At 41.7% G+C, this 288,358-nt stretch overlaps 2 protein-coding genes across 3 annotated transcripts; both read left to right on the top strand.

The window, feature by feature from the left end:
* Positions 1 to 13,089: 13,089 nt before the first annotated feature.
* Positions 13,090 to 150,535, top strand: LOC136877242 (facilitated trehalose transporter Tret1). Of its 2 annotated transcripts, none has more exons than XM_067151101.2 (6): positions 13,090 to 13,246; positions 98,721 to 98,844; positions 127,855 to 128,231; positions 137,130 to 137,354; positions 144,270 to 144,437; positions 149,243 to 150,535. In XM_067151101.2, exons 1-6 carry the CDS (start codon positions 13,223 to 13,225, stop codon positions 149,780 to 149,782), a joined length of 1,458 nt encoding a protein of 485 aa, XP_067007202.2. In that variant the 5' UTR covers positions 13,090 to 13,222; the 3' UTR covers positions 149,783 to 150,535. The 2 variants fall into 2 exon arrangements, with proteins under 2 accessions (XP_067007202.2, XP_067007203.2); XM_067151102.2 differs by lacking the exon at positions 13,090 to 13,246 and adding an exon at positions 47,995 to 48,131.
* Positions 150,536 to 195,111: 44,576 nt separating this feature from the next.
* On the top strand, positions 195,112 to 232,820 carry LOC137501467 (facilitated trehalose transporter Tret1-like). Its single transcript, XM_068228490.1, has 6 exons — positions 195,112 to 195,209; positions 209,962 to 210,311; positions 217,760 to 218,032; positions 222,767 to 223,075; positions 229,059 to 229,158; positions 231,048 to 232,820. Exons 1-6 carry the CDS (start codon positions 195,113 to 195,115, stop codon positions 231,353 to 231,355), a joined length of 1,437 nt encoding a protein of 478 aa, XP_068084591.1. The 5' UTR covers position 195,112; the 3' UTR covers positions 231,356 to 232,820.
* The last annotated feature ends 55,538 nt before the right edge of the window (positions 232,821 to 288,358 follow it).

A 288,358-nucleotide genomic window follows, 5' to 3' on the forward strand; every position in this document is an offset into this window, starting at 1 on the left:
TTCAAAAGTGGCAGGAGGGGTGGTATGTGATTGAAATGGTACATGCAGCTCCCCTCCAATGGAGGTGTCCCTGAAAAGAGCTGCACCACCTCGGGATGAGGACACATGTTTGCTTTTATCGCCCCTTTGAAGAAGTGTGTTTGGCATAGTCTAAACATTAGGGTTGTTAAGGGAAGTCTTGAGCGCACATCTGGGAAGGTAGCTGCTATCAGAGAAAAGTTTGATCCGGTTCTGCAACGAAACTGAGTGTGAAAATAGATAGTAAAAGTACCACTTCATACGAGGCGATGTTGAGAAATCCCTCGCACAATACAGAAACAATCTTCAGGATAATAGAGAACATGATTTTTACCTGAAAATACTGAAAATTTGTTACTTGTAAATTCCTTCCATAGTCATTGAGCGTACTATTGAATTATTGCACATTGGGAAGAACAGGGCCACGAGTACAAAATAATACTTCTGAGATAATTGCAATATCATCATCATCATCATCTGTTTACCCTCCAGGTTCGGTTTTTCCCTCGGACTTAGCGAGGGATCCCACCTCTACCGCCTCAAAGGCAGTGTCCTGGAGCTGCAGACTCTTGGTCGGGGGATACAACTGGGGAGTATGACCAGTACCTCGCCCAGGCGGCCTCACCTGCTATGCTGAACAGGGGCTTTGTGGAGGGATGGGAAGATTGGAAGGGATAGGCAAGGAAGAGGGAAGGAAGCGGCCGTGGCCTTAAGTTAGGTATCATCCCGGCATTCGCCTGGAGGAGAAGTGGGAAACCACGGAAAACCACTTCCAGGATGGCTGAGGTGGGAATCGAACCCACCTCTACTCAGTTGACCTCCCGAGGCTGAGTGGACCCCGTTCCAGCCCTCGTACCACTTTTCAAATTTCGTGGCAGAGCCGGGAATCGAACCCGGGCCTCCGGGGGTGGCAGCTAATCACGCTAACCACTACACCACAGAGGCGGACTAATTGCAATATAAGATTTAAAAAGATCTAGTAAATTCCGTTTTTAATATATTTATATATTATGTATGTATATACTTTTACATTTATAAATTACAATTTTCTCAGAAGTATCACTTTTGCATTTGTGGTCCTCTTCTTGGCAAGTAATTCTTTCATGCCTATTTGCTTTCCTATTTTACACAGTAGTGCCTATTAACGTGCCTACTTTTGGTACTTTTAGTGCCTGTATGCCTATTTTAACTTTTTAGTGCCTATAAATCGTGATCCAGGTTATCGATCTTGTCTGGAGTGCGTCGTGATAGCCAAAGCTCGTGAGCTCGAACCTGTACGCACATAAGTTATGATCACTAGATTCTTTGGATTCAAATCCAAACCTCTCCGAGTGATCATATGGAGTGAGGGCATATGATGCTGCTGATTGCGATTCGTCCGTCGGATGGAGACGTAAAGCTTTGAGCAGGTCACTTTGTGTTATACGACAGCAGTAACCTACATGCCGACACCGGGTTTCACCCTCTCCCTACCTCATTACCGTCATCATCCCACATTTAGACGCGCAGGTCGCGTATGGGCTTCAAATAGAAGAATTTGGACCAGGCGAGCCGATCATGACCTCAGACACTCCCGACACTAAAACTAAAAGCCGTACGACAAAATAAATAAATAAATAAATAAATAAATAAATAAATAAATAAATAAATAAATAAATAAATAAATAAATAAATAAATAAATAAATAAATAAATAAATAAATACATAAATAAATAAATAAATAAATAAATAAATAAATAAATAAATAAATAAATAAATAAATAAATAAATCACCCCTCTAGCGGTCCCACTCCATGGTTAAATGGTTAGCGTGCTGGCCTTTGGTCACAGGGATGCCAGGTTCGGTTAAAGGCGGGGTCGGGAATTTTAACCATAATTGGCTAATTCCCCTGGCACGGGACTGGGTGTATGTGCCGTCTTCATCATCATTTAATCCTCATCACGATGCGCAGGTCGCCTACGGGAGTCAAATCAAAAGACCTGCACCAAAAATCTCCGGAGACCACACCCCATATTATATACCGCTCTTGCATGCGATCTCTCTTCGAATTTTCACTTGGGACTCGTTCACTCTCAGGTGTACAGTGTTAGGAACGGGGAAATATCTGGATCACTGTCAATCCAGGACGATAGTCTGCGTGCTCGGGTGAGGATTACAGAATGTCGTCGAACACATAATCCTACTCATGTTCTTGGAGGTGTTCAATCTTCTGTCAAGTACCCGATGTAATCTCTTAAGCTTTATCACCTGCAATAAAGATCGTGATTTCAGGTCAGATAACAGCACGTGATACGGTAGCCACACCTTGTGACATCACAAGAGATAACATATGTGTTCGTGTGGCACTGCTGTGCCGAGAACGCCGGGTACGTTGATAACCATTTCAATAGATGACTAAATCCGAATTTTCTAGCTGGAATTTGAAGTGCAGTGATTAGTCTTGCAATAGGTGAATGAAACCGAATTCACGCGGATGAATTTGAGGTGCAGTGATTGTACTGCAATATGTGAATAAAACCGATTTCCCGCGGAGGAATTTGAAGTGCAGTGATTGATACTGCAATAGGTGAATAAAACCCCCGCGGATGAATTTCAAATGCAGTGATTGGTACTGCAATAGGTGAATGAAACCGAATTCGCGCGGAGGAATTTGACGTGCAGTGATTAGTACTGCAATAGGTTAATAAAACCGAATTCACGCGGATGAATTCGGGGTGCAGTGATTGGTACTGCAATAGGTGAATAAAACCTATTTCCTGCGGAGGAATTTGAAGTGTAGTGATGGTACTGCATGAGTTGCCTACCCAGTTCAGTGCGTCATAACTAGGGCCCGGACTGTTATGAAATTACCTGTTCCATTCCCTTGCCTGCAGACAACTAAAAACTGCAAATGTCGACGAATTCTGGTAATGAAATGAAGTGGCATATGGCTTTTAGTGCCGGTAGTGTCCGAGGACGTATTCGGCTAGCCAGGTGTAGGTGTTTTGATTTGACTCCTGTAGGCGACCTGCGCGTCGTGATGAGAATGCAATGATGACGAAGACGACACATACACCCAGCCCCCGTTCCAGCGAAATGAACCAACGATGGTTAAAATTTTCGACCCTGCCGGGTTCGAAGCCGGTACCCCTTTGACCAAAGGCCATCACGCTGACCATTTAGCCATGGACCTGGACGACGAATTGTGGTTCTGATATGGTTCTACTCGTGTTTCATTTGACATACTTTTACGTCTTTCTCTCTTACTCCGTTTACCCTGCAGGGTTGGTTCTTCCTTCGAACAAAGCGGGGGATCCCACCTGTACCGTCTTAAGGGTAGTGTCCTGGAGTGTGAAACTTTGGATCGAGGGGATACAACTGGAGAGGAGGACCAGTACCTCTCACAGGCTGCCTCACCTGCTATGCTGAACAGGGGCTTCGTAGGGGGGGGGGAGATAGGAAGGGGTAGACAAGGAAGAAGGAAGGAAGCGGCCATGGGCTTAAGTTAGCTACTATCCCGGCATTTGCCTGGAGGAGAAGTTGGAGACCACGGGAAATTACTTCGAGGATGGCTGAGGTGGGAATCGAACCCCCTCTATTCAGTTGACCTCTTGAGAATGAGTGGATCCCGTTCCAGCTCTCGTACCACTTTTCAAATTTCGTGGCAGAGCCTGAAATGAAACCCAGGCATCCATTAGACACGTAACACATGCACACATCTGAAGAGTGAAGGGGAGTCGGACGGAGTGAAGGTGGGATATCTAGCATGAACGAAACACGCGGAGGGGAAGATACTTGCTCCCCGCCTGCCCGTACATCCCCCCCTGGCTTGACAGTGATGAGAGAGGGGAATGAGGGGAGTCCTTGAAGGCAACAGACGTACTGTGTATATCAAATTTGTCATTCTTGTGTGCGAAAGCTGGCTGAAATGATAGCGGTCTCGACCATGACTTCATTATCATCGCGCTGAGAAGAATATTTTCGTCTCTATAAAATTACACTACTTTAATACTCATGCAGGCACTGTCAAAAGAAGAATTAATATACTTTGCACTAAAATATACACGTACATCAAATTGGAAGGCCAGAAATTAAGACGAAAGAAAGTAACTGTTTTTCTTAATATAATTACCGTATGGGAAATGGGATAGAAATTAAATGGGATAAAATGACGTATACAAATACAAGGCAGAAACAGTATTTACATTTAAAAGACATGTAAATGAAGAATTTTATTCACAATCCAAAATAAATAATGATGTAGACAATAATAAAATAAGATATTCTCATAATATCACAGTAAAATGTCTTAAAAGAAACAAAGGAGTGCATTTTGTAAGAGAAATGTAAATAAATAAATAAAATGAACGCTTCCTGCACACGAAAATAATTGTATTTGTATAATCTTAAACAGTGCACTAGTTTCCATAAAAATAATAACTTTCTAGCAATTCAAATGATTGGAGGAAACTAATTAGGGAAAAACGAAAATAATGGTTCTTCATTACTTTGTTAATAACAAGGGTGTTTGAAAAACCGTTCCTATGGAGTTACTGCCAGCGCTGATCAAACAATTAAGGGGCACACGTATTGGGGCGGGATTACATCGTGCACATTTTTTCACAAGTAAATTACAGTTAATTAATTGTTTTCCTTGATTAGGAGAAGCCAGTATAGCCAGAATATTTAATCATAGAAGCATCTTAATCAGTTCCCGAGAAAATGATGTTGGGAGTGACCTCTGAGTGCGTAACGGGACAGGCCACACCTCCTGGATGACGAACACATGTGACGTTGCCTTGGTTACTTCTCCTTCATCCTCAGGGTTGGCCAAAATCTTCGCCCAAACGTTACCTGTTTCCTTTTCCACCCGGAATTCTTGTGATCGCTCTTGTACAGTGGCAATCTATCTGGCTGACTGACTAACTCCTCTAAATATAAATAATGTACCGTAAACGTTTCCTACATTTTTCAAACAAATTGATATCGATGGAGTAAATTTGCTATGGGCTTCACGTCGCACCGACACAGATAGGTCTTATGGCGACGATGGGATAGGAAAGGCCTAGGAGTTGGAAGGAAGCGGCCGTGGCCTTTATTAAGGTACAGCCCCAGCATTTGCCTGGTATGAAAATGGGAAACCACGGAAAACCATCTTCAGGGCTGCCGATAGTGGGATTCGAACCTACTATCTCCCGGATGCAAGCTCACAGCCGCGCGCCTCTACGCGCACGGCCAACTCGCCTGGTGATGGAGTAAATAACGTACAGTATCCTTTCATTCATTTTTATTAAGTGCAATAAAGGGCCGTGAGCCCCAGCTTTGCCACAAAAGAGGGCATGTATAAAATAAATAAATAAATAAATAAATAAATAAATAAATAAATAACAGTAAAGGCTGGACTGTGACAAGCAGAGAGGTATGAGTGCAAGATCCTTCGCAAAAATAATGGGTTCTAAGATAACAGAGGAATAGTATAGACTCCGAGCAAGAGAACAGCTATACAGGGATAATTAACGGCTGATGGAGTCAATAACGAAACGACGACTGAAGTTCTACGGACATCTGTTCAAGATACAAATGTAATGTTTTCTCCACAAAGGGTGTATGTGTGTGCGTGTGTGTGGGGGGGGAGGGGGAACTGTCCACCCCCAACTCCCTAATCGCCGCTGCTATGCCTTATACTTACCATTGTGGTCTCTAATGGCCCTAAACGAGAAAAATAAATAAGTAATAAATTATATAAATAAATAAATAAATAAATAAAATAAATAAATAAATAAATAAATAAATAAATAAATAAATAAATAAATAAATAAATAAATAAATAAATAAATAAATAAATAAATAAATAAATAAATAAATAAATAAATAAATAAATAAATAAATAAATAAATAAATAAATAAATCAATAAATAAATACACGGTTTACTTTTAAAATATTAATTGAAATAATGTGGTTATCAATGTAGCCCCGATACCAGTTCAATTTTGATAGGCCAATGCGTTTTTTCTACAGAATATTAAACAATACAACTGTTTCCCTAGAGTCACAATCGAAAGGTCCAGAAAATTCTGTAATTTTTATACGTAGGAATGCTAATAAATAACAAGTTAATCAAACTGGTGTTTTGTTATGCTCAAGTAATAAAGGTGCCTGGCCTGGGAGTAAGTGTTTTTTGATAACAGTTTCACAGAAATGTATTTGAAGTTTTATTTATTTATTTATTTATTTATTTATTTATTTATTTATTTATTTATTTATTTATTTATTTATTTATTTATTTATTTATTTATTTATTTATTTCGACTTTCCCCACCTGGAGATTGCCCCTGAGGACTAAGTATGCAAAAAGACAATGTGGATATTAAAAGTAATTGTGAGCTAGCTGGACATGTGACAGAACCCTTTGAGGTAATTTTACGCTTAAGAAGCCTAAGGGTTTGAATACTTTAAGGTTTTGTGTAATTCTGTAGTATGGTAAAATATGTGTCTTTCTTTCTTTCTTAATCGGCTTACCCTCCAGGGTTGATTTTCCTCCGGACTCAGCGAGGGATCCCACCTCTACCGCCTCAAGGGCACTGTCCTGGAGCGTGAGACATTTTGTCGGGGATACAACTGGGAGAATGACCAGTACCTCACCCAGGCGGCCTCACCTGCTGTGCTGAACAGGGGCCTTCGCGGGGGATGGGATGATTGGAAGGGATAGACAAGGAATAGGGAAGGAAGCGGCCGTGGCCTTAAGTTAGATACCATCCCGGCATTTGTCTGGAGGAGAAGTGGGAAACCACGGAAAATCACTTCCAGGATGGCTGAGGTGGGGATCGAACCCACTTCTACTCAATTGACCTACCGAGACTGAGTGGACCCCGTTCTAGCTCTCGTACCACTTTTCAAATTTCGTGGCAGAGCCTGGAATCGAACCCGGGCCTCCCGGGGTGGCAGCTAATCACACTAACCACTACTCCACAGAGGCGGACATGTGTGTAAGTAAAAAACGAAAACATGAAAAATGATTAGGGCACATTTGGGTTGTATTGGAATTTTCTTAAATGCAGTAGTCTTTACAAACCGGAGTCTTGAAATTTGTTGCTATTGACAAGCAAGCATTGTGCAGAAACGTTTTCTAATTCATAAAACCTATTTTCTGTTTACCAAAACTTCTCACTGGTGCGGCTATGTGTTTGGGATATAGGTTGTAGCTCAGTTTACCCTCCTGCTTATACCACCCGCCGTACTATGCTACAGGCAGTATGCCTATGCAATGTGTAGGAAGCAATTCTATATATTGTTACATCACTGCACAGCAGCTGTACACATCACACCATCAACTACCATGGACACACATAATGGTGAATACATCACTCCACATAGGGCTGGCATCCAGCCAAGAACTTAATCTACACATACTGCCGACTTCAAGTAATTGGGGCAAGGCCAATAATAATAATAACAATAATAAACTTAAGTATTTATTTATTTATTTATTTATTTATTTATTTATTTATTTATTTATTTATTTATTTATTTATTTATTTATTTATTTATTTATTTACATCGATGCGGTCATTTTTCCTGTAAAGTGAGCAATTTGTACTCCAATCTCTCTGGGTTCATTCTCCTCAGGTGATCATAAAAGGTTATCCCGTGGTTTCCCATTTTCACACCAGGCAAATGCTGGGGCTGTACCTTAATTAAGGCCACGGCCGCTTCCTTCCAATTCCTAGGCCTTTCCTATCCCATCGTCGCCATAAGACCTATCCGTGTCGGCGCGACGTAAAGCCCCTACGAAAAAAAAGGTTATCCTTCGTTTCTTCATAACGGCGGTGATCTTTTTGACAGTTCCTTGTTTGACCTCAGGTGGAAGATAAAACCCTTGGACACTTTCTTAGGACCCAGAATCTTTCTGAGGAACTTCCTTCTTTTTTCTCAATCGACATATCTATCATCTTCGCTAGTGCTTCTGCAGCGTGAAGGCATGCCGGTCTCACCACTACGCAATAGTGTCTCAGTTTTGCTTGGTAGGAGATGGATTGGGATCTGTTAAGTATCATGACTGATTTTAAATGCCAATTTCATCTTCCTTGCGCTCCTTTTTCTTTGTCATTCGGGATAATTATCTCGCCAAGCTATTTAAAATTCACGGTCTCCTGGACAATCCCATAAGCCGTATCAATACTGTGAGTGAAATCAGTCTTTTCTGAATTCATATACTCGGTTCATAATTATTACGCGTTATTTTGTATAATGATAATAATAATAATAATAATAATAATAATAATAATAATAATAATAATAATAATAATAATAATAATAATAAAACTAGAGGACCCGTGTTACTCCGCAGCGTTCGTTATAAATAATAAGAAAACTCGTCTTGATATGCCTGTCGAAGTCATATTGTTTTGCCTGCCCTTTTCAACGGTTTTATGAACATTTAATAAAAAGCGCGTTATGATATGCTGCAGTTCGTAGTAAGAATTCATCCATTCTGACGTCATCATGCCGTCTGTTTGTTAAAAATGTATCCATATATTCGTTTTTACCCTGAAATTCTTGATGTAAAGCTTGGTATTGTGTCGTAGAAGGCAATGACAGTACTTCTATATAGAACGGTTGTCTTCTGAGCTCATAGCTTAGTCTCGAATGAGCGTGTTTTGGTCTGCACTCTTTTTAGTGTATCTACGTTATCCTTCGACACGTGTTCTCAGATTATGTGTAAGGCGTATGTCATAATGGAGTCTGTTTGTACGCAGACTTTTTTCTCTTAGCAGATTGTAAGTTATTCGGAACACTCTGCCATCTGTTGAATATATTTGGAAGCAGGGAAAAGTTACAGAATTCGAGTATCTAGTAAGGAAAAATATTCTTGCGTGATCAGAGGAACTATTATCTCTCTGGCTTGACAGGTAGTAATCAAACATGGCTGCATGCAATGACATTACTAAGGATGAAAATCATCTAAATCAGAATATTAATGAAAGTGTTAGTCGCTTAGCAACTTGCTAAGTACAGAATGTATTGCGGGCTAGGGTAAAACTTCGCCTGCAATTATTATTTGTGTGATCATTTAATGATTGGATTTTATGATTACTCAAAGTCAGCTGAACTTAGAGATGATAATAATAATAATAATAATAATAATAATAATAATAATAATAATAATAATAATAATAATAATAATAATAAGAGTTTAATGGTTGTAGCAGAAACGTCGTATTTATTCAAGCTACAGACAAATTAGAATCGGGTAGCGGAAATAAGTTAATAGGTGGAACTGTACAATTTATTAATGACAGAATGTTCATTTATACTTGTCACTTGGTTATTTTTGACACTTTTATAATTTTATAATTTCTAAAGAATTGCATATGGTGTTCCTTGTTTCAATGTGGAGAATTTTAAGATGCTGATCTGGATTGAAGGAATGTTTGTTTATTACGAGGGGTTTGAATTTTTGCTTTTTGCTTTACGTCGCACCGACACAGATAGGTCTTATGGCGACGATGGGACAGGAAAGGCCTGGGAATGGGAAGGAAGAGGCAGTGGCCTTAATTAAGGTACAGCCCCAGCATTTGCTTGGCATGCCGACAGTGGAGTTCGAACCCACTATCTCTCGGATGCGAGCTCACAGCTGCGCGCCCTTAACCGCACGGCCAACTCGCCCGGTGAGGGGTTTGAATAACTGTGACTGTGGACTTATGTAATTTCCATTATCTGACATGTTATTTCATGCCACTCTATCCGATACAAGTTTGCTACTTATTTTGATTTCTTTCTGCACCCCAAAATAAGACAAATTTCGATAAAAAAACTTATTATTGAAGACATTGCTGTGATTAACGTCTAAAAAATGAAACTCATTGAAAAATTAGTAACACGAAAAAAGTAAAATCGGAATATGATTTCAGTATATTCATCACTCCATCAAGAAAAGAAAAAATGGACCACCCATGTCCAGCAGCTTCATTAAATAGTAGGCCACCTCACCACTCTCTTCTAAATCCCCTTGAAGTTTTGCGTTGAGCTCCGTACTTCATCTTGCTCTGGTAAAGCATAATTACTAGGTACTTATAAACGATTGGGACAATAGGAATCCTATGAAAATGTGTGTAGTAAACTCGAAATAATATTGTGTGTAATTCAACAAACTTATTAATGAAATGAACCTCATAATATTACGTAAATAACAATATATTTTATTATTAGTCACAAAATTACTTCACAACAACACGCATTATGTTCAACCATACTACGGTCCAGTTTCTGAAAAACTAGGAACTCTGGTACAAAGGCGGGATTATTCTGTAGCACTAAATGTGGGGCTTTCTTTCTTTCTTTCTTTCTTTCTTTACCGTTCAGCGTTGTTTCTTCCCTCGGACTCAGCTAGGGATCCCACCTCTACCGCCTCAAGGGCAGTGTCCTGGAGCGCAAGACTTTCGGTCAGTGATACAACTGGGAAGGAGGACCAGCACCTCGTCCAATCGGCTTCACCAGCTATGATGAACAGGGGCCTTGAATGTGGTTCTATTTTTTAAATGATCGAAAAGAAAAGATACCATGAGTAAAGAAAATAAAAAGTGGTGTATATAAATTACAATGCGGTGACTGCGACTCCGTTTACGTCGGTCAGACAGGACGAAACTTGAAAATCAGGACGAAAGGACATATTATATCATGGAAATTACATAAGCCCAGAGAGTCATAGTTTTTTAAACACGCCATAAAAAAACAATCATTTCTTTAATCCAGATCAACATCTCAAAATTCTTCATATAGAATCCGAGGGCTCCATACTAAATTCTTCAGAGATTGGAGAAATAAAAAAGTGTGTCAAAAATAACAAACAGACAGGTATAAATGAACAAACATTATTCCCTGAACATTTTGAGATTAATAAATTGTACAGTTCCAGCCCTTAACTTATTTCCACTAACCGATTCTCATTTGTCTGTAGCCTGTGTTGACGTCTAACGTTCACAGTATAGAAGGTTTGTCCAGCGAGTTTTTAAATATGTTTCTTAATTTTTGTTTAATATTTATATACACCTTAAGCCCGCCGGGCGACCACGTTCGTTAAGACGTTAAAGTCTAAACAGTCTGACACCGTGGTTAGCCGGTTCGAGTCCCGTTGCTCGAAAAAAATTCACCATCAGAATGTTGGCCGGTAGGGTAGGGGAGGTGGTGGTATACAACTACTAATCAGTAGATTGCGTGCCAAACCTCTGCGCAATGCTCATGTGGAGTGAGGGCATATAGTGCTGTTGATGGTGATTCGTCTGTCGCATGGAAACTTTTTTCCTGTTTGCTTTACGTCGCACCGACACAGATACGTCTTATGGCGACGAGGGGATAGGCAAGGCCTAGGAATGGGAAGGAAGCGGCCGTGGCCTTAATTAAGGTAAATCCCCAGCATTTCTCTGGTGTTAAAATGGGAAACCACGGGAAACCATCTTCAGAGCTGTCGACAGTGGGGTTCGAAACCACTATCTTCCGGATGCAAGCTCACAGCTCCGCGCCCCTAACCGCACGGCCAACTCGCCCGGTGATGGACATATTAAGCCATGAGCAGATCCCTTAGTCGTATTAGACAGGAGTAGGCTATGTGCCGACACCGGGTTTCACCCTCTCACTTCCTACTATCATATCTGTGGCTTGGTTCTAAAAGGGCCAATGTCAAAAAAAACTGTTTTTGAGCTATGAGCATTTGAAGTTTTGCTTATAGTTTTCCAATTATTTTTTTCAACAACTAACTTTAAATAACTTTATACTTTCTTCGTGGAAGTCACCTTATTAAACACTAATTTTTTCTATCGTATTCTTTAAAAATTGCCAGATCTCTAATCTTTTTGGTAATCTAACATTATTGGCACGGGCTTATTTAATTAAACATTAACTGTTCGTTTAGTACTTAACAGAGACATTGGCCCTTTTAACATTGTGCAAGCCAGGATAAAACGCGTTTGTATCAGTTAATATCTCAATGTCGATAAAAAATTTCATTGGCCCTTTTAGAACCAAGCCACAGATATATCACGTCATTCATTTAATCTCATTAACTCCTCTGATCAGATTGATGTCAGGAAGTGCGTCCGGTCATAAAAACCTAACACAACAGATTCACCTCATCTCATACCCGACCCCGTAGAGAAACGGGATAAAGGTTGGACCAACAAAGAAGAAAAAACAAACAAACAAACAAACAAACAAACAAACAAACAAACAAACAAACAAACAAACAAACAAACAAACAAAACATTTATATGCACCTTAGTTTGTAAAGTCTGTATTTATATAACAAAAATGTCAGCCTGTTATTGCTGTTGATTTATAGACTGAAGTCCGGCTTCATGGCTAAATGATTAGCGTGCTGGCCTTCGGCCACAGGGGTCCCGGGTTCGATTCCCGGTAGGTTGAGGAATTCTAACCACCATGGATTAATTTCTCTGGCACGGGGGCTGGGTTTATATGTCATCTTCATCATAATTTTATCCTCATCATGACGCGCAGGTCGCCAACGGGAGTTAAATCGAAAGACCTGCACCTGGCGAGCAGAACATGTCCTCGGACACTCCCGGCACTAAAAGCCATACGCCATTTACAGACTTAAGGTGACTATGAAGAAAGTTGAAACTCCTGTACCTAGAATGGAATAATTCGTGGTAAGAAAACTAAATCGAAAACCCATAATTAATAATAATGAAAATAATAATATGTAGTTTTGGGAATATTCTGCTGTTAGATTGCTATGGTGCAACATGCTAAGTTTGATGGATGAATTAAGAATACGGTAGTTAATATTTAATTAGCTTTAAAACACTTGTTACACCCCTTGAGTAACGTAATTTACGTGCCTCATAACTTCTCTCTCAGAATCGTAAATAACCAGCCGAAACATAAACATGGGATGCAAGTTACCGGTTCCCATTGTGGTGACTTCACAACCTCATCATCTCAGTCTTCGAGGAGTGACAAGATGCCATGCATTGCTTGTTGTTTTGGTGAAATATATGAAAATGACATTGCGAAATGTGACTTAGGCAGTGGGCCATCATGTTACAGGATTTGTGTGGCATACACCGATCAAGAAGGCGTCTCCAGATGCCTAGCCGACGTCATGACGCCCAGAGGTGCTCTGTGGTGGGGGTATGAGCCACCGATGCTCAGGAATAGGGCTCAGTGCAGCGATGCTTGTTCGTTGAGGAAGCCCTGGGATGTGAGAGATGCCGCTGGTGTCGTTCAGTAAGGTAAGTGTGGCTCAGCTAATTATAGACTGGGTGAGATCGGCGCGCATTCCACCTTGGAGCGTGTGTACACGGGGATTTGTGTGGGAAGTGGTCGAATTGGACTGGTGGTCGTCGTGATTTATTTATTTATTTATTTATTTATTTATTTATTTATTTATTTATTTATTTATTTATTTATTTATTTATTTATTTATTTATTTATTTATTTATTTATTTATTTACTTAATAATAAATGCCTTTGCTGGCGAGATGTAGTGTTTAGTGCACTATGTCTTCTGGTATGGGCTATATCAAATTTGTTACTTTCATTGACCTGTCTCAGTCTCATCCATGGCTTTGACAATATGAAAGTGACTGAGGTATGAGTGATACTAGTGCCGGGCTGAGTGGCTCAGACGGTTGAGGCGCTGGCCTTCTGACCCCAACTTGGCAGGCTCGGTTCTGACTCAGTCCGGTGGTATTTGAAGGTGCTCAAATACGTCAGCCTCGTGTCGGTAGATTTACTGGCACGTAAAAGAACTCCTGCGGGACAAAATTCCGGCACCTCGGCGTCTCCGAAAACCATAAAAGAGTAGTTGGTAGGACGTAAAACAAATAACATTATTGTTATTATTATTAGTGATGCTAGTAATACCATTCCTTATGCAGCCAGTCCCTGTTATGAATGGTGTGAAAATATCGCTTATAGGGTCGGTTGGTACATGCATTTCAGTGGGCCTGGCAGACTGATATGTAATAGCAACGGCTGGCTCAGTGAGGAAAGCAACGGGAAACTACCTCACTCCTCATTTCCCTAGTACGCCTCTTCAGTGACGCCTAGGCTATTTATGACAGCTGTTGGCGGAGCTGCAGAGGATCCAACCAGCCTTCGGGCTGAATACCCAACATACACATTTAATAATAATGTTATTGACTGAACCTCCCACCAACTACTTTTACGGTTTTGGGAGATGCAGAGGTGCCGGAATTTCGTTCCGCAGGAGTTCTTTTATAAGCCAGTAAATCTACCGACATGAGGCTGACGTATTTGAGCACCTTCAAATACCACCGGACTGAGCCAGAACCAGCCAAGTTGGCATTAGAAGGCCTGTGCCTCAACCGTCTGAGCCACGTATTTATTATGGTTTCTTTCAAGAGGGGAAGTTAGGTCACCTCACCCTCTCGTACACGCAACTACATTTTACAATTGTTATCTACGGATACAGAAACTTGTAATGAGTCACCATTCGTCTGCATGTCGCCCACGTGGTAGAGTCTCTATCACTCGTTTACCTAGCATTTTCTTAAATGACTTCAAAGAAGTTGGAAATTCATCAAACTATCCGATTCCGTAATACCTCTTCCTCCAATCAGTTCCCTTAAATTACAACTTTATCTTCATATTATCATCCTTCCTTCTTTCAAAAGCATCACTCAGATTTATTCGTCTACTAATGTCATTGCAAGCCATCTCCCCATTGACAGGAACAAACTGCTTAGTCGATATGTTTGTCTTCTTACTTTCAAGTCTCCTCAGCCCAAAGTTTGTAACATTTCTGCAACACTACCTTTTTTGGTCATATACCACCCAGAACAAATCGTGAGGCTTTCCTTCAAATCTGTTACAATTCTTGTATCAAGTAATCGTGGTGACCCTTCTCCTTTATACCGCAATGAAGATATTTCCTCATATTAACAACTAGGTACTTACAGTGATCCCCATGAGTTACTGTAATTCCATCAACACAGGAATTAAAACTCAGAGGAGTTTTTTCCCCCTTGGTGAAACTCACACGCTGATTTTTGGCCCCGTTTACCATCATACTATTGCCTGCCGTCCGTCTCACAATTTTTTTTTTTTTTTTTTTTTGCTAGGGGCTTTACGTCGCACCGACACAGATAGGTCTTATGGCGACGATGGGATAGGAAAGGCCTGGGAGTTGGAAGGAAGCGGCCGTGGCCTCAATTAAGGTACAGCCCCAGCATTTGCCTGGTGTGAAAATGGGAAACCACGGAAAACCATTTTCAGGGCTGCCGATAGTGGGATTCGAACCTACTATCTCCTGGATGCAAGCTCACAGTCGCGCGCCACTACGCGCACAGCCAACTCGCCCGGTCTCACAATTTTGTCGAGGTCATTTGGCAGTCGATCATAATCCTGTAGCTTATTTATTACTGCACACAGTTTAAAATCATTCGCAAAAAAAGCCTTATCTGTGAAACTCCTTCGTTACTCATATCATTTATATAATTATATATATGTAAGAAAACACTGAGCTCCGATAACACTGCCTTGCGAGACCCCACCCTCTTAACCATTACAGGATCAGATAATACTTCACCTACTCTATTTCTCTGAATTCTATTTTCTAGAAATTAACCAACCTATTCAGTCACATTTTTGTCTACTCCAATAATTTTCGTCAAACACCTTGATCAACAAAAAAATAATTTCGGTGAATATCTTGGTATCCAACACATGTTCTAAGACAATTGATACATGTAGATTCAAAATATGGAACCCATTTGTCTCTATCAGCCAGCATTCTTGGGATATACTACATCAACCATCTACATAAGTTTAACATTGTATCAAAGAAAACTACTCACAGACGGAAGTTTCACTAAAGCATTGATTGCTACATGGAGAACTAATGAACATGGCTTCACCTAAGATTTGTGCAAATGCAAAAAATGGCACATATTGGATTTGTTTGTTACATAGCCGCACGCATAGCAAAACCTAGGTGTTAATATAAGGAAAACCGAGCGAGTTCGCCGTGCGGTTAGGGTCGCGCAGCTGTGAGCTTGCATCCGGGAGATAGTAGGCTTGAACCCCACTGTCGGAAGCCCTGAAGATGGTTTTCCGTGGTTTCCCATTTTGCTAATTGCTTTACGTCGCACCGACACAGATAGGTCTTATGGCGACGATGGGACAGGGAAGGGCTAGGAGTTGGAAGGAAGCGGCCGTGGCCTTAATTAAGGTACAGCCCCAGCATTTGCCTGGTGTGAAAATGGGAAACCACGGAAAACCATTTTCAGGGCTGCCGACAGTGGGGTTCGAACCTACTAGCTCCCGAATACTGGACACTGGTCGCACTTAAGCGACTGCAGCTATCGAGCTCGGTGTTTCCCATTTTCACACCAGGCAAATGCTGGGGCTGTACCTTAATTAAGGCCACGGTCGCTTCCTTCCCACTCCTAGGCCTTTCCCTATCCCATCGTCGCCGTAAGACCTATCAGTGTCGGTGCGATATAAAGCAAATAGCAAAATATATATATAAGGAAAGATCTTCCTTGGGGTAATCACATAAATGGGATTGTAAATAAAGGGAACAGATCTCTGTACATTGTTATGAGGGTGTTTAGGGGTTGTAGTAAGGATGTAAAGGAGAAGGCATATAAGTCTCTGGGAAGACCCCAACTAGAGTATGGTTCCACTCTATGCGACTCTCACCAGGATTACTTGATCCAAGAACTGAAAATAATCCAAAGAAAAGCAGATCGATTTATTCTAGGTGATTTCTGACAGAAGAGTAGCGTTACAAAAGTGTTGCAAAGTTTGGGCTGAGAAGACGGGTTAAAGGAGACGAGCTGCTCGACTAAGTGGTATGTTAGGAGCTGTCAGCGGAGAGATGGCGTGGAATGACATTAGTAGACGAATAAATTTGATAGGTGTCTTTAAAAGTAGGAAAGATCACAATATGAAGATGAAATGAAATGTCGTATGGCTTTTAGTGCCGGGATATCCCAGGACGGGTTCGGCTCGCCAGGTGCAGGTCTTTCTATTTGACACCCGTAGGTGACCTGCGCGTTGTGATGGGGATGAAATGGTGATGAAGACAGCACATACACCCAGCCCCCGTGCCATTGGAATTAACCAATTAAGGTTAAAAACCCCGACCCGGCCGGGAATCGAACCCGGGACCCTGTGAACCGAAGGCCAGTACGCTGACCGTTCAGCCAATGAGTCGGACAATATGAAGATAAAGTTGGAATTCAAGAGGACAAATTGGGGTAAATATTCGTTTATAGGAAGGGGAGTTAGGGATTGGAATAACTTACCAAGGGAGATATTCAACAAATTTCCAATTCCTTTGAAATCATTTAAGAAAATGCTAGGAAAACAACAGATAAGGAATCTGCCACCTGGATGACTGCCCTAAATACAGATCAGTATTGATTGTTTGATTGATTGAAACAGATCTCGTGAAATTATGCAACTTCCGGACCCCATAATATCCACTGTCACTGAAGATTAAAAAAAAAAAAATGTTCGGCTTTGTATGAAAATTAACGTAAAACAATGAAAACAAATTTAGATCAACGCTGTTCCATGAAAAATAAAGTTATGTCAATATATTCAAAATCCGACGTAATAGGGCTAAACGCTGAAAAACACATACACTAATTATGTATGTTACACAACTATTAACTAAGTCTACATTATACTACACGAACACTCACAATTCTTTTGTCATCCACATGCTCAACTATACAGTACATACGTCAGTCGGTAGATTTTAACAAGTAATCTCGGCAAGATCTTTTGAACTGAATGTAGCCAGTGAATCACTATTCCTCACAATGACTGGTAAAGAATTCGGAAGTCTGGAACTGGTCACAGTAAAGGAATTATTATACGTAGATGATTGGTGAAGAAGCAGGGCCAGCGCGAGTGTTACAGTTATCAAAGGAAGAGCGAAAATGATATTTGTTATTGTCATAAGAGGAAGTTCTCTCATAACACCAATCATAGTGTAAAAAGAAATCACTTTACCTTTTGCAAAACTCAAATGATCATAAATATGTTCCTCGGTCATGGCCATCCATCAGTGGCTACTAATTTCAACCAGCCATAAGACGGTTGTAAGTGACATTGCCTGGTCATCCACTCATATCTTACATCAAAGCCTGCACGGTTGCTAGCTAGGTAACATTGTCTGGCCATCTATGCATACCTCATATCACAGCCTGCACGGTTGCTAGGTAACATTGTCTGGCCATCTATCCATACCTCATATCACAGCCTGCACGGTTGCTAGGTAACATTGTCTGGCCATCCATCCGTACCTCATATCACAGCCTGCAAGGTTGCTATGGTTACACTTCCGTCACGTTGACTTCCATACCGCAAATTTTTCGATGACCCTGAGCCATAAGACATATTTATGTCACAAAATGAAGGTGTCGGCAAAAGAAAGGGAAGGACCACGAAGGGCGTGAAAATAAAAGTCAACACAGGCCTCACAAATCTTGGAAGAGAGTAGGAGTTGACTAAAGGAAGTCAGGTAGGAAAGATGATAGTAGGAAGCCTGGCGCAGGTAATTTGAAGCAATGCCAGACTCAACTAGGGTCCTCGGTGACCTCCAACTAAAGCTATTAGGATGACAGACCCCGAGGGCAGTCGGCTCTTAAGACAGGCAGGGACACCTTGAGTGTATTCTACCGTCCTCGGCCACAGGTGTGTGCTCTAAGTGGGAGTGTCGAGGACACGGGTGCCCTGTGCAGGAGGGCGCAAGTCGCTTCCGCACGTTGCTGACTCAGGGCTGTGCACCGTTACCGATGACAGGCTCCAGTCACCTGTTTTGGTCTACAAGTAATGGCTCAAACATTCAGCTGCATAAGCTGTGACATAAAGATTGACACAGTAATTTGTTAGTGTGTTTTGTATTTGTGTACATAGTCTCTCTTGTAAACTCAGACCGATGGCAGAGTGTTTGTACTCTGCGCTACGGCAGCTGCCTCGCGCGCGGCCGCCCTGCTTTAAGCGCGTATACAAACTTGTATGAGCCGGGCTGAGTGGCTCAGACGGTTAAGGCGCTGGCCTTCTAACCCCAACTTGGCAGGTTCGATCCTGGCTCAGTCCGGTGGTATTTGAAGGTGCTCAAATACGACAGCCCCGTGTCGGTAGATTTACTGGCACGTAAAAAGAACTCCTGCGGGACTAAATTCCGGCACCTCGGCGTCTCCGAAGACCTTAAAAAGTAGTTAGTGGGACGTAAAGCAAGTAACATTATTATTAAACTTGTATGAAATCTTCTTACCTTATAAAAGATTCTGGAAGTGTCGTCCTTCATAATGAGGGACTTCATAAACAGCATTAGGATTTTCTGCACACCAATAGCGAGAGCTATGACTGTTTACACGACCATTAAAGTGAAACCAGGCCCTGTACGAAAATAACACAAGTTGTGGGGTCGAATCACACAATATCTCACTCTTGTGGCTGGATCAACAGGTTTTAAACAATGGGTCGGCGTAAACCTGTGATGTGTAACAGCTTTGTTGCTCTGAGTGCAGAAGATACCGAAACCCCTACTTGTTGTGATAATTGTGTGAGTGATTTATTCGGTGACCGCTCAAGATTCGCCCCAATGTCATCTAGCTTTTCCTCTCTTAAAACTGTTCGTACCGTGCGAGTTGGCCGTGCGGTTAGGAGCGCGCAGCTGTGAGCTTGCATCCGGGAGACAGTGGGTTCGAATCCCACTGTCGGCAGCCCTGAAGATGTACCTTAATTAACGGCACGGCCGCTTCCTTCCAACTCCTAGGCCTTTCCTATCCCGTCGTCGCCATAAGACCTTTCTGCGTCCGTGCGACGTAAAGCAAATAGAAAAAAACGTTGTCAGTCAGCTCGTGACCTTGACACACCTTGTTTACTAGGTGACGTGTAGCAGGAAAATATCATTATACTACATTTCTTCCTGGTACTTTCCCAACTACAGTACTTGAGATTAACATTAAATTTGAATAGAGCCCAGTTTCAGGTCTGGATGTTTTTTCTGACGCCAAACCTATGTGGAGGGAAGTATTCACTATTGCGTGCTTCTGTATTGGTTTGCACTGAGATGTGGTGTACGCAAATAAAGAAATGTGTTCAGACGAGCTAAAATAAATAAATAAATAAATAAATAAATAAATAAATAAATAAATAAATAAATAAATAAATAAATAAATAAATAAATAAATAAATAAATAAATAAATAGAAAAACAGCCCCCGAGTTAGAGGAATTAAACACGCGGTTAATATCCCTAGTCCGACAGCAAATCGAACCCGAGGCCCTCTGAAGCGGAGACCAATACGCTGACCATTCACCTAAATAAATAAGTCGAAACCGGTTATAACGACACCGAAGGTACAGCCAATTAACGGTCGTTATATTCAATAGTCGCACAAACCGGTTATAATGACACCGAAGGGACCGCCAATTAACGGTCGTTATATGTGATAGTCACTCAAACCTGTTGAAACGACTCCGAAGGGACCCCAATTAACGGTCGTCATAGGCGATAGTCGCACAGACCGGTTTTAACGACACCGAAAGGACCGCCAATTAACGGTCGTTATAGGCGATAGTCGCACAAACCAGTTTAAACGACACCGAAGGACCGCCAATTAACGGTCATTATAGGCGATAGTCGCACACACCGGTTATAACGACACCGAAGTGACTGCCAATTAACGGTCGTTATATGTGATAGTCACTCAAACCTGTTGAAACGACTCCGAAGGGACAGTCAATTAACGGTCGTTATAGGCGACAGCAGCACAAACCGGTTATAACGCCACCGAAGGGACCGCCAATTAATGGTCGTTATAGTCGATAGTCGCACAAACCGGTTATAACGACACCGAAGGGACCGCCAATTAACGGTCGTTATATTCAATAGTCGCACAAACCGGTTATAACGACACCGAAGGGACCGCCAATTAACGGTCGTTATATTCAATAGTCGCACAAACCGGTTATAACGACACCGAAGGGACCGCCAATTAACGGTCGTTATATTCAATAGTCGCACAAACCGGTTATAACGACACCGAAGGGACCGCCAATTAACGGTCGTTATATGTGATAGTCACTCAAACCTGTTGAAACGACTCTGAAGGGACCCAATTAACGGTCGTCATAGGCGATAGTCGCACAAATCGGTTTTAACGACACCGAAAAGACCGCCAATTAACGGTCGTTATAGGCGACAGTCGCACAAACCAGTTTTAACGACACCGAAGGACCGCCAATTAACGGTCATTATAGGCGATAGTCGCACACACCGGTTATAACGACACCGAAGTGACTGCCAATTAACGGTCGTTATAGGCGATATTCGCATAAACCGGTTATAATGTCACAGAAGAGACCGCGAACTAACGGTTGTTATAGGCGATAGTCACACACCCTGGTTATAATTACATCGAAGCGATTGCTAATTAACGGTCGTTACAGGCAATAGTCGCTCAAAGCCGTTATAACGACACCGAAGCGACCGAAAATTAACGGTCATTATAGGCGATTGTCGCTTTAAAACCGGTTATAACGACACCGAAGTGACCGCCAATTAACGGTCGTTGTAGGCGATAGTTGCTCAAACCGGTCTTTTGTTGTTGTCATATCTGTAAATTTCAGGCTGCATGTTTTACGGCAGGATGCCCTTCCTGATGCCAACCTCATTTGAGGAGCTAATAAAGATGAAATTCATGTTTGTGAATGATACTGCGTAAGGGGTGGAAAAAGTCGGCTGTGGCTACGCGTGGCAACTGTCCGGGCCTTTGCCTGGAAATAAAAATGGGATAGCACAGAAAATCATGCTCAGGACAACTGACGGTGGCTTTCGAATCCGCTTATCTTCCATTATTCTTCTCCTCTTAATCTGGTTACCCTCCAGGGTTGGTTTTTTTCCTCGGACTCAGCGAGGGATCCCACCTCTACCGCCTCAAGGGCAGTGCCCTGGAGCGTGAGACATTGGGTCGTGAACTGGGGAGGATGACCAGTACCTCGCCCAGATGGCTGACCTGCCATGCTGAACAGGGTCCTTGGTGGGGGATGGGAAGATTGGAAGGGGTAGACAAGGAAGAGGGAAGGAAACAGCCGTGGCCTTAAGTTAGGTACCATCCCAGCATTTGCCTGCAAAAGAAGTGGGGGAAACCACAGAAAACCACTTCCAGAATGGCTGAGGTGGGAATCGAATCCACCTCTACTCAGTTGACCTCCCGAGGCTGAGTGGACGCCATTCCAGTCCTCGTACCACTTTTCAAATTTCGTGGCAGAGCCGGGAATCGAGCCGGGTTCTCCAGGGGTAGCAGCTAATCACACTAACCACTACACCGCAGAGGCGGACATCTTCCATTATTGTTAGTTTTTATCCATTTCTAAGCATTGGGTGGATTAGACTGATTTACAGCTTGTACAAAATTGGAACTGCATGATGGCAATTCCAATCTCATTTTCATCCTAGTGATAAATCACTTATTTCCTTAGCAGAGCGTGTTTTTAGATTTTAAACTGAGACAATAGCGCTGACGTGTTCGAAGACTTTCAAATTTTTCACTATTTTTGAAGCTTCTATATTTTTAATATTTATTTGATTGTCACGTATGTGTCGTATTTAGTTGGGCTTTTCACTTCATCTTCTAGTAATGTTACTTCTTTGTACGCCCCACTAACTACTTTAACTATTTTCAGAGACGCCGAGGTACCTGAATTTAGCTCCGCACGAGTTCTTGTATGTTTCAGTAAATGTATCGACACGAGACTGGCGTATTTGACCACTTTCAAGTACCACCGGACTGAGCCACTCAGCCCGGCACTCTTCATCTTCTATCGCACTTCTCACCCTGGAAGGGTCCTGGATGCGAACTGTGTCTTGCATCTGGATTTGGCCCTGGTCTTCTTAATGCTCACCTTATGAGGATCGATGTATTCGCGTGTTTCTCTGATAGTCGGTAGTGTGATGTGGTGTACCACGCCTAAAGAACATATCTGCGTATGCAGGTAGGATTTCAATCGAGGACCGGGCTGAGTGGCTCAGGGTGTTGAGGTGCTGGCCTTCTTACCCCAACTTGGAGGTTCGATCCTGGCGCGGTCCGGTGGTATTTCCTCGTGTCAGTAGATTTACTGGCACGGAAAAGAACTCCTGCTGGACTAAATTCCGACAACTCGGCATCTCCGAAAATCGTTAAAGTAGTTATTGCGACGTTAAGCCAATAGCATTTATTATTATTATTATTATTATTATTATTATTATTATTATTATTATTATTATTATTTCAATCAAGTTTTGAGAAACAGCATATTTTGTTGGTGTTTTTCATCACTTTTTAATACGACTACTTTGATGAGGAAATAGATAGAGTGACCCCTAAACATTATTGTGATAAAAGAAAATAGAAAAATTTAAAACCAATGAGACACGCCCTTTAGGTGTAGGACGGCAGTATATTGGGACGAATACATCCAATTAGTACCCGAGTCACCGGACGAGTTGGCCGTGCGGTTAGGGCCGTGCAGCTGTGAGCTTGCATCCGGAAGATTGTGGGTTCGAACCACACTGTCGGCAGCCCTGAAGATGGTTTTCCGTGGTTTCCCATTTTCATACCAGCCAAATGTTGGGGCTTACCTTAATTAAGGTTACGGCCACTGTCTTCCCACTCCTAACCCTTTCCTATCCCATCGTCACCATAAGACCTATTTGTGTCGGTGTGACGCAAAGCAAATTGTAAAAAAAAGTACCCGAGTGAAAAGAATTAACCAGACGCAGTTAAAATCTCCGACTCGGTCAGGAATCGAACGCAGGACTCTCTGAACCGAAGGACATGATGCCGACTATTCAGCCAACGACATGGCCACTAGATCGCTTCTCTCCATAGGTAATATATAATTAACGGTCAAAAGACTAATAGTTTCGGTAGTGCCTAGATCTCTTAACCGGAACTGTACTCATTGGCACGTTTCTCATGTACAACAGTGTAGCTCGTTTACGGCTGTGTACACTAACGTTCGGGATGAATGAACAAACAGTACCGTACACTCTTATCTTTGTTAGTAAACAACGTCAATCTCTTGAACGTCAGCTCCCTCCAATTACGTCACCGGGCCTTAATCCAGACCCCGAATTAACTGTGACTTTAAGAATAAACACTTGTGAGTTTCAACGAGTGATATCTTAGTTTTAGTTCAGATTATTAATGAAGCGGAGACTACGAAAAAAAAAAAAAAAAACACTGCCAGGAGGTCTCTAAAGAAAGTTCTACAAATACAGTCGAACCTCGATATATCGAACCTCTATTAATCGAATTTTCAGTATCTCGAAGTAACTTATATTCCCCTTCTGTTTGTCCTATTCTTCACGTGTATTTATTTCGGTTTCACGAATTTCTAAATTTCTCGAAGCAAATATTTCCTCCCTTGAGGAAAAAATACCCTGTAACTCGAATTGTGTGCAACATTAAGTGTGCAATACGGCATTTGTGGTTTGTGAGAAACAGTTGACAGGTAAAGAAAGATTCACAGCGATGCTGGGAGCTAATATGGCGGGAACCGAACAACTAAAACTTCTAACGATTAGAAAATCGACGAAGCCGCGCTGTGTGATTTAATTACCGGTCACGTACGAAAGCAACTCCCGAAGTCGCGGATGACAAGCTCCATTTACGAATCTCGGCTGCGTGGTATTGACGAGAAGTTTAACAGAAGAGACTAACGGATTTTTTTCCAAAGGTGTCAACCGAGGTATATTTCTAGTTTCACTTCTGTATGTACTGTACCCTGTCTTCTAAAAAAGTTACTATAATAAGGGTTATAATTAAAGTGATGCCGTAAAATAGTGTTTTTATATATATTAAATACTGTTAAAATAATATTTTCGGTATAAGCCCGTAGATGCATATAATTCAATTATGTGCTATATATGCTCTCGAAATTTCAATAACTCGAAATAAAATTTAGCTCCCGAGGCGATTCGATATATCAAGGTTCCACTGTAACTAGAGTTTGCGCTCCCTTTTTCAGGCCTGAATTATTTTCCGGCGAGTAGAAAACTTAATCTTAATTCACTCTGGACTCAGTCGTTCTTCCAATTCTGATGCCATCTTCTTCTTGTTGCTCTTCTTCTTCTTATTCTTTTAATATTCATATATATTTATGTGCTGGGGTCAATCTACAATTAGCACCATCAATTTCCTAAAACCTTTGTAACCATGGTAATCACTGTTCGTCTATGTACATTAGGACAGTGGCGCCATCTTCTTACTGTGCGCTTTCTTCCTGTAACTAAGAGCTTGAGAAACTCTCGTATCAAATGAATCCCGTTCTACTCCTCAGTCCAGAACGAAAATGATTGAACCGGCTGGGAAACGAACCCAGAGCTTTGGAATAAGGGAAAAGTACACTACCTCCACACCACAAGGTTGGCTAATAATAATAATAATAATAATAATAATAATAATAATAATAATAATACCGCCTTGTGGTGTAGTGGTTAGTGTGATTACTGATTAGCTACCAACCCCCTCCCCAGGCCCGGGTTCGATTCCCGGCTCTGCCCCGAAATTCGAAAAGTGGTACAAGGGCTGGAACTGGGTCCACTCAGCTTTGGGAGGTCAACTGAGTAGAGGGGGTGTTCGATTACCACCTCAGCCATCCTCGAAGTGGCTTTCCGTGGATTCCCAGTTCACCTCCAGGCAAATGCCGGGATGGTATCTAACTTAAGACCACGACCGCTTCCTTCCCTCTTCCTTGCTTATCCCCTCCAATCTTACCATCACCCGCAATGCCCCTGTTAAGCATAGCAGGCAAGGCCGTCTGGGCGAGGTACTGGTCCTCCTCCCCAACTGTATCCCCCCGAGCGAAAGAGTGACGCTCCAGGACGCTGCCCTTGAGTCGGTAGAGGTGGGATGGCTCACGTAATCTGAGGAGAAAGCCAACCCTGCAGTATAAATGGTTCAGAAAGAAAGAAAGAAAGAAAGAAAGAAAGAAAGAAAATAATAATAATAATAATAATAATAATAATAATAATAATAATAATAATAATAATAATAATGATAATGCGTATGGCCTCCGGAGAGACCTTGTGCAGGTCTTTTTTCTAGTAGACGGCCTACGATGATTTCTAATGATGAAGACAGCGTTATCCACTAAATGTCACCGCAGATTTTATACTTTCTTTGAGTAAAAGCAATTATTATCTTCCATATGAGATAAATATTACAGTGACATTTCGTGGATCGAATTCGTTCACGTAACCGAAGACGGCACACATAGGCCTACCCAGCCCCATAGCCAGACGAATTAACCAATTAGGCCTAATGTTAGCATCCCCGGCCCGGCTGGAAATTGAACCAGGGACCCTCTCTACCAAATGCCAGAATGCTAACCATTTAGCCATGGAGCCGTATGTTTTTTAAAAGTAATAACACTTTTTCCATTTTTCTATTTTGTTTTCTATTTGTTGTACGTCACACCGATGAAGACAGGTCTTATGGCAATGGTGGAAAGGAATCCACCGTGGCCGTAATTAAGCTTCCTGGTGTGAAAATTGGAAACCTCGGAAGACCAAATTGAGGGCTGCCTACACTGTGGTGCGAACTCACAGGAACGTCAGCCGAACCGCGTAGCCAATTCTCTGGGCTTCTCACAAAAGTTCGGCGACCAGCACGGAGTAAGTTTTACTCTTTCCGTATCAGAGTTGCCGTGTTGTGGATGTTCCACGCCGGGGATAAATTCCGTCCGAGCCGACGTTTCCTCTAGCTTACCTTCTATGATCAGTTCAATCGTCATCATCAACATAATCGTTTCCTGTTTTCCCTACCCCTGTAGTTGAGGGGGGTAGAATTCATCCAGCAAATCACCTGCCTGTCGTAAGAGGCGACTATAGGGGGGATGGCTAGGAAATTTGGAGCGTTGGTTGGATATCACCTACATCCTGCCCTGCCAATACCCAACGGGAATATGTAGAAATGACTTGGCAGACTGAGTAAACTGAAACTCTCTTGGGCGTCTATGGCTGAGATTTAATGAATTTTGTCAAGTAAACACCAAATGTGTCACCAGAGATTTTTTACATGCCTATATCGTATGCCATGGAGTGCCGAATGGACTTTTTCCACCCTTCAAAAATCCGACTACCTCTGTCGGGTTTGAACCCGCTATCTTGGGATCCGGAGGCCGACACTCTTCCACTGATCCACAGAGGGAACAAAGCCTATGTGGTCAGATGACTTAAATCGAAAGATATAATTTTACACGTAATTTATTGCGCTCAATTTGATTTAAATAAACGAATTTATCGTAGTGGTTCATGATCTTTATGTTTGACGGCGTTGGCCTTAAATATTAGTTTGATAAAAGGCTTCCCTCACAAAATGTGACTACAGATCATGCGCAAGAAGACAAATTAATTCCAACCCCATGAACAAACCTGCGAAAAATATTTGAAATAGAATTATACAAAGCCGCCTCTGTGGTGTAGTGGTTAGCGTGATTAGCTGCCACCCCCGGAGGCCCGGGTTCGATTCCCGGCTCTGCCACGAAATTTGAAAAGTGGTACGAGGGCTGGAACGGGGTCCACTCAGCCTCGGGAGGTCAACTGAGTAGAGGTGGGTTCGATTCCCACCTCAGCCATCCTGGAAGTGGTTTTCCGTGGTTTCCCACTTCTCCTCCAGGCGAATGCCGGGATGGTACCTAACTTAAGGCCACGGCCGCTTCCTTCCCTCTTCCTTGCCTATCCCTTCCAATCTTCCCATCCCTCCACAAGGCCCCTGTTCAGCATAGCAGGTGAGGCCGCCTGGGCGAGGTACTGGTCATACTCCCCAGTTGTACCCCCCGACCAAGAGTCTGAAGCTCCAGGACATTGCCCTTGAGGCGGTAGAGGTGGGATCCCTCACTAAGTCCGAGGGAAAAACCGAACCTGGAGGGTAAACAGATGATGATGATGATGATTATACAAACCAAATAAAGCTAATTATCATCATTTACTTCTACTAAAAGGAGATATTGTAACTAATTTACAAGAGACTTAAGTTTAGACGTCTCGTTCAGTCCTTGTGGTCGCCTCACTGCTGTTCCCGGAGCTTCATTATCAAGGTCAGAGCTTCAAGTCCGCATTTCACCCCACACGTTGTGCATTCAGACGAGGTAACAGTCCGTATTCAATTTTCCACGCTGGACATTCATTTTGAAGGATATGATGACCGTATCAGGACAGGTAAATTTACATTTTCGAATTCAAAATCACGGCCGTACGATTTGGATTCCACTTAAAACTGTACGTGCCGTGGTATATAACAAGTTATGTTAGCCGAGTCTGGCATTACTTCCACTCACTTGTGTCAGGCTCTTTCCTGACTGACCTCCCTTGGTCAACTATTGTCCTTTTCCGACCTTTCATACCACACATGCCATTACCCCATAGAACCGTACAACAGCAACATTTCCCCCAAACTGGGATATCGCCATACGGGACCATATGCCAAGGCGTTCGATGGTATGGGACCTTTACAGTCTAGAGTCAAATGCCACCTCATTTAGAAAGAGAAGGAAAGTAAAATCCAAATAGATGGGTGAACAAAAGTTCTTCCGACCGTGCAAGGATCAACTGCACTCCCTCCGTTCCAAATACACAGTCAGGTCTCCCAGGGCCACAGAGCGCTCGCGGCATAATATCAAAAAGACAACACTAAACTAACTTAAGGCATAAGTGAACGGAGGAAAACTAGGATGCATTTAACTACGGCAAATGTTAAGCAGACAAACTTTTAAACCCTATTTAATATACCTTGATAAACACATCAATTAATTCAATGTAACCCTGAGTAGCTCTACAATCAATAAAACTCTATAATGTCAGATGGACTGAATACATAAATTCGGAGATAAGACTCCGTTCGTTAGAAAAAAATCAAATTGAACGTTCTTCTCCTTTACGACATGACGACGAATACACATAGATCAATAAACACACACTTATTTGAAATATTCTTGAGTACACGACTATCCTTGCTCTCATCAAATCATTTCTTCACTAACAGAAGAAACACACTATCTACGCAAAAATCTCAGGCAACTTTGAGTGGTCGCCTAACTAATTAACTACACTACTAATTAGTAAACTGAAAAAAGCTAACACTAGTAGACAATATCACAACCAACAACAAAATTAAACAGATGTCTGGTCCGGAATTGAACCCACATCGCAATGAACCTGATGACAAAATCACGATGCAGAACCCGTTCTTGAATTCAGACATCAAACATGAAATAAATCTCAAAGAACACATTCACAAATTATGTACACGCACTACAAACAGAAGTGTAAACAATAAAGACGTACGACTGGCTGTATTTCATGGAACAAAAAACTTGTATGTGATGGAAAATCCAGGGTTTGCCTTGGACTTCGAACCGGTGGTCTCCAGGATGCAACCGACAAATGGGTCTCTGAAAATCCCTTTCTAAATTATTCCAAAAATCTACAAACAATACTATTCTGGCGTTCCAGTTACTCAATTTATTTACAGAGATAATCATGAAAGAATTAAAAGGAAATCTTCTAAATGCAATCGTATATTTGCGAACCCCTAAGTTTCTCTGTATTGGTGCACAGGCTTGAACAATACTCTTGGCAAAATTCTTTCTTTCGAGAGCGGCCAGGTTCACCCTCTCAACAATTCATAAACCATAACGTCGCAGAGCTGTGCTTGTAAATGCTGGCTGGAGACCCTTCATTTTGAACATTCTCAAAGCGAGGCAATCAGTCTCCCTGAGAAAACATTGTGGCAAATATATATATAATTTCAACCAATATCATCTCATCATATTCAAAAGCTTCATTCACTTATTCATTCTCTGCCCATTTAACTCATATCAGGCCACTATTCATCTTATCAGTGTCACATCCATGCACATGAAATACCCGGGTTCACAACTAGTCGATCGCACAGAAAAATCAGCCTATGGTTTTCCTACAAATCTGACCGCAAACAAAAATCTCAAACGGATCTGAACGTAGTTATAACTTTATTCTAATTTAAAAGAAATGTATCTACTTCTTGACATAGAAAGAATACCATATCTGAAATTGCGGTGACGTCCGTTCGAGTCCAGGCTTGTCAAATATCACACAAATTGATACAGCCATCTCTATCTTCTACTCATGCAAATTTACTTTAAAATCAGAGTGCATCGCTACCCCCATGATTATCCAATACTGGGATTTTGAAGACAATACGTCATGCATTACCAACATCAATTAAATATTTCATATAAAGAAAGATATTAATTTTTCCGCTTGAAATATTCAATAAAACAAATCTATATTTTAGACTCTCAATCTAAAGCACTCTCATCCTTTCGGATATTTCATCGATAAATCCATGCACATGCTTTACTTTAAATTAACATTTTATAGGCTCGAAAATTTATCCCATATTCCAGAATTTCCATTCCCATCTATATAAACATTATTTAATACAATATGAAGACCATTCACAAACCTCTCCCTAATTCAGAAACACATGCTTTTCACACTTAATATCTTATCTTACGTGATCTACATATTTACATAAAATAACCCCGCATTGACAAGTCTTGTATTTCAAATTTAATATACTCGTCGTCATGTCGAGAAATCCATGGCTCGGACCTTGGGAAGGCCCTTGGCGACGCTTAATCCATCATGGTGCTGGCGTGGTTCACTGGTTCAAATCCTCTTCTGGTCCTCTTGAGCACCTTCATAATCCTGGGGTCGTCTTCACTAGAACAAGTCTGATATTAATGACGTTCAATTAAATTACGTCCTTCACCAGCACAGTTTATGAAACTCTAATACAATTCCCTCGGTCGTCTACAGCGACACAATCGTCCTTTTAGTCAAATTTTTCACATACTTTCATTAATTTAAGTTTATCTGTAACTTGAACATAGTCTTTCATACAGCGTATCGACAAAATGTACAGTAGCACTCCCGAACACAGGCAAGGCCAGGACACCAGCGGACCGTGTGTCTCCCTCCAATATTTCACGTCAAGTCGTCTCTTCCTCATCAGCGCGGGCTCTGAAATGATTTTACCCCAACACGAAAAACAGATGGCGAACCGTACCCACCACATTTTGCATATCAGCCGTTCTACTAGTCCTGTAACACTGGCGACGCGGTCAAACGTGTAACTAAAAATTCTAAGTAATTTGGTTGAGGCGTAAAACAAATCGATCGGGGGTTTATCTGATATTTATCATCAAATACGATGCCTTTTTGGGGATCCCCCGTCCGGAGTCTGCGTTCTCAGCTAGCGTGCGTACACTACTGGTGCTTACATAATCTTCTGGTGAGGTAATTTTCCACACGTTGAAATTTTACAAACAATTACAATTTTGGCAGAGGTCTACTATACAAACACATGATATGCCGAGGTTTCTCTTACTAATTAATGCGCTTATCTCGAAATCTTACAACACAAATCAAGCTTGCTCGTTGGCATTACCGTATTTTGGCCATTTTTAGTGGGCGGAGTTATTGCTGTTAATTTCCCTTCCTTGTCATTTTCATAGCTCGCTCTCTTTCTGGGGATCTCTCCAGCTATGGCGGACTTGTGTTTGCACCACCAAGTCGGAGGTGTTGAGGTGTTGTTCAATCGGATGCAACTTGACTTCGACATGGACAAAGGAGCTTGACTAAAGTTTCCACATTTTCAATTAAGTATATGTCTGACCGACACGGTTACAATAACAAGTTATGTTAGCCGAATCTGGCATTACTTCCACTTACTTGTGTCAGGCTCTTTCCTGACTGATATCCCTTGGTCAACTATTGTCCTTTTCCGACCTTTCTTTCATTTTTTCGAACTGGGCATGAATAGCTCAGTGGCTTGGCTTTTGGCTTCCCACTGAGAAGGCTGAGTTTCGTATCCCAGTCAATGCTAGGTCGAGGTTTTCATCTCAAGACTCACGTAGCGCCAGGAAAGGCATCAGGTCTTAAACTCCTGGTAAAACCAAAATGAGCCTGGGTGGCTCCAGCGACCCCAACAATAACTGGGATAGGCTGAGGAAAGTTGTATTCGTTTTCCGAATTTTCGGACCTCTCCCAATTTTCCCTCCGATTGGTGTAATATAGGATGGTTGCCCAGTTGTTCTTCCTATTAAAACAATAATCACCACCACCACCAACACACCCGCTTGGTGGAGTGAGGTCGGGCGATCTCGGTGGCCGTAATATCTGTGAAATGTAACATATGGACAATGGCTACGTCACTTGGCCACTTCACAGAACTAAACTGCCTTATTTTCAATATTGTTTAAAACTGCCAGAATCCACGCGGTACCGCTACCAAAGAAGATATGCAAGTCTTAAAACCAGCCATTTTACATGATAACTCTATACTAGTATAGATACAGATTGGGGCTATTTAAATACGTTAGCAGCCATGAAAGGATCGTTCGCAATAGTAACAAATCATTTATACCCTTAGCTATATCTTTGTCCTATGAGGAATTTCTCATGGATTTCAAAACTATTGACTGGTACAATTTTTTATTATTTAGGCTTTACTATAGTATACTTATCATTTATAGACACATTTTAAAAGGCCCTTGTAATTATTATTCAAATTTTTATGTAAGCTTTGTCTTTTTGGCAGCCTTCAAATGGGGGAAGCAGATATAAATGCATTTGTTAATAAAAAGCGAGTGAGTCAAATGACAGAGAAGTCTCCGTGGGTTGGGACAGAACTACTCCGGACCTCAGTCGCAATTCTGCTACAGTAAGAGCCTGTGAATGGGGGATGTGGAATATATTTACGGTATCCACTGCCTGTAGTGAGAAGCGACTGAAATGGAATTCCGAAAGACTATAATCGTGGAAGCATGGGCTGGAGACCATGAGTATTACATCGTTCTACTTGTGCGAGGTTTCTCACTCTCAATCTTTCCTTGGTCAACGCCTATTCTCTTCCTTCTCTGATGGTATTACGTTTGCGAGGCCTAGGGAGTCGATCATGGTCACGTCGTTCGTGTCCGTTCACTTTCTGTTGCCCCATTCTTGAAAGGTTTGGATTTCTTCCGTTCTTTCCCATTGCTTTGTGTTAAGGGGGAATGGTTACCCAGTTACACTTCCTCATCCTCATTATATACTGTAGCGAGCACCGTCATTTTGGAGGAACAACTTACCGTGGATCGGGCCGCCAGTCTCACAGTCCCGTATGACGTACACTGTCCTCTCACTTCAAGCAGTCTTCGTTCACGGTTCCTTCCACGCTGCACCAGACACAACGCGCACTTTACAGCAGCTGGACCGAGAGACTCACCACCTCAACGACAGACAGACAGACAGACAGACAGACAGACAGACAGACAGACAGACAGACAGACAGACAGACAGACAGACAGACAGACAGACAGACAGACAGACAGACAGACAGACAGACAGACAGACAGACAGACAGACAGACAGACAGACAGACAGACAGACAGACAGACAGACAGAACCCTCACAGAGAATAAAAGGCCGGGTTAGGGCTCAGCAACCCGCCATACAGCGAACCAATCAGGAGAGAGAGCCGCGCGCGCATTGGCTAGCCTTTCCATGACCACTGTTGCCATTGCCCTGTAACTTCATTGGAGGCGTCCGGAATTGTGAGAAGGATCTCGACGATGCACGCAGATCATTCGCTTTTGAGAGGACTCGGGAGGCGTCTCCTTTCTCAAAGCATCTGAAATGGCCTGTCTCGCTATTTAAGGCAGACCGACCAGTTTTCAGTGTTAAGTCTGCAAGCCTCAGTCAATAAACTAAGTCCCTCTACAATCCTGTGTTTGTAACTACGTCTGTGGACTCGTTTAGTTTCATACCTCTTGGAGTTGAGGGTTCGGTGTGAGGGTAAGTGCTGCTGTGGACAGCGACAGTTCGAGTTGAAATTCAGCCTGAGTTGAGGAGACAGTCTGTGTGTTAGTGTCTGTGAGTGTTCCGTCCGTGGAACTGAGTGTTCGTACTGTCTCTCTGTCTGCCTTCCGTTGAGATGTTGAGTCTCTCAGTCCAGTTGTTGTAAAGTGAACGTTATGTCTAGTGCAGCGTGCGGGAGTTCGATGTGGGGTCACCAAGGGACAGTGAACGAAGATTGCTGAGAGTGAGAGGACAGTGAACGTCATACGGTATTGTGAGACTGTCGTGCGCGGGCTGTGAACTAAGAGCTGTGGTAGTGACAGCGAGATTAACTATGGGACTGTTTGAGACTAACAGTGGAAGTTACAGAAATGTGTGTAGTGTAACTGTTTAGCTTGTAAGTGGCAGAGTGCGCGATATCCTAAGAACGTCTACACCTCAGTACCTAGCATCCAGGTTTACGACGCTCGCAGAGACTTATCAACTCCCACAACAGGAACACCCTGTCCATCCCCGCACACTCCATCAATCGGTACTGCCACTGCTTCATAGTAGGTGGAGAGCAGATCTCTAACTACATACCAGATGAGTTATGGAGCTTGACGTCATTCACAAACCAGTATAAGAAGCTCATCCAAAAAATCGTGACTCTCGTCCTCTGAGGCTCCACCCAGATCCTGAGACGGCTCTAGGACATTTCGTACCACGGACATATCGTACCACTTGAAAGAGTGGGAAGTATTGCGAAGTAAAAACGATATCCTAATTAATGTATTCATTTGTGTATCCATTGTCCAGTAGTGGTGCAGAAGCTTCCTCACGGTGTGACCACTACTGATGTTAACCTTCGTCGGGCGCAACTGATCTGACTGGCACACGTGTTAATTTTTACCTCGTATTCGTCTTTCGCGGAGTTACCTACTTCCACCTTTCAGTAGTTTCCTATTTCCGCGTGACCTTCAAGCCCATATCACCCAGTTCATCAAAATCTTTTAGTTTACTCAGCTTATGATGAAATAATGCACTAGTTTATAAATATTCACAATAATACAAATACAGGGTGATTAATTTGAAAGTGCAGAGCGGAGTGCCGAGGATTGGGCGCGCTAGTAAGCGGAGACAGTGAGCGCAGTGCCCGCCATGACAAGCAAGCATAGTCGGCTCAAAGAAGCGGCATGATTACGCCTATAGAAACTAAACGAGACTGAACTCACCGGCTACATGGATGCACTGGACAAATAAGTAAATGAATAAACACATAAATAAATCAACTAGGAAATTAAACTGAATTCGTCAGTAATAAATAAATAAATAAATAAATAAATAAATAAATAAATAAATAAATCAACTAGGAAATTAAACTGAACTCACCAGTATTTACAGACGATGCTGAAAGTGACCTCCTTCAGCTGCAATGCAAGCTTTACATCTTTTAATGAGATTTCGAAACACACTTTGTAGTCCATGGACACCGATAGAACGCACAATGTTCCTAATTTCGATGTTTATTTCTTCTGCAGTTCGAGGATTATTCCTGTAAACTTTTCCTTTAAGATTTCCCCATAGATAAAAATCACATGTGCTTAAATCAGGTGAACGAGGGGGCCATAAGCCTTTACTGATGATCTGATCATCATCGAACATTTCCCGTAACCGTCGCATAGAGCTACACGCCGTATGGGCCGTTCCACTATCCTGCTGGAAATAGCCGTACCTTTTCTCTTCTTCAGTCAATTCAGCAAAAAATGGTTCAAGAATGTTGTGAATATAACGGTCAGAAGTAATCATGTCCTGAAAAAATATCGGACCGATAATTCGTCGGGCACTGATAGCGCACCACACACCCACCTTCACATTGCGCAGAGGTCTCGGCTGTAAAATGTGCGGGTTGTCTGTATCCCAGGTTCTATTGTTCTGTGAATTGACATATCCACTCAAATGAATCCAGGCTTCATCGCTCATAAAAAGAAAGTTCGGATCCACAACACTTTCGTGGACACTATTTATTAGCCAATTGCAAAATCGTATTCTTGCATTGAAATCTGTAGGCAGTATGTTATGGACTGAATGAGTCTGATAAGATCGTAAACGTAACAATTGTTGCATTACGTGCTGAAGAAGGTGAAATACCACTTTCCTGAACTACTCTCCGAAGCGATTTATGTGGACTGACCTGGAGTCTTGCCTGTATATCTTCTAACCTCTCCCGTGTGAGAGCTGTTCTCCTTCGCTTCTTTTACTTATTGCTTACGGAACCAGTACTACGCCACTTGTAAACGAGCTGATGCACGTAACGTTTTGATGGTACTGTCGCACCGGGAAATTGTCTACGGAAATTTCGAAGGCACCTTTTAACTGGTTTATTCTTCTTGTGCAAATAACACGACCAAAATATTCTTTACTCGATAGTGTATTTAACCATCGTGAAAATAACCTCACAACACACCTTAAAAGTCCAATATTTTCTAACTGAGGGACAGAGTGCTAAACAGATGCGCGCTGCAGTGAACACTTCTTATCTCGCCGTGTTGACAGAAGCCATATGGCGCTCGCTCGAGACTTTCCACGGCATGCGAGAAGTAGTCTGAACACTTAAATTATTCTCCCTGTAGTATCCATCCTTTTGCTCACCAGGCAAATTGCGCCCGAACACGAGGTGTATTTCTATTGTATCGTTTCCTCTCAGGATTTATACTTCAAAAGAGCCTCCGTGGCTCAGGCGGCAGCACGCTGGCCTCTCACCACTGGGTTCCGTGGTTCAAATCTCTGTCACTCCATGTGGGATTTGTGCTGGACAAAGCGGAAGCGGGATAGGTTTTTCTCCGGGTACTCTGGTTTTCTCTGTCATATTTCATTCCAGGAACAATCTCCAATATCATTTCATTTCACCTGTCATTCATTAATCATTTCACCAGAGGAGTGCGACAGGCTTCGGCAGCCGGCACAATTCCTATCATCGCTGCTAGATGGGGCTTCATTCATTCCATTCTTTACCCGGTCGAATGACTGGAAACTGGCCGTGGATTTTCATTTTCATTTATACTTAAAAATTGAATAAAACATAAATGATAAATATAGTTTAAAGGGAAATTTATTAAAATAATGTATTTCTTCAGCAAATATGGTAAATTATTTTTGTTTCTGATTTTTGAAGTGTGTCTGTCAGGTTCATTACTCCCGCTGGTGTAAAAATATAATTTCAATTTGACATCAAGTGGTACGGATTGTCCTGGCGTAGATATTTGGGGATTACGGGAAAACCGTTCGCTGGTAGAAAACGACCTAGGTGGTACGAAATGTCCTCAAAAATCAAGTGGTACGGAATGTCCGGACACCCCTGAGACACTACCTCTACAGCACTGAAATTAATGTTTACCAAATCTTCGTTGTAACTTAGAGTTTTCTTCAATTAATCTATATATATAACATTGGATGTAGGTATGTTTGAAGCTAATAGACTCAAAAACTACTGGATTGATTTCGCTGAAAATTTCACAGTTTGTTCTTATTACATCTGAGAGGGATTATGAAGTGGTTTGAACGAAATCTGATTGGTAGTTCGGCACTAAGGGGTGAAAAATGAAATAGGGGAAGATAAGCAAACTGCAAGACAAATCCGATTAGCGGGCTGCCTACCCAAAAGTATGTGAAGATTATGATGTGTTCCTTAAAACTTATTTCTGCTTTTATAAAGTAGTGTGGGGGCAGGACACCCCTCCCAGCCCAAGGGGAGAGGATGAAATGTAAAAGTAATCGAAAACGACCGATATTAGTGTCGCATATGCTGAGGTAAATAAATGTACACAGGCAGGAGAACGTCTGTCGGGTTTTGCTAGTAGAAATGTATAGATAAAATTTGGTATTCGAAACAGACTTTTAACGTATTAGGTCGTGTTACGTACATGTAGTACGTGTTGAAGAGATGTTAAGTACAGAACAATAATGGCCAGCCGGACACCACATGTACGTAACACGACCTAATACGTTGAAAGTCTGTTTCGATTAGAATGCGGTCGTGAAAATTCAATATTCATTAAAATTTGGTATGTTTTACCTTGTTTTTCACAAGATGCATCGTAATCTGCAGGCTTTAGGGCTTCGCAGCGGTCGCTTGGTAAGCCATGGCCTTTCTGGGCTGCTGGGACGTGGCGTTATTATTATTATTATTATTATTATTATTATTATTATTATTATTATTATTATTATTATTATTATTATTAATACTTTATAGCGTTACGCCAATCTGTGGAGCGCGATAGAAATTATTTAGTTCATGTTGATTTTTTTCTTATCCCAGAATCTCTTCATCTGGGCAATGGAAATTTTCCTCTGTTCTTCAGTCCATGATTTATTGGTCCTGGTATTCATTTTCTCAGCAAAATGATGGTTGTTGACTGCTTTTTTGTTGCTATTTTGCTTTACGTCGCACCGACTCAGATAGGTCTTATGGCGACGATGGGATAGGAAAGGCCTAGGAATTGGAAGGAAGCGGCCGTGGCCTTAATTAAGGCATAGCCCCAGCATTTGCCTGGTGTAAAATGGGAAACCACGGAAAACAATCTTCAGGGCTGCCGACGGTAGGATTCGAACCCACTATCTCCCGGATGCAAGTACACAGCTGCGCGCTCCTAACCGCACGGGCATCTCGCCCGGTTGACTGCTTTTTTAAATGGAGTCGATCTTGAACAATTTCCTGTGGGATGCCAATTTCTTTTTCTATTTCACTAAGCCAGTTGTTCTTGACTTTTGTTGAGAGAGCAAGGTTGAGAATCCTTTTGGTGAGCCTGTCATTGTTCATTCTGAGAATGTGGACATACATATTTAATCGCCTCTTCTTAACGGTGTCGATGATCTGTTCACAATGCTGATAAAGTTCCCAAAGACTTCCGTTCCATCCATATTCCCTCTGAGTAGACTGGACCAAAGATTTTAATCAATATTTTCCTCTTCTGTTTCTCTACTTCTTTAATAAGTGGTCTGCCTCCAATCATCGAGGTTTCCGAGGCGTATAGTGCTTCAGGTTAGATAACTGAGTTGTAATGTCGTGTGCTTTCCTGGATATTTATTTTTGTTGTATCTGTTCCAGGTGAGTGTACAGGCCTTCTGTAATTTCGCGATCCTCTGCTTGTTTGCTTCTTCTAGGTAATTGAACTTATGCACTTGATTAATTTTGCCGAATTTAGTCCATAAAGGTTCTCCATCTAAATAACGAACGGATCGTTCCATGTACTAAGTGTTTTTCATACGATATTTGGAGCCCGGTCTTAGCTGCAATTTCTTAAAATCTTTCAGGGACCTGAACTGTTTCTTGTCTGTTGGTAGAAAGAATAGCTAGATTATCTTCGAAGCCAAAATTTGCAAATTAATTTTAATTCTGAGTAGTCGATTAATAGCTATTCCCTTTATGTCATTTTTCCATGTCCTGAAAACTTTTTCAGCTCAAGATAGAACAAAACGGGGATAAGCCATCTCCTTGTCGAAGCCCTGTGGCCAAGTTCACCTTGAAATTTAACTTTTGAAGTCTTACGAATTAATTCTCTAGGTTTCTTGTCAAATTATTATTATCAAGCTAGTACTACTGTTAAAATTATTTCCTTGTTAATATAATTGTATCAGTTTGATGTAACTTAGTTGTTAAACTTGGTTTAGTGTAAGAGAAGGCTTTATAACGTAAACTACGTCGAGCAAAGGAAGACAAATACATACATACATACATACATACATACATACATACATACATACATACATACATACATACATTATCACTATAGACCGTTATGCCTTTCAGCGTTCAGTCTGCAAGCCTCTGTGAATTTACTAAACATCGCCACAATCCTCTATTTGCAACTAGTGCTGCGGCCTCTTTTAGGTCTCTACCTCTTATCTTTAAATCGTTAGAAACTGAGTCTAACCATCGTCGTCATGGTCTCCCTCTACTTCTCTCACTCTCCATAGCAGAGTCCATTATTCTCCTAGGTATCCTATCATCCTCCAATCTCCCCACATGACCCCACAACCGAAGCCGGTTTATGCGTACAGCTTCATCCATCGAGTTCATTCCTAACTTAGCTTTTTTTTCCTCCTCATTCCGAGTACCCTCCCGCCGTTGTTACTATCTGTAAGTTCAACAATCATTCTCGCTACTTTCATGTCTGATACTTCTAATTTATGAATAAGATATCCTGAGTCCACCCAGATTTCACTCCCGTAAAGCAAAGTTGGTTTTGAAAACAGACCGATGTAAAGATAGTTTAGTCCAGGAACTGACTTTTTTCTTACAGAACACTGTTGATCGCAACAGCGAGCTCACTGCATTAGCTTTACTACACCTTGATTCAATCTCACTTAATATAAATATGTCCGACTCGTTGGCTGAATGGTCAGCGTACTGGCCTTCGGTTCAGAGGGTCCTGGGTTCGATTCCCGGCCGGGTCGGGAATTTTAACCTTCTTTGGTTAATTCTAGTGGCTCGGGGGCTGGTTGTTTGTGCTGTCCACAACATCCCTGCAACTCACACACCACACTTAACACTATTCTCCACCACAATAACACGCGGTTACCTACACGTGGCAGATGCCGCCCGCCCTCATCGGAGGGTCTTCCTTGCAAGGGCTGCACTCGGAAAGAAATAGCCACACGAAATTAAAATATAAATATAAATATAAATATAAATATAAATATAAAGTGTGACTGGGCAGTGTGAAGAGAGAGAGAGAGAGAGAGAGAGAGAGAGAGAGAGAGAACGAGCGCGGACCGTGTCGTTGTGTGTACTGTGCAGTTGTGTAATTAGGAATTAGTTAATACATTTTAGATTAAACGCTACCAGTCGTGTATTTATTTACCTGCCATTTGCCTACACGTTACAATACTATTACTGCTTTCAGCCGGGCTGAGTGGTTCAGAAGGTTGAGGCGCTGGCCTTCTGACCCCAACTTGGCAGGTTCGATCCTGGCTTAGTCCGGTGGTATTTGAAGGTGTTCAAATACGTCAGCTTCGTGTCGGTAGATTTAGTGGCACGTAGAAGAACTCCTGCTGGACTAAATACTGGCACCTCGGCGTCTCTGAAAACCGTAAAAAATATTTAGTGGGATGTAAAGCAAATAACATTATTATTTATTACGCCTTTCAGTGTTCAGTCTTCAGGTCTCAGTCAATAAACCATACGCCTTTACAGTCCTGTGTTTGTAACTAGATCTGATCGAGCGAGTTGGCCGTGCAGTTAGGGGCGCGCAGCTGTGAGTTTGCATTCGGGAAATAGCGGGTTTGAATCCCACTGTTGGCAGCCCTGAAGATGGATTTCCATGGTTTCCCATTATCACACCAGACAAATGCTAGGGCTATACCTTAATTAAGGCCACGCTCACTTCCTTCCCACTCCTAGCCCTTTCCTACCTCATCGTCGCCATAAGACCTATCAGTGTTGGTGAGACGTAAAGCAACTTATAAAGAAAGTAACCAGATCTGTCTACTCGTTCATTTCCATACCTCTTATCCTTAAATCATTAAAGCTGAGTATACATATAGCCGCCTTGATCTACCTCCGTATCCATTACCCTTCACAGCTGAGTCTATTATTCTGTTACGTAACCTATCATCCTCCATTCACCTCACATGCCCCCACCATCGAGGTCAGTTTATGCGTATTGCTACATCCATCAAGCTCATTCCTTACTTAGTCTTTATGTTCCGCTTGCGAGTCAGCTCCTAGCATTGTTCTGATCGTCTCAATCGCACCCTCACGGCGTTGTCAACATCAGGGATCCAAATACAAAGTAGCCTGGGTTCAAGCTCCTTCGCGTCACCCAAACCACACTTAACGGGATACGCTGCGGAGTGGGAAGAAGTGCTTCTGCTCTGCATCACTGGGGCTGGAAAGACTCTCCAGATTTTGCTGAAGTGCAAACCACCGTGCACATTCTGAAGGATTACCTTCTGTGAGCTTTTGCTGGTTCCATGGAAGACATAATTCGTCTGACCCCTGCGACACTTTCTTGGGGACATTCGTCTATAAGAAACTGAAAGCCCTCCATATTAACATTTTAATGTGTACTTTATATATATTTATTTAAGGTGTATATAGAGTCGATTGATATTTTTTGTGTGTGTGTGTGTCAAGAGTCGATTGTCAACTGTAGCATCATACGCTAAATAAGTGATAATAACTGTTCTGATCTGCGTGTACCAGCAATCATACTCGCTACTTTCATGTCTGTTACTTACAACTTATGAATAAGATATCCTAAAACCACTCAGCTTTCACTACCGAACAGCAAAGTCGGTCTTCGAATAGACTTCTTCTCAAAATATTTGTCACTATGTGACTGCTGAATCTAGACGACTGACAAGCATGCTTACCCCACTCAATATGACGATTCTGTCCCTAAATCCTACACATCACACAGCTACTTCACATACACTACTGGATTTAATTATTACAAACAATACTGAAGAATGCAGACTCACAGACAACAGCCAGCTGCCGGACATTCCCAACATGACTTCATTTACGCAACTTACTCACAGAAATACCCCAAATATGAGCCTAAGTTAATTTCTTATCCAGACTTCAAAAGCCTAAACCAGGGCCTCTCAGGGTGCATGCGCGTGGTGCATGCACTGTGCACGGTGCAAGAGACGACTTGGCTTGGTTGACCAGAGTGCAAACCTCCCACTCCTCGATTTGGAGCAATAGCGCTTACTCTCTCTTTCCTCACGCCTGTCTCGCTCGCTCAGCCCGTCTCCCTCTGCCCCACTTGCGCCGTAGTGCTCCAAATCCGGGCTGAGTTGACCCGAGTATAGCCGAGTAGAGCCGAGCTTAGCCGAGTATCCCAGAGACAAAGCGTTGATCCGAGCCATGCCGAGTGACACCGATGCACAGTGCACGGAGCTCTTGCGCCTTGATCTGCACGCGTGCGATTTTGGGCGTTTGAGAGGCCCTGGCCTAAACGAAGAGGCCTTCATTGAGGACGCAGTCAAAACGCCGTGGCACAACGTACGGCTCGTACATGACATTGACGACAAAGTAACCTTGTTTAACGAACTACTTTTAGGACTGTATTACAAACATGCCCCCATACGGATAGCACGAGTGAAACGAAAACCATCACCTTGGCTGACGCAAGACATACGGGCAAAAATGGGGGAAAGAAATGCAGCTTACAAATATTATATTAAAAAATCCAATCGAAGACAATTTCGAAAAGTACAAAAAAATGTATAACACAACAACTAAGACCATCAGGAATGCTAAGATACGCCATACACACCCAAAAGCTGGTTCTATTCCTGTGATTGTATGATCTGCGGCCGTGAAAGCCATTTTTGATATTCTATATCCATGGGGAGTAACTTTTTTTGGTAACGGAGAATTCACTTCTCCTTTAGCAGGTTAGCAATCCCTATTTGCTAACACGGCGGGACCATGCGCTTGGTCTGCCACTGCTAAGCAGAGTCCTGGAGGGGCGTGCCAATCCAGCTGATGAGTCCAAATGGCACGTCTGGGCGAAACTCTGCAAAATGCACACGGCCTAACCACCCAATAGCTAATTCTCCCAATGTTTGGAAAATTCTTCGGATCATTGGTTTGAAATTAAAACCGACGAAAACAACACTGACTTGCCATTAGACGAATTAAATAAATATTTATACTCACAAAATTCACATACAGACGAACGAACTAAAAGGGAAACAATCGACAGACTACATGCGAAAAGAAAACACGATGGAGAAGAATTTTATTTTTCATATGTAACTCTTAATGACGCCAGAGAAGCAATTCATGAAATAAAGCCAGAGGCTACTGGATGTGACGGAATAAATTTGACATTAATTAAAAGACTCTCTGAAATCGTTCTACCAACAATTACGTATATAATAAATACCTCACTCATGACGGGAATCTTTCCCAATATATGGAAAAGTGCCATAATACGACCGATAAGAAAAATCAATAATCCAACAAAACCCGAAGACTTTCGACCAATTTGTATACTTCCTTGTCTTAGTAAAATATTAGAAAAGGTCATTCAATCCAGATAACAAATTACCTTAGCAAACACAATTTACTTGAGAAATATCAGTCAGGATTCAGTAGAACATTCAAGTAGAAATGAACAACGGACAAATGACTATCCTTGTACTTTTAGTCCTAACTAAAGCATTTGGCTGTGTGGACAGGGAAATATTATTAGCTAAGCTACAGGCACAAAAATTTTCTTCAATCGCACTGATTTGGCTGCACTGTTATTTAATTGGGCGGCAGCAGTGCGTGTCAGCAGGCAGGAAGGTATCACACTGGCAACAAACTGAAGTTGGCATAATTTAGGTCAGTGTTCTAGCGCCACTGCTATTTTCACTGAACTCAAATGACCTACCAGAACATATAAAACGTGTAAATACCATTTATACGCAGATGACATTCAGCTATATATAAACAAAATCCGAAAGACATCCAACTAGACATTAACAAACTAAACGTTGACCTGGAAAATATTAAAAAGTGGACTAAAATAATTATCTTAAAGTCAATCCATTCAAATCGCAAGCAATCATAATAGGATCCAAAAATAATCATACCAAACTGAAAAGTGTCAAAATTCCACCTATCATATGACACGCATCATCAATACAAATAAACGAAACTGTAAAGACCTTTGGCCTCGTTTCTGAAAAGTATTTAAACTGGACGGAGCACACAACAAAAATTTTCTAAAGAGTATTCTTTTCTTTGCACTCCTTTAAAAGTTTACGGGATCTCCTTCCACTAAATACGATAAAGTTACTTGTACAAAGCTTAATTCTACCCATCTTCGATTATGGTGACGTAATATACAACAACTTAAACACCACACTCAACGCTAAACTTCAGCGGGCTTATAATATATGTGTCCGTTTTGTATCAAATATGCCCAGGTATTGTCATATATCACCCTGTCTTGAACAGCTGTCGTGGTTATATTTGGCGGAGAGAAGAAACCTTCACTCTGTTTCGTTTGTTCACAACGTCATCCGTATAGACTCGCCAAGTTATCTGAAAATGGATCTTAAATACTTGTCATCCCTAAACAGTGTACCTACAAAGTCAGAAACCTCTTCTCTGCTGAGCGTCCCCACGACCGGTTACGAAAACTCATTCATACCTGTAGCTGCAGTCGCTTCAGTGCGGCCAGTATCCAGTAATCGGGAGATAGTGAGTTCGAGCCCCACTGTCGGCAGCCCTGAAGATGGTTTTCCGTGGTTTCCCATTTTCACACCAGGCAAATGCCGGGGCTGTACCTTAATTAAGGCCACGGCCACTTCCTTACAATTCCTAGGCCTTTCCTCTCCCATCGTCGCCATAAGACCTATCTGTGTCGGTGCGACGTAAAGCAAATAGCATTCAAACCTGTAGCCATACGTTCCTGGAATGCCCTTCCGGCTGTAATTAGAGACACACGTAGTAGACATGTATTTAAAAAATATGTTATAAATGGTACATAGACTTAAGAAATTAGTATTTAATGTTTTCTTTATGGTAATTTACCGTTCTTTTTAACTATTATTTAAGTTTAATTTTAATTAATTATATGTAATGAAGAATCTTAGTACTCTGTAGTTTGTACAATGTAGCACATGTAAGGTGGTTTGGGATAAGAGCAGGCTTCATAGCCTGAGCCACGCCATATAAAATAAGTCAATAAATAAAATAAAATAAATATCTTTTCACCATCAGAATGTTGCTAGAGGGTAGGAGAAGTGGCGGTCGATGTATAATCACTAGATGGCGTGACAAAAGCCTGGATTCAATTCCAAACCCCTCCGTAGTGTTCACATGGAGTGAGGGTATATGACGTTGTTGATGGTGACTCGTCCGTCAAATGGAGGCATTAAACCTTCAACTGACCCCTTGGTGTTATTCGACAAAAGTAGGCTATGTACAGAAACCGGAGTTCACCCTCTCCATACTTCATTATCGTGATCATTTCACATGTACACGCGCAGGGTGTCCATGGGCGTCAGACACAAAGACACAGGCAAGCCAAACATACACTGGCTGACACAAATTGAAGCACCCGGAAGAAATGGTCGGATGTTCACGTACACACCATGGGCGGGTGAAGGATCCGGAAATGCCGTATACTCGTGTGAGGCAGCCTTCTCAGTACCTAGCGGAGTTTAAAAGGGCCTCATTTTGGGTCTTCATTTGTCCGGATGGTCGAATCGTCCAACATCCAAACTTGGGGAGTGACAGTGGCCCGATGTTGAACTGGACTGCATGGGAATGTGAGGGCAGGCATACTCGTCGTCAAGGTTCCGGTCGTTCACGTCTGACCGCCACAAGGGAGGATCACCGTATTGTGCACCAAGCATATCGTAACCCCCTCACATCTGCGTCTGTCGTCCAAGAACAAGTAATGGACTCCCTGCGATAATCTGTGTAATCCCGCACCATTGGTCGTAGGCTACCAGCAGCTGGACTATGGAATCACCGTCCCACGCGTAGACTGCCGTTAACACCACAATACAAACGCTTCGTTTAGACTGGTGCCGTGACCGGGAAGCATGGACTGCTGATTGTGTTCAGCGACGATTCGTGGTTCCGCACTACGAGTATGACGGTAACCTGGGCAGTGATCCCATTCTTCCAATGTTTTAGAGAGTCACAGCGTTGTTACCCTCGGCGTTATGGTGTGTGGATGCCATCGGGCATGACTTCAGGGGTTATGTAGACGAAAGGTATCCACGAAATCTCACTGTAATATTTGTCCCAAATGGAATATAATAATTCATTTTACTCAAATAAAGTGTAAAATCTGCTGTAAATTAAGAAATAGTACCAAATATTTTACTTGCAGGGAATAATATGGATACATACTTTACTACCATACAACTATTTTTACTGCTACGTCGCAGCGCTTCCGTATGTGTTTTGTATGTCTAACACTTTTGTGTGTGATGTCTTTGCTCACTGAAGTTGTTCGAATTAATTAGGTGTCGTTTTCTTCATGTTGCTCATTCGTTTTGTGCCCTAACTCATTCATTAAATGATATATCTATTGGTCCAGGGATCATGCTATTTTCCTTTAAACAAAGAAGTAATAAATACATTTATTCGTCCAGGAATCTTGTTATTTTCCTTTAAACAAAGTAGTAATATATTTATCGGTCCAGGGATTATGCTATTTTCCTTTAAACAGACACGTAATATACAGTATTATTGCTCCAGGGATCATGCTACAGTATTTTGCTGTTTGAACTGCCCGCGCTAGTCATACGGACAAAGATAATGGCAATTCACAGACATAGCACTACCATTCGTCGGTGCAATTCCTGGACCTCAAGAAAGTAACAAAAGACGGCACGAGCAGCGGAATACAACATAAAGGAGTCCTGTCTACGACCCATAAGTACATATACATATTTCTCTAGTAACGACGGTATTTCTTAATTTACCGCGAATTTTTCACTTTATTGTTGTAAAAGCAATTATTGTATTCCATTTGGAACAAATATTACAGTGACATTTCGTGGATACCTTTGGTCTACATAACAGACTTCAGTTCACGGCTGGTTGTGACTGAGGTAATTCTCGCGGCACAACGGCACGTCTCGGACATGCTGCGCCCTCATGTGTTACCTTTCATGCGACAGTATCGTTGTGTCATTTTTCAACAGGACACTGCCCGTCCAGACACGGCACGTTTCTTTATGAACTGTCTGTGTGATGTTGAGGTACTCCCGTGGCCAGCAAGATCCCCAGATATGTCCCCGATAGAATATGTGTGGGACCGGCTCGGACGTCAACTCCTTTCCATTGGCAGTAAGTAGGATATCAAGGGCCAGTTACAACAGTTGTGGGGCAGCGTGCCTCAGGAGAGGATAAAACGGCTTTATGATACAATTTCCAACCAAATCAGTGCGTGCACCCAGGCCGGAGGGGGTGTGCAACGTCATATTGATAAGTTCTTTGTAAATTTGTATCGATTTTGTGATCACTGAAATAACATACATTTGTTTCCTCCTTCCCTTCTGGGTTCTTCAATGTTTTTGTCTGGCAGTGTATCATCGGGCACTCCCAGCACTAAAAAATGCCGTACAAAGGAGTGTGTTAGGGAAGGGGATTTGAATGCTAGGTCTGTTGACAAGATCGTCTCGTGTCTTGCAATACACTGACCTCGCGATCGACAGAAAGTGTTATCAGAACATTTCAAGGCAGAACGGGCCACAGGTCAGTCATATTCTATCGTGAACTGCAGCATGGTGGACGACACACAGAAGACGGTAAGTTCACAACACTTCTTCACTGTTAACTCTCTACAGCTGTCTCTGACCACTTTGCTTTGTGCCAAATTAGGTAAACAGCACCCGATAACTTTTGTTTAATGTGACTCAAATATAATGTGTCTGGCGGAGAATTGCCGTCGCGCTTGCCTCTGTTACATTTACATTTCAACAACAACAACAACAACAACAACAACAACAACAACAACAACAACAATAATAATAATAATAATAATAATAATAATAATAATAATAATAATATTTTTTGTTATCGTTCCGGCCATCTATGGACCACGTTTTACAGTCTTTACGTTATTTTTCACCAGTCCTGACTTCACATTCTGCCAGTACTTCTTCATCCTTGCACTGACTTCTTTCTTCTGTTCTTCTGTGTAGGTTCTCTTCTTCTTCTTCTTCTTCTTCTTCTTCTTCTTCTTCTTCACAAGTTCTTCCCCAGTCTCCTGCAAACCCTTGAACTCCTTCACTTTTTGTCTAAATTTGTTTCTGTCCAGTACGTCCTCTTTTTCTACTCCTATCCTGGCCAGGTCGGTCCTTACTTCCCGAAACCATTTTGGTTCCGTCTTCCTTAGGCTGAAGAAGCTGAAAATCCTTTTTGTCAGTCGGTTGGTGTCCATTCTCTGTAGATGTCCATAAAATTGAAGCCTTCGCTTTTTCATCAATACGACGACTTCCTCTGTCTTCTGGTATAGTTCTTTGTTGGGTCTAAGTCTCCTCTCCCCACCTTTCATTTTCGGGCCAAAGATCTTCCGGAGCATTTTCCTCTCTTTCTTTCTGATGTTCTCTAGATCTCCCTTTCCAATCATGTCCAATGTTTCTGCTGCGTATAAGCATTCAGGTCTGATGACTGTGTCCAGATGTCTTAATTTGGCTCCATATGACAAAGCTAATAATAATAATAATAATAATAATAATAATAATAATAATAATAATAATAATAATAATAATAATAATAATAATAATAAATTCTATGGGCATATTCTCAGAATGAGCGAAGATAGAATGCCTAAAAGAATTATCAACCTTGTTCCTTCATTCTTCTTTCTTTCCTTCTTTCTTTCTTTCTTTCTTTCTTTCTTAATCCGTCCTGGAGCGTGAGACTTTGGGTCGGGAGATACAACGGGGAAGGAGGACCAGTACCTCGCCCAGGCAGCTTCACCTGCTATGCTGAACAGGGGCCTTGTGGGGGACGGGAAGATTGGTTGTCTTTTTTTAAGAATTTGTTTTATGTCGCACCGACACGAATAGGTTTTATTGGGACGATGGAATAAGAAAGAAGTAGGAGTGGGAAGGAAGGGGCCGCGGCCTTAATTAAGGTACAGTCTGGTGCGAGGTGTGTGGAATGGAATTTGTTTCCGCCCTTCAAAAATCGGACTACCTTTGGCGGGTATGAATCCACGATCTTGGGATTCAGACACCTGCACTCTACCACAGCTATTGTTAGGTAATAGAGTGGAACATTCTATCACTCACTGACCTCTGGTGGGTTTGAACCCACGATCTTGGGATTTGGACACCTGCACTCTACCACAGCTATTGTTAATAGAGTGGAACATTCTGTCACTCGCTGACCTTTGGCGGGTTTGAACCTACGATCTACCACAGCTATTGTTAGTTAATAGAGTGGAACATTCTGTCACTCACTGACCTCTGGCACGTTACCACATGAAGAACCCCACTCTTGCTCGCTGGCCTCTCATTATCTGCACCGACTAGCAGCCTTGTCCTTCAGATTGACAGTAACGGATTATCGTGATCTATGTCATTTCATTCATAGGAATTAAGAACATTTTGTAATTACGCAAGAAGTGACGTTCTTTTTAAAACACGAGAAGTTCTGTAGTAGCACTTGTAAAAAAAAAAAAAAAAAACATTTAGAAAACAAAATATTGTAATCAGCGAGCAGCGTCTGGCTATTGCTAACTTGATGCAGCCCTTGTAAGGCAGACCCTCCGACGAGGGTGGGTGACATCTGTCAAGTATAGGAAACTGCATGTTATTGTAGTAAATGTTATGTGTCGTGTATGAGTTCCAGATCTTATTATTATTATTATTATTATTATTATTATTATTATTATTATTATTATTATTATTATTATTATTATTATTATTATTATTATTATTATTATTATTATTATTATTATTATTATTATTATTATTATTATTATTGCGTTCCGGCCGACTAAGAACCACGTTACAATTTCAATTGTTCCTCCTTAGTTGTTCTTTCCTTTTCTTCCAGTATTCTTTCATTATTTCACTGTGTTTCGTTTTCCTGTCTTCAGTCCACTTTGTGCCTGTTTTCTTTTCTTTCCTCCCTTGGAATCCTCCCATTTGTAAGACTTTCTTCCTAAAAATCTTTCTTTACAATAATTCTTCTTCTCGTATGTTGTTCCTTTCCAGGTCTTTCTTGACTTCTTGAATCCAGGTGGTAGTTGATTTCTTTTCCCAAAGGTACTTGAAGATTCGTTTAGTTAGTCTATTGTCATCCATTCTGTAAATGTGTCCAAGAAATAGCAATATCCTTTTTCTTATTGTTTCTGATATGTTTTATACGTTCTGGTAAATTTCATTGTTACTTCTTAATTGCCAAAACTCTGCAATTCTTAGAGGACCTAATATTTTCCTTATAATTCTTCTTTCTAATATTTCTAATTTATCAGGCTTGTAGTTCAGTGCTAGACATTCGCTAGCATAAAGGCATTCTGGTTTCACTACTGTATTGTAGTGCTTTATTTTAAGTTTTCTTGATAAGCACTTTTTGTTGTAAGTATTCTTAGTTATACCGTACGCTCTTTCCATCTTTTGCATCCTCTCCTCTATAGAAGATTTTTCTAAACCATTTTCTTGAATTGTCTCACCCAAATATTTGAATTTCTTTACCTTTTCTATTTGACCAATATCCGTTACTAAAAACTTTGGGGCACTTTTTATATTAGTCAAAAATTTTGTTTTCTCGGCAGAGATTCTCAAGCCTGTCATGTTGGCTGTCTTTTCAAGGAGACTGACTTGCATTGCTGCATCTGTAAGGCTTTCTGAAAGTATGGCAAAGTCATCTGCAAATGCTAGGCAATTTATTGCAACACCTTTGTTCTTCTTCCCCAGCATGAGTGGCAATATTTTAGATTCTTTCTGTTTTTCATTCCAAATTCTTACAATTTTCTCCATGACACAATTGAAAAGGAGTGGAGATAGACCATCGCCCTGTCTGACACCTGTAATTATGATTATGATTATGATTATTATTATTATTATTATTATTATTATTATTATTATTATTATTAACCAATACATCGCAACTGGGAAATATCCCGGTAGCAGTGGTCACTTACTGTACAGTTAAATTAAAAATAATTACACAACAACAAACAACAACGGCAACTACAACAACAAGAGTACTAGAAGCAATGCCATGGAAAGAAAATATTACAAGAAATACTACTAGTTTAACATTCTAAATCCAGCAGAAAATCACAAATTCGGTGTTCGTCGTTTACACCTTTTACTTTTCATTTTACACTAGCACTAATAATGTTCTTAAATGTTTTGATACCTTAAAGGAATCTATCAAAGACTGCTGCAGGTAATTCATTCCAATCCCTAATGGTCCTGTTTACGAAGAAAAACTTGTCCACATCCGTATGCTGGTTTATGGCTCGAAATTTATACTTAGGATCGTTTCTCGATAAGTACGAGGGAGGTTCCAACCTAACAGCACAAATATGCAGTCCCCAAGCCAAGGGGATTTTTTTTGCTAGTGGCTTTACGTCGCACCGACACAGAAAGGTCTTATGGCGACGATGGGATAGGAAAGGCCTAGGAGTTGGAACGAAGCGGCCATGGCCTTAATTAAGGTACAGCCTGGTGTGAAAATGGGAAACCCACCGAGCTCGATAGCTGCAGTCGCTTAAGTGCGGCCAGTGTCCAGTATTCGGGAGATAGTAGGTTCGAACCCCACTGTCGGCAGCCCTGAAAATGGTTTTCCGTGGTTTCCCATTTTCACACCAGGAAAATGCTGGGACTGTACCTTAATTAAGGCCACGGCCGCTTCCTTCCCACTCCTAGCCCTTTCCTGTCCCATCGTCGCCATAAGACCTATCTGTGTCGGTGCGACGTAAAGTAACTAGGAAAAAAAAAAGAAACCATGGAAAACCAACTTCAGGGCTGCCGAGAGTGGGATTCGAACCCACTATCAACCGGATGCAAGCTCACAGCCGCGCGCCTCTAACCGCACGGCCAACTCGCCCGGTGCCAAGGGGATTAACCATTTAAGGTTCAAATCTGCGTCCCGGCCTGGAATCGAATCCGAGACCCTCTGATCTGAAAGCCACTACGCTGACCATTCAGCCAAGGAACCGGACAAGAGTGGGATGCACTGAGAGGTGGACTATAGAATCATGGATATGCTCTTGAGCTTATGAGACGAGAGAGCGAATACAAATTATTTGGTTGCTCCCCTCTTAGTAGCCTTTTACGATATGCAAGGATACAGAAAATGAATGCATCCTTTGACTCTACCTACAGGCAGTGGCGGCTTGTGCAGAAAATCAGTTGTGTGCTGTAACCCATCTCCCCTCCAAAAAAATTAAAACATTTATAAACATATGCGGTTTTCAAGAGGCTCTCCACTGAGTTTTCCATACTGAACAAGTACGCAAACAACCCCAACACATATACACATTCCTCAAACAAAACTAATTAAACACACAATAACACCTGCAATGACAAAATATTCATGAACTCAGAAACACTTGATTTGAGTGCTCAAATATAGTTCTCAATGTTACCAAAATCATTGAAATAAAACCAGCAACGTCGTAATGCAAAATTACATGTGATGTTGTTACAGTGAAATTTATAAAATAGACATTTTGTAATTGAAGTCACAATTTCATGTCCTTATTTTGACAACGAGAAAAGTACAATTAGTATAGTTCACAAATTTACAAATGTGGCTATGGAACAGACAAGTTGGGAGTATTAAAAAACCTGCCGGGAAGAGATGATCGCTTCCTCTATAGTATTTTGTTTTGAGTGATCCAAGTCAGTAGGGTGCCTCCTGCTACGTTCTTATTTGGGTCGAAATGCGAGTGTGAATAGAGCTGCCTCCCTGTAATCGAACGAAGACTCGCTGTGATGTCTTGGCTGTTTGTTTCCACAGCCATCGGAAAAGTTGAGCACGCATGCGAAAAAGGCAGAGTTCCTTCTCGTTGAGTTGTGATCTGGAGAGCACCCGGCGTGGAGCTCATGACTAGTTACCTATTTGTGAGGGGGGTTGAATAATTTCCTCTTCTTTGGCTGATATCTTTTTCAATGCACTGCATTTGGTTATAGATAATATTATTCAAGTAATGTATTTTTCAAATAAACAATGTGCTGCAGCACTTCAGCACATAACGAACGGCCGCCCCTGCTTACAGGGGAGATAAAGAGTTCTGATGAAGAGAAAGAAAATATGAGTGTATCCACAAAAGGCACATGAATTGTGAGAAAATAAAAGACATTCTAGACGTCGTAAATATAATACTCATCATCACCATCTTCTTCTTCTTCTTCTTCTTCTTCTTCTTAGTCACCCCTCAGGTGTACAGGTAGCGTGCTTGTCTCTTATTCCAAGGCCCTGGGTTTGTTTTTCGGTCAATTCAAGGAGTTTCGTTGTGGACTGACGAGTAGAGTGGAGTAGGAGATGTTCTCAAGCGCTAGTTGCAGGAAGAAAGTGCACAGTGTGAAGATGGCGCTGCTGACCTAGTATCAATCAATCATGAATGATCTGCATTAAGGCTTTCGCCCAAGTGGGCAGATTCCCTATCAGTTGTTTAACCTACCCTTTTCTTAAACGTTTTCAAATAACTTCGAAATTTATCGAACATTTCCCTTCATAAACTATTCCAGTTCCTTATTCCTCGTCCTGTAAATGAAAAGGCTTATTTGTGCCAATTTGTCCTCCTGAATTCCAACTTTGTCTTCTCTGCTACTTTGGAAACTCCACTCAAGCTTATTTGTTCTATTAATGTAATTCCATGCCATCTCTCCACTAACAGCTGGGAACGTACCACTTAGTCGAACAGCTCGTCTCCGTACCCCCAAGTCTTCCTAGCACAAAGTTTGCAACATTTTCGGAACACTACTCCTTTTTTCGGAAATCGACAATAACAAATCGTGCTGCTTTCTTTTGGATCTTTTCCAGTTCTCATATCAAGTTGTCTTGGTGTTGGTCCCAGACTCTGGAGCAATACTCTAATTGGGGTCTTACCAGAGACTTATACGCCCTCTCCTTTACATCCTTACTAAATCTCTAATTACCCTCATAACCATGTGAAGAGATGAAAATAAAAATCCACAGCCTATTTTCAGTCATTCCACCGGGTCGGGAATTGAATGAATAAAGCCCTCATCTTGCGGCGAGGATAGGAATTGTGCCGGCTGCCGAAGCCTGGTCGCACTCCTCTGGGGCAATGATTAATGAATGACAGATGAAATGAAATGATACTGAAGCGTGTTGCTGGAATGAAATACGACACGGAAAATCGGAGTACCCGAAGAAAAACCTGTCCCGCCTCCGCTTTGTCCAGCAGAAATCCCACATGGAGTGACCGGGGTTTGAACCACGGAACCCAGCGGTGAGATGAAGGCGAGCTGCCGCCTAAGTCACGGAGGCTATGTGAAAAGATCTGTAACCTTTTTATAATATGACTATTCGAGTGACGATCGCTTCTTATATTTACACCTAAATACTTACAGTGTTCGCCGTGAGGTACTACTATCACCCGCTCGAGGCAGTAATTAAAACTGACAGGACCTTTCTCCTTGGTGAAACAGCCTGACTTTTCATCACGTTTGTCATCACACCATTGTCTAGGTCCCCCTGAACTCGCTCGCAATCCTGCAGCTCAGTTACTACTCCGTACAGTAAAACACTGGCGGCCATGATTACAGTGCTGTCGGAAAAATTATGACCCCCATGTTTTTTTGGTAGTTGCTTTACGTCGCACCTACACAGAGAGTTCTTATGGCGACGATGGGACAGGAAACGGCTAGGACTGGGAAGGAAGCGGCCGTGGCCCTAATTAAGGTACAGCCCCAGCATTTGCCTCGTATGAAAATGGAAAACCACGGAAAACCATTTTCAGGGCTGCCGACAGTGGGGTTCGAACCTACTATCTCCCGAATACTGGATACTGGCCGCACTTAAGCGACTGCAGCTATCCAGCTCGGTGACCCTCATGTTAAAAGTGCCTTTCTGAAATTAAAACATGTTTTGTGCAACCGTAACCTCCCATTCAAAACTCCCTGGTGTATCGTGAAGACCGAGCAAGTTGGCAAGTGCGTTGGAACCCCATTGTCGGCGGCCCTCAAGATATTTTTCTGTGGTTTCCAATTTTTACACCAGGAAAATGCTGGAGTTTTACCTTAATTAAGGCAAATACCACTTCCTTTTCCCACATAGCCGTGTCAGATGCTGGGGTTGTACCTTACTTAAGGCAAATACCACTTCCTTTTCCCACATAGCCCTGTCGTATCTCACCAATCGTCGCCGTAAAAAGGTATGTTCTTCTCTTAATCTCAGGAGCACAGCTATCCGAACTGCAAATTACTGAGCCAAGGTATAGAATTTCTGAGACGTTCTTCAGTTCCTTGAAGATGCCTGTGCTGGCTAATTTCTCGGCTCTATCAACAATCATTGTTATGGTCTTGTTTATGTTAATTTGTAATCCCAGTTGAACACTGATAATTTTTTACGGGAGTAGCAATGCGTGCAGTATTGTCTGCATAACGGAGGTTGGATATTTTATTACCACCACGGCCATGAAATGGAAAAGGTGTATGGCTTTTAGTGCTGGGAGTGTCCGAGGAGAGGTGCAGGTCTTTTTATTTGACTCCCCCTCCCGACCTGCGCGTCGTGATGAGGATGAAATGATGATGAAGACGACACATACACCCAGCCCCCGTCTCAGCGAAATTCCCTGCCGGGAATCGAACCCGGGGCCCCTGTGACCAAAGGCCAGCACGCAAACCATTTAGTCATGGAGCCGGACACCACAGCCACGAAACAGTGATATGGAAGGCAATGCGAAACTACCACACTACCTTCTCAGAAAATCTTAGATGGATATGGCTGATACCGAAAGTAACCCATCGAGCGATCCGTGAAAGTAAATCTACCGATACGAGGCGGATGAATACCACTGGACTGAGCTGGGATATTTGCTCATAAACCCAGCGCTCTAGCCTGAACTTTGACCCACCCAGCTCGACACCAACGAAAACTAAAGTGACGGAGTTCCTAATTACTGGCGTCTGTTGGCGCCTCCTTCGCGCCAAACACACCCACGTCATTTCCGTTAAATACGTCTTTGCTAACTGTGACAGTGGCGCGCATTTGGCCGCGTGACTTCCTTGAAACCTTGCGTACGCCAAGTACGCAGTCATTTGGCGATGGTCCCGCCTCACGCCTTTATTTACCTCACCTCGCATTCATGTCTGTCTTCTAATCAGGCGCAAGCCCAAAACGTAGTGTACCAACGTGCCAAGTCCAGCTCATCAATCTCCTCAAGAGCACACAGTGCTACGAAAGCTGCATTTGTCAACATTTCTAATTAAATTCAATGATCTTTTACACTTGAATTTAACTGTTAGTATCGATTCTATGCTAAAGTGGAGAGAAAACTTCTTTTTTTTTTTTACAAGTCGCTTTACATCGCACCGGCACAGATAGGTCTTATGGCGACGATGGGACAGGAAAGGGCTAGCTAGGAGTGGGAAGGAAGCGTACGTGGCCTTAATTAAGGTACATCCCTAGCATTTGCTTGGTGTGAAAATGGAAAACCACGGAAAACCATCTTCAGGACTGTCGACAGTGGGGTTCGAACCCACTCTCTCCCGAATACTGGATACTGGCCGCACTTAAGCGACTGCAGGTATCGAGCTCGGTGGAGAGGAAAAAACAGGACTACATTACGATAGGTTCCATATTTAAATGTTTATACTTTTCTAAATGTTTGAGTGTGATTTGATAGAATCTGATGATGTTCTTCTAAGAACGAAACATCCCATTCGGTTTTAATTAAGTTTTTCTTTTTTCAGGTATAATAGTGTTACCATATGTTTTCTTGCAGGTAGTTCATGAATTTATTACTCAAATTCAGTTTCGGCACACTGAAGAACCTAACAGTTATAAATAAACTGAGTCCAAACTGAATTTCTTTTTTTTTTTTTTTTTTTTGCTAGGGGCTTTACGTCACACCGACACAGATAGGTCTTATGGCGACAATGGGATAGGAATGGCCTAGGAGTTGGAAGGAAGCAGCCGTGGCCTTAATTAAGGTACAGCCCCAGCATTTGCCTGGTGTGAAAATGGGAAACCACGGAAAACCATCTTCAGGGCTGCCGATAGTGGGCGAACTGAAAAAGAAATTGCTTCAGAGGGAATATGGAGGAAAAAATCATCGCAGGAAATATATTGGCAATCTGAAAAAAAAAATCTCACACTTTTCGGAAAAGACTGAAATATTATAGACAGATTATCAGAATGAAAAGTAACAGACTAACTAAAAGAATTCTCAACCTGGCCCTTTCATCTAAAACCAGGAACAGCTGGCTTCGTGAAATTGAAACAGATCTCCAGGAAATCAACACCTCAGAAGACATTATACAGAAGAGATGTAAATTCAGAACCAAAATCGACAATCACCAGTTTGAAGACAAACCCAACACCAGAGCCACTATTACTTGGACAGAAGAACGAAGGAAGAAGCTCAGCGAGACGATGAAGAGAATTTGGGAGGAGAAGAAGCTAAGATGGTTCAATCGAGCTCCTAAGTAGGGAATAACGATGTAAAAGGAATATATATATATATAAACTAGCAAATGTACCCGTGCTTCGCTACGGTATTCTGCATTGTATACGAATATTGAAGTAAATACTGTACATGCAGTAAATAAGATTGTTTTAAAATAGCATGTCTCTTAGCGTTATCCGAGAAACAATATGCAGAGGTCCCCATACGTTGTTTCCAGTGTAAAGTGCTTGTTACGGATTTGTGATGATAACGACAGGCTCACTTCCCTACTGCGATTCACAATCGAGTTGGGAAGTTTACATTATAATTGCAGGCCCCATTGCCTACTGCGCGGTCACAATCTATTTGGGGAGTTTCCGTTACAATTGCAGGCCCCCTTTCCTACCTCCAGACATATTACAAATTGAAGAGTTTTTATTATAATGGCAGGAAACTTCCCTACAACCAGTCAAAATTGAGTTGTGCAGTTATCATTATAATGATAGGCCCCTTTTCCAACTGCCAGCCAGCTTCCTGCCAGTCACACCAAGTTGATGAGTTTCCATCAAAATAGCAGGCCAGTATGCCTAATGCCAGTCACATCTGTTTATAACTGCGGGAACGCTTGCCTACAGCCAAAGACTGTATGCTGCATGCTCCCTTGCCTTCTGAAAGTCAAATCGAGAAGTGAATTATTCATTACAATGGTAGGCCTGCCTCATTAATGCCAGTTACACAGGAATTGGAGAAGGACTCCATTCCTACTGCCAGTCATAGTCGGTGTGCGGAGTACTGATTACAATAGCAGACACACCCTTTCTCGATCGCTACAAAATCGATATCAGTGAATATATATAGTTCGACATACGAAAGTATGTGCTTGTTTACAATATTGCAGACCTTCATTTACAGATTAACTGCTTCTAAACGGTACATCATATCGAGAAAAGATTGTACCATAAGACGCCGGATTTAGCGGCCTAAATTGCTGGTCATATGATATCTCATCTATTCATGGGTCAGATTGAGTTAGAAACTTGGGTAAAATTTGTGTAAGATTATCTCACATTGCATTGCTTTTCGGATAATTAAGTGACAGCTACATACATAGCATTTGGCTCACATATGGCTACTGCGTGGACCAATTTTCGTGTAGAGTATGATGATTCTATCTTTCCTCTAAGTGATGGAAGGTATGAATTATGTATGTGAAAAGTACTACTTTACTTAAGATCGAGAAATAGAGAAAAGTCAAACGTAAAATGGATATAAATACGACAAAAAGTCGTACGACCAAGGTTGTAGATCACTCCAAATTGAACGGGGATTGTGCCATCCGTTATGTGATGATACTTCCCGAAGGTCTGCACCATCATTAAAATTGCCTCCATATTTCGATATTCTTCGGGATAGAAAGGGAAAAATTTAAAGCTCTTGGAAGTTTTCCGCCCGTTACAGGCTAAGTCGTAAAATTTTGCCAAATTTCAGTTTTCTTTCTCGACTGGCAGATTATGCCGCAATACTGGATTTTCAGTGAGAAGTGTAAAAAGTAGAACTTTCAAGATACTAAACCAAAAAATATGCAGATGATCATTATTACCCCTTAAGCGTGTAGCTGTTCGAAAATTTCGACAAAATAGTCTATGTACAGGCACACAGTAGTTACGATTTTATTTACATAGATAAATAAGGAACCTGCTCCACGTACAACACCTTTTGGGCTATATCCGCTGGACTTAACCGGAAAAACGGACCGTTTATGATATCTCCCTTATTAATCCTCCTGTCGAAAAAATGCACATGAAAAAAAGTTTTAGAGATGGAATTCCATCATGTTTGGTCGATTTCCAGTCAGGTTGGTCTTGTACTGTATATATTCTGGAAGAGTAAAATCACCATTTCGGTTCCCTATAAACCGCCAGTCCATTCCGGGAACATGAAATGTTATTGACGATTAACACCTACCGTTGGACAGGTGGATGTTAATATAAAGTTTGACTCAAATATCTTCAGTAGTTTTCAAGTTGTAAAACATACGCTTTACACGCACCCGCTCTTGAGTTAAGTCCGGTGGGACTTGTACCGGAAAACGGTCCGTTAATGATATCTCCCTTATTAATCCTCGTATTGAAATGATGCACATGAGGAAAAAGGCCTAGAAATGAATTTCCATTACGGCAGCTAAATTTACATTAAGTTTGGTTGCAAAATGACGGTTTCGGTTTCGTATAATCCCCCAGTCAATTCAGGGATTCAGAAACAATACTTGCCCTAAAACCTACCAAAGGACAGATGGATTCTAAATATCAAGTTTGGTGGAAATATATCCAGTAGTTTCCAAGTTTTAGACAAACAGACAAACAAACAAACAGACAGACACCAAAACAGAATATATGCAGATGGTCATTATTACACCTGAAACGGATAACTGTACGGAAATTTCGCCAAAATTGTCAATGTACAGACATACTCTAGAAGTGTAGACCTTTATTTCGATAGTTACTGCTTTGCAACTGTACGACGTATCTACAAACGGACTTCACCATCAGACGCCCCTTTCAGTGCTCTACATGGTTGGTCCTATGACATCTTCTCGTATCTCCTTTATTTATGGGTTAGATTGAGTTAGAGTCATTGAATGGGGTGAAATCTTGTACAGTTTTTGAATGCTACTTTATATTTTTGATTCTCATGTGACAGCTAGAATCATAAAATTTGGCTATAACATTGCCAATGGTCATGTCAATGTGCGTGCCGAATGTCATGATTCTACCTTTCCTATAAGTGTGCCAAATGATAACATATACGTGTAAAAGTACAAAATCAACTTGTGTTTAATGTATTAGGGATAGAAATACGACGAAAAGTCACAGGACAAAAGTTGTAGATCTCTCCAAAATGAAACGCAATTTGCTTTGTGACTTTTGATACGACTTACTGATTAGCCACCAATTACCCCGAAACGAAGGTCTGCACCGCCGTTAAAATTGCATCCATATTTCGGAATTTTCCTGTGCCAGAAGTTATACATTTGCATAGCTTAGAATATTTCCTCAAAGGAAAGAGTGTACAGCATTCGGGATTAGCACTCGCATACATACGTGGTAATTAAGGAAGAAAGTAATACAGTTTAGTAAGTTGAAATTAATAGAAAATAGATTATAACAGAGGACATCCGGATGACGACAAATATATAAATACCAAGTGAATGTATTGGAAAATCAAATGCTCCTCAATAAATTATGCCGGAGTGAGTTATGGATATAAGAAAGCGGTAATCGGAGAGAAATTTAGGCGCAGGGATTCTTAGGTAATCAGATAAGAAGATGAATATTTGTGTTATTACTTATGCTATTCGAGGACGGTTATAACCTCCAATGATATTCCGCCAATATCCCGCAGAATGGCCGATTGACGACTCTCTTGCTTTCTACCCAAGGAACAACCACGAATTTAAAGGAATGATGAGGAAAATGACAATACGTTACTTCCCTGCTGGCAAGCAGTCAGAGACGTTGCCATGGTAACCCATATATTCGTTATCGCTCTGTCGGTCCCTCAATGCCGAGCATGGTATCGGCAGAAAATAGTAAATTTCTCCGTCATTTGAAGAGTAAGGTAAATTATGAACACAACGAAAGTTGTTTGTGATGAAGAGACCTTTCACATACGGTCCACAGAGTTTGCAGAAAATCAATAGTATAAGAGAAAATGGAGGAAGACCGTTGTGGTTTTCCTATAGACCCCCGTCTTTTCAAAGATTTTAAAATGATATGCATATCGAAACCTTCCCCGGGGTGAGTATACTCTAAATATGAAGTTTGGTTGAGATCTATCCAGCCCTTTCGACGTGATGGTGGAACAAACAAACATTTTTATTCTTTTTATTTTGCTAGTTGCTTTACGTCGCACCGACACAGATAGGTCTTATGGCGACGATGGGACAGGGAAGGGATAGGAGATGGAAGGAATCGGCCGTGGCCTTAATTAAGGTACAGCCCCAGCATTTGCCTGGTGTGAAAATGGGAAACCACGGAAAACCATTTTCAGAGCTGCCGACAGTGGGGTTCGAACCTACTATCTCCCGAATACTGGATATTGGCCGCACTTAAGCCAAACAAACAAACAAACAAACAAACAAACAAACAAACAAACAAACAAACAAACAAACAAACAAACAAACAAACAGAAACGAACAACTTTATTTATAAGATTATTTTTATACCACTCCCCTCGCCCCCTGCCAAAAGGGTGCTAGGGGTGTCTTACCCTCACGCGGTTTGTCTACTGATACTAATTGATAAGTGTACCACGTTTGGTGAAATTGCTCCAGTGGTTTAGGAGGAGATGTGTCATATACACACCCACACCCACACACCCACGCACACACATACATCAATTTTTATATATAGTAAGAAGAAGAAGATAATATTTTTATATGTAGTTTTTCGATTAATTTTATATCTCACCCCCTTCGCTCCCCACTTGGATTTGCAAAAAATCCGGAGTAATACTATTCATCTCAGAGACCCTGAAATCTATGGATTCGAAACTGTTTTTAATTATTTCTATATCTCACCCCACCCCCTCTACCCTTTGCTCCCAACCTAAAAGGGGGCTGGATTTTAAAAAAATTCTAGAGTATCACTTTTCAACTCAGCGACCCCGAAAACTATGAATTCGACACTATTCTCGATTATTATTGTAAGTACCACCCCCCTGACCCTCTCCCTTAAGGGTGCTAGGGATGGCTTACCCCCCACAGTGATCGTCTCCCGATAGTAAGTGATTCGTGTACCAAGTTTGGTTGAAATTGCTCCAGTGGTTTAGTTGGAGATGTGTCATTTACACACACACACTTCCATTTCTATATATAGTAAGATTTTTACACTCGTTCTTCACCCCCTTTCCATCCCCGCCCAAAGGAGTCCTATGAGTGCCTTACACAACAGTATATTTTTTTCCCAGATATTAAGTCTTATTTGTACCTATTTTGGTTGACAGCTATGCCCAAACGTACATGCATAATCTCACTGCTCTAGAATCCTGGAGCTGACGTTGCCATGGTTACGGCAGTTCATTTCTTTATCCGATTCCTAGAGCAGGGGTAGTGTGGTGCCAATATCTCCGTAACGGTTGGTTTTAGGGCCTTAAAACATGGTTTTCGGGCCCGTAGGGCTTACCGAGTTTTGTTCTTTGCGTCAAGAGCATTAAATTGAGCTTTGTCTCGTCCTTATACGACAAATTCGATATTTTGCCTATAATAGTATAAGAGAAAATGGAGGAAAACCGTTTTTCCTATAAAAACCCCGTCTTTTCAAAGATTTTAAAATGATATGCATATCGAAACCTTCCCCGGGGTCAGTATACTCTAAATATGAAGTTTGGTTGAGATCTATCCAGCCGTTTCGACGTGATGGTGGAACAGACAAACAGACAGACAAACAGACAAACAGAAACAATTTTATTTATATAGAAGATACATCGCTCCAGCCCGACTTCCTTTTATATATATAGATGACGGATAAGCATGAGCACGTTGAAAAGTGCAGACTTCCACTTCGAGATTCATATCTCCTAAACGGTTTATGATATTAAGAAACGGTTTGCGCCATCAGACGCCCCATTTATCGCTCTACATGTTTGTTTCTAAACCATTTCCCCATATCTCCCATATTAAGGGGGTAAATTGAGTTCAAAGTTTGAATAGGGTGAAATTTGGGTGCATTTTTAACATTTTACATTACATTTTGCAGCCCACGAAACCTATAGGTTATCGTTTTGGATATACTATACGACTGTGTTCTTATGCTGAGCCCAAAATTTGAGCCCCCCCAGCGTGCCCCCTTCAGGGAATTTTGAGAATTTGCGATTTTTCTAGGGATCCTGGGGTCATCAGTTTCCCTCGTACCAAGTTTCAAATTTCTGAGATTTCTGGAAGTGCCTCATTAATTCACGTCTTTTTTCATTTTTAAATATTTATATATACATCGCTCCAGCCCGACTTGCTTTTATATATATAGATAGATGACGGATAAGCATGAGCACGTTGAAAAGTGCAGACTTCCACTTCGAGATTCATATCTCCTAAACGGTTTATGATATTAAGAAACGGTTTGCGCCATCAGACGCCCCATTTATCGCTCTACATGTTTGTTTCGAAACCATTTCCCCATATCTCCCATATTAAGGGGGTAAATTGAGTTCAAAGTTTGAATAGGGTGAAATTTGGGTGCATTTTTAACATTTTACATTACATTTTGCAGCCCACGAAACCTATAGGTTATCGTTTTGGATATACTATACGACTGTGTTCTTATGCTGAGCCCAAAATTTGAGCCCCCCCCCAGCGTGCCCCCTTCAGGGAATTTTGAGAATTTGCGATTTTTCTAGGGATCCTGGGGTCATCAGTTTCCCTCGTACCAAGTTTCAAATTTCTGAGATTTCTGGAAGTGCCTCATTAATTCACGTCTTTTTTCATTTTTAAATATTTATATATACATCGCTCCAGCCCGACTTGCTTTTATATATATAGATGACGGAAAAGCATGAGCACGTTGAAAAGTGCAGACTTCCACTTCGAGATTCATATCTCCTAAACGGTTTATGATATTAAGAAACGGTTTGCGCCATCAGACGCCCCATTTATCGCTCTACATGTTTGTTTCTAAACCATTTCCCCATATCTCCCATATTAAGGGGGTAAATTGAGTTCAAAGTTTGAATAGGGTGAAATTTGGGTGCATTTTTAACATTTTACATTACATTTTGCCTACTTATGTATAAGCTAGAATCATGAAATTTGGTACACATATGTCCCTTAATCGTGCCAATGTTCGCACACAACGTGATGATCCTATCATTCTTATAAGTGTGTCAAACAATGAAATATACTTGTAAAAATCACCAAATTTACGAACAATCCAGAAATACGGCCAAATTTAACGTATAAGGGAGAGAGATACGACAAAATGTCACAGGACCAAAGTTGTAGATCACTCCGAATTGAAGGACATTGTGCCATCCGTTTTGTGATACGACTTACCGTTTAGCCAAAAAATAGCTCAAAAGGAATGTCTGCACAGTCATTAAAATTGCCTCAATATTTCGATATCTTTGGGGGTAAAAAGTGAAAAATTTGAACATCTTGGAATTTTCCCGTCGGTTAGGGACCAAAAGCTATAATTTCACCAAATTTCAATTGTCTAGCTCGTCTCGCAGGTTGTGCCGCCATCTTGATTTGGGGGGATGGGGGATAAAAATGAGGAAATTCCCGAAAATTTTTAAGCCCACGAAACCTATAGGTTATCGTTTTGGATATACTATACGACTGTGTTCTTATGCTGAGCCCAAAATTGGAGCCCCCCCCCAGCGTGCCCCCTTCAGGGAATTTTGAGAATTTGCGATATTTCTAGGGATCCTGGGGTCATCAGTTTCCCTCGTACCAAGTTTCAAATTTCTGAGATTTCTGGAAGTGCCTCATTAATTCACGTCTTTTTTCATTTTTAAATATTTATATATACATCGCTCCAGCCCGACTTGCTTTTATATATATAGATAGATGACGGATAAGCATGAGCACGTTGAAAAGTGCAGACTTCCACTTCGAGATTCATATCTCCTAAACGGTTTATGATATTAAGAAACGGTTTGCGCCATCAGACGCCCCATTTATCGCTCTACATGTTTGTTTCTAAACCATTTCCCCATATCTCCCATATTAAGGGGGTAAATTGAGTTCAAAGTTTGAATAGGGTGAAATTTGGGTGCATTTTTAACATTTTGCAGCCCACGAAACCTATAGGTTATCGTTTTGGATATACTATACGACTGTGTTCTTATGCTGAGCCCAAAATTTGAGCCCCCCCCCAGCGTGCCCCCTTCAGGGAATTTTGAGAATTTGCGATTTTTCTAGGGATCCTGGGGTCATCAGTTTCCCTCGTACCAAGTTTCAAATTTCTGAGATTTCTGGAAGTGCCTCATTAATTCACGTCTTTTTTCATTTTTAAATATTTATATATACATCGCTCCAGCCCGACTTGCTTTTATATATATAGATGACGGATAAGCATGAGCACGTTGAAAAGTGCAGACTTCCACTTCGAGATTCATATCTCCTAAACGGTTTATGATATTAAGAAACGGTTTGCGCCATCAGACGCCCCATTTATCGCTCTACATGTTTGGTTCTAAACCGTTTCCCCATATCTCCCATATTAAGGGGGTAAATTGAGTTCAAAGTTTGAATAGGTTGAAATTTGGGTGCATTTTTAACATTTTACATTACATTTTGCCTACTTATGTATAAGCTAGAATCATGAAATTTGGTGCACATATGTCCCTTAATCGTGCCAATGTGCGCACACAACGTGATGATCCTATCATTCTTATAAGTGTGTCAAACAATGAAATATACTTGTAAAAATCACCAAATTTACGAACAATCCAGAAATACGGCCAAATTTAACGTATAAGGGAGAGAGATACGACAAAATGTCACAGGACCAAAGTTGTAGATCACTCCAAATTGAAGGGACATTGTGCCATCCGTTTTGTGATACGACTTACCGTTTAGCCAAAAAATAGCTCAAAAGGAATGTCTGCACAGTCATTAAAATTGCCTCAATATTTCGATATCTTTGGGGGTAAAAAGTGAAAAATTTGAACATCTTGGAATTTTCCCGTCGGTTAGGGACCAAAAGCTATAATTTCAAGAATTTCAATTGTCTACCTCGTCTCGCAGGTTGTGCCGCCATCTTGATTTGGGGGGATGGGGGATAAAAATGAGCAAATTCCCGAAAATTTTTAAGCCCACGAAACCTATAGGTTATCGTTTTGGATATACTATACGACTGTGTTCTTATGCTGAGCCCAAAATTTGAGCCCCCCCAGCGTGCCCCCTTCAGGGAATTTTGAGAATTTGCGATTTTTCTAGGGATCCTGGGGTCATCAGTTTCCCTCGTACCAAGTTTCAAATTTCTGAGATTTCTGGAAGTGCCTCATTAATTCACGTCTTTTTTCATTTTTAAATATTTATATATACATCGCTCCAGCCCGACTTGCTTTTATATATATAGATGACGGATAAGCATGAGCACGTTGAAAAGTGCAGACTTCCACTTCGAGATTCATATCTCCTAAACGGTTTATGATATTAAGAAACGGTTTGCGCCATCAGACGCCCCATTTATCGCTCTACATGTTTGTTTCTAAACCATTTCCCCATATCTCCCATATTAAGTTGGTAAATTGAGTTCAAAGTTTGAATAGGGTGAAATTTGGGTGCATTTTTAACATTTTACATTACATTTTGCAGCCCACGAAACCTATAGGTTATCGTTTTGGATATACTATACGACTGTGTTCTTATGCTGAGCCCAAAATTTGAGCCCCCCCCAGCGTGCCCCCTTCAGGGAATTTTGAGAATTTGCGATTTTTCTAGGGATCCTGGGGTCATCAGTTTCCCTCGTACCAAGTTTCAAATTTCTGAGATTTCTGGAAGTGCCTCATTAATTCACGTCTTTTTTCATTTTTAAATATTTATATATACATCGCTCCAGCCCGACTTGCTTTTATGTATATAGATAGATGACGGATAAGCATGAGCACGTTGAAAAGTGCAGACTTCCACTTCGAGATTCATATCTCCTAAACGGTTTATGATATTAAGAAACGGTTTGCGCCATCAGACGCCCCATTTATCGCTCTATATGTTTGTTTCTAAACCATTTCCCCATATCTCCCATATTAAGGGGGTAAATTGAGTTCAAAGTTTGAATAGGGTGAAATTTGGGTGCATTTTTAACATTTTACATTACATTTTGCAGCCCACGAAACCTATAGGTTATCGTTTTGGATATACTATACGACTGTGTTCTTATGCTGAGCCCAAAATTTGAGCGCCCCCCCCCCAGCGTGCCCCCTTCAGGGAATTTTGAGAATTTGCGATTTTTCTAGGGATCCTGGGGTCATCAGTTTCCCTCGTACCAAGTTTCAAATTTCTGAGATTTCTGGAAGTGCCTCATTAATTCACGTCTTTTTTCATTTTTAAATATTTATATATACATCGCTCCAGCCCGACTTGCTTTTATATATATAGATGACGGATAAGCATGAGCACGTTGAAAAGTGCAGACTTCCACTTCGAGATTCATATCTCCTAAACGGTTTATGATATTAAGAAACGGTTTGCGCCATCAGACGCCCCATTTATCGCTCTACATGTTTGGTTCTAAACCGTTTCCCCATATCTCCCATATTAAGGGGGTAAATTGAGTTCAAAGTTTGAATAGGTTGAAATTTGGGTGCATTTTTAACATTTTACATTACATTTTGCCTACTTATGTATAAGCTAGAATCATGAAATTTGGTACACATATGTCCCTTAATCGTGCCAATGTGCGCACACAACGTGATGATCCTATCATTCTTATAAGTGTGTCAAACAATGAAATATACTTGTAAAAATCACCAAATTTACGAACAATCCAGAAATACGGCCAAATTTAACGTATAAGGGAGAGAGATACGACAAAATGTCACAGGACCAAAGTTGTAGATCACTCCAAATTGAAGAGACATTGTGCCATCCTTTTTGTGATACGACTTACCGTTTAGCCAAAAAATAGCTCAAAAGGAATGTCTGCACAGTCATTAAAATTGCCTCAATATTTCGATATCTTTGGGGGTAAAAAGTGAAAAATTTGAACATCTTGGAATTTTCCCGTCGGTTAGGGACCAAAAGCTATAATTTCACCAAATTTCAATTGTCTAGCTCGTCTCGCAGGTTGTGCCGCCATCTTGATTTGGGGGGATGGGGGATAAAGATGAGCAAATTCCCGAAAATTTTTAAGCCCACGAAACCTATAGGTTATCGTTTTGGATATACTATACGACTGTGTTCTTATGCTGAGCCCAAAATTTGAGCCCCCCCAGCGTGCCCCCTTCAGGGAATTTTGAGAATTTGCGATTTTTCTAGGGATCCTGGGGTCATCAGTTTCCCTCGTACCAAGTTTCAAATTTCTGAGATTTCTGGAAGTGCCTCATTAATTCACGTCTTTTTTCATTTTTAAATATTTATATATACATCGCTCCAGCCCGACTTGCTTTTATGTATATAGATAGATGACGGATAAGCATGAGCACGTTGAAAAGTGCAGACTTCCACTTCGAGATTCATATCTCCTAAACGGTTTATGATATTAAGAAACGGTTTGCGCCATCAGACGCCCCATTTATCGCTCTACATGTTTGTTTCTAAACCATTTCCCCATATCTCCCATATTAAGGGGGTAAATTGAGTTCAAAGTTTGAATAGAGTGAAATTTGGGTGCATTTTTAACATTTTACATTACATTTTGCAGCCCACGAAACCTATAGGTTATCGTTTTGGATATACTATACGACTGTGTTCTTATGCTGAGCCCAAAATTTGAGCCCCCCCCCCAGCGTGCCCCCTTCAGGGAATTTTGAGAATTTGCGATTTTTCTAGGGATCCTGGGGTCATCAGTTTCCCTCGTACCAAGTTTCAAATTTCTGAGATTTCTGGAAGTGCCTCATTAATTCACGTCTTTTTTCATTTTTAAATATTTATATATACATCGCTCCAGCCCGACTTGCTTTTATATATATAGATGACGGATAAGCATGAGCACGTTGAAAAGTGCAGACTTCCACTTCGAGATTCATATCTCCTAAACGGTTTATGATATTAAGAAACGGTTTGCGCCATCAGACGCCCCATTTATCGCTCTACATGTTTGGTTCTAAACCGTTTCCCCGTATCTCCCATATTAAGGGGGTAAATTGAGTTCAAAGTTTGAATAGGTTGAAATTTGGGTGCATTTTTAACATTTTACATTACATTTTGCCTACTTATGTATAAGCTAGAATCATGAAATTTGGTGCACATATGTCCCTTAATTGTGCCAATGTGCGCACACAACGTGATGATCCTATCATTCTTATAAGTGTGTCAAACAATGAAATATACTTGTAAAAATCACCAAATTTACGAACAATCCAGAAATACGGCCAAATTTAACGTATAAGGGAGAGAGATACGACAAAATGTCACAGGACCAAAGTTGTAGATCACTCCAAATTGAAGAGACATTGTGCCATCCGTTTTGTGATACGACTTACCGTTTAACCAAAAAATAGCTCAAAAGGAATGTCTGCACAGTCATTAAAATTGCCTCAATATTTCGATATCTTTGGGGGTAAAAAGTGAAAAATTTGAACATCTTGGAATTTTCCCGTCGGTTAGGGACCAAAAGCTATAATTTCACCAAATTTCAATTGTCTACCTCGTCTCGCAGGTTGTGCCGCCATCTTGATTTGGGGGGATGGGGGATAAAAATGAGCAAATTCCCGAAAATTTTTAAGCCCACGAAACCTATAGGTTATCGTTTTGGATATACTATACGACTGTGTTCTTATGCTGAGCCCAAAATTTGAGCCCCCCCAGCGTGCCCCCTTCAGGGAATTTTGAGAATTTGCGATTTTTCTAGGGATCCTGGGGTCATCAGTTTCCCTCGTACCAAGTTTCAAATTTCTGAGATTTCTGGAAGTGCCTCATTAATTCACGTCTTTTTTCATTTTTAAATATTTATATATACATCGCTCCAGCCCGACTTGCTTTTATATATATAGATAGATGACGGATAAGCATGAGCACGTTGAAAAGTGCAGACTTCCACTTCGAGATTCATATCTCCTAAACGGTTTATGATATTAAGAAACGGTTTGCGCCATCAGACGCCCCATTTATCGCTCTACATGTTTGTTTCTAAACCATTTCCCCATATCTCCCATATTAAAGGGGTAAATTGAGTTCAAAGTTTGAATAGGGTGAAATTTGGGTGCATTTTTAACATTTTACATTACATTTTGCAGCCCACGAAACCTATAGGTTATCGTTTTGGATATACTATACGACTGTGTTCTTATGCTGAGCCCAAAATTTGAGCCCCCCCCCAGCGTGCCCCCTTCAGGGAATTTTGAGAATTTGCGATTTTTCTAGGGATCCTGGGGTCATCAGTTTCCCTCGTACCAAGTTTCAAATTTCTGAGATTTCTGGAAGTGCCTCATTAATTCACGTCTTTTTTCATTTTTAAATATTTATATATACATCGCTCCAGCCCGACTTGCTTTTATATATATAGAAGATGACGGAAAAGCATGAGCACGTTGAAAAGTGCAGACTTCCACTTCGAGATTCATATCTCCTAAACGGTTTATGATATTAAGAAACGGTTTGCGCCATCAGACGCCCCATTTATCGCTCTACATGTTTGTTTCTAAACCATTTCCCCATATCTCCCATATTAAGGGGGTAAATTGAGTTCAAAGTTTGAATAGGGTGAAATTTGGGTGCATTTTTAACATTTTACATTACATTTTGCCTACTTATGTATAAGCTAGAATCATGAAATTTGGTACACATATGTCCCTTAATCGTGCCAATGTTCGCACACAACGTGATGATCCTATCATTCTTATAAGTGTGTCAAACAATGAAATATACTTGTAAAAATCACCAAATTTACGAACAATCCAGAAATACGGCCAAATTTAACGTATAAGGGAGAGAGATACGACAAAATGTCACAGGACCAAAGTTGTAGATCACTCCGAATTGAAGGACATTGTGCCATCCGTTTTGTGATACGACTTACCGTTTAGCCAAAAAATAGCTCAAAAGGAATGTCTGCACAGTCATTAAAATTGCCTCAATATTTCGATATCTTTGGGGGTAAAAAGTGAAAAATTTGAACATCTTGGAATTTTCCCGTCGGTTAGGGACCAAAAGCTATAATTTCACCAAATTTCAATTGTCTAGCTCGTCTCGCAGGTTGTGCCGCCATCTTGATTTGGGGGGATGGGGGATAAAAATGAGGAAATTCCCGAAAATTTTTAAGCCCACGAAACCTATAGGTTATCGTTTTGGATATACTATACGACTGTGTTCTTATGCTGAGCCCAAAATTGGAGCCCCCCCCCCAGCGTGCCCCCTTCAGGGAATTTTGAGAATTTGCGATTTTTCTAGGGATCCTGGGGTCATCAGTTTCCCTCGTACCAAGTTTCAAATTTCTGAGATTTCTGGAAGTGCCTCATTAATTCACGTCTTTTTTCATTTTTAAATATTTGTATATACATCGCTCCAGCCCGACTTGCTTTTATATATATAGATAGATGACGGATAAGCATGAGCACGTTGAAAAGTGCAGACTTCCACTTCGAGATTCATATCTCCTAAACGGTTTATGATATTAAGAAACGGTTTGCGCCATCAGACGCCCCATTTATCGCTCTACATGTTTGTTTGTTTCTAAACCATTTCCCCATATCTCACATATTAAGGGGGTAAATTGAGTGCAAAGTTTGAATAGGGTGAAATTTGGGTGCATTTTTAACATTTTACATTACATTTTGCAGCCCACGAAACCTATAGGTTATCGTTTTGGATATACTATACGACTGTGTTCTTATGCTGAGCCCAAAATTTGAGCCCCCCCAGCGTGCCCCCTTCAGGGAATTTTGAGAATTTGCGATTTTTCTAGGGATCCTGGGGTCATCAGTTTCCCTCGTACCAAGTTTCAAATTTCTGAGATTTCTGGAAGTGCCTCATTAATTCACGTCTTTTTTCATTTTTAAATATTTATATATACATCGCTCCAGCCCGACTTGCTTTTATGTATATAGATAGATGACGGATAAGCATGAGCACGTTGAAAAGTGCAGACTTCCACTTCGAGATTCATATCTCCTAAACGGTTTATGATATTAAGAAACGGTTTGCGCCATCAGACGCCCCATTTATCGCTCTATATGTTTGTTTCTAAACCATTTCCCCATATCTCCCATATTCAGGGGGTAAATTGAGTTCAAATTTTGAATAGGGTGAAATTTGGGTGCATTTTTAACATTTTACATTACATTTTGCCTACTTATGTATAAGCTAGAATCATGAAATTTGGTACACATATGTCCCTTAATCGTGCCAATGTGCGCACACAACGTGATGATCCTATCATTCTTATAAGTGTGTCAAACAATGAAATATACTTGTAAAAATCACCAAATTTACGAACAATCCAGAAATACGGCCAAATTTAACGTATAAGGGAGAGAGAAACGACAAAATGTCACAGGACCAAAGTTGTAGATCACTCCAAATTGACGGGACATTGTGCCATCCGTTTTGTGATACGACTTACCGTTTAGCCAAAAAATAGCTCAAAAGGAATGTCTGCACAGTCATTAAAATTGCCTCAATATTTCGATATCTTTGGGGGTAAAAAGTGAAAAATTTGAACATCTTGGAATTTTCCCGTCGGTTAGGGACCAAAAGCTATAATTTCACCAAATTTAAATTGTCTACCTCGTCTCGCAGGTTGTGCCGCCATCTTGATTTGGGGGGATGGGGGATAAAAATGAGGAAATTCCCGAAAATTTTTAAGCCCACGAAACCTATAGGTTATCGTTTTGGATATACTATACGACTGTGTTCTTATGCTGAGCCCAAAATTTGAGCCCCCCCAGCGTGCCCCCTTCAGGGAATTTTGAGAATTTGCGATTTTTCTAGGGATCCTGGGGTCATCAGTTTCCCTCGTACCAAGTTTCAAATTTCTGAGATTTCTGGAAGTGCCTCATTAATTCACGTCTTTTTTCATTTTTAAATATTTATATATACATCGCTCCAGCCCGACTTGCTTTTATATATATAGAAGAATTTTGTCTGTACATTGCAAAGAATTTAAAAAGAATTGTATTTCTGTATCGGTCGTATCCACAGTAACAAGGAAATGCACTTTTTCTTTTTTCCGTAATTTCTGTCTGTCTGTCTGTTGAAGAGAGTTTTATGAAAATCGGTATGCAAAGTTGGGGAATAAGTCGTTAGCATCTAGGCCATTAATAATTATATTCACGCTGAATGAAATGGTAGTTTAGGGGAAGGTCTCAAATTTAATTCTCAAATATTTATGTTATTAGAGGTCCTATCGATAAATACTGCATAACTAAAGTTATATAGTAATACATTTCCGATCATTTATGTCTTATACATTTATACCGTACCAGCTATGATAATAGAGATATTCATGAATTTCAATTTTGTTGCTAAGTCCATATCAGCGCCGAGTGGGTAAACAGATTTTAATGAAAATCGGTAAAAAAAAATCGGCGAATAAGGATCTACAGTGTACGTTATAAATAGTTTTAAAGATGCCCTAGTATCACAGAGTCGGAAGAAAAGTAAATATGAAGTCCTACAACATCGAAAGCTCATAAAATTGATCAACAACATCCTTACATTGACCTTGCTTTATGTGATGTGCTTTGTGTCTTCTGCTCCCACTCGTCTCTGATGGATGGGGTTACTGCTGCGTACCGAGTATAACAGATTGACGGGAAATAGCTGAAGAGTTAGATAACGTTCTTCTTTAGCTTGCCATTCCTCTGGTTCGTAAATATTCTGATACTGTATTGGTATGGAAACACTGGTTCATCATAGCATTCCAGCTATTCAGTTCCTACTCTGAGGCACTGATTAGAATGATCAGTGTGCACATTTAACGGAATAATGACAGAGGATTTTTCGCGGCTGTCTGCAGCTCGGTCATTCCACCACTGGAACTTTGGACTGTTAGATCGGCATTGTAGAAGCCTACATTTCGTTAATAGCGAGAAAATGTGCGGTTTTTCATTTGATCGAATATTTTATATGATAACATTGCTTTCAATCGCTACATTCCTACTGACGTCATTGTAGTGTCCTATGTTGACTTTAGGTGGGAAAACAACCAAGACAGTCTTTCTGAGAATTCCGTAGCGAAGCACGGGTACATCAGCTAGTAAATAGAATGAAATACAGTTAACTTGGTTCGCGAGTGGTGACTCCTGACTTCTGGTTTAGGGAATGTAACCGGGGAAAAAAATTGGAAACATCAAGGCAAACGGACCGTCATTCCAAACACATTTTTCGAGAGAAAACAGCAAACAGCGCCAACAGAAAAGTAGACTTAAAATCTCACATCTACCAATCCAATGGTCTGTTTCATAAATATTCCTGTTGAAATGACAAACACACGACTTATGTTGTGTAGTTACATTCATAGTTGGTCGCGCTTGTCCTTCATTTTTAATTCTGCTTTTATTCTTAAAAGAAAGCATACTCGTTCGATTACACAATGGTTAGAATAATGCAATTCGGACTGCGCTCCCACAGCCATGCCTGATGAACTACTCTCTGATCGGTGTGATGTCATTTCAAAATCGCATCATTACCGCGTTATCTTTGTTTGATATTTACACTAAAAGCACACGAAACTGAGTTATTTATAAAACTACAACATATATTTGTCTTATATCATCATTTATAGCACAAGCAAACCGCTCACAAGCAAACTCCAGCATTTCACGAATAAATCCTGGCCACGCGCGATTGCACCTTGCACCGCCTTCTTGACGGATGTGGCTGTTCGTTCCGCATTCCAGCCCCACGGAAGAGATCAACAAGCAACAAGGGTTCAAATCTCGTGCTGCCATCTCTGGAGTAGTTTGGCAACCATCCACACTCGTTACTTCCATCTCTGAGTATCGATAACTGTGCGTTTAAATTTTATATAAATAACTTCCATGAAAATATGAGCATTGAATATTTATTTTTCGTTGAAAATACAAGGGATGTAACATATTAATCGCTTGCATGAGATATTCGCCACTGTGGTTCGCCAACATTTTCTGTGAATGTGAGTTCTATAATTCATGTACGTATTTTGATCGAAGAAGAAGCTCGTTTAAAGTTGTATTCGTGGACAACTGAAGGGTGCTGTCAGAGATAGTTGCAAGCCCACAATCTGAGCGATTTTAGTTCTTTTTTGCCAGCGGTTTAACGTCGCTCTAACGTATTGAAGGTTTTGAGTGACGCAAGGATGTGGATGGGTTAGGATTGGGAAGGAAGAGGGCGTGGTCTTAATTACGATAGAGCCCCAGCATCTTCAGGGCTGCCGATGGTGAGATACGAACCCACCATCTGCCGAATGCAAGCTCACAGCTACGTGACCGTAACCGCACGGCCAGCTTGCTCGGTCAACAATTATAACTTTCCCAACCAAGGAGATAGCAATCGTAATATATCTCACTAGTAAGTGGGCCTGTCTTCGACAATCAACGTTAGTAGCCTATGTAAAATGTAATTAGAAATTCGAAATTAACATCTTAATATACAGTCGGCCGCCTCTGGGGTGTAGTGGTTAGCGTGATTAGCTGCCAGCCCCGGAGGTCCGGGTTCGATTCCCGGCTCTGCCACGAAATTTGAAAAGTGGTACGAGGGCTGGAACGGGGTCCACTCAGCCTAGGGAGGTCAACTGAGTAGAGGTGGGTTCGATTCCCACCTCAGCCATCCTGGAAGTGGTTTTCCGTGGTTTCCCACTTCTCCTCCAGGCGAATGCCGGGATGGTACCTAACTTAAGGCCACGGCCGCTCATCCTTGCCTATCCCTTCCAATCTTCCCATCCCCCTACAAAGGTCCCTGTTCACCATAGCAGGTGAGGCCGCCTAGGCGAGGTACTGGTCATACTCCCCAGTTGTATCCCTGACCCAGAGTCTGAGGCTCCAGGACACTGCCCTCCCTGAGGGAAAAACCGAACCTGGAGGGTAAGCAGATGATGATGATGATGAATATACAGTCGAATATCGAACCTCCATTACTGGAATTTTCATTATCTCGAAGTAATTTCAATATTCCAGCCTTTTGTCCTATTCTCTATTACTCGAAGCAAACATTTTCTCCATTGAAGCAAAAAAATACTCTGTACCTCGAATTTTGTATAACATTGGCTGTGCAGTACAGCATTTGTAGTTTGTGAGTAACAGTCAACAAGTAAAGAGAGGGTTACAGTGATGCTGGGAGCTAACATGACAGGGACCAAAAAACAAACTTCTAATGATCGGAAAATCGGCGAAGCCTCGTTGTGTATGGGGTGTCTCCGGGTACCGGTCTCGTAAGAAAGCAACTCCGGAAGTCGTGGATGACAAGTTCCATTCACGAATCTTGGCTGCGTGTTTCGAACCTACATACAGAGTCAGTTGAATATAAATGTCAGTGTTTCTCACAGCAATAAATGTTGTTGAAAAGTACGTGTAAGAAACGAAGGTTAACAGTAAAAAACAGAAGAGACTAACGATTTTTTTCCAAATCTGTTAACGGAGGTATGCTTCTTGTTTCACTAGTGTATGTACTGTATTCTTTCTTCTAAGGTAAGGTTTATTCTGTCCGAAGGCAGGTCCGAACCTCCGCAGACGTGTTCCTGAGCCGGAGTTTACGTGCGGTAGGGTGACCAGTTCCTTTCCGCTCCTCCATTCCCTTACCCCCCACCAACAGCGCGTGGCAACCCATCCAACTCCTGACCACGCCCAATGTTGCTTAACTTCGGAGATCTCACGGGATCCGGTGTTTCAACACGGCTACGGCAGTTGGCTTTCTCCTAAAAAGTTACTTTAATAGGGGTCATAAATAAAGCGATGCCGTAAAAGAAGAGTTTGTTAGTATATTTTATAATACTGTAAAAAATACTGTATTTAGTATAAGCCCGTAGATATATATGATTCTATTATTCTATATATCTGCTCAAAAACGGTATTCTCTATATATCGAAATTTCGGTAACTCGAAATAAAATTTAGCACCCGAGGTGATTCGAGATATGGAAGTTCCACTCTATCTTAGGAATAAACGTTACACTTCCCATGTTGCATCCTGTACGTGTCAATTGTATAGAACCTTGAGACATGGGCGGAAGAAAACTCCCTGCAAATACATGAGAGCAAGACAATGCAAGTGACCTTCAGAAAAGGCGGAAGAGTGGCAGAAAGTAAAAGAATAAAATTCAAAGGCAGACACGTGGAAGTTGCATACACATATAAGTACCTAGGAATTACACTTCAGACGACAGGGAGATCATTTAGAATCCATATCAAAGAAAAAGCGACAGCAGCTATTAGAGCCACCTGCAGAATAAAGGAACTGCACAAACTCTCTCTAGAATCAGCAATGACAATATTCATTGCAGCAATAAGACCGATCATAACATGTGGGATTGAAATAATCTGGGAAAATCTATCATTAGCAGATCTAAGAACCATGGAGAAAGTCAAAGCAAGATAACTGAAGAGAGCTTCATGTTTCCCAGTGAACACACAGTCAAGACTGGCATACGTACTAGCAAAGGAAACATATAACATCGAGGGCCTGAGATATAAACACTCACTACCATCCACACGCCAATACACGCAGATCCTTGAAGAAAGAAGAAAGAAATGCGAAGAAATATGGCCAGAATTCTACACAACTGACGCCATGATGAAGACGATATGGACCGGCACAAATCAGGAGCTACGACATGTAGTAACAAGGTTGGCTATACATGGGTTCCACCACAAACTCTGTGCGACGGCGCACTACCACGAAGTTAAAGAGGACTGCGAGTGCACGCTATGTGGTAAAAGATGTGAGCGGTATCACATAGAGGTATGCAGGAAAAGAACCAAAACAGTGACAGAGTACAGTAAAGAGACCTAATTATAATATCTTAATATCACCAAGTGCTATATAAAGAATTTCCATGTATTAATGTATTAAATGTAAATGTACCAACTGGCCATTCTGCTGCAATAAAATTTCATTCAATTGTATAGAATCCTAACAGATATTATGAAATTTCCTTATGACCTATATTGAGTGCAGTTGTTGATAGGAGTTGCACTTCCACTTTTATGGATCTGTGAACTCTTGAGAATGCTACAGTACGTATAGTTATCCATGGGTACACAGTACAGTAGAGAAGTGCATCCCAAATCTGTACATAGTTTGTCCCTGCACCTTTGACAGTGAAAGATAAATGTAGACGAAATTGCCACCTTTTAATAACGAATGGTATGTCAGAATTTCAAAATCTATTGGAATAAAACACGTTCTTCCCGAAGCTGATTCCATCATAATTTCTTCATGAAGAGTATTTTTGTCTTGCTTCACCACAGTCAAACTAGTCCCCTTGGACAAACCGGCAATAGCATTCAGATTGTGAAGAATATTAGAACGCATCTAACTTTTATGTCAATCTTGTGAGGTGGCTTGCCTGAAGGAAGAAGAGAGTTAAGAAAACTAAACTTAAAGAAAACCTGCAACCTGTTGTTCAGTCAATGACCTGGTCAGGGATGGAATGAATGAAGCCCCCATCTTGCGGCGAGGATAGGAATCGTGTCGGCTGCCGAAGCCTGTCGCACTGCTCTGGGGCAATGATTAATGACTGACAGATGAAATGTTAAGGTAGAGTGTTGTTCGAATGGAAGATGACAGGAAAACTGGAGTACTCGCAGAAAAACCTGTCCCACCTCCGCTTTGTCCAGCACAAATTGCACATGGAGTGACCGGGATTTGAACCACGGAACCCAGCGGTGAGAGGCCGACGCGCTGCCGTCTGAGCCACGGAGGCTCGTAAGAAAACTATTGTTTCATAAATATCATCACATTCTGCGCAGTCAGTTCTAAAGTACGTTATTTTGTCACCTTTCAAAATGCTCAAATTTCTTCTGTTACTATGGGAAAAAATTGTATTCTCATTAAAAAAATTGGTTTTGTGAAATCTAAATGAGCCGCCTCTATGGTGTAGCGGTTAGCGTGATTAGCTGCCATCCCCGGAGGCCCGGGTTCGATTCCCGGCTCTGCCACAAAATTTGAAAAAGTGGTACGAGGGCTAGAACGGGGTTCACTCAGCCTCGGGAGGTCAACTGAATAGAGGAGGGTTCGATTCCCACCTCAGCCATCCTGGAAGTGGTTTTCTGTGGTTTCCCACTTCTCCACCAGGCAAATGCCGGGATGGTACCTAACTTAAGGCCACGGTCGATTCCTTCCCTCTTCCTTGTCTATCCCTTCCAATCTTCCCACCCCCCCCCCCGCAAGGCCCCTGTTCAGCATAGCAAGTGAGGCCGCCTCGGCGAGGTACTGATCATCCTCCCCAGTTGTATCCCCCGACCCAGAGTCTGATAATTCAGGACACTGCGCTTGAAGCGGTAAAGGTGGGTGGGATCCCTCGCTGAGTCCGAGGGAAAAACCGACCCTGGAGGGTAAACAAATAAAAAGGAGAAATCTCACTGCAATTTTGGTCTAGTTCTCCATTGCTGAGCTTTAGAAGCCATTCGTCATAGATGGGGTCTACAGCATTTACAATCCTTTTTGGTTTACAAATCTTAATGTTGGACCATAGATTAAAGTGATTGTACCTACTGTGTATAGAAGGCAGAGTTCTGGCACACGGTAATAACGTGAGGAAGATGATGACGGACACTGGTTTACTAGTTACCTGGTTTTCTGTCCACAGCGCCGTTTTTAAAACTATTTTAATCGAGACGGGCTGAGTGGCTCAGACGTTTAAGGCGTAGGCCCCAACTTGGCAGATTCGATTCTGACTCAGTCCGGTGGTATTTGAAGGTGTTCAAATACATCAACCTCGTGTCAGTAGACTCAGGCACGTAAAATAACTCCTGCGGGACAAAATTCCGGCACCTTGGCGTCTCCGAAAACCGAAAAAGAAAACAATAAAATTATTATTTTAATCGATTTCTGATGTTATTTATATGTCACAAATTTTACTCTATTACTCATACTTTTCATTATAATAAAAGTAAAATCAAAATACAAATGATGATCCTCCGTGGCTCAGGCGGCAGTGCAACTGGGCTCTCACCGCTGGGTTCTGTGGTTCAAATCTCGGTCACTCCATGTGAGATTTTTGCTGGAGGAGGGACAGGTTTTTATCCAACTACACCGGTTTTCCCTGTCATCTTTCATTCCAGCAACACACTCCAATATCATTTCTTCAGTCAGTCATTAATCATTGCCCCCGAGGAGTACGACAGATATCGGCAACCGGTACAATTTCTATCCTCGCCGCTAGATGGGGGCTTTATTCATTCCATTCCTGACCCAATGGAATGACTGGAAACAGACAGTGGATTTTCGTTTTTCTTACACGATCATCATATTTTGAGTGAACAAATGAAATGTCGTATGACTTTTAGAGCCGGGATATCCCAGAACGGGTTCGGCTCGCCAGGTGCAGGTCTTTCTATTTGATACCCGTAGGCGACCTGCGCGCCATAATGAGGATGAAGACAACACATACACCCAGCCCCCGTGCCATTGGAATTAACCATTTAAGGTTAAAATCCCCGACCCGGCCGGGAATCGAACCCGGGACCCTCTCAACCGAAGGCCAGTACGCTGACCGTTCAGCCAATGAGTCAGACTTTGAGTGAACAATTAGTCAGGTAATATACGAACCTGTTTCCTTTTTACCCAGATATGACTAGCTCTAGTCTTAAGACGCGTCGTTGGATTCTATATCATCACTCCCTGACTGTAAAAACTCGGACACGTGTATCCAAACATTCTTCATGTTGCGCTCTGACTGAAGTGCAACTATTTACAGGATGTGAAGGTCGAGAGGAACAGAAACTAGACAGCATTTGGCTCGCTTGATAGCGAGTCAGCTAAAAATATCGGCATATAACAACGTTCACCAATGCAAACAAAACTGTATGAACACATCACACTTGTCTCATCTAACGCGCATTCAACGCCAGTGTTGAACGTTGTCAGCATGAGTGTTTAATTTCCATTCTAATAGCATTGGTCTAGAAAGGAGAGTGGCATCCTAATGAGTGCTGATACCAATAGCATTCAACATCGTCTGGTTAATGAATGAATGGTGAACCGTTTGTATCTCGGTGTAACCGTGCTGACTTTGGTGGAAATATTTAAATAGCCTTCAGACAGAGGGTATTGATACAGATACCGTCATAAGTATTCGTACACCTGTGTTGACGAGCGATGTATGTCCGGCTCCACGGCTAAATGGTTAGCGTGCTGACCTTTGGTCACAGGGATCCCGGGTTCGATTCCCGGCAGGGTCGGGAATTTTAACCATCATTGGTTAATTTCTCTGCCACGCGGGCTGGGTGTATGCGTCGTCCTCATCATCGTTTCATCCTCATCACGATGCGCAGGTCGCCTACGGGAGTCTAATCGAAAGACCTGCACCTGGAGAGCCAAACATGTCCTCGGACACTCCCCGCACTAAAAGCCATACGCCATTTCATTTTTACGAGCGATGTATAGCACTGAGTCAGCTGTTATACCACACTTGTTGGGGATAAACTAATAGGACTGATAGTGATGCTGTTACAAAACAGCACACTTCTTCTTCTTCTTCTTCTTCTTCTTCTTCTTCTTCTTCGTCTTCTTCTTCTTCTTCTTCTTCTTCTTCTTCTTCTTCTTCTTCTTCTTGTTTCGTATGGGCCAGCTAAGGACATTGAACTATTACATTTTGGAATGGGCTTTGATGTTTGCTGTATCCTCAGGCTGTGTTGCTCCTTCCTCTCCTTTGCCTAAAGGGCGCCAGTCTTCTTCGTTAGTAGTCTGTCCTGGATCTCGTTATGTTTAAGTATCTTCCTGAATGTTGTCCGATCCTTTAAGTTTCTTTCTGTTATTTCAAGTTCCTGTAGATCTTTATCCACTTCCATCAACCATGGTGACTTGGTCTTCCTATTTTTCCAGTAGCTGAGAATCCGGTTGGTCAACCTGGTCGGATGCATCCTATAGATGTGTCCATAGAATGCTAGGCGTCTCTTCCTTGCTACATTCGTTATTCTTTCACAGTACTTGTAGAGCTCTTGGTTAGGCCGTCTTCTATAACTGTCCCCTTCCTTGACTGGCTCCAGTATCTTCCTCATTATCTTTCTTTCCCGAATTTCAAGTTTTTCCATAAGTCCCTTCCTGTTGAGTGTTAAACATTCTGAAGCATATAGGGCTTCAGGGCGGATGACTGTCCGGTAGTGCTTCATCATAGTATTACGAGAGAGACACTTTTTATTATAGGTATTCTTCGTCAGTTGGTAGGCCATGTCAAGCCTGTTAACTCGAGTTGACAAAGCTGTTCCTTCAGTGAGATTAGATTCCAACCATTCTACCAAATACTTAAACCTGTTGGTTTTCCTGATCTCTCCCTGTTCCAGATGCAACGTACAAGGAGATTCACCGATGTTCGTGATGAATTGTGTTTTTTCAAGAGATACATGTAACCCAACCTTTGCTGCTTGTTGTTTGAGAACATTTAGTTGTTTCACTGAAGTTTATATTGAATTAGATATAATGGTCAGGTCATCGGCAAACGCCAGACAGTCAACACTGCGTTATTTTTACACATCTAAGACTCGAACAAAACGTGTATACAATCTGTAGCATTAAAGAAATAATGTCAAGAAACACAAAAAGCCATCTTGTCGAAAGTATTCGTACACGTACTATGTTTGTTGTGAACGAACTGAATGCAGTCTCTCTCCAGGCTTTCAATACCTTGTTTGTTTCGCTTTAATGACAGCTTGAAGACGCCATGACATTGATTCGACGAGTATTGTCGTTACCTCGTTGGAAATAGCGGCCCATTCTCCTTGCATAATCGTTACCATGGTAGCCTTGCTCGTAATTAGTCTTCTTCATACCCTGATCTCCAAAATGCTCAATTGGATTAATATCCAGGGATCTGAGGAGGGGAATGAAGCTGTTTTGGAACATTACTCAACAGCCACAGTCTTGTATTATGGGCTGTATGCTTGGGATCATTGTGTTCTTAGAGCAAAAAGCCATTTTGGAGGTTCATTTGTTCGGCACTGGCAGCCAGATTTGTTTTCAAAATGGCAATATACATTTTGTGATCCATTATACCGCGTATAACTTGAAGCGTCCCTACTCCGTAGCACCCATGCGTCCCAAAACCAGCACATTTCCACCTCCGTGTTTCACTGTGGGACACAGGTTCTTGGGCGCTAGCTCAGTATTCTTTTTCCGCCATACCATTTGTCGTCCATCTGATCCAAATAAATTAAACTTTCTTTCATCGGAGAAAATCACTTTATTCCAGTATCGTTTTGCGAAAACAAGGCGTTTCTTCCGATTCGCTTCAGAAGCATAGAACTTCTTGCGAGCAACTCGACCATTGTACCCTCCGTGTTTAAAAGCACGACGCACTGTGCTTGCAGATACTGAAATACACTGACTGAGCAAATGTCATGGGATAGCGGAGCACTGATGCGCAGGTGTGTTGTCTGCGCACCACACGCCACCTCTGCCAGCGGCAGTTGTATAGGAGACCTTGTGACTGTGCATGTGACAGGTGTAACATGGATCGTCGTCGTGAGCGGACACCGTTCGAACGGGGTATGGTGGTCGGTGCCCGACGGATGGGAAGTGCGATTTCGAAACTGGTGTGGGAATTCGGCTTCACACGATCAACCGTGTCCAGGGTGTATCAATAATGGTTGAATGCGGGTGTCACCGTCCACAACAGACGAACGACCGGCCGTCCAGCCACCCTCGATGACCGTGACCGGCGACATCTGAGACGGATTGTCAATAGTGACAGACGGGCAACTGTGCAACAAATCACGGCTCAATTCAACACAGGCCGTGCTAGACACGTCTCCCAGTGGGCAATCCGTAGGAACATGGGTTCTATGGGGTATAGGAGCCGGCGCCGCACACGGGTGCCACTGTTAACCCAACGTCATCGGGCACAACGCCGCGCATTTGTCGCCAGTCACCAGGGATGGACACTGTAACAACAGCGTAACGTGATATGGTCGGACGAATCACGATTTCAACTGCACCATGCCGATGGGAGGCACCGCGTATGGTGCAGACCACATGAAGCGATGGATCCCCCCTGCTTCGAAGGTGTGGTCCAGGGCGCTGGTGTCTCTGTTATGGTCTGGAGTGCATTTTCCTGGTATGGAATGGGCCGCCTAGTTATTCTGGAAGAGACTTTGAATGGTACGCGGTATGTTGAGCTGCTCGGAGATCATCTCCACCCATTTTTGGCCTTCCAGCGCCCAGACGGTTCTGTGGTGTTTCAAGATGATAACGCGCCGCCACATCGCTCCTACGTCGCCCGGGGATGGTTCCAGGAACATGCAGCGGAGGTCCAACGACTTCCATGGCCACCCAGGAACTTCGATATGAACCCTATAGAGCATATCTGGGATGTCCTGGATGCCATGGATCCTGCACCCACGAACAGATCAGCATTGGCGGCCGCTCTGCAAACGATTTGGCATCAGCTGCGTCCAGAGGACTACCAGGGACTTGTCGACTCACTTCCACGGCGTCTCACTGCAGTTCGCAGGGCCAGGGGAGGCCCCACACGCCATTAGGTGACTATCCCATGACATTTGCTAAGTCAGTGTTCTCTCATTGGATAGCTCTGCCACTATCTTTGGAGCACCACCTTACGCTTGTCTCTGTCAGTCAGTTTGTCTGGACGTCCACTTCTTGGCATGTTTCGCACAGAGTTAGCAACACAATACCGATCTATTACAGACTGCACTGTCGATCCGGATCTCTCGAGAAGTACTAAGATCTCCCGTAAAGATTTACACTGACTGTGAAGTCTGAAAACAAGCTTGTGCTCCTCTTGATTGGTTTATTTTCTCTTACGGTTCATACTGCCACCACTTTTCAATCGCACATACAAACACAGCTGCAGTTGACCTCGGACTGAACAACTGCTTGTCGGACGAGTTTTCGCCATATGGGAACTGCGCTTACAATCCTGTTTACAGAATGCTTTCATGTCCGTACGAATACTTACGACACGATAGCTGTTTGTGTTCCTTGATATTATGTCTTTAATACTAGAGAATGTATGCAGATTTTGTTCAGATCTTAGGTGCATAAAAATAAAGGAATGTATTTTTTGTAATACCATCAATCCTTATAATAAAATTCTTCCGGGCTGTTATGCCGTGGTCCACTCCTCTTGCTTCTCCCAGACGTTTCGACTACTGCTGCGGTAGTCATCTTCTGTGGCATCGTGTAGATACGCTCTCCTGTATCCCGCTGGCGACTGCGAAAGTTGTTTGGGAAGCAGCTGTATTTACAGTACTTTCGCAGTCGCCAGCGGGATACAGGAGAGCGTATCTACACGACGCCACAGAAGATGACTACCGCAGCAGTAGTCGAAACGTCTGGGAGAAGCGAGAGGAGTGGACCACGGCATAACAGCCCTGAAGAATTTTATTATATTGACACCGGCCGTGAAAGCCTTCATACTTTAATGACCATCAATCCTATTACTCTAGCTCCAGCAAGTATCGCATAGCAGCTGACTCAATGCTGCACACTGTTCGTCAGCACAGGTATACGAATACTTACGACATTAACTGTAGTTGAAATATCTTGGGACTGTAGTAGCTGAGGAATGGGATACGGAGAATTAAATCTTATTCAGGTTTGGGCAAACCAAACAAATTGTTCAACAGTATGAGAACCCTATTCACCAGTATAGGTCTCGTCCTTCACCTCCGAGTTCGGATGTTGCGATGCTATGTTTTCCCTGTCTTTCTGTAGGGTTTTGAAGGCTGGATGCTCAGCCCTTTGCAGGAGAGATGAATTGGAGCTTTCGAAATATACTTGTACAGAAGAATGCTTCGAATATCCTGGGTAGAAAGGAAGACAAATGAAGAAGGTCTGAACTTGTTAAATAACAAAACAAGGGCTTCTAACATTCGTCAAGCAACGAAAGCTCAGGTACATTATGAAAGGTGAACGATATGAACTTCTCCACTCATCATCGAGGGGAAAACTGAAGGAAGACGATCTGTGAGGAGACGGAGAAAATCCTGGCTTAAAGACCTGCGCCGCTGGCATGGACGCACTTCCACTGAAATATTTCGAGCCGTTGTTTCACCAGTCACCATAGCCAATTGGATCGCCAACCTTCGTACGGAGACGGCTTCCTAAGAAGAAGAAGAAGTAAAATACGGTTAGCATTCAAGCATAGATAAGCATATCCATGAAATCCGAATTTCAGGTTTCTCGAGAAACATGTTTTGCAACAGTTATCTTCCTTTCTTAATCCGTTTTCCCTCGGATTCAGCGAGGGATTCCATCTCTACAGCCTCAAGGCCAGTGTCCTGGAGCGTGAGACATTGGGTCGGGGATACAACTGGAAAGGATGACGAGTACCCCTCGCCCGGGCGGCCTAACCTGTTATGCTGAGCAGGGGTGGGGATGGGAAGATTTGAAGGGATAGGCAAGGAAGAGAGAAGGAAGCGGCTATGGCCTTAAATTAGGTACCATCCCTGCATTTGCCTGAAGGAGAAGCGAGAAACCACGGAAAACGACTCTTCGAGGATGGCTGAGGTAGGAATCGAAACCCCTCTATTCTTTTGACCACCCGAGGCTGAGTGAACCCCGTCCCAGCCCTCGTACCACTTTTCAAACTTCGTGGCTGAGCCAGGAATCGAACCTAGACCTCCGGAGGTGGCAGCTAATCACACTAACCCCTACACCACACAGGCGGTCTTGCATCACTTACCACTTTTTAAAACAACATTATACCTTGAACTAGTAATTTCTTTTGCAATTTGTCTATACATACCTACAAATCAAATCATCTGTATTGAAATGACATACATTTTTGAAGTTACTTGTTGGGCATGTTCCTTTTTGCTTTAGAATATCGGTCGTGGTTGCTTTTATGTGAAACTATTTGGAATTCGCTTACTTTGCAATTATCCCATTAGTAAGAATAGAACAAACTGGCCGAGTCGATAAAGGCGTGCTCGGTTCACCCGGAATGATGTTGGTTCGATTCCCCGTCACGAAGTCGACAAATTTAAGAAACGAGATTTCCACTTCCGGAGGCGCATTTGGTCCTGAGGTTAACTCAGGCTATTCAAAAAATGAGTACCAGGTTAATTTCTAGGGGCAAAGGCGGCCGGGCATATACTGTAGCTAGCCACTCCACTCCATCAAGTGACGGGGTTACGGCTAGTGGAAGCCTTTATCATCCACCCCTCCAGGGGCCTTCATGGCCTGTACGGGATGACTTTCCTACTGCCGGCTCCGGGGTGTAGAATACATGCCTCTTACGCGGGTGCCCCTGGTTCGATTCCCGGTCAGGTCAGGAATTTTTATCTGAATCTGAGGGCTGGTTCGAGGTCCAGTCCGCCTACGTGATTACAATTGAGGAGCTATCTGATGATGAGATGGTGGTCCCGGTATAGAAAGCCAAGTATAACGGCGGGAGGATTCGTTGTGCTGACCACATGACACCTCGCAATGTGCAGGCCTTGTGGTCACTTGGTAGGCTGTAGCCCTTCAGGGTTGCTGTCCACGGAGTTTAGAATAGTACAAATACAATTAATTTCAATTATCCAAACTTTATGGCATAAAGAAGCGTTATAAACCACAGCTGCCGGCCAGAGTGATTCTTAGAGAAAACACTCAAGAAAGGGAAAAGAAGAGAAAGTTCTTTGTCAAACAAAGACTGCAGGTGGAAAGTCTGTACCTAATATAAGAAGGCCGAACGGTTAGGGTCGCATAGCTGTGAGCTTGCTTTCGGGCGATAGTGGGTTCGAATCCCACCATCAACAGCCCTGAAGATGGTTTTTCGTGGTTTCCCATTTTCACACCAGGCAAATACTGGGGCTATTCCTTAAATAAGACCCTTTTCCATCCTTACGTCGCCAAAATCCCACGATGTGTCAGTGCGAAGTTAAACCACCAGCACCACTGAACAAGAAGAAAATTTCTCAAAGAACATTATGTGTGGAGTACGTCAGATGTTAAGACATCAAAACAAACATTATATTCTAAGCATAGACAGTTATATTTGTGTTCTTGGATGCACTGAATTGCAGATTCAGAAATCGATCCATCAATTACATACTTGTGCCATATCAGACCGGGAGAAGTTCAGTCAGGAGACCTCCTTCAGCAGTTTGTTTTACACTTAATACATTCCTCTGAAGACTGAACTGTATGGTGTTGAAACACCACTTTTCGAAAGTGTCAAAGCAGATACTTCTTCTTTTCTTCTTCTCCTTCTTATTCCTCCTCCTCTTCTTCTTCGTCCTCCTCTTCTTCTTCTTTACAATTTGCTTTACGTCGCACCGACACAGTTAGGTCTTATGGCGACGATGGGGTAGGAAATTGGAACTAATAAGGTTTCGGGGAAAGACAATGGGTTGGGATATAGTACTATATCTGAAATACTTATTTGATTATTGTTTGCATGAAGGAGCTATACCAAATGAATGGAGAGTTGCTATAGTAGCCCCTGTGTATAAAGGAAAGGGTGATAGATCTAAAGCTGAAAATTACAGGCTAGTCAGTTTGACATGCATTGCATGTAAGCTTTGGGAAAGCATTCTTTCTGATTATATTAAACATGTTTGCGAAATTAATGGTTCGATAGAAGGCAGTTCGGGTTTAGAGAAGGTTATTCCCCAGAAACGCAACTTGTAGGATTCCAGCAAGATATAACAGATATTCTGGATTCAGGAGGTCAACTGAACCGTATCGCGATTGACTTACCTAAGGTATCTGATAGGGAATATCATGAAAAACTACTGGTAAAAATGAGTGCAATTGAAGTAGACAAAAGAGTGAATGATTGGTGGCTATATTTCTAGAAAATAGAACTCAGAGAATTAGAGTACGCGCAGATTTATCTGATCCTGCAATACATAAGAGGGGAATTCCTCAAGGCAATATTATTGGACCTTTATGTTTTCTTATATAATACCAATGATATGAGTAAAGAAGTGGAATCAGAGATAAGGCGTTTTGCAGATGATGTTATTCTGTACAGAGTAATAGATAAGTTAAAATACTGTGGGAAACTGCAAAATGACATCGATAATGTTGTGAGATGGACAGAAGGCAACGGAATGATGATAAACGGGGTTAAAAGTCAGGTTGTGAGTTTCACAAATAGGAAAAGTCCTTTCTGTTTAATTACTGCAGTGATGGAATGAAAGTTCATTTTGGGGACCATTGTAAGTACCTAGGTGTTAATATAAGGAAAGATCTTCATTGGGGTAACCACATAAATATGATTGTACATAAAGGGTACAGATCTCTGCACATGGTTATGAGGGTATTTAGGGGTTGTAGCAAAGACGTAAAGGAGAGGCCATGAAAATATGTGGTAAGACCCCAACTAGAGTATGGTTCCAGTGTATGGGAACCTCACCAGGATTACTTGATTGAAGAAATGGAAAAAATCCAAAAAGTAGTTCGATTTGTTCTGGGTGATTTCCGACAAAAGAGTAGCGTTACAAAAATGTTGCAAAGTTTGCGCTGGGAAGACTTGGGAGAAAGAAAACAAGCTGCTCGACTAAGTGGTATGTTCCGAGCTGTCAGTGGAGAGATGGCGTGGAATGACATCAGTACACGAATAAGTTTGAGCGGTGTCTTTAAAAGTAGAAAAGATCAAAATATGAAGATAAAGCTGGAATTCAAGAGGACAAATTTGGGCAAATATTCGTTTATAGGAAGGGGAGTTAGGGATTGGAATAACTTTCCAAGGGAAATGTTCAATAAATTTCCAAATTCTATGCAATCATTTAAGAAAAGGCTAGGAAAATTCAGGTAGGGAATCTGGCACCTGGGCGACTGCCCTAAATGCAGATCAGTAGTGACTGACTGATGGATTGAAAGGGCTTGGAATGGGAACGTATTGACCGTGACCTTAATTAAGATACAGCCGAGCATTTTCCTGGTGTGAAAATGGAAAACCACAGAAAAGCATATTCAGGGCTGCTGGCAATGGGGTTCCAACCCACTATCTCCCGCATACAAGTTCACAGTTGCGCGCCGTTAACCGCACGGCCAACTCGCTCGGTCAGGTGTTTCTCAATTAGTTTTATCATCCTACTCGGGGACAATAAGAACAGCTGTGGAATTATTTTCATTATTTCCTGAAGAATGATCCTCTTCACATTCTTGATGCTATAATTAGGCTACGAATTCCTATAGGCTAATTTTGCTTGTTCCGTCTTTTTGTTTGTATCTCACTCCTTTTGCAGCTGCCACTGGAAATGAAAATGAAAATCCACAACCTGTTTCCAGTCATCTGACCGGATCTGGAATGGAATAAATGAATCCCCCATCTAGCAGCGAGGATAGGAAATGTACCGGCTGCCGATGCCTGTCGCACTGCTCTGGGGCAATGATAAATGACTGATATATGAGACGAAATGTTAATGGAGAGTGTTGCTGGAATGAAATAGGACAGGGAAAACCGGAGTACCAGAGAAAAACATGTCCTGCCTCCGCTTTGTCCAGCGCAAATCTCACATAGAGTGACCGGGATTTGAACCACGTTATCCCCACTGGAAATATCTTTTACAAAAGTATTTCCAAAAGTATTTCCCCCTTCCCCTTATATTACACTTAAAACTAAATATTCAAGTTTTTAAATAACGACGACTTAATATTCCTTTGTAAAAAAAAATACAGGTGCTGTTAAATTACAATGTTCCAAATCCACATTTCGCCACTTGTCACGATATCATGATTCTTTGATTGGATCTTTGATTGGATATACGAACTTGTTCTTTGCTTGAATTACCATTGCGGGCATGTTTTGGCATGAAGCCTAGAAATAAAAAAAGCAAACAAGCAGGGATATATTTCATTTTGCCACCTAAAGTTATCGTAAACATATGCAATTTCTGGTCTTGTTGTCTATTATACAACTGCACTTGAAACTACCGGTATTCTTTTATTATCCGGTGGATATATTTGTTTCTGCATGAATCCTCTCGAGATTTTGCTTGTTTTGTTTAGAATTCACACGCGTCATTTACTTCTCTTTTCAATTACTAGGTCTATGGAACTTGTGTTATTTTGATATGACTGTAGCAGAAATGATTGCTGGTTCAGATGGGAATATTGGCAGAAGAGCTCTCGCAAAGAAGAGATAAAGGATAAACTGTGAATTAACCCTGGTGAATGAAACTGTGCATATGAGCTGGCTTCGGTAGTGGAGTCGTGCATTGCGAGTGGAGGAAGAAAGGCTTCGTAGGAGCTAACGCTGCCTTTTCTTCCGCTTGCTCGTGTCAGACTCGTCCCCTCTTTCTTTTAACCGTGCCATAATTCTTCGAACTTCTTCCAATTTTCGTCGTATTAGTGTTAGAAAAGTATAGTTGCCCAGCTGTAGTTTCTTAAAAAAACATCACCACCACTGAAAACGTCGCTAACTACATTTATCCATGAAGAGTTCAAGGCGATGGTTTCATAGTCCTGTACCTGAATTATAATGTTTTACTTGCTTGCATACAACCGAAAAGTGGAGTTGGGGTATGGGAGTGTGGGGGCTAGGGTATGATTGGTACAGTTGAGTAGCTGCTGGACTGACACATGGATGGCCGAGGCTCGATTCCAGTACGACCCGGGGTAGGACATTCACTTGGCTTCGGGAAAAATATTCATCCTTTACAACTCGGTCAAAACCCAAAGTGAACTAGTATGGATCCAGTATTCCTACGCTTGTCTACTGTAATCTGAAGAAAGTTTTTTACCAGCTTGCACGCAAGATCACATCACTAGCTAAATGTTGGACCCACGGAGCTCACGAAATAATCCTCAGGTATCTGTGGAACTTTCTAATTTTCAGCTCCTCATTTCTTGGAAAGAATGTATTCAATGATCTGGTCATCCATCATAGTCTCGTGCAATGCTCCGAAAGGAACAACCGTGCTAGTAATGGCTCTGAAAGTACATCTGTCACTCAATAGTGATTAACATGATAAGATAATACAGTGGGGCAGGCATTACATAATGAGAAACAAAACAGTTCCAACCATTAGCTTTGTATGGGACACGCTTAAGAAGATTGTAATGGACACGTTTTCCAACACTGAAAGTTAAGGGAATTCAGGACGTTTAAACAAAAATCACTCAGTTGATCGACATTCATTGTTTTCGAGTTCGTATTAACGAGTTCAGAAGAGTTTCAGTAACATGAACGTTTTTAAAGTATTCAACCTCTTTAGGTCTTCTCTTTCGTGAAATTACCAGCGTTTCGTTGCAGTATGACAGCGCGTTCATCAGTTGGATTGGCACATCCTTCCAAGACGGTGACTTCTAGCAAGCCGTTGAGATACCTACCGAAAAGGTTTCGATCTCACTGCCCTCTACTACGAACCGTTCAGACTCTGAGTAGTAATGGAGTCAGTGTAACACTCGAATGTTAAAAAATGTGGCAGGGGAAGGCTTGGGCCACACTTGCGTGATTTAAAGCTGCGTTACTGCGTGTTTTCACGCAGCTGGACGGCAGGACCCATGGCCACACGTGTAATTGCACGGCGTGATTTTATTAGTGTGTTGCATATTGTAAAGTAGCTCTGCATATGGAAGGAATTCCATTAAATAATTATACCGTCGTTGCGTTATGTGCTGCGTTGGTTGTTCGTCGTCGTCATCAAAGGAAATATTAGATCCACGCTATAATAAGTGACAGGTTATCAAGTGAACAATTTGTGCTCCTACACAATAAACTAAAAGACAACCAAGAGAAAGTTTTTGGTTTTATAGAATGTCTGTGAACTCATCTAAAATGATTTTCTGTTTGTTGAAAAAATGCTTTCAGGAAAATAAACACAACGTCTTCCCCAAACACAGCGCTCGTTGCCGATAATCATGGATCTCTCTTCATCCCTTAATTCAGGCGTCATCACGTAGTCGCTCTACGGAGCCGGTGTTACTTGCTCCGCTTGGGAAGGGTGTTTGTCACGTGACAAGAGAGCATCAGTCAGGCGGGTTGCATACCGTGGCCGTACTGTACTTTCGCCATTGGCCTTCAGTACATACTACGTCATGCACTTGCCCCACTTCTTCCCCTACTTGCTCGCTAAGCTGCTCTTGTTCCTCGGGAGCGGGGAGCAAACTGGCTCCGAAGGCATTTCGCACTCGATTGACGATGGCTGCCTTAGTTTTTCAATTCTTGGTCCTTTGTATCGTAGAGGCGCGTGAATTTTCGTACCTCCAAAATTATTAATTGACTGTCCAATTCCATTTTGCAAATGGAAAGTACTAAACGAACACAGATTGACCACGCGCAATATTTACACAAGAGCACAGTACCGCAACGTCTTTATTCCGCAAGTGCGGCGAGCCACTGAACAGGAGAACACTCAAACAAAATGGACCTCGGCGCATTCTCGAGCGGGCGACCTTGAAGACGCGCCTTGTCTGGTGTCCCGCAGCGGGAAATCACGTTGTGTGTGGCCGGTCCCGTCCAAATTAGTGTTGTGCATTTTTGGCGCGAGAGTTCACGCAGTAACGCAGCGTGAAATCACGCAAGTATGGCCCTAGTCTAATGCTACTCCTGATCAAGCCACGTTGCCTTGTAACTCAACCAGGCTGCCGGGGTTTGAAGAACATCGAAAGATCTAAACCATCCTCCTGAATACGGACAAACCGTGTGGGACTGAAAACCATAGTATTAAGCATATCATTCAGATATGTTCATTACGAGTGTTTTCTAACGACCCGGAGGAATTTCTGACTGGCGAAAGATAAAGTGATCAAACCTACATGTCTGTAATATTTCTGACGAGGGAACGGTACGAAGTCGGACGGCGAATTTCGATTTGATTTTTACATATTCGTGAAGGTCTTTTAAAGCTGAAACAGGTAGTGGAAGTCTAATTTTTCGCTGGTCCATTTTAAGGCGCCATTTGGGAGCTCAAAGTTGGCGGTGCGCGCAGTGAATTGTACAGTACATGCCGGCACACGTCAGCGCTCACAGCCAGCGGCTGTCTTGCCTCGCCTTACCTCTCCACTCCTTCGGTACTCCTCTGTCCCCCACCACATACGGCTGCCTACAGTTGTGTACACGGGATTGCGGGTGAAGACTGACGTTAGTTGGGACATTTTATTTACAAAGATGAATTCATTATGGATTAAATAAATAATAAAAATAGTTTACAAACCACTACTTAACATACAAATAATACATAATAAAATATCATCTGCATCATCATGACATTCGAAGTGTTCAAGAAATGGCTTTATTCTAACACAGCCTGGCATTGGTTCATTGTACATGGCATGATAGTTTAAATCTAACAGAAAATGTGAATAACAAAACACAAGACAACAACGTGCGTACCTTATAAACCAAAAATTGGTACAATCATTTCCAGAACACTTTTTATCAGTCAAATCATGAAAATTCGCTTGCGAAACAGTATGGAGTTGTGGTATATTGTCATTAATGGAATAACCACCCGCTTTCCACCCATTTTTCAGCATCGGTACAAAACAATCAGCTTGTAATTGGTTATGTGCTAGTATTTTATTAGTTATAATGAAAAGTCTGTTTTGGGGTTTTAATTTTGACTGGCCGTGTAAATTCCTTACCCGGCAAATGTTTTCCATTTGACGGACGAAACATTTTAGTTGTCGGAAGAGTCCAAGGTCACACGGCTGGCAAAGATACGTAGTTCCTTTCGGTCTGTATTCAATGTGTACATGTTTGTTCGTCAGGGATTCAAGTTGTGCATTTTTGCCCTGGCCACTGAATGAATCTATGAGAAGAAGATTTCTTCCGTCTTTCCTGTAACTGCGGATGGGAAACGTTTTGACACCAGTCACGTACATGCCCTTTCCCCATTTTCCCGGAAAATGAACAAACAATTACGACAAATTTAAAGGCATCCTTATAGGCTTTGATACTTTCTTGTACTCTAGGTCCAAACTTTCCATTAATTTCTTGGAAAACGATCAAGAATAACTGTCCCACTTCTCCAGCTTTAGAAATGTGATATTCCACTGTGTGGGAGTGCGTAAAACTATTTCGGCAAACAAGCGTAGCAAGAACATCTTTCACACCACGAAAAACATAACTTCTCTGTGTTGCCATTTCGTACTCAAATCGGGACTGGTCCGAATTCCAGATATTGGCATCCGGGATCTCTTTCGTTTCTTGCAATTCATTAATGAATGTTAGAAACTTTTTAGCCACTTCGTGTCGTACTTCTTCGTCTGTTTTAAACGTTTTACTGACTAGTTTGGTTACTTTTCGGAACCGAATTTTCAAACGCCTTTTAAGGTTTGTCAAGTATGAGTTGCTTTGGAGAGAGTGTTTGGGGCAATACAACTCTCTACCCTCACCACTCCAACGCTCAATGTCCGATTTTGTGACATATAAATAACGCATCCTTGCCTTGGTGAACTCTTCTCTCACATAAGCTTGAACCATTGCACATTTCCTAATTTCTCCATTGTGTTCAACGTGGTTCAAGATTCCATAAATTTGTCTCCGAGTCATCTTATACTTCCGTTCGGCGTACATAGGACCTCGTTCCTTTACTTTTTGATACATGTCCAAGAATGATTCGGAATCATAATCTTCCAGTGACTTACAGGGTCTTCCTCGGCCATCACAAGATTTATTATCTTCGTTAAACTCATCTCCGTGTTTGCGTTTTTTCGGTGTTGTTGTCCCTTCCTCAACGCCATCTCCGTCTTCTGAATCAACGAAAACGGCTTTTTCCTCCTGAATAAATTCGCATTTTCCCTCCAAAATTACATCAAACCTTGTCTTTATTTGTGCATACATGATTTGCTCTTCATCAGAAAGCTCTGTAGCTTCCTGAATATTAACACCGTAGGCATTAATAAGAGCTGCAGTAATGTTGAAAGCGGTCAGAACAAAGTAAAGAATCCAATGCGATCTCCTGTACGTGGAATAGCCATCAGTCGTTGAGAACTTGACCGAATAGAACAGGACTCGCCGTCTCATATGCACAACTGTTGGCAGCCGTATGTGGTGGGGGACAGAGGAGAACCGAAGGAGTGGAGAGGGAAGGCGAGGCAGGGCAGCCGCTGGCCGTGAGCGCTGACGTGTGCCAGCATGTACTGTACAATTCAGGACGCGCACCGCCAACTTTGAGCACCCAAATGCCCCCTTAAAAAAGACCAGCGAAAAATTAGACTTCCACTACCTGTTTCAGCTTAAAAAGACCTTCACGAATATGTAAAAATCAAATCGAAATTCGCCGTCCGACTTCGTACCGTTCCCTCGTGAGTGGAAGGGGGCTTCGATTCCCACCTCAGCTATCCTCAAAGTAGATTTTCTTGGTTTCCTACTTTTTCTCCAGACAAATTGTACCTAACTTAAGGCCACAACCGCCTCCTTCCCTCTTCCTTGTCTATGCCTTCCAATCTTCCCATCCTCCCACAATGCCGCTGTTCAGCATAGCAGATGAGTTACTGGTCCTCCTTCGCAGTTGTATTTAGCAGACCCAAACTCTCACTTTACAGGACATTGTCATTGAGGCGGTAGAGGTGGGATCCCTCGCTGAGTCCGAAGGAAAATCCAACCCTGGAGGGTAAACGGATAAAGGAAGAAAGAAAGAAAGAAGAACGATTATTATTATTATTATTATTATTATTATTATTACTATATCATTCATGTAGATAGTAATTAAACTTGTGGCCTCGACCTGAGGTGTTGCAGCTCTCTCCAGGCACACCCCGAGTGGAGGTGATCTGCATATATTATTTTAACCATATGCGAGCTCTCCTGCCATTCTTGAAACCCCGGCAGTACCGCGAATCGAACTCGAGCCTTCGAGAACGGCAGGTAATAGCGCTGTCCGAAAAAAAATGTCAGCGAAGGAAGTACGGTATATTTTCCAAGAGAGACCGTTAACCTTGCGACACTAACTGAAATTGGCACGGGAAATTTTAAAAGGTTTCGCTTGGATGTTTTTGGTTTTGAATATTTTTATGTCTACATCAGTAGTAAACGGGTTGTTGTATTAGTTACCGTCCTTCGATTCCTGGGTTCGATTCCCGGTACTGCCAGAAATTTAAGATTAGCATGAGGTTTCATATATGTCTGCGTCAATTTTCAAAGGGGAATACTGTAACTTCGTAAATAATTGTTTTATGTAGCCAAATATGTTAATCCAACTGATAGGCCTACTGCCACACCGCGGCAAAACTTCACGATCGATAAACCCTATCTTGTACTTACCTAACATAGACTACATATCGTTGCTGAACCTAGAAAAATCGCTATGTGATAATATTTCAGCTTATAACTCTGACCAGAAACGTTCTGTATTGCATGACCTATATCAACGAATTTTTGTTCTTTAAGTGATTCATGTGCTGCGGGTCAGTAATTCTCCCCTGAACATTGTCACATAACGGTATTTTGAGTCGCAACAACGAGATTTTCTCCCCAATAAGGTATTTTTAACCCTTATTTTATTTCTTCCCGTGGTGTAGGGGTAGCGTGCCTGCCTCTTACCCGGAGGCCCCGGGTTCGATTCCCGGCCAGGTAAGGGATTTTTACCTGGACCTGAGGGCTGGTTCAAGGTCCACTCAGCCTACATGATTAGAATTGAGGAGCTATCTGACGGTGAGACAGCGGCCCCGGTCTAGAAAGCCAAGAATAACGGCCAAGAGGATTGGTCGTGCTGACCACACGACACCTCGTATTCTTCAGGCCTTCGGGCTGAGCAGCGGTCACTTGGTAGGCCACGGCCCTTCAAGGGCTGTAGTGCCATGGGGTTTGGTTTGGATTTTATTTCTTATCTTACCGAGCTCGATAGCTGCAGTCGCTTAAGTGCGGCCAGTATCCAGTAATCGGGAGATAGTGGGTTCGAGCCCCACTGTCGGCAGCCCTGAAGATGGTTTTCCGTGGTTTCCCATTTTCACACAAGGCAAATGCCGGGGCTGTACCTTAATTAAGGCCACGGCCGCTTTCTTCCAATTCCTAGGCCATTCCTATCCCATCGTCGCCATAAGACATATCTGTGTCGGTGCGACGTAAAGCAAAATAGCAAAAAAAAAAAAAAAAAAATATTATCTTCGTGCACATTGTTTCAGTGAGTGAGTTAATAGATCACGTCTATATTTTCAGGCTCCGCTGAGCCAGGCGGCCTTAGATGACGCTGCAACCACCGCCGCTATTCTACCCCGTCCCGACGAGGATGACACACCAGCGCCAGGAAGTCAGCTGAGACAGTACTTCGTGGCCACAGCAGGTAATGCATTCATTTTCTTCACTGTAAAAGATAGTGGCGATACTTGTTTAATAATGAGTCTTCATCGTTGCTGATGTTCTACTTTAGAATAAAAGTGTGTCGACATTTCTAAGCCACGTACACATACCACATGAGAATCTGTATTTCCTACGATGTACTATACTGCTAATAATAAGAGTTGGTGTGTGACATTTCTTAGAGGGAGGTCCGTTTACTGCCTGCCGAGGCGGGATAAAGAGAGTGGCTGTGTGGTTACCATAGAAACGAGGGTGGGGCGACTGCGGTTGCCATGGAGATAAAACTTCAGGGCAGCTCGTCTTGCTGGGAGTTGCCAAACCTCTCACTGTCACTGATAAGAACCTGATTGTTTGTATAAGAGTGATCGCAAATGGGACGACACCATCTGGCCAGGTAGTCTACCACAGATCACAGCGGTCAGAATGAAGGAGGGAACAAGTGAGCCGGAAGCGAGGGGTAAGAGCATGTAGAAAGGAATGCTGGAATGTGGCAACATCGTGAAATGGCACGTGCAGTGTTCCTCCCTCCAACCTTACCTGTCAGACGCCAACTTTAGTTAAGTCTAGTATAGATAGAGGACTTGAATACCCAGATGTCAACACAGGCGCGGACGTTCTCCGCTTCATACCTAATTGTAACTTAATAGCTTTTCAGTTTGTCGAATACACAAGTAGAATATAAACATTACACTATAGCATACCTGTACAAATATGTATTATTAAACAAGGAACAAAAATAGTGGGTATTTTTATTTCACTTGTGTGTTCGACAGATTGAACAGCTTTTAAGTTACGTTTAGCTGAATCGACAGGTCGGTAGACGCTGGTCCGTGGTCGAACAGCTCTGCACTCTGACCGGCCAACCGAGTAGAGAGGGGTGGCCACGGCTATACGGTGGCTCTTCGCCTCTGCATACGGGAGACGTGACAGAGCTGGACCTCACGGTTGGTCCCAACCGTCGGCTGTTCCGAGAATGGTTGTCCGTGGTTCTCCATTCTCCTGCACTAAGGCGAATGCCGGGACAGTTCCTGGTATAGACCACGGCCACCAACACTCTCACCTTCTCCGAGCATCTCCTTCACCGTAACAAATCTCCCTGCCTAGAGACGGCGTCACCGTCTAAGAGGCCCGCCTCCCTCTTCAGCAATCAAAACATTTTAGTAGAAGTAGAGTCGACACTGGAAAAAAAAATATCACTCTACAGCAGAATTGCACAGGATTCTTGCACGCATGAAGTGCACAGTGCAAGTGTGCAAAGTGGGTGGGTCGAAACTGCACCCCCCACACACACTCCATCCGTTCCCATTCCCCTCCAAATGCTAATGCGTTCTCGCGCTGCGTGTGTCTCTTTCCCATTGCTTGTGTAGTTATATGAATGCGCCTTCATCTTCATTTTTATAACTGTTGGAAAAATACATATTTCCTTTTTTTAATGTTTACACCTAAAATACATGGAATTATACACATTACCATCTGTCTTGTTTCATAAATATGATTGTTCAGAATTTGAAGATTCCTATACATGGTGAAAATCTTCAGCCTGTTCCCAGTTTAAACCGGGTCAAGAATGTAATGAAACCGAGCTCGATAGCTGAAGTCGCTTAAGTGCGGCCAGTATCCAGTATTCGGGAGATAGTAGGTTCGAACCCCACTGTCGGCAGCCCTGAAGATGGTTTTCCGTGGTTTCCCATTTTCACACCAGGCAAGTGCTGGGGCTGTACCTTAATTAAGGCCACGGCCGCTTCTTTCTCATTCCTAGGCCTTTCTTCTCCCATCGTCGCCGTAAGACCTATCTGTGTCGGCGCGACGTAAAGCAACTAGCAGAATGTAATGAATGAAGTCCCAATCTAGCGGACAGGAACTATACTCGCTACCGAAATGTAATGAAATGGTATTAGAGAGTGTTGCCGGAATGGATGAAGACAGGGTAAACCGGAGTGTCCGGAGAAAAACCTGCCCCACATCTGCTTTGTCCAGCACAATGGAGTGATCGGGATTTGAATCACGGAACCAAGTGATGAGAGGCCGGCACTATTGAGGCCGTGGTTTTTCATTTCCCATTTTCCTATACCGCGTGTAACAATAATGCAGGCCTAACTTCAGGACACATTCAATCAGTCAGTCACTACTGATGTGCATTTAGGGCACTCGCCCAGGTGGCAGATTTCCTATCTGTTGTTTTCCTAGCCTTTTCTTCAATGATTTCAAAGAAATTGGAACATTATTGAACATCTCCCTTGGTAATTGTTCCAATCCATAACTCTCCTTCCTATAAAGGAATATTTACCCCAATTTGTCCTCTTGCATTTTAACTTAATCTTCATATTGTGATCTTTCCTACTTTTAAAGACGCCACTCAAACTTATTCGTCTACTAATGTCAATCCACGCCATCTCTCCGCTGTCAGCTCGGAACATACCACTCAGTCGAACAGCTCGTCTCCCTTCTCCCAAGTCTTCCCAGCCCAAACTTTGCAAAATTTTTGTAACGCTACTCTTTTGTCGGAAATTGCCCAGAACAAATCGAGCTGCTTTTCTTTGGATTATTTCCAGTTCTTGAATCAAGTAATCCTGATGAGGGTTCCATACACTGGGACCATATTCTAGTTGGGGTATTATCAGAGACTGACATGCCTTCTTTTTTATATCCTTACTACAACCCCTAACTACCGTCATAACCATGTGCAGAGATATGTACGGTTTAAGCTTCCTCTGTGGATCAGTGGTAGAGTGTCGGCCTCCGGATCACAAGATAGCGGGTTCAAGCCCGCAGAGGTAGTCGGATTTTTGAAGGGCGGATAAAAGTCCATTCGACACTCCATGTCGTACGGTGTCGGCATGTAAAGGATCTCTGGTGACACATTTGGTGTTTACCCAACAAAATTCATTAAATCTCAGCCATAGACGCCCAAGAGAGTTTCGGTTTACTCGGCCTGCCATCTAGTGGGCCTAGAGTAAAACGGAACGTCGAAATTGACGAGCAGACAGCCAGATGGCGTCAAATTCAAATGTCTGCACACGTAGCTGAGGCCATATTATTATTATTATTATTATTATTATTATTATTATTATTATGTACGGTTTATTTACAATGCCATTTATGTTATCACCCCAGTGAAGATCTTTCCTTATATTAACACGAAAGTACTTACAGTGATCTCCAAAATGAACTTTCACCCCATCAATGCAGTAATTAAAACTGAGAGCACTTTTCCAGTTTGTGAAACTCACAACCTGACTTTTAACCCCGTTTATCAACATTCGTCACTCGTAGAAGATGAATATATGTTGTAGAGACATGGGCTCGGGAACGCTTTATTTCCATGTTAGGACTCATTTTCCACAACTCTACATCGTACATTAATCCTGGGAAACACACAGGAACAGAACGTACCAGCATAACACATTAAACTCTCTCTCACATGAAAAGTCCAAAATGCCCTCCGTTAGCACTGACACATGCATCAGCCCGCCGTCGCACCGAATACTGTCATGTATCCCTCGAGTATTGCGTATGGTTTCGCAGCCTTCTACAATATGGGCACGAAGACTTTCTCCACTTTGTACCTGTGTTTAATACGTAAGGACTTTCAAATTCGCCCCACAAATAAGCGTCTAGTTGGTTTAGGTCCGGAGAGCATGGAGGCCAGGAAAGCGTTTCCGGGCCCACGTCCATATAACATACACTCTTCTACGTGTCCTGATAGTTTAGCCGTACCATATTGTTACATCCTGTACATTACTCGAACATGCTACTATTCTACTTGTAGTCAGTGGGACGTAAAAACAATATTTTAACTATTATAATTACCTGGTATTGTCCAAATAGATTTATAATCCTTCTTCTTCTTCAAGTGCCATATCCAGTCCCTCAAACGTTGGCGATCACCCTGGAGAAAGCAACCCTTTCTTTAGCTAACTTAAAGAGTTGTTCGGCGCTGTTGATGCAAGCCCAGTCATTGATGTTTTGAAACTAGCTCCTCTCTTGCCTTGTATATTTCCTTGTAATATGAGGTGTGGAAGCCCGTACTTTGTACCTCATAGAACATGGCCTAAATAAGCTGTTTTCCTCGCTTTTATGATATTTTCCTGTTCACGCTGAGTTCTACAAAATCCGTTCAGGGTATTCTGAACATTCTCCCATGTAATCACATTTCAACCTGTTCATGGAGGAACTTTGAGAGTCCAGGTCTCTGCTCCATAACACAGCGTTGACTAGACTTAACATCTCAACAGCTCTTGCCTGAGTTTCACCTACAGAAAAAGAAAATATTCGTTAATTACACTCACAAATACATATAATAAAAAGTGTCTCTCAATAATAACCAAAATGAAACCCACCCACAAACACAGTTACAATAGATAGAGTAAGTTAGAAAGGAGAATAGTGAGAACGTGTTTAAATAAAAATTATAAGAACCTGTGACTAGCACAATGAAAAAGAAACGTATTCGTTATGGAAGAGTAAGAGTAAGAATAATATTAGATGGATCACAGAACTTAAGGGGACACAATAATGAAGTTTCTAACTTCTATATTTTTCAATGAATTTTTCCATACTTTTTTCTGAGGTGTAACTCCTCAGATATAGTAATGCAACCAACTTTCAATATTGTACCTATACAACTTTTTGAGTAGGAATTTTTTTTACTTTCCTTTTACCAGAATCGTTAAAAAAGTCCCTTGCACTACAATATTTTTCCATTTGGCACCAAATTTTGCACAAATATGCTGTACAGTTATGCCAACAAACATCAGTATCACAGTTTGTTGTTTGAGAAATATATTGGCCTGTGGAATTTTTAAAAATGTATTGTTTAATTTTTCTAAACAAAATATGTGTACACACAAAATTTAGTAGATCACAAAAAAAAAAAAATAATAAAAAAGAATCACCTTAAACAGCAAAATACACACTAACATTTATGAACCAACTATCTAGCTACTACTGTGTAAAATTTCACCTATATCAGACAAAAATTGCATAATAAGGGATTATTTTTGAAAGAAATCATGAAGATTTTGCTAAACCATAAAATGCAAAATAAAAATCTATGCAACTTCACTCACTTTAGAAATGTCCAGCACAATAAGTATGCCCTTCAGACTTCATTCTTCTCTCCTCCAGTGATATTTTCATCACCTTATTCTTTCTCCTTAGCTCTTTGCTTTCACCTGAGCTCCTTTTCCTGCTTTGCTGTAAGCGCCTTTGGTCTCGCTGGTGACTGATGTCCACAGCAGAAGTTGGTACTGGCTTCCCTCTGATGGACTGAAGGACTTCAAGTGTTCTAAAACACCCCTTATTGAATTCACTTACAGCACACTCAATACCAAGCTGAAGTTTATTCCTAGTAACAAATACTTCTTTTTGGAGATTTGGACATTTATTCGAAAGAACACTGTGAAGGGTCTCATTTGGATTTTGTGTCTACCCTTTTGTACACCCTTGTAGCAGTGCATCTGATGCAAGTCTCTGATATGTTGGCATTATTTTTAAAACTACATCATACAGAGTACCACATCTGCTACTCAATGCTTAGATTACATTTGAAATCCAAATGGGAGAGACGTAAGAAAGAGAAAGCAGCAACTGGAAGGGCGTGTCCAATAGAGCATGGGACACTTAAATGCTAGAGCAGCGCTATTTAAATGAGGCGCTGTGGGTTTTAAAATGGCGGCATTTAAAAACAAAAGCATTTTTTGAAAGAACACACACCAGGGTATTTTTTAGAGTTCTAAACCCAATTTTGATATTTTCCTCGAAATTCATTAAATTTCACTGTAGTGCCCCCTTAAACAAGATATGGGAGAGTTACGTACTACAATAGAAGGTTTCAAATACAAAACAAATACACTCAATATATTGAAAGATAAACACACTAGACTACAGACGAAAATCAACCAGCAGTGAATAGGAAGAGTTGATTCCAGAAGCAGAATAAAAATTATGTTGAAAAAGGATGAAACAGTATTGGGCTGACAAAAAGAAGAAAAAGCTCCATAAACCGGACTAAAGTAGTCCTATGTCGGCTAAAAAATTAAAATAAAATAAATAACACTCACAAATAATGTATCACAAGTAATTTTCACAATGCGACAATATAACTGTTGCCGGTACGATATCATCTCACAAGTCACGAAAAGAAATGACAACATAATGCAAACGTGCGAGACGAAGGTACTTGCAAGCAGAGTTGCTGCACTGTAAGGTTGGCGACACAGAATGCAACCCAACAGTGACAAAATAATCAGTTAGAAAATAGTTAGGTTGTTCCCTTGGGGACCTAAGTTACGTGACACGGCCTGTGGCTGTATTTTCCATCGGCGGATATTACGATCTTTTTGCAGCTTACTCCTTTTTACTATGAGCTCTCTGGCGCTAGTCAGAGAGCACTTCAGTTGGAGTTTCTGCCTGTCGTCTCGGGTTAGAAGAGTTGTTTATAAATATAGTTTTAACAAGATGCCAGTTGTGTCAATTTAACCAGAGGTTCTGGAGCAGTAACCAAGTTTTTTTTATGTAGTAAGAGCTGCGCTAGACTGTCATGTGGAAAGACGACAGGTCATGGCTGACAGAGGAGGTCTTTGATCTTCAGACACCTGACATGGTCAAGTGATAGCGTCACTGATAATTAATAACACAAGGGTCAGTGTAACATTTAAAAACGGGCCACTTTTTGCATACTTGCAGCGTCCTCTTAACTATGATAGCTGAAGTCAGAGTTTATAGCCGCTAAGAACAGTTAAAATAGACAGGCATATAGGCACTAAAATAGCAAAAATACGCACGTAAATAGGCAACCAAGTAGCCATGAAAAATGTATTATTACACTCAACGACTAAGGAAGGAATTTACAACTAAAAGTTTCAATATTTTCAAATAACAATGGTGTTCTGTTGTCACGAAGAGTGCTCCTGTATTGTGAGAAGGGATCTCTCAACATCACATGAAGTGATGGGACAATACTTCAATGAAGCAAGTTCATCTGGTTTTAGGTCAACTTCACCTACCTCAACCTTGTAGCACATTGGCTACTTTTACTATCTCTTTCCACTATGGATTTCGTTGGAGGAACCTATCAAACTTTTCTTAAGACGTCCTCTAGCATTTTTATAATCGTATTGGAGTCTACAATTGTGCGATGGCTCCCGGCATCTTGCTGAAGTTGCTTTCAGGAACGCTAAATCTGATCGAACCGATGGATAGAACAGGCTTTCTTGGCTTCTTTTAAACAAGCCGAGTTGAGTGGCTCAACTTGGCAGGTACGATCCTGGCTCAGCCCGGTGGTATTTGAAGGTGCTCAAGTAGGTGTCTCGTGTCGGTATATTTACTGGCACGTAAAAGAACTCCTGCGGGACTAAATTCCGGCACCTCGGCGTCTGCGAAAACCGTAGTGGGACGTAAAGCCAATAATATTATTATTATTAAAGTTAGTACAGAATCCGTCTTTAAACCCCTATTAAGTCACATAAATAGTACGGTAGTTATCACCTTGCCGCACAGTGTGTTTCCAAGTACTTCTACATGTTTTCCATTGTCAAAGTTTCGGAGATGATGCGATAAAATTCTCTTGTAGGCTGAGAAGGACGGTTAAACATCGCAGGAAGTCACCGGTGCATATTTTAAAAGATAAAACTAGCTGGATGAAATATCTTCTGGGGGCTCTCCTTGCTCGCCACTAATAATCTTGCAAACAGATACAGAGCATGAATACGCTAGATTTTGTTTCAAGACTGCACAGAGTTTGTTAGAAACTCTGACCAATGAAAGGCACCTCGCCATCCCAGATACTGAGAAAGGATTAGTGGTTTTACATGCTCTTAAGGCACTTTACAGACAAAAGGTTAGAAACCCCAAATATAAAGGAATTTAAAATCAACTGCGGCAATTGAAATATATTCTATATGTAATGAAATTCGCCATTTATTTTACTTCTTCATAATCTGTTTACCCTCCAGGGTTGGTTTTTCCCTCGGACTCAGCGAGGGATCCCGCCTCTACCGCCTCAAGGACAGTGTCCCGGAGCTTCAGACTCTGGGTCGGGGGATACAACTGGGGAGAATGACCAGTACGTCGCCCAGGCGGCCTCACCTGCTATGGTGAACAGGGGCCTTGCGGGGGATGGGAATATTGGAAGGGATAGACAACGAAGAGGGAAGGAAGCGGCCGTGACCTTAAGTTAGGTACCATCCCGGCATTTGCCTGGAGGAGAAGTGGGAAACCACGGACAACCACTTCAAGGATGGCTGAAGTGGAAATCGAACCCACCTCTACTCAGTTGACCTCCCGAAGCTGAGAGGACCCCGTTTCAGCCCTCGTACCACTTTTCAAATTTCGTGGCAGAGCCGGAATCGAACCCTGGCCTCCGGGAGTGGCAGCTAATCACGCTAACCACTACACCACAGAGGCGGACATTTATGATATATGGAAATAAATATCCGAATGAATATAAGTACAATATTTTTCGCAGAAACTGAGAATTTCAACAAAAATATAAAATTACATTTCACCCCTTTTCACCCCTTTGAAATAGAATTTTTTAAAAATCCTTTCTTAGTGCGCATCTAAGCTACGGTAGGAACATGTCCTCAAATTTTCATGCAATTATCTCCAGTAGGTTTTGCTGTGCTTTGATTGTCAGTCAGTCAGTCAGTCAGTCAGTCAGTCAGTCAGTCAGTCAGTCAGTCAGTCAGGACATCTTGCTTTATAATTACTTTACTATAACTTGTAGCGTTAAGCTAGTAGTAAGCTCAACCTATAGTATTCTAAGCCGTAGTGTTAAGTACAGGAAATACTTAAGTTGGGTCCGGGCTCTACGGCTAAATGGTTAGCGTGCTGGCCTTTAGTCACAGGGGTATCGTGTTCGATTCCCGGCAGGGTCGTGAATTTTAACCATAATTGGTTAATTTCGCTGGCATGGGGACAGGGTTTATGTGTCGTCTTCATCACCATTTTATCCTCATCACGACGCGCAGTCGCCTACGGGAGTTAATTCAAAAGACCTGCATCTGGCGAGCCGAACATGTCCTCGGACACTCCCGGCAATAAAAGCCATACACCATTTCATTTTTTCACTTAAGTTGCGTGTGAATTTGTATATGGTGATGCTGGATTTACTCGTAGTATTCCTTGTGTTAGTTTACTTCCATGGAATTGCTTGTTGTACTCGTGTTGTTGTTGTTGTTGAGTAATTATATTTTAACTACTTTATTATCACACTAATGTAAGGGCCATTGCCCAGTTGCGATGTATTTGTCGATAATAATAAACATTTCAGATCGATACTTTCAGTTGTCTACAAGTAGAATAGAAGATTACATAAGAATACGGACCCTAGTTATCACCAACTCTGATTATACTTTACTACAGCTCTCATATCCTCTGATTTTCATTTAGAAAATAAACTGAGAGCCTGTGATAGACGTCACATGATCTAGCATGACATTGACAATATCTGCATGAATAACGTCGTCCGCTGATTGCGTCAAGACCCGGTCTGCTATCTGCAGTGACGCTACTCCTGGCAATAATCGAATAGAAACCAAAATATTTCTCTCTCAGGACAGTAGATCCTGCATGGCTCACAGTAGATATCCATTCATTGGTCCTCAGTAAACTGTGACAGAAAAGAAAGATGTTAGTTTCGTAGATATTAGATGCACAGTAATCGGATCTTCCAGGATTTAGCATTTTCTAGCCACATGGCTCAGTTACAAAGCACATCATCACGAAAAGCTCATGGTATGGCTAAATGGTTAGTCTGCTGGCTTTTGGCCCAATGGGTCCCGAAATCCATTCTCAGCCGCGTCGAGGATTTTAACTTTGATTGGTTAATTCCGATGGCTCGGCGGTTGGGTGTGTGTACCAGTCTCAGTATTAGAATTCATTGTAAGTAGTGATCCACCCTCATGAGCATGCAGGTCGCCTGCCCCAAGTCTCTCGGAGGCTGAAAGGGGAAACGCACTGGGCTGTGTTGCTCAGACGGAAAAGCACTGACCTTCCCACTCCATGTTAGTGAGTTCGCTTCTACCACAGTCAGTGGTATTTGAAAGCGTTGAAATACGCCAGCCTCATGTCTGTAGATGTACTGGCACGCAAAATAAATCCTTCCGGATGAATTTCAGGCACCTCGGCATCTCCAAGAACAGTGGATATAGTTATTGAATTTAAAACCAACAACATTATTATTATTATTATTAAGCAATATAAATCCCTCTATTCAATCATGAAACCACCACTGTAAACAAAACACAAATCGCATTTATTTGCATATAAGTGAAAGGCACACAGAGGAAATGTTAAAATAATGTTTAGACTGACTATTCAGCTCATGGCTCCAGTGACAAATCCGGTATTAGAACTTCGGAACTTCAATCAATAAACAGTTGTATTTCACGACAACATGTTCGATATCAAATTATCGCACCTGTATATAAAGTGATCACAATAGCGCTCTAAAACATCTTAATAAATGTATAACTTATTTGCTGTAATATCGCGCTTCAGTTGTCTTTGGTAATACATTTAGGTAACTGTGTCATTCTGAAGAAGCTGACAGAAAACACTTTTGTTGATTGCCGCTCAAGAAGTTTAAACGCAAAATATAACAGAATATTCTTCTTTCTTACTTAATCCGTTTACCCTCAGGGTTGGCTTTTCCTACGGCTCGGTGAGGAATCCCACCTCTACCGCAGTGTCCTGGAACGTGAAATATTTGGTTGGTGATACAACTGAGGACGAGGATCAGTACCTCATCCCGGCGGCTTAATCTGCTATGCTGAACAGGGGCCTTGTGGGGGATTGGGAGACTGGAAGACATTAGCAAGGAAGATAAAAGGAATCGGCTGTGGCTTTAAGTTAGATACCATCCCAGAATTTGCCTGGAGGAGAAGTGGGAAAGTACAGAAAACCTCTTCGAGGATGGTTGAGGTGGGAATCGAATCCCCTCCACTCATTTGACCTCCCAAGGGTGAGTGGAGACCGGTCCAACCCTTGTTCCAGTTTTCAAATGACGTTGCAGAGCCGGGAATCGATCCTCCAGGAGTGGCGCCTAATCACAGTAATCACTACAGCACAGTCCGGCTCCGTGGCTAAATAGTTAGAGTACTTTGGTCACAGGGGTCTCGGATTCGATTCCTGGCAGGGTCCGGAATTTTGGCGATAATTGGTTAATTGCACTGGCACGGGGGCTGGGTGTACTGTATGTGTCGTCTTCATCATCAATTCATCCTCATCATAGCGTGCAGGTCCCCTATGGGCGTCAAATCAAAACACCAGCAACTGGCGAGCCAAATTATCCTCGGACACTCTCGGCACTAGAAGTATTTCGTCATTTCATTTTTACTGTAGCACAGATACGTACTGCAACAGTATATTTCCGTGCAAAATATTGTAGTTATTCACTAAATAGTGACAATAAATACAACTCAAACTCCAGATTTTCTCTGGATAACTCTACTCGCAACTACGTTGTTCGCAAAATCATCGATTAAATCTGGAGGTCTCGTTATGTTACGTATGACTGTTTACATGATATACCACTCATTAAATATTGACCAATCCTATTTACAATTCGTCTCTATTTAAGCCAATCATTGAAATATTATCTCAATGAGATTATCGCATCAGATAGACAACTGTTTCGAAATTATCAAAGGTAATTCGCAATTTTGTAACCTAACGAGTAGTATTTTCAAGGCAGTGAATAAATCAACTATGGCGCCAATTATAGAGAGGTTTTCAGAAGCGATGTTATCACATTGGTATGCAAGTAGTTCAATTACATACCGGGTGTGCCTCCAGCCCCGTGCTTTCTAGGTATAAGTGCCCTGCATGCACTGACGATGAACGGGATGCCTGATCGCTGGTTTACAAAAGAGCGCTACAATTGCTATTTTGAATGTGAAATAAATAGAAGTCATTTAATTACACACATTCTGTAAGAGGATGCATTTGTAAACACGCCAGATGCAGAAAATCGAGTTTAATAACTCATTAATTAATATACGTATAGACATTCCACTCCACCAAATAACTTCTTTTTACTTTATTGGCTTTATCGTCGCACCGACACAGACAGGTCTTATGGCGACGGTGGGAGAGGAAAGTCCTGGAAGTTAGAAGGAGGCGGCTGTGGCCTTAATTAAGGTACAGCCTCAGCATTTGTCTTGTGTGAAAATAGGAAACCGCAGAAAACCATCTTCAGGTCTGCTGACAGTGGGATTCGAACCCCCTATCTCCCGGATGCAAGGTCACAGTTACGCGGTCCTAACCGCCCGGCCAATTCGTCCGACTCCACCAAAGAGTTGCTTGTATACGGAATGTGACTTGGACGATCTATTAGCTCTTAATTGCAACTCTCTTCGGCGAATTGCGTGTATGTAAGGCAGGCGGCTATTTAGGAACTCCTGCACATACAGCCTGTGAGTTTCGGCTGCATTCCAACCAGATTCTTCAGAGATTAAAATTATGTCGGTGTATTCATCGTTCCTGAACACACCAGTCATTGTGATATGTTGATAGCAATTCTAGTGCTGCTGTACCGAATACTTTTTTTTGTTTTTGAAAGCGAGTCTTACTAATGCAAGGGAGCGCATTAGATGGGTCGTGCTGAGAAATATGTTGCGAGTGTCCGTCCGGTTGTTATACCTTCGCATTCTGACGTAACCAGCCTGCAGGCAACAATACCCTTGTAGACATCCCATTAATCATGCGGGACACTGTTATACACCTGTTTGGATATTATCGAAATGATTCACAATTCTGTAGCCTAACGCTTAGTATTTATTTACTGTTACATAACGTCTATAGTAAAATGACTGCTATTTGTTTAACATCCGAAATACAGCACGCAGCGCTCCTTTGTAAACCAATGATTAGGCATCCCAGTCATCATTAGTGAATGCGGGACACTTATTAGTAAAACGTACGGTGCTACCCGGCCACCTGGTCGGAAGTACCTATATTATTTTCATTTTATTAATATTGTTATTAAACATTTCATCGCCGGGCTGAGTGGCTCAGACGGTTTAGGTGCTGGCCTTCTGACCCCAACTTGACAGGCTCGATCCTGGCTCAGAATGGTGGTATTTGAAGGTGCTCTGTACGTCAGCCTCGTGTCGGTAGATTTACTGGCACGTAAAAGAACTGCGAAACTAAATTCCGGCACCTCGGCCTCTTAGAAAACCGTAAATATGTAGTTAGTGGGACGTAAAGCCAATAGCATTATTACAAAAATTTCATTCAGTAGATTGTATTACACCAAGTATGTCACAATTCGTCGTTTCTTCTCAGATGCGCCTGCTCGTGAAATTATCCACAAGATTAAACACACTCGCTATATTACCCTTTATAGTTTCATTGCTTTACTCTTAAAAAGACAATTACCTCCTCCATTGGAAAATTATACTATTTAGATTTGTAGGTGGAGGTAGAATAGCTCTAATAGCCTTGTACGTGAGGTTAAATCATAGAGTAAGTTCCCTAAAGTTTGAAGGTGAAAAGGAAGAGACATGTCAAGATGAAGAACACAGTTTAATTTCTGCATCATTCCGGAGTTTTCTCCTAGGTTGTTCTAGCACTTGTCGTGGAATAAAATGACTGTTTTCTCCGGCAATAGAAAATGGTGTTTAATTTGTTAACCACCTCTGAATGATTCAGTGTATCATGTCTGTTTTCCCGTTCCAGTTCAAGAATGGCGTTCACTAATGCGTTTCATGTAAGGCTAATGGACGCCCGCTTCCCTCTCGTCTCTCACAGTGTGACGTACGCACTTTGCCCACAGATGTGTGACAAAATTATGACGTGGCAGGCCACCTTAATATTAATATAAATAAATAATATATCATTGTTTCTCCATAAACTACATCCTATGAGCGCCAGCCTTCAAGCTTATGGCTTGAAAACGATAGTTGATAATTAATAATAATAATAATAGTAATAATAATAATAATAATAATCAAAATAATAACACGTAATGAGACTCTAAAAACTCCCAGGGGTAGGGTTACGGCATACTAACCAATACGTACACTAACTTGGAAGTTAAGGATCATTGATAATACTTTCAGAAAATACAGATTAAAACAACTATTTATTAGGATGAAAAACGTGACGTAACAGCGTATTAACGGAATCTGAACTTACGGAAGCAAAAGAAAAATTAAATGAAATAAACTCTAAGAACATGAATTGTAACGCGTAGACATGCAGTAATTTATGCCATTAGTTCACCATTTGTAGACCCTTATCTGGATACGATCTATGTAGTAGCTGATGATTGTTGGATCTCTCGTACAGGCGGCGTAATCTCAAGTTGTGGGTTCCAGTCCTACTTCTGCATTGTGCATAATACACTAGTTGTACCATGACTTACTTGCCTTTAGCACTTCCTACTGTACTCCATACATAAAGTCGTAATGAGTCCTAATTTTAATAGCAAAACCACCATGGGTTATGTTCATGGAGAGAATACACTTGTATTCTTCCGTATTACGGAATAGTAGCGTAAATAAATCCATAACAAAAGCTCTCCTTCCCTATACCTGTCAAAACCGGTCTCCCGTTGACTTTACCTCTCGTCATTGAGATAACAGGTCCCAATGAGAGTAGCTTTGAGTACTACGCTACTCCGATGCGAAGTGAACTAAGTTAAGATATTCTCCGATGTGCAGACGTAGTATCGTCGTAAGAGTGTCCTTCCAAGAGTGTCTGAGTGAGAGTCTCCCCCAAGTGCCTCTCCAGCCCTTGTCGTCGAAGTATATAGGTTCAAAAGTCTCCCTCCATCAGCCTTATCACATGGTCCAGTAAGATTTGATGTCTTATCCCTTCTCCTATATATTGCTGTGAATCCATCATGTTGCTTCATTACGTCCATTCACATAGGTTGAACTTTCCCGCGGAAACGAAGCGTCAGGTAGCGAACTTCTAAAAGTAGGCGTTAATAAGTTTCTAACTGTCTCTTCTTAGTATGGAAGGGACACGGTCTCTCGTAATCTTGATGACGTACATTTCCTGGTAATGGGCTGAAATTAGCCTGCTGACTCTGGTCACCTCACTACGGCTATTGGAAAATTTACTGCAAGCTATTAATACGAATGATGTTGAAATACTTTATACAATAAGTTGTTCGTTCAGAATACGTTATAGCCGCGATACAAAGAAATGAGATGATGTGAAATGGATGATTAAAACCGTATATATATATATATATATATATATATATATATATATATATATATATATATATATATATATAATTTAAAAATGACCTACCAGTGATTATCAATTAATTATAGAGTTCAATAATTTAATACATGCAGTGATATCCCAAACATCACATTCGCCCCTCTGAGCCCGAAACAAGTGGCACTTCCGTTGAGGGCTCACACCTACACATTGCCGCTTACGTTTCACTTGTTTTAAAAGTAGCTTTACGTTCACTCATTATACAACATAACAATATTTTACAAAATTACATCTTGATGAATGAACGTACAACTTAATTATAACAAATAATATTTAACACTTCAAAATTTTCTATTATAACTTAGCGAGTTTCTGATGTCTCACTTTCTCAAATGTTCATCATCTCTTGCTGACCTTACGAATCCAGTGTATGCAACACTTGACAATTCAATTTATATCTGTATAAACTTAATACAAACAAAATATATCGTATTAGTCTTTCAAGTGTTTTGTACGTTCTTGCTGTATGAATATCACTTCGCACACGCTAACACGTTCACGTGGTTTTAGCCTCTGGTAAAATTATTGCAAGTCTTTAGGATGACTTCATATAGTCTACGGGGAATTTACAAATCTTACTCTGCAATATTAATGATCCTCGTTATATTTAAATCAAATACTAGATTACCCATACATGGCATTACATAAAGAGAACAGACGTAACCTTTGTAATGAACTCGTGTCAATCGTATACACACACATCCTGTAGACAGCAATACAAAACTTGGGAAACTCCATCTTCCAGAAAGCAGTCACTCCTCGCTGCGACAAGTTCATTATATAAGAGATAACAGTGTCCTGGCCTACTAACCTATATTCCAACTCTACGGAAAATCCACCGGACTCGTATTATATTAACGTGAACTTCTAATGTTGTACGATCCCAGTAAAATGCAATCGCCGTCAGATAATTTATAAGCACAAGGTCCTAGTTTCTTATGTATACGATAAGGTTTTTGATATAAAAGGAAAAACTTTTTTGTGACTTTATCTTCACAATTAGACATCATGGGAACTCTCAAAAGAACAAGGTCGCCTACCTCAAATTCATCCAGTACCTTGCGTTTGTGCTGCTTCTAGAAGGTTGCCAGATTTTACTAGTTTTTCTCTGGCCAATCTTATATAAAATTCAGCATTACGCTGTGGCATCTTGGTAATACCCAATACTCTCACCAATTCATTTTGTGGCTTAGTACCAAAATGAACTTGCAAAGGTGTCAGTCTAGTGCTCTCGTGCTGTACAGCATTGATCCATGTCACAATAAGGAATAATTGCGCTACCCAAGCGGAATGCTTCTCGTGCACTAATGACTTGCGCGCAACTTCTTTCATCACCCGTTCACACATGTTCCCCTGAGGATTTCTGATGGACGAATGGACTTGAGTAATACATAATTCACTAATTACGGCTTTCCACTTCTTCGATGTAAATTGTGGTCCACTGTCTGATAATATTCTCTGATGAGTACCTAATTCAGGGATGTACTTTTGTTGGATTATGCGACTACAGGATTTTCCTGTTGCTTTCTTCATAGGGTATAATCTGACCAATTTCGAAAAAGCGTCTATCAAAACAAAAATATATTGAAAACCGTATTGCCTTTGTCCGAAAAGGTCGATACACACCAAGTCACCAGGTTTTTCTGCAATTACTGCCTGACGAGGTCCCTCTAAATAACGGTTCGAAAATTTACTTCGCTGACATGGATCACAAGTGGCAAGAACTTTTCTGATTTCTCTTCCCATCTTTTCCCAGATAAAATTCTTTTGGATTTCAAACAGGACTTTATTAGCACCATAATGTCCTAATTCCCTGTGGATGAACCAAATTAACTCCACACGTAGCGATTTGGGTACACAAATAGCCCATTTGTTTTCGCTACATTTTATAGCTAGAAATCCATCTAACAATTTAAAAACGTGTCTACCGCGAGTCACAGTAACCTGCTCACCTGCCTGAAGTACAGACAAAGGTTCCCTACATTCTTCGTCCACAGATTGTTCCACCAACAGGTTGCGTAATCTGTTTAGAGCAGGCTTATTGTCCTTAATAAGGCATGCACAAATTAAATTGCCTTCCTGTGTTTTCAGGAAAATTCCTTCATCACACAATTTCTGATCTCTGGACAACAGATCAGCAAGGACATTGTCTTTTCCTTTTATATGCACTACAGAAAAATCGTACTCCTGTAAGTCCAGTATCCACCTACCCACCCTATTGGACGATAGCTTACATGTAGGTATAAATGACAAAGCATGGTGATCAGTCCTAATCTCAAATTTTACACCTAAAACATACATTCTAAATTTACTTATAGAATACACAATAGCTAGGAATTCAAGCTCGGTAATGGAATAGCGTTTCTCAGGCCCGCTTAAACCTCTTGACGCTAATGACACAATTCCTAAGTCTCCGTTGTCATCCTCTTGACATAATACTCCAGCCAGACCATAGTGAGATAAGTCAGTGAGTAACATATATTTCTTATTTCCACGGGGTACTTAAGAACAACAGCTTGCCTGAAACCTTCTTTTAAATCATTAAAAGCTTTGTGGTGACCTTCTGTCAATCTCCACTTACTGCCGGATTTTAACAAGTCTCTAAACGGCTCAAGTAAGTTTCCAAATCTTAGTACAAAGCGTCTAATGAAATTGCATACCTCAATATACGACCTTAATTCCTTGATATTTCTAGGTGTACTGGTACTCAATATCTTCTCAATCCTTGTACTCTCAGGCGTAACCCCTATCGCAGGTACACGGTGTCCCAGAAATGTTACCTCCTGTCTACCAAAAACACACTTTTCTAACTTCAAAGTAAAACCAGCACGCTCAAACTTAGTAAACACCTTCTGTAAGTGATACAAGTGCTCTTCAAAGGTCCTAGAAGAAATGACCAGGTCATCAATATAAACCATGGCGAAATCTCCTGTATCATCACCTAATGCAATATTTAATGCTCTAATTAAAGCTGCAGAACTAGTCTTCGTCCCGTAGAGAATGCGCTGAAACTGATACAAGCTGTACTTATGACTAAATGCTGTCAGAGGCCTGTCCTCTACTCTCAAAGGAATCTGCCAAAAACTACTTCTTAAATTAACAGATGAAAACCATTTTTTACCCTGAAAACCCTGAATTAACTCTTCGATTGTCTGCGATTTAACTGGTCAGCACAAATACGTCTACTCATATCTCTCGCGTCAATACAAAGTCTAACACTTCCATCACTCTTAGGCACAACGATTAAAGAATTTAAATACTGGCTATTTGACACTTCAATAATCCCGTCGGCTAACATCGCTTGTATCTGATCGTCAACTGCCTTGGCATATTTGTGTGGTATTGTATAGCGTGGCCCACTGAAAGGACTGTAATCCAGCATTGAAAAAGAATTTTTATAAACATGTGTTCTACCGTGTTTCTTAGAAAAAATCTCAGCGTGTTCACATAACACTGCCAACAATTCGTCCCTCTGGATTTCCTCTAATTTACTGTTACTCGCAGCTTCAAATAAGGCATCCTTCTGATCCTCTTTCAACCACAACTGGCATAAATTAAAACCCTCACTGGGTTCCTCCTCATATCTAGAAACCTCAATAACACTCCACATAGCACAAACATTCGTTTTCTTCTGAATTTCATTTTTTCAGTTCGAGTTTGACATACTTATATGTCCACTTCATATTTACCCAAGGTACGTAGAATACAAGGTAGGGATCACGAGAGAAGTGCGCAGTAGCAAAACATAGTTGTGACGTCACGCAGGACCCTCGCGTTGAATCTGCTCTGAATGAGGTAGAGGTAGTTCGAATAATAATCGCTGAACACGCAGAAGCTAGGTGCTAATAATACACGATAGTAGCATATCTGTGGTGTATAAGAAACCGCGTGTGTTTATTTTATGTGATAAAACGTAAAAAGCAGTAATAGTGTACACTTTTAAGTATGCTTTGTCATGCCATTGCAGGCTGCACAAATCATAGCAGGCATGCGAAGGAACGAAACATACACTTTCATGTATTCTCTAAAGCCACTGGCCTAAATAAATGGTGACAGAATTAATCAAGTCATTATCGAAAGCTATCTTTCTCAGCTTCGAGGGTTCGGAAGACTTTATGACCATCCTCCTCCGACAGCTGTGACGCGGAAGGTGAGATCACTGCTTCTCAGCCTCAATGCTTGCGAGGCGATAAGAAATTCCATCTGTTCTCCGGACGATTATGAAACATTACGCCCAAATGTGTTACATGCTACTGACGAACTCGATCAAAACTCGGATATCGTGTGCCAAGGCCAGCGTTGAGCCCACAACATCTTATTCTTTACTGGAGGATGAGCTAGGGTTCGTTAAAGCCCGTGAAGAGCTAGTAAAACAGCTCGAGGACAGTCGCGAAACCAAGGATCGTGATGAGCTGCTTGAAAACTTCACTGGCTATATTGTAGCTCTTAGGGTAAAGAAGAAGAACCTCGATATACAGAGCAATAAAATTACGGACAGAAAACAGGTCAAACTACAAGAGATGGAAATTAGATTTCAAAAAGAGTTCCTTTTATTTTTTTGCCAAGCTGCTTTACGTCGCACCGACACAGATAGGTCTCCAGGAAAGGGATAGGAGTGGGAAGGAAGCGTCCGTGACCTTAATTAAGGTACAGCTCCGGCATTTGCTTGGTGTGAAAATGGGAAACAAAGGAAAAAAATCTTCAGGGCTGCCGACAGTGAGGTTCGAACCCACTATCTCCCGAATACTGGATACTGGCCACACTTAAGCGACTGCAGCTATCGAGCCCGTTAGTTTCAATTTCTCCGCGGGAAAGAACTGAAAGAGGGTTCTAAAATCATCACAAACCTTACGGATATCCTGAAGAAGAAATTCCCCGAAATTTATGAGCTTGCAAGTTGCTTTGTAAGAAGCCGTCCTTTTATTCGAATGGACGCCTTAAACAAAAATAAGACATTCAAGAGACATGGTTTCAGTTATTACAATACCGGTGAAGAAGGAAGAAAAGCAAAGAAATTCCACTGATGCTATGGATAAATCTGTTTGATTATCTTTTTTTTTAATATCAGCGTTATTCTGTGTATAACATACTTGTTATTTTTTATGAAAGGCAGTTTATTATGCTGTATATGAAACCAGTGCTAACAATGTGATTATACAGGCTCATTAATTTATATGTCCTATCTAATGTTAACGTGGAATTTACCAATTCCTTGTACTTGGAGGAGAACATTTACTGTACTGTTTGTTTTGTGGACAGTTTCCTAACATTTACTGGTTGTGTTGTTGGCAGTGTATATAGATTCCCAAGATTGCTTATAACAACGGACGTATTTCTTGCAGTCATCAAGCATCAAGCTTCAATGTTCGAGTCTGTATCAATTAGAGCCCCTTGTTATTGTTATCATCGGTGTTGAGAACATGAACATATGGAATAGCCATTCCACTGCAATAACACTCTTAGCACTGTTACAACCTTTTATACTGATCGACATACTTCGGAAACGCTGCTGGATTCACACTGTATTTGATTTCCTATTATTACTCTACTGTAATAGTGAAGTGGAATGCCTTTTGTGAGGTGATGTTAAAATATTAATGAAGTGCTCTTATCTCTAGCTTGTGGCTAAAACAGAATAGCTTACAGCTGTGTATTAGCCTACCTCATGCAGAAGACAAGGCGTTGAGGGTTCACGTTGACGTCATCGACGGCCAAGCGCGGTGGGGAGACCTGCGCGTGATCCCTACCTCGTACTCTAACTACCTTGATATTTACCATTGCTTCTTTGTAATCTAACTGAGCCGATTTCAAAGTCAACCACTCACATCCCAAGATGAGATCAAATACCAGGTGAGGAATAACCAAACATACCTGTATTGAAATTAAACCCTCTATAGTAATCGGCACCGCGACTTGCTTGCAGATTTGTTTCGACTTTTTACCAACGGCTACAATAATGAATGTTGACTTAACAGGCATCTCTTCCATCATAATACCCTGTTTAACTAAAGAGTCATACCATTCTGAGCTAATACATGATTTCTGTCTTCCTGTATCAATTAACGCATTAACATACGCCCCCCAAACTTCTAATTGAACCACAGGATTAACCACTTCATCACCCGAATCTAAATAATTATGATCTGGTTCACACATAAGATCTTCCTTAACATCTAGGTCAGATGGCAATAGTTTCATAACACAATTTCTAATTACTTCCTCGTAAGGCTGGAATTCTGACCCTTCATTAGAGCCTGCATTTAGTTTAAAGTTTGCGACCATGTGCCTACACTTGACTCGTTAGTAACTTGTCCTCTGACATGTTGGGCAATTCTCGTTCTATTTTCAGGTCCTCCACCCCTACCGTTATTCCTTGGCTGAAACTGATTACGATTCTCGTAGTTTTGCTGTCTCCTATTGTCCCTTGGTTCACTATGAGGAACAAAATTATGTGAGTTTCCTGTTCTATGCCAAATGTTTCCTAGTGCATCAAAACTCCATAACAACTGCTCCATTTCCTTGATAGTTTTAATACTTTGCATGCACGCTGCTTCACGTACCCTGTCCGAAAAATGTCGTACCAGTAATCTGACTACATCTGAATCAGCCGTGATTCCATCTAAATTCTGGCAAATCATAACATGTGACAGGAAATACTCAGTCATAGAGACGCCTTCATTATGTTTGAACTTCCTAAATACTACCCTTTCTCTTTCACGGCTTTGAACGTGTTCGTTCCAGTATTTGTCTGTAGAGTTCGTCTTAAGTTCCTTCAGACTTTTCATGTTGCTTGTATACACTGAAAACCAGGAACTCGTCTCTCCCACGAAAGCATGATCAATAATGTCGATCCCCTCTTCCCAGTCCATAAATCCCTCCTCAATCCGTTTCCCAAACCGTTTTTCTACTATCTTAAGAAATTCTAGTGGTTTAGTTTGTTTCCCATTGAACTTCGGTAATTCGATTTCCTAACTGTAAATCCGTCCATGACTTTGCCTCTCAGTGTTACCTTGTCTTTCTATTACTTCTCGTCGTATGCGTGCTTCTGCCATCGCTATGCGGTTATCTACATCTTCATCTCTTCTTTCACTTTCATTCAGTACTGTATTCTGTTTTTCTTTCAACGTCTTAATCTCCACTGTATTGCCTTCTACTATCACAAACTTTTCTCTTTGTTCCCTGGCGTTGTCTTAAATCATACACTTAACCGTATCGATATTGTTTTGTACGTGATCTTTAAATTCCTTTATTTCTTCCTTTTGGACCTCAACCTTATGGTTAATACCTGCCACCTGTGTCTCTAACTCCTTTCTGGTGTTGATGCTTTCTTCGCCATTAAACCCACCAACTCATTCCTCTGCTCTACAAATTTATTTTCTACCTCTCGTTTGGTTTGCTTAGTTGTCTCTTTCTGTTCCTCTATCTGCGTGTTCAATCTTTCATTTTCTTTAAATAATTCTTGTAACTGTTTGCTGTGTTTGTCCATCATTTTATTAGCTTCGACCTTGTGTTCATTCAATGCCTTACTTAATTGTCGTTTAGTTTGTTCTACTTCATTTCTAATTTCTGATTTAGTTTGTTTCACATCTGTTTTAATTTGTCCCAATTCCTTTTTATTTCAGATTTATTTTTTTCGATTTCATTTTTTTATTTCAGATTTACTATCCTCTATCTTACTTAGCATTAACTGCATTATTTCAAGTAACTGAGTATTATTACTCTCATTGTTAGCGCTAACCTCCGCCTCGCCCCCCATCATACTATCGTCTGAATCTAACGTAACTTCGTCATTCCTACTCCTTTTTCCTTCGCTATCTTCGCTCCTATTATCAGTTTCCTCCTCTACACATTTATCTGCCTCTTCCTAAGAATAACTTAAAGTACTACCCTTCAACACGTGCCCACTACGCAGCGTCATGTCTTTCTCCTCTTGCTCAGCCATGCTACCCCCACAATCAAACACACACGAAAAATGTACTTTGAATACACAACAGTTACCTTCAAAATATTGATTCTAGCCGTTCCTTACCAGTACTTAATGGTTTACGAGCCCCACACTTGCGGCGACAATATGTGACGTACCCACTCTGCCCACAGATGTGTGACAAAATTATGACGTGGCAGGTCGCCTTAATATTATTATAAATAAATATCATTGTTTCTCAATAAACAACATCCCATGGGCGCCAGCCTGCAAGCTTATGGCTTGGAAACGATAGTTGATAATTAATAATAATAATAACACGTAATGAGACTCTAAAAACTCCAGGGGTAGGCTGACGGGACACTAATCATTAAGTACACTAACTTGGAAGTTAAGGATCATTAATAATACTTTCAGAAAATACAGATTAAAACAACTATTTATTAGGATAAAAACGTGACGTAACAGCGTATTAACGGAATCTGAACTTACGGAAGCAAAAGAGAAATTGAATGAAATAAACTCAAAGAACATGAATTGTAACGCGTAGACTTGCAGTAATTTATGCCATTAGTTCACCATTTGTAGACCCTTATCTGGATACGATCTATGTAGTAGCTGATGATTGATGGATCTCTCGTACAGGCGGCGTAATCTCAAGTTGTGAGTTCCAGTCCTACTTCTGCCTTGTGCATAATACACTAGTTGTACCATGACTTTCCTGCTTTTAGCACTTCCTACTGTACTCCTTACATAAAGTCATAATGGGTTATGTTCATGGAGAGAATACACTTGTATTCTTCCGTATTACGGATAGTAGCGTAAATAAATTCATAACAAAAGCTCTCCTGCCTTATACCAGTCAAAACCGGTCTCCCGTTGACTTTACCTCTCGTCATTGAGATAACAGGTCCCAATGAGAGTAGCTTTTGAGTAGTACGCTACTCAGATGCGAAGAAACCAAATTAAGATCTTCTCCGATGTGCAGACGTAGAATCGTTTTAAGAGTGTCCTTCCAAGAGTGTCAGAGTGAGAGTCTCCCCCAAATGCCTCTCCAGCCCTTGTCGTCGAAGTATATAGGTTCAAAAGTTTCCCCCCCATCAGCCATAGCACATGGTCCAGTAAGATTTGATGTCTTATCCCTTCTCCTATATATTGCTGTGAATCCATCATGTTTCTTCATTACGTCCATTCACATAGGTTGAACTTTCCCACGGAAACGAAGCGTCAGGTAGTGAACTTCGAAAAGTAGGCGTTAATAAGTTTCCAACTGTCTCTTCATAGTGTGGAAGGGGCACGGTCTCTCGTAAGCTTGATGACGTACATTTCCTGGTAATGGGCTGAAATTAGCCTGCTGACTCTGGTCACCTCACTACAGCTACTGAAAAATTTACTGCAAGCTATTAATACGAATGATGTTGAAATACTTTAGACAATAAGTTGTTCGTTCAGAATACGTTATAGCTGCGATGCAAAGAAATGAAATGATGATGTGAAATGGATGATTAAAACCCTATATATAAACACATAATAATTTTAAAATGACCTACCAGTGATTAAATATATAACACTCATTAATTAATTATACAGTTCAATAATTTAATACATGCAGTGATGTCCCAAACATCACAACAGTCGTTCGAGTATCTGCATATTCACGCTTCCACTTCCGTACTTGTTAGTGAAACATCACTTTCTCCTGGTATACTGACACAATCTTGTGGGTGTTGACACGTTTCCGTGGATTTACGCACAGAAGGCGGATCACTAAACGGATCTCCCCGTGGCACTTCTCTTTCAATAACAACCATTTTGTAACTGTCAATGTGCTAGGTTCTGGTTTATCGAGTTTTGCACGTAGGCACAATCTGTCGGCATGGCAACAGACTACCGGACACAGTTTGGAGCTTGCATTGGGTTCGAATCCCACTGCCGGCTGCCCCGGAGATGGTTTTCCGTGTTTCCCATGTTAACACGAAGCGAATACTGGGGATGTACGTTATTGCTTCAGCCACTTCCTTCCCAGTCCTAACCGTTCCCTATCCCATCGTCGTCATAAGACATACATATTGTTATTTCTGAATTAAAGCCACTTATATATGTAAGCAAATTTATAATAAAAAGCCGAGCTTTCAGTGAAGTGTCATTGGCTTTTATTAGGGCAAAGCATGTGAAGGCCTGGTTCTGACAGCAAGCATAGGAATTCTTCAAGGTACGTGGAAGCCACGACCATATTATCCATTGCTCCCCACAGACTGAACTCAGGGATCGTCGCGCTGTGCTCTGGAGTTTGGGAGGGAAGTTACTTTGTCACCGCCCTCTGCCGACAGTTTCTGGACTGCGTCACCCTGTGTCATGGTGGTGTTACGTATGTATTTCTAGAGTGCAGGTCTTCATGTATTTGATAACTTGAAGCCGTCTTCTCTGTTGAAGTTATTTGGGCACAGCTCTATCTCTGTGACTTCCCTTACAAGTCGAGCATAGTAGTCTATAACTGGGAAGACGGCTTCAAGTTGTCAAATACATGGAGACCTGTACTCTAGAACAGGGGCGTAGTCAGGTGTGGGTTACGGGGGTGTCAGAAGCTCCCCCATGGAATTTTTACAAAAATAAAATAAAAATAAACTGACTATAAACAAGACAAACATTCAAAGACATAAATGTAATAATAATGTTAATGTTATTGGCCTTACGTCCCACCAACTACATTTTTACGGTTTTCGAAGAAGCCAATGTGCCGGAATTTAGTCCCGCAGGAGTCCTTTTACGTGCCAGTAAATCTACCTACACGAGGCTGACGTATTTTAACACCTTCAAATACCACCGGGCTGGGTCAGGATCGAACCTGCCAACTTGGGGTCAGAAGGCCAGCGCCTCAACCGTCTGAACCACTCAGCCCAACGACATAATAGTAAAACCAAGAGATCTGTTGAATTATTTTCCAAGGAGCCTTAAAAATTGGATTTTAGATTTTAAACTGAACATATAATTCGCTGTAAAACTGTTTACTTTGATCGTATTGTTATTGTTCTTTATTTTAATGTAAGATTTTGTACTGTACTGCAATCTGAATATCAACATACGGTAATTCACTTGTATCAGTGTCCTTATATAGACAAGTCACGCATGCGCGCACCACACACGCTCCTTCATTATGTTCTATCAGCATTCTGTAGCTATTACCTCCCCCCTTCCCCGCCGCCGCCCATCGGCCGCCGCCGATCCTGGCTGCGCTACTGTTCTAGAAATGCATAGGTAACACCAGCGTGGCACAGCACGACGTACACTAGGGACTGTCGGCAGAGGGCGGGGAGTCAGTAACTTTCCTCCCAACCACCACACCACAGCGCGACGCACACTAGGGACTGTCGGCAGAGGGCGGGGAGTCAGTAACTTCCCTCCCAACCACCACAGCACAGCGCGACGCACACTAGGGACTGTCGGCAGAGGGCGGGGAGTCAGTAACTTCCCTCCCAACCACCACACCACAGCGCGACGCACACTAGGGACTGTCGGCAGAGGGCGGGGAGTCAGTAACTTCCCTCCCAACCACCACACCACAGCGCGACGCACGCTAGGGAGTGTCGACAGAGAGCGGTGAGTCAGTAACTTCCCTCCCAACCACCACAGCACAGCGCGACGCACACTAGGGACTGTCGGCAGAGGGCGGGGAGTCAGTAACTTCCCTCCCAACCACCACACCACAGCGCGACGCACGCTAGGGAGTGTCGACAGAGAGCGGTGAGTCAGTAACTTCCCTCCCAACCACCACAGCACAGCGCGACAATCCTCGAGTCCAGTTAGCGGGGGCCGTGGATAATGTGGTAGTGATTCACTCAACCGACTTCCATGTTCCTTAAAGCATTTCTATGCTTACTGCAAGGAGCAGTCTTTTACATTCCTTGCGCCGATAAAAGCCAATGGAACTTGACTGAAAGCTCGGCCTTTTGTTAAAGACTTGCTAACATGTATAAGAGACTTTAGTCGGGAAATAATAATACCTATTTAGTAAATTATTTATTTATCGTATGGCAAGTATACAAAAGAAAAAGAAAATGTGCATTATATACCAGGACAAGAATGTTGGTAGCGTTCACATTTACAAATCAATGTCAAGTTGCTGTAGACATTCTAAGAAGGGCGGTGTAGCACTGATGGCATCTTGGGCTGGTCTACCATACTTCCTCAGAGGGCACTCCTCAATAATGTGATGCACTGACTGGAAAGAGGCTCCGCAATCACAGGCAGGGGATTCTCGAAGTCCCCACTTATGTAGGATGGCATTACATCTAGCGTGGCCTGTTCTGAAGTAGTTGAGTTTAGACCTTAGGTGTCTCTTCAGGTAAAATCCTGGGAGTCCAGTTGTGGGGTCTTGGATCACTTGGTGTTTCACACATGCAGAGCTCCAGATTTGACGCCATTTTTCCTGGATATTGAAGCCAGGTATGTCATGCCATATTGGGTTCCTTAATTTAAGACGAGAAGGAGGTAGGTCAGTAAGGACCTCATGGATTGGGAGATTCTGTGGATGATCAGGATAGTGTAACTTTTTCCACTCGCTTATATTTGCTTCCTGTCGTCTCAGTTCCGGAGGTGGTATATTACTAATAGTATGTAGCCGCGGGATTGGGGTGGATTTTAGTGTGCCTGTTATGGTTCTCATACATTCGTTTAAATGGACGTCGATCTTCCTAGTACGAGCGCTACGTTGCCACACCGGGGCACAATATTCAGCCACTGGATAAACCATGGTAAGGGCAGTAGTGCGTAGTGTGGATGCATCAGCTCCCCATGTCGAACCAGCTAGTTTCTTCATGCTGTTGTTTCTTGACTTAAGTTTCTGACGTGTATTTTCCAGGTGTTTTTTGTATGTTAAAGAACGGTTTAGGGTGATGCCAAGGTACTTGGTGTTGAAATTATGTTTAATTCTTTGTTGGCAGAACACAACGTTGAGCTTTTAGTGAGCTATTTGGTTACACAGATGGAATGAGCATACTTCTGTCTTAGCCGGATTCGGGCGAAGTGCCATTTCGAGTAGTATGCATTCAAGGTTTCCAAGTCTTTGGAGATAATGCTTTCCCCCTTCTTCTAATCTGACAGTTTGTACAGCGATGGCTAAGTCATCAGCATATCAGATTTTCTTGCTGATGGTGTCAGGCATGTCACTGGTGTACAAGTTGAAAAGTAGTGGGGCTAATACAGACCCTTGAGGTAGTTCATTTTTTACTGTAAAAGACTTGCTTGTCTTTTGCCCTATGATGACCTTGAAGTAACGATTTGTCAGTATGTTCTTCAGAAGGGCTGTAAGTTTTCAGCAGCGTGTGTGATTTTCAATTTTGAATAGTAGTCCATCCAGCCATATGCCCCTGTCAGGTCAACAAAAGCGACAGATGTCTTTAGATTCTTCTGGGATCCTGCCTCAGTTTATGATGTTAATGCTAATACTTGTTCACAGCAGCTTCGTTCGGTTCTGAAACCCGCCTAGTATGTTGGTGTTATGTCATTTATTATTTCCTGGATTCGGATGAGGATGAGGCGTTCCAACAATTTGTAGCAGACACTCAGTAGTGCAATAGGGCGGTAGGTCGAGGGGCCATCTGCTGGTTTTCCTGGTTTATTTAGTAAATGATAATGAGCCACGGAAATGTACGTTATTTAATTTAATATACTAGAGTAACTTGATACGAGCTTCGTCCCTTTGTTTCTGAACACTTAAACAGGGAAACTATCTGATGTAACTTGGAATCTGGGAATACTTTCATGATTGTCAAAGGAACGTTTTGGATGATAAACACCACCATCTTCAAGTAATATTTTGTTTTGCAGCCACGATGGGCGCCTTCGCAGGAGGAACTACGCTCGGATGGCCGTCAGCTGCAGTACCTATGCTGGAACACAGCCTAGGGATCAGCAAGGAGGAAGGTTCGTGGATAGTGTCGTTGCTAGCGCTGGGTGCCATGGTCGGGGCACCGCCCTCGGGACTGCTGGTCCAAACGGTAGGACGCAAGGTGGCTGTAGCTAGCCTAGCGCTACCCTTCATCCTGTCGTACGTTCTTCTCCTGAGTGTCTCCTCCCTCCCCTGGATCTACGTAGCCCGCTTCCTGGCTGGCATGGCGCTTGGAGGAGTCTGCTTGTCTATTCCAATCTACGTGGCCGAGATTGCAGAAGATCATGTGCGAGGTGCGCTAGGAGCACTTCTACAGGTATATGCCTTCTTCTAACATGCTTTTGCTTTTTGGTACGAACTCAGCTGGCAATATACTGCATCCATATATTTCAAAAGACTCCAGTTCACAAAGCGTGAAAGACCAGAAGGATTCTGAATTTCTACAATTTAGGTGACGATAACCGAAAATATTAAAATTGTACAGAAAGTTTTCTTACAAGTTACTTTACGTCGCAATGACACTGATAGGTCTCATGGCGACGATGGGACAGTGAGGGGCTAGGAATGGGAAGGAAGTGGCCGTGGCTTTAATTAAGGTACAGGTTTGAACCCACTGTCTCCCGAATACTGGATACTGGCCGCAGTTAAGCGACTGCAGCTATCGATCTCGATAATTGTACACAAAGGAAACACTATACGATCATCATTTAAGAGTAGTATAAATGATGATTTAAGATTGTCACTGAATCTTTTAAAATATACTACAGGTTTTTCCAAAGTCGTGTGCTGGATTCCAAGCTTTTTAAGGATATCCGACGTATGCTTAGATACACTGCCTCAGCTTCCAAATAGCAGATCCATCACAGACCAGTTTTCTCATTCAGATATGGGATGCATAGTTTATAAATGCTCTTTTCCTTGTCAACTTCCTTAGCCTGGGATAAGTCTCTTTCGAACCGGATGGCTGGGTCAAGAATAACAGCTGTTCAAGTCTGCTTGTGGATGGAAACAATATCTTCTCTTCTGTAAAACCTATGGAGGAGATAAAGTGTTTCTTCATAAACTCTCCACTTCCCATCTCTCAGTGTAGCGACTAAGGTTGCTCTCACTCTGTGATGGCGGGTGTTCCTGAGCAATTCTCCTTTGCAGCAGTATCCTAACATATAACCAAGAGTTTCATTCTCGCCGCAGTCTGCATGATGACAGCGGATTGTGCAATCCCGATCATAAGAATTCCGGGTGGAAAAGGAAATAGGTAACGTTTGGCCAACCCTGAGGATGAAGGAGAAGTAACGAAGCCAACGTCACATCTGTTCGTCTTCCAGGAGGTGTGGCTTGCGACGTTGCGCACTCAGAGGTCACTCCCAGCACAATTTTTTCGGGACCTAATTAAGATGTTTCTGTGGTTAAACATTCTGGCTATACTAGCTTTTCCTAATCAAGGAAAACAATTAATTTACTGTAATTTAATTGCGATGAAGTGTGCACGATGTAATCCTACCCCAATATATAGCATTTAATTGTTTGATCAGCGCTGACAATAATTTCATAGGAAAGGATTTCCAAACGCCCCTGCTTCTCTGATAATCATAATTACTTAATGCCAGGTTATTTTTATTTTAGTTTTTTTGCATAAAATTATTATTATTATTATTATTAGTAGTAGTAGTATTTGTAGTATTCAACAGGGCCTATATTGATGAAAATATGGGTCATTCTTTCTTACAGTGGTTGAGCGCGATGCCATTTGATAATGAAGTCATAGTCGAGACCGCTAACATTTCAGCCAGACTTCGCACACAAGAATTACAAAGAAACTGGAGAATTTGACCCTCGATGAGGTGACATACACATTACGCCTGTTCTCTTGAGTGAGCCATGTGATTCCTCCCTTCATTCCCCTCTCCCTTCAATTGTCGAGCCAGTGAGACGTATGGGCAGGCTGGGAACCAAGTACCTTCCCCTCCGCGTGTGCTTCGTTCATGCTAGATATCCTTGTACTTCGTTTTCTGCACCTACCCTCACTTTTCAGATGTTTGCCTGTGTTAAAGCTTCTAATGGATGTGACTTCTTCTTCTTCTTCTACATCGTGATGGGGTAATGGGCTCTCTTAAATGTCACCCAGCCACAAGTCGAGTGTATAACATTAATTATTTGTGGAAGGAAGAATCCAGAATAAATTCACACGAAATACAGAAGCACTTATTCACACTACACAATTCACAATAATATACACACGTTATTGACCGTATTGTAGAGACCAGGGAGTAAGGATGCTGTTACATATGACAATGGAAAGTAGGCGTGTAAAGTTGTCTGTGAAAACAGAATTACACTTGTTTACAAAAGTAACTTAGAGTCATCAAGAAACTTATTTACAACATTAATTATGGTAGGAGTGGGCTCAAGTAATAAACAAGAGACACTAGTTGGGAAGGGGATTAATAAATGTACCAGTATTTTTAAAAATGTACGCCGTGAGGAAGAATATTTAGAACATTGAAATAATAAGTGATTACTGTCGCCATCATGGAGTGCCACACATATAGTGGGGGAGGTTAGTAATACGTAAACGATATTTATACTGGGGGGGGGGTAAGTGCATGATTTAACCTTAGACGTATGATGTTTGTGATATGCCACCGTGTATATGACCCTTTTATATTCCAAGGTTTACATGGAATATAAGGTTGATGATAGTATGTACCTTTCTTACGGACAGAGTTATGCCAGTCCTCGTGCCAGGATTGCAGTGCTGCCTCTTTAATAAGAGGATAGTAATCTGGGAGGGGTATAGATATCGTAAGAGGATCAGTGGGCGATGTGGCCGCCTCTTTAGCATCACGATCAGCTTGGTCATTTCCTAGAATAGCTGAATGGCTTGGCACCCATATTAACATTAAGTAAACACCCGAATGCTCAAGTTGATAAATTAGATATTTAATGTTGTACTAGCTATTACCCACGGCTTCGCTCGCGAGGATTTCGTAATTTGATAACAATTCCTTGTTCCTCACTCGTACGCATCTGTAAATCCCTAAAGTATAAAAACTCACAGAAAAAATGCATTTCGTTTACCCCAAAACCTCCTTGTAAACCACGTTTGTGGCATTGCCTTTTGGGGCTAAGATGACCGGGCTACCGGCAGACCTAAATCTGGAACATGACACATGGAACTTTATATGTGAGAAACAGTCCTCTCTTATGCCGATTTTTTTTTATTTATTTCTAAAAGATATTCCAAATGCCAATTTTCACATCTGTAACATCTTAATTTTTAAGATATAAGTATCCTCATACAGAAAATTCAACTCCTTCTTCATAATTTTTCATCTAAAGCTTAAGTTGATTTTCAGAAAACAGGAACATGCAAAATTAATTACATCCCTACACATACGGTTGCCGTCAGGAAGGGCATCCAGCCGTAAAACAGGCTCAAATCTACATGTGCGGCACAGTTAGCACTTGCAATTCCACAGGTGTGGGAAAAGCGGTAGAAGAAGATGATACTCATTTTAAAAATTCACCCGCTTTTTAATTCTTTACACCCCTTAAGTGGACTTTCCAAAAAACTGTATTCATTTATTTTTAAATGAGATTCCAAGTACCATTTTTAACGTCTGTAACATCTTCAGTTTCTGAGATATATGTATCCTCATATAAAGAATTCAACTCCTTCCTCACTTTAGTTCTTCTTTCTACACATCTGCGAATAAGAGGCTCAGAATACCTCTTCCCGACTGTGGCGTCAACATATATACTGACGGATCAAAATCTCTACAGGGAATGGGAGCGGCCTTTTCATTTCAAATACTCTTACAATTGAACGATTCCATTTACCGATTAATTTCTCAATATTTTCTGCTGAAATCTTTGCTATCAGACAAGCTCTAGTATATGTTAAACAACATTCCTTTAAGGTCACCATTTATACCGACGCCCTAAGTGTATTACAAGCTCTAGGCTCACACACTCCATCCTATAATTGGTACTTATCTATACTAATATATAAGGAAGTAAAGTTTGTTTGTATGTAATGTCTAATCTCAGGAACTACTGGACCAATTCTAAAAATTATTTTACTGGTGGAAATATTCGTTATCCCTGGGGGCATGGGCTGTATTTTATTTTCAAAACAATTCGAGGTGGGGGGCACGGGGGGATATATAAAAATTATAGGATAATATAGGCAAACTATAGAATTTATCGTACAAGGACGAGACAAAGCTCAATTTAAGCTCCTTGGCGCAAAAACAAAACTTGGTAAGCCCTACTGGCCTGAAAACCATGTTTTAAGGCCCTAAAACCAACCGTTACGGAGAATTCAAAGACGCAGACAGTTTCCTCGCATTCACGAGGAGCCCGAAACCGAAAATCGAGCGATCACAAGTAGACCAATAAAAACACGGAATTTCCTCAGATCTCCATATTAACCAATAGAAACCGTTGTTATTCCGACCAATCACGATTCACCAGATTTCCGCAGAGGAAATTCGAGAACTTTTCGCTATGCAATACTATTTAATCATCATGAAAACGACACGTGCCAGACACACTGCCTCGCAAGTTATGTATCAAGATGAACATGCCTTTATACAAGTTGCGTTCAAACTTAAAACACAATTACACAATATTGCAAAATACCTGCAAATCAACATTCAATTTTCACATTCTTCCTAGATCTAAATATCTTCATAATTAATAGTTCATGTTTTCCTGACATAATTTTTTCAGGTTTACATAAAAAACAATTTCTTCTTTAGAGTCCATTTTATTCATAGGCCTAAACATTAATAGTAGTAATAATACTTTTGTCCAATCTTAAATAATTCCTTTCGATGGTGATATAACCAAATTGCATTTCTAATTATTCCAAGTCTTGGCAGTTCCACCACAGGTGACAAATATATCCGGGAAGGGAAACGGTGTTTTGAACTGCAAACCAAGTTTCTTGAATCGCAAGAATGTGAGGAAAGGTTTCTTGAAGGAGTAATTGTAGTTCATATTTTTTAGGAATTACACTCCTAGCATTCCGTTGTAAGATGTTTATCATATAACGCAAGTATATTAGCTATACGGTCCCTTAATTGATACACAACATGTGAAATTTGCGGTTCATTTCCTAGTGCTTGTATCAATAAAACTAAAACTTGATAATTTTCTTGTTGAAGGTGGTCCTTTTTACGCTGTAATGGGTGTTCTTGCTGTGATGACGTATCACTATTGAACACATTTTGTGTAGCGGATGTAGAAGGATGTGGTGGCGGAGGAGGGGGTACAGTAGTAGGTAGGAGAACGGTTGGTTCTGGAGGTATGCTTTGATTACGAAGAAGAACCATGTATCATGCTTTATAAAAGCCTGAAGGAGGAACGTGCCTTGGGGACTGCATGATCACTTGAGTAAATTTTCGCTTCCTGGGATTTTCAAGAGGAGGAGAGCTATTTTCTTGGGACAGTGGGGGAAAATATTGCGGGTGTTGTTGAGGATAGTATATAGGGAGCGCTACTTTGCATTTTGCTTCCGCAAAAGTGAAATGTTCTGTACTCATAATCTTTTTTTCATGCGCAGCTGATATTTGTGCTCCGGTCGCTCTGTAGATCCATCAAATGCTCCATTTTACAATGAGCGCATTTATGGAAATGTTCAGTACATTGCTTGGTAGCATGTTGTAAGGAACATTTACCGCATCGGTAGACCTGCGCTCTACAATGGCGCTCTGTGTGGCCATATCGTTGGCATTTGCGACATGTGATAGGGACGAAAATTAAAGGTTCAAAATCTAAGTAAACTCTGTATAAAACGAAAAGTTACTTTGACAGAACCAGTGGGTAGATGTTCGGCTTTATCATTTTATACTACTTTACGGTTTGGTTGTTGAACTGACTTAATTGGGACAGTCGATCCTAGCTGTTTAAATATTTCCTATTCTTTTAAATCCTTATCAGCACCACGTATTAGTCCCACACGTAAGACATTTGATGATGGGATGTAAGCCTTTACCTTAAGAGTTTTAAGGATAGGATTTCGCAGGAAAGCATTTGCCTGAGCTTCATATTGAAACGTTACTTGTAGACGATTCCGTCCTTTACGTGAAATAGATTTAACACATAAGTCATTCTCGTAAAAAAAAGGTCGGCCTAATGGCGTAGGATGCAACTGACCGATATTTTTGTCATTAGAAGATTCCAAAAACACTATATATGGGCCCATAATGGGCCTGATTTTAACACTCATGCACGATTGGAGCCGGCGGCACTTTACCAAGTTGAACACTGATTAACTGGTGGATGTTCCACATGAGATTGTTCAGATGAAGAATTATCTAAGGATTCTTCGACCATAGGAACCTCAATCTCTTGATCAACTAGTATTTCGCCATCCATATGAGGCCTTTGCCCACTGCTGGAGGCGGCCATCCGTTGTTCGTAGCACTACCGAACGCACGAGATAACACTAGAACAATCTCACAGTTCACTACGTCACACGCGAACAACCTGCTTTTTTTCCTAAGTTTTCATGCCCCTCCCTAAAGGAGGAGAACAATTTGAAGTAATGAATGAGGAGGTGTGCTCATAGATGATTTGAATACTAGGGACGCGTGTAAGAAGTGAAAATTCAGAGGAGGTTACTAGGGTGGAGATGAAGGGTTAGGAGGTGTAAGGTTGCAGAGATATTTTACAGTGAGGTGGTGAGGAGTCGGAGGAGATCGAGTGGCGGAGGTGGTTGGAAGAAGAAGCTAGCTAGAGGAAGAGGTGGACTGACGGGTTGACGAGGTGGAAATAGAGGATGGGCTGGGGCCGGCTGGGGGCGAGGCCGTGCGTTGTTGGGGGGATGTCTAGTAGAAATTTGGGGTGGGGAATGAGAGGGCTCTACTTTGTGGAGATGGCCATATATAGATGCTCCGTGTTCGATGAGGCGCTGTATATCCTCTGCGGTGGGGAGATGTTGGCGTACGAGATACGCTAGACCGTTGCTGTTCTGGATTCTGAAGTCTCGACGGGCTGGGATGCCGTCTTTATGGAGTTCCCGGAGTACTTCTTGGTCGGTGATTGAAGGGTCAACGCCGCGGATGACACAGCTGTACAGGGCGTTAGAAGACGTTGTTGGCAGCGATGATGCGGCTGCTGCAGAGGGTGTGGTAGGCGTGGCAGATGCTTCGGCTTCGTCTTCAGCTCGAGAAGATGGCGGTGGAGGGTCGGGTGCTGCGAGCGTGGCAGATGCTGCTGCGTCAGGTTGCGGGAGTGATATGTACTGAGTACTAGGTTGTGCTGGGGTTGGAAGTAGAGGGAAAGATGCGGTCATAATTGGTGAAGGATGTAATGTTACTACAGGAGTGATAGGAATGCGGGAAAGGTTAGGGGTAGATGTCGTGGTGGTAGTGGTGGTAGAGGACGAAGACTGTTGCTGTAGCGTCCACGTTGATGGTGCGGCTGCAGCGGGTGTGGCAGACGTGTCATCAGGAGGCGGTGATGTTGTATACCACGGACTAGGTTCCACTGTGTGTTGGTGTCTGTATAAATACGTGTCGTTGCTGACCAGGTTCACGACGTCGTCTTCGGTGGGGAGCTGTAGACTGACCAGAGGTGTAGGATCAGAGCCGTTCATTATCCTGGACACACTGCGCGCTGGGACGCCCTCTGCGTGGAGTTCGCTGAGGATACCGTGGTCAGAGTAAGCAGGATTAACATCGACTATGATGCAGCTATACATGATGGGGAGGCCGACTTCCAGCTTGGTGTCACGATATGCGTTATTAGCTCGGCGACGTGCGGAGTTAGAGATGCGACAACAGACGTTCTGTTATGTGATGCTGTGCGTGCAACCTACTTGCTTCCCGGCGAGCTAGGAACTGACGGATGTGACCAATGAGAGAGAGTGTGTATGCAGGTACTGGTTGGTTCTGAGGGCTGTACTGATTCCTTGCGTGAAATTCATATTTCTGGCCACGAGATAGTAAAGCTTTTAAGTATACCAGGACATCTACCAGGAACTGTTCGAACCGCCGAGATGTTGTACGACATTTTGAGAGCATTTTACCAATCGGAGTTTGATAGTCCTTTCCTGTTTCTTATCGAGAAGTTTGCTTTAAGATGACCAGCATAAATTTCAACGGCTTTTTCCTCTTAAAGAGTGTAGTGTCCAATTGCGGGAGCTTTGTTCTCGTAGTAGTTTACGAATTCGCCAATCAGTCAATGAATTAACTAATAACTTTTACGGTTTTCTTAAGCACCGAATTGCTGGAATTTAATCCCACAGGAGTTCTTTTACGTGCCAGTAAATCTACCGACACGAGGAAGACGTATTTGAAGACCTTCAAATACCACCGGATTGAGCCAGGATCGAACCTGCCCAGTTGGGGTCAGAAGGCCAGCGCCTCAACCTTCTGTGCCACTCAGCCTGGCTCTAAGGCAATTTCTCTGAGTGAATATAGTAATGCAGTGGTTCGCAGATCATGCAGCTGTGAACACAGAAGCCGAGCACTTCATCCACTACACTACGTAACCAATTCCTTGGAGATTTTTCAGGAATAAGATAAAGAGGCGTTCTTGCTTTCTCATGTCTACAAGGAGTTTATTTGTAAGAGGGAGAGAGTCAAATGATAACTGCTCATCTACCAAAAAGTATAGGCCTAGTAGAACAATTTTGATCACCAGAACTGCCATTGGGTGAAGTGACAGTGAATTAATTTCTTAAGAAAGCTGGCGGGCTGTGGACGTGACCACGACTCCACTTAGTCATACACGTCGACGTCCGACGCAAACCGATGTCCATGAATGTCGTTCTTCAGCTCCCCAAAGATGTGAAACTCGCACGTCGAGAGATCTGTTTTGCAGAAAGGTAGTTGAGGAGTTTTCCACCCAAATCTCTGAAACATATTCCGTACACATTTGGCAGTGTGGGCGCACGGGCGTTGTGACGCCTCAATTTGTGCAAAGTGTCTTTAAAACACTCTGCATTGGTTGTGGCCCCATGATCCGTTAATATCTTATCAATAGTTCAGGTGGTTACTTAAGGGGTATGAAACATTTTCCTAAACGTTTTGAGAGGTGACCTCGTTTCCACTTGACTGCCCCTTATATGTTTTATTCACACTGAGAGTAGTATCAATTTGTGTCCAGTTTGACTCAGAAGTGCAACATTTGTTACAGAAGAAATACGTTCACTTTTCAGCAATGTAACTATAGAGAATGTTGAATACACTCTCGTTTTTAGGTGATGTTCAACATTGGGCTCCTGTTCGCCTATGCAGTTGGGGCAGCTGACAACTACCTGGTGCTCAACGCATCCTGTCTGTTGGTACCAATCCTCTTCTTCGCTGCCTTCGTGTGGATGCCAGAGAGCCCTGTCTTCCTGCTGTCCAAGGGTCGTACCAGCGAGGCTCACAGAGCGCTCCAGTGGCTGAGAGGGCCACTACACAACACCCAATTTGAAATGCAGGTAAGTATCTAGGTGTTAATATAAGGAAAGATCTTCATTGGAGTAATCACATAAATGGGACCGTAAATAAAGGGTACTGATCTCTGCACATGGTTATGAGGGTGTTTAGGGGTTGTAGTAAGGATGTAAAGGAGAGGGCATATAAGTCTCTGGTAAGACCCCAAGTAGAGTATGGTTCCAGTTTATGGGACCCTCACCAGGATTACCTGATTCAAGAACTGGAAAAAATCCAAAGAAAAGCAGCTCGATTTGTTCTGGGTGATTTCCGACAAAAGAGCAGTGTTACCAAAATGTTGCAAAGTTTGGGTTGGGAAGAACTGAGAGAAAGAAGAAAAGCTGTTCGACTAAGCGGTATGTTTCGAGCTGTCAGCGGAGAGATTGCGTGGAATGACATTAGTAGACGAATAAGTTTGAGTGGCGTTTATAAAAGTAGGAGAGGTCACAATATGAAGATAAAGTTGGAATTGAAGAGGACAAATTGGGGCAAATATTCATTTATAGGAAGAGAAGTTAGGGATTGGAATAACTTACCAAGGGAGACGTTCAATAAATTTTCAATTTCTTTGAAATAATTTAGGAAAAGTCTAGGAAAGCAACAGATAGGGAATCTGCCACCTGGGCGACTGCCCTAAATGCAGATCAGTATTGATTGATTGATTGATTGATTGATTGATTGATTGATTGATTGATTGATTGATATCGCGTACAGAGCCAAAGAAGGCCGTCACTGTTGTAACGGCTGCAGGGTTTTGAGAGTTCCGTAGACTCACTTATTAGAAATAAAAGGCAAATATTTTTCAGTAAAACGTAGTACACTTGGAATGTGGGTAATAACTCGGTGTGGTATGCCTCTGTGCTCTGAGAAATAAGACACATAATTTAAGAGATCGGGAGTAAAAGTAAGATCAATAAATGAACTGCCCAGTGTGCTGGGATAGTTGCTCGGCACAACATTCAAATTAAAGTGATGTCTGAGAAAATGAAATGTCGTCAATCACTAAAGAGAAACATTTTCAAAACGTGAAGTAGATGCACCTTGATTTACTTCAAAGTAGTTACTTATTGCCAAATTTTACTCTAAATCAATTTCTCCTAGTAACGTCTATTACGCTTTTTTCATGTCATTTATTCCTTCATCGTTCACTTTTCTCGTTTTAACTCTTTCTTTTGCACGTTTTTGCGGAATCCTAATCATATCTTTCTTTTCCATGATTAAATTTCTTATTCTATACAACTGACCACGATGTATTCGCAACGACAGCTGTTGTATACAAGGAACTTGGTATACAAGGCACGACATAAAAGTTTATTGCTTCAACACATTTATACAATATGTACATAAAATAGAAAGAAACTTTTCTTGAAGCTTGTTGAGTCGCACACGTTTCATGTTAATATAAGGTAGTAGGCTGAGGGCTTGAATAATATTTACAAATTGAGATTCCTATATACATTCAATCTTGTCTTGATGAGACAGTCTGTTCAAATGAGAGAATGTTCTTGATAGTTGAAAACTATCGGTCATGTATAATAACAAGTGGAACTTGTAGAGAGAGTTCGTATTAGCAGAATGCTAACCGGAGGCGTATAACTAGCAAGGAACCTGCGTCTAGTGTTCATATACAGCAGAATGCTCTGATGGGAGTCGGAGCACTGTAGGGGACTTGAGTGAGTAGCAGAATGCTTGGATGGGTGCTCGACGTAGCTACGGGATGCAGGATGAATGAGGCAATGTCCAGAGGTGAAAGGAAGAGGAATTAGTCCACCTATTCAGAACACATTTTTAAGAGGGTACCTCCGTGTCTGACTTGCGGTGTAGTCTGGTCGTTGGACACTGTAGGAGTCCTGGAGAGGCGAGAAACGTTGCTCCTTTTATAGCTCTGGCTGACGTCACCGACGATCACGTCAGCGCACTGCAGTCAGCCTCGTGGTCTCTGGAAACATTCATGTGTCGGGCGGGCTGCGGAGATTGTAGGCGCGGAGGACACACACAACAACAGCTAAACTCCAATTGAGCGCGCGAGTCAATATAGCGCCATCTTGTAACAGAGTATGAGTGTGACGTCACATATTTTGCACAAGTGTTGCTATAATTTGAAGCACTATTTCATGAAAACTGCGTTTCACATTTTTCGCAACAGGTAGCCTGCTCTTTTATCTGTCAATTGAGACATAAGTTAAATTCTCTCGGCGACCTGCACGTTCTACCCAAACACTCAAAGTGTCTTACATTTTTTCTTTCCATGTACGTATGTCTACGTTCACTTCTCCGCAGTATAGGGATGTCCGGCTCCATTCTTAATGGTTAACGTGCTGGTCTTTGGTCACAGGGGTCCCGAGTTCGATTCCCGGCAGGGTCGGGAATTTTAACCATCATTGGTTAATTTCCCTGGCACGGGTATGCGTTGTCTTCATCATAATTTGATCCTCATCACGGCGGGCAGATCGCCTAAGGACATCAAATCAAAAGACCTGCACCTGGGGAGCCGAACCCGTCCCCATTTCATTTTTTTTTCAGGTTGGAGTGAGGCCACACTTTCCTACTTGGTCTAAACATTGCACACCGGGTGAGTTGGCCGTGCGGTTAGGGGCGGGAAGCTGTGAGCTTGCATCCGGGAGATAGTGGGTTGGATCCCCACTGTCGGCAGCCCTGAAGATGGTTTTCCGTGGTTTCCTACTTTCACACCAGGCAAACGCTAGGGCTGTAGATTAATTAAGACCATGGCCGCTTCCTTCCCACTACTAGCCCTTTCCTATCCCATCGTCGCCATAAGACCTATCTGTGTCGGTGCGACGTAAAGCAGCGTGTAAAAGAAGTTACGCTTTTAAACATAAGTTAATGAGTGAGAGCCTTTGCTAGCCAGACCTAGTGTTTACAGTGCTCTATGTTTTCTGGTATGGCAAAGCATTTAAAAAAAAATATCCTCTAGCTTCTTCAGTTTGCCAAAACTAACTTTGAGTAAATACATTTATTAACTACCTGAAAGAGAACATATTATCGTATCACAGTATCACACATGTTACCTTACGATTTCTCTTTCAAGCAATTTATACGTTGATTTACTCATAATTAGTTTCAGCAGACCGAAGAACCTATCAGATATAAATTAACGGAATCGAAAATGAAGAGATATGGCTTCAGATATTAAAAAAGTGACAAAGTAAAGTAATCTCCGTTCAGACCATGAAGGCCCTTGGAGGGGTGGAAGGTAAGGGCTTCCACTATCAGTAACCTCGGCACTTGGTGGGGTAGAGTGGTTAGCTCTATGCCTGGCCACCTTTGCGCCCAGGAGTTAACCTGATACTCATTTTTGGTGTAGGTTGAGTGAACCTGAGGGCCAAGTACACCGCCGGAAGTGGAAATCTCGTTTCTTAAAATTTTGGGCTTCCTGACGGGGAATCGAACCCACATCGTTTCGGGTAATTCGAGCACGCCTTTACTGCCTCGGCAGGCTGCCCCACCTTCTGGTAGGTCAAAGGTAAAATTTGTTACTTTTATTCACGTGTCTCAGTCTCATCCTTAAATTTGACAATAATGAAAATGACTGAGGTATGAGCGATGATAGTAGGGGAAAGTCGGGAGGTATCGGAGAGTTTAACTTTTCTGCCATAATTTGTTTATGGAATAGGAAAAAATTCCTGTAATGCATTTTGTAAGCATGTGTATTCTTGAATCAACGTACTCACTAGAATATATTTAATCACGATTAAAAACACGGACAATATTAACAAATTAAGGAGGTAATTACAATTTCGTAGGTTTGAAAAATGGAGGGTGGTATCGGACGATCAATCTCTTTTAACCAAAAATTATTTTTTCACATTCAAAATAAAACGAATTAACGTTTAGCCATTCTGCAAATATCACACTCATTAGCGTTGAAGATTCTTGATGGACTAAACAAATATTTATTCACAAGATCATTTAATTTATCAAAAATATGTCCACTTGCTCCTTGTTGAAGCCTACTGCTCGCTACAAGCTGATAGACTCAGCCGTCCTCAAAAGGAAGTCTTAATGCCTCTTCATAAATTCATAAAGAGGGTCTTTCCTGCCATCATTTTAGTTTTATTAAACCTATGTTCAGCTCTCAATTCCCCAGCAAATTGATACACAAGTTTTAGAAATTCTGTTTTGATGAGTGGCATGAGCTGACTGTCGGGGCCTTGATATGCATGTACAGGTCATTCTCTTATTCATCTGAGAATGTTCTCTGAAAAGTCTCACTGTTCGCCGTACACGCTTTTATTGGAATCTCTTTACCAGCTTCAAGAGCTTTAATTCTATCATCTAACGTGCTTTTTTGGAACAGAGGAACATTGACTGGCCTCTCTAATACTCATTCCATTGTCCCTGACACTATTCACGGCTAATATTATATTGCTTTCTTCCCATTATCCTCGTATCTTCCCCATGCTTACCTAAAACAAAGGATAGTACCATCAGTAACCCGGACGGAACTGCAGCCTCTGTGTCCGATAACCGCGCGCCAGTTTCGTGTCCGATACCGCCCGAATGACTCCCTTAAGAAACGACTAGAACTGAACGAGAACGTTAGAAAAGAAACTGATTCTAAACCCACGATATTACAGAGTAAGGAATGCTGCTTCTGCTAATGTACTTAAAGTTCAATGCAACTTATCCTTGTTGCTGCTACTTCTTGGTAAAAATAAATCCGTGCCGGCCGAAAATCACACAAAGGACAAAAATACACCACCACTCATAAACGACCCTGCCTTTCGACTGAATAGGATGTACCCACCCTTCAAACATGCAGGCGGATCTGTGAGTAGCTAAACAGGTTCTGCCACATGCTGCTAACAAAGACATATGTGACTGTCCGACACCAGCCGCCGTCCGATAACTCCCGACCTTCCCCTAATGCCATTCCTTATGTAACAGTCCCTGCTATGAATGCTGTGAAAATGCCACTCATAAGGTAGGTTGGTTGGCAGGCTGATATGTGATAACAAATTCTAGCTCAATGAGGAAAGCAACGGGAAACTACCTCACTCCTCATATCCCTAGAATGCCTCATCGATGACACCTAGGATATAATATGTGACAGCTGATGACGGAGCTGTTGAGAATCAAACCAGCCTTCGGGCTAAATTCCCAATAAATAAATAAATAAATAAATAAATAAATAAATAAATAAATAAATAAATAAATAAATAAATAAATAAATAAATAAATAAATAAATAAATAAATAAATAAATAAATAAATAAATATGAGTGAAACATGTATTTCGGCAGTGATCACCGTCATTTGTTATCAAAAGCAGACGATTATATTTGTTTTCTATTTTCGAAGAGATCTTCATTTGAGCGAAAATTTTATTTTGTCAGATAGCGCTATTACATGTTCATTCTTTAAGCAATAAAATATGATATAATAGCCTATTCTTCCTTTCCCCGACCTCCCCCAAATTTATTGGGCTCAGCACTCGATATGGATTTGACCCAGTTCTGTCCCTGGTTGCCCTTCCTGACACCAACCCTATGTGCATGGATATATTCTATGTGATGGAACTTGAACTGATATTATGCAAGATATTTGGATTTTCAACCGCTAGATGTCTCTGTCATCGGTGTTGTTGCTCTTCCTCCCTCCTCCCCCCAGTGGGTCGAACTAATTTATTAAGAAATTTGTATTGTGACAGGTTGCAAACCTTAAGTTTGTGAAGATTTTTTATTTTTATGTCAAGGTTGTCAACACTTCTGCCCCCTCCAACTCCTGGACCTATCAACCAATCAAATATGATTGGGAATATTTTCTCTAGCCAACTAAAATTGGGGGTGTGTATAGGCATCCAGCCTATCTGTGAAGAGTTCTGGAAACTTCCCCTCGAAATGCTATAAAAGCTGGGCGCTTTAAGGCCGTATTTTCAACTTCATTGCTCCAGTTGATTGTGTGCTGCGTGTACTAACGGGGCAGGGGCTGCAGGTCGGCGTTCGAAAGGCCCAGCAACTCAAGATGATAACTCCGGCAGACAACTTGAGGGGAACGTTTCAAAGCCCTTTTATTTTATGTAAATTCTGAACTTGGTGGTTTAAATGTAAAATTTTCGGTCAGTCTAAGGACTCTGCTTTATTTTCTGCTGGGAAATACATAATGTAAGGGAACAACGAGTGATGTCTCTCCGTTGATTTCCATTCACCTTGGTAAGTTTATAAAAGGAGTATTTTTATTACCCCACCTATTCAATACAATTAATAGCTATTTTCAATACGGAACAAAGATGAGAGTTATGGTTTGTAAAGTTTCTTATACTCTAAAATTCTTAACACTCTTTTGGTATTTAATGTTTCTCATTTAGTCACCTTGGAGTAGAATAGGCTTAACCTCTGTGTCATAGAGCCATGAGCCCACTTAGGGCTTTAAAAACTTCTAGAAGGAGTGCAAGTGTGTCGCCTCCTACCGTTTTGTTCATGGCCAATCATGTTCAAACTTCTTCTTTTTACATTAATGCCATTTATTACGGGCACTTAATGCCCCTGTTTATGTTCCTGTAAAAGAAAGTAAAAAACTTGAGCATAAGTGTCTGTAAATACATTATTTGAAGTTTGTCAGGCTAGACTATATTAACCTGAGGAGCTCAAACTCTTAGGTTATGTAAATTAGTGGAACAAACATGCTTTTATAAATAGTGTACGTGTTCTGGACTCTCAGTCCAGCTGGAGCTGACGAGATCATTATTATATTGTTACTGTTTATTCATGTATTCTATCTGTCCAATTTTAAGGAAAAAGGGAAGGAGAGGAATAAAATTTCAAAATTGAGTGCCTGAACTTATGCTCTGGTTATTTCCTATTCACTCCGGCACCTTCTTTCTTACACCTCTGTAAGCCACGGAATTTCCGGAACAATTTTATTCGCCCATCGTACAGAGAACATTATTTGATGTTGCAGAAGTTGGAGGCAGCTGCACTGGAGGATGCGCGCCAGAAGACTTCCTGGAGAAGCACTGTTACCAACAGAGCGACAGTCCGAGCTCTCGTCATTTCTCTGGGACTTGTCGCTTTCCAGCAGCTGAGCGGGGTCTGCGTTGTGTTCTCCTACACAGAGAAAATATTTGAGGTTAGTGTCTTGTGCTATTAGGTATTACGAACTGAAGACCTAACGTTCTAAAGGGGCTGAGCGCCAGAAACAACTTAAACAGATAATGATGAAAAACACTACTAAATGCTTCACTGAAATAATTTTGTTTTGTGTGACATTAAATCATTTACACAACCTACCATGTACATATGGAGTAAGATATTATAATGGTGATATCTCCAATTACAACATTTCTTTCTTTCTTTCTTTCTTTCTTTCTTTCTTTCTTTCTTTCTTTCTTTCTTTCTTAATCCGTTTACCGTCCAGTGTTGATATTCCCCCTACTCAGCGAGGGATCCCACTTCTACCGCCTCAAGGGAGTGTCCTGGAGCGTGAGACTTTGGGTCGGGGGATGAACTGGGAAGGAGGATCGGTACCTTGCCCAGGCGGTCTCCCCTGCTATCCTGAACTGGGACCTTGGGAGATTGGAAGAGACAGACAAGGAAGTAGGAAGGAAGCAGCCATGGCCTTAAGTTAGGTACCATAGCGGTATTTGCCTGGAGAAGTGGGAAACCACGGAAAACCACTTCGAGGATAGCTGAGGAGGGAATCGTAACCCCTCGACTCACTTGACCTCCCGAGACTGAGTGCTTACTTTTCAGATTACGTGGCAGAGCCCGGAATCGAACCCGGGCCTTCGGAGGTGGCAGTTAATCACACTAACCACTACACCACAGAAGCGAACTATCACCTAGGTACTACCATGAAATATTGCATATATTCAGTAAGATCTTTTTGAATGAGGAAACTTCACCAGTTTGGTTCTAAAATTGAAGACCTCGTTTCCAAAACTCACTAAATAAAAATAATCATTTTTCAGGAAATGCCTTTTTTGAACCAGAGTTTATTTAGATAATATTCCTTCATTATGACGTAAGATAAACATTTTCAAAGTAATATTAAGAACGATGATAACAAACTAAAACTCTATTTTGACATTATTAACGTTAGAATGCAGAGTTCTTTCCAAAACTAAACTAAGTCATTTGACTTAGATCGATACTACTACAGACTTAATGAGTTTTGGAATAAAATATCTGTTTCCGAAATTTAGGTTACACATTTCAAAGATAGGCAGCCAGCACTCAAGAAAATAGGATTTTAGTGATATAATCAGTATTTCTTATTCACTTGTATATTAACTAAAATATACAAAAACATCAGATTTGTAGGTCATCATGTAATATTGTGGATTTTCTGAAATGCAGGGGTAAGGTACACAAATTTTATTTGAAAAATTAATGAGGTAAGGAGACGATTGCCGAGTTCTAGGATACGTGGCATTAAAAATAATTTTAAATTAAAAATATTAAATTAAATTAATGAAAGTTCACAGCCGTAACATTTTTTTACTACTGCTGTGTAATGTTACACAAATGGCTCTTCTCCAGCATAGCGTACTTCTGTGTGATCCACCATCCGTGAAGTTCTTCTGAGCTTGATTGTAGCACAACTGAGCTTGTGTGGACAGATAAACCAACTTCAGGCGTTATTCAACATACTTCCTCTTTACAAATATGTATTGCATTCCTGAAATGCATCTGTAATAGTAATAATCTGTAATAGTTCACCCGAGAATAGACTGATTTCTTCTTTAACACTTGGTATTCATTAAAGTCTCCATTGTAGGTATTTTTGCAAAAACTCGTATACCTTTTAGTAAAGAAGAACACGCTATTCTTCCTTCAAAAATGGAAAATACGAACTAACTCTTAACATGCGTATCAGCAGAGTTTGGAAGACATCACTGCTCGACATAGTACAGTAAAAAAATAAAATAAAATAAAATAAAATAAAATAAAAATAAAAAATAAAAAAGGCCTACGATTTCCAACCCCACATTTTATGATGAATTAGTGATTTCTGGAATAAAACCCTTCATCGTAGTTTCCAACGTTCAAAATTGTTTGTACACGTTCATGAATGTTTCTGTGTCCACATATTCCAGCATAGTGCCACATATTACGAATAAAAATCTCGTGTACTCGACTCGAGGTAGTGCAGCTCTCTGAGGTATACCCACACTGGAGGTAAGCTGCATTTGCCTTTTGAACCACATAGCAGCCTTCTTTCGTTCGTTCTTCGTTATCTGTTTACACTCCAGGGTCGGTTTTTCCCTCGGACTCAGCGAGGGATCCCACCTCTACCGCCTCAGAGCTTCAGACTCTGGGTCGGTGGATACAACTGGTGAGGATGACCAGTACCTCGCCCAGGACGTCTCACCTGCTATGCTGAACACGGGCCTTATGGGGGGATGGGACGATTGGAAGGGATAGACAAGGAAGAGGGAAGGAAGCGGCCGTGGCCTTACGTTCGGTACCATCCCGGCATTTGCCTGGAAGAGAAGTGGGAAACCACGGAAAAGCCCTTCTTGGTTGGATGAGGTAGGAATCGAACCCACTTCTACTCAGTTGACCTCCCGAGGCTGAGCTGATCCCGTTCCAGCCCAAGTAACACTTTTCAAGTTTCGTGGCAGAGCCGGGAATCGAACCAGGGCCTCCGGGGGTGGCAGCTAATCACACGAACTACTACACAACAGAGGCGGACACCAGCCTCCCTGCTAATTTTAATCCCTAACAGTATCGGGAATAGAACCCGGGCCTCAGAGAAGAGCAGCTAATAGCGCTAACCGGTACACTACGGAGGCGGAACATGACTTCCTGAAATAAAAACATTGGCTTGCCATCATAATTGCACATACAGCTGTTAAGAAAATCCAAGTATTGTCGATTTTAGAAGCAAATATATATATATATATATATTATATTTTTTGCTAGTTGCTTTACGTCGCACCGACACAGATAGGTCTTATAGTGACGATGGGACAGGAAAGGGCTAGGAGTGGGAAGGAAGCGGCCGTGGCCTTAATTAAGGTACAGCCCCAGCATTTGCCTGGTGTGAAAATGGGAAACCACGGAAAACCATTTTCAGAGCTGCCGACAGTGGGGTTCGAACCTACTATCTCCCGAATACCAAAAATATTTATTGGTCCGCCTCTGCGGTTTAATGGTTAATGTGATTCGCCGCCATCCCCGGTGCCTGGGTTCGATTCCGGCTCTGTCACAAAATTTGGAAAGGGGTACGAGGGCTGGAACGGGGTCCACTCCACCTCGGAGGTCAACTGTGTAGAGTAGGGGGTGGGGGGTGGGGGGTGTTAGATTTCCACCTCGAGTGGTTTTCCGTGGTTTTCCAGTTCACACAAATGTCGGGGTGGACCTAACTTAAGGCCACGACCGCTTCGTTTCCTCTTCCTTATCTATCCCTTCCGATCTTCCCATCCTCCCACAAGGCCCCTGTTCAGAATAGCAGGTGAGGTCGCCTGGGCGGGGTTCTGGTTCTCGTCCCCAGTTGTACTCCCCACGACCCGTAGCTTCACGCTCCAGGACACTGCCCTTGAGGCGATAGAGGTGGGATTCCTCAATGAGTCTGAGTGAAAAACCAACCCTATACAGTAAACGGACTAATAAATAAATAAATAAATAAATAAATAAATAAATAAATAAATAAATAAATAAATAAATAAATAAATAAATAAATAAATATTTATTCAAAATATTGGAACTGAATATTATTTTTGCCTTATAAAACATAGCCATAAACGGTTAAGAATAAGCAATATCCTCTTCTATATCCAAATTTAGCATACGTTTTATATACAGGGTGGGCAAAATAAAACTGGCCCGGAAAATATTACTGACGCGCGATTGACGCGGGATTGACCTTTGTCAATGAACATCACAGAAGATGCTGGAAATAGCCTCATCCGAAGAAATGAAAACTGAAGATCCAAAAGTCCTGACTACACTTCACTCAGAAACCACAGTTAGAACTCAACAAGCGAAGATTCGCCGGGACGCTTTAACGCATGCGCAACAGTAAAATTTTTAATGATACAGATGCACGTCCTTTTTGATTAATATTTTGACACGACGATCTCTTAATTACAACTTGCACACCTAAACAGCGTTGAGATTTTGTCGGACTTCGTTCCAGGCTTTGTTTCACTCGAGCAGTAGTTTCTGGTGTTCGAACTCTTTTCTAATAATTACGGATTTTATTCACTACAGATCCCGTTTCACGCCATTTTGCCACTAAGTTTTTCATTGCAGACTTTGCTGGAGTTTTGCCAAAACACTTGCAGTCTTAAACTCTTCCACCGCATAGCTTATATCCACAAATCGTGCTTCACAACTCGGTAATGTACACGCGCTGTTTTATCGTGAACACCATTTTGTTCTGCAGTCAACTGGTCACTAAACAGATCTGTTCTCTCTTCTCACTCACTCACACGTAAAGACACAGCACCGTACTCGGGAAATGCGGGAGATGCGCACGGTCAGATATGTGACAGCAATCGAAATCACGGTTTCCAACATATCCTGTGATGCGTAGTTCTCCTGTTCATTAACAAGGGTCAGCACCACGTCAATCTTATAAATGTTTCCCGGGTCCGTTTTATTTTCCCTCGCACCAATTTTCAGTACCACTTTTAAAAGAACATTCAGTGAATTATTTTCAATCTATAAACTTCCTGTCAATAAGTGCCAGTAGAATCAACGCTTTGCCTCGAAGGTTGATGTCCATTTTGAGGTTTTTCAAGACGTTTCTATTCCGAATGGTTTATATTCCTATGTCTCTTGATACCTTTGTTTCTTTTCCCGATACCTTCATTTTGCAGATTGTCGCACCTGTTCCTTCTCCTTCAGAAGATTTGTTATATTGTCCCTCATAACAGCAATCATTATTACAACAATGTGATTTATAATCCCATTGAACTACTCCAGATGGCGGGCTCATCCTTGTCGCCCAGTCTGTCGGCTGTCCTGGTGGGGCTGGTGATGCTGGCTATGTCCTACGTCACGACGGTACTGGTTGACCGCACTGGCCGCAAGGTGCTGCTGCTGTCGTCGAGCGTGTTGATGGCAGTGGCGCATGGCCTCCTGGGACTATACCTGGCGCTCAGTCCGCTGCCTGGATGGTCTTGGCTGCCCCTGTTCAGCGTGCTGCTCTACATTTCAATGTACTGTGCGGGACTAGGTCCTCTGCCTTGGACTGTAATGGCTGAGGTCTTGCCTGCCAACGTCAAGGGTCAGGCAGGGTCTCTTGTCTCTTGTTTCTGCTGGGCACTCTCCTTTGCTGTAACCAAGGTCTTCGTAAACCTAGAGCAGGGCATAGGACTGCATTTCACCTTTTGGCTCTTTGGTCTCTGTTGCGCGTTCTCAGCGGTCTTCGTGGCACTGATGGTGCCGGAAACAAAGGGGAAGTCCCTGCAGCAGATCCAGGAGGAGTTGGAGGGAAGAAAAAAGATACCAAGAATTGTGTAGGCATTGTGAACGCTAGATCATCCAGTCCGTCCTCAGTGATTTAACTTATTCGTGTGCCATGTTTTTTTTAGCAAGACTAGAAGACTCTCTGGTGTGTAAAAGTGAAGTTATGTTCAAGAAGATAATACCCTCACAACTGCAATAATGAATGAGGTTAGGTTGATAGAATTGAAATATTGCGTTGACAGCAATTTTAGGCTATGTTCTCATGATTCTAGTGGAACAGAGAGTTAACAATGTTTATAAATTTGATTGAAAATGATACAGGGATGGAACAAACCTTAAGTTTACATATCAAAAGGTACAACTCTCATCTGTGATAGCATAAGATCATATGTTATAGCTTTGTTATGTAGTGTTACAACCTTGCTATTACTAAAAATTATAATAGAACAGTTATTCAAGATGACCAATATTATTGTGTGCCATACCGGTATATGATTTTGTTTATGTAAATATACGGTATGTCATGTTGATTTACTACATTTAATATTGCTAACGGTGCTGTTATTATGCCGTGTCTCACACTAGACGATGTTTGGGTCTCATATGTTTAACTTCTTTCAAAATGTTTAATTAAATGTGATCATTTCAATGGACTGCAGCAATTACAAACTGAAATATCCCCGCTGTAGTTACATAAGCGACCAAATGCATTTAGCTAGTATTTTACCATCGAAGGCAAATTGTGTTTTTTATAATTGATGTGTGTACTAAAAATTACGGAAAATAAAATATTTATAATATTTAAAATATTTATATTTCGAACATTATCCTGTGGTTTCCCTATTAATTTCAGGTATTATTATTATTATTGTTATTATTATTATTATTATTATTATTATTATTATTATTATTATTATTATTATTATTATTATTATTCATGGTTCATGGTGTGGGTTACTGTAGTCACGTCCTAGTTCGTGAACCATGGGCAACGGCTGAGTGGCCTAGTAAGTGGTCCTGAGAGTCGGGATACCAGTTGCTATGGAATGGGAGTGGGCATCTCGGACATATTCTGAGTCACGGTCCTCCTTGTGCTCAGGCGGCTAGGACTATACAATCCACCGGTTGTCCATAAACCGTTAGAGGAGAGATCCTCACTTGGACTGTGTGCAAGTAGGGTAGCATTCTGCTTCATGAATTTACCGAGCTCAGAACATTTTAAGCAAGCCTCGGTCCTATGAGAGTAACGGAGTCCCACTCCCATTTGACAGACAAGGGACTCCTTGAAAACAACTTGGCGAACGAAATGGAATTCGATGGGGAGCTATCAATATTAATGGGGATTATGGAAGAGAGAAAGTAGAACCGGCTGAGTCAGCAAAGAGGATGCATCTGGATGTACTAGGAGTAAGTGTTATTCGGGTAAGGGGAGATAACGAGGAAGAGATAGGAGATTATAAAGCGTACTTGACGGGTGTTAGACAGGGAAGGGCAGGGTCTGGGGTAGGGCTCTTTATCAGGAATACCATTGCACGCAACATAGTTTATGTTAGGCACGTAAATGAGCGAATGATGTGGGTAGATTTGGCAGTTGGAGGAATAAGGACGAGAATTGTCTCAGTGTATTCACCATGTGAGGGTGCAGATGAGGATGAAGTTGACAAGTTTTATGAAGCATTGAGTGACATCGTGGTCAGGGTCAACAGCAAGGATAGAATAGTGCTAATGGGCGATTTCAATGCGAGAGATGGAAATAGAACGGAAGGATACGAAATGGTGATTGGTAAATGTGGGGAAGATATGGAAGCTAATGGGAATAGGAAGCGTTTGCTGGACTTCTGTGCTAGTATGGGTTTAGCAGTTACGAATACATTCTTCATGCATAAGGCTATTCACCGCTACACATGGGAGGCTAGGGGTACCAGATCCATAGTAGACTATATCTTAACCGGCTTCGAATTCAGGAAATCTGTTTGGAATGTAAGAGTTTTCCGGAGATGTTTCGACGATACAGACCACTATCTGATCTGTAGTGAACTAAGTATCTCTAGACCTAGGGTAGAGAAAGTGAAATCTGTCTGCAAACGAATAAGGGCAGAAAATCTCCAGAACAAGGAAATTAAACAGACGTACATGGATATGATTAGTGAGAAGTTTCGAAGAGTAGACAGTAAGCAGGTTCAGGATATAGAAAGAGAATGGGTGGCATACAGGGATGCTGTAGTAGAAACAACAAAGGAGTGCCTAGGAACAACTGTGTGTAAATATGGGAAAAGGCGAACATCTGGGTGGAATGCAGGAGAGCAGCTTGTAAACGTAAAAAGAAGGTTTATCAGAAATGGCTCCAAACAAGAGCCGAGGGATTTGTACGTAGATGAAAGAAATAGAGCGAAACAAATAGTTGTTGAATCCAAAAAGAAGTCGTGGGAAGATTTTGGTAATCCCTGGAGAGGTGGAGGGAATATTTTGAACATCTCAACGTGGAAGGAGATCTTCCTGGTGGTGTTGCGAACAGCCAAGCTCATGGGGAGAAGGAAAATGATGATAGCGAAATTACGCTTGAGGAAGTGGAAAGGATGGTAAATAAACTCTATTGTCATAAAGCAGCAGGAATAGATGAAATTAGACCTGAAATGGTGAAGTATAGTGGGAAGGCAGGGATGAAATGGCTTTACAGAGTAGTAATATTAGCATGGAGTGTTGATAAAGTACCTTCAGATTGGACAAAAGCAGTCATTGCACCTATCTATAAGCAAGGGAACGGGGAGAATTGCAACAACTATCGAGGTATCTCATTGATTAGTATACCAGGCAAAGTATTCACTGGCATTTTGGAACGGAGGGTGCGATCGGTAGTTGAAAGTTGGATGGAAACCAGTGTGGTTTCAGACCACAGAGGGCCTGTCAGGATCAGATTTTCAGTATGCGCCAGGTAATTGAAAAATGCTACGAGAGGAATAGGCAGTTGTGTTTATGTTTCGTAGATCTAGAGAATGCATATGACAGGGTACCGAGGGAAAAGATGTTCGCCATACTGGGGTCTATGGAATTAAAGGTATATTATTGAAATTAATCAAAGGCATTTATGTTGACAATTGGGCTTCAGTGAGAATTGATGGTAGAATGAGTTCTTGGTTCAGGGTACTTATAGGAGTTAGACAAGGCTGTAATCTGTCACCTTTTCTGTTCGTAGTTTACATGGATCATCTGCTGAAAGGTATAAAATGGCAGGGAGGGATTCAGTTAGGTGGAAATGTAGTAAGCAGTCTGTGCTATGCTGACGACTTGGTCTTAATGGCAGATTGGGCCAAAAGCCTGCAGTCTAATATCTTGGAACTTGAAAAGAGGTGCAATGAGTATCGTATGAAAATTAGCCTTTCGAAGGCTAAAATTATGTCAGTAGGTAAGAATTTCAACAGAATAGAATGCCAGATTGGTGATACAAAGCTAGAACAGGTAGATAATTTCAAGTATTTAGGTTGTGTGTTCTCCCAGGATGGTAATATAGTAAGGGAGATTGAGTCAAGGTGTAGTAAAGCTAATGCAGTGAGGTCGCAGTTGCGATCAACAGTATTCTGTAAGAAGGAAGTCAGCTCCCAGACAAAACTATCTTTACATCGGTCTGTTTTCAGACCAACTTTGCTTTACGGGAGCGAAAGCTGGGTGGACTCAGGATATCTTATTCATAAGTTAGAAGTAACAGGCATGAAAGTAGCGAGAATGATTGCTGGTACAAACAGGTGGGGACAATGGCAGGAGGGAACTCGGAATGAGGAGATAAAGGCTAATTTAGGAATGAACTCGATGGATGAAGCTGTACGCATAAACCGGCTTCGGTGGTGGATCATGTGAGGTGAATGGAGGAGGATAGGTTACCTAGGCGTATAATGGACTCTGTTATGGAGGCTAAGAGGAGTATAGGGAGACCAAGACGACGATGGTTAGACTCAGTTTCTAACGATAAGGTATAGAATTAAATGAGGCCACAGCACTAGTTGCAAGTAGAGGATTGTGGCGACGTTTAGTAAATTCACAGAGGCTTGCAGACTGAACGCTGAAAGGTATAACAGTATTTAATGATAATGTATTATTATTATTATTATTATTATTATTATTATTATTATTATTATTATTATTGGTCCAGGGTTATTTGTGGAATGCAGAGGTGAAAGAAGTTGCGGGCTCGAATGTGTCCATCTACGAGAGACAAAGATTAATTATAACTATAAAATAAAGATTATATTTCTTTTCAGGAAATGAAATGTTAACAAACAATATTTCAGGTACGGGTAGTCAGGTACAAAATAGCAATTTTGATACAAGAATAGAAAACCCAAGGATTGGTAATTCACAAGTTTTGAGCTTCAAGCTCCAAATTTACATGTTTCTAAAGTCGCTAATGTTGCGTTTAAATGGATAAGGAGAGAAATTTCTCAAAACACAATTTTCAAGAGCACTTTGCTCCAACAGCCAACGGCCGTAGCCGTGTTGAAACACCGGATCCCGTGAGATCTCCGAAGTTAAGCAACATTGGGCGTGGTCAGGAGTTGGATGGGTTGCCACGCGCTGTTGGTGGGGGTAAGGGTATGGAGGAGCGGAAAGGAACTGGCCACCCTACCGCACGTAAACTCCGGCTCTGGAATATCTCTGCGGAGGTTCGGACCTGCCTTCGGGCAGAATAACCCTTACCTTACCTTACCTTACCTTACCTTTGCTCCAACAATTACAAATGTACAACCTTCCCAAGGCATCACTCAATATAACACAAATATCAGAAAAGAGCTTACACACTCTCCAAATTCAAGCAAGGAGACTGCGCTCCCAACCCTTACAGCCTGATTAAGGCAACCTTTAAGTTTACATTAAAGATTAGAACTTCTTTGCTCAAGAGAATTACATTACTAGGCCTCTCTAGGCACACCCTACAATTTACAACGCCATGGTAATTACCTTTTATATTACACACGGGTATCTAGTACCCACACTACCGAACCTACGCGAAGAAGAACAGGTTACATTACTGGCCCAAACACAAAATATATAGAGGCGTACCCTTGCGCTCCTAAAAACCTAGTTTAGAACCCTACTGGGGCTTGCGGTCCGATGATGCAGAGGCTAATCCAAAACTACTGAAGTGACTAGAAGGACAAATTAATTTGTGATTTACAGGAGAAAAGCATTCACAAAATCTTAGTCACCTCAAGATAAATTGAAGGAGAATTCGAGAGGATAACCCACTCTCTATCCCCCATTTACAGTTTAAGTCTCTAGGACTTATATGAAGTTTTACATGAAAAGGAGAAAAACTCACATTTTTAGAAAATTTGTGGTTACATAGTTAGAGATTAGAACCTTCCTTTCGGGTCAGTTTGCGGAGATCACTACTTAGATGTAAAAACTATTGGCCATTACCTTAGCTGATGTTCTGTCTGCCGAAGACCCGAAGGCCCCCGCCTCGTGCCTTAACACACACACACACACACACACACACACACACACACACACACACACACACACACACACACACACACACACACACGCACACACACACACACACACACACACACACTCAGTAATCCGATGATCAATAAGACAAGTTAACTTGAAAAAGCCGCAGCTTTTATACCCGAGAGGAGGGTTCGAGAAGGCTCTGGACTAAATCCGAACACACCCTCTCATTTTATTGGATAATTCAAAGTTACAAGAAGCTTATGATTGGCTGAAAAAACAAATACAGAAAATTTGCCATTGGTCAGACTCAAAAGCTGGCGGGATGAGAAGGAAGGGTTGCAAACCTTGAACTACCAAAAATAACTAAAGTCAATTCCGTTGAGAAAACCTATAAACACAAAATTTCTTCAAATCTCTAATTATTCCACTTTGCACCAGAAAAGTGCGAACTTCTAGTGATACACCAAAACGAAACAAAGAACTCCAGTCAGTTTAGGAAACTTTAAAATAACATCTTGCTCTGTTATTTAGTAGTGACATCTTCTGATCAATGTCCCAACTTCATGCACTAGCTGTTTCAAGAGTTGTTCGATAGATAGCGTTCCTTAAGGCGCTTCTTTTAAATGTGCGGGGTTGAGGTGTACCTCCCGGTACAATTATTATTATTATTATTATTATTATTATTATTATTATTATTATTATTATTGTTATTATTACTAGCTGTGTTACCCGGCGCTGCCCGTGTACTTGATTGATTATTGACTTTTAGGTATTTTATTGCCTGTTAATATTATGCGTGATGCGAATTTTTGTAGATTTCTTTATTGCGAGTTTGACTGATATTTTAATAACTATTTTCTAGTTTAAGTATTATTGATGTGTGTTTAATTTCAAGTTTTGGTTACAGATAATTTTGCTTCTCCTTAATTAAACTACTCTCGGTCAGTTGGAACATTTTCATCCCCACCACTTCTCACCATGCCTGTGCAGCTGAACTGGTACTTAAACGGCATCGGAGTGTCAATACATCTCAGCGACCGCGGAAACTTTGGATACGACGCTTATATTCGTCGTTTTCGATTATCGTCGTATGCCATTCCCTCCTCTAGGACTTTTAGGGTTGTCTTACCCATCCAGTATCTTTTCGAGATAGTAATTCGTATTTGTACGAAGTTAGGTTGACAGCTATTCGGGAAGATACTGTGCACATCACAATCCGGATCCTTCTGATCATTTTCTCTTTCACACAGGATTTTTATGATATTTTTGAATTGCTAGTTTAAAATTTTCTTTGTTGTAACGTTGATAGTTTATGAACTCTTTTGTGGATTTAGAAATATCATTATGTGTATAATTTTACGTTTTAATTGGAGATTATTTAGTTTTGCATTAATGTATTTCCTTGTAGCAGCCCAGATTATCTGAGAAGTGGTTTATTTTTTAAACAACTAAGTTATGACGTCATTTATTTACACGACGGTTTATACTTATTATGATGTACACGAGTCCAACTGTCGCTGCGACTCTCACCAATCAAACGATGGACCCCGAAAACTTTGTAATCAACACTAATCTCAGTCAGTTCGGGCGTTTTCTTTTATGACACCTTCTGAATCACCATGCCGATGGGCGCCCAACTTGGACTTAAACGAAATCCGCAGTGCAACTGTTCCTCTCAGTGACGCCGAAAACTATGGATTCCACACTTATCTTTTCTAGATAGTAATTCATATCCGTACCGAGTTTGGTTGAGAGGTGTTCTGGAATATACTCACATACATAGATAATCTTGGCCGTTGAACATTTTCTTTATCACATCTTCTCACCCCACTTGCTGATGGGGCATGACCTTCAAATTAACGGCATCCGGAATGTCAGTATTCATCTAAGCTACCCCGAAAACTATGGGTTCTACTTGAATATTGGTCGGTTTTTTTTTTACTTTTATACTTCACCCATTTTCCGACCCCACCCAGTCGAGTGCACACACATTCATCCATAATCTCGGCCACTTGAGACTTTTTTCACCCCCTTCTAACGACCTCCCCATGCCACTGGGGTCTAAACGTGGACTTAAACGACATGGAGAGTGTCACTGTTCATCTCAGCGACTCTAAAATCTATGGACTCGACACTATTACATTCATAATCTCGGGCATTTTGGACATTTTCTTTATCACACCTTCTCATTCACCTTGCTGAATGGGTGTCAGCATTCATCTAAGCGACCCAGACGTTGGCGATCACCCTGGACAAAGTGCCCCTTTTTTTAGCTAACATGAAGAGTTCTTCGGCTGATGCAAGCCCAGTCTTTGAAGTTTTCGAGCCATGCCATGGGAGGTCTAGTGACTCCACACTTGTAATATGAGGTGTAAAACCCCGTACTTTCTGCCACGTAGAACATGGCCTAAATAAGTTTTTATCGTGGCATTTATTATGTTTGCTTGTTCATTCACAGTTCTAACTCTCCTTAACAGTTCATTATTGGTTACAAAATCTGTCCAGGCTACTCTGAGCATTCTCCTACGTAAGCACATTTCAAAAGGCCTCTAATTTGTTCGTGGAAAAAGGTTTGGCAGTTCAGGTCTCTACTCCATAAATCAGTATTGACCAGTCGTAACATATCAACAGCTTTTGACTGAGTTTTAGGTTTAGCTTACCATCACACAAGAATGACCTCATATTTAGGAAAGATGATCTGGAAATCTCAATACGGCGACTGATCTCTTTTTCAGGGTCCAGATTGCCTGTTAACATGCTCCCAGGGTATATGAACTGACTTACTCGCTCAATATTTGATTATTTAATGAAATGGTGATAGTAGTGGTGATTGGGATTCAGAAATGGGGGGGGGGCACAGAAATGGATAGACAACAAAAAGTACACGGGTATTTGTGTGTGTGTGTGTGTGAGAGAGAGAGAGAGAGAGAGAGAGATGCATCAAAATTGAAAAAAAAAAAGCTACAATTAGCTTTTAATGCTATCATAGCGAATGTTGATCGAGACGTAAAGGTTGACAGTCTACCAGTTTAAGTGCGGTAATAATAGTAAATAATTACACATGTATTACAATTAAACAGAAGTACGGAGTGGTTATAGAATTAAGAATTCATTTAGTACTTGACTGCACACTAACAAAGTAAGAGACACCAGATAGAACTGCACAGACACATTGACTGTGTGAGACTGCCAGACTGACGAATGCAAGATATCGGAGTATACCCCTGCTACCCTTCCTCACAACACATGCTACACGCTGCTGCGCGAGTCTCGCTACCCTTCCTCACAACACATGCTACACGCTGCTGCGCGAGTCTCGCTAACCTTCCTCACAATACATGCTACACGCTGCTGCGCGAGTCTCGCTACCCTTCCTCACAACACATGCTACACGCTGCTGCGCGAGTCTCGCTACCCTTCCTCACAATACATGCTACACGCTGCTGCGCGAGTCTCCACTACTTGCTGTGGCGCTGTACGAATCGATTAGCCGCGACGAATGGCATATTCTGCGTCTTTCCGCTACGGTTTTTCTTAATAACTAAAGATATTAAATGAAGGAATTAGCTGAAAAACAACAGTGTTTATACACACTCAGACAACTTTTTAAATACAGTAACCGAGCTCGATAGCTGCAGTCGCTTAAGTGCGGCCAGTATCCGGTATTCGGGAGATAGTAGGTTCGAACCCCACTGTCGGCAGCCCTGAAGATGGTTTTCCGTGGTTTCCCATTTTCACACCAGGCAAATGCTGGGGCTGTACCTTAATTAAGGCCACGGCCGCTTCCTTCCCACTCCTAGCCCTTCCCCGTCCCATCGTCGCCATAAGACCTGTCTGTGTCGGTGCGACGCAAAGCAAGTAGCAAAAAATGAATTACAGTGGAACCTCGATATCTCGAAGTACCTCGGGAATTAAATTCTATGTCGAGTTATCGAAATTTCAAGATATCGAGAATACCGTTTCTGAGCATGTATAGCACATTATTGAATCATATGCATCTACAGGCTTATACTGAATACATTATATTTAACAGTATTTAAAAATATACACCGAGCTCGATAGCTGCAGTCGCTTAAGTGCGGCCAATGTCCAGTATTTCGAACCCCACTGTCGGCAGCCCTGAAGATGGTTTTCCGTGGTTTCCCATTTTCAGGCATATGCTGCGGCTGTACCTTAATTAAGGCCACGGCCGTTTCCTTCCCAGTCCTAGCCCTTTCCTGTTCCATTGTCACCATAAGACCTATCCATGTCGGTGCGACGTAAAGTCAAAAGCCAAAAATAAAATAAAAATATACAAGCAAACTCTATTTTACGGTATCACTTTAATTATAACCCTTATTGTAGTTAACACCTTTGGAAAAAAATCCGTTAGTCTCTTCTGTTTGTTACCGTTAACCTTTCCTCCCTTCAAGTTGAAACTTCTCGTCAATACCACGCAGCCGATATTCATAAATGGAGTTTGTAATCTCTGACTTCGGGGGTTGCTTTCGTACGTGACTGGTAATTAAATCACACCCGAGAGACAGCGAGGCTTCATCGATTTTCTGATCACTAGAAGTTTTAGTCTTTCTGTTCCCGTCATATTAGCTCTCAGCATCATTGTAGCCTTTTCTTTACTTGTTAACTGTTCCTCAGAAACCACAAATGCTGTATTGCACAGTTAATGTTGTACAAGATTCGAGTTAGAGAGTATTTTTTGCTTCAAGGAAGGAAAATTTGCTTCGTGTAAGCGTATTTCGAGTAATAGAGAAATAAATACACGTAAAGAATAGGACAAGCGCCCGAGAAATTGAAGTTACTTCGAGATACTGAAAATTCGATTAATGGAGGTTCGAGATATCGAGATTTGATTGTAATTGTTAGTTCTTCATTCAGCCGATACTGAAAACAAATTTCAGGTGGCTAATTTGGAATAAAAATGCTTTTTTTCTCAATAAAGTGGAACGGGGAAACTCCCCCCCCCCCACTTTGATACCCTCAACCGTCCCTACTGAATGGAGACACCTTCATGGTTGCTTCTGCTAAATACCATGAGCTGTTTTTTGTGGTATTGATCTTTAGACCCTATCCCATGAGATGGATTCTGCTGAACAGTCCTTGAAGACCTTCAAGGTGTGTCCGCCTCCATGGCTAAGTGATTAGCGTGCTGGCCTTTGGTCACAGGGTTCTCGGGTTCGATTCCCGGCAGGGTCGGGAATTTTAACCTTCATTGGTTAATTTCGCTGGCATAGGGGCTGGTGTATGTGTCGTCTTCATCACGACGCGCAGGTCGCCCACGGGATTCAAATCGAAAGACCTGCAGCTGGTGAGCCGAACATGTCCTCGGACACTCCTGGCATTAAAAGCCGTACGCCATTTCATGTTTTCAACAGTGTCGCATATAATTAGGGTGTCATCTACATATCTAATATTGTTATTATTAATGACGACTCCATTTACTTTCACACCTAGCTTCCTTGGAGATGTGATAGGCAATGAGGTTAAATAGAAGCGGCGAATGTATGCAACCTTGGCGTACTCTTCTTCTTCTTCCTAATCTGCTTACCCTTCAGGATTGGCTTTTCCCTCGGACTCAGCGAGGGCTTCCACCTCTACCACCTCAAGGGCGGTGTGCTGGAGCTTCAGACTCTAGGTCGGGTGATACAACTGGGAAGGATGACCAGTACCACACCCAGGCGGCCTCACCTGCTATAATACTGAACAGGGGCCTTGGTGGGGGATGGGAAGATTGGAAGGGATAGACAAGGAAGAGGGAAGGAAGCGGCCTTGGCCTAAAGTTAGGTACCATCGCGGCATTTGCCTGGAGGAGGAGTGCGAAACCACGGGAAACCACTTCCAGGATGGCTGAGGTGGGAATCGAATCCACCTCTACTCAGTTGACCTCACAAGGCTGAGTAAACCCCGTTCCAGCTCTCGTACCACTTTTCAAATTTCGTGGCTGAACCGGGAATCGAACCCGGGCCTCCGGGGATGGCAGCTAATCATACTAACCACTACACCACAGAGACGGACGGCGTACTCTTCTTTTGATACTTATCTCTGAAGTTCTTGTTCTACCAAACTTGACTGTGGCTCGCTGGTTCCAGTAAAGATTTTGTATGATGCGGACATTTTATATGGATTTTTTAGTAAATGTTAAATTTTGTGTAAATATAATCTTTTCTCTATGCTGTATCACTTTAGTTTTTGCTACTGGTTTAACGTCACACTAACACATCGAAGATTCTAGGCGACGCAGGGAGGGAAAAGCCTAGGATTGGGAAGGTATCGGCCGTGCCTTAATTGAGATATAACCCCAGCATTTGCCTGGTGTGAAAACGTATAATTTTATATGGTCATCTGACTGGTACTGTATTTTCAATGCTAACGATTGTTAAGTCCAGACCCGCGTTCTTAGAACTAGACGTGGCGTAACGCACAGCCAATTCACACGACCGGTCAACTGCATATTAGGCGTAAGTCCTTGGATATTGCTCATATCGGACCTTGAGCTTAATGCCAAACTCGTTTTACTATCATTCTTATAATCCGTAGTATGAGTAGCATTGCTTATCGGTCAGAACTTGTGAAGGACGACTCGTGTATAAGTGTGAAAAAAAGTCTGGCCTTGTTAAAGGGCCGCCTGTGGGCGAGGAGGTGGAATATTCCCAGGGTATCCCCAGTCTCTCATAAGAGGTGATAAAAAGGAAGATTTCGAAAGACTGCCAACTTTGGAGCGTGGGGTAGTGACCACGAGGCCCCTGACTGAATCCGACATTGTTTCCACTCACTTGTGACAGGATCCTAAATTTCAACTTCCGTATCTGACCTCTTTTGGCCAACTTTTGTTTTTTCCAATCCCAACGTGTAACATTTGCGAGATCATGGGATCATGAGATCATTCAGAGAGGATGGTTGCGTAAGTTGTACTTTCCATTAAAAAATTATCACCACCATCACTCCAATCTTGTCAAGGGGGCAGAATGCATGAAAATGCTGGCATGCTCAGGGCAACCTTTCTTCTGTGTCTACCGTGCAGGTGGCTGTGCGGTTTGGGTCATGTTGCTAGCAGCTTGCATTCGGGAGCAAATGCCTGTAGCTTTATTAAGTCCACCGCCGCTCCCTTCCCACTCCTAGGCCTTTCCTATCCCATCGTCGGCGTAAGACCTATCTGTGTCCGTGCGCGTAAAGCAAATAGTAAAAAAGAACTTCTGTGACTGAGTTGCAGCCGCCATGAATCTAGTTCAGACTGCTACAAACAGGTAGTATTAATTGGCCGCTGCTGTCATGAATCCAATTCAGATGGCAACAAAGAAGTGATGTTAAGTGGCCGTTGCTGCCATGAATCTAGTTCAGACTGCTACAAACAGGTGGTATTAAGTGGCCGCTGCTGCCATGAATCCAATTCATACGGCCACAAAGAGGTGATGTTAAGTGGCCGCTGCTGCCATGAATCTAGTTCAGACTGCTACAAACAGGTGGTATTAAGTGGCCGCTGCTGCGATGAATCCAGTTCAGACTGACAAAAACAGGTGGTTTGAAGTAGCCGCTGCTGCCATGAATCCAGTTCAGACTGACAAAACAGGTGGTTTGAAGTGGCCGCTGCTGCCATGAATCCAGTTCAAACTGCCACAAAGAGGTGGTTTTAAGTGGCCGCTGCTGCCATGAATCCAGTTCAGACTGACAAAAACAGGTGGTTTGAAGTGGCCGCTGCTGCCATGAATCCAGTTCAGACTGACAAAACAGGTGGTTTGAAGTGGCCGCTGCTGCCATGAATCCAGTTCAAACTGCCACAAACAGGTGGTTTTAAGTGGCCGCTGCTGCCATGAATCCAGCTCAGACTGACAAAAACAGGTGGTTTGAAGTGGCCGCTGCATCCAGTTCAGACTGACACAAACAGGTGGTTTTAAGTAGCCGCTGCTGCCATGAATCCAGTTCAGACGGTCACAAAGAGATGGTGTTAAGTGGCCGCAGCTGACATAAATCCAGTTCAGATGGCCACAAACAGGTGATTTTAAGTGGCCGCTGTTGCCATGAATCCAGTTCAGACTGCCACAAACAGGTTGTTTGAAGTGGCCGCTGCTGCAAACAGGTGGTTTGAAGTGGCCGCTGCTGCCATGAACCCAGTTCATACTGCCACAAACAGGTGGTTTGAAGTGGCCGCTGCTGCCATGAACCCAGTTCATACTGCCACAAACAGGTGGTTTGAAGTGGCCGCTGCTGCCATGAACCCAGTTCATACTGCCACAAACAGGTGGTTTGAAGTGGCCGCTGCTGCCATGAACCCAGTTCATACTGCCACAAACAGGTGGTTTGAAGTGGCCGCTGCTCCCATGAACCCAGTTCATACTGCCACAAACAGGTGGTTTGAAGTGGCCGCTGCTGCCATGAACCCAGTTCATACTGCCACAAACAGGTGGTTTGAAGTGGCCGCTGCTGCCATGAACCCAGTTCATACTGCCACAAACAGGTGGTTTGAAGTGGCTGCTGCTGCCATGAACCCAGTTCATACTGCCACAAAGAGGTGGTTTGAAGTGGCTGCTGCTGCCATGAACCCAGTTCATACTGCCACAAACAGGTGGTTTGAAGTGGCCGCTGCTGCCATGAATCCAGTTCAGACGGCCACAAGGAGGTGATGTTAAGTGGCCGCTGCTGCCATGAATCCAGTTCATACTGACACAAACAGGCGATGTTAAGTGACCGCTGCTGCCATGAATCCAGTTCAAACGGCCACAAGGAGGTGATGTTAAGTGGCCGCTGCTGCCATGAATCCAGTTCAGACTGCCACAAACAGGTTGTTTGAAGTGGCTGCTGCTGCGATGAATCCAGTTCCCGCTGCTGCCATGAATCCAGTCCATACTGACACAAACAGGTGATGTTTAGTGGCCGCTGCTGCCATGAATCCAGTTCATACTGCCACAAACAGGCGATGTTAAGTGACCGCTGCTGCCATGAATCCAGTTCAGACGGCCACAAGGAGGTGATGTTAAGTGGCCGCTGCTGCCATGAATCCAGTTCATACTGACACAAACAGGCGATGTTAAGTGACCGCTGCTGCCATGAATCCAGTTCAGACGGCCACAAGGAGGTGATGTTAAGTGGCCGCTGCTGCCATGAATCCAGTTCAAACGGCCACAAGGAGGTGGTGTTAAGTGGCCGCTGCTGCCATGAATCCAGTTCAGACTGCCACAAACAGGTGGTTTGAAGTGGCTGCTGCTGCGATGAATCCAGTTCAGACTGCCACAAACAGGTTGTTTGAAGTGGCTGCTGCTGCCATGAATCCAGTTCCCGCTGCTGCCATGAATCCAGTCCATAGTAACACAAACAGGTGATGTTTAGTGGCCGCTGCGGCCATGAATCCAGTTCAGACTGCCACAAACAGGTGGTTTGAAGTGGCTGCTGCTGCCATGAATCCAGTTCAGACTGCCACAAACAGGTTGTTTGAAGTGGCTGCTGCTGCGATGAATCCAGTTCCCGCTGCTGCCATGAATCCAGTCCATACTGACACAAACAGGTGATGTTTAGTGGCCGCTGCTGCCATGAATCCAGTTCATACTGCCACAAACAGGCGATGTTAAGTGACCGCTGCTGCCATGAATCCAGTTCAGACGGCCACAAGGAGGTGATGTTAAGTGTCCGCTGCTGCCATGAATCCAGTTCAAACGGCCACAAGGAGGTGATGTTAAGTGGCCGCTGCTGCCATGAATCCAGTTCAGACTGCCACAAACAGGTGGTTTGAAGTGGCTGCTGCTGCGATGAATCCAGTTCAGACTGCCACAAACAGGTGGTTTGAAGTGGCCGCTGCTGCCATGAACCCAGTTCATACTGCCACAAACAGGTGGTTTGAAGTGGCCGCTGCTCCCATGAACCCAGTTCATACTGCCACAAACAGGTGGTTTGAAGTGGCCGCTGCTGCCATGAACCCAGTTCATACTGCCACAAACAGGTGGTTTGAAGTGGCCGCTGCTGCCATGAACCCAGTTCATACTGCCACAAACAGGTGGTTTGAAGTGGCTGCTGCTGCCATGAACCCAGTTCATACTGCCACAAACAGGTGGTTTGAAGTGGCTGCTGCTGCCATGAACCCAGTTCATACTGCCACAAACAGGTGGTTTGAAGTGGCCGCTGCTGCCATGAATCCAGTTCAGACGGCCACAAGGAGGTGATGTTAAGTGGCCGCTGCTGCCATGAATCCAGTTCATACTGACACAAACAGGCGATGTTAAGTGACCGCTGCTGCCATGAATCCAGTTCAAACGGCCACAAGGAGGTGATGTTAAGTGGCCGCTGCTGCCATGAATCCAGTTCAGACTGCCACAAACAGGTTGTTTGAAGTGGCTGCTGCTGCGATGAATCCAGTTCCCGCTGCTGCCATGAATCCAGTCCATACTGACACAAACAGGTGATGTTTAGTGGCCGCTGCTGCCATGAATCCAGTTCATACTGCCACAAACAGGCGATGTTAAGTGACCGCTGCTGCCATGAATCCAGTTCAGACGGCCACAAGGAGGTGATGTTAAGTGGCCGCTGCTGCCATGAATCCAGTTCATACTGACACAAACAGGCGATGTTAAGTGACCGCTGCTGCCATGAATCCAGTTCAGACGGCCACAAGGAGGTGATGTTAAGTGGCCGCTGCTGCCATGAATCCAGTTCAAACGGCCACAAGGAGGTGATGTTAAGTGGCCGCTGCTGCCATGAATCCAGTTCAGACTGCCACAAACAGGTGGTTTGAAGTGGCTGCTGCTGCGATGAATCCAGTTGAGACTGCCACAAACAGGTTGTTTGAAGTGGCTGCTGCTGCCATGAATCCAGTTCCCGCTGCTGCCATGAATCCAGTCCATAGTAACACAAACAGGTGATGTTTAGTGGCCGCTGCTGCCATGAATCCAGTTCAGACTGCCACAAACAGGTTGTTTGAAGTGGCTGCTGCTGCGATGAGTCCAGTTCCTGCTGCTGCCATGAATCCAGTCCATACTGACACAAACAGGTGATGTTTAGTGGCCGCTGCTGCCATGAATCCAGTTCATACTGCCACAAACAGGCGATGTTAAGTGACCGCTGCTGCCATGAATCCAGTTCAGACGGCCACAAGTAGGTGATGTTAAGTGGCCGCTGCTGCCATGAATCCAGTTCATACTGACACAAACAGGCGATGTTAAGTGACCGCTGCTGCCATGAATCCAGTTCAGACGGCCACAAGGAGGTGATGTTAAGTGGCCGCTGCTGCCATGAATCCAGTTCAAACGGCCACAAGGAGGTGGTGTTAAGTGGCCGCTGCTGCCATGAATCCAGTTCAGACTGCCACAAACAGGTGGTTTGAAGTGGCTGCTGCTGCGATGAATCCAGTTCAGACTGCCACAAACAGGTTGTTTGAAGTGGCTGCTGCTGCCATGAATCCAGTTCCCGCTGCTGCCATGAATCCAGTCCATAGTAACACAAACAGGTGATGTTTAGTGGCCGCTGCGGCCATGAATCCAGTTCAGACTGCCACAAACAGGTGGTTTGAAGTGGCTGCTGCTGCCATGAATCCAGTTCAGACTGCCACAAACAGGTTGTTTGAAGTGGCCGCTGCTGCCATGAATCCGGTTCACACTGCCACAAACAGGTGGTTTGAAGTGGCCGCTGCTGCCATAAACCCAGTTCATACTGCCACAAACAGGTGGTTTGAAGTGGCCGCTGCTGCCATGAACCCAGTTCATACTGCCACAAACAGGTGGTTTGAAGTGGCCGCTGCTGCCATGAATCCACTTCACACTACCCCAAACAGGTGGTTTGAAGTGGCCGCTGCTGCCATGAATCTAGTTCAGACTGCCACAAACAGGTGATGTTAAGTGGCCGCTGTTGCCATGAATCCAGTTCAGAGGGCCACAAAGAGGTGATGTTAAGTGGCCGCTGCTGCCATGAATCCAGTTCAGACTGCCACAAAGAGGTGATGTTAAGTGGCCGCTGCTGCCATGAATCTAGTTCAGATTGCTACAAGCAGGTGATGTTAAGTGGCCGCTGCTGGCATGAATCCAGTTCAGACTGCCACACACAGGTGATGTTAAGTGGCCGCTGCTGCCATGAATCCAGTTCATACTGCCACAAAGAGGTGTTAAGTGGCCGCTGCTGCCATGAATCTAGTTCAGAGGGCCACTAAGAGGTGATGTTAAGTGGCTGCTGCTGCCATGAATCCAGTTCAGAGGGCCACAAAGAGGTGATGTTAAGTGGCCGCTGCTGCCATGAATCTAGTTCAGATTGCCACAAACAAGTGATGTTAAGTGGCCGCTGCTGCCATGAATCCAGTTCAGACTGCCACAGACAGGTGATGTTAAGTGGCCGCTGTTGCCATGAATCCAGTTCACACTGCCACAAACAGGTGATGTTAAGTGGCCGCTGTTGCCATGAATCCAGTTCATACTGCCACAAACAGGTGATGTTAAGTGGCCGCTGTTGCCATGAATCCAGTTCAGAGGGCCACAAAGAGGTGATGTTAAGTGGCCGCTGCTGCCATGAATCCAGTTCATACTGCCACAAAGAGGTGATGTTAAGTTGCCGCTGCTGCCATGAATCTAGTTCAGAGGGCCACAATGAGGTGATGTTAAGTGGCCGCTGCTGCCATGAATCCAGTTCAGAGGGCCACAAAGAGGTGATGTTAAGTGGCCGCTGCTGCCATGAATCTAGTTCAGATTGCTACAAGCAGGTGATGTTAAGTGGCCGCTGCTGGCATGAATCCAGTTCAGACTGCCACACACAGGTGATGTTAAGTGGCCGCTGCTGCCATGAATCCAGTTCGTACTGCCACAAAGAGGTGTTAAGTGGCCGCTGCTGCCATGAATCTAGTTCAGAGGGCCACAAAGAAGTGATGTTAAGTGGCTGCTGCTGCCATGAATCCAGTTCAGAGGGCCACAAAGAGGTGATGTTAAGTGGCCGCTGCTGCCATGAATCTAGTTCAGATTGCCACAAACAAGTGATGTTAAGTGGCCGCTGCTGCCATGAATCCAGTTCAGACTGCCACAGACAGGTGATGTTAAGTGGCCGCTGTTGCCATGAATCCAGTTCAGACTGCCACAGACAGGTGATGTTAAGTGGCCGCTGCTGGCATGAATCCAGTTCAGACTGCCACACACAGGTGATGTTAAGTGGCCGCTGCTGCCATGAATCCAGTTCGTACTGCCACAAAGAGGTGTTAAGTGGCCGCTGCTGCCATGAATCTAGTTCAGAGGGCCACAAAGAAGTGATGTTAAGTGGCCGCTGCTGCCATGAATCTAGTTCAGAGGGCCACAAAGAAGTGATGTTAAGTGGCCGCTGCTGCCATGAATCCAGTTCAGAGGGCCACAAAGAAGTGATGTTAAGTGGCCGCTGTTGCCATGAATCCAGTTTACACTGCCACAAACAGGTGGTATGAAGTGACGTATGGCTTTTAGTGCCGAGAGCGTCCCAAGACAAGTTCGGTTTGCCATATGCAGGTCTTTTGAATTGATGGCCGTCAGTTACCTGCATGTCGTGATGAAGATGAAATGATGATGAAGACGATACACACATCCAGCCCACGTGCCTGAAGAATTAACCAATTATGATTAAAATCCCGACCCTTACAGGAATCGAACCAGGGACCCCTTTTAGCAAAGGCCAGCACGCTAACCAGCCGGACTAACAGGTGGTAGTGCTGGGTATTGATGATATAGAACTTTCATGTAACCCTTCTATGCTCTTGTGCTCCGTAACTCCCGCAAAATCGCAATGAATGCAGGATAATATGAGAGGTAAGCATTGCTGGGTGTGAACAGAGCACTTCTTCAAAATGCCGATGCTGTAGTGAAACAAGGACCGAAATGTTTAGGCTGGCTATGAACTGCGGGTTGCATAACATTAAATTACAAAGGGCTGGTAGAAAACACTGTATTATTAGGCTATTTATAAAATACTATATCGGGGACATACAGAACAGCACGAAAAGGAGCTCTTACTGTAAACTCAGAACCATCAGGAGATATAAAACTGCCGTCTTTTTTTAATTATTGTCCATTTGCTACATTACCATTTGGTCATCACATACATAAATACACTGACTGACAGAGCAAATGCAACACCAAGAAGGAGTGATCAGAACTTTATGCCAATTGCAGGGTAGACTGACGTCACTGAGGTATGCTCATGATGTGAAATGCGCCGCTGTGCTGCGCACGTAGCGAACGATAAATGGGACACGGCGTTGGCGAATGGCCCACTTCGTACCGTGATTTCTCAGCCGACAGTCATTGTAGAACGTGTTGTCGTGTGCCACAGGACACGTGTATAGCTAAGAATGCCAGGCCGCCGTCAACGGAGGCATTTCCAGCAGACAGACGACTTTACGAGGGGTATGGTGATCGAGCTGAGAAGGGCAGGTTGGTCGCTTCGTCAAATCGCAGCCGATACCCATAGGGATGTGTCCACGGTGCAGCGCCTGTGGCGAAGATAGTTGGCGCAGGGACATGTGGCACGTGCGAGGGGTCCAGGCGCAGCCCGAGTGACGTCAGCACGCGAGGATCGGCGCATCCGCCGCCAAGCGGTGGCAGCCCCGCACGCCACGTCAACCGCCATTCTTCAGCATGTGCAAGACACCCTGGCTGTTCCAATATCGACCAGAACAATTTCCCGTCGATTGGTTGAAGAAGGCCTGCACTCCCGGCGTCCGCTCAGAAGACTACCATTGACTCCACAGCATAGACGTGCACGCCTGGCATGGTGCCGGGCTAGTGCGACTTGGATGAGGGAATGGCGGAACGTCGTGTTCTCCGATGAGTCACGCTTCTGTTCTGTCAGTGATAGTCACCGCAGACGAGTGTGGCGTCGGCGTGGAGAAAGGTCAAATCCGGCGGTAACTGTGGAGCGCCCTGCCGCTAGACAACGCGGCATCATGGTTTGGGGCGCTATTGCGTATGATTCCACGTCACCTCTAGTGCGTATTCAAGGCACGTTAAATGCCCACCGCTACGTGCAGCATGTGCTGCGGCCGGTGGCACTCCCGTACCTTCAGGGGCTGCCCAATGCTCTGTTTCAGCAGGATAATGCCCGCCCACACACTGCTCGCATCTCCCAACAGGCTCTACGAGGTGTACAGATGCTTCCGTGGCCAGCGTACTCTCCGGATCTCTCACCAATCGAACACGTGTGGGATCTCATTGGACGCCGTTTGCAAACTCTGCCCCAGCCTCGTACGGACGACCAACTGTGGCAAATGGTTGACAGAGAATGGAGAACCATCCCTCAGGACACCATCCGCACTCTTATTGACTCTGTACCTCGACGTGTTTCTGCGTGCATCGCCGCTCGCGGTGGTCCTACATCCTACTGAGTCGATGCCGTGCGCATTGTGTAACCTGCATATCGGTTTGAAATAAACATCAATTATTCGTCCGTACCGTCTCTGTTTTTTCCCCAACTTTCATCCTTTTCGAACCACTCCTCCTTGGTGTTGCATTGTCACTGTCAGTCAGTGTATAAAACAATATAGACAGAGAAATACAAAAATTTACAACACGTTACCTTAGAATCAGGCTTGACTTACATTTTATTCAACTTTAAAATCCATATTTTGTCCAAGTAGCACATATCACATCTCAGTTACAGTTGTATACTCTTATACCACATGGTTTCAAAATTTTTATCCGCCTGACTAAAACTGTAAGTCCTTTACATCCAGAAGCAAGGGAAATGTCTCTGGAAAGGGAAATCCCAAACTTCATGAATTGAATTCTTTGTCCACGGAACTGCCCTCTACGACTACAAAGTTGGCTGGCTAAGCATTAGCAAGGCCACTGTAGTATGAAGGCCGAGGCAATACGCGGCGTTTTTATTGGACAGGTGTGATTCTGGATGCCATGCTTGTTCAGGTGTTAGGTATTTACGGTCTCACTCCGTGATTGACTAGTTTGAGTCCCGTTGTTGGAAAGATGTTCACATCAGAATGTTGGCGGCAAGGTACGAGAGGTGGTGGCATACAATTCCTAATCAGTGGATTGTGTGTCAAATGCCTCGGTTTAATTCCGAACGTCTTCGCAGTGTTCATATGGAGTGAGGGTTTATGAAGCTGTTGATGGCGATTCGTCCGTCGGATGAAAGCCTTAAGCGGACCTTGATTACGTTGTCCATTCTTCAATTCATGATACATCACTTGCTTTCGAAGTGTGTGTTAAGCATACGGACGCCGTTTACTACTCATCATACGTAGTTCTTCTTATTCCTGGCAGTTTACCAATGTAAGAGTAGGCTATGTTCCGACAGCTGGTTTCGCCCTCTTCCTACCTCATTATCATCACCATACATCCGGACGCGCAGTTTGTCCATGTGCGCCAATTAGAAAGACTATGGAACCCAGTTATCATTTCTTCTCTGCCTTTATCCTTTTCTTCTGGGTCTCTGTCATTGGACTCTTGCCTTCATCTTTATTGCTCAAAATGTTACGGGCTCTCACAGACAAGACGTTTCCAACTCGGCAGGTTCGATCCTGACTCAGTCCGGTAACATTTGAAGGTACTAAAAAAGTCAGCCTCTTGTCGGTAGATTTACAGGCACCTAAAAGAACTCCTGCGGGACAAAATTCCGGAACTTCGGCGTCTCCGAAAACCATAAAAATAGTTAGTGGGACATAAAGCCAATAAAATTATTATTATTAGACGAGACGTCACCACAGTGCTACATCCTGCCAGTTGGCGATGTCAATTTGACACTTCTTCACTTCAGATTCTAGAACGTCTTTGTGTCGTTCTTGCTGTTCTCCTTGATTACTTTGTCCATCCTTCAATTCAATATGTTTCACTTGTTTCCGAAGTGTGTGTTATGCACGCGCGCCTCGTGTACTACTCATCAGAGTTCTTCTTCTTCCTGGCATTTTCTTAATCTCCCTGGGTCTACACATCATGTGGATTTGGCCGTGTTTTAATGCCGGATGCCCTTCCTGACACTAAGAGCGGCTGGTAGGATGTGATGTGTCGCATGTATATGAAGATAAGTGTATTGAGACGAACACACATTCTCAGTCCCCGAGCCTACGCAGTTAAAAATCCTGTCCCAGCTGCGAATGAAACCAAGGGCCCTCTGAATCGAAGATCTGTAAGCTGACCAAGGAGCCTGGGTTTACCCCTCGGAGTTGACGTTTGCTAAGCCTTGCCTCAATATTTGTTTTATTAGCCTCCTACAAAGTGCTGATGTTTATAGGAATATTCAAACTATACTGATTGCACCAACGTCATGCGCATTCCCTAAATATGTTCTTATTTTTCGAGAATACCCAAAAATTAGGCTATCGATTGAGGTAGATGCGTGGTTAGGGTCACGTAGATGTGAGCTTGCATTCGGGAGATGGTGAGTTCGAGTCCTGCCGTCCCTGAAGATGGTTATCCATGACTTCTCATCTTCACACCAGACAAATGTTGGGGCTGTACCTTAATTAAGGCCACAGCCACTATCTTCCCAACCTTAGCCCTTTCATAACCTTGAGTCACCGAAAGCCATCGATGTGTTAGTGCGACGTTAAACAACTAACAAGAAAAGCACATTGCCCATGACAAAACTATAATTGGTCTGCAGAAGTGGAGAATTTATTCAAGGTCCTTTTTTTCAGACAGCACTGCTACTTTTTCTTTCACATAATGTAAAATTCTGCTAGTGAAGGACAGTCGAGTGGTAGATCACAAGTAGTGTATTGAGAAATTCAGTACGTCCTCTGTCACCTATCAGCTGTGTGATGGTGAATGGAACTTTCTGGGAAGTGCGACAGATAAGCTGATATCAGTGAGATGTACGAACACGAAGATGACCACTTCTCTTGCACGCTGTGCAATTAATTCACGTAGCGTTGTACCAAAGTCAAGTGTACTTCCTAAATATGCCCTTATCTTTAGACAGTACCCGAAAGTAGGGCTCGATGTGAAAAACAAAGTGAGTGTGCAGAAGAGGAGAATATTTATGTAGCTATAGAAGAACTGGTACCATCTCTAGTCATGGAAGAAAGTTGCAATGCCAACAAGGCAAATGTCCTAATTCTGTGACAGTAATGCAGATAGAAGTTAGAATATATATACAGGGTGAAGCAAAATTCGCGCACTCAGGCGTCGCAGCGCGACTCCTCATATGCCAGTAATAAACAATGTATCTCACAAAAGTTCGTCCTGGGAGTATACCCGGCAGAAAAAGAACGTTGAAAAGTGGCAATCTGGCAATACTGTAACCACATATAGGTAACTACCTCTGTCAGCACATACGAGCCGTGCTGAATAGTTGGTGCTGTGGATAGAGTTTTAGGTTAGCATGCAGGAGCTCGAGGGTTCGATCCTGGGTTGAGGCGTACTTTTTTATTTGCTAATTTCCATCGGACATTACTTACTGTAATACAGTAAGACAACGTTTCTTAGGTCACATGTATCCTACATTTACAAAATATAGTCAAGCTGAACACGTTGTAACGCATCTAGTAGATGAAGAGGTGCGAACAAATTCACGCCCACGACGTGGAAAGGGCGTCTTTCAAGCTGACCAACGGAAATGAATGTTCGTCTATTTCTAGGATCGTAGTATGTAAGTGCAAATGGCTTCTAGAGGACGCGTTGCAATCGCTGTTGACGATTAAGGTGCCAGATACCATACCACCTGGACTACATTTACGAAATAAAAAACATACGCCTGAAACTAGGATCGATTCTCTCGACCTCCCGCATGCTAACCCAGATCTCTACCCACTGCATCAACTGTACAGAACGACGGTTGTGTGCTGACAGACGTAGTTACCCTACATGTGGTTACAGTGTTGCCAGTTTGCCACTCTTCAACGTCCTTTTTCTCCCGGATATACTCGCAGGACGAACTTTTGTGAGAGACATTTTTTAATTGCTGGCATGTGAGGAGTCGCGCTGCGACGCCCGAGTGTGCGAATTTCGCTTCACCCTGTATATTTAGTCATTACCGGCATATTTTGTAAGTTTACTGAATGCTTTATTAAACGAACGTTATCAGTTTTCTCCATTAAGCTATTATTAAGGGAGAAGATCAACTCCATGCCTGCACCCCGGAGGTAAAGTGCACTATGTTACAAATATGAAAAGCTCTCATTTTACGACGAAACTTCGCATCATTCGGGCGCTGACCAACTGCCCGCTCTCCCAACTGCAGTGAGGAAGCCAGATGTACAAAACCTGTGAACCAGATTGCAACGGGACATCAACTCACACTTTTCCTGCGTGTCGAACTTGCACAGGCTGGGAGCGTGTACCGGTACTACCGGCACGTCGAAACATTCAGCAACTATAGAACAAAATAACTCCACAAATTCAAATATTATTATAAAAATACGTCCGGTTCCATGGCCAAAATGGTTAGCGAGCTGCCCTTTGATCCAGGGGGGTCCCGGGTTTGTTCCCGGCCGATGGGGGATTTTGACCTTAATTGGTTAAATTCTTCTGGTTCGGGGGATGGGTTTATGTTCTGTCTTCATAATTAGAATCATCTTAGGCAGGGCCCCATCCTCACAGACATACAGGCCCCATTGTAGGCCGTCTACTAGAAAAAGACCTGCATCAGACCTCACCCGAGGCCATACGCCATAATGTTGATGATAATGATTACAATTTTTTTTACAAGTTGCTTTACGTCGCACCGACACACATAGATCTTATGGCAACGATGGGACAGGAAAGAGCGAGGAGTGAGAAGGAAGCAGCCGTGGCCTTAATTAAGGTACAGACCCAGCATTTGACTGGTGTGAAAATGGAAAACCACGGAATACCATCTTCAAGGCTGCCGATAGTGAGGTTCTAACCCACTATCGCACGAATACTGGATACTGGCCGCACTTAAGCGACTGCAGTTTTCGAACTCTGCATTATTATTATTATTATTATTATTATTATTATTATTATTATTATTATTATTATTATTATTGTTATTATTAGCTGTTACCCGCTGCCTCGCATGAACGGATTTCGTAATTCGATAATAGCAATCGTTCCTAGGTATGCACGAAGACATTATCTCAAAATCCCTCAAGTATAAAAGTTGACCAAAGAACTGAGTTTCATTTGCCCAGAACCTCTTTGTAAACCACGTTTGTTGCATTGCTTTTCGGAGCCAAGATGACCAGGCTACTGGCAAAGCTACATTTGGAACATGCGAAATAGAACTGTCCATGTGAAAAACAGTCCTCTCTCAGGTTGAAAACAAAGAGATTACGTGTTTATTTTTAACGGAAATTGCAAATAACTATTCCCAAGTCTGTAACATTTTTAGTTTTTAACAGATAAGTAACCTCATAAAAAAAATCAACACCTTTTTCGGTCATTTTCATATTCCGGAACACAAACAAACGTGTTTCTTTATTTTTAAAGGGGATTCCAAACATCAATTTTCATGTCTTTAAACTGTTAAGTTTCTGCGATATAGATATACTCATTTTAAAAATTTACCCCCTTCCCCACCTTAGCGAGGGAATATCCTAAAATCCTTCATTAGCGAGCACCTAGGCCTACAGTGTAATATCAATGTATCCCCAAAATTTAATTTCTTTATGTCCAGTTGTTTTGGCTCGGCGATGATGAGTCAGTCAATCTCTTTTTTTTTTTTTTTTTTTGCTAGTTGTTTTACGTCGCACCGACACAGATAGGTCTTATGGCGACGATGGGACAGGAAAGGGCTAGGAGTGGGAAGGAAGCGGCCGTGGCCTTAATTGAGGTACAGCCCCAGCATTTGCCTGGTGTGAAAATGGGAAACCACGGAAAACAATTTTCAGGGCTGCCGACAGTGGGATTCGAACCTACTATCTCCCGAATACAGGATACTGGCCGCACTCAAGCGACTGCAGCTATCGAGCTCGGTAGTCAGTCAGTCAGTCAGTCAGTCAGGACATGCTATTTTATATATAGAGAGATTATTAAATTGTTGCAGCAACAAGGCGTAGCCTTTAGGAAATTATTATTATTATTATTATTATTATTATTATTATTATTATTATTATTATTATTATTATTATTGTTATTATTAAAGGTGCAGTATATGAATGTAAGTGTATTACTCATGATCTCCAACCGCAGTAAGCCATGTCTCACATTGTTTAAATAAATAATTTGACACTTCCTGCAATTCCACATCGATAATAGATAATAGACTGAATCGCACGTATTATTTCAGCCTTCAGTTCTTTTAAGTACAAAGATTACTTCGATGCACCTTTCCATTTTAGGGTTCCCCAAAGGTAATAATAACAGTAAGTTCGGTTCTGATCTGGCATGACATTTGCCTGTACTAATTATCTGGTTATGAAAGACTGGACATGAAGTGTCTATAGAATTAAGAGTAGTATGGAATTTGGCACCGTCCAGTTGAAAATATCCATAATGAATTTTTCCTGTGTTATTTCATTAAAAATGGATACATCCTTTTTCTTAGATACACATCTGAATTCACAGGGTAATAAAAAGAAGGCCCAATCATCCGCTTCCTCTGTATGTCACAAGCTATACGCCACTTTCTTCATCAACTTCAAAACGTAATGTTTTGTAGGAATGCTAGAGTAGGATATTTAGGAGTAAAACTCCGAATACGCGTCTTCTACAGTTATCCTTTTTCACGTAACATCCACAAAGTAAAATCGTTGTTCAACCGAATACTTCATTTTACAATCGATTACTTAATACGCAAGCAACAGTCACACACACAGAAGCCACTAACTGCTGGGATGTTTTGTAGCCTACACTTGGATATTGAGAATAGACCTGTATTTCCTCTCCCTCCACCCCCCTGTGGGTGGGAGTTCTAGAGTAACATCCATGGTATACCTTGCCTCTCATAAGAGGCGAATAGAAGAGAATCCAGTGGCTCTTAACTTGGGAGCGTGGGTTGGAGACCACGGGGCCCTTAACTGAAGTTTGGCATTGCTTTCACTCACTTGTGCCAGGCCAGGCTCATCACTTTCATCTGTCATATCCGATCTCCCTTGGTCAACTCATAATCTTTTCCGACCCAGATGCTATTAGGATTGCGAGGCGTAGGGTGTCTTTCCATTTTCATGCCCTTTGTGGCCATTGTCTTTCTTTGGACGATATATTAATTTTTCGAAGTGTCTGACCCCTTCAATATTTTCCCCTCTGATTGGTGTTAATAGAGGATGATTGCCCTGCTGTACTTCCTCTTAAAACAATAATCACTAGCAGCACCACCACCAACTATATTTCCTCTTTCTTCCTTTCAGTAGAAATAATAATAATAATAATAATAATAATAATAATAATAATAATAATAATAATAAAGTAGCAAAGTAAGTCATCTCCGTACAGGCCATGAAGGCCTTTGAAGGGGTGGAAGGTAAAGGCTTCCACTATCCGTAACCTCGGCACTTGTTGGGGGTAGAGTGGTTACCTCTACGTCCGGCCGCCTTTGCCGCCAGGAATTAACCTGGTACTCATTTTTGGTGTAGGTTGAGTGAACCTCACGGCCATGAGCACCGCCGGAAGTGGAAATCTCGTTTCTTAAATTTTACGACTTCCTGACGGGGATTCGAACTTACGTCCTTCCGCGCGAAATGAGCACACCCTTACCGCCTCGGCCAGGCAACCCCAATTAAACCTGAGAAAATACTTGCATTGCTGGATAGACAACAGCATGCTACAAAGAGCTCTAGTTGAATCAGATCTAAATTACATCCCGTTGAATTTACATGAAGGCCACATCTATATAAGGACAAGAACGTCTTGAACATGGGGGAAATATTGAGGTAAAATAGTAAAGAATTTCATGGCAAACACTATAACCAGAGCAGTAACGAGAACATTGACAAACAACATTCAAATTCATGGACGTCTATGGTAACAGATGGATTCAACCGGGCCATCCAAGATAACGTAATTTCAACAAAGAGTTACAGGTAACACATCCTTAAACATCCCACTACAACAGCAGCCCAGTAACCATGTATATTCCTAGCGCTAACATCCTAAAGTGACAAACATCCTGTTTTAGACCAAGAAACTGCCTTGGCCAGAACTTTCATCCACAACAGGTTACTTTGCTACGAATACTCCCCACTAAGTGTATTGGAAAATGAAGATTTTATACTCTCCTGGGATCGCACAATACACCACACATAGCATTAACAGCCACGAAGGACCAACAAACGGATCACTGACATCGCCATCCAGAATGATCACAATATGCAATGGTAATACAGTACAGGGCCGCCTCTGTGGTGTAGTGGTTAGCGTGATTAGCTGCCACCCCCGGAGGTCCGGGTTCGATTCCCGGCTCTGCCACGAAATTTGAAAAGTGGTACGAGGGCTGGAACGGGGTCCACTCAGCCTCGGGAGGTCAACTGAGTAGAGGCGGGTTCGATTCCCACCTCAGCCATCCTCGAAGTGGTTTTCCGTGGTTTCCCACTTCACCTCCAGGCAAATGCTGGGATGGTACCTATCTTAAGGCCACGGCCGCTTCCTTCCCTCATCCTTGCCTATCCCTTCCAATCTTCCCATCCCCCTACTAGGCCCCTGTTCACTATAGCAGGTGGGGCCGCCTGGGCGAGGTACTGGTCATACTCCCCAGTTGTATCCCCCGACCAAGAGTCTGAAGCTCCAGGACACTGCCCTTGAGGCGGTAGAGGTGGGATCCCTCGCTCAGTCCGAGGGAAAAGCCGAACCTGGAGGGTAAACAGATGATGATGATGATGAATACAGTACAGGGAGAAGATTATTTCTTCTTTCTCCCACAGGTATTACACCAAAACCATTTACATAAAACCTAAAGATAATGAAGCTCCATACCTACACTCACAATATGGCATAAAAGGTAACAGTTTTGAAGACCTTCAATGATAGAAAATTCCTGATTGCTCATCACGGAACTTGAATAGAAGAGGCTAAAGACTATACAGAAAAAAGTAGTGAAGAGACACTGAAGCATTTTATTATAAGATTCTCACAGCATATATTGTAAAGATATGTAAATATGCAAATTATGATTAACCTTTATTTCTTGTACTTAATGTACCAAGATATGAGCTGTAATAACAACTGTAAAAATTATGAAATAATAATAATAATAATAGTAATTGTTATGGAGTTTCCGTGGCTCACAGAGGAATAGGAAGCTCCTGGTTTGAATGGCTGGACAAGGAATTACTTAGAGCAGCATTTAACATAACAACTTTGGAAATTTTATTTCTTTCCTTAATAAAAATTGAGAGATAGAAAATTTGAATGACTAGTAAACAATAGATTTTTTTTTGCAAGGGGCTTTACGTCGCACCGACACAGATAGGTCTAATGGCGACGATGGGATAGGAAAGGCCTAGGAGTTGGAAGGAAGCGGCCGTGGCCTTAATTAAGGTACAGCCCCAGCATTTGCCTAGTGTGAAAATGGGAAACCACGGAAAACCATCTTCAGGGCTGCCGATAGTGGGATTCGAACCTACTATCTCCCGGATGCAAGCTCACAGCCACGCGCCTCTACGCGCACGGCCAACTCGCCCGGTAGTAAACAATAGAACAGGTTATTAATGATCTCGTCAGCTCTAAAAATATCGGGGACTTAGAAGTTCGAACATCAGGTACAAAATCTTGCGATAATTACAAGGATGTTAGGTTTACATAGAGAAGAGCATACTGGCTCCGGACAGGTACAGTATTTTACAAGAGGAAAACTTGCTCCTAGCAGGTATATTACACAGGAGTCTGAGCTTCAAAATACCACAGTCTAGCCTCGCAGAGGCAACCTGTTTCTGTTGATACACTTCAATTCCACTCGTCAACCCCTCGGGTGACTCTAAAGTGTTCGCACACAGTTGCCCCATGGTGGGCTTATCCATTACTCCACAAAGAGATGAATCAGTGTTCGCAAAGAAATCAATCGGCAGCCCTGAAGATGGTTTTCCGTGGTTTCCCATTTTCACACCAGGCAAATGCTGGGGCTGTACCTTAATAAAGGCCACGGCCGCTTCCTTCCAATTCCTACGCCATTCCTACCCCATCGTCGCCATAAGACATATCTGTGTCGGTGCGACGTAAAGCAAAAAAAAAAAAAAACCTAAATCAAGTAACAGTTACCCTAAGGATAATACTGCATAAACAGGGACATGCGTGCCCATACTACATGGCCGAAATAGTAAAGAGGAAAAATTGCATATAACCGGCCACAAACAAAAAGCAAGGAGGTGAAACACTTGCACTCCTTATAGACATTACTAAAAAACTAAGTGGGCTTATGGCCCAACGATACAGAGGCTAATACTATACTACAGGGGTGACTAAAGGAGGAACATTTAAAGCCGTGACAAGCTTTACAAAATTTTGAGGTTGCAAACTTTAGTCACCCAATGCAAGGTTGAGTGAGAAACGACAGAGGGTCATCACTCTTTGTTCCCTTACATTACATATTTCCAAGTAGGGAATAGAAACAGAGTCCTCACACTTCACCACAAATCCCACATTTGAACCATCAGATTAAAAATTACATTAAAGAAAATGGCTGAAACTTTCCCCTCAAACCACCGCCAGGCACTATCACATGTTTAGGTAAAATCTGCCATTACCTTGTATGTTCTTCAAGCAGGCCTCGCCTCTGTCTCCTAGGCTTCCATCAAGTCGCACTCCCAAGTACTGGAGGAAATTAGACAAGACGGCCCTAAAGTGCCCTGCTTTTATAGATCCAGAACACTTTGCTGATAGGTTGGATTCCTGTACAAACCCCCGGTTTTAAATGGCTAGAGAACATATTTGCAAGCCTCTGATAGGTAGATTACAGTCAAGGAGGAACCAGCTGAAGTGTTGACAACTTCGGTACACAAAAAGTTCTCAGAAAAAAAGGTTTACCAACTCCTAAATCTATCAAGTATTTAGTTTTTAGTCCGGTAGAGGGAGCAAACTAATCGATTGGTAGTAGGCCTATACAAGTTCAAGTCCGTTGGCGTAGATGGCCGAAAGGAAGGCGCGCAGGTTAAATAGCTGGAGAAGGTGTGCCCCTGGTACAATAATAATAATAATAATAATAATAATAATAATAATAATAATAATAATAATAATAATAATAATAATAATAATAATAATAATAAAAGGGTGCGAGTGATAGCCGGCCCCGTGGTGTAGGGGTAGCGTGCCTGCCTCTCACCCGGAGGCCCCGGGTTCGATTCCCGGCCAGGTCAGGGATTTTTACCTGGATCTGAGGGCTGGTTCGAGGTCCACTCAGCCTACGTGATTAGAATTGAGGAGCTATCTGACGGTGAGATAGCGGCCCCGGTCTAGAAAGCCAAGAATAACGACCGAGAGGATTCGTCGTGCTGACCACACGACACCTCGTAATCTGCAGGCCTTCGGGCTGAGCAGCGGTCGCTTGGTAGGCCAAGGCCCTTCAAGGGCTGTAGTGCCATGGGGTTTGGTTTGGTTTGGGTGCGAGTGATTCAATTACCTACTGCCATTATGGGTCACAAGAAAGAGATATTGAAGTCAACGTGTTGAATGAAAGATAAGCTCACGCGTTGATCATACCGAAGGCGAAATTAGCTGATGATAAATATTTCAGATGGGTTACCTACTACCCAGGAGCGCCCTTATATTTCTGAGATTTGTACTCTCTGCCTTTGGTCTTAATATTTATAGTAAAAACATTATCCTGGAAGTTATTACTGCAAAAACCGGACATTCATGGCACACTCTGGCAATATTACGAGCACAAGATATTCGTAGAAAGGTACCGTTGCTATGTGATTTACTCTATACGTAGAAGTACAAACTGGGCTCTGAAGACCAACGCTGAGTGACAGTAGAATAGGCTACCCGTTGAATGTTGTTGCTGATAGATTATGACTACTGAATGTGTATTTCGAAGGAAGTTACACATTTCAAATAGCCTTAGAAAAATGAAATTAATGAAAGGAGTTATTAAGAATTTTAAGAATTAATATAACACATGTCCGCCTCTGTGGTGTAGTGGTTAGTGTGATTAGCTGCCACCCCCGGAGGCCCGGGTTCGATTCCCGACTTTGCCACGAAATTTGAAAAGTGGTACGAGGGCTGGTACGGGGTCCACTCAGCTTCGGGAGGTCAACTGAGTAGAGGTGAGTTCGATTCCCACCTCAGCCATCCTGGAAGTAGTTTCCCGTGGTTTCCCACTTCTCCTCCAGGCAAATGCCGGGATGGTACCTAACTTAAGGCTACGGCCGCTTCCTTACGTCTTCCTTCTAATCATCCCATCCCCCCACCCAAGGCCCCTGTTCAACATAGCAGGTGAGGCCACCTGGGCGAGGTACTGGTCATCCTCTCCAGTTCTATACCCCGACCCAATGTCTCACGCACCAGAACACTGCCCTTGAGGCGGTAGAGGTGGGATCCCTCGCTGAGTTCGAGGGAAAAGCCAAACCTGGAGGGTAAGCAGATTACAAAAGAAGAAATATTACAATACATTTTTGGTCAAGAACGAGTAGGATTATTCATTTTTTTTAACCTACGAAAGCCACTTCCCGAACAGCGTCGTATCTTGCCTAGGTCGGTAGCTGCAATCGCTGAATTGCTGCCAGTATCCAGTATTCGGAAGATCGTTTTCCCATTTTCACACCAGACAAATGCTAGGGTTCTACCTTAATTAAGGCCACTGTATATTAGAATAATATTTCTCATAATTTAGACTCTAATTTGGTTGTCCATTAGAAGAATGTAAAGGCAACATCATTGAGGACGATAAGAAACAGCGTTCGCAATATGGTACTTCCCCGAGTTCCTAGGCAGTGAGTATTTCACTCTTGAGCGAGTCGAACTGTGTTGTGTAATTCGTCTCCCACACAATGGGCGTTGCTTTCGCAGACCACTAATGTGGGATGTAGTGATTTATTTCGTTGCCAAATTATATATCTGGTGGATTGCCAGACCCTTAATTTTTGGGAGGTAGGTAACCCAACTAACGCGTATATCACAGTCATCGGAAAAACATATTAATTACCTATTTATAGCTTTAGTACAACCATACCGTTTATATAACGCTCGGGAATTTGATAGAAATCATTAGTGGCAGTGCTATTTCTATTACTTAAACTACAATGAATGTGGAAAACGAACACAGCTGCGAATAACACTATCTTACGTTTGGGCGTCCGACTCGTTGGCTGAATGGTCAGCGTGCTGGCCTTCGGTTCAGAGCGTCCCGGGTTCAATTCCCGACCGGGTCGGTGATTTCAACCTTCGTTGGTTAATTCGAATAGCCCGGGGGCTGGGTGTTTGTGCTGTCCCCAACGTCCCTACAACTCACACACCACACATAACACTATCCTCCACCACAATAACACGCAGTTACTACACATGGCAGATGCCGCCCACCCTCGTCGGAGGGTCTGCCTTACAAGGGCTGCACTCGGCTAGAAATAGCCACACGAAATTATTATTATTACGTTTGGGTAGCAAGTGCCTATGAGGACCACAACGTGCTCGCGGTAGCTAAACCACGCATTCCTGCTGTTGCATCAGCCGAGCTGTGTGGTCGTTGGTTCCAATCGTAGGCTGGTACACTTTATTTAATTTTTAGATCCTCCCCAGTTGTATCTCCCGACTCAATGTCACATGCACCAGGACACTACCCTTGTGGCGGTAGAGGTAGGATCCCTCGCTGAGTCCGAGGGAAAAACCAACCCTGGAGTGTAAGCAGATTAAGAAAGAAGAAAGAAGAAAGAAGAGTTTTTCCTCTGCTAGGTCCATAGAACAATTTACAGTGATGATACGTGGGTAGGAGAGAGCCTTATCGACCAGAAGGGGACATTTCAAGTTATTTGATGTTCATAAAACTATGTTATAAGGATCTTTAGGTTATGCGCGTTGATTGAATTGCCTATCTCCGAAAAACTAAGGGGCTAGGTGAACCACTTGATATAGTGTGTTATGTGTATTACACATTCTCAGAAAGCGTCTAGATACCATAAAAATGATGATACATTGACGAAGTTAATGTCTCATTTTTACTTTCTATAAGTTGTTCTACGTCGCACCGATACATATCGGCCTAGGTCTTATGGTGACAATGGGATAGGAAAGGGATAGGAGTGGGAAGGAAGTGACCATGGCCTTAATTCGCCTGGTTTGAAAGTGGGAAACCACAGACAACCATTTTCATTTGTGCCGACAGTGGGGTTCAAACCGACAATCTTCCGAGTGCAAGTTGACAGCCACGTGGCCCAAACCAAGCAGGCACTCGCTCAGTTTAATGTTTTGTATTACAGAAAGGTATTATCTATGTTTCGACAGGTAAATTTCATCCAGAAAATAATTCCAACCACGTTCAGGATAAGAATGTAAACACTGTTATTAATTCAAGTATATGGCATTACTTCACCTGCGATTAGACTATATCCCTGTGCAGTAGCACTCCACGAAACAACGTGTTATTCCATCATCAACCGTTGTTGAGCCATTTCCCGCTGATTGCATCCTTTCGAGTCCCGAAGAGATAAAAAATCACAAGGTGCAAGCTCCGGTCCCAAGAAGGGAATAACAGTCTCCCCAACGTTTTATTATCTCCTGGGTGAGTAGACTTGTGTGTCTCTTCGTGTTGTGGTGGAGAAGTGTTCCCATGTCTCTGTGGATTTTATATTGTATTGCTGTTATCTCTCATAGTTACTACACTCGAGTGCCCGTTCTATTTGGACTACGTTGTTCACGCAGTCTTCTTTGTAACTATTATCAATTTTATCTCAAGTGGAGATACAGTATGGAAGATAATTTACATAGTTAACGGACCATTATGAAATCCGTTGCGAAGCTTCGTTTTCAAGAGGATGTAGAATATCCTTCTACACTCATGTAGCATCATAATTACCTTTACTATCATATAATTTTGCCTGCTGCCATTTCTTGATGGATACAGTACTTTTGTATCCATCTCTTAGCACAGGCCAGAGTAAAGTGTAGCTTCCACCGAAGTCCCAGTCTCATCCATGGCTGTGACAATATGGAAGTTACTGGGGTATGGGTGGTGCTGAGTAATGACATTCAGAGCACGACTAGTGCATCTGAGTGTTATGAAAGGTGTTGCTCATAGGGTCAGTCGTGCTGCAATAGCACTTTTTGACTTAGTGAGGAAAGCAATGTCAAACTACCTCACTCCTCGTCTTGCCTAGTACGCCTCATTTTGGTGCTGCCATTGGTTTTTGCGGTTTCCTTATAACCGCATAACTTTTGGTGGTGCTATTTGAGGATCCAACCCTCCTCTGGGCTGATGACCTAACAGACAGAGATCATATACTTAATAGTTAAAAAATCAAACATATTTTTGTGCCATTTCCGTCAGAATGCGTAAGTCAAATTTTGCTTATGTTTAGGTTAAGTGGCAAGTAAAAATTATCTTGCCTCACCACTGAGCAGTTCTCTCTAACTTCCAGTAAGATTATTTCATGAGATGTTACCAGGTCAAAAATGCACATGTCCATTTTGGTTGTTTGCCTCGGTTAGTATTCACATTATTTATTTGATTAATATAAATGCACTGCCCGCCTCTGTGGTGTAGTGGTTAGTGTGATTATCTGCCACCCCCGGAAGCCCGGGTTCGATTCCCGGCTCAGCCACGAAATTTGAAAAGTGGTACGAGGGCTGAAAGGGAGTCCACTCAGCCTCGAGAGATCAACTGAGTACAGGAGGGTTCGATTCCTACCTCAGCCATCCTCGAAGTGGTTTTACGTGGTTTACCACTTCTCCTCCAGGCAAATGCCGGAATGGTACCTAACTTAAGGCCACGGCCGCTTCATTCCCGCTTTCTTGCCTGTCCCTTCCAATCTTCCCGTCCCCCGCAAGGCCCCTGTTCAGCATAGCAGGTGAGGCCACCTGGGCGAGGTACTGGTCGTTCTCCCCAGTTGTATCCCCAACCCAAAGTTTGAAGCTCCGGGACACTGCCCTTGAGGTGGTATAAGTGGGATCCCTAGCTGAGTCCGAGGGAAAAACTGACCCTGGAGGGAAAACAGATTAAGAAGAAGAAGATTATAAATGTACTTATCAGCATCATCATCATCTGTTTACCCTCCAGGTTCGGTTTTTCCCTCGGACTTAGCGAGGGATCCCACCTCTACCGCCTCAAGGTCAGTGTCCTGAAGCTTCAGACTCTTGGTCGGGGATACAACTGGGGAGTATGACCATTACCTCGCCCAGGCGGCCTCACCTGCTATGCTGAACAGGGGCCTTGTGGAGGGATGGGAAGGGATAGGCAAGGAAGAGGGAAGGAAGCGGCTGTGGCCTTAAGTTAGGTACCATCCCGGCATTCGCCTGGAGGAGAAGTGGGAAACCACGGAAAACCACTTCCAGGATGGCTGAGGTGGGAATCGAACCCCCCTCTACTCAGTTGACCTCCCGAGGCTGAGTGGACCCCGTTCCAGCCCTCGTACCACGTTTCAAATTTTCGTGGCAGAGCCGGGAATCGAACCCGGGCCTCCGGGGATGGCAGCTAATCACGCTAACCACTACACCATAGAGGCGGATGTATTTATACTCAGTGCATTTTTTTTACAATCTTCTTTACGTTGCACTGACTCAGGTAGGTCTTATGGTGACGACAGGATAGGAAAGGGCTAAGAATGGGAAGGAAGTGGTCGCGGCCTTAATCCCACTATCTCCCGACTACTGGATACTGGCCGCAATTAAGCGACTGCAGCTACCGTTTACTCAGTGCCTTGAAATGAATGTGTAGAGAATTTCGTTGTTGTTTGGATCTTCAGTCCATAGACAACTCTCCAAGCCACCCTATCCTGTGCTAAACGTTTCATTCCTATGCAACTACTACATCCTACGTCTACGCTAATCTGTTTTTCATATTCTTGCATTGGTCTACTCATACCATTCTTACCACCTACAATTCCCTCAAAAACCAACCGAACAAGTTCTGAGTGTCTTAAAATGTGTCCTATCATTCTCTCTTCTTCTCGTCAATTTTCACCAAGTGTTCTCCTTTCACCAATTTGGTTCAATATCTGTTCATTACTGATTCGATCTATCCATCTCACCTTCAGCATTCTTCTGTAACACCACATTTCAAAGGCTTCTATTCTCTTTCTTTCTGAGCTAGTTATCGTCCATGTTTCAGTTCCCTTTCACGCTCCCTGCGAAAGTCTTCAAAAAACATCTTTTAAATTCCTATATCAATGGTCGAAGAGCTTTGTTGTTTGTGCTAGTCTACATTGTACGTCCTTCTTATTTCTGACATTGCTAGTTCCTCTACTAACCAATAAAAACATTCGGCTACCTTTTTTTAAGAGTACATTTCCTAATTTAATATTTCCTGCATCATCCAATTTTGTTCGACTGCACTCCATCATAACTTATTTGTTTTGGATTGATTTAGTTATATCTTGTACTCATTCTCCAAGACTGTGGTCATTCAGCAACTTCTCCACATCTTCGATAGACTCAGAAAAAATAACAGTATGTGAGTAAGTATCATGTTGATTAATCTTTAACGTGTATGTGTTTTAAACCAAATTATGTACATAGTTTTAAGTTTTCATTGGATAAATCTACATGAACACTGAACACTAATGCTACTTTCCCTACGTTAGTTAAAACAGTCGTTAAACATGTAATTAGAACGGGCTGCCTGGCCGAGGCGGTAAAGGCGTACTCGGTTGGTCCGGAAGGACGTGGGTTCGAATCCCTGTCAGAAAGTCGTAAAATTTAAGAAACGATATTTCCACTTCCGGAGGTGTATATGGCCCTGAGGTTCACTCAGCCTACACCAAAAATGAGTACCAGGTTAATTGCTGGGGGCAAAGGCGGCTGGGCGTAGAGGTAACCACTCTACTCCATCACGTGCCGAGGTTAACAATAGTGGAAGCATTCACCTTCCACTCCTCCAAGGGCCTTCATGGCCAGTATGGAGGTGACTTTGCTTTGCTTTGCTTTTGACTCGATTAGATCTGAGCTGTTCATTTCTGTAAATTTTCTTCAATGTCATGCATAGATCTATTGCTGGAAATGAGAAAAAACTGTTAACAGCACTTACGAAAAATGAAAAATATATTGAAGTTGAAAGAACTGGTATGAATAATTAAATACACTAAGTTTTCCTATTTGTTTTACATCGCACCGACAGAGGCAGGTCTCACGGTGACGATGGGACAGGAAAGGGCTAGGGTTGGAATCGATCGTGGCCTTAAGAACGGTTACAGCCCCAGCATTTGCCTGGTGTAAAATGGGAAACCACGGAAAATCATATTCAGGGCTGCCAACTGTGGTGTTTGAACCCATCGTCTCCCGGATGCAAGCTCATAGCTACATGACCCAAACCGCGCCACCAACTTGCTCGGTACTGTGAGTTTCAGTCTCAGTATAAAAGTTAAGGCATGCATTAATAAATTATACTATGATAACAACATAATAATACGCGTATCATTTCGAAACGAAGTTTATAACTTGTAGAATACGAGCCCGTTGATTTCCTCTATCGCACATCTGTCCCTTATTTTGATTTCAGGTATCTGACAAACTTGAGTGGGAGGGTAAAGGGAATGGTGTCTATCGTGATATTTCCCACTGTGATAATCATTTCAGAGGATCTCAAGTAATCAACAACAGTCCTTCAACTGATTATAGGAATGAACTGCTCGTAAATATATTTCTTTCCGGAGTTCAACAAACACATGCGAATTTCCCAGACAAGCCATGAAATAAATTGTCGAAGAACGTCCCCTGAGATCATTCTCTAGAAATGTTCTAAATTTCTCGAATGGTTTTCTAGAGCTTCTACGATTTGTAAATACAGAGTGAATTGGCCGTGCGGTTAGGGGCGCGCAGCTGTGAACTTACATTCGAGAGAGAGTGAGTTCGAACGCTACTATAGGGAGCCATGAAGATGGTTTTCCGTGGTTTCCCATTTTCACACCAGGAAAATACTGCGGCTATACCTTAAACAAGGCATCGGACGCTTCCTTCCCATTCCTAGGCCTTTCCTATCCCATCGTCGCCATAACACCTATCTGTGTCGGTGAGACGTAAAGCAAAATCAAATATATAAAACATATCTAGACATTAATCTGTAACATTATTTTCGTATTTCTTTTCCAAGGGGAATTTTAGTATCGTTTGTAATGGTACAGGCTAAATAAATAAATAAATAAATAAATAAATAAATAAATAAATAAATAAATAAATAAATAAATAAATAAATAAATCTATATACTGTATATAAAAGTCATTGTATGTATGTGGGTGGGTGGGTGGGTGGGTTTGTACCACATCTCCTCCCAAACCATTGGAGCGATTTCAACCAAATTTGATACACTTATGACTTGGTATCAGGAGACAAACCGCGTGGGGGTAAGACATCCCAAACACCCCTGGGGGCGGGGGGCGAGGGGGTCATATATAAAAATAAATGAAAATAGTGTCGGATCCATACTTTTCGGGGTCGCTGAGATGAATAGTGACACTCCAATTTTTTTAAAGTCCAAGTTCAGCCCCCTTTGGGGTGGGGGCGAGGGGGGAGTGATATATAAAAATAATTAAAAATAATGTCGAATACATAGTTTTCGTGGTCGCCAAAGTGAATAGCGACACTCCGGATTTTCAGTATCAGGAGACAAACCACATGGGGGTAAGACACCCCAGGAACCCTTAGGGGCGGGGGCGAGGGGGGCCATAAATAAAAATAAACGAAAATAGTGTCGAATCCACACTTTTAGGGGTCGCTGAGATGAATAGCGACACTCCGAATTTTTAAAAGTCCAAGTTCAGCCCCCTTTGGGGTGCGGGCGAGGGGGGAGTGACATATACAAATAATCGAAAATAGTGTCAAATACATAGTTTTCGGGGTCGCCAAAATGAATAGCGACACTCCGGATTTTTGGTATCAGGAGACAAACCACGTGGGGGTAAGACACCCCGAACCCTTAGGGGCGGGGGGCGAGGGGGTCATATATAAAAATAAACGAAAATAGTGTCGAATCCATGCTTTTCGGGGTCGCTGAGATGAATAGTGACACTCCAATGTTTTTAAAGTCTAAGTTCAGCCCCCTTTGGGGTGGGGGCGAGGGGGGAGTGACATATACAAAAATCGAAAATAATGTCGAATACATTGTTTTCGGGGTCGCCAAAGTGAATAGCGACACTCTGGATTTTCAGTATCAGGAGACAAACCACGTGGGGGTAAGACACCCCAGAAGCCCTTAGGGGCGGGGGGCGAGGGGGTCATAAATAAAAAATAAACGAAAATAGTGTCGAATCCACACTTTTCAGGGTCGCTGGAATGAATAGTGACACTCCGATTTTTTTAAAAGTCCAAGTTCAGCCCCCTTTGGGGTGGGGGCGAGGGGGGAGTGATATATACATATAATTGAAAATAGTGTCAAATACATAGTTTTCGGGGTCACCAAAGTGAATAGCGACACTCCGGATTTTTAGTATCAGGAGACAAAACACGTGGAGGTAAGACACCCCAGAAACCCTTAGTGGCGAGGGGCGAGGGGCGAGGGGGTTCATATATAAAAATAACGAAAATAGTGTCTAATCCATACTTTTCTGGGTCGCTGAGAAGAATAGTGACACTCGGAACTTTTTTTAAGTCCAAGTTCAGCCCCCTTTGGGTTGGGGGCGAGAGGGGAGTGATATATACACATAATCGAAAATAGTGTCGAGTCCGTACTTTTCGTGGTCGCTTAGATGAATAGTGACATCCCGGGAATTTTTGAATTCCAAGTTCAGCCCCCTTTGGGGTGGGGGACAAGGGGGGAGTGATACATAAAAATAATCGAAAAGAATGTCGAGTACTCTTCGGGGTCGCTGAGATGAATACTGACACTCCGGATTTTTACTACCAGGAGACAAACCACGTGGGGGTAGGGCACCCCAGGAACCCATAGGGGCGGGGGGCGAAGGGGTGAGATATAAAAATCATCGAAAGTAGTGTCGAATGCATACTTTCGGGGTCGCTTAGATGACTAGTGACACCCCAGGATTTTTTTAAGACCAAGTTCATCCCCCTTTGGGGCGGGGAGCAAGGGGGTTGAGATATAAAAGTAATCGTATTTAGTGTCAAATATACAGTTTTCGGGGTCGCCGAGGTGAATAGTAACACTCCGGAATTTTAATATCGGGAGACAAACCACGTGGGGATAGGACACCCCAGGAACCCTTAGGGGTGGGTGGAGGGGGGCTTGAGATATAAAAATCATCAAAGTAGTGTCGAATACATACTTTTCGGGGTTGCTGAGATGAATAGTGACACTCCAATTTTTTAAAGTCCAAGTTCAGACCCTTTGGGGTGGGGGCGAGGTGGAAGTGATATATACATGTAATCGAAAATAGTGTCGAATACATAGTTTTCGGAGTCGCCAAAGTGAATAGCGACACTCCGGATTTTTAGTATCAGGAGACAAACCACGTGGGGGTAAGATACCCCAGGAACCATTAGGGTCATATATAAAAATAAACGAAAATAGTGTCGAATCCGTACTTTTCGGGGTCGCTTAGATGGACAGTGTTATCCCGGGAAATTTTTAATTCCAAGTTCATCCCCCTTTGGGGTGGGGGGCAAGGGGGAGTGATATATAAAAATAATCGTAATTAGTGTCGAATCCACAGTTTTTGGGGTCGCTGAGATGAATAGCGGCAGTCCGGAATTTTAGTATCATGAGACAAACCACATGAGGGTAAGACACCCCAGGCGCCCTTAGAAGCTGGGGGGGGGGGGGTGCGAGGAGGCTGATATATAAAAATAATCTAATGTATTGTCCAATCCATACTTTTCGGGGCCACTGAAATGAACAGTGTAACTCCGGAATCTTTTAAACCAAGTTCAGCCCCCATCGGGGAAGGGGGGGGGGAGGTATATAAAATTATCGAAAATAGTGTCGAATCCATAGTTTTCGGGGTCGCTGAGATGAATAGTGGCACTCTGGACTTTTAAAGTCCAAATTAAGGCCCTTTTGTGGTGGGTGGTTAGGAAGGGAGTTAGATATAAAATAATCGAAAATATTGTCACATCCATGGTTTTAGGGGTCGCTTAAGTGACACTTCGGTTGTCGTTTAAGTCCAAGTTGATCCCCAATTGCCAGGCGGGTGAGAAGGAGTCAAGAACAGAAAATATACAAATGACCGAGATTAAGGATATTTTTTGTACGTTCCAGTATAACTGTCAGCAAATACAAATATTACCTACTACCTGAAAAAATACTAAGGGGGAAAGACACCCCTAGAAGCCTTAGATAATGGGACGAAATGTAATTAAGACTGAAAATGATCGATATTAGTGTTGAATCCATACGTTTTGGGACTACGGGAACAATTTCAAACAAACTTGGTCACTTATGAATTATCAGGAGTCAAAGTGCGTGGAGATATGACAACCCTAGCAAACCTACGGCAGGATGAGATGTAGAAATAATCGAAAATAGTGTCGAATCCATTCTTTTCGGAGTCGCTGAGATGAATAGTAACGCTCCAATTTTTTTTACAAGTCCAATTTCTGCCTCCTTTCGCATAGCGGTGAGAAAAAGTGAAAAACAAAATTTCGAAAATGACCGAGAGAATGGATGCATGTGTGTATACTGGACCTACTGTCTGGGGTAAGAGTCTCCTAGCCTCTAAAGTAGGGGCGAAATGTAAAAATTAACCGAAAACGACTGAAATTTGTGTCTAATCCATAGTTTTTGGGGGTCGCTGAGATGAACTGTAACACTCTGGATGCCGTTTAAGATAAAGCTCAGTCCTACTCGGCAGGCGGATGAGAACTGGCAAAAAATTGAAAACGTCCAAAGGGACAGAGTTTAAGGATGTATGAGTGTATGTTCTAGCATATCTCTCAATCAAACTTAACTTACTGTATAGAAAACATTACTGTGGAGGTCAGATACACGTAACCCCCGCTGGTGTTGGCGAATGAGAGGGGCTGACGTGCAAAAATAAGGAAAATAACCAATATTAATGTCGAAATCCATTGTTTATGTGTCGCTGATACGAACTCTGACGCTGTGGATAGCGTTTAAGTCCACGTTCAGCCTCAATCGAGGCAGGAGCTGAGAAGGGCTTAAAAGTAAATAGTATAAAATGACCGAGATTAGTGTTTACTCGATAATTAAATAATCTAAAACTTGAAGTGAGATACATCTAAATAACTCTAAAACTACATGATAAGTCGAAAAATCAACATCTCAAAAAGAATTCTATAAGCATTCACTTCACACCTTACTTACTGGTAATACAAATATTAAAGGTAAACATTCAAAAACTATCCGGGCAACGCCGGGTACTAAAGCTAGTAAATAAATAAATAAAGCCCATTGTCGATCTGAGTATCCTGGTATATGTGGTGCAATGAGCATGTTTGGAAATTAGCCTTTCCGACTCTAAAGCGATGTCAGTAGGGAAAGAACCTAAGAGAACAGAATACCAGGTTGGAAATACAAAGTGGAACAGGTAGATCATTTCAAGTATTTAGGATGTGTGTTCTCCAAGAGAGATTCAACCAATGTGCAGCAAATCTAATAGGCCTACAGTGAGGTCGCATTTGCGATTAACAGTATTTTGTAAGAAGGGAGTCAGCTCCCGGACGAAACTATCTTTATATCAGTCTGTTTTCAAACCAAGTTCGTTTTACGGGAGTGAAATTTGGGTGGACTCAGGATATCTTATTCATAAGTTAGAAGTTTTTTTTTTTCTAGTGGCTTTACGTCGCACCGACACAGATAGGTCTTATGGCGACGATGGGATAGGAAAGGCCTAGGAGTTGGAAGGAAGCGGTCGTGGCCTTAATTAAGGTACAGCCCCAGCATTTTCCTGGTGTGAAAATGGGAAACCACGGAAAACCTTTTTCAGGGCTGCCGATAGTGGGATTCGAACCTACTATCTCCCGGATGCAAGCTCACAGCCGCGCGCCTCTACGCGCACAGCCAACTCGCCCGGTAAGTTAGAAGTAACAGACATGAAAGTAGTGAGAATGATTGCTGGTACAAACAGGTGGGAACGATGGCAGGATAGTATCCGGAATAAAGAGATAAAGGCTGTTAGGAATAAAGCTGTGCGCATTAACCAGCTTCGGTGGTGGGGCCATGGGAGGCGAATCGAGGAGGAGGGTTTACCTAGGAGAATAATGGACTTGGCCTTGGAGGGTAAGAGACGTAGAGGGAGACGAACACGACGATGGTTAGACTCCGTTTCTGTTATTTTAAATATAAGAAATATACAACTAAACGAGGTCGCAGAACTAGTTACAAATAGAGGATTGTGGTGGCGTTTTGTAAATTCACAGAGGCTTTCAGACTGAACGATGAAAGGCACATCAGTCTATAATGAAGCTGTGTACATGTTCCTTTCCAAATGTACAAGTGTATTCCAAAGCGGCGCTGACAAGGTACAATAAATTCAAACTTGAAGATCGTTGGTCTGAAGCCGATCGACACACAAGACCGTGCAACGTGACGTTCATCTACTCTCGAAGTAGACCGTTCGCCAGCGGGAAAGTGCTAGAAAGAATAAAGACAAATATGATGATGATGATGAAGAAGATGACACGTTTCTTTTACATCGCACCGACACAGATAGGTTTCTTAGCACCGATGGAATAGGAAAAATGCTAGGAGTGAGAAGGAAGCGGCCATGGCCTGAATTAAGGTACAGCTCCAGCATTTGCCTGGTATGAAAATGGGAAACCACGGAAGACCATCTTCAGGGCTACTGATAGTGGTGTTCGAAACCACTATCTCCCAAGTGCAAACACACAGCTGCGCGCTCCCTTAATGTCGTCATACTCTTTAGTAAATCCTTCATCATAGATCCTGAAATCAAATCGAGGCTCACCAGACCGCATAACTAGATGGTGTGCAGTGAGATTGCTAGTTGGAACCTTAGGTAGTGAAACTTAATGAAGAAGTTTTTATATAAGAACCATCAATTTTGATCTGTATCGATTGTCTTGAAGAGATTGGAGGGGGAATGATACGGTAGAGTGGAGTAATACAAATGATTAGATTCCTATCGCGATTAACACAGTTGTTGTTGGTCAGCCATGGAGAAGATATCTTCCTCGAAAGGCTCAATATACGGCGTCACGACGGAGGCCGTCCAGCACAGCGTCCTCCGTCAATACATGGCGGCCGGTGCGGGTGAGTACCTTTTAGCTCTCCCAGAGTTCCCTTCTCCTGGGACCCACTCGCTATCTACCTGACGGCAGTATATTACGGAAACCGGAAACAGAGAAAGCCGTAAACACTATAAGCCGTTTCAAAAGGAGTTACGTGAGAAACTACACACGCTTGTGGACGCTGGGTGTAGCCGAACAGTATTGCCAATGGTTTCGTACCAACGTGGCTGCGGTTCGAATTCTGATCAAGTCATAGGATACTTTTCTAATGAAAATTCACAAACATGTGGTTTGGATTCACCATAAACTGTAGGTGCTGTGACTACGATCTCTATATCAACTTTATATGCTGCTAAAATGCTAGCTCAGTCATACATGTGTTGAAGGTTGTAGGATCGAATGTATATACGAACGTTAGGTATTCTAGATGTTTCACGTTAGATTTACTGGTATACTGAGGAAAATTATCCTCCTTCCAGAGGTAAACCTTCGCACAACAGCTATTTAATAATAACGTTATTGTTTATGCGCCCCAATAACTTCTTTTACGGTTTTCAGAGGTGACGATGTGCCAGAATGTTAACTTACAGGAATTCTTCTAATTTTCCATTACACATATTGACACGTTGCTGGAGTGTTTGAGCATCTTCAAACACTACCGGACTGAGCCGGGATCGATCCCATGAACTTAGGCTCGGACGGCCAGCGCACTCAGTCCCGCAAATACGAAACTTTATGCAGGTGATAGCTGACGTTAAAAGATTATTATTATTATTATTATTATTATTATTATTATTATTATTATTATTATTATTATTATTATTATTATTATTATTGGCGATCCCCGCGGTGTAGGTGTAGCATGCCTACCTCGTACCCGGAGTCCACGGGTTCGATTCCCGTCCAGGTCAGTGATTTTACCTGGAACTGAGGGCTGGTTCGAGGTACACTCGGCCTAGGTTACAACAATTGAGGAGCTATCTGACGCTGAGATAGCGTCCTCGGTCTAGGAAGCCAAGAATAAACGGCCGAGAGGATTCGTTGTGCTGACCACACAACACCTCATAACCTGCAGGCCTTCGAGTTGAACAGCTGTCGTTTGGTTGGCCATGGCCCTTCGGCGCTCTTGCACCGTGGATCTTTTAATTATTATTATTATTATTATTATTATTATTATTATTATTATTATTATTATTATTATTATTATTATTATTATACCGAGGTATGAGCGATGCTAGTAATACTATTCCTTATGCAACCGGTCGCTGTTATGAATGGTGTGAAAACAGCACTCATAGGGTCGTTTGATGCATTCATTTCAGTGGGCTTGGCAGACTGATATGCAATAGCAACGTCTGGCTCGGTGAGGAAAGCAACGGGAAACTACGTCACTCCTCATTTCCCTAGTATGCCTCTTCAGTGACGCCTAGGCTGTCTATGAGCTTTTGGTGGAGCTGTGGAGGATCAGACCAGCCTTCGGGCTGAATACCCAGCACACACACACCACATTATTATTATATAATGGCGGGTGCCGGCCCTCCACACAGGCCTGGTGCAGGTTTTTCTAGTTGACGCCCAAGGACCATCAGCGCGTCTGGAATTTCTTCCACTTACTTGTGCCAGTCTCTTTCCTTTCATCTTTCCTATCTCACCTCCCTTGGTCAACTCTTGTTCTTTTCTGACCCCGACGGTAATAAGTTTGCGAGGCCTAGAGAGTCTTTCATTTTCATGCCCTTCGTGCCCCTTGCCTTTCAATTGCCGATACCTTCATTTTGACATAAATATGTTTTATGGCCGGCGTCCGTCTGAAAATTTGCGTTACGTAAGTTAGCGTCACAAAATGTGACGGAGTTGTAACCCTAGCAGCCGTGCAGGCTGTGATGTAAGATATGGGTAGATGGCCAGACAATGTTACCTAGCAACCGTGAAGGCTGTGTCTCACGGCTGTCGACCATCTGAAATTAGCAGGCCGGTGATGGATGGCCGTGACCGAGGGACATATTTATGATCATTTTATTTTCGCAAAGTGAAAAGTGGTTTGTTTTTCGAAGTATCGAACCCCTTATAATGTAATGAAATGGAGTATGGCTTTTAGTGCCGCGATGTGTCCGAGGACTTCGGCTCGCCAGGTGCAGGTCTTTTGATTTGACGCATGTAGGCGACCTGGGCGTCGTGATGAGGATGAAATGATGATGAAGACGACACATACACCCAGTCCCCGTGCCAGCGGAATTAACCAATTATGGTTAAAATTCCCGACCCTGCCGGGAATCGAACCCGGGACCCCTGTGACCAAATTCCAGCACGCTAACCATTTAGCCATAAAGCCGGGCCCCTTATGTTTCTTCTGATTACTGTTAACAGAGGATGATTGCCCAGTTATGTTTCCAGTGAAAGCAGTAATCACCACTACCACTGCCATAGTTTGGGAACTATGCTTGGGCCGGTGAATGCTACAAAAGCATGCAAGTTTTCAAATCGAAGCAATTTCTAGGCAACAGTTCGGCCGACAATATCTTATTTTATAGAAGAATGTCCAGTGTATCTACCAACAAGTATCTGAACTAGGTATGACGTCACTGGGTGATAGAATCACGCAGCCTTCTTAAGGTACATGTAAACATTGTAACAAAGAAACATATCCATCAATTGCTCATGTGATCGAACTTATTAACAAGTTTAGGGAAGAAATTAAGGAAATGAAAAAGGTACAGGGCCAGAGGGAAATAGACCTAGGCAATTCATTAGAAGTATGTCACACTAAACTTGATGATAACGCCAGCCTTCTGAAGAAACTGCAGGGAGATATACTCAGTGTTGGCTAAAATTGAATGTTTAACGCAAGAGAATATCAATCTGCATGCCAAAGTGAAGGCTCTGGAGAACCGTGTTTTAGAGGGAGAACAGTATTCCAGAAGGAATACTCTTGAAATACAGGGTGTTCCTGAGTGCGCGAATGAAAATGTGCTAGAAACTGTAAAACAGGTTGGGAAAGCTCTGGACGTGGAAGTTAAAGACGAGATGAATGACGCGTGCCACCGACTTCCTAAACAACCCAGCCAAGAACATTGAGCGATTGTGGTGAAATTCGTGCGGTGCTTCGACAAGGAGAAATTCATCGAACGTTGCCGGCTGAAGAGGAATCTCTCTACGAATCATATTGGACTCCCTGGGGACTCCATTGTGTACGTGAACGAAAGCCTGGTTCCGGAGAAGAGGACGTTTCTAGCTGCTGCCCGTCAAAAGAGGAGGGAGAAACCGTACCCTTTCCTATGGATAAGAAATGGAACTATTAAAATGCGGAAAAGTCAGGGTTCACCAGTAGTGATTATTAATTGTGTCGAGGACCTTGATAAACTGTAGAGGGTGAGCTAAAATTGATAAATATTTACTATCAGAATGTGCGAGGAATGAGACCCAAATTAGACTCTTTTAATGAAAGTTTATTATCTGATAATATAGATATTTGTATATTAGGTGAAACATGGCTTGATGACAGTACAATGACAGCGAGGTCTGTAGCACTGGATACCGGGTGTACAGACAAGACAGAGGTATGAGCAGGAGAGGGGGTGGAGTGAGTGCCCATAGCAGTGAAGTAAAGCATTAAGGTCCTCTAGACCGAAGGCTTTGTACGGAGGGCAGAGACCTTGCTGTTAAAATTAGAATTACAGGAAAACATTTGTTTTGTTTGTGCTGTCTACATCGCCCCCCCACCCCCGCATCTAATATTGAGTCATAGGAAGTGCTAGAGTGGCTGGAAGCCCATTATGAAATTTACAATAATAACATGATCACAGCGGGTGACTTTAACATTCCCATGATAACAAGTACAGACATCAGTCCCTATCATGGTAACAGTCAATGTCAGATGATAACAATTTTTATGAACCTTTTCGAAATAAAATCTCAAAATACTGTGCAAAATTGCAATGGGAAAACTCTTGACTTAATTCTTACCAACTATACGCAATTAGAAGTTTCCAGGGACCCATTCCCTCTCTTACCGGAAGATAGCTACCACCCTTTTTTAAAATTAATTTTGCCACCAAACAGTGTTCAAGAGAATTTCAGGCTAAAAATGGAAACAAGATTTAATTTTAGGAAAGCTAAACTTGAGCAGATGTACACGCGGGAAGCTGATTGGAATGAGCTATACAATAGCATGGAAATAAATTCGGCAGCAAATACTTTCTACAGTCAAATGTACGCGGTATTGCGAAGAAAAGTTCCAGTGTCTAATTCACAGAGCCTTAATAAATACCCCTCCTAGTTCACAAGAGAAATTATCAGAGAACTAAAACGGAAAGATTTCCATAGAAAGCGTAAAGGCATCTCGCAATATAGTGATATGAAATTTAAGCAACTCAGAAGCAAAATTAAGGCAGATATTAAAGTAGCTTATAGGAAATATATAACGACTGTCGAAGACACCATTACACATGATTCTAAAGAATTTGGTCTTATGTAAAAAGTAGAAAACGTAACTTAGGAACTTGCAATAATATGTGACACAATAATGAGGAATTAAAGAGTGGTGAATCAGTTGTGGATGGGTTTGCTAGGTATTTCAGATCTATTCTCAACGCACTGCTCTTTAGGATATTCCCGCAGATAATACTAGTGACTCAGAAACTTAGCACATCGATAAAATAAAGATGGAAGACATTGACAGAGCATTGCGAAAATCATGTGCAGGTCCGGATCAAATACCTCCATATATCGTAAAGGGCTGTGCGGAAAATCTTAGGAAGCCATTATATTTTCGTTATAATATTGCTCTTAAAACACAAACTTTTCCTGATGTTTGGAAAAAGTCTCGGGTTTGCCCCATACTAACATCAGGTGATCAGCTGTTAATTAAAAACTATCGACCAGTGTGTATCCTATCAGCTTTTTCAAACATTTTCGAGTTTATTCTTCATGATAAGATGATCTTACACATTGGACCACTAATATCTGACCAGCAACATGGGTTTGTATCTAGCAGATCTACAGTTACAAATCTGGACACTCTGTGTCAGGATATATTGAAACAATTAGACAATGGGGGGCAAATGGACGTTGTTTTCTCAGATTTTGAAAAGGCATTTGACAGCGTGGATCATGATATAGGCCTATTGTTAAATAAATTGAGTAGATTTGGCTTCTCGCGAGATAACTCAATTTTTTTACTACTTTTCTATCTGACAGAAAACAATATGCTCATTATCTTGTAAAATCCTCCATGGAATACAATGTAAATTTGGGAATCGTTCAGGGTTCGAACCTGGGCCCCATTATGTTCGTGATTTTCATAAATGATTTGCCCAAACATGAAATACATTCTAATTGTCTCCTTTATGCCGATGACTTCAAATTATTCAGACCAGTTAGCTCAACACAAGACTGCCTCTTACTACAGAAAGACCTTGATGATATTCTGATGTGGAGTCATATGAACAAACTAAATTTAACGTATCGAAATGTGTAACAATGTCGTTCACCCGGAAAAAGAATAAAACAATCTTTCCATACAAGCTGGGTCTAAACGCCCTTCAGGAATTTGACCAAGTCAGTGACCTCGGCGTCCGGCTTGACAAGGGTCTTACTTTCACAGCTCATGTAAACAAGTTGACAGGAGAGGCCTACCGGGCATTGGGATTTGTCACACGGAACACAAAACTGTTCAGGAAGACGAATTCCATCATAGCACTCTATAATGCCACAGTACGAATTTAACTGGAATATGCTTAGCGTTGTATGGAATCCAAAGTACGATAAATAATTATATTAAGTTCATCGAAAGAGTGCAAAAACGTTTTGTAAGATTCCTACTTCACCAAGCACATGGCTGGTACACATTTATGGTGCCATACAAAAATTTGCTAACCAGTGTCGGAATGACCCGCCTTGAAATTCAGCGAAAAATAATCGATGCCAAGTACCTGCGTAAATTAATAAACAATAAGATAGATAATATGTATTTACTGCCCCTATTGAATTTTCGCGTACCTCGCTTACACTCAAGAGAACGCAGCACGTTTAGGACTGAAGGAGCTCTGACGACCGCCCACACCATTCACCACTCTATAGGTTATGTAGCGGTTAACATAGACAATAACTTTGACTTCGACATGTCAATATCTGTATTCATAAAACGTTTTTCAGCTACAGTGCTACAACACTAAGAATTAACATCCCACTGAAAGCTGTCAGAAAGTTATTGTAGGTACCAAATAATTGAATGAATAATTTAGTTATTAAGAATTGTCTTTTTAGTTATTAAGATATAAGACTGAATGATGTAGTTATTAAGAACTGTATTTTTAGTTATTAAGACATAAGAATTTTATCAATGTAATTGAATTAATAATTTAGTTATTAATAATTTATTTTTAGTTATTAAGATCGAAGACTTTGTGTCAGTGTAATTTAATAAGAACTTTAAAGATTTTTGGGTTTACTGTAATTGGGGTTTACTGCCCTGTTTTAACCAGCTATTAAATAAATAAATAAATAAATAAATAAATAAATAAATAAATAAATAAATAAATAAATAAATAAATAAATAAATAAATAAATAAAACGTCCATGACGCACGGCTATAAATTAGTGTAGCTCTGAACTGCGGCGTGGTAGCACATCGTGTGAGATGTCATTTCATTCGCCTAAGTGAGTTCTATAAGGTACGGAAAAAGAACATGAATTGGTGAATACTTGAGGAAAATAAATAAATAAATAAATAAATAAATAAATAAATAAATAAATAAATAAATAAATAAATAAATAAATGAAACGTCCATGACGTCCATGAAGAAATGTTAAAAATTGTTCTTAAAACGTCAATGTCTTGTGGTAAATAAAAGCCTTAAAATTTACCAACAATGCGCTCTTTTTTTGCTATTTGCTTTACGTCGCACCGACACAGATAGGTCTTATGGCGACGAATGGATAGGAAAGGCCTAGGAATCGTAAGGAAGCGGCCGTGGCCTTAATTAAGGTACAGCCCCAACATTTGCCTGGTGTGAAAACTGTAGCGGAAAACTATCTTCAGGGCTGCCCACAGTGGGATTCGAACCCACTATCTCCTAATCGCAAGGCCAACTTGCCCGGTACAATGCGCTTTAGGTAATAGAGTTGCTTGTCACAATTCCTAAACGTCCAAAATCACCAAGTTCGAGAGTCAAAACGCTTATCGGGAGTGTCTGAAATTTAAGGCGGCCGTGGGTCGTGAGGCGAGTTCCACGGAGCACATCTATAGTCCCAGTAGTGGGAAATTACTTTGAAGTCACGATCTTGCAGGTCTTCGGGCTGAGCAGCGGTCGCTCGGTAGGCCAAGCCCCTTCAAGGGCTGTAGTACCATGGGGTTATATTATTTATTTATTTACTGACTTAATCCATTTACCCTTCAGTGTCGATTTTCCCCTCGGGCTCAGCGAGGGATCCCACTTCTAACGCCTCAAGGGTAGTGTCCTGGAGTGTGAGACATTTCGTCCTGGATACAACTGGGAAAGAGGAGCAGTACCTCACCCAAGCGCCCACACCTGCTATACTGAACAGAGGCCTTGTGATGGATGGGTAGATCGGAAAGGATAGGTAAGAAAGAGAGAATGAAGCGCCCGTGGCCGTAAGTTAGGTACCATCCCGGCATTTCCGTGCAGAAGAAGTGGAAAAGCACTGAAAATCACCTCGAGGATAGCTGAGGTGGAAATCAAATCCACCTCTGTTGAGACCTCCCGAGGCTCAGTGAACCCATTCCAGTCCTCGTACCACTTTTCAAATTTTGCTTCAGAGTCGGGTACTGATCCTGGGACTTCGGGAATGGCAGCTAATTACACTTATCACTACACCATTGAGGCGGACTCTTTTAGAATTAGGAAGTAAACTATCAATAACGAGACTTCGAATTCATACTGACTATCTACCACGTGGTACGCATTATACGTGAAAACTTCCGGCAGTGAACGCGACACCGCCCCACTGGTATATTTCTTACCAAGTACGTCCTGCGTAGAAACGTACTCTGCGTCAAATTATTAATAGCAGCTGCTTTGGTGGAAAGTCAGTGATGATGTTACTTGGCTATCGTGCCCCCTCGAGAGGTGTATCCGTATCCAACTCTGAGCCACACAAGAGAGTGACATGACCACACCTACACTCAGAACTACTGGAGCATCGTGTTGCATTTATTGTTAACCCTGTTCAGCCGATGTCCGGACATAATCGCCTCCGCGGTAGACTGCCCGCTTGACAGCAATTCATAGTTGGTGGAGGACCTCCACACAGAACAAAATCAGGTCGTCTAATGCTGAGATGAAAATGAGACCGGTCTCGGCATTCGAAGCAAATAAGTAAGTAAATAAGGAAGGTCGTTATTTTTTAATGTAATGCGAATGTTAATATCGTCAACATAATCTAGGGAAGATCAGTTTCACACAGAATCCTAAACTGATGGACGTGACGTATCATTTGAAGGAACTCACATTAAATATGGCTGAGCCTGGGATAGTAGCTGCCTTGCTGGTAAGTCAGTCACGATGTTACTAGGCTATCATGCCCCTCGAGAATTGTATCCATATCCTCCTCTTTAAGGAAAACCGTGATGGCCAGCCCGTATCCTGCAGTTTCTAGATGGTGAGCTAACCGTTCCCGTTAGTATGGTCCACTCAAGAGAAAACCATATTTAGCTGTGCGTGGTGAAATGACTGTCTGTGAAGACAGCTAAAATACTTACAAGCTAACGTGTCTGTCTCTTATCCGGAATCCCCGGTTTCGATTCCCGGCCAGGTCAGGTATTTTTACCTGGATGTGGAGGCTGGTCCACTCAACGTACGTGATTACAAGTGAGGAGCTATCTTACGGTGAGATTGCGAGCCCGGTCTAGAATTCCAAGAATAATGGCCGAGAGGATTCGTTATACCGACCACACGACACCTTATAATATGCAGGCCTTCGCGCTGAACAGCGGTGGCTTGATAGGCCATGGCCCTTCGGGGCTGTTACACCGTCGAGTCTGTTTGATTTTTACATTTTGTTCATTCTCAACCTTGGAGGCTGGTTGGATCCTCAAATAGAACAGCCTAAATTTAAGCGATTATAGGGAAACAGCAAAACACGGCACCAAAACGAGACGTACAAATCATGACAAGGAGTGAGGTAGTTTTTCATTGCTTTCCGCAGTGAAACAGAAAGTGTTATTGGTGCGTATCTAGATCATTGAGCAGCAATCTTCATAACCTCCAGACGTGTTCTGAACTTCATTAGTCAGAGCCAATAGCTTTCACACTGTCTCAGACTTAAATGAGGTTCAGACTTCGGTGAGAGTTACACTTTGCTCTGGTCTTAGCCACGAGGCAGATGCAGAAATACGGTATCCATCAAGAAGAAGCAACAGTATGAATCAGACAAGTTGAGGCTTGAAATTCTACACGCGTTTGCTTTTTTATTATTAAGTTACACAACCCGTAACTAATTTTTATTTGCCAGTCCCGCTTCATGGCCAAATGGTTATCGTGCTGGCCTTTGGTCACAGGGGTCCCGGGTTCGATTCACGACGGGGGCGGGAATTATAACGTTAATTGGTTAATTTTGCTCACACGGGGGCTGGGTGTATGTGTCGTCTTCATCATCATTTCATCCATATCATGACGCGCAGGTCGCCTACGGGAGTCAAATCAAAAGACCTGCACCTGGCGAGCCGAACTTGTCCTCGGACACTCCCGGCATTAAGAGCCATACGCCATTTCATGTTCATTTTTCATTTGCCATACTTTTCGCTTACAGTTTTTTCCTTTCCCTCTCCTTTCGTACTTAACATGTTTTTATTTTGAGGTGAGTCCCCGTAATATTGAGTTGTCATTTAACTATTTGCTATATTTTGTTGTTGATATGTAACTTAAAGTTCGTTGCTATACCACGGTAAACAGGCATTGCCAGCAGCTTTATCCCAATTACGTATGATGCATTTGCTAATAATAATAATAATAATAATAATAATAATAATAATCTCCAGGACACTGCCCTTGAGGCGGTAGAGGTGGGATCCCTCGCTAAGTCCGAGGGAAAAACCGAACCTGGAGGGTAAACAGATGATGATGATGATGATGATAATAATAATAATAATAATAATAATAATAATAATAATAATAATAATAATAATAATAATAATAATAATAATAATAATAATAATAGTACCTGAGGTACACCCGCTCCATGTATTTAAAACGAGCGCCTTTTAGAAGGCCATCTGCATCATGCATTTCAAACTGTGTAGTGGAAGGAGTTTGAATGTTTATCGACAGATGTCTCTACTGTTGACAGTCAAATTTCCAGAGAATTTTTGTATACAGTAGTTGGCAAAGCGGTAAGAGGTGGGACTAGTAATACGATGGTCGTGAGTTCGACTCCCCGTGTGTGGAGAATATTTTTCTCAATTTTTATATTTTTCATTTATTTTAATTTATTTTATTCATTTATATGCAAAAGACATATAGGACGTCATTTTTTTAATGAGCGCACATTTGTAGAAAATGGTTTCATAAACTGAATTGTTTGTATATTATTTTTGGTGTTCTAAGGTTACTTCCACTTCTATCTCTTCCCGCCTGGATAAAAGAGTAGCCACCGGGCGAGTTGGCCGTGCGTTTAGGAGCGCGCAGCTGTGAGCTTGCATCCGGGAGATAGTGGGATCGAATCCCACTGTCGGCAGCCCTGAAGATGGTTTTCCGTGGTTTCCCATTTTCACACCAGGCAAATGCTGGGGCTGTATCGTAATTAAGGCCACGGCCGCTTCCTTCCCACTCCTAGCCCTTTCCTCTCCCATCGTCGCCATAAAACCTATCTGTGTCGGTGTGACGTAAAGCAGAGAGAAAAAAGAAAGTTAACCCGATCTGCAAGCGAATCTTTATCATAGTTATTTTTCTGTGGCCTAGCTGTAGCACACGTTGAGTTCTCTTACAAAATTAGAGCTTTCCCCACTATTATGCCGTTGGAAGAGCTTATTCCCCTTAAGATACGGCAATTTAATTCGTTCCATCACGAAGGAAGAAAGCGATTCAGAATGTGAATCCAGGGGATTACATGTACTGAATCATCATAAGCTTCTTCCATTATTAGAGCTAGCAGTGTAGTTGGATGTGTCTGCAACAGAAGGTACCTCGATATTTCTTATCTCGACATACAAAGGCCATTAAAGCGTATCTCATTTATATATTGTACTTCTCGTAATCTGCTGATAATTTGGAGCCTGATTACCTGATTTGTTCTTGATTCATAGATTTAATGTAGACACTAAAATGTACTCATTGCTTCCCAGAATAGCGAATCATTCATTCTGAAAATATACAGACATACGATTTTAGAGACAAATGTTAGTTGTATCAGAACAAACAGACTTAGATTACAGGCCTGCGAACATCCGACAATAGGGAATACTCCTACTCGTTGAGACTAAGATATTCTAGGCTATAGATTAACACTGGCGCTCGTTGATGCAACGTGAGAGTTGGCGTGAGATACTTTCTGATCACTATGATTGAACTTGCTCTAATAACAAAATTACTATTTTAATGAATCATATATTTATGTATTAGGTTTCTTAATTCAGTAGCATGACATTTTATCGAAAATGAACGTACGGTATGTATCCAATACTAATTAGCTTCACAGCATATGAATGTTATATACCGTATGTAAAAACTTGTCATGCAGACAAATAATTTTTATTAAACACCTTATCTTGCTGAATTCAGCTAACAGGCTTAGATTCTGATAATTACGTAATGCTATTCCTGCAGTATATACCTGGGTGAGGGAAGGGTCCTTACAAAATAATTACGCTACTGGGAGTAATCTGAGTTTATGAGTTTTCTTGAGGGCACTATTTTAAACGTTTTACAGGTCGTCCACGATCCCTTTCCTGTTCTTTAACAGAATTTCTGATGTCTACAGGAACTGCCTGTAGTAACGGATCTTGGCATTCTTCGAAATACACTTCTTGTTGTGTATGTTTCACCACAGTTGGAAAGCTGCGTTGAGTTTCGAGTATGTTTATGAGTAAGGTGCCGTCTCTGCCATTGGGGTGAACCCTTTCACTGAGATACCGAAAACGATCAACTCTGCCAATCGTTCCGTGGATGGTCATTAAGGCGGTTTCTCCCCGGTACAAGTTCTCGAAGTACTTGGTTTTGTCATGATATCTGCAGTCCTGTCTTCACCACTCCCGCGTGTACGACTTGGACAGCAATGGCTTTTACAGAGAGTGATTTTTTTATTGTAAATGCTTTTCGTTAGTTGATCAGCCAGTTTCATTTTCTGAACTTCATTTTAGTTTGCTTCTTTATCTTGGCTGTATTATTTCTCCTCCGTACTTGACTTTATTTATTCTACTGATTCTGCCCTATCTTCTGTTTATGCATTTTGGAACATTATGGATGTAGTATTGTTATTCTTTAGTCTTTCTTTCGTTCTTTCTTTCTTTCTTTCTTTCTTTCTTTCTTTCTTTCTTTCTTAATCCGTTTACCTTCCAGGGTTGAGTTATCCCTCGGACTCAGAGAGGGATCCCACCTCTACCGCCTCAAGGCCAGTGCTCTGGAGCGTGAGAGATTGGGTAGGGGGATATAAATGGGAAGGAGGACCAGTACCTTACCCAGGTGGCCTTACTTGCTATGCTAAAGAGGGACCTTGTGGGGGATGAGAAGATTGGAAGGGATAGACAAGGAAGAGGGTAGGAATCGGCCGGGCCTCAAGTTAGATACCATTCCGGCATTTACCTGGAGAAGAATCACTTCGGAAACCTCTTCGAGAATGGCTGAGGTTGGCATCGAGCCTCCTCTATATAGACCTCCCGAAGCTGAGTGAACCTACTTCCAATCCTCGTACCATTTTTCAAATAACTTGGCAGAGCCGGAAATCGAATCCGGACCTCCGGGGTTGAGAGATAATCATACTAACCACTAAACCGCAGACGCGGGCATTATTATTATTATTATTATTATTATTATTATTATTATTATTATTATTATTATTATTATTATTATATACGTTGACGCCTGCTAGCGGCTACATGCCAATATCAATTCATTCTTCCTTGTTGTCTCCTCTTCCATTCATTCCGCTATTCCTTCATCATTGTACTCTGCTTTATTCTTCTCCCCTCAGACCACTTTTGTCCGCGTTTCCTTTTCATTCTTACTTGGAATCCTTCCATTCTTAAAACTTTCTTTCTAAAAACCTCTCTTTCTGTAGTTTCTTGTTTCCTTACTTCATCTCTCTCTAAATCTTTCTTGATCTCTTATATCCAATTTTTTGTTGACTTATTTTCCCCAAAGGTGTCAAACTGTTATCATTCTTGCTATAGATATGTCCAAAAATAGTAATCTCACTTTTATTATTTCTGTTATATTTTCTATGTTCTGATATATTTACTTATAAATTTTTAATTTCTATTCTTCACCAAATATTTTTCCTCATGATTCTTCTTTCTAGCGTAAAGACATTCTGGTTTCACCACTGTATGGTAGTGCCTTATGTTAGACTTTTAGAAAAGTATTTCTTGGGTAAAATTTCTTAGTGATGCCATATATTCTTTCCATCTTGCATAACATTTCTTCTACAGCAGATATCGAGCGAGTTGGCCATGCGGGCACGCAGCTGTGAACTTGCATTCGGGAGATAGGGTGTTAGAACCTCACTGCCGGCAGCCCTGAATACAGATTTCCGTGATTTCCCATTTCACACCAGGCAAATGCTGGGGCTGTACTTTAATTAAGGCCACGGCCACTTACTTAGAATTCCTTGCTGTTTCCTATCCCATCCTCGCCATAAGACCTGTGCCTGTGCAACGTAAAGCAAATAGTGAACATACTGTATAAATCTACAGCAGGTTTTTCTAAACAATTTTCTTGAATTATTTCTCCCAGGAATCTGAATTTCTTTACCTTTTCTCTTCGACCAATATATGTCTTCATACAATTTGTAGCGATTTTTTTGTTTATAAGACACTGGATTTTTCTACAGGGATTCTCAAACTTGTTTTGTTGGCTATTTCTTCCAAAAGTTTGATTTGTGTTGTTCCATCTGTCAGGCTCTCTGGAAGTATAGCAAAATCGTCTACAACTGATTGCTTGTCAAGTGTTGTTTCTGCTCTGTTCAGTAAGATTTTTGAGAATACCTTGTTAGTGATTTTATATTATTATTATTATTATTATTATTATTATTATTATTACCTTTCCTTCTTTCTTTCTTTCTTTCTTTCTTCCTTTCTTTCTTTCTTTCTTAATCTGTGTACCATCCTGGGTTGGTTTTTCCATCGGACTTAGCGAGGGATTCCACCTCTCTCTCCTCAAGGGCAGTGTCCTGGAGCGTGAAACTTTCCTGGGAATGAGGACCAGTACCTCGCCTCACCTGCTATGCTGAACAGGGGCCTTGTGGGGGAATGGGAAGATTGGAAGGGACAGACAAAGAAGAGGAAAGAAAGCGGCCGTAGCTTTAAGTTAGGTACCATCCGAGCATTAACCTGGAGAAGTGGGAAATTACGGAAAACCCCTTCGTGGATGGCTGAGATGAGAATCGAAACCACCTCTACTCAGTTGACCTCCCGAGGCTGACTGGACCCCATTCCAGCCCTCGTACCACTTTTCAAATTTCGTAGTAGCGCCGGGAACCGAACCCGGGCCTCCGGACGTGGCAGTTAATGACGCTAGCATCTACACCACAGAGGCTGTCATTATTATTATTTTTATCAGTTTCCTCAGGAACTAAAGAGATGTTCTTTCTTTCATGTATAATTACAGCAAACCTGGCGGCTATGGTGGTAGGAACTGTGCTGGGCTGGAGTTCTCCTGTACTGCCCAAAATGAGTGAAGACGGCTTCTACCTGTACGCAAGTAGTGAGCAGCAGTCCTGGGTTGGATCCTTGGTGGCCCTCGGAGCTGCAATCGGACCCTTCCCTGCTGGTGTTCTGGCCGACCGTATAGGCCGCAAGAGGACTATGTTGGCCCTTACAGTGCCGTTTCTTTTGGGCTGGATCATCATCACTGCAGCCCAGTCCGTTGGCGTCATCTACTTCGCACGAATTCTCCTAGGGTTCGCTGTAGGAGCAGTCTTCACAGTCTGTCCCATGTACGTGGGCGAGATCGCTGAGGTAACAGAGCTCTCCTCATTACCTTTCGTCCTTGGTCCTTGATTATGTTTCAGTCTTCAATAGATCTGATTATGTTGATGTTTGTTGTTAAAAGGGGCCTAATATCTAAGGTCATCGGCTCCTTCAATAGATCTGAGAAAATATACTGTGATATTTGAATATTTAGTTGCACTTGAAATATCGTAATCTATTTATAATTATTGTGCACTTGAAATAACCCGGCTCCTTAGCTGAATGATCAGCGTAATGGTCTTCGGTTCGGAGGGCCCAGGTTTCGATTCCGGTCGTGTTGCGAATATTAACTTCGTGTCGGGGGCTAAATATTTGCGTTCGTCTCAATATGCGTCTTCATCTGCATACAACACATTACGCTACTAACCACCACAAAAACACGTACCGGTGGTAGCATCTCTTCATACATTATGTTGGTGTGGAAAAAAAGTGGCAGAAGAATAATTATAAGTAGAAGAAGAAGAAGAAGAAGAAGAAGAACTGGACATTTCAATAAACTCTGTGATCGTCTTGGTTCTGTAGGCACTTTGTTCAGCTTTATTGTCCTTCACGTTAATGCCACGTGCTTTCGTAGAAGAATATCTGTTTAACACGACGTATTATATGTTTGAATACGGGCATGTAACTTCGCTTAAATTCATTAAGGAATCGTGAAATCGATTACCAATTTCTGTGCGAAGAACGGGCACATATGCTACGTATATTTTATATACTAGTACTATAATTATTTGCTATAGGGTGCTTTATAGTTATTTTCAACGTTGTAACCAAATGCCATAGCAGAAAGGTACTAACTGCAACTATGTGACGTTACGCGTTTGATCAAATGAGTAATTTTACACACACACAAAAATCCACAGTCGTTTTCAGCGACCGTATTTGAACTTTCCTTCCAATTTTCATGCAGTTCGAACCCAAATAGTAGGCCTATCCTAGTGAATGGTTGAAGAGCAGCAGTCCTGTAGAACAGTACTCCGAAGGCACCGTTATGCCGATGATCTCCAAGTTTACTACCACGTTAATATCAAAGATATATCGAATGCAATAAGAGATGTTAATACCGGCCTTCAAGAGCTCAGTGTGCACGCCAGAGAAAACTCTCTCAATGTCAAACCTAAAACTCAAACAATCAGTTTTCAGAAATTATTAAATGTCATGTATACAATTCTTTAATCCTTTGGTGACATTAAACGCAACCGTAATCCCGTTCAGTAAGTGAAGAATCTAAGTATGACTCTGACTGAAACTCTTGACTGGTCTGCGCACGTAAGAAATAGGCTATATGTAGAAAGATGTACGCGAAGCTACACCCTCTGAAGCGACATAACTTTGTACAGCTTTGAGTCTTGTGGTGATATTTCTACCTGGCCCACTAGCAAAGTCAACAGTAACTTAGAAGACAAAATACTGAGTAGTCGATATACTTTGTCCTTGTGGCAGCCTCCGCATGGGGGAAGTTGTAATAATAATAATAATAAAATAAAAACGTCTTCGTATTACAATTCCAACCTCTTACCGCTTCGCCATCTACTGCTCGGCGCGCGTGCTAACGTAAGTGGCGTATACAGTGCGAGAGCCGCGTCAACATTTTCATTTTTATTTTTGTTCTCTGTACGCTTGGCCATCTGGAGTTCCCACTTTGGGTACTTTCATTTCTAGCCAAGCCCCACATGTTCTATAAATTTGAGCGAAATCGGTGGTGACGAGTAGGGAATGCCCCCTTTTAAGTCAATATCAGCATTTAAGACTGCATACAGAGATTACCTGTTGAATACTGCTGATTGTTCCATGTGAATGGTGCTGTATGATAGGTTGTGTGAGTGTGCTGGGTAGACTAGTAACATTGTCATTTTACTTTACAGCTGAAGGAAGAACACTGATGTTTTTTATATTTGATATTAGATTATTATTATTATTATTATTATTATTATTATTATTATTATTATTATTATTATTATTATTATTATTACCAAGTGTTTGTGGTAGGTAGAGGAGAAAGAAAGTGCGGGGGTGAACGGGTCTCAAACTACGAAATTAAAGTTGATGTAAAATTTAACAAGGTTATATTCTCTTTTCAAAATTCAGAAATAACACGAATGGCAGGTACAGAGTAGCAAGGTAACAAATTACGATTACAGTATTCACAAGATTTGGGCTTCGAGCCCCTAACTCACAATTCTTGGGCAATTAGCCCAACTTTACCCCAAAACAATTTTCAACAGAGGGGCAGAAAACCCCATTCATGCCCAGGAGCACTTGCTCCAAATTACACAGTAAGGCCTCCTTGAGGCGCGCAGAAAACAAAATTTTCAAGAAAGAGCAACTTGCTCTCAAAATTTAAGCCTGTCAAAGGCCACACCAAATTCCACCTTCAAGTTGTCCTCTAAGGACATAGACACAGGGGCAAAATACCCAACCTACTGAGGCCTATTAAGTGAGAAAAAGGTTAATTACATGACCTCAAAAATAACCTATTGAGAGGAAGCGACTTGCACTCCTAATACATTTGTTTAAAACCTACTTGGCACTAGGCCATTAATGCAAGGGCTAATCCCATACTAAAGAGGTGACTTTAGAAAGGAACAATTTACATTACGTTAAAGAAGAATAGGTTGAGAAAAAATAAGTTCACCTCAAAACAATATGAGTGGGAGCTCGAGAGGGTTAAGCACTCTCTATCCCAATATGCAGTTTAAAAGATAGAATAGATACTAAGTGTCTTTACATTTTAAGGAAGGTTACATTATGGAAAAACTTCGGACCCGCCCCGAGAGTTAAACTGCTGAGCTAGCAAGGAAAGAAGTTATTAATCGGCCATTACCTTGTTGTTGACTGTTGCCGAAGAAAGAGGCGCTTCCCGCCCCCTGCTATGTACTTTACACACTAAAAGATGGAACAGAAGTGGCGCAGAGACCCAAAAATCAGCAGTTTATATACTCTCGCGGAAAGTTCGAGGCGTTCTTGGAATGAGAACACCCTCCCACCAAAACTTTATTGGTTAGGGATAAGCAGCATATTCAAGTTAGGGGAAGATACATCAGATTGGTCAGAAATTAATTAAAGAAATTCGGGATTGGCTAAATAAAAAACAAGGGGAAAGAGAGGGGTATACAGCCAACTTAAACAATAACAGAAAGAAATTTAACAAGAAACAAACTTTTGAAATAAAAATTTCTCCAAAAACAGTTCTTTCACTTCGCACTAGGGTGCACCATTGTAGGTTTTCAGTAGTGTCCTCTAGAAGAGAAAGTTCACACTTCTCACTACAGGTAAAACAAAAATACGTCAAAAATGACACAGTTCAAAAACTCCAAAATTTCCAAGTAGTGACATCTTCTGAGAAACTTGAAAATTAATACCGTAGATAAAGTTCAGACTTCCTCCAGCAGAGGAGTTTCAACTGGCGCAAATTTTAAATTAGCGGCGTGGAGGTGTACCGCCCGGTACAATTATTATTATTATTATTATTATTATTATTATTATTATTATTATTATTATTATTATTATTATTATTATTATTATTATTTCCTTATCATCCGCTGAACTAGTAGGCATATAGACCTGCACTATCGTAGTGGGCATTGGTTTGGTGTCACTATGCTGGTCGTAGTAGCTTACCCGCTGCCCTATTTTCTTGTTCATTACTACACCAACTCCTGCATTTCTCCTATTTGATTTTGTGTTTATAATTCTGTAGTCGCCTGACCAAACACCCTGCTCTTCCTGCCAACGTACTTCACTTATACCAACTACATCTAACTTTAGTCTATCCATCTCCCTTTTCAGATTCTCTAACCTATCACAACGATTCAAACTTCTAACATTCCACGCTCCGACTCGCAAACTGTTAGTATCTCTCTTACTGATGATCGCCCCCTCTCGTGTAGTCCCCACCCGGAGATCCGAATGGGGGACTATTTTACCTCCGGAATATTTTATCCGAGAGGAAGCCATCATCAGTACATCATTCATATAGAGAGAGCTGCATGTCCTCGGGATTTAGTTACGGCTGTAGTGTCCCATTGCTTTCAGCCGTGTAGCAGTATCAACACAGATAAGCTATGTTGAGTATTATTACAAGGCCATATCAGTCGGACATCTAGACTGCCACCCTTGTAACTTCCGAAATGCTGAACCAGCTGAAGTGTTGACAAATTCGGTACATTGAAAAGAACAATCCTCAGAACCAAGTTTATAAACTTCAAAAATAAACATTACTCTATGAAATAATTATAGTTTAGCCCGCGAGAGGGGGTAAATAAACCTATGGTAGAGACATCTAACTGTAGAACACAAACGTTTCTGGGTTTTCACAAGTCCAAGTTTGTTTACATAGATGGCCTTAGAGGAAGCGCGCAGTTTTTTAAATATTCTTCTTCTTCTTATTATGTAAATGTACATACTGTTTTAGCTTTTAACTCTTGTACATAGATCACTCTTTATGGCCATACTTGTACTCGTATTTCCGTTACTTTATTAGGTCGGTAGATGCAGAGTGGGTTGTTGTCCCATAAGCTCTGTACTCTGACCGGCCAACCGAGCAGAGGAAAGTTGGCCACGGCTCTACCGTGACTCCACGCCTCTGCATTCGGGAGACGGGCCTGGGGCACAGTGCCGGACTTCACGCCTGGTCCCACCCGTCGGCTGTCCTGAGAATGGTTTTCCGTAGTTTTCCTTTCTCCTGCACTAAGGCGAATGCCGGGACAGTTCGTAGTATAGACCACGGCCGCCTACCCCCTCACCTTCTCCGCACATCTCCTTCACCGTAACAAATCTCCCGGCCTGAGAGACGGCGTCACCGTCTAAGAGGCCCGCCTCCCCCTTCAGGGGTGGAATGAAAACGTTTAGTAGCAGTTACTTTAGTATGTATTGTATTCTGTTTATGCACTCGCTTAAATTTTTCTGTTTGTAACTTTTTCATATTTATCTTAGTTATCTTTGATTTTATAATAGAATCATGACGAATAGAATACCAAGTGAGATCACTCACCGAGTTCAAGCGCTCTCCCGCAGAGCGGCGCTAGTGGAGCCTAACACCAACTCTACACAGTCAGCTGATTTAATAGAAATTACATTGATACGCAAATAATCAAATACAACACATGAATAACACTGTCAGAGAGTTATAAATAATATTATCAGTCAGCACGAAGAATTATCTTTGAACTTTAATAAGAGAACACAGTAAATAAAATGAAACATTACGAAAAGCGAAAGCAATATTGTGCTTTACATACTTAAAGAATCCTTTTTAAACAGAGCAAATTAAACATACACCAGACTGTAAATAACACTGGCACTTTTCTCAAATAAATTAAATGTAAATTACTCACCAAAACTAGTTTGAGGCCACTTTTGATAGTTTACGAGTAGACTTAGCAGATTGTCGTGCTTGCATTTCTCTGCGGATTTCTCCCGCTCTGAAGAAGAATCGGCACTATAGTGGGAGACCAATTTTGAAATAATGTCCAAAGTGTGTTCAATACAACAGCCAGCTCCTGATGGCACAACTGAAATCGCCTCAATCTAGTCAAGACACTCGTAAGAAATATTGCCCCACATTAAATTGAATTTCTTTTTTTTTTTTTTTTTTTTTTTTTTACGTCGCACCGACACAGATAGGTCTTATGGCGACGATGGGAGAGAAAATGCCTACGAATGGGAAGGAAGCAGCCGTGGCCTTAATTAAGGTACAGCCCCAGCATATGACTGGTGTGAAAATGGGAAACCACGGAAAACCATCTTCAGGGCTGCCGACGGTGGGATTCGAACCCACTATCTCCCGATTACTGGATACTGGCCGCACTTAAGCGACTGCAGCTATCGAGCTCGGTAATCTCTTCTCTTAGTTTAACCTCATCGAATATAACTATCCCGTATCGTTTATTATCGTTCATTTCATCCTTAATGTAATCTGGAATAGCACTTAAGCAATGAGGATTTACACCGTAGGGACATTTAAGTCCTTTTCAGAGTTTCCTGAAATGGCTTTGTGGGGGAAGAGGTAACAAATTATGCCGATATCCTATCCTCTAGGTGATGTTGTTCTAAGTAATAAACTCTCTAAAAGAAAATCACTATCGTACCTCATACCATTGGAAGATTTTACCTGACATTTCTTCAACACAGTGTAATAATTTTCTGCTTCTTACTAAGAAATTTACAATCTATAAATTGAAATTCGGTGTTCTTAATCTGCCCCTGTAGGAAATTAATCTTAGCTTTGGCTGAGAAAAGACTGCATTTAGCTCGGATTAAATTACGAGTTGCATTCTTTAGTTGCTTTCTGAGAGATAATATTATCTTTACGGCATCAGTAAGAGAACTACACTGACCCTGAATTTGACTGCAACTAGGTTGACCTTGAACTTCACCGCCCACTGTTGTCATCACTGCTTCACTCACTTCGTGATTCTCGTTCCTTATCCTTTTGATACTCTCCTCACTCCTTTTGCTACTGGGTGCCTTTCGCGATTTTACCTCAGTGGATAGGTATTTCGGTAAATTTGAAAATATATGAGGCACCGCTCCTGGTTTTATTTTCCACCTCACACGAGAAAGTTCAACGTTTTTACCATTCACAACTAAACAGTCCGCCTTTTTAAATCTGCCGGAAAATGCAGGTCACATATTCTGCTTTTGGCCGACAATTGCTTATCTTTTCGCGGAATAACTCTAGCCCACTTCCCAAACAGATTATTTCCCTTTGGCGGTGTAAAATATCGTTTCCTTCCGTAAACCGATTTACAACCAGGAACGAAACAGTACGATATTTTCTCGAAATAATAGAGAACTAGTTGATTGCACACACAAAGCACTGCACAGATACTAACACGGACTTTCAGAAAATATTAAAACAAACTAATAGACGTTAAAATTATCACCACGATTTCATGCACGCTCGCTATACCTTTACTGACAGGTGGGCGCACGTGTCGTTGCAGTTGGATCATTGAGACTGCAGCGCCACACTACGGCAGGACCACCGACTACAATGTTAAGAGAGTGGAGTGATCACACTTGGATAGAATGGTACATTTCTTTTATATATGTATTACCTTAATATAAGTGATAAAGTCAAATAAATAAATAAATAAATAAATAAATAAATAAATAAATAAATAAATAAATAAATAAATAAATAAATGAATAAATAAACTTTTGGTTGTTTTCGACGAGGAAACTATTTCGAAAATACCTATTTACCTCACTATACTTGTATAGAAATATTTAATATTAGATTCTTATAGACACGGTTGACCTCAGTATTTTTTTTTTTACTTCTCTTTTATATTAAATTTTTCTGTAACTTGTGTTTGGAAATTCCGTAGGTTAAATAGAGATAAGAACTATTCACTTGAATCTGTTGAATATGACTGAACATTTTGGAAATGTACTGAAGACTTGATAGGCTGTTGGTTTGTGTTTTTGTTCAGTCGAACGTGCGAGGAGCGTTGGGTTCCCTGATGCAGCTCTTCGTCACCTTTGGCTTCCTGTACGTGTACTGTATCGGTCCGTACTCGTCCTATACTGCGCTGGGTATGGCCTGCACTGTTCTGCCGATAGTCTTCTTCTGTGTGATGTACGTGGTACCAGCCTCCCCGTACTACCTGGTGGCACAGGGCCGCACGGAGGAGGCAGCCACTGCACTTCAGTGGCTGCGCCAAACGCCAGCACAGGAAGTTCGCGAAGAGCTGGAGGACATCCAGGTGAGTAGCCTCATCATAGGTCTGAGTAAAACTTCAATATAATGAAATGCTTCGTAATTATATTTTGTAACCACAGTTCGGAAATTGTGTATCATCTTAACATTAGTAAAACGATGATATTCTTTAGAAAGGTTATTCCACTGAAGCTCAACTTGTAGGATTCCAGCAAGATATAGCAGATATCTTGGATTCTGGAGGTCAAATGGACTGTATCGCGATTGACATGTATAAAGCATTTGATAGGGTGGATCATGGGAGACTACTGGCAAAAATGAGTGCAATTGGACTAGACAAAAGAGTGACTGAATGGGTTGCTATATTTCTAGAAAATAGATCTCAGAGAGTTAGAGTAGGTCTGTCTAGCTTTGTCTGACCCTGTAATAGTTGAGAGGGGAGTTCCTCAGGGCAGTGTTATCGGACCTTTATGTTTTCTTATATATATAAATGATATGAGTAAAGGAGTGGAATCGGAGGTAAGGCTTTTTGCGGATGATGTTATTCTCTATAGAGTGATAAATAAGTTACAAGATTGTGAGCAACTGCAACGTGACCTCGAAAATATTGTGAGATGGACAGCAGGCAATGGTATGTTGATAAACGGGGTTAAAAGTCAGGTTGTGAGTTTCACAAATAGGAAAAGTCCTCTCAGTTTTAATTACTGCGTTGATGGGGTGAACGTTCCTTTTGGGGATCATTGTAAGTATCTAGATGTTAATATAAGGAAAGATCTTCACTGGGGTAATCACATAAATGGGATTGTAAATAAAGGGTACCGATCTCTGCACATGGTTATGAGAGTGTTTAGGGGTTGTAGTAAGGATGTAAAGGAGAGTGCATATAAGTCTCTGGTAAGACCCCAACTAGAGTATGGTTCCAGTGTATGGGACCCTCGCCAGGATTACCTGATTCAAGAACTGGAAAAAATCCAAAGAAAAGCAGCTCGATTTGTTCTGGGTGATTTCCGACAAAAGAGTAGCGTTACAAAAATGTTGCAATGTTTGGGTTGGGAAGAATTGAGAGAAAGAAGAAGAGCTGCTCGACTAAGTGGTATGTTCCGAGCTGTCAGCGGAGAGATGGCGTGGAATGACATTAGTAGACGAATAGGTTTGAATGGCGTCTATAAAAGTAGGAAAGATCACAATATGAAGATAAAGTTGGAATTCAAGAGGACAAACTGGGGCAAATATTCATTTATAGGAACGGGAGTTAGGGATTGGAATAACTTACCAAGGGAGATGTTCAATAAATTTCCAATTTCTTTGAAATCATTTCGGAAAAGGCTAGGAAAGCAACAGATAGGGAATCTGCCACCTGGGCGACTGCCCTAAATGCAGATCAGTATTGATTGATTGATTGATTACGCCTGTCGTACAATTCTTATACCACCGAGCTCGATAACTGCAGTCGCAGTCGCAACCCCACTATCGGCAGCCCTGAAGATGGTTTTCCGCGGTTTCCCAATTTCACACCAGGCAAATGCTGGGCCTGTTCCTTAATTAAGGCCACGGCCGCTTCCTTCCCACTTCTAGCCCTTTCCTGTCCTATCGTCCCCATAAAGCCAGTCTGTGTCGGTGCGACGTAAAGCCAATTGTAATTCTTATACTACGTTTTTTAAATTACTTGTTTTTATTATCGGTGTATTCTTAGCTTATTTTATTTCTGTACGTCTTTCTGTTTATTTCTTTTTCTTTTATTTCTTTTCTTTTATTTCTTTTATTCCTTTTTTATTTCTTTTTATTTCTTTACTTTTATTTCTTTAAAATTAAATCTTCAGGGAGCTAACTAACATAGAGGTATGTTCTTTTCTTAGAATAAATATCTTCTTTAATATAGCACCGATTTCAAATTTTACAAAAGAAAAATAGTTGAACGCTCTCCCATAGGCCCATAGGCCACTGCCGGGCAACCCTCTCACCTTCTCCGTACAATTCTTCTCTGATACACATCCATCGGTCTGAGATACGCCGTCACCGCTTAAGAGGCCCGCCTCCCCCTTCAGGGGACGAATGAAAAATTATGGTAGTAGTAGTAAACTGGCCCTGTGGTCTAGAGGTAGCGGGTCCTCCCCTTACCCGGATGACCCCAGTTTGATTCGCGGCCAGGACGAGGATTTCTACGTGGATCTGAGTGCTTGTTCGAGGTCCACTCAGCCTACGTGCGAACAATTGAGGAACTATATGAGGGTGAGATAGCGGTTGCAGTTCTCCTCCGGTCCTGCATTAATCAAGGCAATTCTAACTTTATGGTATACTGCAATGCATGTGATATTTATCAGTCGGAAATGTATTAACCTATACAACAATCAAGATGGTCATGGCAGCTGATCAGTTGAGCTGGGGATGCAGATACGCCATTTTTGGTGTTTATGGGTACGGAACCAATGTGCTGCAATCAGGTGGAGAGACAATTCAGCAAGGTCAAGCTTAGAGTTCGCTGGTTCATAGCCTTTCTGACTATCCGTGTTTACATTAGTGTGAACCGGAATTCAACCAATCGGAGATGATCTCTAATACGATGTGTCCCGAAAGTTGCTACTGGGCAGTAAAGTGTCATTTTCCGTACACTTTTGAGTCCGGAAAAAATCCGATTTCATTATAGCGTGGAGTAGAATGATTGCCATTACTTGTTAAGACGACGATAGGAAAGTGATTGATCAGTAGATGTTTTCTTAGACATCATCAGCAAAGCAGCGAAGAAGAAAAGAAATATGTATTTAGTTCTAGTTACAGGAGTGCATAGAGTGACACAAACCTCTATCTTATTAGGAAATCAAGTTAAAAATATCTGGGCTGAGTGGCTCAGACGGTAGAGGCACTGGCCTTCTCATCACAGCTTGGAAGGTTCGATCCTGGCTCAGTCCTGTGGTATTTGAAGGTGTTGAAATACGTTAGCCTCGTGTCGGTTGATTTACTGGCATACGCCATCTCATTACATGTTCAACTCAAAATAATTTTTTAATAAATCATGATTACATTCGAGTTGGAGGACGTAACGTTGAGTTTCAATATTCATCAGTTGAAGTAGAAGAAAGCATTCTATCATAAAATGCCATGACAGGATGTCTTTCATGGACACCGAGGTTTCTGAGGAGGTTCTTAATATCTTTGAGTGTGTCTTCTTTCAATATATTGCCCAATGGACCTTGTTCTACTTCAAGAAGCGACCATTCTCTACCTCCTTCCAGCAGGGTGTGTTTGCACACAGCAAAAACACCAGGTAAAGAGCCGTGTCCCATCACAACTGGTAAGCGGTCACGTGACGTGTACGCGCCGAGCTATTGGTCGTGTGGAGCTGCGGCACTTTGGAAATAAGCCCTTCAATAGAGGTGTGACAAACGGTTAAGTTGCGTAACTGCTACATATGTCACTGCGACAATATAGCAACTGTGAAAAGTAACAGTTAAAAATAACGTACAACGTTACTGTATTTTTATTGGTCACACCTTCAATCTTGTCTCAGTGTAGTTATGTACAGTGCAGTAAATGGGCTGAATTGCAATTACCTGATAAATATTTTACTCATTTACATTTACCAATAGAGATGGCTGAAAAATAACGTAGCAGTTACTTTGTCACAGTTACAAAGTCCCATTCATTCACCCGCACATGCGCGCACGCATCACTACACTGTTGAAAGTCGGTGCAGTAAAACACGCATTCTTATTTGCTGTGAAGTTAACGAGAGGCAGACAACGGATGAAATGAGAACACAACATAGCGTCGTTTCTGAACTCCAGAGGAGTGATTTTGACAATGTCCCGATCAAAGATAGATGACAGGAAAACATGATGATCTCTCTGCCAAACCTCGACACCAACCGGTACAAGAGGATCGATTAAGTAAAATGAAGTAATGTTATGTTATCTATAATATCAATATGGAAAGTTAGCATACTTATTTATTGATGACCGGGCGAGTTGGCCGTGCGCGTAGAGGCGCGCGGCTGTGAGCTTGCATCCGGGAGATAGTAGGTTCGAATCCCACTATCGGCAGCCCTGAAGATGGTTTTCCGTGGTTTCCCATTTTCACACCAGGCAAATGCTGGGGTTGTACCTTAATCAAGGCCACGGCCGCTTCCTTCCAACTCCTAGGCCTTTCCTATCCCATCGTCGCCATAAGACCTATCTGTGTCGGTGCGACGTAAAGCCCCTAGCAAAAAAAAAATATATTTATGGTACAAGAAAAAATATACGTTGAAACTTATCATAATATTATAATGTAGTTAGCCTATCCCTGCGCGATGTCTGAGTCAACGATTACCCCTGAGCAGTTGAATATGTCACAACAGTTTACACTTTAGTTACCAGATGCCAGCAACAACTTAAACAAATACACTGCACAGTATATTATAGGCTGTGGTGTATTTGACTTAAAGCAATCTCCAACGAAAGCGCTCTCACTGGGAAGACTTGCGTACTATCTGAACTCTGAAGATCACATTCTGTGTCTTTAAGCTATCAGTAGGGACAGTTCCCATTTCCCAGTTACTCTTTTCACTAGTATGTTATTCTGTTGTCGTTACTCGGTAACCTGTTATTTTTTGTCCTCGTTCCATTGGTAACAGTGACAGGCATGTAACTGTGACAAAGGACCTGCTACGTTATTTTTCAGCCATCTCTACCCTTCAATTCTGTGTAACCTCTGCAAGCTTCCCGTTAGACATAGACTACAATAACACCAGTTTGGCATTGAAAAAACAGGACACGACGCAAGTAATTTTTCTACCTGTTTACAGGAATCTGTGAGGGAGGCTCAGCAGAACGCAGGGACACTGCGGGATCTGGTGAGGACCCGCGGTAATGTGAAAGCGCTTTGTCTGTCGCTGGGGCTGGTGTCCTTCCAGCAGCTGAGTGGGATCAACGCAGTTCTCTTCTACAGTGAGGCCATCTTCCTCAGTACAGGAAGCTCCATGTCAGCCAGCGTCAGCACAATCATCGTGGGCGTCGTCATGTTGCTAGCGTCCTGTGCAACACCACTCCTTGCCGACCGTCTCGGCCGAAAGATGCTGCTCTACATCTCGGCCATCGGCATGGCTGGCTCCCTGGTAGGTATCCCACGGCTGCATAAGTGCAAAAACAACCCCATTTATCCAGCTTAAAGGGGACCGGTTCCAATCCGGATGACCAAAATTCTAATGAAAATGAATATATTTGAATTTAGATATTAATAAGTAGGCTGAACCCCTGTGGTTTCCTTAGTATTAGGGCAGCTACCCTAAATGTTTTATCTCACCCTCTCAGGAAATTAGTTACTGAAAAATATAACAAAGTTTGTATAATTTAGTGTTGTTTAAAAACACGGTTCGCAAAAGAGTGTTGTAGTGGGTTACTTTACAGCACTGTCACGTGTGCATACGAAGCAGCCATATTATTATTATTATTATTATTATTATTATTATTATTATTATTATTATTATTATTATTATTATTATTACGGAGTTTTAGTGGATCACAGAGATAAAAGAAGGTGCGGGTATGAACGGGTCTATCTACTGCAATCAAAAGATTAATTGCAAGTTTCAAAATCAAGGTTACATTTCCTTAGAACCTTTTTTTTTTTAATGAAATATATTAACAAAACCAGTCCCTCAGCGACAGTACAAGGTTTCAGGTACAGTAGTTGAATACAATTTTACAAGAGTTATTTGGGCACTAAGGAGACAGGTCTCCCCATTTCATTTACAGACTGTATCTACCAAAATAGGAAGAATAGTATTGTAGTATTGCATTTTTTGAACTGAATATAACAGGCTTTCGCCAAGTTACAATGTTCCAAATATGCAATTCAAAATAAACACTTACAGATTATTTATAGCTAAGCACTAACTACTTAACTACCTCTAAATCTACTATGTGGCGTCTTGCACATGGGCGGATCGCCAGCTCCACATGCAACACACCACCTAACTAAACTAACTACTTTCCTACATTAAATATATACTAACTCTATCCTAAATCTGTCTGGCCGCGACATCACCCCTCGTGAGGAACTCTACCACCCTTCCCTGGGATGTCACGACCAGACATGTCTCATGAGACTCGGAAACCGATACCTCATAGACCCCTTAAGCTGTTAGTGTTATTTCCTCACCACTCCTTCATGTAACAGCTTACATGTAGGCTGACATGCCTGTATTCTTCTGCCGAGACGGATTCCATAACTCGGCTCATCTTTCGCCGTCTCATTGACAAATTACTTCCTCTAACCTAACACTATTCACTACCTCACTCTACTCTACACGTGCAGACGTACCGAATCAACACTTTACCTTGAGATAGGTCAGGCCTATCTCACCCTCTTACAACTCTACTGTACGTCAGCAGCCAAAACAAACTAACAAAAACCAAAGGAAAAAAACAGGCAGACAAACAACAGACAACCTCATTAGAAGGAATGCAGTACGGCTTACATATCAATAAACTGAATCTACTAATTATAAATATACAATACCTAAGGAACAAAGGAACAAAACTGAACAAATATAAAAAAACGAAACATAATACTAAACTTATAATTATTGTCGCCCTTACTTATTAGTGACTTAAACTCTATAATGTTCCGTATCTGTGTATCAAAGTTGTTTTATGTACATATATGGTTACAAAACTTCGTTATTATTAACCCATACAGAGATGATACTTCAGAGATAAATACTTTCCGTATGTTTTCTTCTACTGACTATAATCAATTTTAAACTTTTTATTCAGTGTACGGGTAACTGATCGATTTGGAGTCTCCCTCTTCCAACTTCGGTCGTCCGAGGTAGGAGAGCCGAGACTTGGTTCATTCTGAAATACTAGCATACATTCTTGTATGTGTAGTTTAAATGTCCCTTAATATCCTTTTAACCATGTGTACTCGTGCTGATTTCGCTGTTTCATTTTTTTTTTTTCAGCAGCATGTGCCCCTGCCCTCATTCACCACTTTCATTTTTTTCTCCCACAAGCTTTTTACAATTGTCAATAATTTCGATAATTTCCCTGGCCTTCTCCATTCCCTGGTTATTAATTTGACAAGAGTATAGTACTCAGATTCTCTTTCCATTTGATTTATCTCTTCCGCTACCAAGTATTTAACCCGTAATGCTCTTGTACTTTCACACTGTCTCAAAAAATGTGCATTTTAACTCCTTTTTACACAATAAACATGTATTTGCAACTTCTGTAAATGCCTTATTTTTATAAACACCCACCAACCACCATATCATTCCCCTGTATTCTCTTTTGGTTAATTTATCATGTAAAAGTCAAAGCAAAGTCATCTCCCTACAGTCCATGAAGGCCCTTGGAGGGGTGGAAGGTAAAGGCTTACACTATCCGTAACCTCGGCACTTGATGGGGTAGAGTGATTAGCTCTACGCCCGGCCACCTTTGCCCCCAGGAATTACCCTGGTACTCATTTTTGGTGTAGGCTGAGTGAACAAATCTCTTTTCTTAAATTTTACGACTTCCTGACGGGGATTCGAACCCACGTCCTTCCGGGCGAGCCAAGCACGCCTTTACCGCCTCGGCCAGGCAGCCCCTTAATTTATCATGTATTATTTTCATACCTGGATATATATTCATGAATTCCTCCAGAGTTCTCCTGTTATTACCCTCAGCTCTTAGCCTTTGTATTTCTATATCTGCTACCCTCTGTGCCACTCTCCCACACACTTTTCTTTCTTCTAAATCGTTGTCGCAATAGTTAAAATAGGAAGAATAGAATAGGAGACTGAGCTCCGAACCTAATACAATTATAATCCGACCATCTTTGCACACCGAAAATTTACAGTTTCCAGGCCTCTCGATGCACGACCTACATTTAATAGTTCAAACAGATTTCACCGTACTCAACACTCAACAGTTTACCCACTTAACAGAAAAGTTTTCACAGGAGTATAGAATACTCATTCTACCGGGTCTTGGTGGGAAGAGAAACAAAAACAGGTTAAAGTTACAGGCCCGAAAATCAAAATGATGCGGAGGTAGACACTTGCAGTCCTTGACGCTGACACTTAGAAGTTTAAAACCCTAGTATTATCTGCGCACCTTTTCTGGATACATTTACACCCTAGTGCTGAATTGGTCGACCTCGGCAATCTTCGAGATTCGTACTGGCAACCTTTGAAACACAAACTCTGAATCGCTTATGCATCGCTGTGCGACATCTGGCGTACAATCTACGTACTAGTACTGTTGTTATTTACACAGCAAAGCCAAACTATAGAATTCACTCTAGGAATAAGATTCGCATCGATAAATGTTATATAATGTTATATAATGTGACACAGTTGTTGGCTTAAGATAACAAAGATTTAGCAAAATTAATATCGATCGATCATATCATCGATTCAATTCAGATTTCATTTCCATTCAGTTGGCAGTACTACTGGAACCGGAACTGCTCCCTCCTTACTCCTCACACCCGTACACAAAATTATCGATAAAAAGTGTGCAGAAAATAGGGCTCACTGCCCGACATTACAGGGGCTAATCCCATACTACTGAGGTGACTAGATGGAGAAAATTTAAGTTACAAGGCTACAGATAGAAAACGGTTACAAAAACATAGTCACCTCAAATACAAGTTGATAGGGAACTCGAGAGGGTGTCACAATCTCTATTCCCGAATTTCAGCTAAGTGCTTTGAGGCTGGTTTTGAAATTTACATTGGAGGATGAAATTTACATTATTGAAGATTGGAGATTAAAGTTACATTCTTAAGGACTGGAAACCTTCCCATCGGGTTGGCTTTCAGAGGCTATCACCTAGTTAGTACATGGCTGCCATTACCTTATTGCGCAGGACTGCTCGATGAAGGGCGAAACGCGCCCGCCTCCACTATTAGCACACACTCAGTACACTCGACGATCCAAAAGACAAGGTGGCTTGAAAAATTGCCAGCTGTTATACCCGAGAGGGAGGTTCGAGAGAGATCTGGACTAATGCCCGACACCCTTCCCCCCAGATTTTTATTGGATATTTAAATATGTAGAAGCAAGCTCTGATTGGTTGAAAATTAAATGCAGGAAATTTCGATTGGCTCGCATCACAAGTTGGCGGGAAGAGATGGAAGGATTGACAACTTTGACATACCAAAAACAAAAGATAATCGACTCAGTTTAGGAAACCTTAAAATAACAAATTACTTTATCACTTTAGTGGCGGCATCTATTGACCAACGTCCAAACCTCTTGCACTAATGGTGTCAAGTTTTAGGAGTAAGATGGCAGTTCACAAGGTGCTTGATTTGAATGCACGGGGCGGGTGTACCCTAGCGGTACAATTGTTATTATTATTATTATTATTATTATTATTATTATTATTATTATTATTATTATTATTATTATTATTATTATTATTATTAGTAGTAGTAGTAGTAGTAGTAGTAGTAGTAGTAGTAGTAGTAGTAGTAGTAGTAGTAGTAGTATTACTCGTATTATTATCTGTCCGCCTCTATGGGGGTAATGGTTAGTGTGATTAGTTCCCATCCTCGGAGATCCGGGTTCGATTCCCGTCTCTGCCCCGAAATTTTAAAAGTGGCATGGGACTGATATATGTATGTTATATTAACTGCTGAGCCCGTGCTTCGCTACGGAATTCTACACTGTGTACAGAAGTGTGTGTTAGGTGGTGTACACGTTGTGAGTAAAACTGTACTAAATTGCATAGCTCTAAACATCACCCTAGAAATGCTACGGGGAAATCCCCATACGTCTTTTCTCATGTGAAGACTGAGTTAAGGAATTTTAATTGTAATGGTAGGTCTTCTTGCCTGCCATTAGTCACAATAAGTTGAGGAGTTTTCATTATAATGCCAGACACTCTCCTCCTGCCTTTTTACATCCTCAGAAAGACTGTCTTAGTGGTTTTCTTAAATAAAATCAACAGAGGTCATTATCATTAATAATAATAATAATAATAATAATAATAATAATAATAATAATAATAATAATAATAATAATAATAATAATAATGCTATTTGCTTTACGTCCCACTAACTACTGTTTCGGTCTTCGGGGAGAGGTCATTACAGTGACGTCAGTAGGAATGTCGCGATTAAAAGCAATGCTATCATATGAAATATTCGATCAAACGAAAAAACACACATTTTCTCACTTTTAACGAACAGTACCATGCTGTCGACCTTTCTTAATCTGCTTACCATCCAGGGTTGGTTTTTCCCGCTGACTCAGCAAGGGATCCCACCTCTATCGCCTAAAGGGCAGTGTCACGGAGCTTCAGACTTTGGGTCGGGGATACAACTATGGAGGAGGACCATTACCTCGCCCAGGCAGCTTCACCTACTATGCTGAACAGGGGCCCTGTAAGGGGGTGGCAAGACTGGAAGGGATAGACAAGGAAGTAGGCAGGAAGCGGCCGTGGCCGTATGTTAGGTACCAATCCGGCATTTGCCTGGAGGAGAAGTTGGAAACCACGGAAAACGACTTTGAGGATGGCCGAGGTGGGAATCGAACCCACCTCTACTCAGTTGACCTCCCGAGGCTGTGTGGACCCCGTTCCAGCCCTCGTACCACTTTTTAAATTTCGGGCAGAGCCGGGAATCGAACCCGCGCCTCCGCGGGTGTCAGCTAATCACACTAACCACTACACCACAGATGGGGACACACTATCATTGAACTAATAAAGCATTGAGGAAGGGGAGCTCTTGCCTGCATGAATGGACATCTGCCCTCATAAGAACCTGTTGAATCAAAATGAAATATATTAAACATTATATTCGATTTTCACGTACCCACGTCCTTTTACTTTTTATAGATGAGGATAAGAAAGTAGCACCCTTGAAACGATTGTTTTATATAAAAATTATTTAATTTACAAAACTAAAATCTTTAAATCTGAAATAATTCTTTTCTATTTCATAACTGAAAACTGTCCCAGAATATTTCATAACACTCCATTCTAATCGACTTAGAATTAAAATGTTATCTACTGTACATAATTAGTCCGGATAAACTGAATTCTATAGAACTTTGACAACAAGGAGTAGTTCCGCCATTACCACCAGTTTGACTTGTGTTGCAGGCAATGCTGGGACTCTTCTTCTCCGGTTTAGAAGCCATAGCGAGCATCACTTGGCTTCCAGTCCTCTGTCTGGTCTTCTACATCATCGTCTATTGTGTCGGTAAGCATCGACCTGTACTTAGTGAAGTTATTAGCGGACAGTATATTTCATGTAAGGGGCCTGAGACATCTTGGACAAGGGCCCTATGTAGTTAGTATGCGCAAAGTTTGTTGACGTACATGCGTGCCTGTATTTTGTTGGTGGCATATCTTGATTATTTGCTGATGATTTGGGTAGAATAGGAGGGAAAGTCACCTTGTTATCTACTACTCTGGAATTGCAAAAACCACCAAAAAGCACTTTTTACATGACTGTCAGTGAGATTTTAACTTAATTTTAATTTCATTTACAGAGACTCGCGATTCTAGCACTTCAACCCAGTCTGAACATTGTGATATAGCCAGTAATCAAACCTGGGACAATCCACCATGTCAACTTCTAACTTATGGATATTTCTGACTAGGTTTCAGGTTACTCACTGTTATCTACTGATAATTAGTTTAAATCGAGATGAATTCCAGCAGCTAAATGCAGAATGTTAACGACAGGCAAGGAAAGACCAGAGCGACAATGGAGTGCTGTCTGTAGAGAACGGGAGGAAGCAGGCAGCTTCATACCCATGTAAACGTGGGTATGCGTTCTCTTCGCAACATGTAACGTAGTCGTAGTGTCTGATAGAATTTGATAGAAACAGATAATAATTAGACGACCAAGAAGAAGTCATCTATCGACGACAGGGATATACGGATGGCCTGTACGGAGTAACAATGAGCATTTGCATTATCAGTCAGAATAGAACAAAATAACAAAACATGGGACGGTTATATCCTCAAGGAAGAAGTTTCGTGGGCAGTGAAGCAACTACCAGAACATTCCTGGACATTAACATCTTACCTTCTTTGACAAACCACTGCAAGTTCAAATGTGAAGAGGACTATGTCAAATATTCTTGAGAATTCAGTTATGACCAACAAATTAGACTAGGTCTACCTTCATATCACTTCAAAACAAGGAGGGTGGGGGTGGGGGATCAGGTGCAATTCTCTATCTACCGCATAGCAGCCACATGCAAGTAAGATATTATTGATGAGATCCGTGTGGCTAGAATTGTGAAGTTGCAAGTCCAGATGTAAAAGCAGGGCTTCATACGAAGCGTAGAGCAAGAGGTCAAATCGTAAATCTAAGACTGATCATGGCGAGGAACCACGAATATCATAAATTGGTGGCTCACTGACAACTGTAAAGAGTTGGACAGTGTGAGATATAAAAATCTCTGGCTGTCTCAGGTGCTTTTAATGACGATAGTAAACGTTCGACGATGTGACACGAAACGTATTGGGTATATCCTATGTAAATGGATATATCAGTATCTTAGCAGCAATAATGGATAATGTTTTTCTTTATGTTAGAGATTTCAGAGGTAATGTCAAAAACTGTTGGAGGTTATTTTTAGAGGTTATAGGTTGTATAGGTTGTATAGACAGTTATCTGTGCCTATTTCAGATGTCGTTTATTTAAGTGATTGAGGGTTTTGTAAAACGCAGTGAAAGGTTTTGGAAAGGTATTTTAAGGTTATGTTGGAATTTACCCGTTATTACCTTACAATTTATGATATATGACATATGTTAGGAGGAAATAGGCCTATAACATGTTATTCTCAGTAATGTCCGTTTGAAATATTGTTTTACGTTAATATATAAAAAGGTCATTATATATTAGTCAGGATGCTACATGCTTTGTTATTGGTTGTTCTTCGGGGTTATGTAAGGGCAATGTACAGGTAATTTTAGAGATGTGGCTGATTATATGAGAGGTCGGAGAGAAGTTGACAATGTCCTAGCACATAATATTAAATTTAAACGCCAAGTAAGTGAGAAATTTAATCAGATTACGATATTATATAATTTTAGGATTCTGTTGTTAACCAGTCACATTTGATGTTATTTCAGGTTTCGGTCCACTACCTTGGGCTGTGATGGGAGAACTGTTTCCTGCCAACGTAAAGAGTAAAGCGTCGTCGTGCACTGCTTCGTTCTGTTGGCTGCTTGGTTTCTTCATCACCAAGTTCTTCGCTACCATTGTTGAAGGCCTGGGACAGCACACTGCGTTCTTCCTCTTCGCCATTTTCTGCGGTATTGCCTTTGTCTTCGTCTACGTGCTTCTACCAGAAACCAAGGGCAAATCGCTGCAAGAGATCCAAGACATTCTAAATGGCGGGCGGTCAACCCAGTACTCAGCACCGGGCGAGGAGTTATAAGACAACATAATTTAGATGCTGCAAATAGAGACTTTAAAAGGTGTGATTTTGTAATGGACACAAGATTGCCAATGATACGTAGTTGATAACCTCATCGAGGTTGTAATGGAAATGGCACAAACTTCTGAAGTTTGCCTGTTGGTAATCTTTCCTTGAGAAGTGATGATATCTAAAAACATCGTTTAATGATGTGCAGATGTGCACATTTATAGAACGTGGAGTTGTACACGATGAATGGTATTGGGAAAATCACGTTGGGCGCTTGGTCTTGGAAATGCGAGGGCTGGGTAGAAGGTAAGCTTCCCTAGTCTGTCATCTGCAGGAAACTTAATTGACGACACAAAAAGAATGTTGTGCACAGAAAGGAATATTAATCTCCTACTTAACTGCACCGTCCTACCGCTTCACGAGCTCGAAAAACATATTTTGGTATAAATCCGTATCTTGGGTACAGATGGATGTCTATATACGGCTAAATCGAAGTCATCATTGGTGGTGGAACGGCGCTCTCTAGTGTCCTCCATAATGTGGGGAAGAAATGGAAGTTACTGGGCGCAAGGTCGGAAACGTAGCGCGTATGGTTCAGCAGTTCCCAACCGAAGATTGCAATTTGGTTGACCATTGCTGAATCTGCGTGTGTGTGTGTGGGGGGGGGGTGAGGGGGTGTTCTCATAATATCGTGAAGAATGATGATGACTCCTACTGCGAGAAGACCCGGTCTCTTCCGTCGAATAACATTATTTAATCGTGTCAGTGAAATACACGTTCGTTCTCTACTCACAATTCCATTGGCCTGTCTTTAACACAGCACGTGCCTGCGCCGCCTGCGCAGTCATGGCCATTCTTCCCACAACAAACGAGGAAGAATGCCTGTGTAACATAACATATTGACAGTTCATCAATTCAAACCGTTTTTCGGAAACATGACGGGGAAACTTTTCTTTCGACTATCCTCCGTATGATTTTCTTACATATATACAACAATGTGCTCCAGTATTGCACCGCCCATGGCGTAGTTGCTCTGGAAACTAGAGGCCTACCTTTTCAGTACTGAAACTCTGAGATGTGCTAAATCATAAACCAACACTTAAAAGAAAACGCACTGAATATGACGATGATAGAAGATTCAAAATGGACTACAGTGATTGGTTGTTTATCAGTCATTAATAGTGAGTGGCGAACAATGGCAGATCAACGAATTCTCATTCTGGACTAGAAACATGGTCCGAATTGCTTGTCTTAAGGGAGAAAGTACACCTTACTCTGTCTTAAATTCAGTATTATTCAAATTCTTACAGCTCAGCAACACATGTCAAAAAATAATTTCGTATGCTTACCATACACATTTAACATAACCAGTTGTGAAATTATGTTGGAATGTTTAAAACTACCAGTAGTTACCAGAACAAATTTGTTACGAGCTTATAATGGCGTTTACAAAGGCGCCAGTACGTTTGTGAACCGAGCGAAAGCGAATTTAATAATTTTCATACGAGAGTCTTAATTACCATTACAGGCAAGATGCACACGACTGTTTTAATTAAACCATAATTAAATGTCCAAATTTTGAGTTTTTACAATATATATTACCATTTTCACGACATCTCTATCACCGCAATACGAGATTCAGTAATCATACTCCGCAATCATTTATATAGCATTAGTCGTGCTACACATCGTACTATGAATTTCCAGATTTCCATAGTGTTCTTTGCTATCTCTTACATTCCAACAAGTTCGCCAATGAATTCGAAGACGTACTGATTTGCAATTGATTTACTTTGCCTTGTGACCATTGAGCTGGTTCTCCATTATTTGGGACGGATGGCAAACATGACAATTATTTATTGACCATGAGTGTTCCCGACTTGTTCAACTGATGGCATGCACGGAGCAGGGCTGTTGTTTGGAGATTTTAACCTCAAAACATTAAAACAGAGGAAATAACCTCAATTTGTCTTCAGTCATTGAAGTGGGTATATACGTTTTCATACGTATTTCATGACTTTTGCGGCAATATATTTTTAGTAATATTGAACGCTTCTATAGCAATTTCCGACGATGTTAGTGTTCAGATATCAGTGTCACTTTCAAAACACGCATTTGCTGTATTGTATTGCTGCGATTGCTGTGTTCAAAGCTTGAGAAATGTTTCTCATACGATTTTAACTGGTATTGGACATGGTGCTTTGGAAATCGATAGTTGGAATAACAACAGTACCGGTACTTCAATCAATGGCAAACTTTAATGTATGTCATTAAGATACAGTAATGTCACATATAATTAGCGTATTTTATCATGGTGGAACATAAATGATATTACATTGCATAACAAATTCTTGGTCATATTTGAGCACAACGACCAGTACTCCATATTACTGTCACTGTTCCTTTTATGTGATCGGGCCTGACTAAAAACCCAATCTTTATTTTGAAGACAAACTACACATTGAAAGTTGTAGGTGTAGAGAAATGTTGCATCGGCTTAGTTTTTATAGCATCTTGCTAAAATCACAAAATTCTGTTCTCATTATAATTAATTTTAATATTTTTTCTAATCTTTGCATAATTCGTTATTTAAAAAAAATACGTGTGTTAAAGAAACAACCAAGAGCATGCCATTCAAATGAATGAAATATATTACGCACAATTTCACGCAAAAATCCTCAATAGTTTTTGAATCATGATGACACGTGTACGGATAAAAGTTATGGGAAATAAACAACAAATATATGAAAAAGAAGGTTGTAGAAAGTGACATACATCGATGTGTACAAATATAATTTGAAGGAAACATGCTTTCGCCGGTATAATAACAGTTCAGTCAGATACTAAAATGTGGTTTCCATGAGACAGAATAATACACAAATGATTTATATGCATCAGTAATAAAATTTGAGCCATAGCAAAATATTTTATACCGTACTGAATTACTTATATACATTATTTAAAGAAGTGCAGATATTTCACCCGCTAAGGTGTACCTCCCACTTAATTTTTAAAATTTATTTCACGTTAAAATGTGTATGATAATAATAAATAAAATCATTGTTTTCTAGAGCTCTGAGTTTTTTATTACTTATTTTCCTTGTGCAACTTCATTGAAGGTTGAGGATGAAAAACTACTTTACTAAGAACTCCCAATAGCACTGGTTAAATAAAGAGCTTTATAGCGTACCTATTACACTCATCGTTATCCCGTGCACGGACGCTGAGATTTCAAAGCAGGGGGAACGGGACGATCCTCAAGGAGTCAGCGTGTGAGGCAGGTACGGGTACTCCAGGGTCTGCCCGTCCTCACCTCGTTTACCTCTTGTTCTTTTCCTGCCTCCGAAATGATATTTCTAAACGATTGGTTAAGTATTGGTTTTGACTATTAGGTAAAAGCGTATTAGTAGCAAATGAAACATCAAAATAAGTGCTAGTGGGTGAATGGAATAATGGATAATTTAGAAATGGAGTGCTACTGGGAAGGACATCGAACAAGCGGTGACAGGAGGTTGTGTGAGAATGTGGAAATGGAGAGACTAACAATGTGGACAGAATGTAACAGCAAGAGAACACTATTAGAATGTTGTTAAGTAAGGCTGCGTCCACCTCTGTGGTGTAGTGGTTAGTGTGATTAGTTACCACCACCGAAGGCCCGGATTAGATTACCGGCTCTGCCAGGAATTTGAAAAGTGTTACGAGGAACGGGGTCCACTCAGCCTTGGGAGGTCAACTGAGTAGAGGGTGTTCGAATCCCACCTCGGCCATTCTCGAAGTGGTTTCCCGTGATTTCCCACTTCTCCTCCAGGAAAATGCAGGGATGGTATCTAATAATTTAAGGCCAAGGTCGCTTCCTCCCCTTTTCGTACTTTATCTCTTCCAATCTTCCCATCCCCCACAAAGCCCCTGTTCAGCATAGCAGGCGGTAGAGGTGGGATCCCTCGCTGAGCCCAGGGATAAAACCAACCCTGGAGGGTAAACTGATTAAGAAAGAAAGAAAAACAGAAAAAGAAAGAAAGAAAGCAAAGCTCCGATAAAGACCAAAATGTGAACAGGGAAAGGCGAACGATAATTGGGTCCTTCATAGTATTATATAGGAATGAAGAGTAAATGATAATGAGAGTACCACTTACTATGCCCCACTGTCGGCAGCCCTGAAGATGCTTTTCCGTGGTTTCCCATTTTCACACCAGGCAAATGCTGGGGCTGTACCTTAATTAAGGTCACGGCCGCTTCCTTTCAGTTCTTAGGCCTTTCCTATCCCATGGTCGCCATAAGACATATCTGTGTCGGTGCGTCGTAAAGCAAATGGCATTATTAGCGAAGTCTTGCTCGTGAACAGTCGAGATTTTATTCTGAAGACGCAGAGCAAAGTTCTCTGCGAAACGTAAAGAATTTCACCTTGTTTTCTCAACACGGCAAAAGCCCAAAAAACTGTTTATCATGTATGTAATAGCTCCCTCTATGGATCAGTGGTAGAGTGTTGGCCTCCGGATCGAAGACAGAGGGTTCAAACCCGGCAAATGTAGTCGGATTTTTGAAGGGCGGAAAAAAAGTCCATTAGACACTCCATGTCGTACGATGTCGGCATGTAAAAGATCTCTGATGACACACTTTATGTTTATCCGACAAAATTCACTACATCTCAGCCACAGACACCCAAGAGTGATTGACTTTATTCCGCCATCTAGTGGGCCTAGAGTAAAACGAAACGTCGAAATTGACGAGTAGACAGCCAGATAGCGTCCAATTGAAAGGTCAGCACACGGTAGCTGAGGTCATACGATTATTACTTTATTATTATGTCTGTAATCACTAGCCGTGAAAGCATCAATCTAAATAAAAATAATAAGAAATTAAGGAAAATCAAATACTGACAAGAATCAAGAAAAGTAGAGAAAATTGTATAGATGGGGAAGAGATACGTGAAATTTAGGAATGAACCTGAACTTAATACAACTATTCAATATTATCAGAGGAATGTGGGACAGTAAATCTGAGGGAGATGAACACAGAGAAGATACTTGTAGCCGTTTGAGACATCTACACGACATGGGATGTGCCAGGTAAGGGTACAGACACACGAGGCTACTTTTGAAGTCGTCAGCGATGTCGCACCTCTTCATTGTAAAGTGACTTAACTTGCGACTTCTGATAGCGACACGGTTTTTCGCAGTCGAGGCAATGGGAGTGGAAGAACTAGCTGCGATAATGTATTTGTCCCTTCTGCAGAAAAGAAAAGGAGAAGGAAGAGAAGGTTCTGGATTCATCCTATTCTACCCAGGTAGCTATTTGCTTAACGTCGCACCGACACAGATAGGTCTTATGGCGAGGAATGGGATAGGGAAGGCGTAGGGTGGGATGGAAGCGGCCGTGGCCTTAAATGTCTGATGTGAAAATGGTAAACCACGGAAAACCATCTTCAGGGCTGCCGAGAGTGGGATTCGAACCCACTATCACCTGGATGCAAGCTCACAGCTGCGCGACTGTAACCGCACGGCCAACTCGCCCGGTGATTCATCCTATTATACAAGACCGAACATCAAGGAGAATATTGTCCGACCCATTGGCTGAATGGTCAGCGTACTGGCCTTCGGTTCAGAGAGTCCCGGGTTCGATTCCCGGCCTGGCCGGGGATTTTAACCTTCATTGGTTAATTCCAATGGCTCGGGGGCTGGGTGTTTGTGCTGTCCCCAACATCCGTGCAATTCATACACCACACATATCATTATTCTCCACCACAATAACACGCAGTTACCTACACATGGCAGATGCCACCCACCCTCATCGGAGGGTTTGCCTTACAAGGGCTGCACTCGGCTAGAAATAGCCACACGAATTTTTTTTTTTTTTTTTTTTTTTTAACTGTTGAGCTACGGAGAAGGACCTCATTAATGGCTGTGCAATATTCCTTATTATTTTTCAAAGACAGTGCCGGAGGTAGTAAGTGTTAATGTCCGCTTCTGTGGTGTAGCGGTTAGTGTAATTAGCTGCCACCCCGGATACCCGGGTTCGATTCCTGACTCTGCCACGAAATTTGAAATGTGGCACGAGGGTTAGAAAGAGGTCCACTCAGCTTCGGGAGGTCAACTGAGTTGACGGGGGTGGGATCGATTCCCACCTCAGCCATCTTCGAAGTGGTTTCCCACTTCTCCTCCAGGCAAATGCCGGGATGGTACCTAACTTAAGGCTACGGCCGCTTCCTTCCCTATTCCTTGTCTATTCCTCCCGATCTGCTCATCCCCCCACAAGTTCCCTGTTCAGCATAGCAGGTGAGTCTGCCTGGGCGAGGTACTGGTCCTCAATCCAAGTTGTATCCCCAGACCCAAAATTTCACGATCCAGGACACTGCCCTTGAAGCGGTAGAGGTGAGATCCCTCACAGAGTCCAAGGGAAAAACCAACCCTGGTCGGTAAATGAATTAAGAAAGATAGAAAGAAAGAAAGATAGAAAGAAAGAAAGAAAGAAAGAAGTGTCAATGTCACTAAGACATTGTATACATAGTGTCCCAAATGAATGTTCGCACTTTGAAAGTTAATTACATGGAAACTGTTAAAGATAACCTAATGGAACTGTTTGATTCAACAAGCTATAATGGCAACGAAGAGTGTGAGCGAACGCATGTATAATTCTTGCAATTTTCTCGTTAACGACTTGCACGCTTTTGAAGCCTAGTGGCCGGCTGTGTTTGCATTCCTTGTTCGCAGAGCGTGAGGATTTCCCTAACTCGAGACACAACTTTGTTATATCTCCGTTTTAACTACTTAGCCTCTGAGAGCGAACAGCAAGACTGGACAGAACTGCGTGCAGCCGTACAACACTGGGGAGCTGACAAGCGAGCCAGCTTCTGGATCGGCATGCTTTTGAAGTACTCCACTTGGATTGTCACTGACAAAGCAAGCATGCTACTGATCAAGAGCCGTCTGCTATTGGTCACACAGAGGCGAATGTAGATAGTCATAAGTCTGGTTACGTTAACGAGAAAATTGAGGGAATTTTAGCCATTCTGTTGTTTTAGTTCAGTGTTCAGACACTAGTGGCAGGCTTTAAAATATTGTAGATATAATGGAGGAGGTAAATACGTTTTCTTTGGAGCAACGTAAGTGAATTTTTACGTGTTTTTGGAAATGTGAAAACACGATTGAGGAGCAGAGAAGATGGAGAGCAGAATTTGATATATCATTCACGTGTAATAAATTACAAAATGACAAAGGAAGGAACTCCGTATGTTGTAAAGGTGGGAAGGTAATGTTGCAGAATTTTACACGTCCCCCTCCACCCTCCCCCGAGAAGGTAAAGTCCATATCTCAAGCTTCGTGTGAGTCAGGTGTAAATAATCAAGTGTCGGTCACAGGAGGACTCCTGAATGAAACATTTGTTGGGAGGTGGGTAGCCTTGTGGGGAAATATCGAGTATCCACCCAGGTTTCACTACGTAATACTGTAAGAATTTCCATAGACAAGTCATTGTTGGTTAGGAAGGTGGCAGACCACTTCACGTTAATTTGTGTTAATCATCTGTGCTCCCTACATTTCGTAAGAAGCTGATAAGAGGGAATCAAACGAATAATCTGCACTCGGTGTCAGGTTTTTTAAGTCCCTAAACTTAGCCAAGATTCTGTGCAATCCGTGTAGCGGAAAAAGTATTCGAGTGCGAAGAGTTTTGTTTGTTATGAACTTTAGGAAGAGCCATGTAAAGCAAACATATGCTTATGAATGTGCGTGCAAATTGTGTCTGTGTTTGTCTCCATCCGCCTATGTTTTATAAACCGCTAGGATCATAAAACTGTAAACTTCCTTCTTTGATGTTATAGAGAAAGCCATTTCCCTCTCAGTTATGATTTCATTGAAATATAACTATTGTAAAATCTTCCATTCCTTCGACTTCAAAAAACTGAGTGCATCCAAAACAGAACGGTAAGGCACATGAATCATGAAAAAATTTAAGAATTTTAGACCTCGTAAATGTATATTAATAAAATTATTATTGTGAAGTACCGACAATCGAACACAAGGACGACGGAAACAAATGACGGCACAACACCGCAAACACACAGTTTCGATTGTCAGCACTACCCCAAGAAAGACTAGAGGCCATCCCAGCGCGAAATCACGCCAACTATTGACGCACGTGTGATAACAGATATAACTTGAAAACAATATTCTCTCACCCATGGGTAACTAATGCGAACATCGAGCTCGAATAGTTATTATTATTATTTTACGGCCATTATTATTATTTTTATCATTATTTTAGATTATTGTTATTATTACTTGTATGAATGGCTGTGAAGTGTTAACATCCAGTTAGTATTTGTGTTATTATTACGATACGATCGCGTTGTGTGTGAAGTTATGTCATAAAAGTATTAGTATTATTGTTATTTACGTAGTCGAATGATCGTATTGTGTGTGAGGTTATGTCATGAAACATGTGTTGTACAGAGACATTTATATCAGTTCCGTTAATGTAAATAGCTGTGAATTAATATTAAAATTTATTCTTACCTGTATATACAAATTGTAATGCATAATTGTGAAACACACGGTAACTTCCAGAATGGTATTAGGCACGAGAACGATTGAGAATATTCCATACATTATAATCTATGTATTATGCACTCTCGAGTTTTCGATAAAGTATTGCTTGTAATGTATCTTTCTAGAAGCCTGGTCACAATATATATAAAGCGACGATCTTGACGGTGAAATTATTATTTGAGAGTTACTGTTAAGTGAGTTGTTGGAATAGAGTTATTGTATAGCAAGGTGCAACATGCTTTTAAAGCAGTCAACTGTTTTACTTGTGTTCCAAGGTTGTAACCTCTATGTGCTGTGTTACTCAGTTGTTTTTAAATGGCAGTTTCTGATGTGAGTGTTTTTGTTGTGACAGCAGTGATCAGGTTATGTGTGTGTTTAATTTGTAGATCAAATAAAATAATTGTACCAACTGACAGCATCTCGTGTGCGTCTTTGTGGATACGTTATTACTTAGCGCAGGCCTCGACCTAAACACAAGTCACAGGACTGGGAAGCGATGGGATCTGGGCAAACCAAGGGTAAAGGAACCTCAACAGAGGGTGGATCGTGGGAAAAAGGATAGTGCAATTACCAGAAATAACATAAACACCACAAATAGTTTAAACAGCCCAATATATTTAATAGAAAGAAAATTCAAAGGAGAAAATAATTGAGTAAAGGTTTTAAAATATTAGAAATTAAAATATTTAAAATTAATGAACTCAACTTCAGATTAATAAAATCATCTAGAGAAAGACAAAATCATAAACACTAGTAGAGTTGAACAACTTTCAGAAATAAACCAATAAATTAAATTGTACCATTTTAATAATAGGGTTTTCAGATTACCACATTTACCTTTTTCATAACAAGAACATTTTAATATACCTCGATGCACCTTTTCAGACATAATTAAAACATTGAAAGATGGAGGAAACCCTCAATTAAAAATATTAAGAAAGGGTACAATAGCTCAAAAACACTGATGTACCCAAATTTAAACACAATACCCTTTTGATCCCACCGAATAAACACGTTCACATAACAATAACAAGCCCACGTCAAAAATTGACGCTACCAGAACAATATACAATAATGCGATGAACTATCATAGAAAAGATCAAGATAAGACAATCTAACGGTCTCAAGACTAGTGTAACGATGCATACAAGGCCAAGATACCGATTATGAAAATAAAAGGCAAAATTATATTAAGAAAATAAGCAACTTTAGTGTCCCTTAGAAGGAAGAAAATATAATGAATCTAACTAAAATCCCGTCTTAACAAAAAATAAGTGTGAGAGAGTGTCCTTAGCAGCTAATAAACTTATGCTGTAGGTTCCAATCAATCAATCAATCAATCAATCAATCAATCAATCAATCAATCAATCAATCAATCAATCAATCAATACTGATCTGCATTTAGGGCAGTCGCCCAGGAGGCAGATTACCCATCTGCTTTTTGCAAAGAATTTGGAACTTTATTGAACATCTCCCTTGGTAAGTTATTCCAATCCCTAACTCCCCTTCCTATAAACGAATATTTGCCGCAATTTGTCCTCTTGAATTCCAACTTTATCTTCATATTGTGATCTTTCCTACTTTTAAAGACATCACTGAAACTTATTCGTCTACTCATGTCATTCCACGCCATCTCTCCATTGACAGCCCAGAACATACCACTTAGTCGAGCAGCTCGTCTCCTTTCTCCCAAGTCTTCCCAGCCCAAACTTCGCAACATTTTTGTAACGTTACTCTTTTGTCGGAAATCGCCCAGGACAAATCGAGCTGCTTTTCTTTGGATTTTTTCCAGTTCTTGAATCAAGTAGTCGTGGTGAGGGTCCCATACACTGGAACCATACTCTAGTTGGGGTCTTACCAGAGACATATAGGCCTCTCCCTTACATCCTTAGTACAACCGCTAATTACCCTCATAATCATGTGCAGAGATCTGTACCCTTTATTTACGGTCATATACGGTATATGTGATTACCCCAATTAAGATCTTTTCATATATTTACACCTAGGTGCTTACAATGATCCCCAAAGAACACCCCATCAACACAATAATTAAAACTCAAAGGACTTTTCCTATTTGTGAAACTCACAACCTGACTTTTCACCCCGTTTATCATCATACCATTGCCTACTCACCATCTCACAACATTATCGAGGTCATTTACTAGTTGCTCAGAATCTTGTAACTTATTTATTACTCTGTACAGAATAACATCTTCTGCAAAAAGCCTTATCTGTGATTCCACTTCTTTACACATGTCATTGATATATACAAGAAAACACAAAGGTCCAATAATACTGCCTTGAGGAATTCCCCTGTTAATTATTACGGGGACAGATAAAGCTTCGCCTACTCTATTTCTCTGAGTTCTATTTTCTAGAAACATAGCCACCCATTCAGTAACTCTTTTGTCAAGTCCAATTACACTCATTTTTGCCAACAGCCTCCCATGATCTATCATATCAAATGCCATAGATATGTCAATTGCGATACAGTTCATTTGACCTCCTGAGCCGGGCTGAGTGGCTCAGACGGTTGAGGCGCTGGCCTTCTGACCCCAACTTGGCAGGTTCGATCCTGGCTCAATCCGGTGGTATTTGAAGGTGCTCAAATATGTCAGCCTCGTGTCGGTAGATTTACTGGCACGTAAAAGAACTCCTGCGGGACTAAATTCCGGCACCTCGGCGTCTCCGAAGACCGAAAAAGTAGTTAGTGGGACGTAAAGCAAATAGCATTATTATTATTATTATTATTATTATTATTATTATTATTATTATTATTATTATTATTATTATTATTATTATTGACCTCCTGGATCCGGGATATCTTGCTGGAATCCTTCAAGTTGAGCTTCAGTGGAATAACCTTTCCCAAACCCAAACTGTCTTCTATCAAACCAGTTATTAATTTCGCAAACATGTTGTATATAACCAGAAAGAATGCTTTCCCAAAGCTTACATGCAATGCTTGTCAAACTGACTGGGCTGTAATTTTCAGCTTTAGATCTATCGCCCTTTCCTTTTTACACATGGGATACTATAGCAACTCTCCATTCATTTGATAAAGCTCCTTCATGCAAACAATAAGCAAGTAAGTACTTCAGACATGGCACTATATCCCAACCCATTGTCTTTAGTATATCCCCCGAAAACCTTTTCTGTCATCTTTCATTCCAGCATCATTCTCCAATATCATTTCACTTCATCTGTCAGTCATTAATCCTTGCCCCAGAGGAGTGTGACAGGCTTCGGCAGCCGGCACAATTCCTGTCCTCGTCGCAAGTTGGGGGCTTCATTCATCCCATCCGTGATCTGGTCACTGACTGGAAAACAGGTTGTAGGTTTTCATATTTTTATTCGTAATCAGGACATACAAATTACCTAAACATAGTTATTATTGTCCATGTTATGTAAACGTTGTTGAATAGTTTATCATACTGTAATTAATACGTCCTTCCCGGCGAAACATGCGACCTTGCTGGGGTGGTAACATACGTGCGTCCCAGCGAAGCAGGCAGTCAAGCCTTAGGTTCAACAATATCTGATGGGTACCTATCGACAGACCAGTCTAACGAATGATTCATATGAAGAGAGTAGCTGCTTTTCGGAAATAGCTAGAGTGCAGTCCTGAACGATCAGTTGAAATGGTCTTGTAAAATTAACTCACTGTCGCTTAATCATGTTGATACTGCTACGGGAAACGGCAACCGTAATTCCCGAGAACATAGTAGTGTACTCCCTCTGTATGGTTTACTTGTCTGTGAAGCATGGCATGGTATGGAAGTGATGCATCGCCATTAACTAGCGCAGAAGGAAATTGAGTAAACGTTTGGCAATGTGATGTTACAGATGAATTCTGTAGGTGAGAAATTAATAACTGGTTTGATAGAAGACAGTTTGGGTTTGGGAAAGGTGATTCCACTGAAGCTCAACAACAACAATAACAATACGTAAACAGAAATTCAGAGATTTTTCCTAAACGTTGAGACAGTTCAAAAAAACAGTTTCGTGGAAGACATGCCAGGCACAAGCACTTACGATGAACCAATAACGCAATTGTCACTCAGACACGGAAACCCTTACAAGAAATAGTAAGACAGGTCTTGTGTTATCCTGGGAACTGGTCGGAAGTTCGGTTACCATGCGTCTAGGAGTTGGCTGATTTCCTGTTATTTCTTTTCTAGTGGAACATACGGCAACCATGGAACACCTCCATCCAGGTCTAATTTAGACTTGTCTCTTCACCTCGTTGCCGGTCGTTCCAACATAAACGTATTCTGTCTCAGCTGTCCTTCTCCAGGTCATCTTTGGACAATCACGCCTTCGAGTATTCTGCGGTTTCTATTCAACTGACGATCATTCGATGTCTCCGGTAGCTGTCCATTTCCTCTCCTATAGCTCCCTCAGTCTATCAGAGGTAGATTATCGACCTCCGTATCCTAAGATAGTGGGTTTAAACCCGGCAGAGGAAGTCGGATTTTTGAAGGGTGAAGGAAGTCCATTCGATACTTCATGTCCGCATGTAAAAGATCTCTGGAGGCAATTTGGTGTTTACATGACAACATTACAAAAGAGTAGCGTTACGAAAATGTTGCGAAGTTTGGGCTGGGAAGACTTGGGAGAAGGAAGACGAGCTGTTCGAATAAGTGGTATGTTCCGAGCTGTCAGTGGAGAGATGGCGTGGAATGACGTTAGTAGACGAAGAAGTTTGAGCGGTGTTTTTAAAAGTAGGAAAGAACACAATATGAAGATAAAGTTGGAATTCAAGAAGACAAAGTGGGGCTAATATTCGTTTATAGGTAGGGGAGTTCGAGATTGGAATAATTTACCAAGGGAAATGTTCAAAAATTTCCAAATTCCTTGCAATCATTTACGAAAAAGCTAAGAAAACATCAGGTAGGAAATTTGCAACCTGGGGGACTGCCCTACATGCAGATCAATGTTGAATGATTGACTGATTCATTAAAACTCAGCCATAGGCGCCCAACAGTGATTCGGTTTGCTCTGCCATCTATTGGGCCTAGAGTGAGACGGAACATCGACACTGGCGAGCACAGCAACAAGATGCCTGCACACGGTAACTGAGGCCATACGATATTTTTTTCCTTCTCGTTTATTTGAACTTCGGTTTGCTGTCATTTTATTACCATCCACAGATCTTCGTTAGACACAATATCCAGCGTTCTGCTATTGAAGACTTGTAGTTGGTTTGTAGTTTTACGTGTAATTTTACAAGTTTCTCAGCCATAAAAGAGTATAGATTTTTACTTTATGTTGGTATTGACAAGTAAGAATTTGGCTTCCTTGATACGTTTCCATTTCTCCTTTACATTTGGACAAATACTCCTTTCACTTTCCCGATACGACTCATGATGTTGTCCGCCTCTTCCATCTGTGCTGACACTTCAAAGAATCAGGATTCATGGTCTGCATCTATTCAGTATCCCAGCCTGTCTATTTCGGTGCGACCTAAAGCCAATTTTAAATATCCTAGCCATAAATAGCAATGTTACTTTTGATCTTGGAGTTCATCCTCCTCTTTATTTCATTTCATGTTATTAACCGTTTAACTTCCAGGGTTGGTGATCTCCTGGACGCAGTGAGGGATCCCACCTCTACAGCCTCAAGGGCAGGTCCTTGAGCGTGAAACTTTAGATCGGGAATACAACTGGGGAGGAGGAGAAGTACCTTACCCAGGCGGCCTCACCTCCTATGCTGAGCAAGGGCCTTGCAAGTGGATGGGAAGATTGGAAGGGATAGAAAAGGAAGAGGGGGAAAAAACGGCCGTGGCCTCATTTTAGGTAACAAAAAATAAGTTAGAGGATGGTTGAAGTGGGAATCGAGCCCCCCTCCATTCACTTGACCTCACGAGGCTGAGTGGACCTCATTCCAGTACTCGTAGTACTTTTCAAAGTGGCAGAGCCGAGAATCGAACCCGCGCCTCTGGAGGGGGCAGCTAGTCACACTAACCACTACACGACAGAGGAAGGCCCCGTTATTTATACTGAAAAATTTACAATTTGCTTTACGTCGCACCGACACAAATAGGTCTTACGCCAACAGTTTGGGATGGAAGCGGCCGTGGCCGTAAGTTAGGTACAGCCCCAACATTTGCCTGGTGTTCAAATGTGAAACCATGGAAAACCATCTTCAGGTCTACGGACAGTGGTGTTCGAACCCATTACCTCCCGAATGCAAGCTGATAGTTACGTGACCCTAACCGCAAGGCCACTTGCTCGGTAAAAAGAGACGTCCACACACAACAAAAGTGTGGTGTTGTGATACGTCCGAATACTCAATTGTGGACTGTACTTCACCTATCAGTGCAGTTCAAGGAGGCACGTTATAGATATTCATCTCTTGTATTGTGTTCGGTTACAAGGACTCCTGTGATAACAGAGCTGCCTCCACTTTAACCTAAAGCGTCATCATTACTCGGCATTGTGAACTGATTATAATAATGGCCTCCGGAGAGGCCTGGTGCAGGTCTTTCGAGCTGACTCCTTATCGGCGACCTGCGCGTCTGTGAGGATGCTGAAGACACGCAACTGACCTATCCAAGACATTTGATAGGGTAGATCATGTGAAACTACTGGCAAAAATGAGTGCAATTGGACTGAACAAAGGAGTGACTGAATGGGTGGAGAAAATATGTTTCTTTTATTCGCATTTTAGTCGGCTGTATCTAGAAATTACAGGAATTGTTTAAAAAAGCAATTTGTACTAGCCCTGTTGTCTTATCAGCTAATTCTTTACCTTATTTTCTTTAATTATTAACAAAATTATTGGTGGAAATACGCACAAAATGTCGTTTGTGCCGGCTAACCGATTTCTATAGTGCCACAGCGAGTAGTGGAGACTTTGCATGTGCTGTGAGGAAGGGTAGCAGGGGTATTTTCTTCTTTCGTTTCACCCGCTTCCGGGTACGTAGAATCGATCCTTTCTCTGTGTCTTGTTCTTTTCTCAGTGCCCAGTATTTATTCATTCTTTCTGATCTTAGTTTCCTCTCACCTTCCGAGATAATAGATTTGGTTTTTAACATAGATTTGTCTTGGAACCTTATATTTTCTTTTTTTTAATGCTATTTATTTGGGGCGTAGACCTAGAAAGATCTGTTGCCCTCACTTTACACCATATGTTATGAACCTGCGTGTATATATGGAAATTGCGGAATTTAAAGTGTTGAATGTGAGAAAATGACATTAAGGACGACACAAACACCCAGTCCCCAGGCCAGGGATATTAATCATTTACAATTAAAAAACCCTGACCCGGCCGGGAATCAAACCCAGGGCCGCCGGGTGACAGGCGGACGTGTTGCCCCTACACCGCGAGGCCGGACTGTTTTCGTCTTTAGTTCTTATTTTAGCTGTTCGATCGAATAGTGAATTTTCTGTCATTTTTAATTCTACTAGGTCTTTTTCAGTTTCTTTAAACCAGTTGGGTTTTGTTTTGCGCTTACGGAAAAATTCAAAGAAGCAGAAGTTTATATCTATACTAGCAAATGTACCCGTGCTTCGCTACGGTGTTCAACATTGTATTCGAATATCGAAGTAAACAGTGTACATGCAGTAAATAAGATTGTTTTAAAATTGCATGTCTCTTAGCGTTATCCGAGAAAGAGCATGGGGAGGTCCCCGTACGTTGTTTCCAATGTAAAGTGTTTGTTACGGATTTGTGATATAACGGCAGGCTCAATTGCCTACTGCCATTCACAATCGAGTTGGGAAGTTTACATTATAATTGGAGGCCCCATTGCCTACTGCGCGGTCACAATCAAGTTGGGAGTGTTCGTTACAATGGCAGGCCCCATTTCCTACTCCCAAACAGATTACAGTCGAGGAGATTTTATTATAATGGCAGGCAAATTCCCTACCACCATTCAAAATTGAGTTGTGCCGTTATCATTATGATGTCAGGCCGATTTTCCTACTGCCAGCCAGCTTACTGCCAGTCACACCAAGTTGGTGAGTTTCCATCAAAATAGCAGGCCACTATGAATAATGCCAGTCACATTTTAGATGAGGACATGTGTTTATAATGGCGGGCACCCTTGCCTTCTGCCAAACACAATCGGGTAGGGAAGTTTTACACAAAACTGCATGCTCACTTGCCTTCCGCAAGTCAAATCGAGAAGCGAACTATTCATTACAATTGTAGACCTTCCTTACTAAAGACAGTTACACAGGAGTTGGAGAAGGGCCCTTTCATACAGCCAGTCAAAGTCGGTGTGGGAGGTACTGATTACATTAGCAGACCCACCCTTTCTCGATCGCTACAAATCGACATCAGTGAATATATATAGATCGACATACGAAAGTATATGCGTTTTTACAATATTGAAGACCTTCATTTACAGATTAACTGCTACTAAACGTACGTCATATCGACAAAGAATTATACTATAAGACACGCCGGATTTAGTGCCCTAAATGGCTGGTCCTATGGTATGTCATCTATTCTAGGGCCAGACTGAGTTAGAAACGTGGAACAGGGTAACGTTTTTGTAAGATTATCTCACATTACATTACTTTTCGGATAATTATGTGACAGCTATATACATAGCATTTGGCTCACATATGCCTACTGGGTGGGCCAATTTTCGTGAAGAGTTTGATGATTCTGTATTTCATATAAGTAATCGAAAGTATGAATTATGCTTGTGAAAATTCCAAACTGACTTAACATCCATTAATAGAGAAAAATCAAGAGTAAAAGGGATACAGATACGGCAAAAAGTCATAAGATCAAAGTTTGTAGATCATTCCAAATTGAACGGAGATTGTGAAATCTGTTATGTGATAGGAATTTCCGAAGGTCTGCACCATCATTAAAATTGCCTGCATATTTTGATATTCTTCGGGGATAAAAAGGAATGTAATAATCTAGGATGTTCTCCGTTCGTTACAGGCTAAAACGTATAATTTTGTCAAATTTCAACTATCTTCTTTTTTTCTTCTGGCAGATTACGCCGCAATCTGGATTTTGGGCGAGGCGGTTAAAAATTAGGACTTTCAGGAAACTAAACCAAAAATTGTGCAGATGGTCATTATTACCCCTTAAACGGAAAGCTGTACGAAAATTTCACCAAAATAGTCAGTGTAGTGGCACACAGTCGTTACGATTTGATTTATATAGATAAGGAATCTGCTCCATGTAAAACACCTTTATGGCTATATCCGCTGGACTTAACCTGCAAAACTGACCATTTATGGTATCTCCCTTATTAATCCTCCTGACGAAAAAATGCACATGAAGAAAAAAGGTTTAGAGGTGGAATTCCATCACGTTTGGTCGATTTCCAGTCAGGTTGGTCTTGTTCTGTATATATTGTGGAAGAGTAAAATCACCATTTCGTTTCCCTATAAACCGCCAGTCCATTCCGGAGCATGAAATGTTATTTACGTTTAAAACCTACCTTTGGACAGGTGGATGCTAAATATAAATTTTGGTTCGAATGTCTTCAGTAGTTTTCAAGTTGTAAGGAATACGCTTTACACGCACCCGCTCGTGAGTTAAGTCCGATGGGACTTGTACAGAAAAACGGTCCGTTAATGATATCTCCCTTATTAATCCTCGTATCGAAATGATGCACATGAGAAAAAAGGTTTAGAAATTAATTTCTACCAAGGCAGGTAGATTTAAATTAACGTTGGTTGTGTATATTTTGTGGAAGTGCAAAATCCTGTTTCTGTTTCGTATAAACCCCCAGTCAGTTCAGGGATTTAGAAACAATATTTGCCCTAAAACCTGTCAAGGACAGGCGTATTCTAAATATGAGTCTTGGTGGAAATACATCCAGTAGTTTCTAGCACTCGCGTACATACGGCGTAATTAAGGAAGAAAATAATACAGTGAAGAAAGTTGAAACTAATAGAAAATGGATTATAACTGAGGACAGCCGGATAATGACAAATATGTAAATGCCAAGTTAATGTATTGGAAAATCAAATGCCCCTCAATAAATTATGCTAGTGTGAGTTATGGATATAATAAAGCGGTAACAGAGGAGAAATTTAGGTCCAGTGATTCCTAGGTAAACAAATAAGAAGAAGATGACTAATGGTGTTATTACTTAATCTATTCGAGGGCGGTTATAACAACCAACGATATTCCGCCAATATCCCGCAGGTAGGCCGATTGACGCCTCTCTTGTCTTCTACCCAAGGAACAACCACGAATTTAAAAGCATGATGAGAAAAATGGCAATACGATACTTCCCTGCTGGCATGCAGTCAGAAACTTTGCCATGGTAACCTGTAGGTTCGTTGTCGGTCTGTCTGTCACTCAATGCAGTGCATGATACCAGCGGAAAATTGTAAATTTCTCCGTAATGTGAATAGTAAGGTAAATTATGAACATAACGAAAGTTGTTTATAATGAAGAGACGTTTCCCGTACGGTAAACGAAGTTTACAGAAAATCAATAGTTTAAGAGAAAATGGAGGAAAACCAGTCTGGTTTTCCTATAAACCCCCCGTCTTTTCAAAGATTTTAAAATGATATGCATATCGAAACCTTCCCCGGGATGAGTATACTCTAAATATGACGTTTGCTTGAGATCTATCTACCCGTTTCGACGTGATGGTGGAAAAACCATTCTGGTTTTCCTATAAACTCCCCGTATATTCAAAGTTTTTAAAATGATATGCATATCGAAACCTTTCCCGGGATGAGTATACTCTAAATATGAAGCTTGGTTGAGATGTATCCAGCCGTTTCGACGTGATGGTGGAAAAACCATTCTGATTTTCCTATAAACCCCCCGTATATTCAAAGATTTTAAAATGATATGCATGTCGAACCTTCCCCGGGATGAGTATACTCTAAATATGAAGTTTGGTTGAGATCTATCCAGCCGTTTCGACGTGATGGTGGAAAAACCATTCTGGTTTTCTTATAAACCCCCCGTATATTCAAAGATTTTAAAATGATATGCATATCAAAACCTTCCCCGGGATGAGTATACTCTAAATATGAAGGTTGGTTGAGATGTACCCAGCCGTTTCGACGTGATGGTGGAAAAACCATTCTGATTTTCCTATAAACCCCCCGTCTATTCAAAGATTTTAAAATGATATGCATGTCGAACCTTTTTTTCGGGATGAGTATACTCTAAATATGAAGTTTGGTTGAGATCTATCTAGCCGTTTCGACGTGATGGTGGAAAAACCACTCTGGTTTTCCTATAAACCCCCGTATATTCAAAGATTTTAAAATGATATGCATATCAATACCTTCCCCGGGATGAGTATACTCTAAATATGAAGTTTGGTCGAGATCTATCCTGCCGTTTCGACGTGATGGTGGAAAAACCGTTCTGGTTTTCCTATAAACCCCCCGTCTATTCAAAGATTTTAAAATGATATGCATATCGAATCCTTCCCCGGGATGAGTATACTCTAAATATGAAGTTTGGTTGAAATCTATCCAGCCGTTTCGACGTGATGGTGGAACAGACAAACAGACAAACAGACAAACAAACAGACACGAAACGTAAAAACCACCGATTCGGTCTTGAGTTGACCTAAAACGGATAAATATCTGAAAAATTGGCAAAACAAAAGAAATTACAGACAGCGGACCCCCTACAATTTTATTTATATAGATTTATAAAAAAACTTTTCCTGACTGACTGACTGACTGACTGACTGACTGACTGACTGACTGACTGACTGACTGACTGACTGACTGACTGACTGACTGACTGACTGACTGACTGACTGACTGACTGACTGACTGACTGACTGACTGACTGATTCATCATCGCCGAGCCAAAACTACTGGACATAAACAAATGAAATTTTGGGGATACATTCATATTCACATGTAGGTGCTCGCTAAGAGAGGGGTTTTGGATATTCCGTCCCTAAGGGGGTGAAAAGGGGGGTTAATTATTAAAATGAGGATATCTATATCTCAAAAACTTAAAAGTTTACAGATATAAAAATTGGTATTTGGAATCTCCTTTAAAAATAAGGAAACACGTATTGTTTTGTTTTCGGAAAATCCCATTAAGGGGGGTGAAAAATGGGAGAAAAGTGGTTGAACACCTTTTATGAGGAGACTTATATCTCGAAAACTGAAGGTGTTACAGACAAAAAAATTGAAATTTGGAATCTCCTTTGAAACTAAAGAATCACGTATTTTTGTTTTTTTTTGGATAATCCGATGAATAGCGGGTGAACAGGAGTGACAAATGGCGTGAATTTAAAAAAAGAATATATCTGCAAATTATTTCAGACACGTAACTTATTACAGAACTAGCGAATGTACCCGTGCTTCGCTACGGTATTCTACACTGTATTCGAATATCGAAGTAAATAGTGTGCATGCAGTCAATAAGATTGTATTAAAATTGCATGTCTCTTAGCGTTATCCGAGGAAGAGCATGGGGAGGTCCCCGTACGTTGTTTCCAATGTAAAGTGTTTGTTATGGATTTGTGATATAACGGCAGGCTCACTGGCCTACTGCCATTCACAATCGAGTTGGGAAGTTTACATTATAATTTCAGGCCCCATTGCCTACTATGCGGACAGAATCGATTGGAGAGTTTTCGTTAAAATGGCAGCCCCCCTTTCCTACTTCCAGACAGATTACAGTTTTTATTATAATGGCAGGCAATTATCCTACTATCACTCGAAATTGAGTTGTGCAGTTATCATTCTAATGCCAGGCCCATTTTCCTACTTCCAGCCAGCTTACTGCCAGTCACACCAAGTTGGTGAGTTTCCATCAAAATAGAAGGCCACTATGCCTAATGCCAGTCACATTTTAGATGAGGACATTTCTTTATAATGGCGGGCACCCTTGCCTACTGCCAAACACAATCGGGTAGGGGAGTTTTAAACAAAACTGCATGCTCACTTGCCTTCTGCAAGTCAAATCGAGAAGTGAACTATTCATTACAATTGTAGACCTTCCTTACTAATGACAGTTACACAGGAGTTGGAGAAGGAACCCTTTCATACTGCCAGTCAAGGTCGGTGTGGGGAGTACTGATTACAATAGCAGACCTACCCTTTCTCGATCGCTAAAAATCGACATCAGTGAATATATATAGATCGACATACGAAAGTATATGCGTGTTTACAATATTGAAGACCTTCATTTACAGATTAACTGCTACTAAACGTACGTCATATCGACAAAGGATTATACTATAAGACACGCCGGATTTAGTGGCCTAAATGGCTGGTCCTATGATATGTAATCTATTCTTGGGTCAGATTGAGTTAGAAACGTGGAACAGGGTAACGTTCTTGTAAGATTATCTCACATTACATTAATTTTCGAATAATTATGTGACGGCTACATACATAGCATTTGGCTCATATATGGCTACTGGGTGGGCCAATTTTCGTGAAGAGTTTGATGATTCTGTATTTCATAGAAGTAATCGAAGGTATGAATTATGCATGTGAAAATTCCAAATTGACTTAACATCCATTAATAGAGAAAAATCAAACGTAAAAGTGATACAGATACAGCAAAAAGTCATAAGACCAAGGTTGTAGATCATTCCAAATTGAACGGAGATTGTGCAATCTGTTATGTGATAGGAATTTCCGAAGGTCTCCACCATCATAAAAATTGCCTGCATATTTCGATATTCTTCGGGGATAAAAAGTGAAAAATTTAATGATCTTGGATGTTTTCCGTTCGTTACAGTCTAAAACGTATAATTTTGTCAAATTTCAATTATCTTCTTTTTCTTCTGGCAGATTATGCCGCAATCTGGATTTTGGGCGAGGCGGGTAAAAATTAGGACATTCAGGAAACTAAACCAAAAATAATGCAGATTGTCATTATTACCCCTTAAACGGAAAGCTGTACGAAAATTTCGCCAAAATAGTCATTGTAGAGGCACACAGTCGTTACGATTTGATTTATGTAGATAAGGAATCTGCTCCATGTAAAACACCTTTTTGGCTATGTCCGCTGGACTTAACCTGCAAAACTGACCATTCATGATATCTCCCTTATTAATCCTCCTGACGAAAAAATGCACACGAAAAAAAGGTTTAGAGGTGGAATTCCATCATGTTTGGTCGATTTCCAGTCAGGTTGGTCTTGTTCTCTATATATTGTGGAAGAGTAAAATCACCATTTCGGTTCCCTATAAACCGCCAGTCCATTCCGGAACATGAAATGTTATTTACGTTTAAAACCTACCTTTGGACAGGTGGATGCTAAATATGAATTTTGGTTCGAATATCTTCAGTAGTTTTCAAGTTGTAAGGAATAAGCTTTACACGCACCCGCTCGTGTGTTAAGTCCGATGGGACTTGTACAAAAAAACGGTCCGTTAATGATATCTCCCTTATTAATCCTCGTATCGAAATGATGCATATGAGAAAAAAGGTTTAGAAATTAATTTCTACCGAGGCAGGTAGATTTAAATTAACGTTGGTTGTGTATATTTTGTGGAAGTGCAAAATCCTGTTTCTGTTTCGTATAAACCCCCAGTCAGTTCAGGGATTTAGAAACAATATTTGCCCTAAAACCTATCGAGGACAGGTGTATTCTAAATATGAGTATTGGTGGAAATACATCCAGTAGTTTGTAGCACTCGCGTACATACGGCGTAATTAAGGAAGAAATAATACAGTTAAGAAAGTTGAAAGTAATAGAAAATGGATTATAATTGAGGGCAGCCGGAAAACGACAAATATGTAAATGCCAAGTTAATGTATTGGAAAATCAAATGCCCCTCAATAAATTATGCTAGTGTGAGTTATGCATATAATAAAGCGGTAACAGAGGAGAAATTTAGGTCCATTGATTCCTAGGTAAACAAATAATAAGAAGATGACTAATGGTGTTATTACTTAATCTATTCGAAGGCGGTTATAACATCCAACGATATTCCGCCAATATCCCGCAGATAGGCCGATTGACGCCTCTCTTGCCTTCTACCTAAGGAACAACCACGAATTTAAAACCATGATGAGGAAAATGGCAATACGTTACTTCCCTGCTGACATGCAGTCAGAGACGTTGCCATGGTAACCTGTAGGTTCGTTGTCGGTCTGTCGGTCACTCAATGCAGAGCATGGTACCAGCAGAAAATTGTAAATTTCTCCGTCATGTAAAGAGTAAGGTAAATTACGAACATAACGAAAGTTGTTTATAATTAAGAGACGTTTCACGTACGGTAAACGAAGTTTACAGAAAATCAATAGTATAAGAGAAAATGGAGGAAAACCATTCTGGTTTTCTTATAAACCCCCGTCTATTCAAAGATTTTAAAATGATATGCATATTGAAACCTTCCCCGGGATGAGTATACTCTAAATATGAAGTTTAGTTGAGATCTATCGAGCCGTTTCCCCGTGATGGTGGAAAAACCATTCTGCTTTTCGTATAAACCCCCGTCTATTCAAAGATTTTAAAATGATATGCATATCGAAACCTTTCCCGGGATGAGTATACTCTAAATATGAAATTTGGTTGAGATGTATCCAGCCGTTTCGACGTGATGGTGGAAAAACCATTCTGGTTTTCCTATAAACCCCCCGTGTACTCAAAGTTTCTAAAATGATATGCATATCGAAACCTTCCCCGGGAGGAGTGTACTCTAAATATGAAGTTTGGTTGTGATCTATCCATCCGTTTCGACGTGATGGTGGAAAAAAACATTCTGATTTTCCTATAAACCCCCCGTGTATTCAAAGATTATAAAATGATGTGCATATCGAAACCTTCCCCGGGAGGAGTATACTCTAAATATGAAGTTTAGTTGAGATCTATCGAGCCGTTTCGACGTGATGGTGGAAAAAACATTCGGGTTTTCCTATAAACCCCCGTCTATTCGAAGATTTTAAAATGATATGCATATCGAAACCTTCCCCTAAATGAGTATATTCTAAATATGAAATCTGGTTGAGATCTATCCAGCCGTTTCGACGTGATGGTGGAAAAACCATTCCGGTTTTCCTATAAACCCCCCGTGTATTGAAAGATTTTAAAATGATATGCATATCGAAACCTTCCCCGGGAGGAGTATACTCTAAATATGAAGTTTGGTTGAGATCTATCCAGCCATTTCGACGTGATGGTGGAAAAACCATTCTGGTTTCCCTATAACCCCCGTGTATTCAAAGATTTTAAAATGATATGCATATCAAAACCTTCCCCGAGAGGAGTATACTCTAAATACGAAGTTTAGTTGAGATCTATCGAGCCGTTTCGACGTGATGGTGGAAAAACCATTCATTCTTGTCTTCCTATAAACCCCCGTCTATTCAAAGATTTTAAAATGATATGCATATCGAAACCTTCCCCGGGGTGAGTATACTCTAAATATGAAAATTGGTTGAGATCTATCCAGCCGTTTCGACGTGATGGTGGAAAAACCATTCTGGTTTTCCTAGAAACCCCCCGTGTATTCAAAGATTTTAAAATGATATGCATATCTAAACCTTCCCCGGGAGGAGTATACTCTAAATATGAAGTTTGGTTGAGATCTATCCAGCCGTTTCGACGTGATGGTGGAAAAACCATTCTGGTTTTCCTATAAAGCCCCCGTGTATTCAAATATTTTAAAATGATATGCATATCGAAACCTTCCCCGGGAGGAGTATACTCTAAATAAGAAGTTTGGTTGAGATCTATCCAGCCGTTTCGACGTGATGGTGGAAAAACCATTCTGGTTTTCTTATAAACCCCCCGTGTATTCAAAGATTTTAAAATGATATGCGTATCTAAACCTTCCCCGGAATGAGTATACTCTAAATATGATGTTTGGTTGAGATCTATCCAGCCGTTTCGACGTGATGGTGGAACAGACAAACAGACAAACAGACAAACAGATACAATTTTATTTATATAGATTGAAAACTGGTATTTGGAATTTCCTGTCAAAGTAAAGAAACATAAATTTTTTTCCGGAAAATATACTTAAGGGGATCTGAAAAAGAGGGTGATTTTTTAAAATTAGCGTACCTACAGTATATCTCAAGAACTTAACATGTTGCAGACGTAAAAATTGGTATTTGGAATCTCCTTTAAAAATAAGGAAATACGTATTCTTTGGTTTTCGGAAAATAATTTTAACGGGTGGGGGAGGGGTGGACGGGGTGAAAGAATTGAAAAATTAATTGAATTATTTGTATGAGAATGTATATATACATACCAAAAACATCTAAATATGTTAGAAACGTGAAAACTGGTATTTGGAGTCTGCTTTAAAAATAAGGAAACACGCATTTGGGGGTGGGGTTGCGGGGTGGGAATCAAATTGGTACAGGGGGATGAAAACGGATATGAGTTCCTTTTACGAGGATAGGCTACATATATCTCAATGAGGATATTACAGACGTGATAATTGGTATTTGGAAGCTCTTTTAAAGAAATGAGCACTGTTTGTTTTTGGAAAATTCACTTGAGTGGGACTGTAAAAGTAAGAAAAGAAATGGAATACTTTTTCTGGTAAAACTTATATCTCAAAACTGAAGGTTACGGACGTGGAAACTGGAATTTGGAATATCCTTTAAAAATAAGGAAACACACATTTTTAGGTGGGGGGAAACCAACTAAACGGGTGGGGATGGAGTGATAAAAGAGTTGAATTCTTTTCATGAGGATACTTATATATCGAAAACTGAAGATGTTATAGACATGAAAATTAACATTTGGAATTTTCTTTCAAACTACCGAAACACGTAACCTTTTGTGTTTGAAAAATCCACTTAAGGGGGGTGAATTAATTGAAAAATTAGTTGATTACTTTGTATGAGGATATTTATACTTCAAAAACTAAAGATGTTACAGACGTGAAAATTAGTATTTGGAATCTCCTTTAAAAATAAAGAAACACGCATTGGGGGGAGGGAGGAATCAACATGGGGGCGGGGGCGGTGATATAGGAGTTCACACGTGTTCTTTTGTCTATGGAAAATCCACTTAAGGGGGTGAATGAATCGAAAAATTAGTTGAATTCTTTGTGTGAAGATACTTATATCTCAAAAAATTAAAAGTTTTTTGTTTTCGGAAAATTCACTTAAGGGGGGGGGGGTGAAAGGAAGTGAAAAAATTTAATTCTTTTTATGAAGAAACTTATATCTCAAAAACTTAAGGTTACACACGTGAAAATCTTTACTTGGAATCGCCTTAAAAAATAAAGAAACATGCATTTTTGTAGGGGCGGATCAACTTAACGGGCTGGGGTGAAAAAGGAGTTGAATTCTTTTTATGAGGATAGTTATATCTCAAAAACTGAATATGTTAGAAGCATGAACATTTTTATTTGGAATCTTCTTTCAAAGTAAAGAAACACGTGTTCTTTTGTCTATGGAAAATCCACTTAAGCGGATGAATGAATTGAAAAAATAGTTGAATTCTTTGTGTGAGGATACTTATATCTCAAAAACTTAAAACTGTTGTCCAGCTCCATGGCTAAATGGTTAGCGTGCTGGCCGTTGGTCACAGGGGTCCCGGGTTCGATTCCCGGCAGGGTCTGGAATTTTAACCATCATTGGTTAATTTCCCTGGCACGGGGGCTGGGTGTATGTGTTGTCATCATCATGTCATCCTCATCACGACGGGCAGGTCCCCTACGGGTGCCAAATCAAAAGCCCTGAACCTGGTGAGCCGAACCCATCCTAGGATCTCCCGGCACTAAAAGCCACACGCCATTCCATTTTACATTATATGTTAAAAACTTAACATGCTAGAGATAAGAAACTTGGTATTTGGAAGGTCCTTTAAAAATGCAGGAACCTGTACCTTTTTGTTTTCGGAGAGGGCACTTAACAGGGGGTGAAAAGTAGTGAAAAATAGTTGAATTATTTTTATGAGCATATTCATATCTTAAAAACTGAAAATGTAACAGACGTGAAAAATTGATATTTGGAATCTCCTTTAAAAATAGGGAAACATGTATTTTTGTTTTCGGGAAATACACTTAGCTGGGGGTAGGAGAAGCACTGATCAAGGGGTTGAATTATTTCTATGGGGATACTAATGTATATCTCAGAAACTGAGTATGTTACAGATGTGGGAATAGGTATTTGGAATCTGCCATAAAAATATAGAAACATGTATTTATTTTTTGACTTGAGAGAAGACTGTTTCTCACATGTAGAGTTCTATATCGCATGGTCGTCTTAGGAATTTTCAGATAGTCTCTTAGTATAATGCCGAGTAGCGTTTACTCTGATCAAATTACGAAATCCACGGGAGCGAAGCCGCGGGTAATTGCTAGTATATATATATTTTGTCAACGTCATGGACACCGAGGTATGATTCACCCGCTTGCCGCATGCATTCGTCAGTCTGGCAGTCTCTTTAGTGTCTCTGAGTTTCTAAGTGTGTAGTCAAATACTAAATGGTTTTAATGGTAAAATCACGCCATGCTTCTATTAAATTGTAATAAATGTGTAATATTCTTCCTTTGGTGAAAGATTTATTGTGTAGTGTTGAATCAAAATCTTTCAAAAAATTCTTTTTTGAAGGGCCTTGGCCTACCAGTGACCGCTGCTCAGCCCGAAGGCCTTCACATTACGAGGTGTCGTGTGGTCAGCACGACGAATCCTCTCAGCCGTTATTCTTGGCTTTCTAGACCGGGGCCGCCATCCACCGTCAGATAGCTCCTCAATTCTAATCACGTAGGCTGAGTGGACCTCGAACCAGCCCTCAGGTCCAGATAAAAATCCCTGACCTGGCCGGAAATCGAACCCGGAGCCTCCGGGTAAGAGGCAGGCACGCTACTGCTACGCCACGGGGCCGGCAAACAAATTTATTGCCGCACATAAATTGGTAAACTCTCAACCTTTACCTATCAGTTGAAATTCGCTCAGAGAGCACCAAAAACTTACCATTTCGCAGCTTGTTTCTTCAGTTTTGATGTTTATAAGCCCCTACCTCCAACGCCGACCGCTATATCCCACAAACCCGGGTACTGTTTGCTGTCTGTATATTTGTTTTGTTCCTGCACTTTTAATTCCCAATTGCCGCTACTGATTATCTGGTCCTCAAGGCAGTATTGTTGGAAGTTTACGTCTTCTTATACAGAATGTCAGAAACAACGTGAACCGGGTATATCAGCCAGGGACGGGGTTTGAATACACCTCCTCCGAGCTTACAGGATTACGCCAAAGCAACAATGCAACGGTGACAATGCCTGGAACCAACGATGTGTTTGTTTCTGAATCTGATTTCTTGACATCTCCTCAGGCCGTTCTTAAGTTATGTGCAGATTTAGCAAAAGTGCCGTTTCAAAGAACATTTCAATTCACCCGCGAAGCGATCTCATTGGCTAAATTCAGCAGCTGATAAAATGAAAACAACGCGAGATATCGAATTATTTCTTTCAAATTCTTTATCAGCATTACCAACTCTATAAGGCTCACATAACCCGTTCATGTTATTTCCGACCACTCTGTATATATGAATGATATGAGTAAAGAAACGAAATCAAAGATAAGGCTTTTCACGGATTATATTATACTGTAGAGAGTAATAAATACCGTAAGTTACAAGATTGTGAACAACTGCAAAATGACCTCGATAATATGGTGAGATGGACAGCAGGCAATGGTAAGACGATAAACGGGGTTAAAAGTTAGGTTGTGAGGTTCACTAATAACGCAAGTCCTCACAGTTTTAATTACTGAGTTAATGGGAGTGAAAGTTCTCTATGGCGATCACTGTAAGTACTTACGTGTTAATATTAGGAAATATCTTCATTGGGGTAATCACATAAACGAGGTTATGGATAATCTCTGCACATGGTTATGAGATATCTAAGGGTTGTAGTAAGTATGTAAACGAGGGGGCATATAAGTCTCTGGTAGGACTCCAACTAGAGTTTAGTTCCAGTGTATAGGACCCTCACCAGGATTACTTGATTCAAGAACTGGAAAAAAAAATCCAAAGGAAAGCAGCTCGATTTGTTGTGGGTGATGTTCGACAAAAGAGTAGCGTTATGAAAATGTTGCAAAGTTTGGGCTGGGAAGACTTGGGAGAAAGGAGACGAGCTGCTCGACTAAGGGCCGGTTCTACCACCTACTGGTAAAGTAGCGCGTAATTTACCCTCCGCGTAAAAGGATGTTTCCGTCCGACCACTCCCAGGTAGCGCTATCGGCAGCATAAATCGTCGTTACACGGCGCGTAATTTCTCGGCCACTTCGAGGGCCCGATAAGACTTTACCTGCCGGGCAAGTTCTGAGAGCTGAACATTATTAGCTGTATTTCTGGTGATATGCAACTCAAATTAGCTTAGTATACTGAAAAAAGCAGTATACTGTAACAGTGATCGATATTGTATTGCAGGATTTTGAACATTAATGCTTCCCTTTAGTTGCAACGATCACACCAGCCTCTCGCATCGGTAGCGCAGGGAACACATTTTATACGTCAAGCTTTCGTAAAGAAACTCTAAAAGGATGTAAAATCAAAATCTATTTGGAAATCATTTCAAATGGGCTTTAATTTTCTACTTTTTCAGTTTTCGGACACAAGATATATATTACTGTATGTATCCTACCTAGCCCAAGCATTTTCGTAGCGTAGTGGTTAACATATACGCTTCGTAATAAGAAGTGCGGAGGTTCGAGTCTTTGTTATGACGAATCTTTTTTTTTTTCCATTATTAGCGTTGTGTTAATCTGTATGCCTCTTTTCATACGTTCTTATCACAATATTATGTCTACTAGGAAAATTGCTTTATATGTATGCTACCTATAGCGAGTGATGTTATGATTAATAGTATATAGGACTGTCGCCCAGGTAGCAGATTTCCTATTAGTTGTTTACATAGGCTTGTAAATTATTTCGAAGAAATTGGAAACTATTCCATTCCCGAATTCCTCTTCCTACGAATGGATATTTATCCCGATTCGTTCTTTACATTTACAGTACCTTCCATAAAGTTAAAAATTAAAATGAAGTGCTTTATCAATAAATGGAAGCATCTGGAACTAAACGAGGTCACAGAACTAGTTGCAAATAGAGCATCGCGGAGATACTTAATCAATTCACAGAAGCCTGCAGATAGAATGCTCAAAGGCAATAAGTCCGTAAAGAAGATGTGTGTATATACGTATATGGAAGCGCGTAAAAGAGAGTTAAGAACAACAGCAGGGAACGAAAATACACTTTAAAATGTAAATTAGAAATACGATGAAAACCTGCGTACCTTCTATTACGGAGCGAGCGACTTGACCCGTCTACTACGAGAATACCTTTCAAAAACGCTGCCTTGCATGGCAGGTTATAACTGGCGTAAGAAAATGCAATCTCGAGATTTTAATCCCAATTAGCTATTGATATTGAAGATCATAGATTAAAATCACGAAAGCTTGACATGAATCGTTGTCCATAACTCTTAAGACTCCCCTTATTAGGCTTTTTGGTGATAATCAGCAGACGCAAGCACAGGGAAATAAGACAATCGAAATGGGTTTCATGCATCTGACGATAGATAGCACCACACTCGAAAGCGAGAAATCGCTGAAAATCAGTCTAGCCAACTTCGTATATCGGTGTCTAGCTCCGGGTAGCTACCTAGCGCTTGCGCGGAGGTGGTTGGACGCAAGCCAAAGTACCAGCCGATTTACACCTCCAGGTAGTTTACCTCCCGGGCAGCTGCCAGCCACTTTACCAGCAGATGGTAGAACCGGCCCTAAGTGGGATGTACCCAGCTGTCAGTGGAGAGATTGCGTGGAATGGCATTAGTAGACGAATAAGTCTGAGTGTGGTTTTAAAAAGTAGGAAAGGTCACAACATAAAGAAAAAGCTGAAATTCAAGAGGACAAATTGGGCCAAATATTCGTTTAGAGGAAGGGGAGTTAGGGATTGGAATAATTTACCAACGGAGATGTTACAACAAATTTTCAAATTCTTTGCAATTACCGTTAATTAAGAAAATCTAGGTAAATAACAGTAAAGAAATGTTCCACCTAGGCGACTGCCCTAATTGCAGCTCAGTGTTGATTGATTGATTGATGGATTGATTGATTGATTGATTGATTGATTGATTGATTGATTGATTGATTGATTGATTGATTGATTGATTGATTGATTGATTGATTGATTGATTGATTGATTGATTGATTGATTGATTGATTGATTGATTGATTGATTGAAGACGGTACAAAGACCTTGCCCCCAACCATAGGAATTAACTAATGAAAGTTAAAATGATCTGACCCGGTGGGGGAGTGTCAAACCTGGGACCCATGGGCCAAAGACCAGCACGCTGTGGACCCGCGCATTGTGAATTAATTGATACCTTACTACGAGAACAACCGTGGGGTTCTCTACGAAATGTCAAGAACATATTGTATGTATCACTTCTTCTTCTTGTAGTGCCGTCTCCTTACGGAAGGTTGGCAACCCTATGTTGTATCAAAGATACCGAACGACTATCAGAAGTCCCGCATCTGGGATAACCTTCTACTCCCACTTCCTCGTTTCCCTTTTGTCTTGCTTTCTATGATCTTTTATTATTATTATTATTATTATTATTATTATTATTATTATTATTATTATTATTATTATTATCATTATTATTTGTATTATTATTATTATTATTATTATTATTATTATTATTGTACCGGGAGGTACACCTCTACGCCGCACTTTTAAATCTTGCGCCAATAAAACCTACTCTACAGGAGAAACTCGGAACTTAAAACTGGACCAACTTATAAATTTTCTCAGAAGATGTCACTACCTTAATTTTGTGATTATGAAGTTGCCAGTACTGTGTGAATTTCAACTTGGTTCGTTTTCTGTTCCTCAAGAAGTGTAGACACTCTCTCATAGATGTCTCTACTAAAAAACTATGATCATGCACCCTGGTGCGAAGTGAAGGAACTTTATTTGAAGAAATTTTGTATTCATAAGTTTGTTCTTTACTAAATTTCGTTCATTCAGTTGTGGGTTGGCAATATTTATCTTTCTTTCCGCCAGTTTTGAATTTAGCCAATCCAGAATTTCTGTAAGTAATTTCTAACCAATCATTGGTTTCTTCTTCGATTTGATGTGTAACTTTCAGCTACCCAATAAAAGAGAGAGGGTGTGGCTTAATTATTCACGAAAGGTCTCGAACTTTCCCCGAGGGTTTATAAACTGTTGATTTTCTCGTCTCTCGGCCACTTGATCAACATCTAACCTAGTGTGTGGACGTGTAGCAGGGGGCGGGTGGTGCCTCTTTCTTCAGCCAGCAGCTCTTCAGCAAGGTAATGGCCGTTTTACATCTTATTTCTTGCTAGCTCAGCAGTTCAACCCGCGGGAAAGGTCCGAAACTTTAATATGTAATCTACTTTTCTAAACATGTAATTTCCTGCCGGCTTATGTAAAAACGTCATAAAATCTGTAAGTGCAATTCGGGCATAGAGAGTGATTTACACTCTCGAGCTCCCGTTCATTTTGGTTTGAGGTGACTACGTTTTGGCAACTGGATCTCCTCCTTAATGTTTTAAATTTCTTTCTTTTACGGGTCACCTCCATAGTTTGGGAAAAGCTCCTGTGTCATCGGCCTAGTGCCTTTTTAGGTTTTAAGAATACATGTGTAGGAACGCATATACATGCCTCCATTCCTTTTGGTATTCCGGGCCATTTACTTAACCTGTTCTTTTTCTGCTAAGGCCCAGTAGGTTGGGTACAAGATAACCCCGTTTCATTTTGTAAGTGGTGCCTTAATGGCAAGTAATTGTAAAGTCTACTATTGCCTTGAAGAGGCTTGAAAAACTGAGAGCGTGTCAGCTCTTTTCTTGTGTTGTAAAAGTGCCTCTGGGAGGCCTGATTTTGTAACTGGGAGCAAGTGCTCCATATATCAGGGGTTTTCTGCCCTTCTGAACAAATTGTTGCTTGGTTAAAGTTGAACTAGGAGCTCAAATGTTATAAGGCTAGGGGCTTGTAGCCGAAGTGTGTTAAAGATTCGAAATCTTGGATTTTGTTTTTCTAAATCTTGCTTTTAAATTACTATGTTATTGTTATCTCACTAAGTGAGAAATTGTTGTTGTTTTTTTGAAAATATAACCTTCCATTTCAGTTTAAATTCTTTCTTGACAAAGTAGTTGGACACATTCACCCTGGCACCTTCTTTCACCTCTGCTGATCCACCAAATCATGGTAACAAGTGGTAGCAGAGTGTGGTGTAATGGGTCTCAAATAAGTCCCTTTTGACGGCTAAACATTAGCTTTGATTTGAACTCTAACAATTTTCTCAGTCGCTGGAATTTTCTCTTCCTATTTTTCAAAATTCTAAAGTTTCTGGACTCATGTCCGGCCCTCGCGAAGTCCTCCATCCCGGCTACTTGCGCAAGGAGGAATTTATTTATGAATTAGCCATTAGAAATGTTCAATCTAGAGGCACGGTTGCGGCCGATACCACGAAGCTTAAAGAATCCCTTGGATTGACAATTAGTATCCCAACTTTGGGAGAGAAAGATATCGATGAGGCTCTCTCCACGATCACAGACAACACTACTGAGCTAGCATCTGCAGTTAGCTTTTTTGAAGTAAGTGATCCATCTCCAAATCAACTCAGTGTAGGCTAGGTTGTACCATTTTTATAATAGGGTGAGTTATCTATTGTCTCTTAAGTTAAACGACGTTCAGGGTAAAGAGGCAAGTAATCTTGTTGAGCACCTCTCTAATATGCCCAGTAAAGTTAGTCAATTGTTAACTGGGTCTGCTACTCCCAAATCCGATAAAGCCACTGTTGTAAACATCGTATGTGAGGAGGACTTGTCCAAGAACGTAGAAAGCAGAAAATCTGTGGCAACTCAACAAACTTCTGCTCCATTAGGAAATGAATCTGAGCGTCGTACATCCATTCCACCATTCGTTTTGAATAATGCTGCCTCTGAACCAGCTTCTCCGCCCCCTAGGCCTTTACCTACCATGTCACCTGGGTTCAGTAGTTTGCCTCACCCTTTGGCTATGTTGCTTAGGGGAATTTCTAAATTTTCGATCAGTTATACTAGTGATGTCATTTCCTTTTAAGATTTTTAGTTGAGTTCCAGGATCACGCTCTTGTGTTTACTCTTTCCCCTTCTCAAATTCTTCAGATTATTTACCCTTACTCCATAGGTGTCCTCTCAGACTAGATCGTTAGAGCCATAGCTGAACAATCCTCTGTAGAAGACTTCCACGCCCATCTGCTAGCTAATTTCATTCCGGCTCGAGCTAGGTCTTCACTAATACAAAAGTACTATTACAGAGTACAGCGACTGGATGAAAACTTGGCTGACTTCATCCAAGATATTAAGTTTTACACAAGGGTATTTGCTCTTCATTTCCCAGAAGACCAAATTGTGCAGGTCATTGTGGAAGAAATTTCACCACCCTACAGGTCATACTTGTGTTTTGCGTCGCGCCCGCAAACGTTTGCTGAGTTAGAGGCTATGGCTGTCTCTGCCGAAGGAGTGAGGTATGCCGACATATTACGTGTCACTAGGGAGCCCCCTCCGTCTTCGAGTAATTTTCGGCCTCAACCTCGCCGAACTTCTATAGCCCCCAAATGTTATGCTTGTGGATCGGCAGATCATCTCCGGAACAAGTGCCCTTTGATCAAATCCAATGGGACAAGGAACGGAGCAGGGTCATCCCAAGGCTGTTTTAAATGCGGCTCGTTTTCCCATATCACCAAGAATTGCCCTAATGCTAATAGCACCCCCTCCTGTTCAACTTCTGGTGCAACTTCCACCAACGCAAATAATCAAAAGTGACTAGTGGCATCGGCTGAGGCGGTGTGCTCACCTTCTTCAGGCTCAGCCCCTGTTAAACCCGATGAAAGCTCAGGGAAAAGTCAGGGCTCTTCTAATTTATCATTCAAAGGTCCCAAAGAATGTCTTAGGATTGCGGCGGAGACCCCCGCACCGGTTCCTTTTCTGAAAATTGAGTTAAATAATGAACCGATTACTGCTCTATTAGATTCTGGGAGTGTGCGTTCCATTATTTCGGCTGAATGGTATTCCAAATTAAAGTTGGTCTTTAAATTTTCTGATTATTGTTCGTCTTCGGTTCAATGCGTTTCGGCTAACACTTCTCCATTAAAAATTTTAGGTTTCATCTTAGCCAAAATTAGGGTAGCTAAATTTACTTGGAAAGTTATACTGTTTGTGGCTAAGCATTTGTCTTGCCCCATTATATTGGGAGCGGATTTCATGTCTTTTACTGGTCTAGTGCTCGACATTTAGAGCAAGTCGTGCACCTTCAAGTTTGCCAATAATTGTAAAATTCCCTTGTGAAAATTTAATTCTGTGTCATGTTCATCTGTTTCGCCTACCCAGGATGAGATGTTGTTTGACCTTAGACATCTACGTGAGGAGCAGGCTGATAGTATTCGTAAACTGTGCCAGTCGTTTCCTGATGTGTTTTCCGATGTGTTACTGACCTTATTGAATACAAGATTGAGGTTACTGATTCGATTCCAGTTAGATTTCCACCTTATAGGTTATCTCCACCTAAAATGAAGGCTCTTAAGGAGATCATCGATCAAATGCTGAAAGATGGTATAATTCGGCCCTCTAAATCGGCGTATTCATCGCCTATTTTCCTAGTTCCGAAACCCCAAGGTGGCTTTAAGCCTGTGATTGACTATAGGGCTTTAAATCGAAAGGTGGTGTTACAATCTGTACCCCTTCCCGACCTTCACTCTTGTTTTTCATGGTTTCGAAAAGCTAAGTTCTTTACTATCTTAGACCTTAATCAGGCGTATAACCAGATCCCTCTAGCTGAAGAATCCAAACATCTGACAGCTTTTGCCACGGATTGGAACTTGTATGAGTACAATCGCGTGCCTTTCGGGCTCCACACGGGAGCAGCTGTGCCTACGAGACTGCTGGATAGGGTCTTCTCCGACATCAAATTCGAATACTTATACCATTATCTTGATGATGTCGTAGTATTTTCTGAGACCTTTGAAGAACATCTAGATCATCTCAAAGAGGTCCTTAATCGCCTTCGTAAGGCAGGGTTAACTGTGAAGTTGTCCAAGGTGGTTTTCGCTAAACCTTCCATGTCATTCCTATTGCATATTGTGTCGCCCTATGGTGTTGCTATTGATCTCTCTAGAACACAGGCCATCCGTAATTTTAAACCTCCTAAGGACATTAAAGGTATTGCCAGGTTCATCGGCATGGTAAATTTCTTTAGGAAATTTATTCCTCATTTCGCTAACACAGTGGCGCCCTTGAACTTACTCCATAGGAAAGGCGTCAAATTTTAGTGGGGGCCTTCTCAACCAGCCGCTTTCGACGACCTGAAATTAGCCCTTTGTAATGCCCCTGTGTGTGATGGGAGGATAATAGGGCTGTGGAGAGCGTTCTGTCACAAATCGGAATTGGGCATCACCTTAGATCGGAGGAAGGGGTCGGTAGAGGTTTAGAGGAGTTTGAATAAAGTACGGGGAAGGGGGATGTGCGCCACGTAGGAGTTGGTTAATTGAGGAGTGGTCTCGACTGAGGGCTCGAAGGATGGCTCGTTGGAAATGGCAGGGGCTTCTCGGGTTAAGGATCACACGAGCACGTGAACATCCTGGTAATCCCAAACAGTTGCAATTTATAAAATATTGTACGACGTTTGTACGTTGACAACGTATTAAGGAGTTTAAGTATTGCGGATTCACTTTCCGTTTACATTTGAATCACGGGCCTCGCCAGTTGATCACAACCCCATTTGAAGGACAAATTTGGGCGTATTGCATAGCTAGAGCTTGAAGGGGCAATACTATGGGTATAGCGAATATGAGCACAATTTGCTGTGTGATCACGCTCGGCTGGTCCGCTTCCAATGCCTTTACGTAAAGTTCTTCTCGAATCCCGAAGATGACAGCATTTGCCGCGTAGTCCGTGGCAGTGGATAAGGCACAGGGCGAGGGCTTCTTTAGTCGCAGATATAGCCTAATATTGCTTAATGCACCAAAGAGGATTTTAGCTAATTGCTTGCTAACAAAATACATTTGTACTTTCAGACTGTGAAGTTGAAAGTATTAATTAAGTACAATTCCTACAACTATGTTGGCAACCTTTCAGTAGGATAGGAGTAAATATTCCTTGAAGTAGTCGGGAGAATTTGTTCTACAGCAATATTGACGGTATGTAAGTTATTTTTAAATGTCCGGAATTAACTTCATAATTGTATTCAAATCGGTTTATTCTGTAATATTCTTGACTACACAATATAGACTAACTGGGCTTGTATTAACCGACTGTATGTATGTATGTATGTATGTATGTATTGTACCGGTTACGACCCGTACATGAGTATTTTTTGAGTATAAATTACATTTAATTACCACGCGTAATGTTCTGAGCACGCCTGGTTTGTTTACCGTCAGCGGGGCAAGCAAGCGAGTGAAGGACAGCTGTGAGCTGTGACGTAGCCACAGGGGCTAGTTAGACCACCCGCCCGTCACACCACGTGTTCCCAGCCTGGACTCGTATATTCTAGACTCCACGTCACATCTTCTGGATTGTTCGACGGGGAAAATTTTGTAACTCCCCTAATAATTACGCTAGCGGCTTGAGCGATATGTCAACTTGTTTGGAATCACCTTAACGTCGCAATGCTCGAGTTTCAAGTAAATCCATCGAAGGGTTCAGGAGATATTCAGTCAAGCCGTATTGTGACGTAGACGCCCCGGATCGAATAAAAGATGGGCCCACTGTAGCCTGTTCACTGAGTTACAGCTGAGTAGTCAGCGTGGACACTCGCGCTGCTACTATCGTCGTGTAGTGACAGTCCCGACGAGGAACTCTGTAATTTTCTAAGTATTCATAAAGTGAAGTTGTATTTTCTTCGAGTGTGGAAGAACGAATTCTTCCAAGTATTCTCAAGTGGACTTGCAATATTTCGAGTGTTAAAGAACATTTTCTAAGTCTTCATAATTGAATTTACAATATTTACGGGTGTTCGAGACTGGAATTTTTCCAATTATTCATGAAATGGACTTGTATTATTTACGTGTATTAAACTCATAATTGGACTTGTATTATTTACGTATGTTAAAGAACGAATTCTTCATAAATTGAACCTGCAATATTTGCGAGTGTTAAGAGACTCATTCCTCTAATAAACAGTGATTTATAAACTTTGCTAGTGATGATCTCTGAATGTGCTTTAAGTTCCCGTACGCATAAATTTGTGATTTTGCTGGTACTGGATCAAAGACTTATAAACTTTGCCGGTGATGAACTCTAACTTCATTCAACGTCTTTAAAACATAAATTTAGGATTTCACCTGTGTTTATTCAAAGACTTATAAATTTCACCAATGATAGACTGTAAATTTATTCATGTGGATGGACTTGTGTTTTCGTACATGTTCACTCAAAGATTTGTACATTCGCCAGTGTTGATTCAAAGACTTATAAATTTTGCCGGTGATAGACTGTAAATTTATTCATGTGGATGGACTTGTGTTTTTCGTACATGTTCACTCAAAGACTTGTACATTCGCCAGTGTTGATTCAAAACTTTATAAATTTTACCAGTGATGAACTTTAAATCTATTCAGATTTTCATGTGGATGGACTTATGTTTTTCGTCCGTGTTCATTCAAAGACTTGTACCTTCGCCAGTGATGAACTTTAAATTTGGTCATAGTTTCATGAGAAGGGACTTGTGTTTTTTTTTGCCAGTATTTATTCAGAGACGAAGACTTTTGCTAGTGGTGAACTCTGAAATTACTTTCCTCGTATACAGAGACATATCTTTTTACGAGTGTTAAATTTTGAAAGTCTTGATGAATAATAACCAGTGACTTCGCTAATAGGTTAATCACCCAAGGTTTTTATGAACTCAGATTTATCAGTACTGCGAGTGACCTTGGAGACATCAACCCTCTCAGTCACATTGGACTGAGGTAGTAAATGATTATCTGCAACATCACCAGGATCATCGAGGTTCAACCTGGGCCTCGAAAGTTCGAGGCATCTCTACCTTCTACCAACCCAGACAGTCCAGCCGCTTCTGTACGGAGTCCCTGGAATCTTCTGGAGCGTGATCCAACCTGCTCGGCTTGGTGTACTGGAGAATCCGAGCCATATTATAGGACTATGTGGAAGACAACTTATATCTACCTGGAGGTGATGTGCAATTTCATGTCTTATATGAATAAACTCATGTTCAGTCAAAGTCAAAGTTTTCTTGTAGATAGGACCCTACCTCCTGTACCGAGCCTTAGCTACTAGTCACCCAGTTTTTGCCCTGAGAACTATATACTTGCTTACTTTAAAATATAATCTGAGAGTCGGGCTCTTTTACAGGTACCGTATGTATGTATGTATGTATGTATGTATGTATGTATGTATGTATGTATGTATGTATGTATGTATGTATGTATGTATGTATGTATGTATGTATGTACGTATGTACGTATGTTCAGTCCGTCAGAGATTCCGCTGGTGGGATCATCAACAGCTCAATCAATCAATCAATCAATCAATCAATCAATCAATCAATCAATCAATCAATCAATCAATCAATCAATCAATCAATCAATCAATCAATCAATCAATCAATCAATCAATCAATCAATCAATCAATCAATCAATCAATCAATCCTGATCTGCATTTAGGGCAGTCGCCCAGGTGGAAGATTCCCTATTTGTTGTTTTCCTAGCCTTTTCCTAAATGATTTCAAAGAAATTGGAAATTTATTGAACATCTCCCTTGGTAAGTTATTCCAGTCCCTCACTCCCCTTCCTATAAATGAATATTTGCCCCAGTTTGTCCTCTTGAATTCCAACTTTATCTTCATATTGTGATCATTCCTACTTTTATAAACGCCATTCAAACTTATTCGTCTACTAATGTCATTCCACGCCATCTCTCCGCTGACAGCTCGGAACATACCACTGAGTCGAGCAGCTCGTCTTCTTTCTCTCAATTCTTCCCAACCCAAACATTGCAACATTTTTGTAACGCTACTCTTTTGTCGGAAATCATCCAGAACAAATCGAGCTGCTTTTCTTTGGATTTTTTCCAATTCTTGAATCAGGTAATCCTGGTGAGGGTCCCATACACTGGAACCATACTCTAGTTGGGGTCTTACCAGAGACTTATATGCACTCTCCTTTACATCCTTACTACAACCCCTAAACACCCTCATAACCATGTGCAGAGATCGGTACCCTTTATTTACAATCCCATTTATGTGATTACCCCAATGGAGATCTTTCCTTATATTAACACCTAGATACTTACAATGATCTCCAAAAGGAACTTTCACCCCATCAACGCAGTAATTAAAACTGAGAGGACTTTTCCTATTTGTGAAACTCACAACCTGACTTTTAACCCCGTTTATCAACATACCATTGCCTGCTGTCCATCTCACAACATTTTCGAGGTCACGTTGCAGTTGCTCACAATCTTGTAATTTATCACTCTATAGAGAATAACATCATCCGCATTACTAGCATCGGTCATACCTCAGTCAATTTCATATTGTCAAAGCCAAGGATAAGACAGAGACAGATCTATGAAAGTAACAAAATTGCTCCAGCCTATACCAGAAGACATAGTGCACTGTAAACACTAGGTCCTGCCAGCAAAGGCATTTAACCGACTGAGGGGTAACTTATAAATAGTTTTCTAATATACTGTCTGCTGTGTGTGCACATCCAAACATGTTAAGCACGCGACGTCATTGGGAAATGGGTTAGGACATAGTAGTCGAATTTAGGAAATCCTGACGCTCATATGTGGAGGGATGTACCCATTATAGTCTGTTTCTTTGGTGCTTTGTAGTCGAATTGTTTGTACGTAAATGAAGTTGTGTAGTAAGACGAACACGGAGTCCCCGAGCCAGAGGAATTAGCCAGAAGATGTTAAAATCCCCGAATCAGTTGGGAATCGAACCCCGGTTTCTAGGAACCGAAGCCTACTACGCTGACCATTCAGCTAAGGAGTCGGACATTGGTAGCCACTGCAATCTACTGGATAAAGTGTGGACCTTAATGTGCAATCTTGGGCAGTCATACTACACTCTTCTAGAAAAGGGGCCCCTTCAAACATTAAGCATCATCATCATCATCATCATCATCATCATCACTTCTAGTAAATAACTCTGTGTCGTTTGTTCGTCTCAATAAAAATCTACAGCCTGCTTCCCGTTTCAGCCGAGCCAGGAACAGAATGAATCAAGCCACCATCTAGCGCCGAGGATAGGAACTGTGCCAGCTGCCGAAGCTTGTCGCACTCCTCTGGGACAATGATTAATGACTGACAGATGAAATGAAATTATATTGGAGAGTGTTGCTCGAAAGAAAGATGACAGGGAAAACCGGAGTACCTGGAGAAAAACCTTAGCCGCCTCCGCTTTGTCCAGCACAAATCTCATATGAAGTGACCGGGTTTTGAACCATGGTACCCAGCGGTGAGAGGCCGGCGCGCTGCCGCCTGAGCCACGGAGGCTACTTGTTCATCTCAATGATGGCACTAAATTATCAATTGAGGTTTTTTTCTGAGGATGTAAAAGAGTAGCTTTTTGGAAATTGCGACTTGTTTAGAGAAGGACTGCTTCATTGCAACGTCATAAATCCAACGGCTTATTGCGTCCTTCTTCGTTTTAGATTAACGTCACAAAACACAGTTGTTGTCCTAAAACTTAAACATGTGTGAGTACAGCTTACTTTAGCATATCACGAGATACAATGAGACATTCTTCTGCTGGAAGGAAGGTGTTTTATCTTCGTGCCGAGTACAACGTACAACAGATAACCTTTCTTTACAGATAGTGCAATACACTGGATGACTTAATCCCAGAAGCACTTGTCTTTGATTGATGTATGTCCTAGTGTCAACTGGTCGCACGTGACTTCCACGCTGCATTCACGGGCCCTCATGATCGAGGAATGTTTCTCAGAAAGAAAGAAAGATTGGTAGTGAGATGACGCCAGGTTTGGTGACACACGGGAGCCTGGGAAATTACCAGCCTTGCTAGTTTATAGATAAAGTAAACTCGTGTCCTCATCCCGAGGTGGTGCAGGCACACCCCCAATGGAGGTGAGCTGCATGTACAATTTCAACCACATACCAGCCCTCCTGCCATTCTTAAATTTCTGGCAGTACTGAGAATCGAATCCGGGCCCCCGAGAACGGCAGCTAATAGTGCTAACTGTTACAAGGCGGACGGGTTATGGATGGCCAAAGTCGAAAAAGGGAAAAGTTGACTACAATATCCTTTATATTAACAGGAATAATTTATAAGCTGTAACCAACTTGCAGTGCGTTGTGAAGGTCGAGGTTAAGGCACATGCACATATTTCCTTTGACCTCTAACCCTGCTATGTGGACTGTGTAACCGTTCAGTTCTGATAATGGTAGAAAATGAAAAAAATTCGAAGGGTGCTGTGTTGGCGACAGTGCCGCAAGTTTTCTTGTACTGTAAAATACTTTCTTTTTGCTATTTGTTTAACGTCGCACTAACACATCGAAGGTTTCCGGCGACAGAAGGGTGGGAGATTGGGAAGGTAGCAGCCGTGGCCTTCATTAAGGTACAGCCCCAGCATTTGCTTGGTGTGAAAATGGGAAACCACGGAAAACCATCTTCAGGGCTGCCGACAGTGGGGTTCGAACCCACTATCTCCCGAATGCAAGCTCACAGCTGCACGACCCTAACCGCACGGCCACTTACTCGGTCTGTAAAATACTCTGACATGCCTTAAGTACAACAATACTTCACTCATCCCGGGGAGAAACCAGATAAGTCCATTTTTTCGGTTTCTTTTTTTTTTAATTTTTGCAGGAACGTACTGAGGTCAATTGCTCTCTATCCTCAAGAAATAGCAAATTTTACTTCCAGAATATTCAAGAACACAAAACAGTCCCGTGTAAGAACTAGACAAGTTGAGTTATATTGTGTTATATTTTGAATATTGTTGATAAAAGTGGCTTCAATCAGATAAGTCAGTTTGTCTTGTGTGCAATACATTTTTTGTGGTTGTGGTGGAAGTGAACATTATTATCTTGTGTATTTACACAGCTGTTAAAGAGAACTATTACACCTTACGAGCTAACAATTTACAAATGTCACTTACATGCTTTGGTTTTCACTAGTCAACATAAGAAAATAATGTCTGCTCAATATAGGACATGTTGATGTAAGTGTAATGGACTAGCATAACTTGGAAACAATTCTCTAAAGCCATGGGTAAATAGTGGAAATATCGAGCTCGATTCGTAGGTGTTATTATTATTATTATTATTATTATTATTATTATTATTATTATTATTATTATTATTATTATTATTATTATTACAAATGACTGGATAGATAGAAGATTAATTTAAAACTTGAACATTTGGAATTTTATTTTTTCCCTTTTTTCTCTTTATTTTTCAGATTTTAAACTTTGAACAAATAGCAATGGATTAGATCAGGTTGGCTCATGAGCTTAAGAAACAATTTTAGAGAAACATTCAGACAACAACGATTTAACAAATGAGCTTAAAGCTCCCAAGTTACAGTTTTACAAGAGCACCATTGCTCCCTTCATTAAATCAACAAGGAGACAGCTCCCAAAATTTACTACATTCACGTCTTTCCTTCATATAATTAAGTAGGAGATTATTCTCCGAAATTTACAAGTTTCATGCCTCTCCAAGGCACAACCTATCTTTTACAAAACAAACCGTATTCACTGTCTAATTTGCGTAACAGTCGAATTTACATAAGAAATAGAATAATAGTAGTTAACTTGAACAGGGGTAATAAGTACCCATTCTACATGGCCTAGTGAAAAAAGAAAAGCTTAACCTTATTGGCCGAAAATCAAAGTGTTAGGAGGCAAACACCTGCACTCTTTGGAAATTCACCAGAACATCATTAAAATCTCATGTTGGCTTATGACCCAAAGTTACAGAGGCTAAGCCTATGCTACGGAGGCGAATAGATGGAGAGCAAGTTTCAAGTTACAAAATTAAGAGGCATATTTAAAGTTTGCATAATCATAGTCACCTCAATACCAAGTTGAAAGGGAATAAACGAGGGTACACACTCTTTATTCCCCAAGTTAAATAAAGATCTTAAACCAGATTGAAAATTTACATGGCCAGATTACAAAAAGAAAGAATCTTGAAACCTTGCTCTCGGGTTAGCTTTCAGAGACTATTACATGATTACAAGATGAATGTCATTACCTTGAGCTGATGGACCTTCCGGAGATGGACTAGGCAAGCCCTACTCTGCCTCCTCTACGAACACACTATACTGCTGGACTGGAGCGATCGAAAGACAATATAGACCAAAAGGTCCCAGCTTTTACAGCGCAGAGGAAGGTTCCAGAATTATCTGGGCCGAAGCTCTGGACACACCCACAAATATAATTGGATATTCAATTCCTGATTGGTCGAACATTGGAAGCCGGCGGGTAGAGATAGAATTGCTGATGACATTAGAATACCAAAAACAATCTACAAACAATCCAGTTTTACCAACTAATGACTACAAAATTTATCTTGAAAATTAATTTTCCAGCCTCTCACCAGAGGGATCACCTAGGTTGACAGTAGAGACATCTGTCGATAAACGTTCAAACTTCTTCCGAAATAAATTTCACTGATTATATTATAGATGGCCTTCTTTTTTTTTTTCGCTATTTGCTTTACGTCGCACCGACACAGATAGGTCTTATGGCGACGATGGGATGGGAAATGCTTAGGAAGTGGAAGGATGCGGCCGTGGCCTTAATTAAGGTACAGCCCCGGCATTTGCCTGGTGTGAAAATGGGAAACCACGGAAAACCATCTTCAGGGCTGCCGACAGTGGGGCTCGAACCCACGATCTCGCGATTACTGGATACTGGCCGCACTTAAGCGACTGCAGCTATCGAGGTCGGTACATGGCCTTCTAAAAGGCGCTTGGTTTGAATGTACGTAGTTGGTGTACCTGCGGTACAATTATTATTATTATCTATGTTGTTACGTACGACAGGTTGTCAGTACGGTCTTTATTTGGTATAAATCGTAGTCGTATAATTTATTATTTGTGTATTGTATGATCTGTCCTGTGCAACAAAACATGTGTCACGATACGTCTGCTGTATGTATACTTATACGACTTTATTAAATGTAAGAACACGTAATTAATAGCATATAATTTATTATTACCAGGTAAATATGACGTATAAATCCAATGCAATGTTGTGCAACACAGGGTAATAGTCTGGATCAACGCACCTTTGTCACTCGAGGTTTACAGTATATTCTATTCATTTGTACATAGGTTATTGGAGACTCGAGAAGATACGAGAAAGCATGTTGTGTCATACTTTTCTAGAAACCTGGCCAGGCAAGGTATGTAAAGGACCGTCCTGGGAGTTGAGTTGTTGAGTTGTTAGTGATAATCGTTAGTCGAGTGGTAATGTTGTGTTAGTAATGTTACGTAGTTGGTTCACATGCTAATGTTGTAGTCTTCTTCTTCGAGTCAGTTCAAGATGACAGTTCATTAATGTGTGTATAAAATGTGTATATATATTTTTTTAAGAAAACAGTTTACACAGTTGACAGCATCTCGTGTGTGCGTCTTTGTGAACACGATAAAGTCAGTTTCACTCACAATCCACGGCGGATAGTTCTTTAATATTTAGAATTAAACAAAATCTAACCAAAACCATCATTTGAAAAGCTGTTTCATATAACGCAGAATGATTTGATAACATTTGGTGTATCAGTGAGTTCGTATTGTTTAAAAACAATAATACGCTTCCCCTGAGAACTTAATTGTTTGACATTTTTTTATTGCCTGGGATGAGTGGTTTTAAAGTAGTAGTCTGTGGCGCCAGCATGACGTGATGCCTTGTATCGCGTGTGATCTGACACAATCGAGATTAAGTGTAAATACCGTCTGTGCTGGTCATGACAAGGTGACGTGAGTTATCGTGTTTTGAATGGGGAATGACAGTGGGGCCAGACAGATGTAACATTCCATTGTCGGAGGTGTGCGGACACTTAATATTCATAGATCAACGGTGTCACGTATGCATCGGCAATACCTTATGGAGGGCAATACCGCCGGCAGTGAACAGCGCAGTGACCGACCATGGATACTTAATGATCGCGATTAGCAGAATATGGCTAGAATTTTCCGTGGTAACAGACAAGCCACACTGGCTCAAATTCCATCCGCATTCAATGCAGCAGGCACCAGACGCATATCTAGCAGGCCAGTGCAGCGTTCTTTAACGCCAGTGGGATATGGAAGCGGAAGACCTAGCAGAGTGTCCTTGTTAACACCACTACACCGGACACCGTCTGACCTGGGCGCGTGACGTTGCTAATTGGACTAAGGCTCTATAAGATGGGTATGCTTAGCCGCCATTTTGGTTCATACATGCTGAATGGGCCATGTGATCAAACTCTAGTTTCTCCTACGAGCGCTCGCTTCGTCACATTGAACGTATTGCTTTAATCACCGCGTGCCTGGACAGAACAGTGCTATATTTGTATCGATATTTATTACATAATGACGAGTCGTTCTGCACCTAATTGTAATAATGTTTCTACTGCGGGATACAGGTTGTTTAGATTCCCTTCTGATCTGTATTATGCCTCCACTGACTCTGCTATACCGTGTACTTCAACTGCTGACTTAAACCTGCATCCAGCTCCCACTGACATTACTACACCCTTTAATTCAGTCACACTGATCATTCAAAATATTCAGTTCTACCCCAAAGTCCGGCAACAGGAGTTCAACATCCAAACACCACAGTTACAATATTTGTCAAAACTAACTTCATATGACAGAAATAATTTGTTTAACATTGGTCGTAGTACAAAAGATGCATTACTGAAAACTAAGATCTGTGGTAGGCCTATATGCAGACAGGTTTTAAACTATGAGCTTTCTGACTCAAGCTCTGAAACATTGGTATTTTTTTTTTAATTTCGATGGTCTAAAGAAACCAAATTGTGAAGTTATGAAATTAATTTGTAACTGTGAGGTCTTCTGTTGGGACTATAAGCATTATATAATGCAAAATGGTGCAAATCTTGTAATGGAGAAAATTTTGAATGATAAATGTACCAGTACATGTTATCCAACGTGCTGTAATTTAAAAGAAAACATGTTAGACACTTTTTCTAAATTCGATCCTATGTTGTTGACTTTAACAAGAATGTACGGAAACGAGGTAAAATGTATAGGACTACTTCGGAAAATGCGAGAAAAATGCAAACAAGGAATGGAATGTTATTGTTTTGTAAATATTGTAATAAAAGAAGACAGTCAATTTGTAAAATATTACTTAAATATCATATTTTTTAATGTGCTGCCTGAGCAAGTTAACGAATGTTGCAACCTTTGAAGTTTAATAAGGTGAGTCGTGTTGAGATATCATACTACTTCTCTTCAAACCAGAGGAATCTCTGTAAAAAAAAAAAAAAAAAAAAAGGTACTGTTAACTTTGTCAAAGTCAAACATTTTAAATATTTTCCACAGCTCGTGGATCACTCCCCTTACAAGTCACTGGCACCTGACTATCAGTGCAATACTTCAGGTTGGGAGAGAAGATTCAGCTTTTTGTAAAATGCTATTTGTTCGAGGCGACCCATGTGGATCTTTTGGAGCTACTGACACGATATTGTATGAACCTGCGTGTAACTGGAATGGCGGTAGTGTGGAATGTTGTTTTGTCCCCAGGCCAGGGATATTAATCATTACAATTAAAAACCCCTGATCCGGCCGGGAATCGAACCCGGAGCCGCCGGGTGACAGGCGGACGCGTTGCCCCCTACACCGCGGGGCCGGACTTAGAAGTAGTTACTCTATTCCTATTTTCTTCCTGAATGTAATTTATAATAACGTAACATTTGTTTCATGAATATTCGGTTGAATGAACTAAAAACCTCTGTTCTTTACAACTGCATAAGCTGATGAGGTTCATAACACTCACCAAAAAGTTTATTTTGCACATAGAATGTATTTTTTTAAATATTGGTAAATAAGAAAAGGGACTAAATTTTAGAAGAGAGAAATAAACTTAAAGAATCCCAGTTACTTGGGTGTGTTCGTCTTCGTACATCACATTTCATCGTTATTTTTGTTCAAAGAGTATTTTTCTTATTATTTTGACAACATTGAAAATAGTACTGAATCAGTTTCACGCAAGTATGAAATACCGACTGAGATCATATGGTATCAAAATCTTCTATCACAATTTATACATCTTCGACACTGACCGAGTACCACGTCAAATTCCACGATTTAAGAATGACAGTAGCCTATATCAGCTATTCTACTTATCAATAATATAATAATATTAATAAACCGATTTATCAAGCAAGTTATTTTTTTTCCCTAATATTGCTCCAGTGACAGTACATGTCTATACTCCGCACGGCTCTACTTCTAAATTGACGTTTTGGCGGATTTCGGCTCTGTCTGGTGGTTATGCGCTGAACCATGGACATCCAACCAATCCCAATCTGCCATTCACATAGATTTATATCGACAGAGCACGATCTCGAAACCCAGTTGCCAACTCTAATATTTACATTCGCCACGTGGTTAACCTATCTCGCTCAGCGTGTATGGTATTTGGTACGCTTCGCGATCTTTCTCATTTTCCTTCAGTAATTAGTGTGTTTTTCATATTGTTGGAGGGTTCCAATGACTGAGATCAGTGGAGTGTTCCCTTTGTAGGCCATAACCTCCTTCCTGTGCCAGCCATTAGCGGTGAGTGATGTTTTATTTCCTCATTCTCTTTTATTCTTAATAATATATTGTCTTATTAGTGTCAGATGTTGTCAGTGAGTGTAGATTTTGTGAATTTGCTTTCAATCCATATTCATAAGTTTTTCTGAGTACGGTATTACATTTTACGAGGGCTGTTTATCGCAGCCGTATTGCATCAGCTGTTCTCACGGGCGTAGCGCGCTGGCAACAGAGGAAAGGCGATGCTCATTTGTTTTGCGAAACTTCAATTTAGAAGTAAGGCCGTGCGGAGTATAGTTCGTTTGATTGTTAAAAGGCAAATTGTCAACGGCCAATGTTGTGCATTGTTGGACATAGGCTACATATTTATTTCGATTTATCGGAACTCTTTTTAACTCCCCTATGGGCAGAGTGATAAGTGCAGTCATCCTTGTGCCGGGGTACTTGGGTTCAGTCGTTGCCTCCGTTATACCTCACAAGGCCGTGAATTGCAGGTCTTTTCAAGTAAAAAAAATATTTAAAAAAAAAAGCAAGCGTCTTTCTGCCGCTAGGTGACAGGCTTTAGCCCTGTCCTTACTGAGAATTAACATTGTGGAGATAGCTCTTCAAAGCATTAGTGTGCCCTTCCTGTCTTCTAAAATGTAAAGATCGAGGATTAGTTAATTTCTTCAGTTACCTTGGGATCACTAGGTAAACCACAATAAACGCCTTCAGAATACGCATAAGGGTGAAAGCAGCAGCATCTATCAAAGCAATACAGTACCGGTATATAAAATTAAATACCTCCATGAACTGTGTATAAGAGCAGCATAACACTATTTCACGCTGCAATCAGCTGTATTGCTACCTATGGTATCGAGATGATTTGGGAAATACTATCTTTGGCCGATCTCCAGAAAACAATTATCTTTTTAGACATAGTCCAAAAGTGGCATGCCATACACAGACGTTTCTTTTACAGTCACCGTCTCGAGTAAAAATTACACAATAGTGTACGAAATATACTAATATTTATGTTGAGTAACCGTTTGAGTAATACTGAGAATGAGTATTTTTACAGTATGACAGTTTAGCATTGTTGTCTAGCGTGGAGAACAGTAAGAAAGAGGGATATACAAGGCTGAGGCGGTCAACTGCCTTACCAACGTAGCGCAGGAATGAACCATAATGGCGGGCGAGCATACCTAGTCTTTAGAGAGCCCTAAATTGGACCGTGGAGAACTGGCTACATGTAACTTGATCCGATGAGTCACTGTTCCAGGGGCCCCAGCTGTCAACAAGACACCATACAGGCTGCTAAAGTGGCTGGGGTGTTGTGTGTTCACGTGGCATGGGTTGAATACGCTCAGTCTTGCTTGTACAGCCGGCCAAGCAGGTTGTCTGGCCGGTCCGCTGCTAACTTGACGAGGACGATAGTGTGAGTATATGTTTACTTGAAGCCGAAGTTTATTGAACGAGTACAGTTAGGCAAAATGGCATCCAAAATTACACGGCAAAACACACTGAAAGTTGTATTGGCAAGGAGCAACAGAGACCAACAGCTCACGAAATTCACCAGTGGATAGAAGACGTTCTAAAGGTATGTGATGATGAACTACAAACAATTCAACTAGTAAGAAAACAGAATGCAGTCTATCTCAAATTTAATATTGACAGAAGCTACCAAAAGTACTTACATTTCTTTGGAGGTACACATTCTCTTACCTTAATGAATTAGGATTCAGTGACAGTAACAATCATGCCCGGTGAAATAGAACTTACCACTGTACGATTAATGAATATACCGCCGGAGGTAGGCCTACCGAACGAGCGGGTACAGTCCGTTCTGCGGAATTATGGCAAGGTACAACAGACAGAAAACGAGAAATGGTCAATAGATACAGCTATCAAGTCGATACAGGAATAAGGGTACTTCAGATGTAAATTGAAAAGCCTATACATTCAACCCTCAATGTAGCGAGTTATGAGGCATATGTAACCCATCTCGGACAGGAGCAACACTGTTTCTCTTGTGGAAGTTCTCCTCGTATTCGGAATAATTGTCCCACTAGATTTACTTACACCAACACAACGACGGCATCTAGATCACGCCTCACATTGAGCGATCTATTCAAACCTCCCTCTTTTGACAACCCACGGTCAGATACAGAACCCGCTCTCATGGATGTAAACAAAACACGTCCGTAAAGAACAGGATAGGGAACGGTACAGTGGAAAGGAACATAGATAGCAACGCCAACACTACAATACCTGGCACAATACATGACAATAAGTTAGAAAATATGGAGATAGTAAACACACCAGTGTTAAACGCCAGTTCACAGGGTATAGCTAACGCACCTCCAGGGGACCAACTTGCATTAGATTTAAATGTCAGTTCAGACTCAGATACCATATCAGTAGAAGAAACGTTAGATACCAGGGACATATACGTATCAGATCAAGGAATCCTAGATAAAAATAAAGCTATCACAAACACACTGCGACAGGAAGACCAACAACTTGATACAATGGACATCACTTACCTTCAATCTTTGAAAAGGGCAGAAGCTGAGAGCCAGCGCGCTGCGGAAAGTATTTTATCTTCGTCTGATATGGATAGGTCTGTGAAAACTGAGCAGAATCCTCCCACTCTTGGATTCTGGAACAGTCAGCTGGACCTGCGGAGGGAGGACTCAGTAGCAGAAATATCGCTTTAAGTAACAAAATGTAACCCCGGTCAGCAAAAGGTAGGTAAGTTAGCTAGTAAACAACGAAACCATCCGTATAAGCCAGGGACGCGTAAGCAAGGATTACCTCCCCCGACTACGAAGAAATAGTTCGACAGAATATCGAAATGTGGACTGCATTCTATTTTTCTCTCTGTTGTAGTGCCATGACCCTCACGCTAACAGTGGGGACAGTCAGCAACAATAATTCATCACCAACTAAAATGCATTCTCTACTGAAATTTCTACAGTGTCATGATATAGATCTTGTAATGCTACAGGAGTTCTGCGTCAATGATTTTTCTTTGGTATTAAACTACAATGCCTATGTAAACACTGGAAGTGATAACCTAGGTACTGCTTTTCTTACTAAGTCAGGTACTGAACTGCGGTCAATAGAGAAGCTTCCCTCTGGTCGTGGACTGGGTGGAAGATTTTAAGATTACCTATTTTACAATGTTTATGCGCCATCTAGGAGTAATAAACGCCAGGAAAGGAACGAATTATTTCAGTCAGACTTAACATATTTACTTCGCTCCTTGCATACGTATTGTGTGATGGGGGTGATTTCAACTGTGCACTGCGTGCAGTAGACTGCACAGGTCCCTTTAAGCCGAGCAGGAGCTTACAGACTTTAGTTACAAACCTCCAAATGTGTGATGCTTGGGTGCTAAAACAACATACTCCAGGATTGACTTCCTTTTCTTGAAATTCAGCAGCAAGACTGGATCGATTTTATGTTACTCAAAATTTAGCTAACGAAATAAATCGTGTAGAAGTAGTACCGATCCCATTTTCTGACCATGCAGCTGTCATCCTACGTATGATTAAATATAAGTTTTATACCTAGAGAACGCTCTTACTGGAAGATGAATATACCTGTCTTCAAAATACTAGTATCACCAAGCTCGATAGCTGCAGTCGCTTAAGTGCGGCCAGTATCCAGTAATCGGGAGATAGAGGGTTAGAACCCCACTGTCGGCAGCCCTGAAAATGATTTTCCATGGTTTCCCATTTTCACGCCAGGCAAATGCTGGGGCTGTACCTTAATTAATGCCACGGCCGCTTCCTTCCCATTCCTGGGCATTTCCTATCCCATCGTCGCCATAAGACCTATCTGTGTCGGTGCGACGTAAAGCAAATAACAAAATATATATATATATATACTTGTATCCTTGACGAACTGTATTGCTTTGGTCAGAATGGAGTAAAAGAAAGATTAGATATCAAGATTATGCTTATTGGTGGGATCGGCATGTAAAGCCGCAAAATAAATATTTATTTAAGCGAAAATCTTACGAACTTTACCAAAACGACGAACATCTAATAAGGCTTTATTTTAGGTGCATTTATGATTTACTAGAAAACTACCAGCCATCACCAGAGAGAAGTAAAATCATCCGCTGTAAAGCAAAAATACTTGATAATTATGTACCATCAACGAATGCAGGGACTCGAGATACGCAGTCAGGTCAACGAACCAATCGCAAATGAATGGATCAATCTTTATCATTTAGCGAAGGACTTCAAGCGCCGCAGATCATCTCTCATATTGAAAGTTCAAGACCCAAAAGGACGAGAGTACACAACACACGCTACTATAAGTAAGACTTTTGATTAATGTTATCGATAACTGTTTGATGCTGAGCCAACCCAGGACATAGACATTAACTTTTTTGCTGACTGTAAGCCTACACCCCTCAGAGAAGAGGATAACTGAAGCCTTGAAGGACCCATAAACAAAGAAGAGGTTTTAAAAGCGATACGTCAAGGGAAGATCTCAAAAACATCTGGAATTGATGAAATACCTCAGGAATTTTACTCTACCTGCTGGTCGATAATCGGAGAAGACCTCACCTGCGTCCTGAACACTGTTTTACGGAGGAAACAACTTTGTGAATCACATCGTCGAGGGATTGTTGTACTGATGAAGAAGTTCTCTACAGCTACCACTGTCATTGACTATCGCCCAACCACCCTTCTAATTTACGACTGCAAAATATTAGCCAGGATTTTCTTCAAGAAATTACGACCATTATCATCCTCCATCATTTACCCTGCAAAACACTGCGGAGTGCCTGGATGAGTAATTTTTGATGTTACCTGTTCGCTGCGTGATTACGTGGCGTCAACTGAAGACAATCATTCGCAGAGCTTACTACCGTCCTTAGACTATCAGCGTGCATTTGACAGTGTGAATCATCAGTATCTGCTAAAATGTTAAAAATGGCGTGATCTTAGACCCACATTTAGCTCCTAAATTCAGTGTCTATACACAAACGTATCTGCAATTTTGCAAAAAAAAAAAAAAAAAAAAAAAGAAAAAGAAAAAGGCTTTCATACTTAAACCATTCCCATTAAGAGATCTGTAAAACAAGGATGTCCGGCTTCGATGGTGCTGTTTTCCTTAGCGATAAATCCTCCCAGTTACAAGCTGTCCAAGGAAATAGGAGGAATAACACAAGGAAGTGCAAAGCTCGCGGTAGCTGCCTATGCGGATGACGTCAGTGTAATATTAACATCGGATAACGATATACTCCACATGCGAAATGCTCTCGCACAGTTCAGTGCCGTATCTGAGTTGTGTATCAACTATCGAAAATCCAAAGTGATTCCTTTAGGAGACTGGGCATCATTACCTCAACTCCCACCGCTACAAACGGTAGAAGCATGAAAGATACTTGGAATATATTATGCTCGAAAGACCAGTGGCATGAATCAACAAAACTGGGGACCTGTTGTCAACAAGATAAAAGTCTATGCAAAATAACTCTACTGCCGAGGCCTCTCTAATCCAAAGGATCTGGACTGTTCACACGTACCTTCTATCACAATGCACAATTACTACCACTGCCTGCAACGTTTGCTACACAGATCATATGTGCTAGTTCCTGGTACATTTGGCGTGGAAATATCTTCCGAGTACCGATAACTACTTTGTGTCTTCCGCCAACAGCTGGTGTACTTGGGTTAGTAAAAATCATCATTAAATGTCAAGCCCTCTTCTTCAGTCGTGGAAGAAAAAGAGAAATGAACCACCGGAGCCTCTCATCTGCTTGGTTCAAACACTGGTCTACCGTGACGGACTTGCGCAATCCACCTGATCTTCTGAATGTTCCGCCTGCCCTGAAGTATCTCCGCATTTATTTGCAAGAATGGTGCTATTTGACGGAAGCATAATGCGTACCAGAAGTACAATTAACACGTCAGGTTTATGGTGATTTATTTCGTCTAACACTTGCCCCACTCATGCACTTATTTCAACAAGTCCTTTCAAACACATACTCTCAACAACTTTGGAAAAATATTATTGCTCCTCATCTCTCTGCTAAAGTGCGAACTTCATGGTTTATGGTAGTCCATGACATTGTACCAACAAAGGGACGGCTATATCGAATAAAAATGACTAATTCGGACTCCTTCTCATATTGTGCTCAAGATGACTCAATACTTCACAGACTGACCACTTGCCTGAGTGTCAGACCGGTGTACATGCAAGCAAAAGCATTTCTTTAGCACATGAACTTCACAATCAACAGAGAGGACCAATTCATCAGACCAGGTTACCTCCTTACCCCAAGGATGAAACACAATTCTACACTCTGGGTAATTGGACACACTGTCCATTTTATGATGACTACTGATGGACAACTGGACAAGGAACTTTACGATGCATACCTGAAGTGAAAAAATGGAAGTTTGTTGCTCCCCGAGTCAACGAAGTGTGTGGACATTATCTAAGTGTTTTGTGAAAAGTAGTAATTTGTTGTTGGTGCTTTTGTTTGGTTTTGTTAGAGGAGTTGCGAAAATACAACAGAAATTTCGAACATATTACAGACTCTAAATCCTCAACAGAGAGAAATTAAAAACACGGTACAGTAACGTCTTATCTAGAATATTCTGTGAAACTACAGTAGTTTGTATCACTTCCTAGGTATGTCTAACATTTAAATGACAATCGAAAAAAGTAAAATGTAAATAGCAAGGAAGTGATAATCCAGTCCCTAACAAAATACAATATTTATTTAATGTTGTACCGGTAACATAAAAAAAGTAATTGGCTTATTTGATAAATAAATATATACAACCTGTGACAATAAAGTTCGGGCAATGAAGACAGAACGGTCGATCCGGCAATACTGGCGACACACAACGCTGCACCTGCGTAGCAGCAGGTTTTGACCACCTGCTCCCAACGTTGTTCACTTCATCGTGTGTGTACCGTGTAAGGCCTGTTTGACAAAGTGCATGTTTAGTACGTTGGTTCTGAACTGCGAACTGGAACATCAACGACCAAAAGATCAATGTACAGGTTTGTTTTAAGCTTGGCAAGACACCGAAAGAAACGCATGCGATGCTGGTACGTGTTTATGAAGATGAAGCACTGTCCTTGAAGGGTGTGTATGAGTGGTTCACCCGTTTCCAAAGAGGCCGGGAAAGTGTTTCTGACAACTCCCGTAGCGGAACGACGTTGAATGCTGCACGGTACATTGAAATTTTGACCCATTTCATGAAACGTCTACGCAGGGTACGACCCCAGTACGCACAACAAGGTTCATGGTATTTTGTCCATGACTACGCTCGTCCACACACAGACAATATCATCAAACAGTTCATGGCAAAAAAGGGGGTGGTGCAACTTGAATATGCCGCATACTCGCCAGATCTCAATCCTCCAGACTTCTTCCTATTCGCACGATTCAAACTCGCTTTGAAAGGAAAGAAGTTTGACGATATTCCTGACATCCAACGAAACGTGACGAGGCTTTTGAACACCATCCCAAGGGAAGCCTTCTTGCAAAGTTTCCAGGACATGTATCGCCGATCTCAGCAGAGCATAGTTATGGGAGGGGAGTACTTTGAAGGACAGTAAGGTCACTGTCGTGCATTGTTCATCTATGTTGATAGTACAGGACTGTTCACCTAACTTTATTGTCACAGGTTGTACCTTAAAAAAATCCGTTGAACCGCCTGAACAGTTCGTTGACCAATGACTGTTACGATGAACTGCTCGTTGAGCACTTGCAGCGGACTTCATGGACTTTCCGTACCTCTGCAACGATCAGATATTCCTGCAGGATAATACACTGTGTCATCGGGCCAAGTTTTTCAGATTTTTTTTTTTTTTTGCTAGTGGCTTTAGGTCGCA

Source organism: Anabrus simplex, chromosome 7 (assembly GCF_040414725.1).
Source record: "Anabrus simplex isolate iqAnaSimp1 chromosome 7, ASM4041472v1, whole genome shotgun sequence".
Taxonomy (NCBI): domain Eukaryota; kingdom Metazoa; phylum Arthropoda; class Insecta; order Orthoptera; family Tettigoniidae; genus Anabrus; species Anabrus simplex.

Excerpts from the sequence above, each read along its gene's own strand:
- LOC136877242 (XM_067151101.2), top strand. The coding sequence starts at position 13,223 with ATGCCGCTGGTGTCGTTCAGTAAG. Across the intron at positions 98,845-127,854 it reads GTACTTCGTGGCCACAGCAG|CCACGATGGGCGCCTTCGCA; the intron begins GTAATGCATTCA and ends TTTGTTTTGCAG. Across the intron at positions 128,232-137,129 it reads CGCTAGGAGCACTTCTACAG|GTGATGTTCAACATTGGGCT; the intron begins GTATATGCCTTC and ends TCTCGTTTTTAG.
- LOC137501467 (XM_068228490.1), top strand. The coding sequence starts at position 195,113 with ATGGAGAAGATATCTTCCTCGAAAGGCTCAATATACGGCGTCACGACG. Across the intron at positions 210,312-217,759 it reads ACGTGGGCGAGATCGCTGAG|TCGAACGTGCGAGGAGCGTT; the intron begins GTAACAGAGCTC and ends GTTTTTGTTCAG. Across the intron at positions 223,076-229,058 it reads TCGGCATGGCTGGCTCCCTG|GCAATGCTGGGACTCTTCTT; the intron begins GTAGGTATCCCA and ends CTTGTGTTGCAG.